We start from the raw sequence: 288,358 nt of genomic DNA, 5'->3' as shown, positions 1-288,358 counted from the left end.
ACAGTCATGTTGGAAGAGGAAGGGGCCAGCTCCAAACTGTTCCCACAAAGTTGGGAGCATGGAATTGTCCAAAATGTCTTGGTATGCTGAAGCATTCAGAGTTCCTTTCACTGGAACTAAGGGGCCAAGCCCAGCTCCTGAAAAACAACCCCACACCATAATCCCCCCTCCACCAAACTTTACACTTGGCACAATGCAGTCAGACAAGTACCGTTCTCCTGGCAACCGCCAAACCCAGACCCGTCCATCAGATTGCCAGATGGAGAAGCGCGATTCGTCACTCCAGAGAACGCGTCTCCACTGCTCTAGAGTCCAGTGGCGGCGTGCTTTACACCACCGCATCCGACGCTTTGCATTGCACTTGGTGATGTATGGCTTGGATGCAGCTGCTCGACCATGGAAACCCATTCCATGAAGCTCTCTGCGCACTGTTCTTGAGCTAATCTGAAGGCCACATGAAGTTTGGAGGTCTGTAGTGATTGACTCTGCAGAAAGTTGGCGACCTCTTCGCACTATGCGCGTCAGCATCCGCTGACCCCGCTCCGTCAGTTTACGTGGCCTACCTCTTCGTGGCTGAGTTGCTGTCGTTCCCAAACACTTCCATTTTCTTATAATACAGCTGACAGTTGACTGTGGAATATTTAGGAGCGAGGAAATTTCACGACTGGATTTGTTGCACAGGTGGCATCCTATCACAGTTCCACGCTGGAATTCACTGAGCTCCTGAGAGCGACCCATTCTTTCACAAATGTTTGTAAAAACAGTCTGCATGCCTAGGTGCTTGAATTTATACACCTGTGGCCATGGAAGTGATTGGAACACCTGATTCCAATAATTTGGATGGGTGAGCAAATACTTTTGGCAATATAGTGTATATTTAATTAGATCTATGGCCCAATCCCAAACCGGCCCCTAAACACTAATCCTGAGCACTAACCCTCCATGTGTGTGTTCCTGTGGAGGGTCTACCACATTAAGTGCCATCCCAAACCCTGTAGTAGGTAGGTTCAGTGGCCTCAGCCCTTACAGTATTAGCCATTCAAAAGAGTTTGAGGGAATAGGGCTGCCATTCGGCTGGTGTTTGAATGGCTGCTACTGTAAATAGCCAGTCTGCATAAATGCAGGCTTGCTGGAATTTGGCAGCAGGTGTAACAGTGGGTTGATGGCAGAGGAAATATCTGCATTTAAATGTAAGTTCCAGCGGTTTCCTGCATCTCCATCACACTGAGGAAAAATCACAAGTTAGATATAAGAAAAAACTTAATAATTCCAAAATGCTCTCCTCTTTGAAATAGTTTTATTTATATACTGTATAATTTTTTTATTTTTTTTTTAGGAAAAAGGCAAATTTTTTAAATTTTAAGTCAACGCACATGGGGCGTCACTGTGTTGCCTTAGCAACCACTGCTTTCTTTTTCAGTTGGAGGGAAGAAGCCGTCCCATTCTCTTTTTTTTTTTTTTTTTTTTTTGGGGGTTTGTAAAAGTTTATTTTCAAGATTCGTTCAGTCTCCAAGGTCAAAGCCTCCAGTCAGTTTCACCTCATTAAACCTTCTGATCTCCTTTAGACCCAGACCCTGGGTTCTGTGGTGTTCCAGGTTGATCATCAAATGTATCCTGGACATATTTGGAGTTGAACTGGTTGTTTCGTGCTCGCTTGTAGCCATTGCTGGTATGGATGACGTAGGAATAAGGGTACAAAGGGCGGGGGGCAATCACCGACAGAGGAAGCTGGAAAGCAGAGGCCTGGAGAGACTGCTGGAAGCCATTATTGGAGGGTCCCATTCTGAGCAAGTTAGCAATCATTGTAGAGATTGAATCATCTTGTGCAGGTGAGGAGCCTGCATCAGCACCAAAAGTAGAACTAGGGACTTTGCCAAACCCCGGGTCAGCAGCGGCACCGGAACCAGACCAAGGGTCCACCTCTCCTGGAGCCACGGCTTCCATAGAAATAACCCACATCCATTTGACCTTGTTGAAGAGGAACACATGCTGCAATATGGAGGAGCAGGAAGCCAATCCAGGAGCTCATGAAAACACCCTGAAACACCATGTTGACCTCAGAGAGAGAAAAGCTTTGTGCTGTCCCATTCTCGTTTAAACCCCCCACCTTTAATCAAGGCGCCTTCCACTGCATGTGTGACTTAAGTGCGACTGAGATGTGATAGTTAAGTGTTAGTGTTTAGGGAGCGGTTTGGGATTTAGCCTACCTTTGTGCAAAATAGGGGCTTTTTTAAGGGAGTTTTTTTTTTTTTTAGAATAATGTGTCAGCTTTAAGTTATCCTGAGATTAGTTAAAAGTCATATTCTTTGCATCTTCAAGACTCTGGCTCTTTTAAAACCTAATAAGCAAAGGATAGATGAGCAAGGAATTCAGAACCAATATGGCTGATAAAATGTGACCTTACTCAGCATTTCCTCTAAGTCCTTTTTCTTTTTCCCTGGGTGTTGGCTAACAGCGGGTATAAGGGGTCATGTATATCTGAATGAAAACTTTAATAATTAACTACCACACTGTGGGTAAAATGTTGTTGATATACTACATTAGTTATCTATTGCCTGAATTCAGGCTGCCTACATTTAATCAAAGGAACACACAAGGTGAATAAGTAATTTAAGCTGTGCGGTAATCAGGTAATGATTATTTGTGTGTGTGTGTCTTCCAGTTGCTGTGGGAAAACAAAATCAGGAAAGAAGGGAGAGAATCATGGCAGCTCTTGACGCTGTCATGAGACAGCAAAGTATACTGATTGTTGCTTTCACATGAAGTCACTAAACTGGCCTAAAATGTAAAGAAAAAAATAAAAAGCCTCAGAAAGAATGCCCAAAAAGGAATCCAGTATAAATGTATGACAATTATTTTCATGATCTGCCCTGATAGCTGTCCTTAATTGTTCATTTCACTCAACTTTGCCCGGTCTCTATTAATCACCCATCTCATCCACCTGCATCTGTTCCTTTATATTCGGCCAAGCCCAGCTATCAAGGCCAGATCATGGTTTTCTGTTTGTTTATGTCTGTTAGTCTATCTGTATAGTTACTTTTCTTTATTCCATGGTTCATATCCCGTTTCCTGGTGGCCAGCGGATTGAGAGGGTTTTTATGTTTATCTTGTCTCCTGATCGTGCCCTGGCTCTTCTCCACGGAGCCCTCAGTGTTTTGGCTCGGAACGCAGAGAGGGTCAATTTATTCCCGTAAGGAGGAGACCAGTTTAAAGTTTTCCTGTAGAAGTCCCTGTACCACATCTTGTCTCTTAGCCTGCCTATCTACATCTCAGCCTGCCTGTCTGTAACTCAGCGTGTCTGTATTAACCTGTTGCTGGACTCTCTGGAAGTCTGAACCTGCCTGAGTGGATTCCTGGAACCCCGTTTCTGTCTGTTCCTGTGTGGATCGGAACTCCTAATCAAGCAGAGGTCTCCTGGATCTCAGAACTGTCTGGTTCTGACCTGGATCTGTCTCCTGTAGGCTCTCTTTGGTTGCTGCATTGATCAGTCCAGGGGGCCACCCTGGATGGCTCTGTGCTGGATCCCGTTCCGCAGTCCATCATTGGATCCTGCCTTCCTGGCATTGATTAGACTGAATTGTTAAATCACTTAAGTGACTCACACAAATAATCATGTCCTGTCAGATGATCATGGTCACTTACCTGTGTTTCTCCCTCCAGAGAGTGTCAGTGATTGGGCAGTGCCCCACCCCTCTTCCCCCACAGTCGCTGCAGGTCCACAGATCCACATCAGCTCAGTTCAGTTCTGTGTTGTTTTGACTGTCTAACCTTGAACACTGGGTCCACTGTCCCGTTTTGTCACAATTATATATATATATTTTTATAAAACTCCTCAGATAACATTTAAAAGGTATTTGCTTTAAAAAAAATACATGCCCATACAAACCCAGAAAGTCAGTCATCATAGACTATAATTTGTATCGAAATATCATGATGATTACTGATTAAAATGATTTTTGCATTAAATGTCGATATTATTTTTCCAGCTCTATCTTCTATATTGATGGCTCAGAAAACTCGCTCCCACTCTTACTCAGAAAATCACTCTTTTAACTCAAAGTTGAAGAAAAAAGCTGCTTTTTTCAGGAAAAGGCTTTTAACTCAGGAAAAATTACTCAGTCATTTTCTTGTGTAATTATGCTCTGCTTTTAATTTAAGCTCATGCGTTATAGCCTTCTAAGCTGAAATGTTCAAACAAGGAGCTCTGCAATGTTTTACTCCACTTTATGTACAAATGAGGAAAATACTGAGACTTAAAACCGTTAGTGTGAAACATGTAACAATTCTTCTATCTATCTGTATGTATGTATATATATATATATATATATTAGGGGTGTGGGAAATAATCGTTTTGGCGATATATCGTGATATTCGGCTGCCCAATATAATATCGATCTTTCACTTCTTAGTATCGATTAAAAAAAAAATGGTTACATAAAACATTGATGGGAAAATGGGCTACCTCTGCACCACCACTCTGGCAGAAAGCGCTGTGGAGCCCTTTAACTGTGCGTGCAGCACCAAATCTGTATTTGAGGCAGTCGCAGTGGAAGAACAACATGGATAATAATACCTAATCAATATTTTCTGTTGAAAATATGCAGCACTTGCTGTTTTATCTCATCATTTGATTTTGATAGCTGGGGAAAATATGACAATATATTGTGATACTGCAATATCGTGATAATATCGTATCGTGACCCAAGTATCGCGACATGTATATATATTTTCTCCCCCCTGGTGGGGTGGTATGTGTCATCCTCAAGCTCGGGTCCTCTACCAGAGGCCTGGGAGTTTGAGGGTTCTGCGCAGTATCTTAGCTGTTCCTAGGACTGCGCTCTTCTGGACAGAGACCTCTGATGTTTTACCTGGAATCTGCTGTAGCCACTCTCCCAGTTTGGGGGTCACAGCCCCCAGTGCTCCAATTACCACTGGCACCACTGCTGCTCTCACTTTCCACATCTTTTCTAGCTCCTCCTTCAGTCCTTGGTATTTCTATATATATATATATATATATATATATATATATATATATATATATATATATATATATATATATATTTTTTTTTTTTTTTTTTTTTTTTTTTTGTTAAAAAATGCATTTTATATTAAGAAATCTTAATAGTTTTTAAAGTAGCTTTTCATAATAACTGCTGTAACTAGATTATTCTCTTAACAAACGGCATCCTATCTGTATCATTACTGTAGGTAATAGTTTGATTTGATTATCAAATTAGTTCATAATTATTTCATAATGAATTAAACACATTTAACAGTTTGATCATTCAGACGTAATTTTAAATCAACCTGTTTTTTTTTTTACTTTTTCAAAGTCTGCATCCATAGCATCATTATTCTTTTCAGTGACAGTTTTACTTTTCTTTTCCTTTTGGTAACGATTTAAATTGATATATTTCTTCTTTATTTTGCTTTCTTTAATTCCTTTTTCAGCATTTGGACAAAATATGTCCATTTAGTATTAAAAAATAAGTGGGGAGGATTTCTACTGGTTAGACATAATATTTAATTAAATATTATTAATATTTAGAGATTTAACATTTCTAAGACAAACAGGAATGAGAATCTTCTGTTGTTTTAACTAATATGTCACAGAATCAGCTTCAGCTGGTTGAATGGGCCTCGGCTGGTTGAATGGGCCCCCTAGCGGGTTTTTGAACGGCCTAGTGGTTAAATGGGCCCTCAGCCGGTTTTGAATCGGCCCTCGCTGGGGTTGGAATCGGCCTCAGCTGATTGAAATGGGCCCCCTCAGTTGGTTTGAATGGGCCCCCTTTTCAGTGGGTTGAACGGCCCCCCCGATGGTTTCGGAACCCCCAGCTGTTGAATGGGGGCCCTCAGTGGTTAACCCCCCCGGCCCCTCCCACTGGGTTGAACCCCCCCCTCAGCTGGTTGAAAAATGGGCCTAGTGGTTAAATCGGCCTCAGCTGGTTTTAAAATGGGCCCCCCTAGGGGGTTTAAATTCCCAGGCTCAAGCTGGGGTTGAAATGGGGCCCCCTCCCACTGGGTTAAATCGGCCCCCCCAGTGGTTGAATCAGCCACCCGCGGTTAATGGGCCCCCTCAGTGGTTTTAAATCGGCCTCGGGCCCCCGTTTAAAAATGGGCCCTTCCTGGTTGAATGGGGGTACTGGTTAAATTTCCCCCCCCCCCGGCCCAAGTTTTGGTTGAATCGGGGGCCCCTCAGGGTTTTTTCGCCTTTTTTAAAAAGGGCCTCAGGGGTTTGAATCGGCCCTCCCTTTGAAGGGCGTCAGGGGTTTTTTTAAATGTATCGGGTTGAATTTTGGCCTAGCTGGTTAAATGGGCCCCCCCGCTTTTTGGGCCTCAGGGGTTTAAAATTCGGGGCCCCCGCTGGTTAAATCGGCTTTAAAGTGGTTGAATGGGCCCCCTCAGTGGTTGAAACCCCCGGACCTCCAGCTGGTTGAATGGGCCTACCCCCTTTTAAACCTGGCCTAGTGGTTAAATTTGGGCTCTCAGGGGTTTTGAATCGGCCCCTTCCGGGTTTTTTTTTTAAAATGGTTTTTTTACTTTTTAATTTTTTTAAATTTTTAAAAGGGACTTTTTAATTATTTTTAATGGGCCCTAGTTTTTGGTTTTTAATTTTTGGGTTTTTTTTATTTTTTTTTAAAAAATCGGTTTTAAATGGGCCCCCACTTTTTTTGAAAAAATCCCTTTTTTTTTCAAGCTGTTAAAATGGCCTTCAGCTGGTTAAATGCTCCCTCAGCTGGTTAAATCGGCCCCCTCAGCTGGTTAAAAACGGCCCCCCACCCTAGGTTAAATCGGCCCTAGCTGGTTAAATTTTGGGGGCCCAGTTTTGGGGGAAGGGGCCCTCAGCTGGGTTGGGGGGAATGGCCCCCCCCCCCTGGTTGAAATGGGCCTGGGGCCCCTTTTTTTAAACCCCGGCCCTAAACCCGGTTAAAAGGGGCCCTTTGGGTGGGGAATCCCCCCCGTTGGGTTTAATCGGCCTCAGTGGTTGAACCCCCCCGGGCCCCTCGCTTGGTTTTTAAAATCCCCCTCAGTGGTTTGAAATTGGGCCTCGGTGGTTGAATCAGGCCTCAGTGGTTAAAAATCGGCCCCCCAGTGGGGTTGAATGGGCCTGGGGTTGAATCGGCCCGGGGGTGTAATGGGCCTGTGGTTGAATCCCCCCCTCCCCTGGTTAACCCGGCCTTAGTGGTTGAATGGTTTTTCCCGCTGGTTGAATCGGCCTAAACTGGGGGTGAATGGGCCTTCAGGGGGTTGAACCCCGGCCTGGGGGTTTTTTTAAAATCGCCCCTGCTGGTTAAACCCGGCCCCGGCGGTTGAATGGGCCTAGTATTTTTAAATCCCCCCCTCGGGTTGTTTTGGCCTGGCTGGTTGAATGGGCCTTTGGTGGTAATCGGCCTCATGGGTTAAATCGGCTTCAGCTGGTTTTAAAAGGGGCCCTCGGCGGGTTTGAAATCGGCCTCAGGGGGTGAAATGGGCCTCAGGGTTTAAAAAATCGGCCTAAAGCTGGTTAAACGGCCTTCGCTGGTTAAAATCGGCCCAGCTGGTTGAATCGGCCTCGGGGTTTAAAAATGGGGCCCCGCTGGTTGAAAGGGCCCCAGCTGGTTTTAAAATCGGGCCCCTAGCTGGTTAAAGGGGCCCCTCAGTGGTTGAATCGGCCCCAGCTGGTTGAATGGGCCTCCGCTGGTTGAATCGGCCCCCCCGGCGGGTTAAAACCGGCCCTAGCTGGGTTGGAATGGGCCTTTTTTTTTCCCAGCGGGTTTGAAGGGGGGCCTCAGGGGGGTTTTTAAAAACCGGCCTTTCAGTGGTTTAAATCCCCCTCAGCGGTTTGAATCCCCGGCCCTCCAGCTGGTTAATCCCCGGCCTCGGGGTTTTGAATGGGCCCAAAAAGCGGGGGTTTCCCCCCCTCAAGGGGGTTGAATGGGACCGCTTTTTGAATGGGCCCTGGGGGGTTTTGGCCCCCCCAATGGTGGTTTTTTTAAAAATGGGCCCCCCAAGGGGGTTGACCCCTTTTCCCAGGGGTTTTTTAAATCGGGGGTCAGCTGGTTTGAATCGGCCCTCAGCTGGTTAAATCCCCCCTCAGCTGGTTTGAAGGGGGCCTCAGCTGGTTGAATGGCCCTCAGCTGGTTAAATCGGCCTCAGTGGTTGATGGGCCCCTCAGCTGGTGGAATCGGCCTGGTGGTGAAAGGGCCTCAGTGGTTGAATCGGCCCCCAGCGGTTTTTAATCGGCCTTAGCTGGTTGGAAATGGGTCTCAGCTGGGGTTTAAATCGGCCCTCAGCTGGTGTAATGGGCCTCAGCTGGTTTTGAATCGGCCTCGGGGTTAAATGGCCTCAGGGCCCTTAAACCCCGGCCTCGGCGGTTGAATGGTTTAAGTAGTTAAAATCGGCCTAGCTGGTTGAATCGGCCCTGGGCTGGTTGAACGGCCTTAGGGGTTTGGGAATGGCCTCAGTTTTTGAATCGGCCTCAGCGGGTTTAAATGGGGCCTCAGTGGTTTTAAAATCGGCCCGCTGGTTAAAAGGGCCCCAGCGGGTTGAATCGGGTTTTTTTGAAGGGCCCCTCAGTGGTTAAAATGGGCCCTCAGGGGTTGAATTCGCCTCAGTTTTTAAAAAATAGGCCTCGGTGGTTGAATGGGGCCTCAGTGGGGGGAATCGGCCTCAGCTGGTTGAATGGGGTTGAATCGGCTCGCGGTTGAACCCCGGCCTAAAATGGTAAATCGGCCTCAGCGGGTTTTAAATGGCCTCAGTGGTTAAAATCGCCTCGGTGGTTAAATGGGCCCTCGGGGGTTGAAGGGGCCTCGGTTGGTTGAAGGGGCCCGGCTGGTTGAATGGGCCTCGGCTGGTTGAATGGGGCCCTAGCTGGTGGGAAATGGGCCTCAATTTTTTTGGTTAAATCGGTCAGTGGTTTGAATCGGCCCCCAGGGGGTTAAAACCCCCTTTTCAGCGGGGTTAAAGGGGCCCCCCAAGTGGTTAATGGGGGCCCCCTCGGGGTTAAAAAGGGGCCCTCGGCTGGTTTTGAAATGGGGGCCCCTAAGGGGTTTTTGAATCGGCCTTTTCCCCCCGGGGGGGTCGGGGGGAAATTTGGCCTGGGGGTGGTCTGGGGGTTAAAATCGGCCTCGGCTGGTTGAATGGGTGGGGCTTTTTCCCCCGGCGGGGTTTTGGAAGGGGGGCCCCCCTCGGTTGGTTGAACCCTTTCCTAGCTGGGGTTTGGCCCCCGGCCCCAAACCCCCCCCGGTTGAAATGGGCCCCCCGGGGCCCGGTTGAACCGGCCCTCGGTGGTTGAATGGGCTTCGGCTGGTTGAATGGCCTCGTGGTTGAATCGGCCTCGCGGTTTTGAAATGGGCCCTCGGCTGGTTGAATCGGCCTCGGCTGGTTGAAAAGGGGGGAAAGGGCTGGTGGTTGTTTCCCCGGGGGCCCTGGCGGGTTAAATTCGGCTCGCTGGTTGAATCGGCCTGGGTGGTTAAATGGCCCCGGGGGTTTTGTTTTTTTTTGGGGCCTCGTTTAAATCGGCCCCTCAGTGGTTGAATGGGCCCCCAGGGGTTGAATGGGCCTCAGTGGTTTTTAAATCGGCCTCAGCTGGTTAAACCCCGGCCTCAGCTGGTTTGGAAATCCCCCCCCACGGGGTTAATCGGTTTCCAGCTGGTTGAATGGGCCTCAGTGGGTTTTGAATGGGCTCGGCTTGGTTGAATGGGCCTCGGCTGGTTGAATCGGCCTCAGCTGGTTTGAATGGCCCCCCGCTGGTTGAATCGGCCTAGGGTTAAATCGGCCCTCAGTGGTTGAAGGGTTTTTAATCGGCCTCAGCGGTTGAATCGGCCTTCAGGGGTTTTAAATCGGCCCTCGCTGGTTGAATGGGCCCTCAGCTGGTTGAATCGGCCCTGACTGGTTGAATGGGCTCGGCTGGTTGAATGGGGCCCCTTTGCTGGTTTGAATTGGGGCCTCAGGGTTAAATCGGCCCCCTTAGCTGGTTGAACCCGGGCCCTAAAGTGGTTAAATTTGGGGCCTTTGGTTGAATGGGCTGCTGGTTAAATCGGCCCTGGGTTGGTTTATGGGCCCTGGCTGGTTAAACCCGGCCTCAGCTGGTTTAATGGCCTAGTGGTTGAATGGGCCTGGGGTTGGGTTTTTGAATCCCCCCGGCCCCCGGGTTGGGAATTGGGGGGCCCCCCCCTGGTTGAATCAGCCTCGGCTGGTTGAATCGGCCTCGGGGGGTTGTCGGCCCTCGGCGGGGTTGAATGGGCCTCGGTGGTTGAATGGGGCCTGGGGGGTTGAATGGGCCTCGGCTGGTTGAATTCGGCCCGGCTGGTTGAATGGGGGCCTAGGGGTTTGTAAATGGGCCTCAGCGGTTAAATCGGCCCCTGGTTGAAGGGGGCCTTTAGATGGTTGAAATGGGCCCCCCTGGGGGGTTTTGGGCCCTTTTAATCGGCCCAGTGGTTGAATGGGGGTTGAATCGGCCTCAGCTGGTTGAATCGGTTGAATGGGCCCCTCAGTGGTTGAATGGGCCTCAGCTGTTAAAAAGGGTTGAGCGGCCTCAGCGGGTTGAATCGGTTGAATCGGCCTAGTGGTTGAATCGGCCTCGTGGGTTAAATCGGCCTCAGCTGGTTGAATCGGCCTCAGCTGGTTAAATCGGCCTCAGCTGGTTGAATCGGCCTCAGCTGGTTGAATCGGCCTCAGCTGGTTGAATCGGTTGAATCGGCCTCAGCTGGTTGAATCGGCCTCAGCTGGTTAAATCGGCCTCAGCTGGTTGAATCGGCCTCAGCTGGTTGAATCGGCCTCGGCTGGTTGAATGGGCCTCGGCTGGTTGAATCGGCCTCAGCTGGTTGAATGGGCCTCAGCTGGTTAAATCGGCCTCAGCTGGTTGAATCGGCCTCAGCTGGTTGAATGGGCCTCGGCTGGTTAAATCGGCCTCAGCTGGTTGAATGGGCCTCGGCTGGATGAATGGGCCTCGGCTGGTTAAATCGGCCTCAGCTGGTTGAATGGGCCTCAGCTGGTTGAATCGGCCTCGGCTGGTTGAATCGGCCTCAGCTGGTTGAATCGGCCTCAGCTGGTTAAATCGGCCTCAGCTGGTTGAATCGGCCTCAGCTGGTTGAATCGGCCTCAGCTGGTTGAATGGGCCTCAGCTGGTTAAATCGGCCTCAGCTGGTTGAATGGGCCTCGGCTGGTTAAATCGGCCTCAGCTGGTTGAATGGGCCTCGGCTGGTTGAATCGGCCTCGGCTGGTTGAATGGGCCTCAGCTGGTTGAATGGGCCTCGGCTGGTTGAATCGGCCTCGGCTGGTTGAATGGGCCTCAGCTGGTTGAATCGGCCTCAGCTGGTTGAATCGGCCTCAGCTGGTTGAATGGGCCTCGGCTGGTTGAATCGGCCTCGGCTGGTTGAATCGGCCTCAGCTGGTTGAATCGGCCTCAGCTGGTTGAATCGGCCTCAGCTGGTTGAATGGGCCTCGGCTGGTTAAATCGGCCTCGGCTGGTTGAATGGGCCTCGGCTGGTTGAATCGGCCTCGGCTGGTTGAATCGGCCTCGGCTGGTTGAATGGGCCTCGGCTGGTTGAATGGGCCTCGGCTGGTTGAATGGGCCTCGGCTGGTTGAATCGGCCTCGGCTGGTTGAATGGGCCTCAGCTGTTTGAATCGGCCTCAGCTGGTTGAATCAGCCTCAGCTGGTTGAATCGGCCTCAGCTGGTTAAATCGGCCTCAGCTGGTTCAATCGGCCTCAGCTGGTTGAATCGGTTGAATCGGCCTCAGCTGGTTGAATCGGTTGAATCGGCCTCAGCTGGTTGAATCGGTTGAATCGGCCTCAGCTGGTTAAATCGGCCTCAGCTGGTTCAATCGGCCTCAGCTGGTTGAATCGGTTGAATCGGCCTCAGCTGGTTGAATCGGCCTCAGCTGGTTGAATCGGTTGAATCGGCCTCAGCTGGTTCAATCGGCCTCAGCTGGTTGAATCGGTTGAATCGGCCTCAGCTGGTTGAATCAGTTGAATCGGCCTCAGCTGGTTGAATTGGCCTCAGCTGGTTGAATCGGCCTCAGCTGGTTGAATTGGCCTCAGCTGGTTAAATCGGCCTCAGCTGGTTGAATCGGTTGAATCGGCCTCAGCTGGTTGAATCGGCCTCAGCTGGTTGAATGGGCCTCAGCTGTTTGAATCGGCCTCAGCTGGTTGAATCGGCCTCAGCTGGTTGAATCGGCCTCAGCTGGTTAAATCGGCCTCAGCTGGTTCAATCGGCCTCAGCTGGTTGAATCGGTTGAATCGGCCTCAGCTGGTTGAATCGGCCTCAGCTGGTTGAATCGGTTGAATCGGCCTCAGCTGGTTGAATCGGCCTCAGCTGGTTGAATCGGCCTCAGCTGGTTGAATCGGCCTCAGCTGGTTGAATGGGCCTCAGCTGTTTGAATCGGCCTCAGCTGGTTGAATCAGCCTCAGCTGGTTGAATCGGCCTCAGCTGGTTAAATCGGCCTCAGCTGGTTCAATCGGTTGAATCGGCCTCAGCTGGTTGAATCGGTTGAATCGGCCTCAGCTGGTTGAATCGGTTGAATCGGCCTCAGCTGGTTAAATCGGCCTCAGCTGGTTCAATCGGCCTCAGCTGGTTGAATCGGTTGAATCGGCCTCAGCTGGTTGAATCGGCCTCAGCTGGTTGAATCGGTTGAATCGGCTTCAGCCGGTTCAATCGGCCTCAGCTGGTTGAATCGGTTGCATCGGCCTCAGCTGGTTAAATCGGCCTCAGCTGGTTGAATCGGCCTCAGCTGGTTGAATCGGTTGAATCGGCCTCAGCTGGTTGAATCGGCCTCAGCTGGTTGAATCGGCCTCAGCTGGTTGAAGCGGCCTCAGCTGGTTGAATCGGCCTCAGCTGGTTCAATCGGCCTCAGCTGGTTCAATCGGCCTCAGCTGGTTGAATCGGTTGAATCGGCCTCAGCTGGTTGAATCGGTTGAATCGGCCTCAGCTGGTTGAATCGGCCTCAGCTGGTTGAATGGGCCTCAGCTGTTTGAATCGGCCTCAGCTGGTTGAATCGGCCTCAGCTGGTTGAATCGGCCTCAGCTGGTTGAATCGGCCTCAGCTGGTTCAATCGGCCTCAGCTGGTTCAATCGGCCTCAGCTGGTTGAATCGGTTGAATCGGCCTCAGCTGGTTGAATCGGTTGAATCGGCCTCAGCTGGTTGAATCGGCCTCAGCTGGTTGAATCGGTTGAATCGGCCTCAGCTGGTTGAATCGGCCTCAGCTGGTTGAATCGGCCTCAGCTGGTTGAATCGGCCTCAGCTGGTTGAATCGGCCTCAGCTGGTTGAATCGGCCTCAGCTGGTTGAATCGGCCTCAGCTGGTTGAATCGGCCTCAGCTGGTTGAATCGGCCTCAGCTGGTTCAATCGGCCTCAGCTGGTTCAATCGGCCTCAGCTGGTTGAATCGGTTGAATCGGCCTCAGCTGGTTGAATCGGTTGAATCGGCCTCAGCTGGTTGAATCGGCCTCAGCTGGTTGAATGGGCCTCAGCTGGTTGAATCGGCCTCAGCTGGTTGAATCGGCCTCAGCTGGTTGAATCGGCCTCAGCTGGTTGAATCGGCCTCAGCTGGTTGAATCGGCCTCAGCTGGTTAAATCGGCCTCAGCTGGTTCAATCGGCCTCAGCTGGTTGAATCGGTTGAATCGGCCTCAGCTGGTTGAATGGGCCTCAGCTGGTTGAATCGGCCTCGGCTGGTGTAATGGGCCTCAGCTGGTTGAATCGGCCTCAGCTGGTTAAATCGGCCTTAGCTGGTTGAATGGGTCTCAGCTGGTTGAATCGGCCTCAGCTGGTGTAATGGGCCTCAGCTGGTTGAATCGGCCTCAGCTGGTTCAATCGGCCTCAGCTGGTTGAATCGGTTGAATCGGCCTCAGCTGGTTGAATCGGCCTCAGCTGGTTGAATCGGTTGAATCGGCCTCAGCTGGTTCAATCGGCCTCAGCTGGTTGAATCGGTTGAATCGGCCTCAGCTGGTTGAATCAGTTGAATCGGCCTCAGCTGGTTGAATCGGCCTCAGCTGGTTGAATCGGCCTCAGCTGGTTGAATCGGCCTCAGCTGGTTGAATTGGCCTCAGCTGGTTAAATCGGCCTCAGCTGGTTGAATCGGTTGAATCGGCCTCAGCTGGTTGAATCGGCCTCAGCTGGTTGAATGGGCCTCAGCTGTTTGAATCGGCCTCAGCTGGTTGAATCGGCCTCAGCTGGTTGAATCGGCCTCAGCTGGTTAAATCGGCCTCAGCTGGTTGAATCGGCCTCAGCTGGTTGAATCGGTTGAATCGGCCTCAGCTGGTTGAATCGGCCTCAGCTGGTTGAATCGGTTGAATCGGCCTCAGCTGGTTGAATCGGCCTCAGCTGGTTGAATCGGCCTCAGCTGGTTGAATCGGCCTCAGCTGGTTGAATGGGCCTCAGCTGTTTGAATCGGCCTCAGCTGGTTGAATCAGCCTCAGCTGGTTGAATCGGCCTCAGCTGGTTAAATCGGCCTCAGCTGGTTCAATCGGTTGAATCGGCCTCAGCTGGTTGAATCGGTTGAATCGGCCTCAGCTGGTTGAATCGGCCTCAGCTGGTTAAATCGGCCTCAGCTGGTTCAATCGGCCTCAGCTGGTTGAATCGGTTGAATCGGCCTCAGCTGGTTGAATCGGCCTCAGCTGGTTGAATCGGTTGAATCGGCTTCAGCTGGTTCAATCGGCCTCAGCTGGTTGAATCGGTTGCATCGGCCTCAGCTGGTTGAATCGGCCTCAGCTGGTTGAATCGGCCTCAGCTGGTTGAATCGGTTGAATCGGCCTCAGCTGGTTGAATCGGCCTCAGCTGGTTGAATCGGCCTCAGCTGGTTGAAGCGGCCTCAGCTGGTTGAATCGGCCTCAGCTGGTTCAATCGGCCTCAGCTGGTTCAATCGGCCTCAGCTGGTTGAATCGGTTGAATCGGCCTCAGCTGGTTGAATCGGTTGAATCGGCCTCAGCTGGTTGAATCGGCCTCAGCTGGTTGAATGGGCCTCAGCTGTTTGAATCGGCCTCAGCTGGTTGAATCGGCCTCAGCTGGTTGAATCGGCCTCAGCTGGTTGAATCGGCCTCAGCTGGTTCAATCGGCCTCAGCTGGTTGAATCGGTTGAATCGGCCTCAGCTGGTTGAATCGGTTGAATCGGCCTCAGCTGGTTGAATCGGCCTCAGCTGGTTGAATCGGCCTCAGCTGGTTGAATCGGTTGAATCGGCCTCAGCTGGTTGAATCGGCCTCAGCTGGTTGAATCGGCCTCAGCTGGTTGAATCGGCCTCAGCTGGTTGAATCGGTTGAATCGGCCTCAGCTGGTTGAATCGGCCTCAGCTGGTTGAATCGGCCTCAGCTGGTTGAATCGGCCTCAGCTGGTTGAATCGGCCTCAGCTGGTTCAATCGGCCTCAGCTGGTTCAATCGGCCTCAGCTGGTTGAATCGGTTGAATCGGCCTCAGCTGGTTGAATCGGTTGAATCGGCCTCAGCTGGTTGAATCGGTTGAATCGGCCTCAGCTGGTTGAATGGGCCTCAGCTGTTTGAATCGGCCTCAGCTGGTTGAATCGGCCTCAGCTGGTTGAATCGGCCTCAGCTGGTTGAATCGGCCTCAGCTGGTTGAATCGGCCTCAGCTGGTTAAATCGGCCTCAGCTGGTTGAATCGGTTGAATCGGCCTCAGCTGGTTGAATCGGTTGAATCGGCCTCAGCTGGTTGAATCGGCCTCAGCTGGTTGAATCGGCCTCAGCTGGTTGAATCGGTTGAATCGGCCTCAGCTGGTTGAATCGGCCTCAGCTGGTTGAATCGGCCTCAGCTGGTTGAATGGGCCTCAGCTGTTTGAATCGGCCTCAGCTGGTTGAATCAGCCTCAGCTGGTTGAATCGGCCTCAGCTGGTTAAATCGGCCTCAGCTGGTTGAATCGGTTGAATCGGCCTCAGCTGGTTGGATCGGTTGAATCGGCCTCAGCTGGTTGAATCGGTTGAATCGGCCTCAGCTGGTTAAATCGGCCTCAGCTGGTTCAATCGGCCTCAGCTGGTTGAATCGGTTGAATCGGCCTCAGCTGGTTGAATCGGCCTCAGCTGGTTGAATCGGTTGAATCGGCCTCAGCTGGTTGAATCGGTTGAATCGGCCTCAGCTGGTTGAATCGGTTGAATCGGCCTCAGCTGGTTGAATCGGTTGAATCGGCCTCAGCTGGTTGAATCGGTTGAATCGGCCTCAGCTGGTTGAATCGGTTGAATCGGCCTCAGCTGGTTAAATCGGCCTCAGCTGGTTCAATCGGCCTCAACTGGTTGAATCGGTTGAATCGGCCTCAGCTGGTTGAATCGGTTGAATCGGCCTCAGCTGGTTGAATCGGTTGAATCGGCCTCAGCTGGTTGAATCGGCCTCAGCTGGTTGAATCGGCCTCAGCTGGTTGAATCGGCCTCAGCTGGTTCAATCGGCCTCAGCTGGTTGAATCGGTTGAATCGGCCTCAGCTGGTTGAATCGGTTGAATCGGCCTCAGCTGGTTGAATCGGCCTCAGCTGGTTGAATCGGTTGAATCGGCCTCAGCTGGTTGAATCGGCCTCAGCTGGTTGAATCGGTTGAATCGGTTGAATCGGCCTCAGCTGGTTGAATCGGTTGAATCGGCCTCAGCTGGTTGAATCGGCCTCAGCTGGTTGAATCGGCCTCAGCTGGTTGAATCGGCCTCAGCTGGTTAAATCGGCCTCAGCTGGTTGAATCGGTTGAATCGGCCTCAGCTGGTTGAATCGGTTGAATCGGCCTCAGCTGGTTGAATCGGCCTCAGCTGGTTGAATCGGCCTCAGCTGGTTGAATCGGCCTCAGCTGGTTAAATCGGCCTCAGCTGGTTGAATCGGTTGAATCGGCCTCAGCTGGTTGAATCGGTTGAATCGGCCTCAGCTGGTTGAATCGGCCTCAGCTGGTTGAATCGGTTGAATCGGCCTCAGCTGGTTGAATCGGCCTCAGCTGGTTGAATCGGTTGAATCGGTTGAATCGGCCTCAGCTGGTTGAATCGGTTGAATCGGCCTCAGCTGGTTGAATCGGCCTCAGCTGGTTGAATCGGCCTCAGCTGGTTGAATCGGCCTCAGCTGGTTCAATCGGCCTCAGCTGGTTGAATCGGTTGAATCGGCCTCAGCTGGTTGAATCGGTTGAATCGGCCTCAGCTGGTTGAATCGGCCTCAGCTGGTTGAATCGGTTGAATCGGCCTCAGCTGGTTGAATCGGCCTCAGCTGGTTGAATCGGTTGAATCGGTTGAATCGGCCTCAGCTGGTTGAATCGGTTGAATCGGCCTCAGCTGGTTGAATCGGCCTCAGCTGGTTGAATCGGCCTCAGCTGGTTGAATCGGCCTCAGCTGGTTAAATCGGCCTCAGCTGGTTGAATCGGTTGAATCGGCCTCAGCTGGTTGAATCGGTTGAATCGGCCTCAGCTGGTTGAATCGGCCTCAGCTGGTTGAATCGGCCTCAGCTGGTTGAATCGGCCTCAGCTGGTTAAATCGGCCTCAGCTGGTTGAATCGGTTGAATCGGCCTCAGCTGGTTGAATCGGTTGAATCGGCCTCAGCTGGTTGTCTCTTAAAGATGAAACCTTCTTACTCTGCTGACTTTTAACAGGCTCGCTGCTTTATAGAACCTTCAGACAACAGAACAGGTCATATTTAGACACATTCATCCACAGGTGTTCCTTTCCGCACTGCTGGGCTCCTTCCTGCTAACTATTTTATTTCTTTTGTGTTGACTTGGTGGCTCTATTCAGAGCTACTTCTCATCCTGTCTTCCAGATGTTATTTTTGGAAGTCTTCCTATGAGTCAGTTCAAGTTGATCTGCTTTGACAGTCTGCTGAGGAAGAGGAGTTTGAACAGTGGATGTCTGAGGCTCTGTGTGGGTCACTGTATTAAGTTGTGTATCTGCCATGTCATCAAAGATTCATGCCACTGGTGTGAGAGCTGCTTTTAATGTCACCGCCTAAATGTAGTCTCTATGTCAGGAATTCAGTTTCCATTAACATCCTGACATTAGTCAGTTCGTGACCATGTAGCATGCAGGTACTTTGGGAGACTAAATAAATCCATCCCTCTTGTTTCGTTTTTTTTTTCCTGTACCAGCTGAACTGAGGCAGTTTAGGTGAACAGCAGAGGAAGGAATGAAACGCTGATCCTCACGGATTACCAGAAGCTGCAGGTTTTTTGAGGATCGCATCAAAAGTCACCTTAGTCCCACTAAAGATTTAAAACCTCTCCTTCCCGAACCTGCATCCACACACATAAACTAACCTTCAAAGTCGAGTCTTAAGCAATGTGTCTTAAATTTGCAATGAGGCTACCTTTACATTCGTCTTTGATCTGTCGAATGCAGGTTTGACACTCCCAACTGTGAAAGTGTCACTTTTTGCTGATTGAAGCAAGATGATTTTGTTGCCCCGTAAAACTTGCATCTCTTTCAGTCCCACTTGGCAGCTTACAGACTTTCATGTTATGCTTTAGTGGAGCTCACAGGTGTTGGCGGGGGACTAAATTAAGATACACCTGTAGATTTTTTCTGTATATTTAAACCTCTGTAGAGGAAGGCTGCAGGAAGTATGTTCTCCTGATTTTGTGTTTTGCAAGTTGATCCAGGATCGTCATTTTCCTAGTTCCTAGTCCTAAGTTAGATCCCCTTCCATGCAGATGCATCTAATCAGCTACTGTAGATGATGAGCATAAAGTAATTAATCAATACTTAGAATTTATGACATAAATGATTTTGCAACGCCCCCAAATAGTTTCACAGCAGCTACAGTATGAGCATTAGGATATTTGACAACTTTAATTTATCATAACCTTACTGGTCTAAGAAAAAGGTCATTTAACATCAACAAAAATAAAGCTCACTTACCTGCAGTGGCCTCAACTAGCTTTCTGAATTTCCCATGTAACTCAAAATGCTTAATGAACCCAATGTGTCTTTAATGTCCATTGTATTAACAGTACAGCTATTACTGCAGATATTGATTCATTCCAGCTTTGCACATAATTGATCTAAACTCTTTCTGTGCTGCATTTATCCGACAATTGCCTGCACTGCTCTGGAGAATTACCTCTGAAAAACAAAAAACAAAAACAAAGCAAAAATAATTGCTTGATAAATTAAAAGCACACAGCAAATATATAATATAGCTTATGTCCGGTTGAAACCAATACCTTCCTAAATTAAAGTTGCAGAAAGCTTAGCTAAAATGCTAACGTTAGCTTGTACATGCAATGGAAACGTAGCTGCAGATTATATTTTAGCCTTTTTTTCTATTTTGCGCAATTACTGCTAATACCCTACGTCTTTCTGCATAGGTAGTTTTAAGTTTTTTACTTCATTGATAATTTTAGATTAATCACAATTTGTTGGTCTGACATTAATAATTCATACAGTTTATTGCATTGTTAACATCCATCTAAATAGATGATATCGTTCTGAACACATTTCCTTTGAATGCACAACAAAGAGAATAATAGTGGAAATCTGAACTCTTCAAACCAAACTGCAGGAAAAAGATCAAACTGTAGGAGCCCAACATGAAAGATTTTGTTTATACTTGGCGTCAGTTCAGTCAGAGCAAGCTGCCTTTCTTTGATCAAGAAGTCTATGAATAAACATCAATATGAAATCCCCCTTAAATCTTAAAACAAGAAAAGGAAAAATTACTACGTGCAAATCAATATTTAGAAACACAGCACCGATTATTTGGTATGAATTTAAAACAATTTAGAAACTATGTAATGTCTAATACTTGGATTAAGACTATTTTATTTAAAATGGCTGCAAGTAGCTTATAAATCAGCCTTTCATAAGATTATGAATCCAGACTATAAAAGATGTGATTAGGGAAGGGGGAAAATTATATGTAATCACTTTTCTTATAACAAGGATATTAAAGAGCTATTACACAATGTAATGCCCCTTAGTGAAACGAGAGAGATTTATTTCCAATTTATTTCATTCATACGCAAATGAAATTGTGTAAATGGTGTTTAGGTACAAGTCATCAAATGTTCTGGTACTGGTGTTTGAATTTCACCTATAGTGCAATTTTTATTTGAACAGAAGAGAGTTTTGTGTGAAGTCAACTTCCTGCGTTTGTCGGCTAACATTATACAGAATTTAATCTTGGCTGCTGAAATTTTAATACAGCTATGGATGTTTAAACTTGTTTAAACTTATTTCCCCATACAGTAGCCTCTCCATGTTTAGATCAACCCCGGTGCCAGACTTTCACTTTTTCTTTTTTTTTCTTTACCATTAATCAATGTCATTATATCACTTACTAAATATTTGTTTTTCTCTAATAAAAGCAGTGAATAATCAGGACTTTTGTCTTTTTAAATTATCCAACTTTTTAGATGTTGATTTTAAAGAATAATTGATTATTTTCAACAATTAATGCAATGGAAATGAGTTTCTGGTCTTTTATTGTAAATTTTGGTGGGAATAGTTAGGATGAGCTTTGCTCCCAGATAATAATGTCATTTGATTTTCTATTTGAAAATTGATATAAAAACGCAGTTTTGAACATAATTTGAGTCGCATTGTTTTATTGATTGAAAAAATGAAATTACTTAACATAAACAAAACAAGCCTCCTTTTATTATTTGCAGGGACAGAATGTCTCTGCAAATGTTTTGTTTTTTTAAAAACTGTACCGAATTTAACAAGTAGCCTTTGAAACTTTAACCCAGAATTATAGCTATCTTTAGAAAGTTATGTTATCATAACAGTTATGATTTTAGAAAATACAAAACAAGGCTTTTCATGTACATCAATCTCTGTACAGATATCCCAAGGAGGGTGGATATCCACAAGACGGATAACATTTTGCAAATGGCTCTAAGGTGCCTCACACTGCTAGAACCAGTCCTTCACCCATTGATACGCACACATTCACACATGTGAAGGGAGCTATATTGAAGCCCCAGCTGCCCCGGATCACCCTGACAGAAACAAGGCTGCTGCACAGCTGATACCACCAGGCTTTCTGACCACCAGAAGCAGGAAATGCATGACTTCTTTTTTTCAAGACACAAAAACTGAGATGGTCAGCCGTGGATTTAAACCAGCAACCCGCTGGTTACAGGACAAATCCTTACACTATAAGTCCCAATGCTTCCACTACATAAAATGTTATTGTGATATCAAAACAAATTATCAAGATGATCAAGATGACGGGTTTTCACAGAATATACTAAAAACACATTACTATAACATAAATGTATGTGTTATGATGAAAGTAAGAATATTTACTGTCCTAACATTAAACTGACCATTTTATATGTTTTTTTCCCCCCAACTTATTTTTCCGTACATATAATGTATTAAATATGTGTCATCACACAGTTAGATTTAATAGAGTGCAATTTCTATTTCTTTTTTTTCCATAACCTAAATATTTTCGGTAGTAACAAACTCAATTTGTGCAGCAATATTAAGATTAATGTAATTTTAAAAAGTCTTGTTAAAGTGGTACATTTTGTTATGTTCAATGGAAACTAGGGCTGCAACTAACGATTATTTTAAAAATCGATGAATCGGCCGATCATTTTTTCGATTAATCGATGAATCGGACAAAAAATATTTTTTTCCAAAATAAACATTTTAGACAGAACAAACAAGCACACAAGTACAGGTTGCTCATTAACTGTCCTGGTGCAATATGAAAAATAAATGTTTGTGTTAAAACTACGCAAACTTACATGAGAAATGTAGCTGAACATCCACAAAATATAGGCTACTTTGGTTCATAGAGCGCAAAAAAAGACATTTTTGTTTTTAAAGCCCCTAAGGGGTTCAACAATAGGCCCCCCCATTTCAACAAATGAGTTTTTTTAGACTAGAAGAGTTCTGCCTTTTAAGACAGGAAAGTATAGCAGTTAAAGTTGCTACTTGAGAAAATACTGAACCATAGAGATAAAAATAGCCCTGTGATTCAAATTATAAATTGTATTTGGAATAAAAATGAGAGAACTAGGGGTGCTAAAAAACACATCCTCCAAAGACAGATATTTACATGGGAATGTGGCAGATAATTAATTGACATATTACTGTACAATATATAGAGCTACTTTTTTCTGTCCATTAATGTTTATTTTTTTATTTATATATTTTAATTATTGTGATCAATTTGCACCGTCAATCCCGGCGCATGCGCGCTTCATTTGCAGTCTGGACGCTGAGGGTAAACATCCTGCGGCTCTGACTGCAGCGCTGAGAGGGACTCCTGCGGGAGAACGGGGTTGGGATGGGGGAGGCGCCCCACGGCAGAGTAGGAACCATACATGCTTTCACGTAAGAGTCTCCAAAAGCCGCCAGTAACACCGTAAAAAGTCACCAGATTTGTCGCTAGTCGCTTTTTTGAAAAATAGTCGCTGGAGGGGTCTGAAAAGTCGCTAAATATAGCGACAAAGTCGCTGAGTTGGCAACACTGCACCTGCGGCGCTGGCTCGCTCTGCAGTATTTTTTTTCTTCTTCCCCGTTTCAGTCAAGTGGCAGTGATGAGGACGGCGGCAGATGATGCATTAATCGCGCGACACAACTAATCGATGATGAAATTCGTTGCCAACGCTTTTAAAAGTCGATTTTTATCGATTTTATCGATTCGTTGTTGCAGCCCTAATGGAAACAGTATTTTTGTATGATATATAAAGAATTTTAATTGTTCCAATTTATAAACTAGTGTAAAAGTATCACCTCAAGTCTTTGATGCTCATTTGACAAGAACGTTCTTGTTCAAAACAGGAAAGGCAGGGGCAAATGACCGGGACCTTTAATAAGGCAATATGGTGATGTCCTTAACCCACTTGGAAAAAGTGGGTTTCTCCGAGAATATACAAAAAGTTCAAATGTGAACATAAAGCGAGAACAACAATTTATCAATATTTTACACCTACTACCTGAGTATAGTCAGTCAGTCTTGATACGTTTTCGGAAACCCACTCAGTCTTGACTGTGGCAAATTATCAGTATGATAATGATGTTAAAGTTCATTTACCATGCTCATCTGCTGACAGTCAGTCGTCTGATCAATTATGACATTAAAGATGTTCAAATGCTGGAATTATTAGTCCCAATACTGTTTGGGCCCCTTAGCAGTTCAAGGTGGGGTTATGTCTTCAAAGTGGGTAAGTCTGTTGAACTGAGCTTGAAAAGTTATGATGGATAAAGTTTGAGGACTGTCTACCAGGGCTGAAACAATTAATCAGAATAATCGTGAATAAATAATTATTTAAATAATCGTCAACTAATTAAGTAATCGATTAATCGTTAACTGGAGTGTAGAGACTCAAAAACGTACCTTTAGCTGACAGAGGGACCCACTAAGAGCAATTTGAACTGGTTTAATTTAGCAAAAAGTCTTCTTCTAGGAACCTTTGCTATCTGATTCTTAATCAAAAAAATAAATGACAGATTCATATATTTGCAAAATAATCATTTAGTTGCAGCCCTAATGTCTATTCAATTTCAACTTAAAGGACAGAGAAATCAATGTTTTAAAAACATAAAACTATTTTATGATTTGGCTGGGGGAAAAAAATGTCTTGAGCTGATAGAAAACCAGGGAAAGTGAGCAATTAAGCAGAATTTAACCATGGTCATAACTGTATGCCTGTTCTGGTTAAATGTTTTTTTAGTTTCCTTACTTAGTGGCTATATCTTTGGCGGCGCCTGTAGTTTGAATTTCCTTTGCCTCCATGAAGTTGAATTAAAGTTTTGATTTGGCAATCTGCTGCCTTCTGTATCGCTTTGGTTTCTTTCTCCACATTTGATGATAAAGAGAATCTTAATAACAAGAGTGTTTAAAGGTGGTAAAGTTGAATACCATGAAAAACAACACGTATCAACAATTTCTTTATTAAAGCTACCATAGTTTACAAAAATGACATAAATGTGGTTGCAAATGCTGATAATTTCCATCCAAAATTTGGGCAGACCTACTGAAGCCATCTCCAAGCTAAATTTGACCAGATGCGTATTACTTGGATTTTTTTTTACGTTTCTATTTCTAGCTTTCACTCGATAAAAATGAATTACTTAATAAGCACATAGCAATTATGTGCATGTCTGTTTATGATAGAAAAACTAATTGAATTTCTTAGGCAGAAGCACATGTTCTGCTGCTTTTAATGGTTTCCTTTCTAGTGGTCCATGTTATTCATGTATGCTGCATTTTTTTTTTTTTTGGTTAGAAATGCAGAGCAGGCTCCTGAGCTCTTTGATGACCAAGGGCAAGTGGTGAACACACTGCTTCATTAAAGAGGAAGCTGTGCTTATGGCGGTCAATATCCACCCTTTTGGTTCACACATGAATAAACAAGCAGATACAGAAAAAATAGACACAGTATGGAGAAGCTTAACTTTACTGCACCTACTACTGCCCTTACCACAAAGACTGCATATCGTATGTTTACTTGATGGTTGTGATAGAGTCATTTTAACTATTGTGCATGGAGAAACTCGAAATACATAGAGTATTTTCGATATATCGCCCATCCATCCATCCATCCATCCATCCATCCATCCATCCATCCATCCATCCATCCATCCATCCATCCATCCATCCATCCATCCATCCATCCATCCATCCATCTTCAGGGGTAGCAGCTTCAGTAGGGAGGCCCAGACGTCCCTCTTCCCAGCCACTTGGTCCAGCTCCTCTGGGGAATCCCAAAGCGCTCCCAGGCCAGCCGGGAAACATAGTCCCTTCAGCGTGTCCTGGGTCTCCCCCTGGGCCTCCTCCTGGTGGGACACGCCTGGAACACCTCACCAGGGAGACGTCCAGGAGGCATCCCTAATTGTACTACAAAAAAATGAGGGTGGACCATCATCAGGTTAACAAACATTATAAATTTTAGATTGCAGTACAAGTTTTCTTAACTTTACTTCACTGCAGTACACTTTTATTAAATTTTTTATATATTTTTTTTATTCTTTAAAGCACTTTGAATTGTCTTAATGATTAAAGGTGTTAGAAAGGAAAAGCAAGGTTTCAAAAAATGGGCCTCATATCTCTTCCTGTAAGAAACATTTAAAGGTGTGCATTTTTAGGCCACATTTAAATCTGTATTTTGCAGACAAGTTGTGCTGTTTTATATCTCTTAATGTGCCAGTGATTTCCTCACAGTGGAAGAATGGATTATTGCCTCTTCATGTTTCAGTACTGTCACTCATTGGAAGCTAAACCCTGGTAGAGCATCGCCCTGAGGCTGCATTATAACATGACGAGAGGCTTTTCTTTATGTTCCCCAATAGCTAAATTCTGCCAGGAAGGCTTTTGGAGGGCTGTCTGAGTGAGTATCCTTCATAGAGTTTCTTTTTGGGGGCTGCTGGAAAGGCTGGAACAAATTAGTCATAGGTTTCTTTCTACAGAAAACTTTTTATAATGTTGTCAAAGATAGACTGTGTTGTTGTACATATAATGGCAGTATTGCTCATTTGAAAGTTTTAATGTCTAATCACAACCACTTTTTTTTAGAGAAAAATGGCAAACTTAATTTCTAGCAGCTAGGTTCTACTGAGCCTTGAACTCAGACCACTGGATTCAAATTCCAGAGTGTTAACCATTACCATGGATGGATGGATGGATGGATAGATGGATGGATGGATGGATGGATAGATGGATGGAAGGGTGGATGGATGGATGGATGGATGGATGAATAGATGGAAGGGTGGATGGATGGATGAATAGATGGATGGATAGATGCGGATGGATGGATGGATGGATGGATAGATGGATGGATGGATAGATGCGGATGGATGGATGGATAGATGGATGGATAGATGGATGGATAGATGGATGGATGGATGGATGGATGGATGGATGGATCGATGGATAATTCGATGTGGATGGATGGATGGATGGATGGATGGATCGATGGATGGATGGATCGATGGATGGATGGATCGATGGATAATTCGATGTGGATGGATGGATAGATGGATGGATGGATGGATCGATGGATGGATGGATGGATGGATGGATGGATGGATGGATGGGATGGATCGATGGATGATGGATGGATGGATGGATGGATGGATGGATAGATGGATGGATGGATGGATGGATGGATAGATGGATGGATGGATGGATGGATGGATGGATGGATGGGATGGATCGATGGATGATGGATGGATGGATGGATGGATGGATGGATGGATAGATGGATGGATGGATGGATGGATGGATGGATAATTCGATGTGGATGGATGGATGGATGGATGGGATGGATGGATGAATAGATGCAGATAGATGGATGGATGAGGCGACAACGGTAAATGCCTTTTGTGAATTGTTTACAAGATTTCATCTATAGTAATCTTTTCTCATGTTTGTTGTTATTATAAAATATCGCAGTTGATTATGACAGGATTTTTACCTCTGCCTAAGAGGTTATGTTGGGATATTTGTCAGATCAGGCAGTTCCCCACTAAACCAGAGGGTGGCAGCATTGACTATTGACAGCCTCAGCATCTGACAAAAACACAAGAATAACCAAAGTTTTTGGATTGTTAGCAGGATCAATCAAAAACTTATGAACAGATTTTATGTTTTTCTTTCTTCTTTTTTTTTATTACCAGAGGTGTCCCTCATGCCAATGAACAATTCATTTGAATTTAGATCCAGATCATGTGCCAGTTTTAGCTATAGGTGTAAGTCACAATTTGGGGCAAAATTCGCTGCTTGGAGGTCTGCGCTCTCTGAGTGCTTTTCTATTTTTTTATTTTTTTATTTTATTTTTTACCACGTTTCATCAAACCTGTTGCAAATTAGCATTTTTATACTTTGGTCAAATTTTAACAGCAGCTGCCTCAGCAGTAGTGAAATAAAATACTGCTCACATTCGAAGGGAATATGAGTGGAAATGCAAACTCCTTGTGTTTTAGAATATTTGCTGACATAGTATAACCTCTCTTTGATATTGTCAATAGGCTCCCTCTTTATGGTTATTCTGCAAAATATTGAACTGGGAGAAAGGTTTTGTATGATTAGAAAAACTTGTTAAACATTAAGTCCATTTAATATCAGATTATTTTATCTATGCATTTGTAATAAAAGTTAAAAGTACAGAATGGTAACATGTGACATTAATTTATTCTCTCTCAAATGTTCCAAACGTTTAAGCCTTTTCTATCCTTCTATCTCTGTAAAAAAAGAAAAAAAGAAAGTGAAATAACTTTGTGTCCTTTGTGTGACTTTACTCATATTGTGCAGTGTTCTTATATAATGGTGATTGGCGTCAGGGGAGAACTGAATGATTTCATTGGACATAATTTGTTTCTATCACTCAGTCTGTCAGCTGGCATCAGCGGTGTCTGCTCTTCAATTGGCTTTGGGGTCAGTGGAAATTGAGTTTCCACACAACTTCTTTTTCTGTTTTTTTCCTGAGCAGGAGTAAAAGACTCTATTGATCCATTGCTATCCACTGCTTCCTGTATGCCAGTCCAAACCGGCACCAGATGAGCCGACACCACCTTGTCTGGTTCTGATATTAATTGGTAAAAGAAAATTCCAGCTTCACCCGCTTGTCTTTTTTCTCCTGTGTCTATCAACTTTCTTTTTTGTGATGTTTTCTTGAAAACATTCTGCTGACGGCAGAGAGACATTCAGCCTATAGCTTGAAGACAAGTCTGGTGCAGAACGGAAAAGGATTACCAACGAGGTCAAACTCTTGAATTATTTTGATGGCTGGTGCTTAGTCAGCTATAACTACCACTGTAACAAGTTATATAGACACAATGGGCCCTGAGGTTACTCTGTATCAGAACCCTACTACTTTACAAAATAGATCTGACAGTCTGAGCGGCATCATGACACTGAAGTGTGATGTATCCAACCTAGACTTACATTAAAACAAGTACATAGAAAAGATTGAAATAGCATAAAGAACTCTTGGAAAATGTCAAAGTTAGAATGGGAAAACTGTGGCTGAGTGGAGAGTGGTTGTCATGTTGTCTAAAAGATGTCAGTTCAGTTGCAGCCTCCGGTTATGTGTTGCGTGTGAGTAGGAACGGTTGGATGTCGCTATGGGATAAGGTCTATGACTGGTTGTATGGCTAGAAAAGCTTGATGCACCTTCAGTCCATTTAACATGTAAGTGTTTTATGGATACCTTTGGAAAAATAATCAAACCTAATGGATGGAAAAATCTGTCAGGGTTTACTTTTCTAAATGTTTTGGCTGTTTTTTCCACCCCTGCTTCTTTGTAACAAACAAATTTTAAAAATGCATTAAGTCTTTTCTTTCTTCCTTTCTTAATAGGTTAAATTTTTCCTTTCTCCCTTCTTTCATTATTTTCTTTCTTTCATTCTGCTCTTTTTCCCCATTTTTCCTCCTTCCCTGTTTTTTGTTCTTTACTTCCATCTTAAGGAAGGAAGGACTCATGTGGTTTCTTCCAACTCTTTGACTGTTCTTGTGTCCCTCCTTCCTTTCTGTATGTCCTTCATTCTTCCCTCTCATGCTATCTCTTTTCTGTCCTTCCTCTTCTTTCCCCCTATCATACCTTCCCTAATTGCTTCTTTTTTACCTCCTTTATTCCTTGCCTGTTTCCTCTAGTCCTTCTTCTTCTTTTTCCCTCCATCCTTTTGTTTTTGAACGATCTTTACTTAAAATTATTCCACTGTTTCATATTGAACTTCACTATTTATTTTTGTAAATACTTATCTGATTTGTTTCCATGGTTCTGTACATTTCTAATCTGTACTTTGACTAAAAGAAAGTAATGTATCCTTCAATAATAATAAAATAACTGATGCTGAAATGTTCCCATTTCTTTAAAAAAAAGAGCATACTTGTGCATATTCTCCGTCATGGCAACAAAACTGACATTAATTGGAGGCAACAGAATTTCTGAAAACTTTTGGTGAGTGGATAATCTCACTCTGCAAGAGATTTATTAATTAATTTTTTTTATTTTGTCATTTGGAATTTGAGTTTTACTCCATCCAACACCTATCCAGACTTCTGGATAGCCATTGAAACGTTTTTCAGGAAGAGTGAGGTGCGTCCAATTTAATTCAATTAAATTCCGTTTGATTATACTTTATTAATCCAGGAAGAGAAATTCACTTTTGGTACAGCCCGTCCAAGAAGACAAAAACATACAGAAAGACATTTAGCAGACATTAAACATGTGAGGGACACGGTGTCCAAGGTCTTGCTGCCCTAAAGGTGCTGCCCTTTTAGTAAGAAAAACAAAAGAAAGGGATCACAGAGGGTCAGATAAGGATAAAAAAAAAATTATATTTCATACTTTATCCTTAGCAGTGTACAGTTTAGAGACTTCAAATCACCCCAGCACATTAGCAAACACAGATAACATGACATCTTGCAGGCAGGATAACACCTGAGAAGCATGAGAGGCGCATGAATGAGTGCCAAGTAAATCCATGAAGAACTGTTCCCAGGGTCAATGTCCTTGACAGATTTAAGAATTCGTCAGCCAACCAACAAGCTTGTTTTATGGTTAAGGAAGGATTTACCTTAATATATCAGTTCACACATCAGTTTGCACAAAAACCTTAGCCGTACTCCAACTTTCCCCAAAGCTCATAATATGCTAAGTATTTTTTGTCGAGGTTTAAAAAAAGGCTGGTTCAATTCCTGTATCCAGTTGTTGGCCAACAGCTGTCTGACGTTGCATTTTCAGCTTAACTGGACTTGCTCAGTGCATTGACCAAGTAGATACTGAAAAGGGAGCTGGTGCCAATTAGGGGTGTAAATAATAATCGTTTTGTATCGATGCATCGATCCAAAAGCCGACGATCCGATGCATCGACACGTCCGCAAGATAATCGATTCATGTTTTTTTTCCCTCCGGTCTATTTTTATCCATTTGCTCCTGGGCGTAATTCTCCCTCCCGTGCTGCGGCGCCGCTAAACCTATTTTGCCCTCCTACCGCGCTTCCTGGTTATACTCTTACAGCAGTTTATTGCAGCAAGCTTCACACAGACATTTTTAAATTATGCTCAGTATTGAAGCGTGGTCTGGGCTACACGCTGTGGGTCTAGATACGGCCGAGGCGATGAGGAAGTGGGGGCGAGTTTAGTCCGACGACGAAGGGACATGAGGGCAAAAAGAGCGGAGATTCAGCTGGAAAAAGGCTCCCAGCGTTCTCGCGCACCTCGCTCTTCTAGCGGGTCAAACTTCACGAGTTGTTTTCCGCAATTTCGGTCATAAAAACAAAACAAGCCGGCCTCCTGTCTGCTGCACTGTTTGCGGTCAGCTACAATCTGGGAGAGGAGCAGCGGAGCGTCTCTCAAGGGGGCGGTGACGTCGACACTCTGAAGCCTTCTTCTTCTTCTTTTTTTTAATGGCAGTTGGCAAACAACTTACAGGTGCATTACCGCCACCTTCCAGAATGGAGTATGGACCAGAAAAACTATTATATTCTCCCTAAAATACCCGCTCTTCTTAGAAAATTAAAAATACTACCAAAAACTACATCCCCAGATGACCTTTGAAACAATTCCCTTATATGCAGTTTATTTTTATTCCTGTCTAACTCTCTAGGCAACATCTCTCTTTCCTGAGTATATTTATTACATTCTAAAAAAATATGTTGGACAGTTTCTCTGGAGCCGAGGTATTGCATTGAACTCATTACACTGATATTGTGCAGTATTTTTGCAGTATTTTTTGATGCAACTTTTCTACTTCTGTTATTTGCTGTTGTTTCTAAAGAAAATGCATAACGATATTACAGCTTTCATTGATTTATTTCAAACTTGAAACTTTGTTTAGCCTGTAAGGTGTAAAAAAAATAATAATAAAAAAAACAAAATAATCGATTAATCGAATCGAATCGAATCGTGGTGTATTCTTGAGTATCGAAAATAATCGAATCGTTGGGTCAGGAAATCGATACTGAATCGAATCGCCATGATGGATGTGATTTACACCCCTAGTGCCAATTCATTTGCCTATTGGGACACCTCAAGCCAAGTGGAATACCTACTAGTGGAAAAAAGGGCTAGAAGTTAAAGTGGTTGCGTTTGCGTAATGTATTTAGAAATACTTAAGAGCCAATAAAAGGTCAACATTTTCTTTATAAACAGTAAGTGTTTATAACAGTTACTTTATTTCAGATAATCGTAGTTAGGCTAATTTTATAATGTATATTTTTAACTGATTATATTTAAAAGAATAATGGATTACTCTAAACATCTTTTTTCTTCCAAATTTCTGCCATTTGGTCATGACCCAAATTTCATAACCATGGGTGAAGGTCGAAACAAAGACACACTGGTTTCAGACAGTTTTTGGGAAATTCAATTTTTAGTTGTTTTTTATAGTTAAGAAAATAATTCAAATGCAAGTGCCTCCTCGTCACTTCACCGTGCCCTTCACGTTGCAGCAGTAAGATACTTCCCTCCTTTTTGTGATGACTGATAGTTATCCAGCCAAAAAACTGGCCTAAACAGTTTAATATGGATAAGAGGAAGAATATCATTAGACTAAAGTGTCAAAGCAAATAATTTCAACATGACTGAAATGTCTAAAGTGCTTTCTATTGCAGGATGCCGCACTGGCAAACTCGGTTAACTGAAACTCTTTGGCACTCAGATTGAATGTAAGCATACAAAAAAATTTGTGGCTCATATTTTAAATAAGTTTGATTTTCTAAAAATCAGTCATCTGAAGAAGCACTTGAGCTGTTCAATCTACTCTGTACCACTGCAGCTCTTCTCTGCTTTCTGTGTGGGATAATCTCCCAGAACTAAACAGCTGTGAGATGCAGGGCTGTGTACTACGAGCCATAAACTCAGCAGGCGTTTTTCCTGAGAGGAGACACTTTCCTTTTGCTTCGAAAAGATTATCTAAAATGAGTTTTCCACCCACTGCCATTCTCTGCCATTTGAAGCCTGAAGCAGCCTCTGTGCACCACCAGCTCTCAAAGAAGTGCTTAATATTAAATGTCTTTGGCGTGAAGGATATCCTACATAGCCATCTATCATTGAAGCTCTTCCATTTTTATAGACGGCCATATCAGATCCCACTGAAGAAGGCTGACAGTGGTTACTGGATAGAGGACAGGTTGACACTTTTTCAAATAAATTCAAAGAATAACCATCTTATTAAAAAAAAAACACGTCTGACCTTAAGGGTTAAATTATTGGGATAGCTTATTTTTGCATCAAAAATCCATGAAATTACGTTATTGCAGTACATTTTTAGATAATTTAGAGGGTTTTATTTTTATTCAGTTATGAGGTCCTAAAATAGTGCAAGCTCGTCTGAATGATTAATAATTGTTCTCGCTAACTAACTTAACTTAGCATGCTGATATAGTATGATTAACAGAATAGAAAACATAAGTTGAAGCTAAAAGGAGGGATATTGTTATCCTCAGCTAAGCCAAGCTGTTAGATTGTGTTGACACAATAAAATATTTTTAGAATAAGCGTCCCCAGGTGGTACTTGTTACAGCTGTGGCCCATAACTACAACATTTCTGTTAGTGTAATCGTTACTGACATTACCTAAATAATAGACACCGTCTGCACCAGTGATGATTTACTCACTTCAGTACTTAATCTAAGGTATAATCTAGGGTAGTTGGACCATTCTTTTGAAATTATTCAGCTTTTAATTTTATTTCCTCTTTTGAAGCTTTTGGACTGTTTCTTTAGGGATACCCTGATTCATTTCTAAAAGGATCCAAATATTGCAGCTTTGAGTATTGATCAATAACGATATTCACCAAATATGATATCAGCATGAATTATACATACTTTTATTACTCATTTTGTTGTGTGGATTATTAGAAAAAGACTTGATCAAGTGTGTTACTTAAACAGTAGGGATGCACGATATTGGGATTTTGGCCGATATCCGATATTTTAAAACTCATGTAGCCGATATCGATACCGATGTTAAAGCTGGACAAAAATAAGTAGTCATTGAAAATAGCAGTTTTGTTATCCATTTCTGACACTTTGAAAAATAATAAACTCAAATATATTTTCATATGCTGATATCAAATAGATTTTTAAAAACGCGGTATCGATCTATTTTACTTTCAAAATCTCGTGAAATTCCATCGTTCTGTTACAAACTCTCGTGATATTTTGCAAATTCTTGTGAGATTTTGTTAGTAAAATAGATCGATACCGCGTCAATATATCAACATATAAAAATATGGCAAAATTTTTTGAATTTTCGGGGGATTTCGTAGCATAACGATGACATATAGCAATATTTCATTAGTAAAAGAGATTGATATGGTGTTTTTAAATGGCAATATATCAGCATATGAAGATATTGGGATATTTTAATGGATCAATATTTTTTCCCTCGTCTTTAGAAGTTTTTAAATCTGTAAAAAAGAAGTTTTTGAGGAAGAAGTTTTTTTTTTTTTTAGACTTTAGAAACTCAGAAGCTGATCAAATATCGGGTTAAATATCGGTGGGGTGGCCGATGTCCGATATTCAGTTTTAAGGCCGATACAGGCCGATACCGATAGGGGGACAATTATATCGTGCATCCCTATTAAACAGAGAACAATACCATTCAAAAGTAGGTATGAGAATAGCTGAACCATTTATTATTACCCAGTAGTGTCAGGCTCAGAACAAACGGACCCTGTTTTCGAGCAGAGAGACAGTTAGGTTTAACAAAATATTTATTTAGGATAGAACAGCGGAGAACAGCGTCTGTGTTGATGCTTAAGGTAGGAATCTGCAGGGGGGAGAACACGGGTTAGTGACCTGATCTATTTGGCGGAGGATGATAATGAACGTGTGAGTTGCTAACCTGATCTTAAAGTTCAGTCCTTGCTCAGAGGATGAGGTTAGTTTTGACTGAATGGCTGCCAACAAGACACGGCGGGCACCGTCCGGAGAGTCCAAGTCGGTGAAGTCCTGGAGGTCGGAGAACAGGCAGGAGATCAGAACCGAACTGACGAAGGAAGGCAGGATAATCCAGAAGGTGAAACCAAGGGGACATGCTCAGATTGAGGACCAGGAGATCAGAGATCCGAAGAGGTACCGAAGGGAAATTCAGGAACATGTCAGGAATCAGCTCCAGGTTTGGTACACAGATGGGCAGAATCCAGCAGGAGTCCAAGGACAGGTCAGGCAAACAGATCAGAACAGCGCCAGGCAGGCTAAGTGGCCACTGTTCTGCCTCTGGACCACTGTTTAGAAACATTAATTTACACTACAGAACTCTCACCACAGGCTCAAATAATCTGGACCCGACGACTAGTTAGAAGGCTGATTAAATAGGGGCTGAAGAAAGTGGATCAGATGAGGGGTATTGAGAGCTGGGCGGAGCTAGGCAGGTGAATGAAATAAGTATTCTGGCCAGTCATCAGTGCCAAGATCATGACACATAGGTAACATAACCTTTTGCCTTACAGATGACTCGTTTCTGATATCGATATCAACCTTGTTGTTGTTAAGAATAGGAGTAATTTTTATACCCTTGACAGCCAGGATTCAGCCAGTTCAGGCCCTGTAAGTGCTTAGGTGTGCAATTTTTTTTTTTTTATAAGTGCAGACAGAGTGTCTGCGTGACATAAAATTATTTCATTAATGATAAATTAGATTTAGTGTAGAGAACGTCCAAAAATGTTAAGCTATAGATGTAATATGTGCTGAATTTTGACCCTCACGCTAAAAAATGAGTCAATGAAAACAGTTTAGAATCAACAAGATAACTATGCATGTGAAAATTAAATGTCTTTCTTATTTTTAAAGAAGGTTCTCACAGGAGCTAGTTGATGAAAATTTTACATCCAGCTCTTTTAGGACATAGTGAAGGACATTATTAGGACACTCAAGCGGCAGTCCTGCCTGTTTTAATTACAGAAAACTGCTGTTGCATTATGGGCTGCCTCGCAGGCTTAATTGGTCTGGTCTGTTTTAGACCAGAGAGCCTAAAGTCTTACCAGGCTGAGTTATGCCCCAGGTCAGTTTGTCTGGCCAGGCTGAGATAAAGCTATTTATTAATCTATTGACGATCAACACTCATCTGTATTATCTGGATCTTGATTAATTTATTTGCACCTGTGAATCAAACACTAAACAAGTGTTATTTTTTATGATGTCTATAGTGAACCATATTTCAGAAATATGTAGTTTTATTTCTACGGTGGGTGCAATCAGATTGGTGTTTATGGTTTCAGGTAGCCTGTATTTCTTGACGGTCCCAGGTGATGACTCCAAGGTGATGACTCCCTTGTGTTTCTGTATGACATTGTGTGCCATGTGGCTCCTGTGTTTCACTATGGTTATGAAGATCCCTCGTTGCTGTAGAGCAGCTGCCGCTCAGTTGGACAAACAGTAGACTGCTGGGAGATCGAGGATTTAGAAGTCTCTTGTTTCCATTAGTTCATTTCGAAAATAGGACATTTCCCTTGGTATGTACTGCTCTGTATCCTAATTGCATCTGAGTCCAGGTTTGAACTCCTTGTTATTTTTTACACAATATCATTCCTCATGTTTTTGACTTGGTTTTAATAGGGAGATATTCTGCTCCCCTAAATTATAGCGACATCTTAGCGTATCGCACTCCTTTAACTATGGCAGATGAGTTATGCGTTGGTGGCATTAAAGCATTTGTAATTACCACAGTAATAAGTAAAATGAATGACCTTATTAACAAAGCATGTTATATTTAGTCTGTCACAGTGCTTCTAGTGACAGATTAGATAGCTTTAGGAGCTTTTTTGAATATTTTGAGACTAATTATTCGACAGAAACTTACTATAAAACTTATACTCAGCATTTTCCAATAAATAGAAACACAGTAGTGTATATTGTGTTAAGTTGCATAGGATATAGGAATCATTGAGTTGTTTAAGTACTTAAGTATTCTGTCCCTAGTAAAATAAATTTACAAATTAAAAGTGGTATATTTGACAGTCAAAACACTTTTTTTCACACTCTCACCTAAACTTTGTGAACACAACTTAAAATGTTCTCATTGACAAAACAGATTGAAAGAAGGAAGAAGGAGCTTAAGTTTCTGGAAGAACAATCAAACTTGGAATGTAAAGTAGCTGATATTTTAATGGTCACAGTAGTGTTTGTAATTTATACCCATATTATAAAAAACAGAAAACACTTACGTACCCTAAGATGTTTAAACATCATGTGAGATAAATAAACTAGTTTCAATTTGTTTTCATTTGTTTACGGTCTTTGTTTATTTATTTATTTATTTTTTATCTTAGGCAAAACTAAATTGGGCAAAAATCTTTTTGGATGTTATTAAAGAAAAACGATCTACTTTTTTCCGATGCAAACCGATACCTGGGCTGGATGTAGCTGCTGATAACAGATACTGATCTGATTCAACTGTTGAATGGATGAACCATATATCTTCCCATGTGAGTGAAGCCTTTAGCCTTGACACAAACATTGTTAAAGTTAAAAAAAAAATAACACCGATACAAATATAAGTTGTAATAAGCAGAACAAGGAAAGAAATAACAGTTCTATTTAAAGTGCACTAGATTCAGTCTCAAATATCCAATATTAGATCACCGATATCCGATTTGGGTAAGTTGTCAATATTGGAGCCGAAAACCGATCCAGGCATGAACCTGTGCATCTCTACTAACTTTGTATTTAGACAGAGCTTAGTTCTCTATGTAAAAGGTAGATAGTGATAGTGATGAGAGTGTTTGGGATAAAAATGATTGTTTTCATAACAAGCTAGACTGTTTCTCAGGGATAATTTCACAACATTATGTGTTATTTCCAACTGTCTGTCTTTGTTTGGGTAACAATATGGGAAGACCCCTACAACCTTTCTGTAGGTTTTTAATTATTGAAAGACAAATGCTGTCTTGTTCAGAACAAGGTAGAACCTCATGCTTTGAGGGCTGTGGTGTCTAATTTTTTTTACTTTGAAAACTAAAATAAAGTGCCGGCCGCGTTAAATCCTCCAATCTCTGTTACTTTAACTGGACTGTATAGCTGAATATTTTTTCCCCACAACAGCAGTGCAGCAGTGAAAGCAGTCGGTGGAACCTAAAATCTTCCACCGCTGTTCAGCTATACCATGAATTTAACAATTTTTCTTTTCTTTTTTTCTGACATCATGCTCATCGAGGCGAGTGTTGGCCATTGTGCGTTGGTTTACCTGCTGTCCGATCAGGTCCTTTTTATGCAATGGTCCTAGATAACTCATCATACTCTAATCAATTGCTTGTTTTTTTTTTTTTATGTCATACTGTATTTGTCCAATTGACATACTTTTCAATCACTAAACACAAATTTCACATTAGTCTCAAAGCTAAAAAAAATCCTCATGCATTGCTTAGTATTTTGCTGCCACAATGATGTGCAGTGTGAATGAAAGAAGGATATCTGCAGCAAATATGAGATACAGGTGGTCAGCTTTTCTGATCAGCAACAAAAAACGGTAATGGCCGATCATAAGTTACACTTTTTCCCAAAAATCAGCTGATTATGATCATTGGCTGATCAGGTGCCACGCCGGTACATGGAACGATTCAAAAACTCACAGCTGAATTGTGAGTGCTGTTGGTGAAAAAGACTGGTCACTGCTAAAAAAATGCAATTTTCATCCAAATAAGTTGACAGAATAGAATAGTAATGCAACTGAAATTAACCAAGAGAGCAGTTAGGCAAAAGCTGTTCTGGCTGCATGTGGCTTTGTTCATTCTAGCTGTCAGTCTGCTGAAGAACCACAATGCAATCTTTCTGCACAGATGGATTTTAAAATGACTGCAGCTTTCAAAGGTACATGAGCCTTCACATAAAAGGCCATTTTATTGCAAGGTGAGGCAAATTTTACCACTTCTGGAGGTGAATAACACAGAAAAGCTGCGGTCACCTACAGATGATTGGACCCTCCTTAAAGATGCATTAAGGCAGCTGTTTGCGGGGATTTTTACAACATTATATTTAGGAAGTGATTGAAATGAACTTTGGAGTTTACAGGCTATTTCCAGATGCAGCAGTTACCAGACTACAGGGCTCTTAAAAAGAATTGATAAAAGAATAGATGGAGAAGTGGAAAAAAGGACAAGACACAATGGATGTAGAATATAAGTAAATGGAAGTGAGTTGTAGAAGAAGTGGATGAGAGAACCTACAGACTGAATGAAAAACGATTCTCCAAGAAAAGAGTTATTATGGAGTAGTGCAGTCAACCCAAAAGATTCAGAAAAGAGATCAAATAAAATGAAATGAGACTGAGTTTGAATCTGTCTCTGCAGAAATAGCTTTTTATTCTTGATGCTGCGCTCAACGATAATCCGGTTTTGCAATTCTGCTTCTCTGAGGAGCTAAATAGAACATTAAAGAACAATACAGAACCCCCCTTTTTCCCCATCACACACCGGCACATGGAAATCAGTGTAAACAAAGTTTATATTACTTTTGTCCATATTCATGTCCCACATTCCTTTAGGAATATATGATAGTGCTTAGTACATCATGATTGTTTATTAGATTCACCTGCAGATCATTTAGGCTGGCTAGAGAATTCTTTTAGCTGCGCCTGAAGCAGCAATAGAGGAAAGAAGTCGGTTGCGCCTTTTTATATCACAAGGGACTAAAGAAATAACCTGCCAACTTAACCAAGAAGAACACACACAGTGACGTGTTTCACTTTTTATTCCTAAATATCTAATACTTCTTTGCCTTTTTGTTCTCTCTCAACACCTTAATAGATCAAATAAATACTGAACAGTTTCCTTTTTTACCCCACTTGAAGCAGAAAATTTACGTAAACACCTCCTGCTTGAGAGAAGAACATATTTTTTCCCCAAAGAGGATTCCTTCCTTTTTCTTAACAGGAATTTTGAAACATGTTAAATGTAAAAGCAAATTTGATGTTGACATTTTTACTGATGTCTAACCAACATAGAGAAGGTAGGAAGCAGTGAGAGAATCACTTCTATGCAGGAACCTGTTCTAGAACTGGAGAGCGTATTTAATGAAAGAGCTCTGCACAAAGGAGCAGCAGTCTTAAAGGTGCCCTATGGCAGATCGTTTCTCCCAGCTGCTTTTATGCTACACTCAGACCTCACGCAATAGAAGCAGCAGAAAAGCTTCTATTGCTTAATTTTTGATGCTTGTACACATTAAGATCTGACGCACTTCAGGAGCCTCTTTGAGGCTCCTGAAGTGCGTCCAGTAAAGTGTGAACAGATGCTTCTGCTGCTGCTGTGTTCAATGGTATATTTGCTGTTATAAGTGGTTAAAAAGTAGTTTTTACCCACTTGTTGTTTTTAAGGGAAAAAGTTCACCTCAAAACTTAATCTCTGCAGTCCGTTAATCAAGATCACGATCCTACCTTTAAATATTATTTCACTGTCCTGTCCAGCACAAAACCCCCATAAAGCAGTGGTGCTCTGTCGCTGGAAATCCCCTTCAACAGCAGCCTCTGGCCCGGTCGCATCTGGCTGTTCAGACACAGGTCACATTTGAAAAGATGCGTCTCGGATTTAGGACCACATAGCCAAGTAGCCTGGGTCGCATTAGAAAAAATGGGATCTGTATTGTCGCATATGGTCGCATATGGGCAGAAAAAATTGGATTTGGGTCACTTCAGGCTGTTATGTGAATGCAACCAAAGACACTTTTCAACCTTCATAACATTTTTTCATATCTTTTGTGTTTATATGTTGAACTACTTGAATAACACCTCTGTCCTGGCCCCAGAAGGCCTGTATGACTAAGCAACTTTCAGTCAATGTGATTAAATTTCCCTGAGAGGATGTATATTTGTGCAAATTGTTTTGGGTTGATGTTCAGGCAATGCGGCTCCTTTCTCTATATGTGCGTTTACAGAGAAATTATGAAACATAATATTATATTTATCTCTTTCAAGGCTCTAAACTCATCAGCACATCAGTCGCTGATGAGTCAGGAGAGGTTAAGCCGAGCATACAATGTGCATTTTTTTCAATCGTTGCACGCAGCTATGTCACTGTACCCTGTGGGTTCGTCATACAGTGTGAGTTCATAGCTCACGATGCATGATCAGCCCGACGCTCTGACGCGACCTGCCTGCTTCACTGCAAATCTTAAAACCACGTCAGACTCAGCTCCACAGTGAGATGGAGCTGCACTGACTCGTCCATCCAGAAGCTAAATGAGATGAAGCTCACTAGAGTGAAAACCGCTGCCTTGGCAATTTGTCCAATTCTGTGCTGTAAGCCCTAAAAAGAAAAGGCGACGCCATATTCAGACAAAGACATGGCTGAGCAAACGTGGCTACTACGGTCTGTCAATTTTACAGAAAGAACTCCATTTCACCCCCACTTCTGTGTTTACATCTGAGCGGAAAAAGAAGAATCCTTGTTTGCGCATGCGAACTGAGCGATTTGCCCACGACGGTCGGGATAAGCTAAAACATGTTTGATTTTCTGCCGACCTGATGATTCCTGATCAGGAGCTGGTCGATCGCCCCTCGTTGCCCCCAGTACATGACACGAGACAAAATCAGGCTGAAAGTCGGCCCGATCGAAAAATATTCGAACGACTGGAAAATCGCCCCGAAAAGGGCAAAAAAAAGGGCACACAGCACACTTAAGCAAAGTTAAAAGTTTCTTTGGCCACAATTAGTTTCAAATCTGAAAGTTCTTTAGTACTGCTTTAAGGTACATATCAATCAATCAAGAACCAAATTCCATGCAGCTGAAGGCATCAACTGCTTCACATATTATAATGGTCATGCAGAAGGTGACTGTATTTATCTTTAACTTGTTTACTTTTTCATATCTGATATTCTTTACATTAGTTTTTTACCTAACATTTTATTAAATCATGTAATTTCAGCTCAGCAGTTTGTCCTACAGATTTCCAATTCGGAATCTAATAACTCTGAATAAACTGTGAATTACTGCTGTCTCATAAACTGAGTGCTGAAATCATTTTCTTCACTGGCTTGAAAAAAGGACCTGTTCTTGAGAAGGTTCATCTCTGAACCAACGTCTCAATCATCTCCACAGATGCTGCTGTCATTTGCCTCAAATGACAGTTTCATCAGTTTGAAACAGAGATTATTATGAAAGGACAACCCATCTCTTCATCTACTCATCTGCTGAACCTGCTGCTGAGGTCAAAACTCCAGACATTAATCTGTTTAGCTGGCTCTTGTCGGAGCCTGCAATGGCCTTCACTTCATCCACCTGACATACAGCAGTCTGTGTGGAAGTGCAGTGGTTTATATGGATAAAATTGGCCTGTTATTGCTGGGAGGGAGATTTAAAAGGGCATTTCAGGTCATTCCAGTCCTTTAATAAAGTTCCAGTGGAGGAAACTCATGTCTGATGTGTTGTAAACAGGCAGTCTGTAAGAGCATATGTGTATAACTTTTAACAAATCCAAGTCCAAAATAGACAAGTTTCAACAATATTTGTTTCAACTGTGGTGTATTTTGGTCCATTTCTAGTTACATTACATTAAAGGTCATAAAATATTGCGGCTATTGCAGAGACAGTAACTGTAAAAGCTGCTCTAGGAAATGTTGCTTAATCCAAAAAATGATATTCTTACAGTAGTATACATGTTTGCTTCTCCAATCCTTTTGTAGTACAGTCAATTAGTAACGAGATGACTATTACAAATAACTGCACAAATAGGCCAGATTTTCAGCTGCATAACAAGCAATTCTTGGCTTATGTTAAAGCGGGGTATGCTAATGGTGTGCTTTCATCTGAAACACGATTTATATGTAATCCCTACGCAGTGGTGCGTTCAGGAGCACATGATTCTAAGCAAGAAGAGATGGACACACTTCTAGAGATTTAAAAGGCAGGAATAAAAAGGAGATTAGAGCTACACAACAGTGATAACACCTGCAATCGTTTTGTAGCATTTGGTCTTGGAATTAAAAATGTCCTGTCTTGTCGCTTTGCAAGAACCAATCAGGGACTGTAAGAGGCTGTGACATAAGGTGAAGGATCGTAGTGAAGCAAAACCTTTTTTTAATCAAAATGGAAGATAAAGAATAATGCTGACATGGAATGAAGTATGGAATGTTCTTAACATGTTTTTGGATGTTTTTTTTTTAAAAAGCCATTTAATTTAGCCCCTTAAAAGGATAATCATTAATCATTCTTCCTCCTGCCCTGGCTATATATTTGGTCCTGGCTACCTGCCGCCTCTGCACCAGCTGAGAGGCGCTCTCTGCCTGGCGTCTTGCTCCAATCTCCCGCTATCCTCGCTTAGCTCCCGAGTGGGGCACAGACAGCTATGTCTGCCCTGCTCTAGTACACTCTCTGCATAGCTTCTTATTCTGATCTCCCACTACTCCCGTCTGAGCTCTTAATCACCCTCTCAACTCTGTAATCTAAGTGATTCTCTCTCGAAGAGGGATAACAGTTTTAGGTCCAGTCAAACAGAGGTACCACAGCAATGACCATTGATCCAGCCTTAGCTCATGGACACCCTGAACTTGTCCATAACGGGTAAGGCATCGTAACTTGCACTGTAAAATCTTAGTCCGTCATGCTAACTTATAAAACTGGCAGGCAGAAAAAGCATTGCCATATTTAGGCATTGTTGCATGAAATATGCAGTAGTCTAGTTGTAAAAAAAAAAAAGGGGGGGGGATTTTGGAATTTCTTTTTATGGAAGCATACATAAATTAATATAGTCTATTAACCTAAAGCAATATGCATGCTATGGTTGTTGCATTGTTGGGTACTGTACACCGGTCATTGATCTTGACCAAGACACCTTACAGTAGAACAGCAGTCAGTCCCTGGACTGGCATGGCTATCACTGCCTCTACTTAGTTAGGGACTAATGCAGAGGACAAATTTCCCTCTGGGATCAGCTTTATAGGCATGGTAGGACACTTCTTTGATTTTATTCATTTTGCTTAAGCTACTCGTAGGCTCACAACCCGCCAAATGTTGAAAGCAGAAAGTTCACATTCAGTAATAATCATAGGGGATGGTCATTTAAGAAAGGGGATGATTTTTAAAGATTTTTTTTTAAGAAGGGGGATGCCATCCCCCTCAACTCAAGTACTGCAAAAATGTAAGGATTTTTCTAAAATACCTATTTTCCTCAACTTGATTCTAAATACTTTTTAAAGCTAACCTTTACTATCTTTATATAAAAGTGGATTCCCATTTATTTCCATACAATCCTGCCAAATGCCAGTGATTACCTCTGCCAGGGAGCTTATGTTTTTAGGGGAGTAGAGTACATATAAGTATAACTCATGAAAGTTATGAACAGATTTGAATGATATTTACACCAAAGTTGCACTGCAGTCCAAGGAGCAATCCAATAAATTTAGGAGATAATCTGGATCACCATCTAGATCCAGGAATTTCTTGAAGTATTAACTTAAGGTGGAACTCACAAGTGAGCTACTCGACGGAGGTCTGTGCTCTACGAGTGCTTTTCTAGTTTAGGTAAATTTCCATTACATGTTTACAGCTTTTAGACTTCGTCTTAGATTTTAGCAACCCTAGTTGTGACATTGCTTAAAAATGCCAAATAGCCGATACCAGAAATGAATGTGTTCTGTCTGTTCACACTGGCTCATATTTTTGTCATTTTTAAAAGTTTTCATGCATTTCTTAGATAATTATGGCAAATTCATTTTTAGAACCTATTGAAAATACAATTAGATGTACTTGATAGATTTAAGTTAATGTCAGACTGAAAGAAGACAATACATTTTTGGATTAATCTGCCTATGATTCAAGGAAGCGGCATGCTGATCGCATTAGTCACATCCTCAGGATTGTCTGGCTGCAACCAGACGAAATGAGAAGTTAAATCCCCCTTTGTCATATTATTTCTTTTTATGACAGAAACACAATCTCTTGGTTGAATTGCTCCTTGGAAATTGGAATCCTCTTAATGTTCTTTTTATATCTCTCATATTGATTCTTCATTCATTGTATATTTTCTGTTTTATAAAAAGGATTTTATATCACAAAATTGACTAAAACAGCTGGACTGTTTAAATTTAGATTTTCCTATTTAGTACTGTATTTTTATTAGTCTTTCATGTTTTCACATATGAGTTTCCCAGTATGAAAGTTTTAAATACTCAACAGCTTTTTTGTTGTTCTCTCATTGGGATGTAGTTACAGTTGTGTAGCACAGGAGGAGCTAGAGAGGCAGGTAGTTCTGTCAGATTGGCAAAGGAAAAACAAATAGAAAACTTTTAGGTTCTTCTTAATACAAAAAGACCTAAAAGTTATTTTTTCTTTTGTTTGAGTATGTTTTATTTCATTTAGCTTTTGGAAGGAGTCTGCCATATAAATAAGCAATCTCTCTTCTTGGACTTAAAACTTAGAGGCATAAATTGTCAGATAAAAATAACTCTAAGTCATATAAGCTGGCTTTATTCAACATTAGATTTCTGTCAGTTAAGAGTGTGTGAAAAACCATGGTTAACCCACTAACTTCAGTGGGAAAAATCCTTAAGTCTTATTGTTTGTTTCACCTTTATGCCACACCAATGCACTTTTCTTTTTTTTTTTTTCCTTATACACAGCTCTTTAAATTGTCTTGCTAATGAAATGTCCTAAAACAACCGGCCTTCCCTTAGAGCAGGGGTCTGCAATGTTTTCCAGTCCAAGTTCCCACAAACTGCATATAAAACTGTAACTGGAGCGTGTAACAAAAGTAATTTCCCTCTGGGATTATTAAAGTATTTCTGATTCTGATTCTGAAACTGATGGCGAGATGGACCCCCTAATTATATATATTGTGTGAAATTGTGTTACAGTATGTCAAACTGGTCCTATAGTCACTCTATCACAGATGGAGTAGTGTAAAAAAAAAAATAATAATTTTGCCCTTTGATTGTTAAAGTATTTCTGATTCTGATTCCTGGTTGATGGGACAGGTGTTGTGAAGGAAACGGTGCCCAGCTTGAAAGAGCTCCTGTGTGTCGCTGAATGTGAGCATGGATGACATGAAAGACATCTTCTGCCTCCATTTATCTGTTTACTACAGTGTGTTGAATTCACGTTAATGTGGATTTAAAGACATTTCAATTAGTGGAAAAAATTGCAGGAGGGGATATAAAAAAAAAGTCTTATCAACCAAAACTTACGCGACCCCCATGCAGTACCTCAATAGACCCCTAGGGGTCACGGACCCCCTGTTGAAGACCTCTGCCTTAGAGGGTGTTTATTTTTTTACTTACTTTGAGTGAGAGTAAGTATTAATTTAAACTAAAATGATCAAAGCTGCCGCAACAATACAAGGAAGTATAGTACTGTAGGATTACAGAACATCAAAGAACATTTCAGGCTATGGATTATTAGTCAAAATCAATGACAACAGAGAAGTAGATTCTGTTCATTAGTGACTTTTTTTCTTTATGCCAGCATATATCCCTCATTGGGATATACTGTTGTGTAACAATAAAGCCAAACAAACTATATAACCTGTATATCAGAATTGTACTTTTGTTATCGCAATTCTGTTGATCTTTTCAGCCCACACAGAGGAGTAGTTTGGTAAGAAAAAAAATGTAAATGTAAGAAAACCTTCAACATGCGTACACTTTATTTCAGGAGCTTTGACAGAAGCACAGTCAACGTATAAAATCTTCATAGATGAGATAAAGTAAGTTTTCACGATCAAAAAGCAGAAACAGCCTTTGAAGTCATAATTACATTAACCCTGTTGGTCATCCATTAAACTCCTGTTGTTCACATCCCAGGCTGAGGATATGAAGTGTTCTTGTTTTAGGTCACTGCTCACAATGATTTCCATGTTATTTGGGTTTGTGTCTCAAATGGGTTTCTCTCTGTCGGGGCAGCAAAGTAATACTGTGATATGCACGACTTGGTGAATGCTAATGTGGTTCGATCTGCTGAAGTGTGTCACAGAACCGTCTCTTCTTCCCATACAAATTAATATCCAAGTAGATTAATGTCTGCTCCTAGTTTAGCAACTGACTTTCAGATTCTCTGTGTTAATGAGCTTTGCTCTGTCGTTATCAATTTTATTAGTTCACTTATTAAACCTAGCACCACCCCTAGTTTTTCTTTGCTTTGTTAATGCTCTGCAATATTTTTTTTGTGTATAAAAATGTCTAGCGGTGTAGGACCCTGTGAATATTTTGTTGACTGATAAACAAAAATTATGCTGTCGCAAGAATTTTTCGTTGCTGTAATATCAACCATTGAACCCTGGTAGGATAGTTGTGAAATACCTGTTGCTTAAATTATTTCGATTATTTTATTTTTATTTTTTTGCTCCCTACTGTTTACACAGTAAAAGGCCTTTTGTGAGTCAAGCCTAACTGAGCCTTAAGGGCTGGTTATATTCCCCACTGCAGTGTGTCCAGTGACGTGCGGTGAGGTTCATAGCTGGTGAGGCACTGACGTCATCAGAATCAGATTTGCAAATAGATGCATAGATTGACAGCAGTTTACAGGTTATGTTTCACTTCTGCATCCTTACACATACAAACTGTAGCTCACAAAACACACATTTCCTTAAAAAACAAAACAAAATAAATGTTATTACTGTCTTACCTTTACTTATAAATGAATAGAAGTCCTCCTTATCTTCCTTCAGTTTTAAAAGTCTCTCTGTCTCAATGGAGATCACTGCCAGGGAAGAAAGCCTTCCTTGATCCGTCCTGTTCCTGCCTTATGTTTTCAGTCTCTTGAGCACCCCCTGCCATGAGGCAAGAGAACTGCCTGCCTCACCTCGAACTTGTTCTCTGCCGTTTATAATCGCTCATTACACGAAACACGTTACACAAACACAGTTGGTGACAAAAAGCTCTGTACATTATATACATAAGCCAAATTATTAGAAATAAGTTCACATATTACATTTGTTTAAACCATTTTATTGACGCCGTACAGCAACATGCTCTCTCCGCTTTGCAGCCAGCGCAGAGCCAGGGGTTGCGCAATCCAAGGTGAGGCAGAGCTCGCTGCTGCCTCACCGGCATCGCTTCCAAGCATTTGAATGGGAAAATAAGAAAATTCAGCGATTTTGAACAAATAAAAATCGAAATTGGTGAAGCTACATGAAAAATGAATATTTTTTAGTACAAACCACCGGATGAATATAACAATTTAAATTACTTTATGATTATATATTTTCTTTCTTTCCATGATGGCTGGTGAGGCACTGCCTCACCTGCCTCCCCTGACCGCACGTCACTGAGTGTGTCGCAGTGAGCTTGTCTCAGATATTTTTGATTTATGCCCAATTTTGTTATTTTTGTTATGTTATTCCACGCCACAACGCAAGAGGGACAATCAGGAACTAGCTTTGGGTCTAGATACGGCCGAGGTGGTGAGGAAGTCAGGGCAAGTTTGTGCAACAATGGAGGGACATGAGGGCGAAAAAGAGCGGGGATCCAGGTTGAGAAATGGTCCCAGCGTTCTTGCGCACCTTGCCTTTCTTGCTGATCCAACCTTTACGAGTCGATTTCCACAATGGCGGTCATACAAACAAAACAAGTCGGTAAGGTATCAAACAGGATATACGCATATTGTAGAGTGGATGTAGATTTGACCAATCAGATGCCTACTCTCTGCGGTCACCTACAATTTCGGAGCGGTGCAGCAGAGTGTCTGCAGAGGGGGCGGGGGCACATTTGAATCACTGCGACACAAACACGCAGACGACCTGGTTTCGGATTATAAATCAGCCTTTAAGCTTCCATCCACTCGCAAAAAACCATCTATCCAAACTGAAAAACATCTTATAAAACTAGGAAAAGTCAGAGGAGAAAGCTTTCTTTCTGACGCCTAACATCCAGTGTGCAGTAACACCAGGATGAGGGGAAATCAACTTTGTTCTTTACAGCCAGAGAAAATTCAGATCATTTTGCTGTTCTCTCTCATGTCTCAGTTACAGTGCATGACTTTATTAATTGTTGTTTCTTAATAAACAAATGCTTAAAATTTAGGTGAAAAAAATCTTTGTTGCGGATGAAAAATTCGCATATAAAGAAGTTTGTACTTTGCTAAATGCCGTGCAGGGTGCTAAAGCTGGAGACCTATCTGCAAGGCTGTATGCATGTATATACATATATAGAAAAGATTTTTTATTTGAGATAGAAAGTGTTTAAGTTTTTTGTAGCATTTTGACCTGGTTTTGTTTTGGATATTCTTTACGCAAATTACATGTTTGCAGTCTGTTTACCATCTAGGTAAGGACTGCATTTGATTACCATATTGATTGATTGACTTTATTGATCTCACAGTGGAGAAATGTACTCGTTACATCAGCTCAAATAGTCATAAAAATAAGTTGTGCCAAAAGAAGAAAAAGGTGCGTGGGATATATACAGACAGTATTTACAGTGCGTTTACATATGATATCCGATCCAGGTTTCGACCAGTGCATCTGCACAGTGTGTTTACATGGGTGTTTATATAGATGGATATTTATATGTATATATAAAGTTATTGCACAAGTTGACAATTATTTCAGTAATCGGATTGAACATTTCAGTCCTAAGTTAAATATTTAAAAGGTTCTGTTTTAAATATACAAATTTAGAATGTACCAAAAACACTTAATGTCCACGATTGTACAATGTGTCATGATCTTGGCGCGGAAGACCGGCTTGATTATTCATTTCATTCACCTGTATAACTCCGTCAAGTTTCTCGTTACCGTTCATCTGATCCACCTGCTCCTGCTTCTATTTAACCAGCCCGCTAACCAGTCATCTTTGCCAGATTATTTTCTCGAGCCAGTTGAGAGAGTGTGTCCAGCGTTACCTTAGTGCTTCTGAATTCCTGTTCTGCCTCTCAACCACTGAGCCTGGCTGTCCCCGTCCAATCTGTTTTTATCTGCCTTGAATACTGGGTCCTGTTCTGGCTAAACATGGCCCCTTTGGCAGATAGAAAGTGGCGTTCTGAGGTCGAACTATGTATTTCTCGGTTTGAGTCAAACATACAGGAGGTTATGGATAGCCTGCATGGTCGGATTGCTTCTGCATCTGCGTCACATGCTGTCAAAAATTATGGAGAGACCCTATGAGAAGTAGTTTCAAGGCTGTTACAATGTATGAAAAACATGAAAATACAAATTTCCACAGGGAGGAAGTTTTGCTCCTGTCTTTGAGGATGTGTTGACATTATCTGGGACATTTTCAGGAGGGTTTTGATCAGTTGAATATTTTCCTGCCCTCTTCGGATGAAATCTAATCACTTTAGTGATCTTATGACTTTCAATTCAACACCAGCATAAATCTCTGCAAGTATCCATTAGCGGGTGATCCTGGAGAGACTCCAGGGAGTCTAGTGCCAATCGGCTGACGCAGGAGAGTCAATCACTTAGCTGACATGGGAGATGGCAACCATTCACCTTCACATTCACACATATTTGAAATTTAGGAGTCAGCAGATTAATCTGAACTATTTAGGCTGCAAACGGCACACATCCATCTGAAACCAGAAGTCTTTAAAGCCTGCTACCATGAAACGTAAGGACCATACGTATATCGTCATTTTTAGAACTATTAATGTCAAACTATGTTCAGGCTTGAAGCAGGTCATGCAATATCTGTATTTCAATTTATCTTAAAAGGTAGGAAACCTAAAAAGTCTAAAAGGAACTGTACTTTAATGAGCTCAGTGTTTAATTACATTTGAAAGGCCAAATAATGGTATTATTGTACCTATGCTCACCCAAAAGTGAAGCAATAGCAGTGTCAGAAGCTAGTGCTTCATTTCATATGGAAAGATTTATAGGGGCATTTATCTAAGTGTGTAGATAGGGGAAATGTGGTACTTAAGGGGAATTGCTTTGGAGACCCAACAATCTGTCACCCGAAGCAGAGTTTTGTTTTTTAGGAGATCTCTGTCCTGGGTGAACATTGACTGTTAATTACAGTTAAAGCATTGACAGATCAGTTAATACAACAACAAACCAGTGTTGTCATCTAAAACTATCACTGTTTTTATACTCTGATGCAAATATGACTTCTATTTTTGTATGGGGAGATAGTTGAGATTTTGCAAGTCTAACTTTCTCGACATGAAAGGCCATCATCACGATTTAACTGCATTACTATAACTTAGCTGTCACTATAGCTTTACAAATTACAGATTGGTGCATCTCAGATACTTGGCACTATTCCTCCAAGTGATCATGTGTCCTGGCTACTTGGCCATGAGGATATCCCTTTGTCAAGCGTGCATGGCTTTCAGCTGGAAGTCTTTGGGACCAAATCCTGTCTAGGCCTTCTTTTGCGTACCTTGCCTCATAAGTTTGTTTTTATTTTCTTCATCTATGCAAACAACAATTATCCTACTACATAGAATTAAAAACCTAAGGTTGGTTAGTGTGTGTGTTGTGTGTAACTAAGAACTATTTAAATATATATTAAATATGAAATAATGTCTGTGCTAAATGAGTATAAAACTGAATTATGAGAGCTAAAAAAAACAGCAGCAAACTCTGCATCCTGTATGACATCAATCCTCATTGATATCCCCCTATGCTTTGAGCTCAGAAAAATAATTCCTTTACAAAAAATATAAACTCTTTTTAAAACTAGGAAATGCAAAAAAAACACAGCTTATTGTGCAGCTTATTATGTTAATTCTTTTACATTTGGGATAGCATAAGGTCAAAGGCAGAGCAGAGAAAAGTGTCTTTTAGTGCTGGTAAAAAGAGACACCAGAGGTCATATTTATGAGACTTTAATGAAAAACTCACTTTAAGACATGTCAACAAAAGTCCCTATCTATCGATTTACGCTTTATACGCAACATATAAAGCATGTCCATTGTTACCATTGAATTTTTATGCATAGTTTTCTGAAAATGGTAATTTTTGTTTTACATTGCACATTAATTTAAATGAACAAATCTATGAAAGCATTTGATTGAAAAAAAAAGAAAAGTATTTTTTGTTCAAATTGGCAATCAGTGAAAGCTTTGGTTTGAATTATTAGAGTTTTGAGGTATTTTACTTCTTGTGTGTGCAGTAAAATGTGCTCACTTTTAAACACATTTTTTAGACACATTTGCTGACATGTGTTGACGGCCAGTAGCTCCACTACAAAAGCTATTTTTGGCAAAATTATTTTAACAAACCAAATTCTGTTTGTGAGGAAATGTATACTTGATATTTCAGCGACATGAAAGATTGTCCCAGTTTTTTTTTCCTATTATCATCCCTTGCAATAGGAGGAAGTGTCCATTTGAATCCGCTCTTCAAACTCACTAAATGGTTTGGCTGCCTGCAAACTTCCCTGTTTTTAATGCAAAATGCTTGCTTCCCTACAAGTAGAGACATGAAAATATAGAGCCTCTGAATCTTCCTTCCCGCTCTGAGTCAAAAGAAGTGAATATGATGGACTGAACTAAAGATGTAGGCTGACCAGACTGCTGGCTGACTGAAGAAGGCTGGTGGTAGATTTGAAAAGATTAATACTGGGCAGTCCAGGTCATGACCAGAGACCCAGTGAGGGCAGGGCGAGCACAGGAACACAGTAAGGAAGGTGGTGCACACAGGCACTGGAATGAAACTCATGCAAGCAGTGAAAATAACCTAGCAGAGACTGTGGGAGGCAGGTATTAATAGGCAGGATAATAACTGGGAGGAAGAAGGGCAAGAAACAGGTATCATCTTTCTCTGATTATCAGAAGCAGAGCAGAGTGTAGCCAACTGCCTGCCACTCAAAAAACAACTAAAACAGAGACAGGCTGCATGAAATAAAACTTACTTAAATGACAAATTAAAAGTATAAAAACAACAGTTTATATTCATCTTGTTCGTTCACTGCCGCATCTGATGAAACAGAGCACTGCACCATGCCTTTTACATAACTCCGCCTCTTTAACGATCCTGGGTAATGTTGAAAAGTTGTGCTTCTCTGGAAGGACCGAAGGCTTTGAAAAGGGAAAATGACCTCAATAATTTAATATTAAAGCATCACCTGGGCTTTTAAATGTCCCAGGCTGTTAAGAAGTCCTTTTGAGTGGTAATTGAAAAGGAACTACTGTCAAGGCTCAGAACAGAGGACCCAGTAGGCTATTCAAGCCAAGACAGTTAGATTACTCAAAAAGCATGTATTTAGAAATGTTGGATCTGTAGTGAGAAGGTAGGGCGTCTAAGTCAGAAACCTCTGATCTTAAAGTTCAGTCTATGCCCAGAGGACGAGGTAGATTTCAACCAGTGGGCTCTCGCGGCGAGCACCACCCAGAGTTTCCCAGAGACTGTAGCCCCGGAGGACAAAAAACAAGAATGAGATGAGATCCAAGGAGACAAACGTAGCCAGGATAATCCAGAGGGCAAAGCTATGTCGAGGACGGGCTCAGGATTCAGAGCCAGGACATCAGAAGTCCGAAGACGTTCCAGAGGGAAATGAGGTCGGTAATAGGAAACAGCTCCAGGTTCATTAATCACGCAGAATCCAGCATAGACAGGTCAGGCAAACAGATCAGACGGGAACAGACAGGCTCAGTGGTTGAGAGACAGACCAGATTGTCATCATTACTAAGGTAATGCTGAAACACTCTCACGATCGGCTCTGGGAATAATCTGGACTGACGACTTGAAGCAGGCAGGTTGAAATGGATAAGACGGGAACAGGTGGGCTCAATGGTTGAGAGGCAGAACAGGTAATCAGACCCACTAAGGTAACGCAAAAACAATCTCACCGCTGGCTCTTGAATTATCTTCCGCTGATGACTGGTTAGAGGCCTAGCTAAATAGAAGCAGGAGCAGATGGATCAGATGAATGCCTATGAGAAACTGGATGGAGTTAGGCAGGTGAATTAAATGAGTTATCCAGCCAGTCATCAGTGCCAAGATCTTTACAACTACTGTCCCTTTGGTTTCTGGAGAGGTTAAGTTTGGGGCAATTGTCTGGAGAAATAACCAAATGGGTGCATCGGAAAGCCCTGACACCTGACGAGGTGTTGATGTGTAAAGCTCATCAGGATTTATAGGGGCCATACATAAATTCAGACACATCTCAGAACAAGAGTAAGAGCAGCGTTTGAGGACCAATTATGACAACAAAGTCAGACCAATGCTTTGGAGTTCAGCTTTATATAGACCACAGATTACAGCTAAGTGATTTACACATAAAAAAGGTTTACATGAGGAAATAAAACCCTTGGGGTTTCCATAGAGTGATTTAGGGGGTTATTATCTGGAATGAAAAAGGCCAAATCAACACAAGCATGCTCAAATACACACACATTTTAAAAAGAAAACAACCTATTGGATGAGCTGAATACACAAAGATTTACTTTGAAAGATCACATTCACTGTCCTAATCCTGAAACATTTACACTTTTACATAATTTTTTTTCCTTTATAGTTTTATTAGGATTGCTATTTATTGTTGATAACGCTGTATTTCTATCAAATCAGTCAAACCCCTGGATAATGACTCTGATCAAACTGTTATTATGGATTTTCTTTGGTAACCATATTACCTATGTTGATATAGTTAACACCTCCTCCTTTGTTTAGGTTTTAAAAATGTTTCCCAATACACACAATGCACAGAACCACAGTAGGGGAACCCTTTTGTATGGAAAAAAAAAGGACACTTGACATTCTATAAATCAGTGGCTGCATAGGACTTTGCCCTCTGCGCCGGTAAGAATGTTTAATCCCCCCTGGGAAACTGAACATTTTCCAGCCATCACTTCTGTGATTCACTCAGTTTATCAAACGACTCCTCTGCAACTCCTCTCACTATGATGCTTTCTGCAGAACTGCTGTCTGCTTTAGCCCACTCATTTGAAGAGAATTTGAAAATATAGATGTTTTTACACCTCATTTTCCTTCTTACACCTTTTTGATTACCTTGTGGGCCAGATTTATTTAAAAAATAGATTTTGGAATAATTGTGGTAGGTGATGTTGAAACCAACCTCCAGTTTGGAAAAAAAGGTTTAAAAGATAAATACATACCTCTTTGTTTATCAAGTACAAAAATGTATTAGATACAGAATTTCAGGGACAATTTTGATCAATTAAGCAATCAACAGAAGAAAAATATGGAGGAGATCTAGATAAGTATATAATAAAAACTCTCAGTAGGGTTGCGATTATACTTCCAGGTCAAAAGGTGTTAGTCATGCTTATTCTCTGGAGACATAGGATGATCTTTCATGTGAAAAATCATCTGAGTGACATGTGGAAAGCCTGTCACTTAAATTCGTTTTTAGAGCTGATTTGCAATGATAGTTGTCTTTTTTTAGGTCACTTTAAAATTATTATTTCTATAACTAGTATTAGCATTATAAGGCAAAGAAAATATTTATTTCAGTAAGGAAGTTAGCTCTACTGAGCATACACAAAAGATGAATTTATGATAGCAGTGTGTCACAGAAAATAAGCCAAGAGCCAACTCTGAAGTCAGTGAATGAAAAGGGCAGAATGCTGGTTAAAGTGAGCTGAATCTCGGCCTTACTCAGCCATGCAAACTAAAGTGGAACCTCATTGTGTTTAGGACACCACCAATCACATGGAACGACAGTGGAGCCTCGTTAGACAGTTAGTTTAGTAGTGGTATTGGTGCAGTGGAACACAATGGGTGTAAAAGGGGAGCCTTAAGTAAATGCAAGAAGGGGAGACTTGGGACAGTTTAAACACTTTTTTCTCCTCTCAGGACAACTCGACATTAAAAGTTAATTTATATATTAAACTTGCATCCATTCGCTAATTGCCTTTACAATCACTACAATATCATTAAAAAAGTAACCTGTCACAACCGACACAGGCTTGAGATGGGAACATGTCATAAATACATTTAACTTTGCTTTTTGTCTCATTGAGTGTATTATTATGACAGTTTCTATTATGAAACTTCAATAACCAAAAAAAAAAAAAAAATGAACCCTTGAGCTCTCTGAAAAATACACATATACAGACATCCTAAGATTAACCAATGACATTTTGAAACTTTTACAAAAACAGATTTTATTAAACTTTCCAATTTAGCATGGTAAATACAACTAAGTAACGTACTTTGGCTCACTGCAAAGACCAGTGAGTTAAACTTGATACAGATTCCTCGATGTGCATTTCAATATAAAGGTATATTTCTTATAAATTTGAGCATTTTATGTTTCCAAAACATAAGAAAGCATTTTTAAATCAGTATTAGGTGGTAAGCGTGAATATAATCTAATGGCAAAAACATTTCACACAGGTTCTATTGTAGATGGGAATATTTTGAAATGCCTTTTGTACAGTTTAATATGTAAACTGTCCAGTTATTTAATGATTCAGGGAATCAAATGTTCATTTGATTACAATTTTATTATTATTAGTAAAACAACTATAATTATTAATTGTGCTTGTAGCAGCAGTATTACTTTTTTATTTTGAACAAGTACTACTTTGACTTGATTTATATTCATTCAATTACATTTAATGGATGTGTGGAATTGGCACGTTTTGTCAAAAATCTTTAAATGTATGTGAGACTTACATCATATATATATCATATATTATATCTATTCTCATCCCACCAGGTGTTAGATGCTGTTGAGTTAAATCAGCAACTTTTACCATGATCAGTCTTGGCTTTATCTGAAGTGTTTGACTGGAAGCATCTGGGCAAAAGAAGCCTTGTATTGTCTCTATTTGAATCACACATATTTGTAAGTAGAAAAAGGGTTTAACGTTGTGTTTAGTTTGTGTGTTAAAGGTGCATTTTTGACTCTTGATTTAAAAAAAGAGGAATTTTTTTCTCATAGTTTTTAATCTGACTGAGAAAGTGCCTTTCAGTATTATTTCCAATAAAAGAAAAACCCCACACTTTCTTTGAAAGGTCAGCAAACTGAAGTACAAATTTCTAAGAGGTGAAGTGAAAAAGATTGCTGTTCTCTTTAACATTTTTTACAAGCACAATAAACTGACTGCAACATTGAGTACATTTCATTTGATCATTTAAATCATATTCACTGAATGATTAAGGAAGTTTGTCTCATTTTGCAGTGGTTGTAAAAAGTGACTTCATTTTTCAATTTTTGTTTCATCATGTAACTCTAGAAACTGCAAAATGATGCAAATATGCTGCAACTTTGTCTGCAAGAGACATTGCCTATGTACAGCATTAGTTCTCCTCAGCTGGAGCTGTTAGTTAGATAGTATGGAGAAGATCATAGGTGATAGTTAGTGTGTGTATGAGTGTTTTTGTGCTAAGCTGGGATGCTCAGAGGCGTGGATAGGCTAGGCAGTAGTCCCTGAGATCATATCCAGCCTGTCAGCATTTCAGCCTCCAAATATTCCATGATGAGATGTTGTCTGAAATAAAACTGATCCAAAAAAATGTTCACTGGGAAGCTTTTCGTGTAAAACACAAGAGGAAGAAGGAGGTTCTTTTGTGAAAGCTGGAAAAAGGGAGATGACATCACAATATGATCACTCAGATCAAATTGTGAATTATTATTGGAGACATGCTGGTTTAGATTCCTCATCACTCAGGTCATAGTAGGCAGAAAAAAAAAAAGAATCAAAAGTAACTCAATTTCCTGTTACTCTAGAAAACATTTCACTCTCATTTACGTAGTGATCCTCCACAGTTCTTCGTAGACAGTTTGTTAAGCTCCGGGGTTCGATTTGCATGAAAATCTGAGTTGTTGCATGACTACATGCCTATATCAGCCATGTGACCATCCAAATGTGATGGAAACTTTTTAAAAAGTGTACATAAGATGTGTTTCCGTCCATTGATTGAATTAAAAATGCCATACAAAGCATAACATTGTCATGCTCTGCTGTAGTATACAGGAAGTTGAGTTAGAAGGACCACAGACTGGTGATAAACTGAGGTTTTAATGAATGTGTTGCAGTTTGTCAAGTTGTACTTTTTAATGGCAGCCGCAGTAGTACTAGTGATTGTACACTCCATCCAGAGACAACAAGAGAGAAGTCTGATTCCAATGGTACGCCCACAACGACTGCTTTGCTTGTGCAAGAGTGGTGAACTCACATAGTATCCCTGACGATGAAGTTGTCACTGACCTTTGAAGTTTAAAAACCTGAACTATTCTGTGAAATCGCGTAGCGGCAACCGATCAGAGACAGGTATTGACGTAGATTGAACAAGTACAGCGCGGAATCCTTTTTTTTACAACCAAAGTGGAATATAGAGAAAATAATGCTGACAAAGAATGAAATAAGCAATGCTCTTAAGAGGGTTTTAAGCATCTTTTCTAAAAGCCTCTTTTAAGACGGTTGAATCGTTCATCATTCCTAGCCTAGGTCAAGTGCAGACCTCAGCCAGCCGCTGCCTCTCCCCAGCACTGGTGCTCTCTACCCTGCCAGATAAAAGGAAATATCACAGATTCTGAACATCATCAAGAAGCTGCCCTTGGAGGATGTAGTGGTACTCTCTAATCTGGTTCCATCTCTAGAGAAGTCTGTGGATCTATAAACATCAATGCTAACTTCGTTGTTCGGCTTTCCGTGGCAAGACAAAATGGTTTGATAAAATCCCTGTATGCCTGGTTGATTCGAAAATGGGAAGCAGATAGAAGCTCAAGCTCCTCCTTTTTGATGACACAGTCCAAGGTGAGTGCATTGGAACTGAGGTGGAAGTTACAGCGGACACCGCTGTAACTCTTAGTCACTAACCTGGTTTGACAGTTCAGTCTGTGCCTTGGGAATGAGGATGTTTCCAGCCAGTCAGCTTACAGGACACAAAGGACGTTGCCAGAGAGTTTCAAACGCAGAAGCCTAGAAGCTGACAGGAGATCAGATATAGCAGATGACAAAAGGCAGGATAATCCACAGGGCAGGTCAAGAGGCATATCTAGGTTCAATTCACCGAATAATCCAGCAGGAGTCTGAAGGCAGGCCAGGCAAACAGATCAGACAGGGGTAGACAGGCTCAAAGGTCCAAATACAGAAACGGATCAGGATCAGACCATCAGGACACTAGAGAAACGCTAGAGAACTCTCAGCAACGAAGGCTCAAGAATAATCTGGCACTGATGGCTAGGACCAAGGAGTCTTAAATAAAAGCAGAATCAGGTGGATCAGATGAGCAGTAATGAGGAACAGCGCAGAGCTAGACAGGCAAATGCAATGATCGATCAAGCCAGCCATCAGTGCTAAGATCATGACAACCGGGTCAGTGTGTCACACCATAATGCTGCATTCATGACACGAGCGCCAGCAGAAAAAGCTGATCAGTCATCACAGGTAAATATTTTTTACGTCAGAAAAATTGTGTGTTTCCGTGTCCGCTTTATTAAATGTATTCTTTTTCAAAAATCCAAAAACCACTTCATTTGAGCATAAATACTTGTGCAATTCAATATGCTGATTTGAATTTTGCTCTTTCCATCAAGGTCTCAAGTCTCAAAAATACCGTATTACAAGAGGTGCAGAAAAAAATTATGTAAACTTATCTATTACTGTGAAAAACATAGAACACACAGGAATCAGGCTGGGGGCCAAAGGAGAATGGAGAAGGAATTCCAGGAGGTTGAATCCTGCTGAGATGTGATTACTAACCTAAGAATCAGGTGAGCAAAACATCTGGAGGGCATCCAAGCAATGAACTGATGGAAGGGTTGATGACAGGCATAGGAAAATCTGAATTAATGAAAACATAAACCCAGTGATTAAACTGTGATTATTTACTTCGACTATCTTTGTGAATATCTTTTTTTTTAATAGTGAGACAAAAATGTAAAAATCAATGTTAATGTAGTCCTGTATGGTAGACTGAAAATTAAATAAAAACAACATAGAATAATATCTGTAAATATATAGTGTGTATAAAAAGACATGGTCTGGCATGTCAAAGAACAATACTGAGAGATGAAATCGAAGAGAAACACCCAAGAACAAAAAAAGCCTACAGTTTTACTTGAAATAAAAAAAAAAAAAATAGAACAGACTGAACTCCCCCAACACCACTGGCCAATGAAAAGAGCTTTCTCTCATGTCTTTGTGTGCTTTTATATTTCATCTTTTTTGAGGATATCCTTTGATTCTCTTGAATCAATATCTACATTGAGTTGCAGGAGAAGCAGAAATTATAATCCATATTTTATTTTGTATTGGCATTTGATAGATGTGTTTCTGTCAGCCTGAAAACAAAATAGAATCTGTTAGAAACCTCAGATATATTTATGTTGTGTTTCTTTTTTTTTAACCTGACAGAACAATACCAGAGGTGGGAAGATAGTCCTAGATTTCTGGGTAGAAAAAAAAACACGATGTCAACATAATATGCTGTCTTTTTATTTAAACATTTCTGAATTTTAGGGCATTTCTTGGAAGAAGAAGATTATCACATGCTTTACTGGGCGACTTTTCATGGATGAGCTGTGTTGAGTGAATCATTTACCAACCAAGCTGATGGGACTACTGATTATGTATAACCGATTCTTCACAGGTTCAATTCAGATTGAAGTTCCAGAATAGGGAACTTCAACCTGAATATGCAATTCTGAATGTAGCATGACATCTCTAGATTTTATAAAAGAAAATATTAATTTAAAAAGACAAATGTACAAAGCTAATGTATTATCAAGAAAAAAAAAAGAAAAAGAAAAAGAACATCTACTATTATTGCTGCCGCCTAATTATGTTGAGATTATGGACTAAATTTGATCAATATCTAGTAATTTTAAAGTTCCTTTTAATTTAGCGCTCTAATATACATAGGATGGTATAAAGAAAGTGGTCTGTTGGCTTTATACATAACATTGAATGTTTCCGTTTTCAGGAAATTGTCAACTAAAATAGAGTTTTTAAAATAATTTGACTTTTGTTTAGTCAAATAAAAAGGTCACTTAGACTTAAAAATAAAGAATAAAAACAGATTAAGTTAGTATCTCTAAAAAGATGCATTACCTCCTTTTGATTTTAATGGTCATATTTATTATTACCTATATGAACATATTTTTGTATTACATAAAAGTGAAGGAAATAGGGTCTAAAGTCGGCACATGTAGTCTTTTGCAAACTCAACCGGATTCCCTTTGCTTATCATCCACTCACTTCCAGCCTGCAATATCCGCTGTGTTCCAGAATGACAGATTTGAAGCTGCCTGTTTTTAAAAAAGCTGCCCAATGCTTCAGAGACACATCACCCTTGAACCACTCTGATTGACTAGAATTGCTGCCATTAGCCGCAACAGCTCAGCAGAACTGCATCATGTTGCACATGTGCCATTTCCAGTGGAGCCGAGGGGTAATGTTGTTAATGCTATTTTATTCGGAGCGGTATCTGATTTGGTAGTGAGCTTTGTAATATTCTGATTGGCATGTTGTAAACTTCTCTTTAGTTTGCTTTGGAATATTAATGGAGCTCAGTCCTTGGATAACTATATGATCTATATTTTTCACTACCAGGGAACAATCCAATCACTTTGATTTATATGTGTACGTAACCATTGTTTATCCAGGTCGATTTCATTAAGATCAAAAATCTATTTTCCAGGAGAGACCTGGCCAAAGATGGCAGCAGCACACAGACCATTGTGAAGAAAAACTGCAGGCTTGAAAATACATTTCAAGATACAATTTTTGTTAACAAGAATTAAAATGATAGATTAAAAATAACCTAGAATACAATGTGAGAATAGTTAAAGCATTTACCAACAGAAACCTTATTTCTAACTAGTTTAGATTGGTTATAATTACATTAACAGAGACCAACTCCTGCAGCTGCAGGAATTTTTTGTCTCTTCTTCCATTGTACACAAGTTATCAAGCTTGAACACTTACAGAAATATTAGGGGAAGAGTGAGCGCTATTATCTGAGAAAACTGCATTTTTTGCTGCCAAATCTTAAAAAAGAAGCAATATGAATGACAGAAGTTAAAGATGTTTGCTGCTTGATTCCTTCCCACAGACGAACCCTACCGTGTTTGAAAGCTTTCAAAGCTACATGACATACCTCAAACTTCTATTTTGTTACAAATAGGCCTATTTTAGGAAGTGAGGGAATGCTACTAATTTAAAAACTTTTCCTCGCTGGGGCGACTAATTGAACTATATTGAAACTTTTACTTCTATTACTATTACTTCTGTTGGGCTCAGTTATTATTTTGGTCACACCAATTTTATATCATGGTAAAAACCAGGCAATTAACTGGTAGAAGAGGTGTTGAAGAATTTCAAAAAAACAGATTTTAACTTTTAACAAGTAGACTATCTACAAATCCCATGTGAATATATACTGTAGTTCTACAAGCTTCCAAAAGAGCAATATTTAAAATAAATGTTATGACTATAGAGACCAGTAGAGTACAGTAAACTGTGATTTTTCAGTGAGAGAAGGTCCTGTAATGAGACTAGAACTGTAATATTGTTATTATCATGCCCAAAGGAGCCATCAACATGGATATTTGATCAAAGTGATGAAGATGGTCTTTCTATTGGTGATGGTGTTTAAATGATGCTCGGTTGGTACTTAGGAGCCAAAACTGTGCCAAGAGATAATCCTCCAAACTAGTGATGCAAGTTATGAATTAATATATATGTCATGATGGGTTCACTGATGAGACCCAGTTATGCAGAACACCACGGAGACGGAAACAAGAGTAAAAGTTTAACTATGTTTATTGTTCACAAGCACAATGAATATAGTCTGGAACTGGTTCAGGCCTGGGGACTGGTTCATTAGAGTCTGTGCAGATAACAGAGCAGTTATATTTGAGAGCAAGAGGGCTTGGGTTTGTGAAGTTCAGATTAATACCTTGAGGGTTCCGGTTTGAGTTCAGAGAGAGGAGCTGTTGGGTCCAGAGAAGGTTTGTTTTAGCAGGGTCCAATAACTGCTTCAGCGTCTTACTTCTGATGAGGGCACAGACCTTGGCTTTAGTTTTCCAGCTCTTAATCCAGAGCTGCATGGGAAATCCAGAGAAGAGTCTTCGGGTTTGGCTCAGAGGGCAGGCTCGGCAGTCTAAGCTCATCCAGAGCTCACAGAGAAAAACTGGTTTCCTTGAAACAGAGACACAAAGGATTAGAATCCTAGCAGGACTCAGAGGGCATCAAAAGATTCTCAGAAGGTTCTTTGGCCCAGGTGCTAACCGACTAGATTCAACACTGCGGCATCGAGGCAAGGTCTGAAGAGAGCTTTTATACTGTGGATCCTCTGATGATGAAACGAGCCACAGGTGCGTCGAAGGCTCGGCTCAGGAGGATCCACGGCGGACTCTGCTGGAGAAAGGTGGTACTTCTCCAGCTCCCAACAATATAAATCTAAAGTTCATTAATAATCAGCCATTCTATAAAAGGCATTTTCTTTGCAAGAGATTCTTTCAGTTTAATGAACGGCTTAGTATTTTTTTTATAATATACTAAATAACAAAAAAATTCATTCATTCATGTATTTCAATAATTTATTGTGCAATCTGTATTCAGAAGTGAGTGAATAAACAAAACAAGGTTTTCCTACACATGAATAAACTTAGACATATTTATCAGATATAGCAAAACAGGAAAATATGATGTTTTGAATAAATATTGATGAATCCAAACATGTAAAGCTTTTAGAATTTCCAATATTCAGAGATGTAAAATATCATTGATAGACAGGGTATGTCACTCTTACACACTGTCAGACCATTAACCACTTCTTACAAAAGACATAGACACTAACAATGATATAGCACTCTTTTTTGTGTAAACTGACAATAAGTACTGGGCGAGACTTTTGTTGTTAGCATTACCTTTGAATGGATGGTTCTGGTTGCTATTAGAAAAATGTAAAATGTGTCTTTATTATATGTATTTATTCACAAAAGCCTCCCTCTCCTATCTTTCCCATTGCCACCATGTTATTTTCTATCATTTTACAAACATTTCAGGAAATGCATATTGCTTTATTTATCTTTATTTACACCCTTCTCTCAAGAGCCCAGCAGAGAAGCTATGCTGCTCCACCGTGCAGCACAGCTTAATGGGCACTATTTAGGTGATAACTTAAGAGGCTCATCAAGTGTTTGTAACTGTATAAGTGCATTGTACATCCTTGTTGCCAATAAACTGTAAATAATCTGGACTGGACTAGGGGTGTAAATAATAATCGTTTTGTATCGATGCATCGATCCAAAAGCCTACGATCCGATGCATCGACACGTCCGCAAGATAATCGATTCATGTTTTATTTTTCCTCCGGTCTATTTTTATCCATTTGCTCCTGGACGTAATTCTCCCTCCTGTGCTGCGGTGGCGCTAAACCTATTTTGCCCTCCTACCGCGCTTCCTGGTTATACTCTTACAGCAGTTTATTGCAGCAAGCTTCACACAGACATTTTTAAATTATGCTCAGTATTGAAGCGTGGTCTGTGCTACACGCTGTGGGTCTAGATACGGCCAAGGCGGTGAGGAAGTGGGGGCGAGTTTAGTCCGACGACGGAGGGACATGAGGGCCAAAAAGAGCGGAGATTCAGCCGGAAAAACTCATTGAACTCATTGCACTGATATTGTACAGTATTTTTGCAGTATTTTTTGATGCAACTTTTCTACTTCTGTTATTTGCTGTTGTTTCTAAAGAAAATGCATAATGATATTACAGCTTTCATTGATTTATTTCAAACTTGAAACTTTGTTTAGCCTGTAAGGTGTAAAAAAAATAATAATAAAAAAAAAAAAATGTAACCGATTAATCGATTAATCGAATCGAATCGAATCGTGGGGTCAGGAAATCGATTCTGAATCGAATCGCCATGATGGATGTGATTTACACCCCTAGACTGGACTGTTGCATTGCTTCTCTTGCAAATAACAGAGCCTCAGTTTAAGAATTAAAGGAGAAGTTCACTTTTTAACACTTTAAGCCCATTTTCTGTAGTGTCCAGGATGAAATCGAATGATCGACACCAAAAGTTTGACAATTGGTCCTGTCTCTGCTTTTTGGCTCATTTAGAATCCCCCCCTGGCTGCTTTAGAATGGCTTCCATAGAGCATGTCCGATAATGTCCTTAAAACAACCTTAAACGTTCTTTTTTTAAAATATGCTACTCACCGTGTCGTCAGCGCTGTTCAATGACGTTCCAAAAAAAGTTTCCTGAAGAAAAAACGTTCCTGTAGTGTTTTATTTAGCATTTTGTAAATCCCATTGAGTTCTGTTGGAATAGTCAATATTCCCCTGCCACCGGAAACGGAAATGGGGCCTGTTTACACAGTTGTAGTCTTTTCGCTTCACTCTGTGTACTCCGACGTCGAGAATCAAGAATCCACCTTTCGTATTCCATTTTCAGAGTTTTTTAAAGTGTTTAACAGAGACGTTAGCACCTCGACGTCGGAGTACACAGAGTGAAGCGAAAAGACTACAACTGTGTAAACAGGCCCCATTTCCGTTTCCGGTGGCGGAGGGATATTGACTATTCCAACAGAACTCAATGGGATTTACAAAATGCTAAATAAAACACTACAGGAACGTTTTGTTCTTTACGAAACTTTTTTTGGAACGTCATTGAACAGCGCTGACGACCCGGTGAGTAGCATATTTTAAAAAAAGAACGTTTAAGGTTGTTTTAAGGACATTATCGGACATGCTCTATGGCAGCCATTCTGAAGCAGCCAGGGGGGGATTCTGCATGAGCCAAAAAGCAGAGACAGGACCAATTGTCAAAATTTTGGTGTCGATCATTCGATTTCATCCTGGACACTACAGAAAATGGGCTTAAAGTGTTAAAAAGTGAACTTCTACTTTAACAGCAGGGCCCTCTACTGGATGGGGAAAACACCACAACAACCAACGAAATTTCTTCTAAGCAGATATTATGAATCGCACTAATAAGATGGATTATCTAATACAGATTAGTCCACAATTAATCGTAAATTTAGTATATATTTACATCCCCTATGCAAACCATCACACCACCAGAAAGCAGACTAAACTATTAAAGCTTTTACATTGTTTACAACTAATTGTGACCATTTTGGTAAGCAGCCTTTATTATTTTCTTGGCTGATTAAAAGTACTGTAGCTCTAAGAATGCGCTGCTGCTGTAGTCCATCTGGTTATTACTATTCTCTATAAACCTAAGAGATTATGTATGAAAATCCTACTAGACAGTTTTCTGAAAGACTAAGACCAACCCATATGTGAGAAATGTTGGCCTGCCTAAAACATTAAATCAGCCCTAATTCTTAAGCTAAGCTTGAACTTCAACAGATTGTCCTTACCATATCTTACCAAACTCCTGACATTGACTTGGGGCCATGTGTACTCTCCCTGAGTTGCTCTGCATTATTTTTAAGCTGCATATTTTCTCCTGGCGTCAGGAATGTTGATCTTTATGTGAGGAATTGTACAAAGTGGTTTTCGTTGTTTAGTTTATCTGTCCTCTGTTAAAAGCTGACAAGGCATGACTATGTTAGTGTGTGGATGCAGGGCCATTCATCCATCTGTGCAATCCAGATTATTTTTAATAATCTTAATCTCTCTGCAGTCAAGCAAATACTGACCCAGTATCTGCATCTCAGTTCTCATCACTGCAGTGTTTATTAAACACACTACTGTGAATATCATTTTTCCACAGCATACTTGTTTGGATGCATCAAATAAATGCATGAAATGCTAATTAGAAGCAAACAATCTTGCTAGATAATCTGATGACTTTTTTCATTATCAGAAAATACATCATTTGTATTGCTATGTTTATACATAGAGACACATAGGATTTCTGACAAAGCACATCTATGCTCCTGCACTAACACTGTGTGCAATTGACCCATCTATCCTGCTTTTCTGTCTTGAGGCTCCTAATATGCAAGCAGCTGAAAATGAAATGTTTTTCATGCACTCAGCCTTTCTTGAGGCACGTTAGGTTCCAAGGTCATCCCTGCTTGAATAGTACTGTTACTGTGCGATAGATTAAGTTACACACTATTTTTTCCCACCAAGACTTGGAGCTACTAAAATACAAATTTTAAAGAAGATTGTGTCAAGCACAGCATAGCAAATGATGAAGTCACTCAGAAAACCCTATTGTTGGGTCAAAGGTAAAAACTGTTGTTTTTTATTTGCCCAGAGTAAAAAAGATGCAGCTGAGATGTCCTTTCTGCAAATAAAGTCATGAAGCAAAGCCAGCATGAGTGATTTATTGCACTGCACCTTTGTGTTGGCAATTTTGGCTTACTGTCTCTGCACATGCACACTCACACACTCTACACACTATTTAAACAACCCAAAGATTATCACAAAGGTTTTCTCAACACAAGAACAAAAAGTCTTGGATGCACACATCCAGACATGTTGCAGTTACTTGCTGGATCTCAAACACATATAGTCTGCTTAAAAGAGAATCATCCATATACTGTCTGTCTTTACTAATCTAACTGCAAATACATCACAGGCTTGGTGGAAGTGATTGCAGACCAACCTAATGTAGTTCGTGTCTGGGAAATAATAGCTAAAACCACCAGATGCATGTTCACAAAGACTCGAGGGAGAGTGTTTCTTTACCACATGTTATCACCGCTTTCATTGGTCACACTTTGATAGGCTGATTAAACAAACAGCTGTTTCCACTGCATCTTATTTCCAATGTTCCAATATATATACACCTTTTATATTATCTTTTGTATTTCTATCTTTAATGGCATCTTGCTTTTTAACTCTGCCCTCTGCACCCTATAAGCCACTATACGATACATATGACGATATTTGTGTCACAAAATGATTGAGCCTTATATAGCCTGAGATATTGTCACAGATGAAATGTTGTGAATTTAATAATAATACAGTTATGGAAAACCTGACAAGATTTATAAGTTTCTCTGCTGGAGCTGGTGCAGATCAATAATAGATGAATAATTGGCCCTTGGGAGGTGTGCTGCCAACTTGCGGCAAGAGGTTTAAAAGATATATAAAGGTAAGCCAATAAAATGGATGTTTATTTAAATATTTTTTTTCACATTTAAGATCTACTGAGTGGAGTTTTTATTCTAATGCCATCTAGTAGTAATCATCAAAAAAAATATCTGTATTAAGTATAGATATATATAAATATATATAAACATCTGTATATTGGTACTTTGAATCAATAATGGGGATAAACGGGAGACTTTTTGCGTCACCTTGTTAAATAGCAGAGCTCACTCTGTCTTAAGGGCTGGTTATACTCCTGCAGCAGTGTGTCGCAGTAAGGTTGTCGCAGGTATGACACAGATATTTTTGATTTATGCCCAATATTGAAGCGTGGTCTGCGCTATGTTATTCCACGCCACAATACAAGAGGGACAATCACGAACTAGCTGTGGTCTAGATACGGCCGAGGCGGTGAAGAAGTGGGGGCAAGTTTGTGCGACAACGGAGGGACATGAGGGCGAAAAAGAGCGGGGATCCAGGTGGGAAAAGGGTCCCAGCGTTCTCACGCACCTCGCTCTGCTAGCTGGTCCAACTTCACGAGTCGTTTTCCACAATGGCGGTCAGACAAACAAAACAAGCCAGTAAGATACCAAACAGGACAGCGTCACATGCAGACGACCTGGGTTCTAAGTATAAATCAGCCTTTACAAGGCAGTACTTTCCTTTAAGACTGAGAATGATTGTTTTCTACTTTTGGCTCCTTTAGCTCGCAGATGAAACATAAAATGATAGCCAATATGGGTAATATTATGTTTAGACTCCAGGAGGGATCTGACTCTTAAGAAACAGGTGCAATACAGTTTGTCTGAGGGGTGTTACGATATCATGACGTCATAAGAAAGGCGGGGCCCCAAGTAGATCTGGTGCTTACACTGATGGAAGATAGGTCGACAGGTCGATCTGTTTGCTTTCAGTGGAATGTTAAAACTCGACTTCACTAAGTGGATTAAAACTCAACAGCCCTCCCAATCTGCTCAGCATCAGGCACGTGCAGAGGGGGGGGCTAAGGGGGCTTGAGCACCTGCCCCTTTTGCTCCATGATCCCAATGTGCCCTTTTGGTCCTTTTTTTTTTTTTTTTTTTTTTTTTATCTTAATTTTTTTTATTTGACACATGTACTGAAATTATTATTATTATCTTTTTTTTGGCAAGAAAAATGTAACCCATGTTAAAATCTAACATAAATAGGGATAAGTAGTTGGTTAAAAGTCTGTAGACAGAAAATAACGTTCCCTTTAAGAAACCAGGTGCAGTGTCTGGGTGACGCTGCAGTACGCAGACCCGAAGGAGAGAGCGGAGGAGGAATCGGAGAAAAAAAAGAGCGGTGATTAATTAACAGTTAAAAGTTAATATTTTAGTAAACAAAACATAATTTACCTGGTCGGGAACTGACGAGGATTTTATGAGAACTAAGCCTTATCGGTTTTGGTGAGTTTTGTGTTTATTTTTCTGTATTTTCATTGTGTTGTAATTTTTCTGTTGGTGGAGAGTTATTAACTGTTATTCAGTTAATATATGAAGTTTATGAAGAAGAATTTATTTGCATAATTTGAGTATTTAAAAAGAGTTTTATTGTGTTTTTGGCCTGTTACACAGGTCAGGTTTTTTGTTTGGATTGGAAGTTTGGTCGGAGCGAGGATTACCCCTTGCTCACACTGGCTCCGGTGCGGTTACCGAGCCGACGGAGACCGCAACTCCCGCACACCCCCTCTCACTGCCATGTGCGGCGTGCACATTCACAGACGGGATTCAAGATGGCGAGCCAGACCTAGAACTTCAATTCATCTTGTCCATTGAGGGAGGGACTTTCCCGCGTGTGGTAATCCCCTGCCAGAGCGGTAGGGATATCAGAAACTAGTTTGAACTGAACTAAAAAAGAACTGGAGACTGATTGAATTATTATTATTATTTTTTGGACTGAATCAAACTGATTCTTTTCGTCGAACTGAGTGCCTATATTTACATTTGGACTTGAACTTGAATTTAAAGTGCCATACTTTGATTTTCATATGTTTAATTTCTGAATGTGATTTGAGTAATTGTGGTCCACTTGATTTAACTGTGTTGAAGGTATTTTGCAACCTGTAAAAGAAAGGAAAAGAGTTAACTCAGGAAAAATTTAAATCTTAAAATAGGTGCAACCTATGAAAAAGATACTGGTCTAATTAATCCAAATTAGTCTAATTAAAATATCCTAGGTGAACTAAAGAGCAAAAAGAAAGAGTGATATATTCTTTTTTTTCCTTCTCCCTTTTCCTCCCCATTTATACTAACCTCATTATTAAGAATCTGCAGAGTATTTTTGGTTTCATGTATTGTATTTTATGTGTGTTTTGCATTCATTAAATTGCCGGCCATTTTCACTTAAGCAGCGGTCTCTGGTGCTATTATTTTGCTCCCCACTCCTTAGAGCCTAGAACTGGTCCAGTGGCTCAGTTAGTGGTGTGATACCGGTGCTACAAAAACAATACAATAAGCCCTCCGGTCACATTGTTACCTTTGACCTTTTGCCGGTGACGACGCACTTGCCTCTCGCACAGTCAGATAAGGCGGCTAACTGCGGAGCTAAAGGTAGCGAATATTCCACATTACACTGTGGCCGCTGCTCATTTGGCCCTAAGCAAGATCAACCATGATCGGACGGATGGCTATGTCTTCAGTCTGCACCGCCTCTCCAATGTCAACCTGAATAGAGATGTAAGTAAAACCAAATGAGCCCCATGGATGATGCAGTATTGTTTGATCTAAAACACTGTTTGCTCTGTGCTTTTAGTATTTTACATTGAAAATTATGTTTGTTAATTCACAAAAAACTGTTCTGTAATGATTACAGAACAGTTTTTTTGTGAATTAAAAAACATAATTTTGGGTGAAAATACTGGAGTAGGCTTGCTACTTGTCAGACAACGGAAAACTTTGAACGTTGTATAATTTCTCTACTTTAGCAAAGAGTAGCGGTTTAAACGGAGGAAAGTATAGGACGCGGCGCGCCTTTCTCTGAAGAACTACTGAGCGGGAGGAGACAGCCAGGTGAGGAACAGCTGTTCTTATCTATCGATTCAGTATTTTTATCATACAGACATTAGGCTGTTGTTCTTGTGTTTCCCTTAGCTTTGATTGTATGTCTCACAATTTTGTAATTTATCATTGTTCATTAAACTCTGAAAGCTATGTGACTTTGTTAATATTCTGTCCTAAAATGCGATAAGATGTGCCCTTTTTTTTTTTTTTTTTTTTGAGCACCTGCCCCTTTAGTGGTCTCTGCACGGCCCTGCTCAGCATGTCTTCTTCTATCATGTTACACATCTTGGGGTAAAGCCCTCTATGCTTTTATTATCCGATCTTCACCTTTTCAACACAACAGAGAAGTTATTCCAAACCTGCAACTGAGCAGGGTTGTTTCACTTTTCAATTTTACTCAGGATAATGGCTTCCTATTTCTCTGAAAGAAGAAACGGAGGTTATCCAGTAATTTAACCAAGAACTTACTCTGGTTTGCTGCTACTCTTGCTTTCTGAAATGGGGCTTCTTCTGAAGAGGCAGCTACAGTCTTTACCAAATGTTATGATTAATTTGTGTTTTTCAGCACATGAATCTACTTCTTCATCCTCCCATCTGTTCTTCTATCCATAATCTGACAGTTTTCCTCCATCATAATTACAGCAAATAATAAGCTTTGCATTGGTCACACTTTGATAGGCTGATTAAACAAACAGCTGTTTCATCTGCATTTCATTTTCTCAAACCTTGTGATAATAAAAAAAGTCCATTACAGGATTTTAAACAAACAGGCTCAGATTTGAAAGTTACAGATACAGTTAAGAGTAAATCGTCATGGTATATTTTGTTTTAAACAGACTTAGGTTAAGTGGTATGGATTGCCAATGTGAAGTGTGCTGGGAAAGAGGAAAACAGGGTTATTCTGAACTGTGCTATAAGTTTTAAGGATTTTTATGTTCAGGAAAAGGTGCTCACTGAAACTTTAATTCTCTTTACAGCTGCCCTAAGTGTATATTAAATATTGAAAACTGCAAAAAGCAGAATTTTGAGAAAGCCATCTATATAAAAAATGCTGGCTGCTATCTACAGTATGGCTCCAATGTCTCTTACCAGTCATAAAAGATTCATTTATAATTGTACTTGATATGTTGTTCACTTCAGTTTAAAAATCCCCTATACTATTTTGCTAATTGGGTTTTTGTGCCATCAAACCTATGGTCACCCTAAAGCCTCGTTTCCACAAGTAGAACCATCATCCTTGAACCAGTTCGGACCCCGTGCCACAGGATGAGACTATAGAGTTGGTGGATTTTGTTTCTCTGTATATGGCATATCTGTTTGCAGTTCTACATTTCTATGCAGTAGAGGAGCGTCAAAGCTCTCCAGGCCAGGCAGCAAAGTAAACAACAAAGTTGTCTAAACAGGAGACAGCTCTGTCTAAGATCAATGGTACGTGCAGAAACTAAGGTTGAAGAGAATCTGACGGGATGCGAATGCAATTCTTCCGTGAAGATGTATGTATTAATATGATTTATTTAATAACTTTAGGCTCTGTAAAGCATATGAAGGAGACAGGATGAGGTTTGGATGTATCTCCGCTCACAGCACAGATGGGACGCTGTTGTTCAAAATATGACCTCCGTGATGTTTGCGATAAGCTTTTGTGATGACCATTTATGATATTAAAGAATAAAAACATTTTCACGTGTATACCCTAAAAGAAAAAAAACTTTGATAAAGAACTGCTGGAGCCGATGTCTGCCTTTCATTTCCTTTATCTTAGATTAATTACACCTCATTCATTTTCTGAACCATGAAAGCAGTTGTAAATAATAATAATACATTTTATTTTAAAGGTGCCTTTTGTGGACACTCAAGGTCACCGTACAAAAGATAAAAACACAATGGCAGAAACAAAGGCAAAACACAGAATAAAAACCATTTTAAAAATACAAAGGCTGGCACAGGGAAATTAATAATAAAGAGAATAGGCACTTTTAAACAAATTAGTCTTGAGTTGTGCTTTGAAATGGAGAAGTGAGTCCGTGTTTCTCAGTACGGATGGTAGAGGGTTCCAGAGGAGGGGGGGGCACAGCGACTGACTGCTCTGCTCCCCATGGTGGTGAGACGCAGTGGCGGCCGGCCCATAGGGGGCGCTGCGGCACCGCCCTCCCTGATAAGAAGAGAGAAACGTAAAATATATTTTTAGAAATTAACTCATAAATGTCTGTTTTACTCTCTAGACTGTGTAACTATAAGCAAAACAAATTATATAAACTACATTTCCCTATCTACTGTCATTAATTTGTGGATTTCCACAGACAGACTCCTACCGTCTCTGTTCTGGGGGCTGTGATCAGACTGACCCACATTTGCAGAGAATCTGTCAATCATGTACTATTGCTAGGTGAATTTAATGGCCAATCAGCGTCTCGGAACTTTATGGTATTGGGGCGCTGAAAATACTGCGCTTTAACAGGCTTCTGAACCCAAGCGCAGGTGCAGACGATTAGAGGGAAGATGGCGAATGTAACGACCGAGATGCAGCTTCCACCAAATTCGGTGAGATCCTTATTTATCTACCCGTTTGCCAGAAGAATATCCCTGTTGTATGATATGAACATTTCATTTCATGGTTATTGTGACTGTGACGAATCCACCTCGTCGCTTAAAACAACCTCTCTAACTTTGCGCGCCACACACACATTCCTGTTATACTGTGTTTGTGAGGACCAATCCGCTCGCGCTGAGACCAGTAGCTCCATGAACTTAAAACACACAAGCTGTCCTGGTTACCTGCTGGCGTATTGAGGGTGCACACTTAATATTTCAGTGGGGTTAGCCGTGTGTGTGTGTGTGTGTGTGTGTGTGTGTGTGTGTGTGTGTGTGTGTGTGTGTGTGTGTGTGTGTGTGGGTGTGGGTGTGTGTGTGTGTGGGGGGGGGTTGTACGTGTTTATGCTACGGGGACTTGTCATCTTCAGTCTGGCTGCGTCTTTGCTGGGTTCAAACCCAGTTTGGTGTAATTGAATAAGTCAATGAATCTGTGTAAAAGAATTAAGTTGTAAAAATTATTTGTTTTTGTACATCAATTGTTTGTGGAGGTAATATATGGACAAAACTGATTAATGAGAAGAAATCAGAAATAAGAGAGCCTGAGGGGAGGGGCTTAAACTATTTAATGAGGGCTGTGGGAAGAAAAGCGGCAATTTTTGTTTTCTGTTTCTTTGTTCCATTGCTGGTAACTGGAGGGAGGCTGAGGCCCAGAGGATCTTGTATATGTTTAGTTTCTTTTGCACCCTGTTTTGAGTTTTTGAGCTCAATAAATCACCAACACCGGTAACCCGACTGAGACTGGATTCTTGGAGGCCAAAGAACCCCGTCACAGTGACCCAAATCATCACTGTTACTGTTATTATATAGTAAATTAAATCATTACTGTTAAATTGTATGTATTGTCCAATTGTTTATTTGAATTCTTATTCCGGGTTAGTTGGAGACATACACTAGGCTATATCAGCCCCACCAAAAATATTTTTCACCAGCCGCCACTGGTGAGACGGGCAGAAGGGACAGACGGGTATAAAGCCGATGAGGATCTGAGAGCTCAAGAGGGTGTGGGGACATGCAGGAGGTGGTGAAGGGCCTTGAATGTCACCATAAGAATTTTATATTGAATGCAGAACTGCACAGGGAGCCAGTGGAGCTGTCGGAGAACCGGAGTGATGTGGTGGATAGAGGAAGTTCTTGTTTTAATGCGGGCAGGTGAGTTCTGGACCAGCTGTAGTTTATGGAGTGATTTTTGAGGAAGGCCAAAGAGGAGAGAGTTATAATAGAAGAATGGATGTGATACAAAACCGATATTAGTTGCTTGTAGAAACATTGTTTTTATTTAAAGATATACGTAGAATCGGAAGAAAAAAAAAACGACAAAGAGAACTATTTAAGTGTGTTTTTAACAGTTTTACACCCCTTTTTTGGGCATATATAATGCGGAGGATGCATTTTCCTCTCAACTCCCTCCTCAGAGAGGTCAACTTCAGAGCTTCAGATCAAAAAGCTAACACTATAAGTATTCATTCTTTATTTTTTCTAAAAAACAAAATATAGTTTTAGTGCTTACAATGTTGATTTACGATGATCTGTCTTTAATAAGTCGTACTGTGCACACCAGTTCTCCTCAACTTTCCCACGTCAGAACATTGAAAGGCATTCCCAACATTTCCTACAGCTCTCTCCTGGCAGGGATGATAAATTTTTTTTTCCTGAGGAAAAAAAAAGAAAGATAATTACAATCTTCGGGTTATAGTTTTGATGCTATTTATGGTTCACATTAAAAAACGAGAATCCAAACACATTGGGCTGAAGTCAGCATCTGATTGGAGTATACTATCAGAAGCTGAATTAAAACAAATTACATTTTACTTTCTTATACTAAAGCGTGCCCCAAAACAGAAGAACGGATGTGATACCAAACCAATATTATCTGCTCAAACAAACAGAGTTGCCAAAGTGTTTGACAAAACGTAAACGACACTCAGACGCTAACTTCGGCTTCTCATTCCAGTCAGAACCAGTGTGAGAAATACCTGTCAATATTTGGGGGGTCTCCGTCTCCCAATTGTTGCACAATACCAATCTAAATTTTCTCAATATGCAGTAGGACTATAACATTGCAAAGTCACAGTTAAAGTCAGCTTTAATGTAAATTTTTCACATTCACCAGACATACAAGGACTGGAGAGGACGTTTCTCATTCACCAACAGTGAAACAGATAAAGTGCACAGGCACAACAGATAAGATCAGTTCCTCATATTAAAATTTAAACATTCAATTTCACAATAAAATAATAATATAAAATATACAATACTTCTGCTAGTGCAAAAAGGCAGATGGTAATGGCAGCAGAAAAAAAAAGTATTATTACCAATTATGTTAAATATATTTGTAACAGTAACAGTAAGAACAGTAACTAAATATAGTATTAATAGTAGTGCAGGAGACAGGGTGATTTTTTTTTTGAGGGGGGGCTCAGCTTCCTGACAGCTTGGTGGATGAAGCTTTCTGTGAATCTGGTGGAACGGGCAAGAGCCTGAACAGACAGTCAGTCTATGAAAACACACACACGACACACAAAACACACAAAGACTGTCTCTCTGTCTGTCTCTCTCTTTCATGCATGCACATGTCCTGCTTTAATCTAGCTTCTGACGAATGAAACTGGGTCAAATTTGTCCAGAGGAGGTCCATCGAGGTCCACAAACAGGAGTGAAGACCTGCTGTCTTTGCGCAATCTGTTCCGCCCTGCCAGTGTTAATAACTGTGGAAAAGCACATGGCTAATTTGCATACGCGAACGGGATTGGCTGGCTCCACTTGGCCAAAAACAGAACGTATTTTGGAATAAAGTTTTTGAATTTTTAATACTGGACATGTTTAGCTTAAAAACATTTTAGTTACCATTAGCGACAAATATATTTTATTTTTTATTTTTTTGACACAATTTAAGATCCCCTTTAAATTTTGTTTTTGAGGCTTTCGGGGGGTCTCATGGGTTAATCAGGGGGGTCGAGCCCCCCTGGACCCCCCCCCCCCCCACGTATTTCGCACTCTGGTCAGAAATACACTATATTGCCAAAAGTATTTGCTCACCTGCCTTGACACATAGAGTTATAATCCCGTTCCATAATCATAGGGTTCATATAGTGCGTCGAAACATCGTTTTACTTAAAGATTCGTAAATCGAGGAAGAAACGACAAGAGACTATTTAAGTGTGTTTTTAACAGTTTTACCACCTTTTTTGGCATATTAATGCGAGGATGCATTCCTCTCACTCCCTCTCAGAGAGGTCACTTCAGAGCTTCAGATCAAAAGCTAACACTATAAGTATTCATTCTTTTTTCTAAAACAAAATATAGTTTTAGTGCTTACAAGTTGATTTACGATGATCTGTCTTTAATAGTCGTACTGTGCACACCAGTTTCTCAACTTTCCCACGCAGACATGAAAGCATTCCCAACATTCCTACAGCTCTCTCCTGGCAGGATAACATTTTTTTTTCGAGAAAAAAAAAGGAAGATAATAAAATCTTGGGTTATAGTTTGATGCTATTTATGGTTCACATTAAAAAACAGAATCCAACAATTGGGCTGAAGCCCAGCATTGTTGGAGTATACTACAGAAGCTGAATTAAAAATTACATTTACTTTCTATACTAAAGGGCCCAAAACAAAGAACGATGTGATACCAAACAATATTATCTCCAAACAAACAGAGTCCCAAAGTGTTTGACAAAACGTAAACGACACTCAGACCTAACTTCGGCTTCTATCAGTCAGACCAGTGTAGAATACCGCAATATTGGGGTCTCCTCCCAATTGTCCACAATACCAATCTAATTTTCTCAATATGCATAGGACTATAACATTGCAAAGTCACAGTAAAGCAGCTTTAGAAATTTTCACATTCACCAGACAACAAGGACTGGAGGACTTTCTCATTCACCAACGTGAACAGATAAGTGCACAGGCACAACAGATAAGATCATTCCTCATATTAAATTAAACTTTCAATTTCACATAAAATATAATATAAAATATACAATATCTGCTAGTGCAAAGGCAATGGAATGGCAGCAGAAAAAAAAAGTATACCATTATGTTAAATATATTTGTAACAGCACATAAGATCAGTAACTAAATATGTATTAAGTAGTCAGAGACGGGTGATTTTTTTTTTGAGGTGGGCTCAGCTTCCTGACAGCTTGGGAGAAAGCTTTCTGTGAATCTGGTGAACGCAAGAGCCTGACAGACAGTCCGTCTAGAAACACACACACGACAACAAAACACAAAGATGTCTCTCTGTCTGTCTCTCTCTTTCATGCATGGCACAATGTCCTGCTTTAATCTAGCTCTGACGAATGAAACTGGGTCAAATTTTCCAGGAGGTCCATCGAGGCACACAATCAGGAGTGAAGACCTGCTGTTTTGCCAATCTGTTCCGCCTGCCATGTTAATAACTGGAAAGCACATGGTAATTTGCATACGCGAACGGGATTGCTGCTCCCTTGGCAAAAACAGAACGTATTTGGATAAATTTTTGAATTTTTAATACTGACATGTTTAGCTTAAAAACATTTTAGTTACCATTAGCGACAAATATATTTTATTTTAATTTTTTTGACACAATTTAAGATCCCTTTAATTTGTTTTGAGGCTTTCGGGGTCTCATGGTTAATCAGGGGGGTCGAGCCCCCCTGGACCCCCCCCCCCCCACGTATTTCGCACTCTGGTCAGAAATATCAACGGGCAACATACAGTTACAGATATCCTACATGTCTCTACACCTTCTTTTGCAGATCTACAGTTTGTTTATGTTTCCTAGGGTTTTGTCTTTCTTCTGCCCACAATTGACGACACCAATGACTCATCGGCTCGTTCTGCTGTTCAGCGGTGCCAGATACTATCTAGAGTTGTTGCTCTGAAGCCTTGTTGAAACCAGAACGGGCTCTGAGTCGTGTTGGTGGATATGTTGGCCCTGTGATTAACCCTTTTCAGCCCTTTGGTGAAAGCTGCTCCCCTCTCTCTCTCTACCTCAGGGTTTGTTGGTTTCCATCTGCGAAGGCCAGCCTGCTTTCTGCTTGTCCTACTCATCCATAACTTGATCTGTCCTGCTCTCTGTAAACAGGGTAGAAGAGATTTGAATGAACCACAATAGCTACCATTTATGTGGCTATAAAAATTTCTGGCTTTAATTGACTGATTGTACAAATACAATTGAAGTAAAAAAGGTCATATTTATTCTATGTTTTTTATTTTCAATGCAAATATATTTAGTTCTCAGTAGCTAAATCTGTGACTTTTATTCCTGGAAACAGGCCTGAATCCTGACCACATCAAGAAGGGCATCCACTAATAAAAGAAAAACAAAAAACTGCAGATAGGGATGCATGATATAATCTGCCCCCTATCGGTATCGGCCTGTATCGGCCTTAAAACTGAATATCGGACATCGGCCACCCCACCGATATTTAACCCGATATTTGATCAGCTTCTGAGCTTCTAAAGTCTAAAAAAAATAATAATAAAAAATACTACTTCTTCTTCTTCCTCAAAAACTTCTTTTTTACAGACTTAAAAACTTCTAAAGATGAGGGAAAAAATATTGATACATTAAAATATCCCAATATCTTCCTATGCTGATATATTGCCATTTAAAAACACCATATCAATCTCTTTTACTAATGAAATATTGCTATATGTCATCGTTATGCTACGAAATCCCCCGAAAATTCACGAAATTTTGCCATATTTTTATATGTTGATATATTGACGCGGTATCGATCTATTTTACTAACAAAATCTCACAAGAATTTGCAAAATATCACGAGAGTTTGTAACAGAACGATGAAATTTCACGAGATTTTGAAAGTAAAATAGATCGATACCGCGTTTTTAAAAATCAATTTGGTATCAGCATATGAAAATATATTTGAGTATATTATTTTTCAAAGTGTCAGAAATGGATAACAAAACTGCTATTTTCAACGACTACTTATTTTTGTCCAGCTTTAACATCGGTATCGATATCGGTTATCGGCTACATGAGTTTTAAAATATCGGCATATCGGATATCGGCCAAAAATCTCAATATCGTGCATCCCTAACTGCAGAGTCTTTATTTAAGACCTAATAACCTGCTTTTCCCCCCATAAGGTAGCGGTCAAATGGACCCAGTCAATCATAGTGGTGCCACACAAGTAAAACACGTTTTGTGCATAATACAATTTTTTCACATGGAAGTTAACTGAAGGAGAGAGAAAAAAATTAGTAGATATTAGAAATAGCAAAAAGGATGGGAGGCAATGTGAGGAAGAAGACAAGATTAAACTGAGGTAAATGAGAAAAGGGTGACGGCAAAGAGAGATGAAGAATATAGTGGTTGTCTTGAAGGCTTTAAATGTGATTGACAGAATTGGAGCTCGTCTGGCAATCCAAGTCAGGGTGTCATGTCACTGAAGACAAAACAAAAGGCTGGAGAAGGAGGATGCTCACAGCTACTCAAACACAGGAGGTTGCTGTGTGCTGATCCTTTTTCTCTGAAAGCCTACACATGCGTCTCGACTTATCTTGAAGACTGTTTGTCTAGGAGTGTGGAAGGTAATAGGTGATGGGGCAGCTCAAAGAGGTCCACATTCAATTTCCTAGATAATACATATTTTTTTTCATCGTTCTGCAGTATGTTATTGTTCCCTTTGAATACAGTTTTCTCTCAATATTTTGGCTTCTTTTCTGCTCTGAACCACGTTTTCAAAATTCTAAGTAGTATACCATCAAAGAAAATGCTACCCGATTGGTCCATTCCTTTGATCAGGCTGCAGCTTGTATACTGGTATTTCTCTTCTGTGGCGTTCCTGATGGCTTTCTTCCCGTGTGGTCCTGTCATGCCAAAGAGCCTTCAAGCTCTTTGGCATGACAGAGGGATTGGCAGCTGAAAAGTGTACAGCCATCCCCGTTAGGCCTATACTTTGCATTGCTTTCTAAGCTCCCTCCGTCTCTACTATTAGTTCTGCATACAAGGCTCTTTTCTCCTGGGGAGAGTCAATTCCACCAGGATGTCAAGTTCAAATATGCTCCTTTTGTATTCTTTGCAGTAGTACATGAAAGCATAAGCTGCTACTGTATTCAGTCTTAGCTGCCACTCTAATGTTGTGGCTAGAGACCAATGAGAGAGGAATTGCCGAATGCCTTGCACTACTTGGTGGAAATAGCTGCAGCTGTAATACCTATTAAGACTTCTTCACATGTTGCCTTCATCTCAGATCTGTGTTAAAAACTTAGGAAAAAACTAAAGTAAACTCATGGAAGCAAATGTCAACCATCTCAGCCTTCCAAAGATAGGAATAGATGAGCTTGTAATTAATACTTAGACAAGATTTATTGTGATTTTGTATACATAAAGTGAAGAAACAAAATTTCGTTTTTTTTACAGCTCTCATGACATTTTAATTTTGTTAAAGTGCAGCAATCACGTGAGAAAAAAAAACATGGTGCAAATTAAAGCTACACTGTGTAATAATTACAGGGATATACAGTCAGAAATGTAATATATTATACATAACTATGTTATTTATCATCATCTACGAGCTCAGCCTCTTAACCTTAATATTTTCGTTGCCTTAGAATTCGTTATTTATAATTACATAGGAGCGGGTCTCGCAGCCATGGAGGCAGACATCTTTGCGCTACGGCAGCGCAGAGCCAACAAACTAGCGATTGCGAGATCGCCAAAACGTCACAGCGATGTAGAAAAAATAACGGGTATATTTATTATCTTAAGTCTACATGAAATCTATACCCTACACAGACTAATGAAATACTATCTGTAAAATTATCTATGTAAACAAACCTCATCACTTGAGAAGGTAGGTGATGCGGACGTCGTGGAAGACATTTTGTCCCGTAACGCTCGCCGTACTGTTGGGGGGGAGATGTTCATGTTGCTGCAGTCTGCAGTCTGACCGCTAGATGTCGCTAAAAGTTAGACACTGTAGCTTTAAACACATTGATATGTTCAGTTTGATGCAGAGTCTTTGACATGATTTACAGTTTTTTCAACATTCAGCTCTCTGATAGTGGTGGGGAAGAAGCAGTTTAGGAATCTGCTGAACCTGCATTGAATGCTGCAAAGCCTCTTCCCAGAGGGTAGCAGGGAGAACAGTCCATGGTTGGGGGTGTGAAGGGTCTTTGATAATATCATGGGCTTGAATGAAATGTCTTTTATGGAGGGAAGAGGAGCCCCGATGATCTTCTCTGCAGTTTTTACTACTTCATTCACTTTCTTCCAGTCTGAGACGCTGCAGCCTCCACACCACACAGTGAAACAGCTGGTCAGAACGCTCTCTATGGTGCTTCTGTAGAAGGTGGTGAGGATAGTTGGGGGCACTACATGTGCTCTAGTGCCCTTTTGACCAGTGAGGTAGTGTTTACAGTAGTGATGCACAATATTGGGATTTTGGCCGATTTTCAATATTTTAAATGGTAAATGGCATGTACTTATATAGCGCCTTTATTCAAGTTAGGAGACTTGACCAAAGCGCTTTACACAACATTCATTCACCCATTCACACACTCACACACTGATGGTGGCAAGCTACATTGTAGCCACAGCTGCCCTGGAGCTCACTGGGCTGCCGTACACTGGCTCCACCGGGCCCTCTGACCACCATCAGTAGACAATGCAGGTGAAGTGTCTTGCCCAAGGACAAAACGACACTGAAAGTCGGAGTCGGGGCTTGAACCGTCAACCCTTCGATTTCAGGGCAAACTCCTACATCCAACGCCACTGTTGCCCCTTATGTAGCCGATAACCGATATCGACACCGATGTTAAAGCTGGACAAAAATAAGTAGTCGTTGAAAATAGCAGTTTTGTTATCCATTTCTGACACTTTGAAAAATAATATACTCAAATATATTTTCATATGCTGATATCAAATAGATTTTTAAAAACGCGGTATCGATCTATTTTACTTTCAAAATCTCGTGAAATTTCATTGTTCTGTTACAAACTCTCGTGATATTTTGCAAATTCTTGTGAGATTTTGTTAGTAAAATAGATCGATACCGCGTCAATATATCAACATATAAAAATATGGCAACATTTTGTGAATTTTCGGCGGATTTCGTAGCATAACGATGACATATAGCAATATTTCATTAGTAAAAGAGATTGATATGGTGTTTTTAAATGGCAATATATCAGCATATGAAGATATTGGGATATTTTAATGGATCAATATTTTTTCCCTCGTCTTTAGAAGTTTTTAAGTCTGTGAGTTTTTAAGTTTTTTTTTTTTTTTGACTTTAGAAACTCAGAAGCTGATCAAATATCGGGTTAAATATCGGTGGGGTGGCCGATGTCCGATATTCAGTTTTAAGGCCGATACCGATAGGGGGCCGATTATATCGTGCATCCCTAGTTTACAGTCAAGGTGAGGTTGTCTGTGATGTGCACCCACAGGAATTTGCACATCAGTAATACCATTCTACTGACACTAAGAGTTAACTTTCACCCTGAACATTGTGGTGTCCCATATATAGGTTTGTTGATCTTTAAAGGTAAGAGTTAATTAAAACAAGTAACCTATATTGCTTGAGTCCATGCAGCAAAATCCTAGCTTGGCCAGCCAGAGTGACTTAAATGGTGCGTAGATCAGTCTGATAAGGCTCAGTACTCTTCAGGCTAAAACAGTACAGACCAGTCACAGCATGGGAGACTGTAAAACAACCACGTTTCTCTGAGCCATTTAAATTATACATTGTATGAAAACCAAACAACTGGCTGAAGCATTTTTAAAATTTATTTATAAATCATGATTTGCATCACCCACATAGTCCTCTGATTACCTGGCTTTAAACTGTTTCAATTGGTTCTGTTAGCCCTGCATTTTATTTATATCAAGCTCTACCTGCTCCTTTTCAGACTAATATCCTGTGTTCATGGCATCAATTAGTTTGGCTGGCCAAGCTAGCAAAATCCTATTTTACATCTAACAAAAGTTTTCAGCTCACGTTTTCCTTCATTTAGTCTCATTCTAGTTAACTATGATCTAAAAATCTATTTTTTTAGCTAATGTTTTATTCATCATATTTGGAGGGGGAACCCCTATTTAATACATTCTGGCTATGAGACAAAATTACAGATTTTATTTGCAGAAGTGGTCATGTGTGTTGTATCTTTTTGAGATGGATCATGTTACATCCACAATCTCAAATGCATTTTATTTGGATTTTATGTGGTCAACCAAGATTGAGTAATGTATAAATAAAAATACAAATTCCATGTTAGTCTTGATGGAAAGTAAATATTTTCCACTAATTTTTGCAGGATTTGTGTCGATCCATCTCCCCATCAGCTTTTAGCATCATTTCTGTCTATGCCAAAGATGGTGGTCAGGTAAATTTGAACTGTAATCTGAAACCCAATGAAGGGAATTTTGATCTATTATTGTTGTAAAAAAAAAAAAAAGTTTAAAAAAAAAAAAACTGAAAAAGTGCAATAAGAAATTAAGAGTTTTTGAGAGTAACTTTATTTTATTGATTTATTTTATTGATTTATTTTTGATTTGTTCTTTCCAGGTTTTTTTATTTCATTTTTTATTTTAATTATTTCTCTTTTTCAGACTCAGTTTTAAAAAATTTAATTTAATCTGGGTTTTACAGATCGCAATCTCTTCACTTTGCCAAAAAACAAACACTTGGTCTTGATGCACACAATTACCCCAAAAGTATTGTTGCTACGTCTCTAGAGTCTAATAGAAATGCAGCATCACTCTTCACTCTTATGTTCATTCTTTACTCTTACTCATAATGATTGTACAAACATCCCATGACTTGGTGACTTGGTGACTCGGTGTCTCGTGACCCCTCAAGGGTTCCCGACCCGCAGTTTAGAAATCCCTGGTTTAGTGCATTAAGTCCTTAAAGATGTTCGTAAAGGTACATAATCTTTTAGCCACAAAAGTGAGGAGAATCTGATCTGTAAAATGCAATTTGAAATGATGTAATATGTAAAATTTGTACAACTCAATCTGAAAAAAGAATGATAAAATTGAAATATGAAAAATTTATAAATTAGAAAAAAATGCACACACTCACACCTACAGAGAATTTAGAGAAGTCAATTAACCTAACAGTCATGTTTTTTGACTGTGGGATGGAGCTGGAGTACCCGGAGGGAACCCACACATGCTCAGGGAGAACATGCAAACTCCATGAAAAAAAGACCCTGGACTGGGATTCAAACCCAGGACCTTCTTGCTGCAAGGCAGCAGTGCTACCCACTGCCCCTCTGGGCAGCCCCCTTGTTATAATCACCACTGGTAATACCTACATGTATGGTTATAGGGTGCCACTCTGCCATAATTAATGAGAACATATGTACCATTAGGATAATTAGATTCTAAAACACAGGAAAACACTTAATACATTTAAAACACTCTGAGTTTTGGTCTCTAGGATCTTCCCAAATCCCATTACCCCTGAGACTGTTTTACATATTAGAACCCACTTAAATATAAAGTCACCAGAGTATAAAAAACTAATGGTATATAAGTAAAACCTAAGCAGTAATAGCTAGGTATCTGACATCACATCCAGAATATCAAAATGATAGAAGTGTTTTATAGAGAAATGAGTGTTCTGAAAAGAGAGTTCCAGGGCTGCATTTATTTCTTGTGAGAGCAACAAGCACAGCAGGCAAACAACAGCCCAGCAGGAGCACACTGTCAGCTTCATTAAACGCTCCTCTTGTTTGGTGGATAGAAGCTTATGATAAACACTCCCGTTTCACAGAACAATGCAGAGCCTCTCAGTATTGGTAAGGTCAACGTCCTCGGAGGTAGGCGTAGAGAAGCTTCTGGAAACTTCTGGAAGTTGCCTGGAAACCGTATCTCAGATCCGCTTTATCTGACAATGTCACTTTCACACAATCTGTTGTAACCCGGTTCTACCATGTGATACTCTTCACAGTTTTGCTAAACTTGAAACCGGTTGGTACAGGGAGGCTAGCACCAGGAAGATGAGTTTGTGTCTTTGCAAAGACAACATTAGTTGTCAGAGCCAGTTTATATTTTACAGCTAAAGGCCCCTGTCAAGGTTAGGCCGTTTATCTCATTTATGGGCAGCAGGGAAGTGAATCATGCTTTCCTTATCTGCAGCTGGTCCACAGGGCTGCAGCACTACTCCTGACATCACATCAGATCTTTCACTAATTCCTTACCTATTTACAAATTATACATTTACATTATTGATTATCTTAAAAATATTTTAAGAGTAGCACCTGCAGTGCAGAATTTCCTACTGTTACTAGATAATCATTAAATGATAAAATATTCAACCTAAAACCCCAAGAATGAAGAGTAAAGATCCCTAAAATACATAGTTGTTTTACTCTATATGTAAACAAGTAATTACAATTGTATATATATGTTTTTATGATAATCAACATTTAATAATGAGTAAATAATGATATTTAAATCATAATTTTTATATAATTACAAAAGTACACAGAGAGTGAGGACATCCGTCAAGCAACAATTTTTTCCCCAATTTTGATGAACATCTCTAGCTTAAACTCTATAGTTAAATTCATTGTTTCTCTTCATGAGTCACAACTCTGGTAAAAAAAATCCATAAATTCATAAATTTACAATTGATCTTGCTAACACACCAAAACATTCCCTTTTCTTGCCTCTGGTACGATACCTCTGGACTTTTTGGGTCCAGTGCTGAGGCTGTCAATAGTCACTACTGCCACCCTCTGGTTTAAGGGGGAACTGCTTGGTCAGCCAAATATCCGTATCTCACAACGTTAAGAGAATCTTTAAAAATAAAAAAACTCCTGTATCCAGATTATGATCTCAATCATCCCCATAATTTATTGGATTGTTGATTGGCATGAGGGACATAGCTGATAAAAATGTTATTAAAACCCATCCATGACTTTTCAAGTTATTCTATACTCAGACAAACATACAAATTCTCCTAAAAAAGTAACCCCCTAATTATAATTGGTTATTGTGACATTCAATTATTTAATTGTGAATTTCATAATTTAATGGCATATTCACTATCTGAATTATATTTGAGGCAGATAAATAAATTATATCTACTTGTGTCCTAACCGCCATTTTAGAAAGTCCTGGTCTAGTGCATTAAAGTCCTTAAAGGTGTTCTTAAAGGTACTTTATATTTTTAACTGCTAAATTTTTTAAGAGCTACGGAAGTCATCGGTTCAAGGATACCATGATGGGGGGGTTGCTAAATGTAGGGTTGAGTGGTGGGTGTGCATACAGTACAAGGTCTATACCAGAAGCACAATCAGTTCATTTGCACATGTGCAACCAAAAATACATCAAGTTCCTTACTGAATAATTAAAATGCTGATAGTTCTAATTTCTTTCCATTTTAACAAAAGTACATCGTTTAAAATGCTAAGGATGATTTCACTGAGATTGAATGCATTTACATAATTTCTGTTAGTTTCGTTGACTGACATCATCACTGCACCTGCTTAGAGCAGTCCAGTGAAATATGACTTTAGCTGTATCCTTGACATGTATACACAGTACTGCTTTTAAAGTACAGCGAAATACAAACATGAATAAATACTGCAATTATTTGCAAATATAAAACTGAAAAACATTTCAGTTTGGGGATGCAGAAGCATGAGTGTAGTTCTGGGACAGATCAGTTACAGAATAACATAACACGGAAAGGATGTAAATGAATACATTCTCTCAGCAAAGTTGTTTTTAACATTTCAATTTCTGCATTTTAGTATATTTCTGTAATAAAGGATACAAAATAAGTAATTTGTGAAATCTAAGTTTAATGGTGATTCGGATCTATTTTTGGCTGCACATTTTGAAATGAGCTTATGTTATGGATCATGCTTTCAGTATGAATTATATAGTGACACGGAGGTTAACTATTGCTAATTTAGCCTAGCTAAGCTATATTTATGCATGGGCAGGCAGCAGAGGGATGCTAGTAGTTGCAAAATATATAGATCTTTTGAGGTAGGGGTATTCATCCCCTTCAACAGGAGGGGTTGAGGTTCTGTGGAAACCAATTGATCAGAGCTTTATCAATTGAGCTGCTTGCTTTAAATCGCTGACTCACCAATGCCTGAAGCCGCTGCTGCAGTGGCAGCAAAGGACAGGATAACTGAGCTTTGACTGATTGACTTTATTGATTTCACAGTGGAGAAATGTCCTCCTTATATCAGCTCAAATAGTTAAAAAGAGAAGAAGGTGCCAAAGGAAGAAAATGGTGCACGGGGTATATATAGTATATACTGTGCGTCCACATATATGTAGGGCTGCCAACTTTTCACCAAACCCTGGAGTGAGATTTTTAAAAGACTTTGAACACGTACCTTGTCAGGGTTAGATGAGGACAGGCTAAGCTATAGGTTATAGGTTTTCCGAGGATTTAACTGAAGCAAAGTTGTAAAATGTTGAACAGTAAATTTTACTGTGTAACAATAAGTGATCCGTAGTTATGTGGAAAATTTTCACACAATATACATTATATTCTACCGTAAATTCTCTAATATTGGCCTGTATTCCAATAGCGGCCGGGTCTCTAATAATGGCCGGTCTCGCTGTCAGAGGAGGTAAATAATGGCCGGTCTCTAATACAGGCCGGGGCTATAAACGTTTTTTCTGGGCATACCTCAACATTATACTTGTGGTAGTAACATACAAGTACAAACCGGATTCCAAAAAAGTTGGGACACTAAACAAATTGTGAATAAAAACTGAACGCAATGATGTGGAGGTGTCAAAAACAAATATTTTATTCAGAATAGAACACACATCGCAGATCAAAAGTTTAAACTGAGAGAGTGTATCATTTTAAGGGAAGAATATGTTATTTCCAAATTTCATGGCGTCAACAAATTCCAAAAAAGTTGGGACAAGGCCATTTTTACCACTGTGTGGCATCCCCCCTTCTTCTAACAACACGTCTGGGGACAGAGGAGACCAGTTTCTCCAGTTTAGAAATAGGAATGCTCTCCCATCCATGTCTAATACAGGATCTAACTGTTCAGTCGTCTTGAGCCTTCTTTGTTGCACCTTCCTCTTTATGATGCGCCAAATGTTCTCTATAGGTGAAAGATCTGGACTGCAGGCTGGCCATTTCAGTACCCGGATCCTTCTCCTACGTAGCCATGATGTTGTGATTGCTGCAGAATGTGGTCTGGCATTATCTTTTTGAAAAATGCATGGTCTTCCCTGAAACAGATGACGTCTAGATGGAAGCATATGTTGTTCTAGAACCTGAACACAGGTCTCTGCATTTATGGTGCCTTTCCAGACATGCAAGCTGCCCATGCCACAAGCACTCATGCAACCCCATACCATCAGTGATGCAGGTTTCTGAACGGAGCGTTGATAACAGTTTGGGTTATCCTTGTCCTCTCTGGTCTGGATGACACGGCGTCCCAGTGTTCCATAAAGAACTTCAAATCGTGACTCATCTGACCACAGAACAGTCTTCCATTTTGCCTCACTCTATTTTAAATGATCCCTGGCCCAGTGCAAACGGCTGAGCTTGTGGAGCTTGCTTAGAAATGGCTTCTTCTTTGCACTGCAGAGTTTCAGCTGGCAGCGGCGGAAGGCACGGCGGATTGTGTTCACTGACAATGCTTTCTGGAAGTATTCCTGAGCCCATTCTGTTATTTCCCTGACAGTAGCGTTCCTGTTTGAGGTTCAGTGACGTTTAAGGGCCCGGAGATCACGAGCATCCAGTAACGTTTTACGGCCTTGACCCTTACGCACAGCGATTGTTCCAGACTCTCTGAATCTTTAGATGATGTTATGCATGGTTGATGATGATAACTTCAAAGTCTTTTCTATTTTACGCTGGGCAACACCATTCTGGTATTGCTGCACTATCTTTCTGCGCAACAGTGGTGGAATAGGTGATCCTCTTACCATCTTGGCTTCAGAGAGACACTGCCACTTTGAGAGGCTCTTTTTATACCCAATCCTGTTGTCAATAGACCTAATTAGTGTTAGTTGGTCTTCCAGCTGTTCGTTATTTGCTCAATATCCTTTTCCCAGCCACTTATTGCTACTTGTCCCAACTTTTTTGGGATCTGTAGACACTGTGAAATTTTGAATCAACATATTTTTCCTTTAAAATGTTACGTTTACTCAGATTAAACTTTTGAGCTGTCATCTATGTTCTATTACGAATAAAATAGAAACATTTGCCATCTTCACATCATTGCATTCAGTTTTTATTCACAATTTGTTTAGTGTCCCAACTTTTTTGGAATCCGGTTTGTACCACAGCCCTGCGCTGCTGGACGACAGACCCTGACTGCTGCCCGTCTGCGCGAGGAAGAGAACAGACACGCAGCAGAACATGAGGAGGAGCGCGAGTGATGAGGAGATTAAAGGGAGAGATGAAGAGGAGGAGAAAAACTGAGGAGGAGAATTAAACAGAATTGGAGGATTTTTTTATTTTTTTACTTCAAACCAAGCGAGACAATTTGAGTGAGCGAGGAGGTGTCTAAACCTGTAAGTTGCTTTTTGTTATAAAACAATAGCCTAATTATCACCATGTATGGTTAAGTGTTTACATTGCACTAGTAGCACTACTGGTATGTTTGCTACCTTTTTTGTTACTGGAATTTTGCCTGAATTACAGGTAGGCTATTTGTTGTTAAATTTCTGTACACCGTTATGGTAGCTGTACTTTTTCAATAAATGAACCTAGTGTTTTATAGGTTCAAATAGACGCAAAATCTAATTTTTATTCATTCCACTGGTAGTCTGTTTTGCTCAAATAGCAATGGAGGCCTGTCTCTAATTCTGGCCTCTTTCCAATAAAGGCGTGGACCGCGATGCACTTGAGTGAAATAAAGGCCCGGGCCTATATTAGAGGATTTACGGTATATTTTGGTGATTTTTAGAGAACTGAAGTATAGAAGTATGGGCCCTACTAAAATACTTGCATCTTAAATATACTGTAAAGATTTTCACAACTGTGTTTATTAGGGTGACCAGCCCCAGGGCTGATTGCTTGCGGTCTAGTCAGTGGCCCAGAACCCCCCCCCCCCCCCCCCCCCCCCCCCCCCCCCCAAAAAAAAAAAAAAAAACAACAACAAAAAAAAACACATAAATAAAAAAAAATAAAAATACAGAATCCCAAATCTGGTCACCCTAGTGTTCACTAATTATTCTATGCAGTTCAAGTAACATAACCAATAAAGAACTAATAAGTTATTATTGGATTACTGACAGTACTATAGGAAACACTGAGTTTGAATCCTGTGCAAATTACACTGTGTATGAAGCATAAATCATCCTCCAGCTTCCCCCTCAGCAGCTCTGGTCTAATGGTGTTGAGAGCGCTGGAAAAGTCAAAGAACATGACTCTCACTGCGCTCCCGGTGGTCTCCAGGTGGGTTGTGCAGCAGATAGATGATGGCATCCTCCACTCTGATGTCTGGTCAGAAAGCAAACTGCAGCAGGTCCAGGGTGGGACTCACTACAGTGCGCAGGTGAGCTAGGATGAGGCGTTCCATGGCCCTTATCAGGTGGGAGGTCAGGGTGACTGGTCTAAAGTGGGCCGGTTCCTTGGCGTCCCTTGGGAACCGGTACCACACAGGAGGTCTTCATGAGAGTGGGGACCACCCCAGTGATGGGCAGTAGCGCCGCTACATGTAGCGAAGCTATTAGTTTAACTACATTTTCCAGTAGTTTGACCGTAGCGTCGCTGCTTTATTTATGAAGTAACTTTCCTGTAGCGACGTTATTGTTTTGATCAAGTAGCGACGTAGCGTCCACAAACGCTACAAAATCCAGGGCAAAACTAAGAAATGAAACCAGGTTGTAAATAGCAGTTTCAGCTGACGCTCTTATAAGTGGGTTAAACAAGCGCACCCTTTCCGAGTCTGTCGTTCTATTGGCTGGAATGGTTGCTAGGCGACGATCCAACTGAAGTCCGAGAGAGCAAAAAAAAAATCCGCAAGCAGAGCCTATGGGTTTGCGAGCGTATCTGAGACTCGTGCAGAGCGCGGATTGTGCGTGAAGAGAAGGAGGCAAGCGAGAGGAGAAAATATCTGTGCAAGAAGCATTAATTCTGAGAGAAGAAACAAAGAGAGAAGAGAAAATATTTGAGAGAGAGCGCATGTTTTGAGTGTGAGCATTATAAGTTTTGAGAGCAAGAAGATGAAATTATTTTCTCTAATTGAAATGATGTGCTCTTGCATTATGGCAGGATAATTCTCCCATTTGTGCCACTAAGATACTCTAATTAGAGAGCAGTAGTGAAACTTCCATATTGTATTTCCATGGCCTAGTTTACCTGACAGGATGTTTACATAAATCTGTTTTTAGGCTTTGCACAGATAAGATATTTTATTTATGGAGGAACAGCTCTACCGTATATAAAATAAATACATAAATAAATAAATGCTCAATAAATAAATAAATAAGCATTCAATTAATTACCCCCAAAAACACAATGAATAAATATGTAGGTATATTATATGGTGAGACATAAATATATGTATCACTTAATTAGCTTCTTTATTTTTTCACCTTCTTTTGTAAACAGTTTCATTTGTTACTTGAATCGACTGTTAATTGAGGTCTGAAGAAGTTTTCTCTAAGGGAGACCCTAAAGAAATAAGATGCCTTTTGTAGGGTTTTGTTTTCCCTAGAGATGTCCATTGAATGCAAACTCATAGCCATGTCTCCATGTGTAGAACACTACACAGTACCTTTCATTTGGTTCTAATAACAGCTGATTGTTTACTAGTTTGTCTATTAGTAATTACTTCAGTTTTTATTTTAATATGCTGATCATAAAGCAATGTTTACACTGTGTAATATCATTGGCTGATCTTTAATAAATGTTTTAACTAGTGTGTCAGACTCATTTTGAATTGACATTAGGTTGGTACAACGCTAAGTAGCTTCTGATGTAGTTAAGCTACTTTTAACACATTAGTGTAACTTAGCTTGCTATAATTCTTTAGGTGGTAGCTTTGGTGTAGTGAAGCTTAATTTATTGTTGAGTAGCTGATAGCTTAGCTCACTACAATGGACAAGTAGCTTGCCCAACACTGGACCACCCCCAGGCTGAGGTTCAGGTTGTAGATGTAGCTGAGGACATCCGCACACTTTCTCAGCAGCCTTCGGGGGATGGATGCTTTGCGGTCCAGAGGCTTTCCTCTGTTTTAGTCTCTTCAGCTGGCCTCTCACCTGCATCAAAGCAACTATAAAATGGGAGGGAGGCAGGACAAGGGGTGTGAGTGGGTCGGGGATCGGTGAGAGTGGCGGTGAGGGGGAGTGTAGTTCACTGGTGGTCTGGGAGTAGTAGACATATCGAGAGTTGAGGACAGGGAGGGGGCTGGTGTAAGGGGGGGTCAAACAGGGTGAGAAACCTGTTTAACTCATCTGCCTTACTTCAGGAAAGACATGCTCTTTCTTAAGCTCTGGTTTAGTTCTGATAAACTAAAACATTAATCCATCACTCATCATGCATTAGTCATGGATTGTGTGTTGTACAGCTAATAGTCTTACAGCATTGCTTGGATTTGCCCTACTTGCATAGTTCACCTGTGAAAACCAGGAATATTAAATAAAAACATAATGAGTGTGAGTTTTCTGCAGGGAGAGTAAGGAGGAGTGTTTGCAAGATGCACAGCCAGGTCTGATTAGGTATTAGTGAAGTCAAACAGCATGCAGAAAAAAATCCTAAAATATCACCAGTTCCGTGTATATTTATCGTTTTTATTTGGCTTTCTGACACGAAAACAGACTAAATGTTTCTTGGTTTTGTTACGGTAGGATTATCAAAAATGTTTCTGCTAAATATCACAAGAATAAGCAAGATCATTACTTTTCTTTTCCCAATATTCGCTAGATTTATCTTCTAAATAATATGACATCTTTAACCCCTTAGTGCATCCCCCCAGAACCTTCTGCTGATAGTTTGCAACGATCTACGGCAATTTCTCCACATAAATGTAGAATGGTGAAAATCGTCAAACAACCCCTAAGTCAACAGATGTGATGGTGAGGGGGGGCTTTATTGCCCGGGGATTACATCTGTTCATAGTTCACTGCTTCTACTGTTTTATCCTCCCAAACATGGATTATTGCCTATTATTCCCTGCATCTCTTATTCAAGTCTTCTTCCGTTATTTCTAGCCCACCTAATTTCTCTCCCCTGCTCCCAGATGCAGCCTTTGGCTTACTGCCTCGTTCGTGCCACCGGTAGGTCACGGCTGACAGATGGCAGGATTGGGAGGGCTGGGGCTATAAGACAGCCGGCAGAATGAAGAAAGACGTGCTCCATACATTACATGACTCAAGGCTGAGCTTAATTTTTAACCTTTATTTATGTTGGGCCAGCTGACAGAGCACTCTGTCTTCTTCCAAGCAAAACCTTTTCTTCTTCGCTTTAGAAGAGCTGTGACATTTCCAGCGCTGTTATGCTATTTTCAGACGACGGGGCACTTGTCACATTCTGAGAAGGTGAAATACATACAGTCTTGTTTATGTTTTACAAAATTTTACGAAACACAATATTTTTCTAAAATGTCACAATGTCTTTTGAAATTGTTCTTTTTCTTGATCCTTTATTGTGTAACTGTCTCATATAAAACCTAATTTCTGCTTTTTTTTTTTACATGGGGATTCAAAAAAAAAAAAAGAAATCCACAAAGAGATGGTTTGACGTGAGTTCCTCAATGAAAAGGATTTTATCTTGGAAATATTTATTCCTGATCAATTACCCAAGAGTTTCACCAAGAAAGCTGGCTGAGCTCAGTAATAGAACAGTCAACCAAACAGGAAATTTGAAATATGGGACTTCTAAGATCACAGAGGAATTTTAAAATTTAGGGAATTTGTCATGTTGGGGTCTAAGCGTCTAACCCACATGCAGAAACACTCAGCAGACAGGAAAAAAGTTCAAAGGTGTATTTACAAAGTTTTACAGTGAAATGTGAACTGGGTCTTGGCTCGTCAGGCTGGTCACGGGAAGGAAGCAACTAGAGGAGGACAGATCGGTTAGCGTGGATCCAGGAAACTTGCAGTTTTACGGAGGCTTGGATTAATACCTGCTCAGAGGGTATTCTGATCGGCAGAGGGGGGGAACCTTGTGGGTCCAGAGGAAGAGACGGAGGCTGAGGCAGAGGGCAGACAGGCAGGTTCCAGGCAGCGATTGTTTTCTCCAGGATTAAACAGATATCCAGATAAGTCAGGACCATTACTGGCAAACACTCTGGCAGGGAAATGTCAGCCTCCTCCTCCTTAAGAAGGCCTCCTGATGAGCAGATGGGAAACAGGTGTGTAGAAGTCAGCTCATGCCCTCAGAAGGGAGATCTCAGGCGCCCTCTGGTGGAGAAAGTTAGACAAGCCTCAGGATCCCAACAGAATTTACTTATTGTTTTTCGACTTAAATTAGAATGGTAAATGACATACATTTGTGGGCAAGACTGCCTTTGTTGTTCTTCACAACACGGGTTGTTCTTATTGTCCATGTTTAGGAAAAAACTGTTTACGTGATGTTCCTTACTTGGGAATGAGGTTTAATAAATAACTGAAAAAAAATAAGTTTTTAAGTAGTATTAACAGAATTTCAAAACTTTGAATGTTGAGGTCCAAAATGTTACATTTATTACATATATACTGACTGATATAAATGGTAAAACTAGTTTGTTTAGGTGAATGCTGCATCACATTATCGTTATAAAAACAGAACCGTCCCATTTTATATTACGGTAACCTCTAAATGTAATGATGCTATTATATAATACTGTACAAATGATAAAAAATACATTCATTAACTTTTGTTACATTTTTAGGATGTCACAAAACGCGATCGTAGTCATGTGTCCCGGCATTTTGAGTCCAAATTAATAACATTGCTCCATAACACATGTAAATAAAAAGCGTTGAATAAAAAGACATTCTATTTCACAGTTATTCTCTATCTTGTTTTGCTCCATAATCAAAAATCTCAGCAAAGTTTTTTTTCATTAGTTGTCATGATGTGTGAGAATTTGGACAGAAATTTAATAATTATATCAAGAATTATTAATAAAAAATTAACATCGCCGTCACTATTGCATTTCTTCTACATTTACAAATCACTTAAATTCTTTAATAATTTTAACAGTCTTGAATCCTTAATGTTTCTATGAGGCGCTACTCTAACCTCTATCTCCTCCTGCCATTCGTCTGCCCATCAGCGTCTCTCAGCTGAAGGGCCAAAGCGACCCAGTCAGGCAGGCATAATCCAGCACAAACCCATCTCAAAGCCCAACCGCCCCTTAGACCATGAGCTTTTCATTTCACACCATCAGCAATAGTTTCTATACAGTTTCCTGAGGGGGAACTTTGCAAAAGAAATTTCTTCATAAAAAAGAGAAATCGCATAGTATCCCATAAATTGTAATTTTCTTCATCATTAGATCTTTTACACTAGATTTTTATGTAGTCTATGGTTTGTTGTACGTGGAGAAAATGAAAAAAGATTCAAAATGCTATTTAGCATTTGCTGTGATATATTTTAGGGTATTTGTACCACGATAACCTTTTGATTATTATTAATTTTTCAACATGTTTTCTGCTAATGGATTACATCAGCTGTGAGCTTGGCCCATTTATGTATAGATCAAGCCTTCTGCAGCCATTAATGGTAGGTACAGTAATAGAACATTGGTTTGCTGGATTTTAAAAGTCCAGTCAGTCCATTCCAAATCCCTTTTTCTCTTCTTGCTGAATAATTTTCGCTGTCCTGTTGTGAGTGTACAGAAATTATACTTTTATGGTAAAATTTATCTATACTCTGTCTATAGATATGTTTTTAGCCATTTGGCAGGGGGTGGCATCCTTTCGCCCCTTGATGACAAACTGCTTCTGCATGCTGCATTATTAATAATTACAATCAATTACATTATATTTTTGTTAAGGCTCATATTGTTCAAAGAAATGGGAGTCCAATCATAATGGTAATTATTACTAGTCTCTGGCATGTAGAATCTATTTGGGAGTAATGAGTTTGGGATATCTTAAGAGGGTTTAGTCGGGTCATAGGTCAGCAGTTCAAACTGCTTTTAGCCCCCATCTTATTTTCTATATTCATAAATAACATTGGAAAGGACGTGCAAACTGCTAAACTGCATCTTTATGCAGATGACACTGTGATTTATTCAGTTGCCTCTTCACTGAACCAAGCCATGCATGACCTTCAGTTGGCCTTTCAGCAGCTTCAAGTTTCTCTACATGGCCTTAAGTTAGTGCTAAATACTAAGAAAACTAAATTTATGATGTTTCTTAGGGCTCGTTCCCAATCCCCAGATAATATAACTATTAACACATTAAATGGAGACTTAATTGAAAATGTTTCTTCATATAAGTATTTAGGTTTTTGGCTGGACAACAAACTTTCTTTCAAAGTTCATGTTGAAAAAGTTGTGAAAAAGCTGAAACTACGGCTGGGGTTTTATTTTAGAAATAAAACTTGTTTTAACATGTCAGCCAGAAAAACACTTGTGCAGGCTACTTTTTTAAGTGTTTTGGACTATGGTGATGTTGTCTACATGCATGCTGCCTCTAGTACTCTCCACCTGTTAGATTCTGTGTACCATAGTGCTTTGCGCTTCTTAACTAACTCCTATTCCCGTACTCATCATTGTACGCTGTATGAACTGGTAGGCTGGCCGTCACTAAGTCTACGTAGACAACTTCATTTCTATATTTTTCTATACAAGGCCATGTTGGGTAAACTGCCGGCATATTTATGTAATCTCCTCAAGCTAAATTCCAGCCATTTTCATCTCCATTCCACCAGGTGGCGCTCTTACCAGGTTCCAATGGTTTTACTGAGCTGGGGAAGAAATCCTTCTCTTACTTTGCTCCATGGTCCTGGAATAATTTGCAAAACTTGCTCCATGTAAATGATCTAGTCCCATTGAATGAATTTAAGGCCATGTTAAAATGTCATGTAATTCAAAAATGTAACTGCCCTATGTGACCTGTCTTTTCCTCTATGTAAGATTTTGTCTATGCTGTATTTCTGTTTGTATTTTAACTGGTGTGCCGTCTTGGCCAGTTCTCCCTCGAAAAAGAGATTTCAATCTCAAGGGACTTCGAGGTTAAAAAAAGGTTAAATAAATAAAAAAATACTAATAATAATAAATAAAAAACAGCTCACAAAGCTTGACCACGCCCACCTAAAGATAGAGTTTATTATTTGACATAAAAGAAAAATGTTGGCAATTAATTTTGGCCTCTCTCCCTCGTTTTCCTTTAGTTTTTACCCAAATTCAATTTTTTGCACCTCCTCACCTGAGGCGCTGCAGCCTCCGCACCTCACAGTGAGACAGCTGGTCAGAATGCTCTCTATGGTAGAAGGTTGCAAGGATGGTGGGGGCAGGTGGACTCTCCTCATCCTCCGCAGGAAGTTCAGTAGTAGCCATTCAAAATTTACCCAGTTTCCTTCATGGGCCCTAAGCTCCTTGGATGGTCCCCTAAGATTGCTTTTTAAACATCAGTCTTTGTACTAAAATATCCTTTCTGTCGTGATTTGTGGACTTTAAGATAGAAAGAGAAGCACCATCTCCTAGGCAGACCCTGTAATTCAGTGAGAGGGTGGAGTCGTAGTAAAAATATATGAACGCCCAGGAAAAGGAGGGGGTCACTCACGTGTCTGGAAGATGGACGAGATTTAGCTGGGAGTTGCAGGGAAGTGGGCTGCTAGTGAGGTGGGGTAAACAGTCCAGGTAAGGGTGTCTGTAGCTACGTTTACATGGACACAACTAATCGGATTGAAGGCCTGATCAGATCAAAAATGTTTCATGTAAACATGTCAGACTGAAGATTCTAATCCGATTCGGTCCGATCGGATCTAAATTTAATTCCGAAAGAGAGAGGTGGTTTTTGCCGATCGCCATTCCGATTGGCGTCCATGTAAACACCCATTCGGATCTTAAGAGTAAAATAATCTTCACTGCGCATGTGTGCGACGTCAGCGTGACGTTTTTCTGCCTTGTCAACAACAGGAAACCACCGGTCGCTCTCGCTCTCGCTTTGAACAACATGGCGGGAGGAGTCTAGGAACGCCGACTTCTACACTCAAGTTCATTTAAAGCTGCAGGAAGCAGGAATTTATCCTCCTCCTCTTCCTCTTCTCTCTCCACAGCCCACTCGCTCTCCCACGCCGGTTCAATCGCTCATTCTCTACATTTTCTCTCGTACATTTCGCTGCCAAGCACTTTTTTCCTCCTCTCTCCGTTTTTCTTTCCGCTCGCTCCGAGCGCATCGTTTGTCAGGCCTCTCAAAAACCAGACGCAGACAGAACTGCCAAGTTTGGCAGGAAGTTCTGCGCATGCTTAAAAGATTTAATCTGATCCAACGCTTGGTACATGTATACACACGTCATGATCGGATCATTTCATTTAGTGTCCATGTAAACGGAGATTTTGAATTTCCGATCAACCAAGGTTTGGATCGGATCGGGGAAATTTTGTGCATGTAAACGTAGCTTGTGATGTTGATCACCTGTTGATCACCTCTGCAGCTCATCAACAGCACAGCTGGGCTGTTGATGAGCAGTGGCGCGGGTTAGGCCGGTTCTTCCTGAAGTCAAAGATGATCTCCTTTGTGTTCTCCACGTTCAGGATCAGGCTGTTATCTTTGCACCAGTCCACCAGCTGCTCCACTTCATCTGTAGTCCTGGTCACTGTCGTCTCTGATGAGGGCCACCACTGGGGTGTTGTCTGAAAACTTCACGATGTGATTGGTGGCGAGCCTGGGGATGCAGTCGAGTGTAATCAGAGTGAACAGCAAGGGGCTCAGGAAGCAGCCCTGAGGGGAGCCTGTGCTTAGACTGATGACATCAGAGGTGTTCCGGACTGAGGAGGGAACCAGGAAGGAGCCAGTGGGGAAAAAAGAAAAGCAATGAGTATCCTGAGAAGGAGAAGATTAATGGCAGGTAGAAGAAAGGTTAGAGCAGGGCAGGAAGACAAAGCAGCCTAGAAAAGAACCTTACAGAAATTATAAAAAAAAAAGGACATTGGAATAAACAAGAAGGCTAAGTTAAAATAATAAAGTTGTGATGAAAGCTCCTTTCTTGCATAAAGAAGAACAGGAAAATGAACCGAGGACACTAAGAGCTTTGGACATAATGATCAGCTAAGAAATAATCTAACACAAACACCACAAGAATATAACAGGAGATTTTATAGGTTCCACTGGGTGACTGTGGCTTTATTGGAAGAGTATGTTGAATTTAGAGGTGGATAATCCAGGTCCAGAAAGTAAAATGGCTGTACAGGGATCATTTCCATTTCCAGCTCCATTATGCAGACTAATCACCTGAGGCTCTGATCACCATGTTAAGTGAACTGGATGAAGGAAAACAAGGCAGGGTTTTTACTGCCTGGACCTTGATATCCACCTTTATAAGTGTGTATACCAAAAATAAAATATTGCAACCTTTGTTTACTTGCAGGGAGTCAGTTGCGTCTCAACACATACCTGTTTCCTATATATTTTAACCGCTGTTAGCATTGGTTAAGATGCGGGAAGGGTAGGCAAAAGTTCTAACAGTATTCACCATATATTAAAGATATAGACTGGATGTAGCTTTACAGTTGTTTATTTTTTATGATTGACTTTACTTATCAAGCTGTAAAAGTAGATGATAGCACAGTATTTATTAAAATACTAATTTGTTGCTGTGAGCGAACCAGAAGTAAAAAAATTAAGTATTTACTTAAATTGTTTCTTACCCTTATAAAAGCAACATCCACTATATTGTACATGAAACTGTCACCCTGATTGTTGCACCTATTCATTTTTAAAACATAAATCTGATTCAGTTTTCCTGTAAAACACAGATTTTTGCTTTAAATTTCAAATATCCCTCGCATGACTCTGCAGTCCATTCTATCGTCAGGGCTTTTCGTTTAGCACTTTCTGAAAAACCTGGGAAGAAAGATTTCCTGTTGTTAAACCATTTGGAGTTTTTTTGTGATGTTAAAGGATATTATTCTTTAACATCTGCTCCATCTCACCATCAACTGCTTGGTGCAGCTTGAAATCTGCTGATGTTGCCTGAAATGGGACCTTGAATTCCAAACCAGGCCTGTCAGGACTGCTGGGAGAGTTTACAGATGTGGAAGGCTTGAACGTCCCCCTGCCTCATTTGCTTTGATGTGTTGCATTACAGACCTTTTAATGCCATGTCTTTCAGCACACACATACTGCTCAGAACATCCCTTGCTATCAGAGGTACACTTGTTAATTAAGTCAGCTAGAGGAGGGTGGCAGGATGTCAGTGTCAGCCAATCCATAACGCTGCATGAGTCTGAAACTCTGCAGATGGTGAGCAGCAAGAGAGAAAATAATGCTGTGTTTTCATGCTGCAGTTGTATTTGGGAGAGAGCCAGCTTGCCCAATCAAAACCCGTGTGACATAAGGTTGCTGATTAAAAGAGGTATTTAAAAACTATTTTATTGTCAGTCCAAACTTTCATCACAACCCTTATGTTTTCCATGCATTGTTATCTGTACAGAATCGCATGCATGTTTTCTGATTCACCGGGTGAGAATGTGAAGTCTGAATTTTGTACAGGCCCCCAAAAAATACTTTTACAAGCAGTTCTATTTAATTTGCATGCATTTCATGTGCATTTTGAACTTTTCAGACATGCAGATATAGCACCATAAAACCACGGTATATCATATGAATGAGTGCATACTCTTCTGCACGCTGGTGGTAGCTTCCCCCCTACTCATGTGTACCTGTTTTGGGGAGATCGTGTCAGGGGAGGGCGATAAATAGATTTTTTTTTTCATTTCAGTTACCATCTGGGTAATCATCCATTTTATTGTGCTCTTTCACCCCTTAATCTCATGCTGTTTTCAGTTGTAAATCGAGTGGCCCTCACATCGCATTGCTCCACTCTAGATTCCTTAATCAAGCGGATATTTTTCATGTTCAAAATTGCTGTCTGAAAGTCTTACGTCTGACAAATGAAAGTTTCAAATGTGATGTTATCCAGCTTTAGCAGCAGCGTCTCATCCGAACTGTTACCTATTGGTCAGATGGCTCTAGATCAGGAGTAACCAATTAAAAATCAGCGGGGTCAGAATAAAGAAAATCATCAACCAGTAATGGTCCGGAGACATTTTTAATTATAATCTGTTACTTTAAACATAATTTACCACTGAAATAAAATTAGGTGTTTTATCAATCCATGTTATACATTGATTTTTTAAATAAAAAAATACAACAACAAAAAAAATAGAACATCTTTCCATTTTAAATCTAAATTGGTTTTTGAAGTAGAGAACAACAATCCAGTTTGGTATTTAGACAATTTCCTGATTCACATATTGTATAAAAACATTAACTGACCATTTGTAAATTTTTTCTTTCTTTTTTCTGTCTTAATGTTGGCAGTGGGCTTTTGGCTGCCCTGCAAGGCTTTAAACCTGGGTTTAACCGGAGACTAAGCCATTCTCAAGCACATATCAAGGAGCTCATTCTGAGCCTGGATCCAGATTTATTGTTGATTCTGTTCATGGTGGAGAATCCTGCTTCACAGCAGCAGGTTGAGCCAAACATCCTCTAAATGTGCAGGGTCATCTTTGAGCACGCCATTTCACTTTTCTTTCACCAGTTAACCGCAGTTCTTCCAACAGTCCACACTTTTTCTGTTCTTTTTCTTATCGTGTTTCTCTTTCCCATCAACTGGCTTGCCACAGGTTTGCCTGCTGTGTCTAAAAGTAGCAGCAGCAGCAACTCAGACTGACAGCTAACTGGCTAATTTGTAACACGTGCAGCCTGGTGCTGAACGCTCCGCAGGCCTTTGCCATGTTAACGGAAAAAGCGGCGCAAGTGAAGTTAGACCCTGTCATCGGACAACATGCAGTAATTTATAAATGTTTTAAATCAGGTTTGGTCCTGATTAGCCAGCAGGTGGGTCCAGATCCGGACCCTGGTCCACTAATCCAGGACCTCTGCTCTAGAGGCTCCCTGCTGTGGCTGCATCTCTTTTTTTAAACCAAATGATCATGGAAAGCTCGGTGATCCCCCAGAAGCAATCTGTAAACCTTGTGTTAAATAAATCTGCCAGAGGAGCAAATCTGAACCAACAGTGGAAAGCGGTGCATTGAGCCGCTATATCAGTTTGAATGGTGAGGGCATGTACTTAAATAGTGCTTTTTTAAGTTAGGAGACTCGACTTGAGCTCTTTACATTACATTCAGTCATTCACCCATTCACACACACATTAACACAATGAGTCAGCATCGCAGCTGCTGGGTTACGTCATGTTCTGGTGCAGAGATGTAACGAGGCAGTGTTCAAAATTATATTTTATCACAAATATAATTCCTTTATCAGCTGCATTCAGTTCAGCTCATAAAAAAGGGCCCTTTCAGCAGAATTCTGTTTTTATCTGAGAGTAAGAGCACAACCTGCACAGGTGACCCATGTATCACGAGCAGAAAAAGGATGAAAATCTGTCCATGCCAACACTTATTTTCAAAGACGGCTGAAGAAACCAATTAACCTAACATGCAGTTTTATTAATGTCATGTAAAAAAAATAAAAATTCATTTTATCAGTTGTGCAAAATATAACTGAATAGGCTTTTTAATGATATAAATTAGTTTCATGTAGCCTTAAAACAAATTTTGGTTTGGCAATTATTTTATCACTTATTGTCATCAGCAAAAAGGTAGTCCTGTTAAGAATCTGAATTTATTATGGCAATAGAAAGCTTTGATACATGATCAATGGAAAACCACAAGGCTGACTGGAAGTAGGTAAGGCTTTAAAGAGCCGCTAGAATCGACTAAGTGTTTGTGATTTGTTTTCAGTTTAGCATAGTTAGCTGAAATCTATCACTTTAAAGTCGCTGCTGTAACATATAATCCATCCAGTGTGGCTGAGCTTAAATACTGTTTTTACAAATCTTGTAGGCATACCACAGTATTTAACTGTACTTTGAGTAAGGGATGCGTGAAATTAAATGTATGACATATATGAACTATTCTAATTAGTGAAAAGAAAAATATATCAGAAATAATAATAACTAGAAAGGCTACAAAGGAATAAACAACCAACAGGTGAAATAAGAGAGAGAAATGAATGAGTGGATTTGAAAAGAGGGACCTTTACTGATAAAAAGTTTTGCCTACTTAACACCTAGTCTGAAAACACAGACTAAAGTTTTCTGTAGAAAAAAAAAACAAAATCTTTATGTAGTTAAACAGCTGAGGACTAATGCATAGAGAGGTTGCGCTGCTACGTTCGCCACAGGGATGTGCAGACAAACAGAGCTGTTCTGTGTGAGCTGTGACTTCAATTCTCCCGGATCGGATTCATTTCTCCCAGAGGAATGGGGGAGGAGGGGGAGCTGTGTTGATTTTCAGCAATAAAAAACATCCCCCTCTGCCTTTTTTACAAAGTAGTCAGGAAAAGTCCTTCCAGGTTGAAGGTGAAAACATGACAACCAAACGCTTAAAAAATAACTTGTGCTTGAAATATATAGCTTCTTTTTTTATCAAATCTGGTGCCTTTTAACACCTCGATCTCTTTAAATTTTCTTAACTTGGCGGACCTGCCCTGTGGCACTCCTAAATAAACTAGTCTGTCCCAACCGAGACCCCTCCACCTCACAGATGAGCGGTAAATGCGTCCCGGCAGCAAAGATGAATAATAAATGAATTCCTGTGGAGCTGTGATGATGCTCTGTGTCTGTGAGTGTGTGTGTGTGGAGTGCGTATTGACTGTCCAGTCACATCCTCTCCTCCTGCTATTGTAACTGCTGAGGTTATCTGTATCTGAGCTCCCCCCAGGTCAACACATTATCTAAATGATTTAATATCACTGCAGTCGCCCAGAACAGCTCCTGTCACTGTGCAGTGGAGCGTGGAAACAAACCTCTGCAAGATGAGTGCAGAATACTTAATTCTATTTATTCTTTGGTGAAAAAGGATATCTCCGAGGATTATAAACACACCCGACGTGCTATCGTTGACTTTTACACCGTTTTGTTACAATACAACCCATATTTAAAAAAAAAGCTCATTAAACAGACCTAGCTTTTTATCTAAATTGTGTCAAACAAATCCAGCAAGTCTAACTCAAACTACAGAGAATAAGTTAAACATTATCGACTTCTTTTTCAGTATTATCTTCTTTGTATTGAATCAAGTCACAGAACTGAAACCGAGAAGACAGCTTGTGTTTGCTGTTGGGTTTTTAAGAGAGTTTGGTCACACCGGGAATTTACTTACTTATAATTAGTCTGAAATATCTTTGAAGTAATTTCTATACATGGAGAATAATGGAAAAATAAAACACATTATGATTACCTAATTCTTACCGTATTCTTCAAAACCTGAAATAAGTTGTGCACCCAACCCTGTTCTTCATTCTATCCAGCAGTTGTTCTCTGTTTATTTGTTTATCAAACACCAACTCATCCACCTTTTTGTCCTTTTCATATAAGCATATATGTTGACAGAATGTGTATAAACTTAAAGTCCTGTGTAAAAAACACAATTAACATTTTTTTCATCATGTCAAATGTTTTGAATAATTGAAGCTAAGACTAATTTCCTCAGGTCTCACGCTTTCATCTGCACATGTTATGGTTCTCCCCATTTGGGACTCTGAGGTTTTTTTAGTTTTCATTTATCAGTTATTCTGTTTTGTTTATCTTTGGTTTATTTTCCATTATATTCAAGCAGTCTTTAGTTACTCTCTGCTGCCCCCTTGTGCTTGTTTCCTTTCCCTTGGCTTCCTTCTAGTTAGTTCCACTCACACCCGCTCCTTATTCAGCTCATCAGTCCATCCTTTGTTCTGTTCCCCTTATATACTCCACCTCTGCAGTCACTCAGTGCTGGTTACTTGTTATTGGTTGTCTCTTGCTCCCAACATGAATTTTTCTTGATGTTTTCTGGTCATTTGTTTCTTTGTAATTTGCTTTAGTCACTCATTAAATATACCATATTCATCTCAACCTCCTGATCTCTGCATTTGGGTCCTCAAAAAACTTCCACCTCACTGTGACAGCACATCACTTTATCACTTTTGATGAAACATTTATTATTATTATAAACCATTTGAAGTGAATTAATGCAGCTAAGCAAAGTGTAATGTCATCATACATCCTCATCCACATTACGTCATCACAAACTTAAGTAAACAGAAGGTAAAGGCTGCAATATAGCACAGACCACAGATCAGTAATGTAAGGTGTTCCTATGTTAACATGTCGGCTAGTAATGGCGATGTCGCTTCCAGCCTTGTTTATGCGCATAACAGGAACATCCCTGAATACGTAACATCAGAATCAGCTGATCAGTCATGAGAGTAAAAGTTAGATATGTCGCTGCTGATTCAAAAAGTCTCTTTCCATTTCCCATTTTGAACATACCGTATTTTCACGAATATAAGGCGCACATAAACGTCTTTTTTTTTACCCTCAAAATGTGCAGTGCACCCTTTGGTGCGGTGCGCCCTATGTGTGTTGCAACTGCGACTTTTGAGACCACCTCATTGAGGAGATGATGAAAGCGTGGCTGAGGCAGGTGTATGTGAGGAGACCAGGTGGTTTTTTCCACGCATCACCATCGCTTTTAATATGTGACTCCATGCGTGCCCATCTCACAGCTGATGTGAAAAACATGGTGAAAAAAAAAAACGCTGTGCTCGCCGTTATCCCGGGGGGTCTGACAAAGGAACTTCAACCGCTCGACATCAGTGTGAAGCGGCCGTTCAAAGTAGGGCTGCGAGCGGCGTGGGAGCGATGGATGACAGACGGAGACCACAGTTTCAGGATAAGTGGAAGGCAGCGCCGGGCAAGTTACGCCACCGTTTGCGGATGGATTGTAGATGTTTGGACTAACGTGTCTGCTGGCTCTGTTGTTCGAGCTTTCGAAAAAGCCGGCATTATTTCTGAGGAGCCGCGCTGCACGGAAAGATACTCTGACAGCGAAGAAGGGGAAACTGGCATGTCTGATTTAGCGCAGCTGTTTTATTCAGAAACAGAGGATGATGACTTTGATGGGTTTGATTAATACTTTGTGCTTTATTCATGTATTTATTACAATCATACTCAGTTTTGCTCCCGCTCTATTTTTCTACCTGAAAACTTAATTTAACAGCAGCATCTGGGCAGGGTTCACCGGGGTGGCTGGCAGGTGTTTTTTCATCTAAATAATCTAAATCTTGCAGCTATATTTGCTGTGATCAGTGGGAATAAAGTAGTTTTAATATGTTTGTAAGTGAGAAAGTCCACCTGAAAACTTAATAATTGCAGTCAGTTCATCCAGATTATCTATTTCTGTCGGAGGCGCTCAGACCCCCACATACCAGCGGTGCACCGACAGCAGAAATCCCTTCAACAGCAGCCTCTGGGCCTGGTCGCCTCCGGGTTCACCGCGGCGGCTGGCAGGTGTTTTTCATCTAAATAATTTTAGCTGCAGGCACCAGGATACCGGCAATAAAAGCGAACATATTCCGTCGGCAGGTTTCAGGATTTTAAGTTAATTTAGGAGTGACCACAGCGCCCTGTCATCTCTCACGGCCAGCTCCCAGGTTTGATTAATACTTTGTAATAAATACATGAATAAAGCACAATCATACTCAGTTTTGCTCCCACTCTATTTTTAAATACACAGTAGAGGTATTTAAAGGTAGTAGAGGACATGTACCTGTATATAAAAACGCGCCCTATAGTCCGGTGCACCGTATGTGTGTGTTAAATACAGAAACATAACTGAGACTGCGCCTTTTAGTACGGTGCGCCTTATGGTCGTGAAAATACGGTTAAAAAAAAGTTCCGAAAACCAGAAAGCACCTAAAGTAAGACTAAAGACTTGTTTCTGATTTGTTGTGGGGCTGCACGGTGGAGCAGTGGGTTGTGTTGTTGCCTTGCAGCTATTAGGTTGTGGATGCAATTTCTGGCCCTCCCACAGTCCAAACATGACTGCTATGTTAATTGGCTTCTCTACATTGTCCTTAGTTGTGAGTGTGTGTGTGCATGGTTGTGTGTCTTTGTGTTTCTTAGTTGTCCTGTGACAGACTATCGACCTGTCCAGGGTGTACCCTGCCTCTCACCCATAGACTGCTGGGGATCGGCCCCAACACTACCCTGATAAGAAGTAAAGGCTGATTTATACTAGAAGAGCTAGGTGTGTGAAAACGCTGGGACCGTTTTTCCACATGGATCCCCGCTATTTTTCGCCGTCATGTCCCTCCGTTGTCGGAAAAACTCGCCTGCACTTTCTCACCGCCTCGGCCGTATCTAGACCCCGAGCGTATAGCGCAGACCACGCTTCAATATTGAGCATAAATCAAAAATGTCTGCGTCAAGCTCACTGCGACACACTGATGCAGGATTATAACCAGACCTTAAGCGAGAGAAGTTGGATAGATGATCTGTGGTATGATTCATCCCTCCTATCATACAGGAGAGGAATGGGAGGATGTTTAAATATTGAGTGCACCTTTATTCAGATTTTCAAACTTGCTTATGAGCCACAATCACTGGTCCTCTATTGCTGCAGCTTAGCAGTGTTAGCATATTGCACACTGAAGCTTCTTATTCGATAAACTTGATATACATTTAAAGTTTAAATGAAGTAAACTCAAAGTCACCTCACTATCTCTGTTACCATTTCCCCCTGACATGACCGAGAGAATCTTTTTGGCTCATATACGGAAAAAACAGGATACGACGGAGGATTATCTGTTTCTTTACTGGAGTGGCAGGGTGAGTTAAAAACCACACTTGATTGTCTGCTGAGAGCCGTATAGGATAGACAGCGTTTGGGGGTGAGAAAAGTCAGTTGAATCCAAGGTAGTTTGATTTGTAAGAGGATTAATAAAAATGCTTACTGGTGAACCGTGGGAGATCCTCCGGGGTGGGAGGGTAGCATCCAAGGGATAAAGGGGAAGACTGTTAAATCTGCCTACCTTTGTCTGGACCAATCAAGCAGTTGGAAGATTGCTGGTATAGAGCGGGCAAGCAGGTGGAACAGAAGAGTTCTTCAACCTGGGATAAAGCAGACAGAGAGAGGCAGGAGTTAACTCAAGGAGATCATAAAATAATTTGCTAGGTACTACCTAGAGCAGTTGACCATCAGGCAAGGAGATGTGGTCGATCTGCTCCCTAAATCACCAGCTGCTAATGAGCAGATCTGGACCAGGTGAACAAGCTGCCAGCCCCTCCTCCCAAAGCACTCCTGTAAGAACCAACACTATTATCACCCCGGATTATGACACCGCCTGCCTCCAAAAATTGTATACTTTGTATGGATGGGCCAGAGTGTAAATTTTCACGCCATTATTATAGATCACAACCTTTGCGATGAAAGCAGCATACGCAGTTTTTAGGCTCTGTTTTGTACATAAGCAAGGTGCATAAATGAGGCCCCTGAACATACCTGAAAGGAACAAACATGCCTCAAACATGCTGCCTGATGTACACCCAAACCTGCTTTAATGTCACACATTTGAAAAAACTGTTAGATATGCCTCAACACCTCAACACCTCGCAAGATCAAAAACAATGTTATACAATTGAATATTTAATTAGATTCAACAGCTTATAAAACAAAATATTGAGTGCATTTTGTAAAAGGCGTTTAATACTTGATTGGTTTATTGTGAGTGGGGTTTTAACATTTTACGAAGAGATCATTTACTCTTGAAAATACTCAGCATGTTTGTTAAAAACTGTTTAGTCTGTAAATAAATGGTGAAGGACATTGTCTCTTTGCCTGTAGCAGATGTTTGATAAATACCAGACATTTGAATTAAAGAGGATCAGATAAATTACAGCTCACATTTGATAGCTAAGAACTGAAGGAATATTTATTAGAAGGAGCATAGCAGAAGTCTTTGGTGATATGTTTATTACCAGAAGAAAATAAGGAAAGAGAATCTCCACTCGTCCCAAGAAAAAAAAAATTATTTCACCATTTTATTCAAACAAGCAGATACATTCTGGACTTCATTGATTTGTTAATACAAAAAAATTTGACTTCTAAATTCTACAACTCTTTTCAGTCTTTTTTGTTTGTTTGTTTCTGGTAGTTTCCGCCAGCGACACAATGCTGCCTAGAGTCATTTTCTTTCTCTTCATTTTGCTCCTCAATAGCCCAAAGCTCCCTCAGCTTCCCTCAGCCTCACACTCGCAAAAACAACAAGCACACAAACAGTGGAGAAGCAGTCCAATGACCCGCAGTAGCTGTCAGAAATTGCCCGCTGTCTCTCATGCTGATGAATCAGAGCGAAAGAATTTGGAAAGACTTAGACAAGCAAGGAGACGATTCGTGAAGACAAGACTTATTCCTGAATCGCTGGAACAGAAACTTCTGTGGGCGCTGAAGGAAATCTGTGGGCACATCAGAAAATCAGTGAAAAACAACATTATACAAGCATTCTGCCGTCTCAAGCTGGTGACAGAATAGATGACAGGAAAGCAATGAAACTGCAGAAAGCGTCTGGAAGACGGATGGAAGACGAAAGAAAAGAATGGGGCAGTTCAGTTACACAAGTATTGAGATGAGTGTATTCATAACAAGATGTTATTTTCTGGGGGGAAGCTGCAGTCACCTTGTCATTATGCATTATGTTGCTGCCTGATATCTTTAAGCAGCTACTTGCATCTCTTAGGGAAACAAAACAAGCTGGGAATGTCCTTCACAAACTGCTTCTGCTCCATACATTCACCTTAAAGAATCTAGTGTGTTTTTTGAGCTGATATTAAAACTTTGATACACATAGCATCATTTTATGTGGGCCTATAAGAGGATAGACCATGATAAGAAAATGTGACTGTTGTGATCACCTTCAGAAAAAGTTATACAGTTTCACCTAATTTTCACATGATATCAGTGGCGGACGTGCATTTGGTATCTAGGCCTTCAGTGGGCACCCCTCAACTTAATCTACTTCTCCTCTCTTGATGTCTATATATATATATATAAATATATACAGTACAAACCAAAAGTTTTGACACACTTTCTCATTCAAAGAGTTTTCTTTATTTTCATGACTACGATAATTGTAGATTCACATGCAAGATATCAAAACTATGAATTAACACATATGAGGAATTATATACAAGGAATGGACATTAGACCAGAGGAAATCTGTGCTTTGGTCTGATGAGTCCAAATTTGGTTCAGACCATCGTATCTTTTTACGACGCAGGAAAGCTGAACAGATGGACTCTATAAGCCTGGTTCACACCGTGAAGCATGGAGGAGGAGGTGTGATGGTGTGGGGGTGTTTTACTGGCGACTCTGTTGGGGACTTATTCAAAACTGAAGGCATACTGAACCACCATGGCTACCACAGCATCTTTCAACGGCATGCTATTCCATCCGGTTTGCGTTTAGTTGGACCATCATGTATTTTTCAAAAGGACAATGACCCCAAACACACCTCCAGGCTGTGGAAGGGCTGTTTGACCAAGAAGGAGAGTGATAGGGTGATGCTCCAGATGACCCGGTCTCCACAATCACCAGACCTGAACCCAATTAGACGGTTTGGGGTGAGCTGGACCGCAGTGAAGGCAAAAGGGCCAACAAGTGCTAAGCATCTCTGGGAACTCCTTCAAGACTGTTGGAAGACCATTTCAGGTGACGGCCTCATGAAGCTCATCAAGAGAAGGCCAAGAGTGTGTGAAGCAGTAATCAAAGCAAGAGGTGGCTGCTTTGAAGAACCTAGAATATAACACATATATCTATATAGATATATATATATCTATATATATATATAGATATATATATATAGATATATATATATATATATCTATCTATATACATAGGCGGATCTACTGGGGTGGCATAGGGTGGCAACTGCCACCCTAAATGACAGCCTTGCCACCCCTGCTGCCACCCCAGTTAGCTGTAGAGGTGGCGAGGCTTATAAATTATGGATAATTTGAGAATTGAGACCGCTACTTTCCAATGTCGGACTGCAGTGAATGCAGCACGAGATGACGCGAGAGCGACTGAGACTGATTAGTTTTGAAAACCGAGCGGGGCAAAGCGAGGGAGCCAGGGGTCATGGGTGACACAGGATGAAACAGGTAAAAACTGATTAACTATCTATCGAGAAATGAAATCATAATGAAAGCACAATGTTGCTAGCATAGCTGCAATGCTGATTTTGAGATGATAAAAATCAGGTTGCAGAACGTTATTTCTCTATCTATGATGTTAGTTAGGCCTGACGTCTCAGGCTCATGAAGACATATTTACGGTCAACTATGACAGAAAAGAGACGATCAAGTTTGGTTGTACTCAAATCAAAACGCAAAAAGGGATTGGATCTAAATACATTAGTGAAGCGTTTTGTTGAGCAACATGGAAATCACTGCATTCAGCTGTTATAGTCATGTCAACTTTATGTTATGCTCTCTGGTGAGCCTTTACAGAGCTGCTACATTTTGTTTAGGCACCTGAGAAAATCTGGTATTTCCTTTAATAAAACCAAAAGTGTTAAAAGTAAATTCAAGAGGCAGCTTTGCAGCATTTGCACAAGAATATATTCATATATTCACGAGTCTACGGAAACCGCGGCAGACCAAACCAGACGAAAGTGCGCATTCAGCGTCTGCTCTGCCGATAATGCAAGCGTAGAAGAAGAAATGTGCTGTTTACCTGTGCAAAGAAAGAAACAACGAAAGAAAAATGTCTGAGGACTTCAGTGTTGAGGAAGAGCATGAGTTCTTTGCCGAGCTGAATGCGCACTTTCATCTGGTTTGGTCTGCCGCGGTTTCCGTAGACTCGTGAACGCGCTTTTAGGAAATCCTATACACTACTGTTTATGCTCTAAAAACATTCTAAATGACTTCGTTTCGAGTAAATTATGGACGCTACCCACTCAGGACACTTGGAATACATTGGACGAGCAGTATGGAGGAATATTGACACGTTTTTTGTGGACTTTTATGGACCTTTCTGCCTCGGGCGACATAGACCTCCATTATTTGAATGTCAGCAGACAGCAAGAAGCCTCCCAGATCTCCAGATGCATTTGAGATATCAAAAAAGTACTCCAGAGTGTTGTTCAGCATGGGGGTGAGTAGAAAATGAAGGCTAATCATGTTTTGGGTGTACTATTCCTTTAACTTGGCTGTAAACACATTGCTCTAACTGACGATTCATAGGACAGAAAATACTGATGTAGGGGTGGGCTTTCTAGCTGGCCCAGTGAGGCAAATCAGAAATCTGATTGGTTGAAGAAAAATGTTCCTCACAAGTATTGTTAAGGTAAGATCAGCCCGCACTGCTGAGTCTTAAGGCCCTGGTCAGATTTGATTAACATAGCAAGACACAAAGGCTGAAATCTGATTGGCCAAAAAATATAGCAACCACATAAATCTAATGGAAGCAGCTAGGTCAAGAGAAAGACTACAACATTAAGAGAATGGATTATTTGGATTAAATTAATACAGTTGGAAAGAAGAAAATTAAAGTTCAGGTTGTGAATGTAAGGTAGTGTTTCTGAAAATTAAAACAATGATTGTCTAACTAATGTATGTTTACAATGGCAGATGGAAGAGTGTAGCTTGTATATGTGCTGTGATGAATGAGAAAATGGAAATTTGAGGCAAGCAAAAAAAAAACAACCTCAAAACATCATCATTGCAGTCAGTTAACCAGGATTATGATTTTACCGTGAAATATTCTGTAGTTCTTTGGAGCAGCAGATCCCACATAACCCCTGGCTGTTGCACTGGAAATCCACAGTGAACGTCCCCTAAGCCGCCCAATCACCAAGGTATATCTTCATGCATTAGTACCGACTGGCCGCAAGTTATTTATGTATTTTTCATACATTTGTAACACACATCCACTTGGTTCTCATGTCCTTCATTTATTAGTTATCAGCCTCCTAATAATCTTAAGTTACGCATGGCTACCAGTTATTATTTTCTAAATGATGTTTTCAGATGTTATTTTGTGAGTAACTTTGATTAAATTGTTGTTTTTGTTCTACTTCCTGTTAGAACATTTTATTGGCTTTTTATTCCAGCATGAAGCTTTGCTGCATGTGGTTACTGGTGGGAGTACGTTTCCTATTAAGTCCATAACACAAAGTACACCTGACCGCTTGATCAGTTGTTGTCAGAGCCAAAATGTCTTCAGATCCCAGAACGTACTCCAGTGTCAACTCCTATCCACTTAAGACACCTCCAGAGGTCTCTCAAATATTTTGAGGAGTAGGAGAGTTTCTTAGACTTGAAGACGATATATAGCTTTTATTACAGATTTTAGAATAGGAGCAAGTTCCACAAGTTCTCAACACTTTGGACTAAATGACACTCAAAGATGCTAGATAAATATGGCTCTAGAATTCATAACACCTGCATCTGGTTTGAAAGTCCTTGACTTGATGAACACCACACGCTACAGGATATAAGGCAAGATCAGGAGGAAATCTAATCCAAGATGTTAGCTTTTTCTTTGTTCTTCTCTACCTCCCAGTATGACAAAACACTTTTTATTGTTACTGATTTTATGACAGTTTGGATGCTTTCCCCATGCATGTGTGGGTTTTCTCCGGGTACTCTGGCGTCTTCACACAGTCCAAAAACATGATTGTTAGGTTGATTGGCTGCTCTAAATTTACCTTAGGTGTGTTGGTGTGTGTGAGTGGTTGTACGTGTCTCTCTGTCTGTGTTGCACTGCGACAGACTCGCAACCTGTCCAGGGTGTAACCAGCCTCTAGCCCATAGACTGCCGGAGATAAGCACCGGCCCCACAGCATCCCTGAGGGAATAAGCGAGAGAGGATGAATGGATGGATGGATGATTTTATAATGTAATCTTAAAAATGACGCTTGTATAAATATTTGCACAAGCAACTAAAGTAGGGTGACCAAACGTCCCTATTTCCCGGGACATATCCGTATTTCCCGTCCTGTCCCGGGCGTCCCGGGTTTTTTTTAGAAAGTGAGGAAATGTCCTGATTTCACTGCGCACGACGCTCCGTGTGACGTAATCCCTGAGCCGCGTCAGTGCGGGCAGCCCTACTCTTAATCAGAGGCTCTGTTCGAAATCCTGGGCTGCATCCTCCAAGGACGCGGTCTACCTGGACTGGATCCTTCGAAGTCCTTGAAAATAAGGAGGCCGGAAGAGTTTTGGCTGTAAATTCGAACAGGTTTACCCTTCGGCGGGTTTTACCGCCGTATGCTCTGTTGCTTAGCAACCGTGAAAGTTGACACACAAAGCAGGAAAAGAATGAATACCGAGGTTTTCAAAACTGTTTGTTTATTTATTTATGTTTTAAAAAGTTAAAGTGAACAAAGACTACACTCACAAGAATCCAGAGTGGAATAAAGGTTCCAACCACCGGGAGCAGGAACAAATAAAATCAAATGTAATGATAGAAACCTTAGTCAGTTAAATAACCTGCTGCTGTCATTCTGCACATCTCTGATGTTGCTGCTATTTTCAAATATCCATCACTGTAAAAATGTCCATAGCTGCATATTGGTTATTTATTCTCCAGTTTTATATTGTTAAAACACTTTACAGAATTTTATTTTTTATATTTTAACTCTTCCCTATTATGTTATTCTTATACATTTTTCTAAGGTCCTCATTTCTGTGACCATTTTCAATAATCTTTCTGCTGCTGTAAATCTGCCCATTGTGGGACAATAAAGGGATTTTCTATTGTATTCTATAAAAGGGTTAGAAATATATAAGTAAATCTAAACAATGTATGTATAAAAAAATATCTGCAAAATCTCTAGTATTCAACAACAAAAAATACTTAGTTAAGCATATTGTGCAAAACAACAATAAAAAAATTAAACTCCTATCAGATTTATAGTTCCCACTCTGCAGATCTATTAGAATCTGTCCTTAAATTACAGCCAAACTCAACATTACCGGCAAATATCTGACTCAATAACCATTAAAACAACTATTTTCATTCATTTCAGACGGAACTATTCACAGAGTTGTATTATATTAAACTGAACTTCAAATTTTCACCACTGTTCTGCGCCAAGTAACATTTCCTTTGATCACGGATTAAATCCCGATGATGAGACATTTGTTCTTTCAATCAACCCCCCCCCCCCCCCCCCCCCCCCCGCTCCAAGGTGTCCTGGTTTTCCCAAATGAAAATATGGTCACCCTAAACTAAAGTGTTGTTTTAATTGCACACTATACATTTTTACTAATAAAATAATTGTAACTTACAGTACTATTGTGCTTATCAAGCAGTGATCTCATTTTTTCTATTGAGTCTCATTGACCTCTGTAGATGACGTACAGAGGGTTCAGTGATAAGCAGATCACAATTAGCCTTTACTAAATTATACGCATCAAGGCAATGTTCCTGAAATTAATTAACTATAACTCAGCAATAGCTGAAATACGAAAATAATCACTTTAATAATGACAGATTAAACTTCCTTAGATGCACAGGGGCAGAAACCGGGCCTTTTGCTTTTAAATAAAGAAAAGCTTATAGGTACATTAGAGGCTAAAGTTACTCAGGGTAGAATTCCCTTTGGAACGCATTACCGCTCTATCATTACACATGAGCTTTCACCTCTGGATTTAATGCTCTTTGCAATGTTAGCAACCTTTTCTGAAAAATGACCCAAGTGTTAAAAGTGCATGTAGAATTGAAATCCTGTGATTACTGTTTTTAAATACTTGTTTTTTGTTAGTTTGTTTTAGTTTAATTAATCAATTAACGACTCACTTTTGGACAGGTTGACATGGGCTGTGATATTTGGTTGTGAATTATTCTACATCAAAATATGTCAAATGTAGTAAAAATAATAAGATAACTGAATAAGCACAATGATCCATAAAGAAAATGCACACAATATGTAAGGTTACGTCCTACTGCCAAAAAATCCTTGCAGAAAAAATAGTAGTGGTGTTTTATTGCTGCTGATTTTTTGCTTAGCTAATCTTCAGCTCTCTCCTACAGGGTTCAATGCATCACATTGGATAAACAATTTGCAACAATGCAACACTTATGTACACAATAGTTTATTGTTTCGCACTTAGTTTTGGTTTATTTAAACTACTTTGTCTTAAATCAGACGCACCAAACTCAAAAAAACTAAAATAAACTTTATATGTATTTGACTAAAAACGAAACACTGTCTAGCTCAGATATTGTTTAGAAGTCTAAAATAGTTCAACCAGCTTGTTGAAATACTTTGTTGACATCCTAAACAAAGTACCTTCTTTTAGTTCATAAAAGAACACAACATCTCGAGGCACTTAACAGAGACAATTTAAATATATCATACAGTCAGATTGGTTATAATTTTTCTAAAGAAACTTAGCTGATTGCATTCAGTCACTGATTTGGCAGGGCACACTCCTCCTGGATGAGTATGTGGCAGCAGTAGGCATTAGCTTGCATTATGTCGTTGACTGTACATGACTCCCTCACAACAAGCATTCATGCAGAGACAGCGGAAAAACTCCCTTTTAACTGCAATAATCTTACAGCAGAACCAGGCTCAGTGTGAGCTGCCTTCTCCCAAGACCAACTGGGGGTTCAAGGAAAAAAAGCAGAATGCAAAAGGACCATGGAATACTGATTCATAAATGCTTTCTATGTGTTTGGCTCTGTCATGGAAAGAAACAGTTAAGCAGACAAGGTCTGAGCCAGTTTTCATGTCAAAAGGGATCAAACAGAGCACATCCATTTAGACACAGTAAAAGCCGTGCCTATAGCTATATGTAATAGAGAAACAGGCCTAAACACTGAAACACAGGCCCAACTTTATCATTGGTAATTGATGTATTGATGGCAGCTAGCTGGCCAATGTTTTAATCAACAGCTGACCAGAACCAGGTTAGACGCCGATATGTGGAGAAAAAGCGGGAGAACATAAAGTTAAGGGTTACACTAACAACTGAGGCAGAATTGGAGGGTAGACAAAGAATAAAGGTGAATGGTGAAAAGTGGCCCCTATGTCTTCCAGCAGCCAGAGCCAATAGCAGCATAATGCTGAAGCATTCATATGCTGCTCTGGAGTGAATTAAGTGCACTTCCTGTTTTTCAGCTTTCTATAAGTGATTCATCTAAACTGTTTGACTTTTTAGGACGTTAGCAGCCAGATTCGATTCTACTAGAGTTCTGTGTTACCATTTACCCGCGTTGATGTTTTTTTTCTTTCTGTTGTTCCCAATTTTTGTCACCTGTGGCTATAATTACTTCCTTAATCTTAATGAAGGTGGGAAAATTAGCACACGCATACTAAACCACAGCAGGTCCTAAATGTACTGCTGATCTCAATTTACTGAGAACATTAAAACATTTTTTTTTTCTATTTCCTATGTTTGTCATCGCTCAGCAAACCTGGTGTTTTCTATGTGTTTTCTAATTGAATCTTAGAAACACTAACAGACTTCTTTTCCCATTTTTGTCTCCAGGGTCTCATTTTTTAAGTGAACACGCGTGTCCTTATGTTTCCCTGATTATGTCCCCAGAAGCAAAGCATGCTGTGTCGCGAGAGCAAACAGACCACCACAAATGCAAATGTCTTGTTTCTAAGCAGGAACCTTCCCAATCTGTTTTGCTGAATATTTTAAAACCGTGGCACAGCTGCAAGATACTGATGTATATTTTAAGGAAGGACAGAGTTATTCTAAGGGAAGTAATTCTTCTGCCGAAAGATGACATTTCCCTGTCCCTATTTGTATGTTTCTGTTCAGCCAAAAGAAACAAAAAAAAAATCAACTGCTTTCTTTTTTGCTAAAGGTCACAGAGCAGAACATGGCAGTGGCCGTTGTTTTTTTTTTTGTTGTTGTTGTTTTTCCCCTGGAGCTTTTTTTGCTACCTGCTTGTTGAAGAATTTTAACATTTTGAAAGGCGAAACATTTTTTTATTGTCATTATAAAACCTAAAGTAGAACCAAATTACCAATTGTGTCTCTTTAATTAAACTTATTATATTTGTCATGTACTGGTTCTATTCAGTAGAATCAGCAATTAGAATGTTTACTTCTTTAACCTTTGTCTTGGTTACTGGAGGGAACAATTTGGCTTTTCTATTATTATTTAATATTATTTACAAAGCGTAGTAATGATGTATAGCATTGAAATACAGTAAGAGGCTTAACTGATCATTTGGGCATCAGTCTAACCGAATCCTGTTATGTCCTTCCGGATTTGGTATTTTCTCCTTTAAAATGATACAAATTACAGAATGATAATTACCAGAGAAACAAAATTGGAATGAATGACCCAGATGTCAGAAACCACATCTGATGGAAAATCTTTGGGGTAGCTAACTAGGAGTGTAGCTAGAATATTTGGCTGTCCTTCACATTGCTGAGCTATTGCATATAAAAAAATTCAGCAAGATTATAGATTATTACCCAAGAGAAATTAATATTGAAGTCAGTTTATTCCTTGCCGTAAGGTATTACCTTATTTTTTCTGAAAACAATTTGATATATTTTTCTTATTTTTTGTTTATAAATGTTGTTTTTGTATTTTTGCATTTCTATCATGCAAATGAAGGATGAATAAGCAATATTGCCCTCAAGAATTGGGAACACATATTAGTGATTAGAAACTGGTTAGAAAGTGTATTAGTGGTTAGAAATCAGTTTCATTATCAACCATTATAACCTGTATAGGCCAACCTCTACTCCTGTACCTGTACTAAATGTTGGTGGCCTAAAGATACTAACTATATATATATATATATATATATATATATATATATATATATATATATATATATATATATTCATTCATTGTTTATTACAATCTTCATCATTTTATTTAGTTTTATGCATCGTAACAGTGTTTTTTCTTTCAGATTTAGCAGACTGAGATCCAGTGTCGAGACAACATTATCTCCAATAGTAAAACTTCCATTGTTGTTGTCTGTGTCTTTCACCTGATCCTCTCCTTTCTCGCTTTAAGTGATGTCTTTTACTGCCAATGCATTGTTTCCGTGCTCATTTGCCTGGACGAGACAATAAAACCTTATCAGTTTAGCTGTAACGTAATTAGTGGAGCCGTCTGTTCCAGCAGAGACCCATATGGACTCACTCAATCTGGATCGATTCCTGTAAGGGGATGTTTGGAGAATTCAGACTACAGAGGAGTGAAGATAAGGGAATAACATGGCAGTGCCTGAATATGTCATGGTGTGCTTTAGAATGCAAAGTTTACATTGAGGAGTTTTTTTTAAAAGGAAGTACCTTTGTATGCATTTTCTGTGATTGTTGCAATGCTTTATGTTAGTGGGAGAGAAATTGTTAGTGGGCCTTAGTAAAGCTAAGGAATCAATTTGCTGTCAACTAACACAGAGGCTCTATATGGAGACACAGACACCAGGAATTATCTTCATCTGCGAGACCCTAGTCATGTGAAGACAGCAAGATGAAGAGAAAATGATGGCTGATGGATTTAAAAGGTTGTTAAGAAGGGAAATGGGTTGCTAATGGAATCTGCCGCTCTGATGGTTAATCTTCAGCCTTGCTCACTTTCTATGGGAGAGAGAGAGGAGCACACTCTGTAGCAAGCTTACTAAACAACAAGGTCTGAGTTATCAAAACAAGCGAGGGCAGATTTAAATAAGTCATATTAGCCAGCAAATGCAAACAGCGCGGGACATTTTTTTTCTTTAGCAAAATCTCTGTGTCTTTCAGATACCTTTTTATGTGTTGTTGAAGACACTGAAAACACCCTGGTATGGCATTAATTTACAACAAATGTCTCAGCTCAGTGGTGCATATCCATTTGTACAGGAATGCTTCCAGCGCACTAGACAAAGAAACAGGGGAAATTCAGTTGTAGTTTTGACAGTATGTCAGAGATTATATTTGCGCATGCAGAAGCATTAGTGTTAATGTCAGGGTTTAATACGGTCAGAACCGGGTCTGCTCACCATTAGCTAAATATCAATGGGTAGTTGTGGAAAAGGTGCCGCTGTCAGGGGGAAAAAAATCTGAACTTGGATATGCAACATAATAATAGCCACAGAAATACCAGAACCTGCTCACTTGTTTTAAGCTACAAATGTCTTTTTTGTTATCTTTGTTTTAATTTAATTATCAACTATATTTTTGTCCTTGTCACAAAATAAAACCGTTCTTTGCTGAAGAGATATGAAATTAATAGTGTTCCGTTATTGCTGAAAGAAAATAACATTTGGTAAATTAATATATGTTCTTGAAATTTGAATGAAAAAATTATGTTTGTCAATGAAATTCTGAAAAAACGCTAAATAAAAAAGTCTTCAGAGATTTTTTTTTTTCAGTTTGAGTGTTAAATTTCTTATTTTTCTGACTAATTTCAGTTTCATGAATTACAATCTGTTCAAATTGTGTAGAATCATTTACATTCTCATCACTTAAAGCCCAATAAAAATGGTCTCTAGTGACCAATAAAAACATTGTTCGCAAACAACCATGCAATAGAAATGCAACTCCGCTCCAGAGGTAGGCACACAAATTGTTTAAAAGTTTTCCAGCTATAAAAAAACAGTTGGCTGTACAGTGGGGCAGTGGGTAGCACTGCTGCCCTACAGCAAGAAGGTTCTGGGTTTGATGGCCGGGCAATGGGTCTTTCTGCATTCTGTTTGCATGTTCTCCCTGTGCATACATTCTCAGGGTACTCCGGCCTCCTCACACAGTCCAAAAAAAAAAATAAAAATACATGAGTGGTTATTTAGTTTCTCTAAATTCTCTTTAGATGTGTGTGTGAATGGTTGTTTCTCCTGTTTTTCTCTGTGTTGCTCTGCAATGGACTGGAGACCTGTTCAAGGTGTACGCTGCCTCCCAGCTGTTGACAGCTGGAGATAGGCACCAGCATATCCCTGCATGGGTCGCACCCCTCGCGACCCATGCAGGGATATGCCTGATAGAAAATGTATGGATGGAAATCCAGATGATTGCATCACCTCATTAAATCGAAGGCAAACCCTTCACACCAAACATGCTTGTGACGACAGTGGAGAGGAAAAAACTCCCTTTTATCAGGAACAAACCTTAAGCAGAACCAGACTCGGTGGAAGCGGCCATCTGCCCAGTTTGACTGGGGTTCAAGGAGACAAGAAGCAGACTTAAAGAAAGAAGCAGAGATACAGAAAGCAACTGTCAACCAGTTTCACTGGAAAAAACGGGAGACGAACTCCAAGCCAGCTCCCATGTCAGAGGATGAAGGAGACCACATCTAGCCAGTCATAGTCAAAGAAACAGAAGCACACTGAAAAACAGGCCAAGCTCCAACATCTTTAAACAAAGGTGTTGATGGCAGCAACATTGCTGATATTTCTCTCCAGGATGGAGTCACATCCAAACAGGAATAGACCAGATGAAACTACTGAAAATCCAATCTGAAAAAGAGAAATAAATGAAAGAGATGATAGCATAAAATCTGTTAAAACAAAAGATATATATATATATATATATAATAACTAATAAAGGATTGGTTCCTGTCTCCTAATAACTATTAATAAGTTCAGGAAATGTAATCCACATTAGTGTGGGATTTCACAGATTTCTGGAAAATAGTTCCACAGCGATCAGCTGTAGAACCACTCCTAAACCTTTTGATGCAGAGACATGAAGTTTTTGCAGGATTATCTACGGACCTTTCTGGCACTCACAGTGAAGGCATGCTTTCAATATATTTTACGGTTTGGGAATGAATCAGGGTTCAAAGTAATCAACACTGTCTTTTATTGAAAAAATCTTCACACTGAAACCTTTTTTTTCATCGGTGCTACAGCTACAGATATAATCCTGAAAATAACCACTATGGTTATCCAAAGCCTGCTGATGGTCATGGTTAAATATTTTTATTTTTAACCTTTACACTTTTTGAGCTTGATCTAGTTGTTGGAGAAGAGCTTTTGCAAGTTTTTGCGCCTTTATGGAGATATTCTTTCATCAAAAAGGCAGAGATAATATTGTCACTCGTCTGTTCTGAAACAAACAGTCCAAGAATGAAGCCTAGACTCATTATGGCTCACAATCTATGGAGCGTTCTTCAGACAAATGTCTCTCCACTGTGTACCAGTGAGGGGCCAAGCGTTGGAAACACCTGCTGCTATACTGTCACCATGCCTACAACATTTCTCTTCAGGGTTAAGTTTTTCTTTTCATTGAATTTTTATACTGAAGGTTTTAAAAAATGTATTTTGTGAGGGAACAAGATTCCAAAAAGTATCCTGAAATAGTGGTTTAAGACCCAGGTGTTCATCTTCCATCCAAACAGTTTTAATTCTGTCCTTAGCCCCTTCCAAGAAACCATAGGTCTGCCAGAGTAAGAACAAATTACCTTTTAAAAATCAGCCTAGAAAGAGTCCCTGGAGGGGGATAATGCTTTTGATATTGTCCTTAACCTGCATATTTTATGGACCTTTAACAGCCAGGTTTCCTATTTTACATTTCAAAATTTAAGAGTGCATATAACTTCAGTCCTTTTTTTCTATTGGTTAGATTTTAGATGAATACAAGTGGGGAAATAAGCCTCTTTAATCTGGTAAGTCATCACTTTGCTAACTTCATCATCTCTGTACATTAACATTGACAGGTTTTAAAATTTGGCTAGAAGAAAGATAAATAAGGCAGAATAAAAAATGCCCGCTGTTGCATCTAAAGTCTCTTTTTTGGAAAAGCATGTAAAGTTTCTGCTTTAAAGAATAGTTAGCTTCTTTCAAGAAGTATGCAGCCACCTGCCATATTATTATTAAGTACTTCCAAGTCTAGAACAGGTGTGTACATAAAAATATGTTACCAGAAATCTGCTAAATGCGTTAGATCATTCATATAAAAAGAACATTTTATATTATGTATAATTATTTTATATATGGTTAAATATATAATTAAAAACAAGCCAAGTCTCAGTTACATTTAACTTTGGTTTAAAGATGCAAAGTGAATCATTTCTTTGAATTTTCTTGCTAAAAATCAGAAGAGGTGAGGATTGTTTAGGTTTACTTTGACAGACACATTTATACACAAAAATATTTGCAAATTATAGTACAATAATGCAGTAATGTCAAAGCTAACAAAAAGGTACAACACATTACAGCACTTTTAATATACATAAACAGAAAAGCAGAAGGGTTCTTGGTAATAAGGTTCCAGGGGATAAAGGTTGGGTGTAAAAGAATTTACACGAGCTACGATTCTGGCAAGAGAAGCAACGGATTATTAAAAACCTTTTCTTTTTCAAAGGAAAAATGTCTTGTTTGTCTGGTTTTATAACAAGAAATATTTATGAGATTATTAAAGAGTTGCCATTATCCACCTGTTTATTCGCTCAGCCTTTATATTCTGGTAATTTAAAGATGTGTCATCCGTTTGTGCATGTGGATGATGATTGCATAGTGTTAACTTCCCGCTGATTACATTGTTTTCTAACATTCCAAAGCAGACAGATTTTAATGTTTTGTTTCTTTTATTTTTTTAAAGTCAGCTACGCTTTGCTCAGATTACATTTTCAGCTCAGATGAGCTAAGAATTCTATTAAACTTGGAAGCGCCAGAGATAAAAGTCCTTGTTATCATCCTTACACTTATTCCCAGTCAGCAAATCAGGGACTTTGACAAATCTGTTTCATCTGGTAAAAGACATGGACACTGAACAAGCTTCCAGTGGTTTGCTATGGTTCTTCTTTGAACTAAGAGCTTTTTGAGCTTCATTGCTTCTGCATTCAGTATTTAAGATAAGCCGGACTGTTCTGCTACAAGCATTGTACAGGATACGGGATTTCTGATCCTGTGGTTAGTCTGCCAGCAGATGATCTCTGAAATATAAGAAAAGAAATAGTTAAACGCTGCATGCAAAACCAGAATAACAAGAAATACAAGTGATATGGGCGGCAGCAGGTTATCTTTTTTGAGTACCAAACCTGCACAACTTAAGCTTGCCACAGAGAGAGAAATTATTTATTTCTTTATATCTGATATAATACACACCCTCATAAACATCACTTCTGCCGTGTGTTACAAAACCTTTTGCTATTACAAGACAAACTTTTGCAAGCAACATTTCTAGTTTATCTGATTATTGTGAATCAAAGAATGCTGAATCTAACACGGCTGGACAGGATATCAGAAGAGCGACTCTGGGAGACACCACTGCTGGTTTGCTATAGTGATCCGTTAAGATGCAATTAAATGGAATGTTTTAAATTAGAAAATCTAAGTTTTACCCTAAGTTTTGCTATTTATAAATGCAGAGAATTACATTGCGGGTTAGTACGGTATGATTAATTAATTAGCATATCTTCTCTGTTGGTAACCACACACCTCAGAGCACCTGTATGTTGAATCTGCTTTGCTTAGAATATTTCATTTGCTCATGTTCTATTTACTGGCGAACATGTATAAGAACAGAGCCTTGGAATTCTCTTGGACTGTGTGTTCGAGACTATTGTCTTCCTAAATCCTCATCCTGAATGTAGGACTACCCACATCATTATGTTCCCAGTTGTAATCTACCCTGTTAGCAGGGTGTTTTTGGGGTCATGAAGCTTAAGTGTGAATTTAGTCTGGAAGACTCTTATCAATCCTTTTCTAGGTTAGTCCTCCAAGCATATGTTGATTCACAGCATTGAACCTTCTGTCGGGGCCCAAGTGCCAATGAACTTAATTCGTTTATGTCTTCATCTGCTTCTGTCTCCTTGAACCCCAGTCAGCCTCAGCAGATGGCCGCTCACACTGAGCCTGGTTCTGCTGGAGTTTCCTTCCTGTTAACAGGGAGTTTTGCTCTCCACAGTCGCTATATGCATGCTCAGTGCGAGGGATTGCAGAGAGTCAATGAGTCCTCGTAATCAGCTGGTTTTCCTTAGATAGAAATATTTTGAAAAATATGATTGTGTTACCTGTATAAATAAATTAGATATTTTCAAATCACAACTCTCTGTGTGAGGCTCTCCAGGTTGAAATGGACAAAAACAGTATTCCTCCAAACATGATTATTCAACCTTATCCTGCTAAAATTCCCATTGAATTTGTCTAAATCCTCTGAAGCGAACTTAAAATAGGCCTTTAAACTTCTTTTCCTTCAGCAGTGGAGTCTTTTGTAGTCAGCTGGCAAAAATGCAACTGAGTTGATAACTCATTGTTTTTATAGGAATAAAAGTTGATCTGTAATTTTCAGCTCTTTTTAATGCTTTCTAGAAGTTTTCCTTTGCTCTCTGAGAAGACTTCTGATTTTATTGTGGCAGTAAAAGACCTGGTCATGGCCTGTTTCTGCTCTAATTACGTTCTCACTGATTTTCACTTTTTGGTACTGACAGCACTTCTTCAGACACATTCAGACATTTTAAAATGCAGATGTTGCCACTGCCATTAGTATGTTTTGTAACAAGAAATCTCTTCTGTGAAATCTTCTTTTAAAAACTGCATCACTCTGTGCAATACTTTGAAAATAACAAGTCTTTTCAGAGGTCAACAGTAATATTAAACCAGCCAAGTTGATCTGCTAAAAGCAGCTGCAATGCTGTCAAAATGCTGACATATCAGATCTCATCATGGCCGCCTGTGCAGTTTTGAACATCCATTTCTCTTTGTGTCCCATTTTCTTCAACAATTCTCTCTGTTATTTAATGATTAGACTTTTAGCATTTTTTTCCATTAACATGAAATTAGTCATTGTGTATATGTGTAAAATACCACGTAGAACAGTGTTTTTCTCATTGTGGTTGTAAAGATGGCAGCTATATTTCAACAATGGAGAATACGCGCATCCACCAGTGTTAAATTGAAATGCTATCACCTCTGAGATTACATCACACAGACTTAGCAGTTCAGATGTCAATTGAATGCACCATTGGGTTTACAGAGTCAATTTTCATTCTCTTACTGATTGCAAGGTATACACTGAAAAAAAAGTTTAAATCGTCATTCCTCAACAGTTTTTTTTTTTTTTTTTTTTTTTTTTTTACAGTTGGCATGTTGAGTATACGTGGAATTTCTGTTTTTTGTTTTCTTCAAAGATTCTGCTGGATGTTGTGGTTATACATCTCTGCTTTGGGCGTGATTATCCAAAGGACACTGTAACAAAGCTTGTTTAATTAAAACACAACTTTGCCAAACTGGCCCATGCTGATTTACTGTTTCTAGAGAGAAGAGTTGCTCTCAAGGCATCACTTCCAAACAAGCTGCACTTGTTCAGTCTTTTTTCTAATTGAATTATCGGCTTGTAGCATGCTAACTTTCACTGTGACTTTTAACGTCTCAAAAGAAGCTGTGGTCGGGTCATCACTCTGAGAAGTGTTGGGTATCCAAATCCTAATCTGCAAATTATATTTTTGTAAGTTTTTTAATTTTTTCAAAAAACTTTTCCATTTCTTCATCATCTCTGACACATAAGGGGTTTGTAATTTTATAAAAAAAAAAAAAAACTTCATTTATTGAAGGTTTGAATAAGACATAGTTAAAATATACTCTAAGAGCAGAGTGTCTGTAGGGTTGTATTAGTTAATATGAGGTTATAAGGAAATCACTAAAAATAAAATCCATTGAAAATATTTATATTTTAATAAAAAGGATCTTTTGAAGTATAATTTTTTTAATGGCTGTCCATCTGTATGTTTTTCCCTATAGTGTTTCGTTTTATCTCCTAAAAAGATTGTAAAATCAATCTAGCCTACAGTACGTTATCTAAATTTTATGTATTAGAAGGATCTGAAACAGCAATGGTATGATGACATCAGTCGAACACATCTACAAACTATACAGAAAACTTAGCAAAAACAGACACTATCAGCGACTGAGTCAGTCTATGCTGTAATCATGCACTTTTACGCCTGGATTACTGCCCAAATATGGGGAAATCTCCGACATCAGATTTCAGAAATCAGCATGGAGCATATAATTCAAAGGTACGGGAAGCTTTAGTTTACATATAAAACATAATGTTATAAAAAGTTACTTCAAACTGAAGTAACTTTTCTACTAAAGTTGCCTCTCACAGCTCTTTTAGTGTTGAAACAAACTAATGGTAATAAAGGCATTTAATTTTGCATGATAATTTCTGTCCACGTTCAGTTGCGTTTCCAGATACTATTAGGGAAACTATATACTGCAAGTAAGTAGAACGGCACTGGGGTTGCTTTCCAAACTAAGAGAGGAGTACAGAATTATTTTGTTTATTATTTTTACACCTATTCTTTTTGAAAGAACACAAAATGTGCGATTATGTTTAGGAATCTGTGCAAAAGTGTTCCTTTTGTGTGTCTGCTTCTGCCCCCTTAAACCCCAGTTGGCCTCGACAGATGGCCGCTCACGTTGAGCATGGTTCTGCTGAAAGTTCTTCCTGTTAAAAGGGAGATTTTTCTCTCCACTGTTGCTGCATGCATGGTAAATGTGAGTGACACTCAACAACAAATATCTACTGTTGCCACATGCTTCTACAGAAGCTATTTCTAAAGTCAATGACTGGATGCATTCAGCTACGTTTTCTTCAATAAAAATGTTTTACCAATGTGACTGAATGATCTGATTAATTTGACTGTAAAGTGAGAGAACGTGTTTTGTGAATTGACTGCATTGAATTGAAAATATGTTTCTTTAGAAAATATGTTTCTTTATAACCAATCTATTTGCAAGTTGATTCAATCTGATCTGTTGGCAGATTAAAATAAAAATTGTTTATCAGTATTAGTATTTATTGTGATATTTAAAATCATTATGTAGACTTGAGCTCATCTGTGCAGGCTTAAAATGGAGCAGTAAAAATACGAAGGTATTGGGCTGTGCCCATGAAAAAAAAGGTAAAGGAAAATTCTTAATTATCCAAAGTAAACAAGAAGCAGAAATTAATTAAATTATTTCCAAATACGCTGACACTTTTGTCACTACTACCTGAGGGTGTTAAGTTTAGATTTGTCATTTTTATCACATGTAGCCCATTTAGATGAGGTCCATTGTGTGATTTTATCAGATTTTGAGAATTACATTAAAACTATTTCATATATTGAAAGCTCAAAAGTTGCGGTTTTAAAGGGGGGTTAGAGTAGGTACAAAATGCAAATGAACCGCCTGTGTTTTCCCTGATGCCTCTTTAAATACTGGAGCACAAAAAGCTTTCGGAGGGAGATAATGTCGCAGGGCTTCAACAGCAAATGAGATTCTCTTAGCGAAAACAAATTCTTTCAAATCCTCTGGTGTGAGTGGGTGTGTGTTTGTGTAACAAGTGCAAAGTCTGCTGGGATCGGATCTTTCCATGCAACTATGTCAGTGCGATCTGTCATGCGACTTGAACGTGTACAGAGGATGTGCAGAGGTCTAATTGAGTGGTTTTACATCCACGCTTTGCTGTTCAACAAATCAGACTCATGTCCCATTTAACAGTTTAAACACTTCTTATGGGAATCTGTCCAACACGTAAATCGTGTTAAACTTAGGCTCTATGTCTACACCTTGAAGCTTTCTCTCTCCGGTTCTTTTTCCTGAAAAGAGATCACTCGCGACAAACTATTTAATAACACTTATTAACTTATATGTATTAAATTCGCTTCTTGGGAAGTGGCTCCAATTAACAGTTAAAGAGGCATATTATACAATTCCAGTCTACATCATCACATTTTACATCATGCACGTTAGCAGATGATTAGACATCCATGGCTCCAGCCTTATGAAAATATTGCACTTTGTTATAAGCTGAAGGAAACCGCTCTCATTTCATTCACAAATCTTTGCCACATACAGAATGAAGATTATAACTGCATATCCAGACAGAGGAACTGTCTTAATTAGATAAACTATTGGGGAAAACATCATCTTTGACACGCAACAGGCAGCTAATATTAAGGTGTAATAAACTCACACATCATGAATGATAAATATCCTAACAATCGATAGATAAATAAGTATGAGGAGGAAGATTTTCTGTGCAGACTAAAAGCAGTAAAGGTGCCTGTATAAAAGTAATATTTACACTTTTCTTTGTCAAAATAAGGCCAGAATTCCTATAAGAAAGGCAAAGCGCTTCTAAAAGATGCTCAAGGTCCTAGTAATACCTTCTTCTCCAGCTCAGAACTTTTAAAGCTCATGTGACCTTGGAAGGTATTTCCATCACTTTGTTTCGAATTGTTCTCAAACATTGTGGATGTATTTTGCAGCAAATGTTTGTGTCTGTGGTTGGTTGGATGATTGACGGTACAAAAACGGATCTGTGCCTCAAACTAGAGTCTACGCCGCAACTGTGAGATTCTTAGATTTTCTTTTCACAGTTCAGTTTAGGCTTTAATGTTTGTTTTTTTTACTGCTCCAACCTCCTTCTGCATCTTGCTTGTAATCCAACACTTTTTCTCTCTGTCTACCTGCCAATCAGGAATCCAGTGACAGCTCAGATGGTGAGCTCCCACAGATCAACCCTTTACTTAGTCAGAGCTTGGCGATGAGCAGGGGGCCTGAGGTGTCAAATCAAATCACACCGAAACCACGTTTGACAAGTATATTTACACTCCATGGTGTTTCAGGCCTGTAGTCAGAGACGGTGCTGGTAGCCGCAGTAGGGGAAACATGGTAGTTGTAAAAAGTGTTTTTATTGCCTCCTTGTCTATAGTGCTAGCTCCTGTCAGAAAGTAAAACATGACAATGGCATAGATCATCAATTTTTACTGCTCTTCATTTTCATAACAGTTATATTCATTTTGTTGTCCAAAGGTGAAAAGTATATTAAGTTAAAAAAAAACATGAAGGAAAAAAAAGCTAAAGGCAGGGAAGAATTCAGTTGTAGACGCAGCTTTCCATCACAGAATGGCTACACTGTAAATGCAATGATAGGAATGTTTTAACTACAGTTTTATATCATAAAGTGAAAATTATGCAAGTTATTATTTGAAGAGGAGAAAATCAGGAGAAATGCTTTCTGAGAGCAATGGCTTTGAGACTTAACCAACCAGCACACTATAACATAGTAGCATTTTAGCTATGTCTAAGTTTAAGCATTTTGTGAAATAAACCAAATTTTTGAAGGAAAATAAGAATGTTATGTTGTGTCTCACTGCACTTCATGCTGATATGCAGATTGTACTGGGGCTCATAAATTCAGAAGCTAATGTAATATTCATTTTTTAAAGGCTCTTATGTATTTAGTTTTAATTCTATTTGGATGTTGAAAAGCTACCATATTGCTACTTAAATCTAGTGTAGTCCCTTTTGTTCAGTGGAGGAGGGAACTTTTCTGTTACTTGTAAATATGACAAACTTATATTTCCAAGGTTTTTGTATGAATGAGTATTTAAAAATAAATCTGATACAAAACACAACTCAACAAAATTAGCCAGTCTGTTATCAATTTAAGCGGTAGGCAGCCACTTTTTTCATTTTTAAATGCTCGTCTGTAGAAGTGACCTCTAATGAGCAAAATACACTAAATGTATATGTAGAAGGGGGGAATAGTCAGGTTTGGATCCACTTCATGAAGGATCTGTACTGTTAAAGTTAGTCAGGGCTCAAGCACCAGTTCAATCTGAAAAACTCACATGAAGAGAAAAGACAATTAGGAGAAATTTATTGATACAATTACTTTGTCTTTGGCGCTCAGACCTCGGAAGGAAACAGCTTAATTTTGATAGATATGCATGAACAGGAGCAAAGAATAGGGCTGCTCCCCCCCCAGGCCTGAAACTGGTGGAGGAGTGGAGATAGATGAAGTTGGTCAGTCTGTAGACAGCTGGTTGGAGAGACGGTCTGCTGAGCTTTATGGAGAGATCCAGTGGACTGCGTGAGCTGATACTAGAGCTTCACTCAGGGACCTGGAAGATGGAAGTCCAGCTGGATAACACAGGTTGAAAGAACCTGTCCATGATGAGCAAGCATGGAGCGACAGTGGAGAGGAAAAACTTCCCATTAGGAAGAAACCTCTGGCAGAACCAGGCTCAACATGGCGGTCTTCTGCCGGACCGGTTGAGATGCGACAGGGAACGCAGTTAGAGGCCGTGAAGAATGACACTCTGATGAAGTTTTAGCTACGAAGGTGGAGGAGGGGCTGGAGGTGGGTTGAAACGGTGTCATCTGAAAGAAGTCACAGCGCATCCGCCGCCTGCGCACAGGAGCAGACAGGTGCGTATCGGAGGCCTTTTAAGATGAACTTTGGATGCTGATTGGCTTTCATGGATGTGTGGTTCAACGCTGATTAGCTGTGTCGCAGATGGATGTAAAAGGGCAATCAGTTTCTTCAGTTGAACTTCCATCTAGGCTCCATTAAAGGAATAGTACACCCAAAACATGATTAGCCTTCATTTTCTACTCACCCCCATGCTGAACAACACTCTGGAGTACTTTTTTGATATCTCAAATGCATCTGGAGATCTGGGAGGCTTCTTGCTGTCTGCTGACATTCAAATAATGGAGGTCTGTGGCGCCCGAGGCAGAAAGGTCCATAAAAGTCCACAAAAAACGTGTCAATATTCCTCCATACTGCTCGTCCAATGTATTCCAAGTGTCCTGAGTGGGTAGCGTCCAGAATTTACTCGAAACAAAGTCATTTAGAATGTTTTTAGAGCATAAACAGCAGTGTATAGGATTTCCTGAAAGCGCGTTCACGACACTACAGAAACCGCGGCAGACCAAACCAGATGAAAGTGCGCATTCAGCGTCTGCTCTGCCGATAATGCAAGCGTAGAAGAAGAAATGTGCTGTTTACCTGTGCAAAGAAAGAAACAACGAAAGAAAAATGTCTGAGGACTTCAGTGTTGAGGAAGAGCATGAGTTCTTTGCCGAGCTGAATGCGCACTTTCGTCTGGTTTGGTCTGCCGCGGTTTCCGTAGGCTATATATATATAAACACACTAAGAAGAGAAAAACCCAAAATCATAAACACCCTTACAGAAAAATAGAAAACACTTCTTAGAAGAAAAAAAATACGATTAAAAAACTTCTCTTGAAAAAAAAAAGTAGATATAAGTGTTGCATATAGTATTGATATAAAGTGCAGCTTGTGCCAGATCAGTGGGTGGTTGATTATAGTAAATGTCAACAGGCGTGTTTGTGCATGTATGTGACTTTTTTAGTGTATCTAAGAAGGGTGGGGGTTTGTTGGTGTGTGTGTGGGAAGGTGAGATTGTATGTGAGTCTGACTACAGGAGGATGATTGCCTTCAAAGTTTTTGTGAAGAAACAGTTTTGCTTTTTTTTTCTTTTGAATTTGATGTCCCCATGTTCCTGACAAACAGTGCAATATAAGAAACAGATCAAGAAACACATTTCCACATGTTTTAAAGATAATAATGGTGCAATAGTGCATTGGAAAGCAAATATTCTTTTTTTTCTTACACATGTCCTTATAATTGCCCAACATTAAAATACATAAGCTTTGCTCTATACTGTATACTGCTGTGGCTTTTATACGCTCCATTGACAGTTCATTTGAGAGCGATAGGTTAAGATTCTTTGAGTGTGACACCTGGCTGCTTTGTTAAATCTGTCAGTGGCAGAATAGGGGCCACGATTTTTGAAGATGAATCACTAAAGACCAGCCTTAGGTGCACACCATACACCTGTACAGACATCACATAATAGTAAAACAAAGAAATTCTGTTAAAAGGGCCATATTGGAGTCTGATTGAGGACAGAATAAGATAAGAGGAAACACTGGGTAAGCTTTTAACAAGGACAAAGCTCATTAACTCCCTTAACCATAATGACAAACCAAAAACCTGTGCATTCAAACTGTAGAGGCAGAGTGTTGCTTTTTTCTCTTTTTCCATGTGCGCACACAATACTGGTGCTATTTCAGCTAGTCTCCTGAGGCGGTTGACATCAAAAACTCTAACTATTAACTATAACTCTAACTTTAACTATGTTTTTCTTACCAAATAAGGTGCCTTGCCTTAGAAAAAAAATGATATCTTAGAAATTTTATACTTTTTTTTCATTATTTCTTTTATTAGTAGTTCATATTTATCAGATTTTTCATCTTTTAAAAATACCTCATCCACAGTGACTAATAACAGTCATATCCAAGCTTGGTGAGCAGAGTCTAAAGGTCCCGTTTCACAGTGCTGGTCCTCGGTTTTAGCCTTGATTATATCCGATCCTACTGCAGCAGTCATGATTGCATCCATGTCACAGTTTGGGCCAGGGGTTAAAAGCTGCTTCACAGCATGCGGCTACCAACCTGCTGAGCCACTAGCTTTTCAATTCTTGGTAAAATGACTTGAGGACAAGGTGAAACACTGTCACCCAGCCTGTTTTGAATTCATTACGTTGTGGGGAGTCTGGACTCGATGCTCTCGGATCTACAGGAGGGATGTGTATATGCCCGTGTGCGCTGATAGGGAGCTGTCTTGGTGTCTGAGCTTATAAAAGAGGGTGTCTCTGCAAGTTGATGTGACAGAGCTCAGAGTCGTCTGGTTTACAGATGCCTGGAGATGAATACCTTCTGTCACAACTGCTTATTCTCTTGTTTTCTTTGTCTCTCAGCCTGCCGCTCTTCTCCCTAATCACTCCTTCATAAGTCCCTCGCCAACCTGTCTGCACTTTTGTTTTGCTGCTCTTCTTGAGGCTCCCGCCTTCAATCTGTCGCTGACATTTTGGTTTTATTTGATTTTTCTGTTTTCCTCCACCTTTTATTAAATCAAATTAAGTTGTCTTTTTTTGTGTGTATTATATATGTAGTGTAAAAATAGTATAGTATAAAATATTCTTTCAAGCCCTTTGCTAATAAAAAAACAAGTTTTTTTTATTATTTATATTTCTTTTTCAGAGTTTCCATTACAGATTGTTTGTGAAGCATTTCTTTCCGTATTTGTGTTCTCTGTGTGTCTGAGTGTAAATACTGCTGAGCAGACATTGATGTGGATCCCATTTCCCACCCAACACGATGACAGTGTTTGCTGCTACAATGCAGTCCAGGCTGCTTTTACACTTGACCATGTGAGGTTTTTTTATATTTAAAAAAAAAAAAGAATTTTATTTTATTTGTATTCAATCTGTTTATAAAATGTATTATGGCAGCTGTATAGAACCAGATGAGGTTAATTATTTATTTGACACACCACAGAAACATATCACAGGTGTACATTAACACCAAAACCCCAACCGGCACACAATAGATGGTAAATTCCATTTATAACACTGTGTGCATGCACATATCTGCAGGCAGTGTTTCTTTTGTAAATCACTGTGGCACTGGAAATGTGCACTCATGAATCAGCTTCATCTAACGCTCTTCACACCCACATTTATTATCCAATGCAAAGCACCTCATGAATGTTAATGCAAACACATGAGATGCTGATCTGTGGTTCTTAATGTTGAATCGTACAAAAACTGAGATGGAGACCTAGAAAAGAAAAGAAAATAAAATAAAAACTGTTTTACTGCCCCAGAAGCTGAACTTCTTGTGGTTAAAGTGTGACTTACAAAGTGTAATTCAATCTTTGGTAGGAAATGAAAATATCCAATATATGTCCAAGGTTTCCAATATCGCTGTGGAGGAAGTGGAGATTAGAGCAGTCAGCAAGTACAAGGGAACACAGCCAGCTCCCTGGTTCTAAAATGTGGATGACACCTGGGTCAAAATCCAAACCCAGAAGTTGAGGCATTGACCAATCGCATTAACTCATTGGAGAGAAACATTAAGTTCACTAGAGAGGTTGCCAAGAACACGCTGTCCTTCCTGGACCGCTGTGCACACTTAAGGCTGATTTATGCTCAGAAACCAGGTCGTCTGCGTGAATGTCGCTGTTAACGTAGATAAGGCCCCGTCCCTTCCGTAGACGCTCTGCTGCACCTCTCTGAAATTGTAGATGACCGCAGACAGGAGGCCTCTGATTGGTCAGATCTACACCTGCTCTACTCTATGTTTATTTCCTGTTTGGTACCTTAATGGCTTGTTTTGTTTGTATGACTGCCATTGTCGAAAACTACTCGAGAATAATATATATATAACATTAAGAGAGATTTGGGCTTTCACTTTCATGCTATCTGAGCGCCTATTTGTTTATGCAATCCTTGACGGGCTGTACAATGATCACAGACCACATTTACTGTACACTTTTCCTCTTGATTCTCATTTACTTCTACAATGTGTCTTGCAAATATGTGTGGAGCTGACTCTAGTTTCCTATAAAATAATAATGAACTTTGTTGGACACATAAGGGCAGGGCACTACAATTTTTTGTCTGCTGAAAAGCACAACGCATTAACTAAAAGCTTCATTAAGTATAAATGGATTATATGAAGTGAAAATGCAGAACAAATGGAGTGGCCTAGAACTCCTTAAAACTTTTAGTGATTCAGTATGTTGAAAAATGGAGGGCAAGCTATTTGCAGTGCTTTTAGGGTGCTTATTATGAGGCTGGGGGGGGACTTAGACGGGGGTGGCATTTCACCCAGACCATTAACTGTGTTATTGGCAAAGATGGAAGTACTGCTCTTCAAACTAATAATAAAGCCACTGAGCTAAGAAAGGGCAAGAAGCATTTTACACTTATGTGTTAAGGGGAGAAAACTGAAAGCAAAGACTGATCTAAATTCTGGTAAGAGTCCGTCACTAAAATATCACATAAAAATTTAAGGGCATTTCTCAACAGTTATCTAAAACTATGTTTTTTTTAAAGAATGTTGTAGAATAATTAATGTTATCTTTCTTGATGAAGGTTAATATGTAAATTATGGTAGCTAATACATTACATTTTCAATACTATTTGATGACATTAGATGGATCCTGGGCTGAAGGGATGTATTAAGTCTAGTCTTTATACCTACCTGCATTCTCTTAATTTCATTACTTTTAACTCTGAAGTTATTTTTCTTCAAATGCTTTGCATTTGCAAAGTGCTTTAATTTTTACTCTTGATTCACAAAGCAGTTTGCACTAAATTGGTGATGTATATCTCCAGCACTAAGGTCGATTTGATACGCATCTCGATATACTACCGCCGATACGTTATAAATGCGATTCAGAAATGATTTCACGATGATATGAGGAATCATTGTATGGGATAAATCTTTAAAGTTAATAGGAGTTTGAGGATTAATTAGCTTAACCCATGAAGCTTCAATAGAGCAATATAGCAATATATGTAAAAATAATAATAATAATAACCTTTAAAATGTATTAATTACAATTTTTATTTTTTATGAAAAGTTCATGAAGATATGTTGAAATGTTTTTGAAATCACAATAACCTGAAAGACACAGGAGCTCTTTCAAGCTGGGCACCGTTTCAATCACAACACCTCAATGAGGAATCGGAATCAGAAATACTTTAATAATCCCAGGGCGAAATTACTTTCATTACATTACCACATCTGTAATAGATATATACAATATATATAATTAGGGGGTCCCCGCTCCATCTCGCCATCAGTTTGGGGGTCCTTGGCCTGGAAAACGTTGAAGACCCCTGACCTAAGGCAATGTGCAATTTGTTGTGGGGGAGCAGCTGGAGACTCTGACCACCGTGGCAGAGAGGAGGATGCTGTCCAGGTTTCAGTCCATCTTAGACAATGACTCACATCCTCACCACGACACACTGGTCCAGCAGACGAGCTCCTTCAGCAGAAGACTCCTCCTACCCAGATGCACCACAGAGCGCCACAGGAAATCATGCCTACCTGTGGTCATCAACCTCTATAACGCCTCCCTCAAGTGATTCAGACCCCTGCCCTGTAACTGACATTTATGCACTATTTTTGCACGCCGCGTATCACTTTACTTGGATTTATCACTTAACTTGGATTTAGTTTTACGTATGCATATATATATATATATATATATATATATATATGTGTGTAGTATTGTGTAGTTATTATTATTATCTTGTGTAGTTGGACATGTGTATATATATATATATATATATATATATATATATATATATATATATATATATATATATATATAAAACTGTAACTGGAGCGTGTAACAAAAGTAATTTCTCTCTGGGATTATTAAAGTATTTCTGATTCTGATGTGCAATTTTTTAAGGGGCTGATTAACGGGCTGGGTTTGTGTAAATTACCATGAGCCGTCCTCATAATACCTTTTTCCATGTGTTGCTCAGATATATAAAATACCTTAAAAATGTCCTTAAACATTCACATCAAATCTCAGTTTCATTTGAGGAGCTGATTTCCAAGTGGAATTATATCTATGACTGCATGGGCAACAGTAGCGTCGGATTCCCTGCAACAACAAGGTTGTCAGTTCCAGCCCCAGCTCCAACTTTCACTGTCATTGTGTCCTTGGGCAACACACTTTACCTGCATTGCCCACTGATGGTGGACAGAGGGTCTGCTGGCACCTCGCTTCTGTAGGTGAGCCTCAGGGCAGCTGTGGCTACAATGTAGCTTGCCACCATCAGTGTGTGTGTGAATGACTGAATGTATTGTAAAGTGCTTTGGTCAAGTCTCCTGACTTGAAAAAGAGCTATAAAAGTAAAGGCCATTTACCATTCCATATTACCGATACAATCAATAAATGTCACATTTACTTTATTGAAGGCCCCATAATAAAAACAATGAGGCCCCCAGAGCATGTGTTGTTATTTGTTCAGGATAATCTCTCTCAGATTAGGCCGACAGTGTGAATCAAAAACTGGACGAGCCTTTTTGGCTTACCACACTCAGTCTCTCCCAAAGTCTGCACCCCCATAACCCGCAATCATGACAACCAGTCGGAGTTCATAAAGGTAGAGGCAAGAAGCATGGAGCAATGCATTAGATGAAGGCTTTAGCTGATTTCCCCTTATGACATCATAAGGAGAATGCTTTTCAAAGGGAGTATTTTGAGCACAGATTAGATAAGAGTAGAGAAAGGCAGTGACAGAAATATAAGGGATTTTTTTATTTGTGAGCCTCATACACAGGCATCAGGATACATATGACTTTTAAAAAATATTTTTAATATGAGTTTTGTATAATATGGGACCTTTAATAGAAAGCTTTGCATGGAATTGTGATGTGCAAAGATGTCTCACATATGAAGCATTGGCCGGCTCAGCTTGACTCAGGAATCCTTTATAGCTATTGTTATAATAATTATAACCATTCCAAAAAATAGTTGCATTGTGAACATACTTTAAGCAGGCTTTGTTTTTTTATTTTATTTATTTCTTTTGACTTCTTCTAAACATCTTAAAACAAAACAGGTACGAGTCAAAATACCTCTTTACTTTCAGTCAGTTTCCTTCTTCATGCTGATGGTACTCAATAAGTTGGTAGTCGGCTGTAATAAATCTCCCTGACACTTGTTGACAAAGTCCCTCTGTTATGGCCTACAGTATCGTTGCCATAGTTATTTTGACAAGCAGTGGGTGCATTCAGGGTATTTATACTGATTTTGATATGTATTTAGGGGTGGGGATGGAGTAAGCCATCCTAAAGTATGAAATTTGTAAACTCCTATGCAAGAAGCCCTGGTTCTTCAGAGTGAAATAAATATTTTGACTCAGACATTCTCCTAAATGTTTGTGTCATAATTCATTTCAATGTGGGGAAAAAATGGCACTGAGGAGACCCCATTTGTTCTGTGCAAATTTCTTAGCAGCAGGTCTGTGTCGTGTTTTGAAATTAAAAGGAGAAAACACAGGTTTACAAACATTCCCACTTCATTAAAGGTTTTATTATTTTGTTTGTTGATTTTTAATGGGACAAATTTAATAAAATATTTAATTAATTAGTAGATTAATTTAAATTTGTTCCCAGCTCCCTCAACATCTTTGTTTGCTGCTTTGAGGATAATAGAAGATACACTCCCAAAATTGGAAATGGAGATTTTTTTTTTAAAATAGCTTAGTGGCCAGTAACAATAGTTGATGATTTGTTAAGTTACTCTCTTGTTCTCTAGAGCAGCGGTCCCCAACCCTTTTTGCGCCACGGACCGGTTATATGTCAGATAATATTTTCACGGACCGCCCTTTAAAGTGTGTGGGTAAATACGATCAAATAAAATGATACGACTGGCATAAAATCAAATACAAACAGCATAAAAATAAAACTCACCATTATGTTGAATTACTGGGAGCCCTGAGCTTGTTTCTCCGAAACAAACCGGTCCCATCTAGGCGTAACCGGAGACAATGACACATAAAGTGTGCTCCTGATGTCAATACTGCTCTGTAGATTTGGTTTGGTTGCTGAAACCGCAGAAAATCCCGCTTCACAAAGATAGGTCGTTATAGATAGGATGAGTCTTGACCTGAATTAACCTGTGTCAAGAGGCACAGATGCACCGACTGATGTAATTGGGAGAGAATACCCTAATGTTTTGTATTTTTCAAAATAAAACATCACTCAGACTCTGATCGTATATATATATATTATATATATATACGGATTATATATATATATATTTTTTTTTTTTTCTGTACGGCCGGTACCAAATGACTGACGGACCGGTACCGGTCCGCGGCCCGGTGGTTGGATACTGCTGCTCTAGAGCTTCTACTTTAGATATAACATCAAAAATGGGTTTGTTTTTCCAGAATAACCCCAAACCCTGCTAACATTGGAGGGGAACCAGACCTTCAGTCCTTTTCTTTGAAGACGTTTAGACAACTATACAGGTGTATAGGTCAGTTTGGTTTATATGCATCAGAGGAATCTATAGTTGGAACGTTGAGGTGATTAATCAGCATGGAGGTCCAACATCCTAAGTACATTTCAAGTCAGAAGCAAATCAAATGGCCACTCCTTGTCCTTCTGGACAACAAGAAAAACTCAAGAAATACAGTATAAATACAGACATTTCTTGAGTTATATATCGTTTTTAGTTTGTTTTTTTTTTTGCGGTGCCAATGAATGTGGCAGCAATCACGTAAGAAAAACAAAACATCTGATTATCCACTTAGGATGAAAAATTGTATTGAATTTATTTTAGGATTTTTTTTTTCTCAAGTGAGGAATATGAAATTATGCAGCTTCTACGGTAATGAATTTTAATTTATTTAAAATCTTGCAATCAAAGCCACTTTTTAAACACATTTTCTGTGTTTGCATCAATGCTTCTGGTTTCCTCATATCTCAGTTCATGAATATTTACTCTCTGATGATTACCTTTAACCAAAACCAGCAAACTATCACATCCCAACTCCTCCTATGCCTGGGTGTTTTTTCTGTCAGACCCCATGTTAGTGTAGAAAAAGGTAGAAAAACTTCAGGCAGCTCTGCTTTTTAAGCTATATATTACATTTTATATTAGTTGAGTGTTAGAAACTCCCATTTAGGAATTATTGCAATTTGAAATATTCTGCTTTCATGTAGGATTTAGGCATTTTCCATGTTTTATTGTTCACAGTCATGTACAGCAAGCAGCTTAGTGCTTCACACATAGCAATGAAAATCCGGCTTGGTCATATAAGAGTACCGTATTTGTGTACACCTCTGCACAAGTACATTTGCCAACGCTGTTTGGAATGACGATACAAATCCTTGTCAGCTCAGATTGCATTTGGATTTTAACCTCATACCCCACATTATCCATCAAGCCCTGAGCAAGGAAGTCAAATATGAAAATAACAGAGCATCCATTATGCTTGATAAAAATAAAAAATAAAAACCTTATAGAGATGTACCTAACATGGCTGAAATATATATTTTTTATATAAATTCTTAACACTTTCTTTACAAGATGTAAAAACAAAAACAAAATTTCTCTGTTTAGGATCAGTGCATAGGGAGTTTACTCAAACACTGCAAAAACGATCTAGAAATAAGTAAAAATATCCTTAATTAAGTGTATTCACCTTTAATTGGAGTAGGTAAATGAGATAGTTTGCCAATGGAATGAGTAATTTTAACTTAACTTAAAATAAGATAATTAGATAAAATGCACTTTAAATAAGACAATGCAATAGTGTTTTCTTATTTTAAGTGTAAATTGTCTTGTTCCATTGGCAGAATGTCTCTTTTACCTCCTTAATTCAAGAACAATAGCATTTATTTTAAGAAAAAAATGACTTATCTAGATTTTGATTTTTTGCAGTGAAGTTAATGCTGTCCGATTTTTCTATCTCTTTGTTGCTACAGAAACCCCTCTGAAGGAAGGTGAGGAAGCAGCATCTTCATCAGACTCTGCCTCTGATCCCTCCTCCTCGCTGTTCAATCAATGGGGACGTGACCTTGGCCCAGAGAGTCGACGGGTTGCCCTCAAAAAGTTCCGTTACTTTGGATACAACGGCTACCTGAGCGACCGCATTTCCCTTACCAGGCCCATTCCTGATTTACGACCAGACGGGTCAGTCCTCTATGGGGTCGGGCATTGTATGAATTTAAACAATTCTGTTTCTGATTCCAAAGTCTAGATCATTTTAAGAGAAAGATCAGGATAAAAGGATGAAATAGTCTGAACTTCTCAATGAATTTGTTTCTTTTAAATTTGTGATATTACTATATTACTATAAATTATCACTTGGTTATTTTGAACCCAGGTATAAATATCACTCCTAGGAACTATAACATAATCTGATAAATTTTTACTTTCACATCAAGCTTTCTTTTCGAAGACTTCATTTAAGCAGAGTTAGATATTCAGTGTCTGATGATGCAGATACTCATGCCGTAAAAAAAGGCCAGAACATACCAAATCCAATTTGCATCCGATCCAACATAAAATCGTGTTGGACTAGGTTGTGGCGCATAGCACTCATTGTAAGTCAATGGGGAGGATCACACCTGACATGATTTTATGCAAGGAGACTGCATAGGTTAGACTGAGATAGACCCCAGGTCTATTTCCGTCGGACTACGTAGCAATTCAGCAGCAATTTCATGGGTCTGACAGGAAGAGAGATGCGGTTATAAATGAATACACATCTGCTTTGAGGAAAAATACAAAATAAATCTGTTAACACCTTGGAGAAAGAGGCAGTTTTGGAGTCGCACATCATGTACATAGCAACCGGGACAGACTCATGCAAAAAGAATAAATGAAACATTAAAAAAGAATACATTAGCCATGAGATGAGTTAAGGAGGACAGAAAACAGATCAAGTAGTGATCCTCTTTGAGCCTCACAAAAACAAAATAACAGGGGCAGACAGATCAGGTAAGCGCAACATATCTCTCTCACATCTTTGCCAAAAATAAATGAAAAACTTTGATAAACTTCTCAGATCTCTCTGAAATTCACCTCTCTGCCTCAGTCAGCATACAGTATAATGTCATTATGTTTTTACTATAGACATATGAACAGTCTGGTTTGATATGCGGCACAAACTGGTTAATTGAGGTAGGGTTGTCACGATACTAAACTTTTCAACTCGATACCGATACTAAGGAAAATATTCGATACTCGATACCATTTTCGATACCACAAGGATAAAAACAAAGACTCCAAAATTCTACAGAAATATTTTCATTAATAAATAAAATACAATAAATAAACAAAATAAAGGTTGTATGCTGTGCATAATATTAAGCAAGCTTGATAAAAAACTTATCAAATTAAAATTAAGTGTTCCTTCCTAGGCTATGCTTTGCACACATAACAATGACACTAGCCAAACCGGCTAAGAAACAAAAATAATTCTCAGCAGCTGCACCTGTTACAAAAAAAAAGTCTGAAACTGAAAAGTGCGTAGAATTATTCAATCACACAGTGTTCTGAAAGTGCATTGTCCTCTATTCTGCACTTTAGCTGAATGACTGCTTAGGTGCCACTGGTGACGGCACTGTATCGATACTTTTAAAAACGAGTATTGTATCCGGATACAACGTTTCAGTATCGATACTTTTTTGAGTTTCGATACTTTTGACAACCCTAAATTGAGGCTTTGCTTTATAGAATGTGCTGGTGTTTTTTTTTATTTTTATTTTTTATAACCTTTTATATTCTATCAAAGTCAAATGTGGTGAAATTGTTTCAACTCATGCATAGCACAGAGACAGATATATAAAAAAAAATCCCTGCAGATCTGCCCACTGTGCCTAGTCGGAGCCGCTCTATACGTAGTCAGTGTAACATGGAAAAAAATCGAATTGGAGATTAAAAAGTCATACAGTATGCAACCGGTGTGTTCGGACCTTTAGAGAATTTTATTGAGTTATGTACCCGATTCTGACTGCGATTTTGGGCTGATTATTGCGGCTAAAGAAAAAGCAATGTGTTGTTCTAAGTAAGGTATCTCTACAGAATTTATGTCTTTACCGCAGACTTTGATTAGGCCACAATTCCACTCAACTAGACCTAAAAGTGATATTATACATTTGTGGATGGAGGAATGAGGACTTCCTACTCTGTCTTTCAGTTAGTGGGTTTTATCACAAGAAACAGTTTACAAATTAAACTAAAAAAAGGTCTTGGAGAGTGCAGACCTCTCCCAACTAGTTTGTTTCCTGTGACATACCGTGACTTCCACCTTAATACCTGTATTCACTGAACCTTGGAAAGAAAATTGCTGGATCCAGATGATGATCGGGATCATTACCAAGATGTGATCATTTGTTGCCAGTCACAATACACACCTTCTCTGAAAATGTCGACAAAATCTGTTTATAACTTTTTTTTAGTTATTTTATAAACAGAAAGACAAACTAATGCCAATTAAAAGACAATGAAATAAACAATGCATATGGACTCATTGAAATACCTTGAAATTCAAAATTTATGGGGGACAGAAGAAGAACTCTTTACTTTTGTAACATACAAGAAAAAGCATTTTCATGGGAAAAAAATGAGATTAATGTAATTACCAAACTCGATCGCTTGCCCTGATATAGTAATAAACATTCCAAACTGTGCTTCTATTAACAAAAAACATGCAAAACACTTGAAGATTGAAAGAAACACATGTTTGGTAAGCTGATGTAGGTTCTCAGTCATCCAGGTCATAGTCATTCTGTAAAAATTCAAAAAATATCCACTGGACTTGGTTTCCAAGATTTGAAGACGTTTCGCCACCTCTCCAGGAAGCTTTCTCAATTCCTGGAGAGGTGGCGAAACGTCTTCAAATCTTGGAAACCAAGTCCAGTGGATATTTTTTGAATTTTTACGGAATGACATGTTTGGTAACAAAATAAATTTCAGAACATTAGTACAAACATAGGCACTAAGAATTTTTACTTTTAAATTTGGCTATCAGAGTTTTTACTTAGCTTGTGAGTATTTTAACTTATTAACATAATAACTTATTACATTTTTTACTAACATTTTTGTAACATATCCCACAACAGCAGGCAACATTAGACTGTCCTTTGTTGCCTTCATTGTGCTCAACCGTATCATCATCCTCCTCATCATGGAGCACATCCTCTGCATGTTGCATGCTTCTCCTCTTAGAAAAGGGGCCGTCTCACTTGTTCCTTGAATTTCCAGGTTATAGGTGGATGGGACATAGTCTGGGTCTCACACAAATCATCATCATCTTCTGATCATCCCTGATGACAGGGTGGGCTGGCATAACAATCTCCCTGCATTAGCGGTAAAACAGCTGGATAGAGAGCTGGCAAAACTAACTGTAACTGCAAACAACTGTTATTAAGTTATAAAACTGACAAAAAATAAGCATATACTGACATCACGAACTGAAAAAAATGGCCAATTTCACTGCAATAAAGCATAAACAGATTTTTTAAAACTGTTATTGGATCATAAAACTGACAAAAATCACCCATATTCACTACAATAACACATAAAACAACTGCTATTAGATTAGAAAAATCATCCATATTTAGGACTTATATAGATTTATAGAAATTGAATAAACATGTTATTGAAACAGGTATGGTGATATACAAACCCTTGGAAACTTTCAATTTAATGTTTGTAATGGTTGGGTTGAGGTTTTGAGGACCCAAATGCAGAGCTGAGGAGGTAGAGGTGAGTTTTGTAGATTTAATGAAGCACTCACAGGCAACTGAGGCAGGAATCCAAAAATCAAACATAACAAATACAGAAAAAAACAGAACCTTGGAGACATCAGGGAAAACTTACATGAGTTTACCCAAATTTTTGCACCTATCAAGTTTTGTTTTAACGCATATTGCACATTTTCTGTTGGTCAAATAAACCTCAATTTAATACTGAAATATTACTGTGTCAATCAGTATTAGATATATCAAACTGAAACAGCTGTTACAAACACCCTAATATTTAGAAATAAAAATAGTTAAGATTTATTGGGGTGTCCAAACTTTTCATATGACTGCAGAGGAGCCAGAAGGACTATATTAATAATTCTGCAAAATAAAATGTTAAGTGATTTTAATTCTATCAACATTTTGGCAACGAGGAAGGTAACTGTTAAAACCTAATGTAAAAAGAAGATAGGATTTAAAGAAAAGCTATCCCTGCAGAAGGTGCACTAAAAATGCAGGGAGGAACAAATTCCATTGGGGAATCTCCCGTAGACAAATGCAGCGGGTTAAAGAGGAAGCTATCATCCTGAGTCCAGTTGTGTTTAATTACATTTGCCGTCCTTTGCCACTGCACAAACATTTGGTTCCACACATAGTCCGGCGATTCTTTAGCACCTGTGTTGAGTGCTTTTTTCGTAAGGTTTGCCAATAAAGCATTGAAATTAGTAATAAAAATAAGAAAAAACTTTGGAATGAATCGGTTTAAGGTTGCAGTTTATTCTCAGTGCCTTAAACTTCTTTCATTCCTTAAAATGTGCTGTTATTCATATATATAGGCCTCTAACCTTCCCTTTTTCTTCTCTTCAGATGCAGAAACATGTCCTATTCTTCAGACCTTCCTCAGCTCGGTGTGATCTTCATCTTCGTCAATGAGGCCCTTTCAGTTTTATTACGCTCTATTCACACTGTCATCCAGAGGACACCACCCTACCTTCTGAAGGAGATCATACTAGTGGATGACAACAGTAACAGCTGTAAGAATCCTACCTTTAATCTACAGTGTACTATTTCACCTATTGTCAGAAACCTAAACCTTGGACCCAGAATTCAGGCAGACAGACTGACGTGTTGGATAATAGTGTTTATTGACTGCTCGACAAATCTGCGACAGCAGCTGGAACAAAAAGGCCAGAATCTCTGTAGAGGACAAAACACAGGTTAGTGATCACAAAACTCTGACGGAGGGAGATTACGAGCTTGTGAGTCGCTAACCTGGTTATAAAGTTCAGTCCGAGCCCAGAGGAAGAAGTAGAATCCGGCCTGATGATTTCACACAGCACGATACAAGCTCTGCCCAGAGAATACCTGGAGTCAATGCCAGAAGGTTGCAGATTTGACTGTTGAGCAGGAGCCAGCATACGATGGAGAGAAGCCAGAGGGAGACACCAAAGCTGTTGACAGTGAGGTAAACAGTTGTCCAGGCCAGAAGTTTAGAGATCTGAAGAGGTACTGTAGGGAAATCCAAGCTGGGATCAGTAGACAGATCCAAGGTCGTAAGCAGGCAGAATCCAACAGCAGCCTGGAGACTGATCAAGCACACAGATCAAACAGGGGCAGGTTGGTTTAAAGGTCCAAAGGTAGAAACTAGTCAGGATCAGGTTATCAGAGCAAACAAACTGGGCACTCTAGAGAACTCTCGCCTACGGCTCGAATAAGTTGGCACTGATGGCTGGGACCAAACAGTTTAAGTAGAAGCTGGAACAGGTGGATCTGATGAAAGGTAGTGAAAACTGGGCAGAGCTTGGCAGGTGGAATTATCCAGTCATCAGTGCCAAGATCATGACACCTATAACATTATTTCTGCTTCAAATATTAGATTAAAGAACAGATCAGATATACATCCAGTCCACTTCTGGACCTATTTTGCTTCTCACAAAAGGATGTTTTCTATCTGGATAACTTGTTACAGCTTTTAAGACTTTTTGTCTTGAAAACAATTTTTAGTTGGTCTCCAGCCAATATCTCTTAGCTGACGTGGATTTATTGCACCACTTTATACGCAGCCCATGCTCCTGTACTTGAGGGTGGTGAAGGATGAGTTATTCTTCCCTCTTGTTCCGTGATATCTGTGTAGTCTCAGATTTCCCTTGAGAAACTGGCAGGAATAGTAAATAATGATGCAGACTGTCTTTCCCAAAATGAGATGGATAGAAATGTGGGAATTTTTTGGAAAAACTTTGTCTTTTGAAGTGCTGGATTTTTGTTTTTCCCCTTCAGTTTTCATCGTAGTAAAATTCAAACCTCATTGATATTCACAGAAATGAATTCCACTGCCTGCAGAAAACCATCATGCCTCACAATCTTTTGGTTCAGTGCCCACTATCCTGACAGCCCACACAGCACAGTCATCTGTGTGAAAGTGGTGCCTTAGTAAGAAAATAGTTACCTTGCAAAAGAAAATAATGTTACATAACAATTTTAATCTATTGAAAGAATAAAAATGGATTAAAACTTTTATATAGTCTATTAATACAGCTCCAATTCAGAACGTATGTCATCAAGGCACTTTTTGTAAATTTAAAACTACTTTAATGATCCCAAAGGGAAACTAAATGTTGTTTCTCACAAAGTTTTTAATGAGCTGTTCTGTTGATAGCTGTAGGCAGGAAGGATCTTCTGTAGCAGTCTGTACTTCGCTGGATCTGGAGAAGCATCTGACTGAAGACACTCTGTTTTTTAACAATCTGATGATGAGGATGCTCACTGTTGTCCATAATGTTCTTCACTTTATGAAGTGTTTGTTCCTAAAACAAAGCTGGCCTTCTTTATCAGCTTGTGGAGCTTCTTTCAGTCATTTGCTCTGATGCTGTTACTGCATCAGATGATGGCAGAAGAGACACGCTGTACACAACAGATTTAGAGAATGTAAGAACCATCAAAAGTACCGTAATCTCTGCCCCACATTGTAGCCAACCTACAGTTGCATCTCCAGTGGAGCAGTTGAAGAACCACTTTGAACGATAGATTGGTGCCTCGTTTGTAAGTTCTGAAAGAGGAGCTGAGGATGAAAATTTAAGGTTGATGGGGAGAATCGAAACAGAGCCACTGCTCCTCAACACTGAAAGGAGTCAGTCAGTCATTGGGGTTTGATACCTCCTGGCTCTTTCGTTCTATCTCTCTTGGTGTTACATTTCTTGCTTGCAGATATTTATTTTATCAAACAAAATGGTAAAAAGAAAATAATAAGGGCTGAATAGTTTGTTTGAAATATTTCGAACAAAAGAAAAATATATTTTGGTCAAAAGTTTTCTGTTGAAGATAACCCTGCTAATTGCATTGAAACATTGCTTTTTCAGGATTCTCTCTTATTGGATAAGGATGTAGTGACAACAAACCCAGTGTTGATAGTGCCATTGACTTTACAGTAATTTTTTTTGACATTGAGCAGGCATGGAGCGACAGTGGAGAGAAATTGTTAAAACTCACTTTAAACTGGAAAAACCCTCCGGCAGAATCAGGCTCAGTGTGTATTAGGGCTGGGCAATTAATTGTATGTAAAATATGATTCATAACCGCAATTTTACAAAAAAGAATTTTCACATCAAAGAGGTGCCCTTAAACTGACTTTCATACTCCGGTCTTTAAGGAGGCAGTAATACACCTAAAGAACATTTGGTACCACACAGTTGGCCAAATTTTAGTTGCTGTAAATCTTCAAGATCAAGATCACTGACTGATAGCTAGAAGTAAAACATTTTCACACAGCAGTAACTGTAAATTTCTGCAGAATTGGACTTTAAATAGGAAAAATTTCAAGGTCATAACATAATAACCACAATTTTGGTTGGAAGAAAATGACAATTTAGATTCTTAGCAAAATCTTTTAGCATAAATCCAGTTATTATCAAAAAGAGCACTTAGATAATGCACCAGGGATATGTTCTAAAACACACAAACAAGTACATGTGCTTTTGAAATGGGCAAATATGAAATGGTAATTATAGAATGGTAATGTAATATACTTTCTTTGCATTCTACATAGAAAAAAGTCTTGCCCTTCCACAAAACAACCTGCAGTTTACTGCTTTGCTTTTCTGTCGTTGCATAATAAAAAAGCTGGTGCTTAAGTTCACAGGTCAAATTGAGGACTTTCCTTTTACATGAAAGGCAATGATCCAGTACTTGAGTCCAGTTTAGCCCTAGCTTGTCCAGGTAAGCAACAACAAGATAGATCTGTATTTGCCAATTATTCAATGTTCTGCTCTAGGTCATGCACTAAATTAGGACATGAGTAGACATTACTTTCACCACTGGTTTGTAAAAAAACGTTTACAAAAAACTTGCTAAGGCATTTGCAGTCAAAGACTGGATGGGACCTCTTTGTTTCTGGGCCAGCATTATTAATTGTTCCACGTTCTGTGGAGCATATTGTATTTCATAGCTGCCAAATCTATAATTACTATTATGAGAAATCTGTCTCTGCTACATTGCCTACAGATTTTATGGGTCTCCCACTGCCCCTCTGTTCTGCTATAATACAATACATCACAATTTAGTTATGGTAGCTGCTCAGCTGAATGCAGAGTAGCACTAACACCAGTGGGATAAATACATTTATCATGTTCCTCAAATTATTCTCTTCTAATGCATTACAAGCATTTATAATTCTCTCGGAAATGGGATTGAATGCTCTTGCTTTACAGTCACTTCCAGTTGCATGGCAGTAAGTCACAATCAAGAAAGGTAGGAATGTAAGAAGCAAATGCTGCCTATTGATCTACATGGTGTAATTAAGACAAATTAGCTGGGGCTGGTTGAAAGAAAATACACAAGCACTTACTATGCACTACCAACTGAGTTGTATTTTATCTTAGACATTTAAAGTTCTTTTGAAATCACAAACCTGTTAGAAAAGGATGAGTTTTTCTTGTGTGTGTGGAAGCAGGGGTGGATTTACCATTAGGAAAAACTAGGAAGTTGCCTAGGGCCCCAAGTTCATTGGGGCCCCATAAAACTCCCTTTACATGTACAGGGAGTTACATATTTGTGCACATTAATTTTTATTTTCTTTATAAAAATACTTTTGTTAAAAGGCCATATTAAGTGTGTCTCGCCCCCCCCTTCAGTGTCCACCGCATTGATCAGTCCATTTGCTGCACATGTGCAAAAAGGTCCAAAAAACAGCGGCAAATCCTTTGAAAACAATCAGCGGGAAGAGCAGTGTTGCCACATAAGGCTTTTGTAGCTATATTTAGCGACTTAGCGATTGATTCTCCTGTAGCGCTTTTATTACAAAAAGGCACTTAATGACAAATCCAGTGACTTTTTTCTGTTACTGACTTTCGTGACAACATATGAAAGCACAAAACTCTGCACTCCAGAGCAGGTAGATTCCTAACCCCTCCTCCTGCTCTGCTCTAACTTGTCTTCTGTCATGATTTATGCAGCTATAATTTCCTTTAAAAGAAAAATAGAGAACAGATACGCAGATCATGGCTTGTCTACAGTGAAAAGAAGGACTGGGTTATTTACTTTTGCTGTCACCTTTTTGGAAACACAGGAAGGAGCAATCAGCTAAGTTAGAATGGGCTTAGTGATTGGATAATCTTTGATTCCTTGTGAGAAAGCATGAAAAGTCAGCTGAGCACATTGACAATATGAAAATAAAAACACACAAAAGAAAACATTCAAAGGAAAATAGTAAGAAAAAGGATAAGAAGGGAGGGACAAAAGGTAGACCAAGTTGTATGTCTATTCTATAAAAATTTTTTATGTATCTTTATAATGGGTCTGTTTTATGTGTTGCCTTCCTATTTCAAAGGGCCCCATACCTGTCTTTGCCTAGGGCCCCAAATTTCCTAAATCCGTCCCTGTTAAGAAGCTAGAGGATGTCAATATTTTAAGAGTGGTTGACAGGTGGGGTAATTAAGCTAAGTGATGTTAGCTTAAGAGCACCATTACCTCATCACCTCAAATATTGTAGTCCAAAAGTGTGACCATTCTAAAAAACAATACATTTTGACATTCATTTCAGAAAGTAAAACTGTAAAGACTTAGAACACTTAGTGTTGGGATCTGGAGATCTGCCACCTGTCTCCAGCAGAGAGTGCTGTGGGGCTCCTGAGGTGGAGCCTTCTACACACCTGAGGATCATCAGCTCATCAGGAGACCTTCCCTACTTAAGCAGCGACCAGACCTGTCTTCAGCGCCGGAGTGTTGACCAGTTTTGGAAACCTGACTGAACTCAGTAGCTCTGGAGGAGCTCATGTTTGGAAACCGGCCTGCCTGCCCGAAGAAGCCAAACCTAAAGATCCTCAGCCTGAATCTTCCAACTAGTTCTCAGGGGAGAACTAGAACAACTCAAGGTCCGAAGCTCGCTAGCCTTTAGCTAAGCTCTGTCGCTGCTGAACTCTCTCTGCTGGAACCACAGTCTCTGGACCCAACCGGTTCCCTTTCTCCACTGAACAGTCTGGACCTCATCAGGTGCAAATCAAGATCTAAACTCTGCCATATCATCGTTACCACCTGGCTAACCAAACTATCCATATCTGCAGATTACTCTGTGAAACCAAGACCAGTACCAGAACCAGTGCACAATTTACTCTGTGTGTGCTTTTCAAATAAACTGTTTGACTTGTATCTCCGTCTCTGTGGTGGTGTTCTGCATATGGGTTAAGACATTAAGCCATCATGACACTTAGGGCCCAAACTTCACTTCATGTATGTGCAAATAGTAAAAAACTCATGTTTCCATCGTCTCATTACCTTTCTCCTTCTGCCTGAGCATGTAGAGACAATGGATATTCACTTGGATTATGTCGTTGTTGATTATGTCGAGGAAAAGCTCCTTTTTAACAGGAATAAACCTCCACCAGAACCAGGCTCAGTGTGAGCGTCCTTCTGCTGAGGCCGACTGGGGTACAAGACTTAGCAGAGATCTACTGGTATAAATACTTTCTATGGTGGAAAAGATAATGATAAACTGTTACCAGATATTGCTCTATCTAGAAAAAAACACTTAACCACATGAGTCTAAACGATTTCCCTGTCAAAATGAAAAAGAGCACATCCGGTTAGGTACAGTAAAAGCTATGTCTAAGGCTGCATACTGTCATGTTGGGTTCAAGGCGTCTAACCCACATGCAGAAAACACTACTTCAGACAGGGGAAAAGTTAGAAGGTTTATTTACAAAGTACAAAGATATGCACAGGATCTGGGTTCTTCTGACTGGTCACGGGAGGCACACCACTGAGGAGGACAGAGCAGTTAGAATTGATCCAGGAACTTGCAGTTTACAGGTGTCAGGGTAAAATACCTGCTCAGAGATGGATCTGATCAGTAGGGGGGGAACCTTGAGGGTCCAGAGGCTAGTCGGCAGGCAGAGGGCTGAGGGCAGAAGCAGAGACTGAACGGAGTTCAGGCAGGCAGATTTCAGACTGAGATCTTATCTCCAGGATTACTGGTTTTCAGAAAGTCAGGATCTGTGAGGCAGAGAAAAACAGGATCAGACAGGTTCACAAATCAGGGTTACAGATCAGGCAGATTGGCTCAGGTCTTGCTCTACCATTACTGGCAAACACTCTGGCAGGGAAGTGTCAGCCTCCTCCTCCTTAAATAGGGCTTCCTTGATGAGCAGATGGAAAACGGGTGTCGCAGTCAGCTCATGCCCTCAGGAGGGATCTCTTGCGCCCTCTGGTGGAGAAGGTGGACAAAGCCTCCAGATTCCAACACATACTTCGAAGGTATACATGGGCTGGGTCCTTGGAAGGCAACATGGCAGTAGGCCATATACTGTACAGTATGTATTTCCAGTTGGTACAGATTGACCAATTTTCGTACTTGTACTCAGTAATTTGAAGAGGTGTATCTACTTTTTGTAATTGTGACAGATTAAAAAAATCTGCAATTACGAAACACCAAAGTTACAATGCACAAATAGTTTTGCAACAGTAGTTCCAGACCATTTGGAGCAAAATTGCGAATGTAAGAGGTTTTTGATATGCAACCCGTAGAACAGAATTTGTGTAGTTGTACCTAACATTTGAACAGGTGTAAAACAAATTTGTACTCTACAATGTAACTCTCTCTACAACTTCAAATTCACACTTACAATGCATTAATATATTTGAAACAAAATAAGCTTCACATTTCATTTTCCAGCCAGATTTAGTAACTCCTAGCATTACATAGATATAAGCTATATAGCCATAAGGTATAACCAATATTTGCTTCAAATAAATACTCTCTGAAATGTTGGTATGTAATAATTAATTGTATTTGCCTTAAATGCTATACTGCAAACTACATCAAAACAACATTTTATTTTTATTTGTTCGGCCCTTCCACTGACATTTTGCTGTCAGGCAAATAAAACTAAACATTTGATTTTAATTACCACCCACATTTTTTATTCTTATATATTTAATGCATAGCTGGCAATGGCAACTCAGAGTTCAGAAATAGGGTACATTAAATTTCTAATTAATATAAATAATATATATTGGGGAGTGTCGTATGTGCATGTGTGACAGTGAGGGTTTATATATGATACTCCAATCATGCTTTGAATCAGTGTTTCTTCCAGCTCAGGAACACACTGTTGCTCATTAAAGGCAAACAGATTCTAGAGCTTCCAGGCTGATGGTTATAACGAATAAAGAGAATGTGACAGCAACCATGCCCGCAGGCAGGATTACCACGCTGCAAAATCATAACAGAGGAATGATGATATTCATTGTTTCGCCGTTGCCTGTGTGTTTCTGTGTGTTTTACAGCGACTATGTGCATTAGGAAACTATTCATGAAAAAGAGAACCTGCATCACTGAAACAAAGTCAGTTTTACATTTGTTTCCGGTTTGTTTTATATATTTTCTCTCCGTGCCTTTCTGTTGTAATCACAGAAATTTGTGTTTTGTGTTTTAAAAGCCTTCAATAATTTGGGGTACTCCTGTGATGTTTAATTCCCTGTATATCTCATTATCTTGTGGATGTCCTGAGTAATTAATGTTGGTCAGTGATAAACATGAATTTAATTTCCCTTTCTGTCAGTCCAAAGTATATTTTCCTAAAGTCTTTGGGATCATCAAAACGCTTTATGATGAATTTGAGATGGATCTTTGTGTTGCTTTTTGTCAGGAGTGGTTTTTGCCTTTTAACATACCCATGAATAAGGGTTAGGTTTAGGTCAGTCAATCTCTTATTGTTATGAAGGAAAAGGACTGTGATGTATATGTTTTCTGTTTTTTTATGACCTCCTTGACGAGCTGTTAAGGCTCTCTGGACACTGGAAAAAATCAAAATCTAGATAAGTCATTTTTTCTTAAAATAAGTATGTTTGTTCTTGGATTGAGGCGGTAAAAGAGACTTTTTGCAAATGGAACAAGACAATTTACACTTAAAATAAGAAAACATAATTGCATTTTCTTATTTTAAGTGCAAATTATCTAATTATCTTATTTTAAGAGTAAAAATACTCATTCCATTGGCAAATCGTCTCCATTACACTGCAAAAACGATCTAGAAATAAGTAAAAATGTCTTAAATTAAGTGTATTCACCCTTAATTTGAGTAGGTAAATGAAATAGTATGCCAATGGAACGAGTAATTTTACTCTTAAAATAAGATAATTAGATGATATGCACTTGAAATAAGCCAATGCAATTGTGCTTTCTTATTTTAAGTGTAAATTGTCTTGTTCCAGTGGCAAAATGTCTCTTTTACCTCCTCAATTCAAGAACAAATGCACTTATTTTAAGAAAAAATGACTTATCTAGATTTAGATTTTTTGCAGTGTACCTACTCAAATGAAGGGTAAATACAATGAATTTAAGACATTTTCACTTATTTCTATATCGTTTTTCCAGTGGGATTATTTGTGGTCGGCTGTATTTTTCTCCATTTGTGGATAACAGCCCTCACTTTGGTCCACTGGTGTCCCAATGGATGTTTGGTATCACAACAAAGTGATACCAAACATTTGTTCATGTCTGACACAGACGGTTGACCTAATTTTACATTTTGTGAATAAAGAGGTTTGTATAAAGCTCGGCATGTAACTGAGTATGTTTGTGTTTCTCTTTTTTAGTGGAACTGAAGGAGCACTTGCAGAGCTTTGTGGATGAGAAAAACGCTCAGCACGGCTCAGGCTTCATCAAAGTGGTCCGCCATGCCAAGCAGGAGGGCCTGATCAGATCCAGAGTCAGTGGATGGAGGGCGGCTACTGCTCCTGTGGTTGCTCTGTTTGATGCACACGTGGAGTTCAATATTGGATGGTGAGTATTTGGCCCAGCTATCTACCCAACATTATTATGTTTGATGTACTGTAAACTTCATCATCTATAGCTCTCTGCCCAAATTTGCACAGTCATTCTGTTCATGATAACCAGGAGCCCAGATTCTTTTGACTTTGCAAATTGATTACAAACATCAGAAAAACAACACTGTATGTGAAACCATAAGCAGCAGATGAGAAAAAGCAAGAATGCTTGTTTTGAAAAAGATGCAATAAAATAATTGAAAAGGAAATGCTGTTTAACAAAGATTGATAATTTAGCATGCAGGAGCTTAAAGGAATAGTACACCCAAAACATGATTAGCCTTCATTTTCTACTCACCCCCATGCTGAACAACACCCTGGAGTACTTTTTTGATATCTCAAATGCATCTGGAGATCTGGGAGGCTTCTTGCTGTCTGCTGACATTCAAATAATGGAGGTCTATGGCGCCCGAGGCAGAAAGGTCCATAAAAGTCCACAAAAAACGTGTCAATATTCCTCCATACTGCTCGTCCAATGTATTCCAAGTGTCCTGAGTGGGTAGCGTCCATAATTTACTCGAAACGAAGTCATTTAGAATGTTTTTAGAGCATAAACAGTAGTGTATAGGATTTCCTAAAAGCGAGTTCACGAGTCTACGGAAACCGCGGCAGACCAAACCAGATGAAAGTGCGCATTCAGCTCGGCAAAGAACTCATGCTCTTCCTCAACACTGAAGTCCTCAGACATTTTCTTTCGTTGTTTCTTTCTTTGCACAGGTAAACAGCACATTTCTTCTTCTACGCTTGCATTATCGGCAGAGCAGACGCTGAATGCGCACTTTCATCTGGTTTGGTCTGCCGCGGTTTCCGTAGACTCGTGAACGCGCTTTTAGGAAATCCTATACACTACTGTTTATGCTCTAAAAACATTCTAAATGACTTCGTTTCGGGTAAATTCTGGATGCTACCCACTCAGGACACTTGGAATACATTGGACGAGCAGTATGGAGGAATATTGACACGTTTTTTGTGGACTTTTATGGACCTTTCTGCCTCGGTCACCATAGACCTCCATTATTTGAATGTCAGCAGACAGCAAGAAGCCTCCCAGATCTCCAGATGCATTTGAGATATCAAAAAAGTACTCCACAGTGTTGATCAGCATGGGGGTGAGTAGAAAATGAAGGCTAATCATGTTTTGGGTGTACTATTCCTTTAATGATTTTAGAGTTAATCAGTAAAAAATTTAAAATAATAATTTTCGTTGCGATCACTGAGTCCGGGAGCGGCCACTTTTACCAAAATATAGTAACACCTCACTACTGACATCTTCCGGCAGTGATGCTTTACATGCAAAATCAATGGGAACTAATATACACATCTGCAATCAACAGCAAAAAATTAAGATTCTGAGAGGACTTTACCATTGAAATTTCCAAGAGCTACAGTCAAACTGACAATGCCCACACATGCATGGCAGCTGGATTTTGTAATACTGTACTTCGGGTAAAACTGAAAAAAAAAAAAAGAGTTATTCCACCTTTCTGATTCCTGATCCTCCACGGACGGGTTGGTCGTTGGATCGCCAACTTGAAGAGGGAGGATTTGCCATCGAACTTCTGGCCAGAGAAAAAACCCGTAATATGTAGCCAACATTTGGAAGAAGAATGTTTTCAAGATGACTTGGATTAATAAAAAAAAAAAAAAACGTATCATTTATTGAACAGTATGTTATAATTTCATATTTAAAGTACTTTCAGAAGTTTGAATTCTGAATATGACCAGACTTCTCCTTTAAAGACACAATATTGACTTAAATCACTGGAAATAGAAATCTTAAAGTTAAAAAAAAAATTTACATAGCGGAGTGACCTAAAAATGTAGTTGTATTTATAATGCGATGAAAACTTAAGATCTAATGTTTCTAGACCTTTTACTTTATCAGATCATAATTATTGCCCTCACTGATATAACAAAGAAGAAAAACCCTTTACTTAAAATTGCTTAAGCTCGCAGGAGATTTTTCTTTTTTCGTCTCTAAATCTCAGTTTTGGAAACACTGAAATGAATGTTCTCTCATTGGATGCATGCTATCTACAGTAGTTAGCCTCTAACACTGCATTGCTATAGCTTGTGAATATGAATCATATGCTTGTTTTGACCGCTTGATGTCACATTTGCGCTTTTAATATTTCTGTCATTTAGGGCATTAAATTAAACTTATAAAGCAGTTTTATAAGTTATTTCTCTTTATTAGTTATTTAATTTCTATCTAATTAAAAACATAAATATTATTTATGCCTGAATAAAAATATGGAAATAGGGTAACATCCATCAATGTCAACTTTCTGGATGAACAGAACACAGTTCTCCTCTGTGCATGACTGTTATTGAAAGCTGCGTAGGTGAAACCTACTTCTCTGTACGTTTATCTCTGAAGGCAGGTTTCACCTATAGACAACCTTAGTCAGCTGTTTATTTGCTTTGTATGTTATAGGGTTGACTGTGTAAAAGGGTTGTCATGACAGCAAACAGTCTGTACAAAGTCCTACCTAAAAAATATTCACAGTACTTGTAGTTGATTTATGTCACAGAGACACACAAAGTTAGCCTGGTCAACTACAATCATTGACACAGGGCATGAGGCTCAGAAATTCTGATCTTAAACCGGCAGCAGTTTACACATGTGGCAGAATAAATCCTAATGGAACCGTGCTGCTTTGTAACCATGACTACAAAACAAAGTGAGGTTTAAATGATGCCCTCTATGATTTCTTGAATGACCTGGATGTAGCTTTAAACCGTCAATAACTGGCAGCCGTAAGAGGTTTTCTTTAAAAGAAAAAAAAACATTTTTGCAAACATTTATGTGATTGGTCCAAACTTTATTCTATGACAGTCCAGCCTTGGTCCTGCCTTTGAAATTTGGTTCTACTTGCTCCTTTCCAGACTGATACACCACGTATACGGCACAGGTAAGTCTAGCTGGCTAGGCTAACACACAATAGCACAAATTGATGTAGGTAATAAGAAAAAATATGAATCATTAAAAAAAAAAAAAAAAACACCAACACCAACGCCGATTAACTTCAGAATTAATCTACATATTAAACAGTAGGAATATAAATGGCCACCTTTATCACAATAAAAAGTTACATTAACATTTTGGATGATGATACCAATTTTGCCAATATCAATGAGTTTTTCAAGATACAATTTTAATTCTATAAAGTCTGCGTCATGATGGGTCTCTGTGATTAAACCCACATGCAGAACACCACAGGAGACTGGATAAAAGTTCAACAGTTTATTTGGTAAACACACACAGAATAAAGAATGTACTGGTTCTGGTACTGGTCCGGGACTGGCTTCACAGAGTAATCTGCAGAGAGGGATTGTTTGGTTAGCCAGGTAGCTGTGATGTCGTGACAGAGTCTTGATTCTGATTTGTACCTGATGAGGTTCAGATTGATCGGTGGAGAGAGGGAACCGATTGGGTCCAGAGATTGTGGATTCAGCAGAGAGCTTAGCAGCGGCAGAGCTTAGCTTCAGCCTAGCGAGGTTCAGACCTTGAGTTGTTCTCCTAGTTCTCTCCTGAGAACTAACCGGGAGACACAGACTGAGGATCTTCAGGTTTGGCTTTTCTGGGCAGGCAGGCAGGTTTCCAAACATGAGCTCCTCCAAAGCTGCAGGCTTCGATCAGGTTTTCCAAAACTGGTCAACACTCCGGCGCTGAAGACAGGTCTGGCCGCTGCTTATGTAGGGAGGTCTCCTGATCAGCTGATGATCCTCAGGTGTGCAGGAGGCTCCAGCTCAGGAGACCCATGGCGCTCTCTGCTGGAGACAGGTGGCAGAAACTCCAGATCCCAACAGTACCCCAGATCCCAACAGAAAAACATACAAACAGGAAGGGATCCTCGGCGCCCTCTGGAGGGCAAGCCTCTGGATCCCAACAGTCTGAGTTCGATATCATGGAATAATTTTGGTTTATCTAAACGTTATTGATAATAATATCAACTCAAATACAATTTAAACATTTTATTTCTTAGGTGGAGGTTATTTTTTAAGTTCTAGCACGTCTTTGGTGTTTAGCAATGAAGATTTTTTTAATTAATGTAATTGGATGGATGTATTGATGCTGTTTAATGTATTTTCATACTTCTAGTAAATACAGTTCTGATTTGTGTAATTTGGACTGTGTACAAACATAGTTGTGTAAATGCCTCAAAAACCTTTTAAAGAACAGTTGTGAACAAAGCACGGTTGAACCACCATAGTAGTGACGTTATTATTCTGTGGGAAATCTTTTCTTTAGTAGTGAAACTGATCAGAGTTGATGGGGATAATAATTAGGACCAAAAACAGTTGGTATTTGTAATCCTTGCAGACAAAATGTTTTACAGCCTTTAGCTTCTGGGACAGGCGCTCCTGGAGCCTGCGTCAGCACAATGACCTCAGCCATATAAATGTTGGAAAAGTCCAGTTGAAGTACAGATACAGCCAGTTGATATTTTGCGGAAAGATTTGAATATTTCGCTTCATGATGCTCTCTTCATATAAACATCACAATGTATAAAGATAGAAATAAACCGTTACCAGACAGCATACTCTTTGTTGACAGGGAGGGAAGGTATTATCACAGGCATAATCTAAATGTTAAACTAGTATGTGTTTATATAAATTAATAACACAAATGACAGATTTTGAGGTAAAGCGAAAAAATTAACAATTATTATTCAGATTAAGTTGATGGGTCTTCATTTTTATTTTGAAGTGGCCATGTCATGAATCAAACAGGCCATGCCTTCAGATTTCTGTGAATCTCAAAGGCCTGAAGAAAAAAAGTTATTCCTGGAAAATATATCAGCTTTGGGGAATAAAAAAAAAATAAGAAATGTTTGTGTAGAATGTAGGTTATTTTGGCAAGAGCAATCAAGTTTATGAACATACTGTTCAATTTTTAATCCACTGAGGTTAAATTTAATATTTTGGCTTGATTTCAACTATTTGCTCCAATTTTCTTTTTTTTTTATATAATCATTGAAGAACTGTAGCAGTTGTATTATGGCTGCCGGCATGTGTTAAAGATGAGTTAAATATTAATTTCCTATGTTACTTCCAACTGAGTTTAATAAAATTATAAAATTTGGAGGTTTAATTTTAATTCCATCCAAGATTTACTGAATAACTAATAAAAGTCTTTAATTAAACAAACGTGAACATTTCAGTATCACCTGAATGGATTATGTGCTTACCTTCCACCCAGCAGTGTAACCCAGCGTTAGGTGAGCCAGGAATCAGGTGCCTTCAACAGGAGAGGGAGGTAAGACCACCCAGTCTGCCGACAGCTGCTGGGGCCAGCAGGGACTGAGACGTTCCTAACCTCTTTTTAAATCACTGGAATTCTAATAAACTGAGTAGATATATGGGTTTAATACAAAAACATTCTTGCCTCAAAGCATTGAAAAAATTTGGGTTATGGATGGCATATTATTTTCATTTTTATTCACAATTTATGCTGAAGTTGAACAACCCGCTTCAACCCGGATTGGATGATGGAAAACTTTGTGCATTGAAAGATAGTCTATAGATACATCCCTCAAGTCGGCGGAAAAGAGGATGCATCTGAAAGAGTCTTATATTCCTTTTCCCAATGGCTGAAAAACCCCTTTAGACCAATCAGATTTATTGGCAGTGGGAACGGCTCCCTGACCGTGTCCACCCGGGTCAAACGATTCAGCGACCAAACCGTGTTAAAATCACCTCGGCTCTGATCGGCATGCTGTGAGAACACCATATGCAGGTTGACCCGCTAATTTACGTGATATGATTGAGCAAAATGTATGGATGTCAACACACCACGCCAGTTGCTTGTGGTGAGAGGGATTCAGACAGATAAATGAGCGAAACATGTTGCTCTCCATTGTTTACTTTCCTGATTTCTGTTGCACTGGTGACATCATCATCACGCTCCCAGTGTGATGGTGTCACCAAACACGCTGTGGGGGGACAGAGGCCACGAGGCTTGCCAGCGAGGGGTTAGACCCAGCTTTTTTACCAATGGGAGGCGAGTCAAATGCTGATTGTTAGTGAGTTGACCGATGTATGAAAAACACATGTTAAAAACTGTATTTTCAGTGGGAAAGAGGCTTTAGAAATTTTGGGGGTTGGATGCAGCTCCTGAATGGCAATGCCCATATGTGTTCCAGATTGGTGGACTAAGAGGGTCTCTGAACGTCTCAAAAACCCTGGGTTATTCGATGTTTAAGAACAGAGAAAATGGACATTTGTAGGTCTAAAAAAAAGTGTATTTTATATGAGAAGGTATGACTCCAGTAAACAGATACATTCAAATTTATTTTTCTTCCAAAACTTTAGATGAGACATATCCTTCGTATTTTCTCCATCTGTATCTGATTAGCAGCTCGATGCTTTTCATTTGAATGATGTTCATAAGATATTGCCTGCATTCTTAACCCTTCTAGGGAAGGTTGTGGAAATAATGCCACCTAAATGTGCCGAGAGAAAAACGTTGAAAAAGCAGCAGCATTTCCTAACGAATCCATTAAGGACTGAATTACAGAGCACTAGTCAATTACTGCCCCTGTTAGCATTGCTTGTTATGTGTCGTCTGTCGCAGCGATGAGGCTGTTCCAGGCTCTCTAACATTTTTTTCCTTTTAAACACTTTAGCATTTCTGGCAGAAATTCAGTGTAATTTTTCTCTTCTCACACAAAATTCATGTTAGTTTAATTTTAATATGGACACTTTTTCACCTAGGGGTCCCCTCTTGAAAACACTTGGATACAATAACAGGGCTTCGTCGCTGTTAATCAGTGTGACGGCCTGAAAAATATACCACTCTCATTCTCGAATAGAAGTAACATGCAAGCAGTTTGCTTCCAATACACACCTGTGTATTCAGAACATGCTTCCTCGCTAACACTTCATTATAATGTCTGAGTTAGATCCAAAAGAGCATTTGTCGGCTGCTGTGTTCCAGATTAGAAAAGAGACACTTACAAGGTTCCTAACCCTGCTACTCTTAAAACCCACGCAAGCCCTTTATCCCCTGCTCTCTCCCTCTACACACTCATCGCTTCATACGCACAATCCCACACAAACCTCCTACATACTGCTAGTGTGGAGGTAGTGGTCTATGACTAATAAAATCCTTCTTGATAGACACGAAAGAACACAGTTTGATTATAACGCTCAATATTACTTTAAAAAAAATAGTTGAAACATTTATTGGTCTGGTAGCGACCATCTGAGTGATAAGTTGGAGTTGTGTCGGCGTTTTTAGCAGTTGCATGAACACCTCGGATTTCACACAGTGGGAGGAAGAGATGGTGAGCCCTACCTCTTAGTTTCCTTTTTTCTTCCTCCTCTAACTTCCTCCTAATCCTTCATCCTGAGTGCTCTGAAACCTGCCCACTACCTCAAAGATTTCTTAGTTATTTAGAATTTTATTTATGTTTTTTTAGAAATTGAGAAATTGCTGTATAATTAGCCCCCAAGAACTGATTGCTGGATCTACTAATTGTCTCCCCCCTTATTGTAATTATCTGCAATGTTGCCTATTCTGAGTCAAACACAAGTAATTACAGGGTGTTTTGTGTCTGAGCGATTGTCTGGATATTATCAGTCTAATCCTCCTTTATCTTCTATGTGTTTATATGTAGCTCTCCTGTCATCTCAACCAAATTTCTATGCAAAATAGCTTGTTTGCACAATGAGGTATAATTAGGAAGGATGTATCTGTGGACGTGGGAGTAAGTCATTTAAACAACAACTTCAATTTGCACATATTAGATGGTGTTGCTGAAAGTAGCTATTTTTAAAACTTATAATAATTGGAAACAGAGTGACCCTTCAGTTTGGAATGGAAAATGTTTTCCACTATGGGCTGCAACAACAAACAACATGTAACAGCTCTTAAGATGATCCTAAGATAATCTAGATTAAACCACTTCAGAGCTGTTGCAACTAACATTTTACTCTTCTCTCATAAAAATCTATTCCTAGATCGATGCTTCTGTGTTCCTTTTGTGTGTATGCTCTGAATTCATTATTGAGAATTTTCCTTCCATCTGTTGCTACATGCATGTTCTGTATAAAGGATTGATGTACACAATAGAAGTGACTGTCCACTGTTGCTATATGCTCAGCCAAGACAAATGTAATTAATTTTGGATACCGTAAATCCTATATTATGTACTGTGTCGTTGCTAAGTCACCAATTTAGTGCTACTTGGTCCCAATGTAATTTTCCATTGGGAACCTACTAGCACTGGGTTACTAACTGGTTAAGATGCTTCTGAGAAAGCGGCCACAGCCAAACTTGCTTGCAAACCTTCGGCCACAACAATGCCGCCCCCTTGATAAACGACCAATCACTCATGTAAAAATGGGGCATCACTCGAGAGAATTCGGAACTGCAACTGTTGGAAAAGCCGCTTCCCTACGACTTTAAAGAAAGACCAACCAAGTATCAGCCGACTAAAACCCAATAAGACCAGAAAAAGTAAAAAATAAGGTTTGAATAAGGAATCAATTGTGTTTTATGGTAGTTAATTTGTGATTTTTCGCAGTTAACCTATTGGTGTGGCTGGAAGGACACCCTCTTGTTACTTATCAATACATTTATCTTCTCCATTAACAATTTACTGTAATATAATTTACTTTAACTACTCAAATGAGCAGTTTATACATCAGTACCTCAGTGCAATACCTTGTGCTACATGAGATTGTAAAATCATGAAAATAGGAGTAATAATTTTTCCTGTGAAAAAAGACAAACAAGATCAAAATCATAACTGAGCACAATAATCTGACTGGAGTGTCATGTAAAATTAAAACTTAATAAGTCAAACTATTTTATTTTCTTAAAGTTAAGTATTGAGCTAAAAATGTCAAGCAGATGCAAATGAATTCCAATACTTTAATTAATTTGACTTAAACTGCAAGAAAACTTATGTGAGAAATTAAAAGTTTATCTTTGCAAAAACCCGCTTAAAGACATTGTTGCTCTTGGGTAATAAATTGAATTCCAATTTCTTTGCAATAAATTGGTTGATAATTAATTGGCATTTACTGAGGCTACGCTTCATTTAAATTAGGGTTTCCCATGGTTTCAAAGCTCCGTACGCTTTTAGTATTCAGCAGTTAGAAAATTCTCCTTTTTTTTATTAAAGCCTTTAAGCCTTCATGACTCCTTAATGTGGAGGTCTCACTAATTGTGTCTCCCTGATGGTAGATGTTCGCCCTCTGACTTTAACATGGGGCCTCTTAGAAAATCCGACTGTTTTTGTTTCTCTTTTTATTAGCATAAATATCCTGAGAAAATGTGCATCTGTTAAGAAAAGTCATTACAAAATAATCCCCCCTCCCTCTCATTTACTGCACCTCCCACGCTTTATGGCACTCTTGGTTAAGATGCGTAAATATCTTTAGAACCATTTTATCTTTAGTTGCTAATTATACAATCACATCAGGTCCAAAATCAGTTATCTATATGGTTATTGATTTCTGAATATTTTAACAAATAATAGTTATTTGCCTCTTGGACTTGGAAACGGAAGATCTGGGCCCGCCCTCATGTGGACCCACCACTTGCAGAGGGATCCGTAGGGGTTGGGTGCAGAAAGAACTGGGTGGTGGTCGAAGCGGGGTGCCTCGACAGCCTGGTCTGCACAAGCAGGTTCTGGCTGTAGAGGAGCTGGCCTGGCGTTGCCTTGGGGTCCCCCCAGAGCAGCTGATGGATGGATGGATGGATGGATGGATGGATGGATGGATGGATGGATGGATGGATGGATGGATGGATGGATGGATGGATGGATGGATGGATGGATGCACGGATGGATGGATGGATGCACGGATGGATGGATGGATGGATGGATGGATGGATGGATGGATGGATGATGGATGGATGGATGGATGGATGGATGGATGGATGGATGATGGATGGATGGATGGATGGATGGATGGATGGATGGATTGATTGATTGATTGATTGATTGATTGATTGATTGACGGTCCAAGCCCAGACTCTGACTTTCAGTGTCGTTGTGTCCTTGGGCAAGACACTTCACCTGCATTGTCTACTGATGGTGGTCAGAGGGCCCGGTGGCGCCAGTGTACGGCAGCCTCGCTTCTGTCAGTGAGCTCCAGGGCAGCTGTGGCTACAATGTAGCTTGCCACCATCAGCGTGTGCGTGAATGGGTGAATGAATGTAGTGTAAAGCGCTTTGGTCAAGTCTCCTGACTTGAATAAAGGCGCTATATAAGTACAGGACATTTACCATGGAAGGAAGGAAGGAAGGAAGGAAGGAAGGAAGGAAGGAAGGAAGGAAGGAAGGAAGGAAGGAAGGAAGGAAGGAAGGAAGGAAGGAAGGAAAAATATACTTGACCTGGACTTGAATAATGGTGGAAAATAATTGATTTTCTTTTGAAAGAAAGTTGTGAATATGACTGCAGACTTAACTGTTTGACTATTAATTGAGTGTGAATCACAATCTCATCTGTTTATCCTTTATTTCAGCCAGTGTGATGTGTGTTTGCTGAATAACACAAGAAAGTCTAAGAGTTATTTAATTAAATATTTAATAACACTATCTGCGATGGACTGGCGACCTGTCCAGGGTGTACCCCGCTTCTCGTCTGTAGACAGCTAGAGATAGGCACCAGCACCCCTCGTGACTCTGCTTGGGATAAGCGTGATGGAAAATGATGGATGGATGGATAACTGTCATGATTTTATCTAAAGCTCAGACCCACATGCAGTAAAACCAATTCAGAGAGACACCAGGGGAAAGGTTTAACAGGTTTATTAAAGAGATAAGGCACGGTGCAGAGTTGCTCTGAACTCAGCTCGACCGGAACTGGAAGGTGAAGGGAAGACAAATGATTAGTTCAGGTTCAGTGGGAAATTTCATTCTTGGATTTGGAGAAGAGGATCTGCTTGTTGACTTACGTTTCCAGAGAAGTTGTAGAATCTTTGACTCCTTTGTGCTGTTTTCCAGTGTTATTCTTATTCGGTGGAGGGCGGAAACAGGGTTTACTCAGAACTCAGATGGTTGTTTGTGAATGGAGAAACGGACTGCCACTCAGATTTCCTGCTGTACTTGAACGGGTCGTAATGGAGATGATTCCCTTGCTCAGAGAGTAAACTCAACGTCCTCTCAAGGAAAATGGATCCAAACCTCCAGTTTGAATCCCCAGCTCGGTTTGAGGCTCAGTTGATTCCTCCAGGGAGAGAAGGTCCGAAAAGGTCCAGTTTGCAGGATGACTTCCTGTCGAGAGGCAAAGACAAAAACTAAGTTAAAATTTAGGTAGGCAAAAACTCAGCTTTGCTAGAGTACCCAAAACTGGCAAACGCTCTGGCGTCGAGGTAGTGGCAATCAGCAGCTTAAGAGCACTCCGTTAACGAGGTAACCATCATCAGGTGTGTGAGGAGGCGGACCAGAACCAGGCGCCTCCTGCTGGTGGAAGGGAGAACAACACAAAAAACAAACACATAGACTGGAGTCCTGACAATAACAACACTATCGTACAATATTTTCTAGTATTATCCATTTTAAACAATGGCTAAGTCAAGAAAATAATTTAGCCCCTTTACTGTATTGTATTAATCAGTTTTTTTTATAATTGAATGTAAAGGGCAGAATCATTTTATCACCTCTCTCATTGAACTTATAAACCCAGAATAAAGTGACGATAATCAGGTGGTTCCCTTGGGGTACATTTAAAGCACTCTGCTCTTTTAAACAACAGCCCTTAGCTTTCCCCGGTTATTTTCCTTTACTCCATCTTTTTAGTATAATTGCGCTATTAATTGTGAATTCCATCCTTTTATTCTTTTCACTGAACAGGTTTTCTATATGTTTTTGTATAGAGAGCACCAACCTCGCAAGTTAAATTTACCACCAATTAAAAAAAAACACTATGGTGATGTAATGATGCTTTTGGTTTTAATGAACATTTAAATCCTGTTAGCAACAGAAATCCACAATGTGCATTGTTTGGTTGAAAGAACATTATTATGATTCTGTGAAACATGGTGACTTGGTGTTGTTGCATATTTTACTTAGACTCTGAAACAATGGAGAATTTTGCACCTACTTGTAAAGGCAATGAAGTGGACTGCCTTACTTGTTTAAAGATAGTACATTTTGGACCATTTCTTTGCTATTTTGTTTCTTGTTAACAGTATCTTCCCTCTATGTGATAATCAGTCCTTCTGCCATCTCACTATTCTCACATTTGCATCCACAGGATCCTTTGTCTGATTGAGACGTCATCTCTTATATTCCTAATCCTGACTCTGCACTTTGAAGTGTGTAGATTTTCTCAATCCTTGCATGACATCCAGATCTATTCTCAAGAGGTTCAGATTTTTCCGTTATCTCTCTTTGGTTCAAATTAGAGGGTTAAATAGGGTTTAGACAGATCTTCCTGGGAATTTTCCTTCCAGACACTAACTTACTCCTTTCTCTAAAAGCACTGTCATCCCTGAGGAGTCCACTTCCACCTCTGATCCATTCTCTCTATGCACTTTTATCTATAGACTCTGCACTGAATCATTTACATCTTCTCTGTCCATGGTTATTCAGTGAAGAAAACTGTTTCTCTGTTTTACTTTAAAGTCTAATAAACATTCAATGAATTGATAAGCATTTGACCACAATTGGAAACGCAACTGCTATGCAGCAATAAAAAGAAGAACAAAAACTAAATTACATTCTAGTTCTCTGGAAAAGTATATTTGACTTCCTTTGATATATTTTGCTGGCATCTTTTTCATTTCCTTGTTCATTACACCTTATAAACTCACCGTTTGACAATTTAACCTTCAGAAACTTAAGTGTTCTTTCAGCGATGTTGAAAAAAAATATTAATATAAAGTCATCTATATAAGACACAATGAACTACCTGCATGTAAAAAAAAACATTGCATATAGCCTTATAATGATCAATGATTTGTAAAGGCTTAATGTATTGATAGATGAACCTTGTAGAACAGGTTTAAAAGCTTTGGAGTTGATGGGGAATATTAAAAAAGCAATTTAAATGGTGTTCTGTTTGATTGTTAGTGTTCCTTTGTTTTCTTAAATCGTTAAAACCTTATTAAAATCAAACAATTGCACGTACCTGCCTCAGTTTGTTTTAAAACATAATTATATTAAATGATCGGTTGTGTTTTACAGCATCAGTTTTTTGTATTAGTTCTACATATTGTTTAATAGAAAAAAGAAATTAAAAAGGGGGGCGTCTGCATCCTTCATATTGAAAGTGTTATCCTGCTTTAATATACCAGTTTTAAATGTTTGCAGTTGATCAAAAGCATGTTTAACAACCATCAGTGGAAATCTGATGAGCTGAAAAAGGACAGATCTAAAACATGCAGGACTAAGGCCACCTTACGACAGGCTTTAGGACACCTTTGTAATTGGTGTTAGCGATTAGCATGAATAGGGAATTCAGTAGTTTCTCTAAATGCTTATTTAAGCACGAAAAACTCTACCGTAATTATAAAATTTTTAGTCTGCCAACATTTCTTAGGTTGCTGCAAGACTCAGTTTAGGCTGAAAAAAGCTTTGCTTTTATTCACTAAAAAATACACCTTTGTGTTAATAAACCATTTATATACATTTTGAGCTTCCCCCTAACACTATTGTAAAATCTCGCTGATAGTAATAATGGCTTCCTGAGTCGTCTTTTGTCAGTACATCTTCTATTATTGCCTGGTCTTCAAAGGTTCAGAATAAGGGACGCCAAATTCCAGGTGATTTGATCTAAAAAGGTTGGTACCCAAATACTGAGACGTATAAACCGTTTTGGTTCCATCCATGGAAATGAGCAGATTGCTTGTTCTTCAGGCAGCTGAGAGAAGTTGCAAAAGGAAGATAAGGTTCTATGCCGTGTAGTTGGAGGCAATAATGATTAAAAAATAGTCATTTTAATAATAACATATATTGGGCACTTTATATAGGTCTCTCTCAGTCTCTCAGACTTATGAACAAAAGTAAAAATAGAAATAATTAAAGCCCCTAAAGAGAAATATAAACAATAAAATAAGAGAAGGGTTTGCAGGTCTAAAAACGTGCAAATGGATAAAACAAAACCATGTTTTGTTTAATCTAGGGAAAAAGTGTTGCAAGGAGTAAGAGATGCACACTTTCACCTCTCTTTCTGTTTGCCAGCTCTTTTGATATTTTATTTTTGTTATATAAAAAATACCTAAATGTTGAAATTTAGACTAAGAGTTTTCTTAGACTCTCACTTTTATTATTTTGGTGTATAAAGATTGCCTGCTATCCTGCTTTATTAATATATTGCTATTATAATACTTGTTTTTCCTGACTGAATATTTGCATGTAATCTCTCTCCATCCTCTGGCATTGCATGAATGCCTCCTTTATGGCAACAATGACAGCAGAAATGTTTGCTTATCAGTTTGTAACATACCTGTGTACAAAAAAGATGTAAAAAGATCTGTGGTAGTTGAGTTTTCAGATTTAGAAAACTGCTTTGCACATGCTAAATGTTTGGATTTGTGTGTCTGGTCATTAGAATGTGATTTGTATACTGAGAGAAGCACATAGGCAAAAGCAAAGGTCTGCACCTAGTCTGTTGAATTGCAAAAGCAAATCACTTTTCTCCTGTGAAAATCTCTGCACGTACAAACACGTCTGCACATGTTCCAATCTTTCTGTTGATGATACCCTTCAATTTTTACTTAAAACAACTTTTTTGTGCTGAGGTTTTTTCACTGATATGAGGTAGAGAGATTTCTTTCTTTAAACAGTTAATCAAGTTGATCATGGTTGCTTGATTATGTCATAAAATGTGGGAAAAATTTTTATACATATATAATTTTAACTTTAAAAATCCCAGAGATTTACTTTGAAGAAAATCGCTAGGATTTTGTTTTTCATCAGTTTCTGGAATCTTCCTCACAGAAGACAGAAACGGTACATCAGCTGCTGCTGGCGGCCCTGTAGCAGACTGGTCACAAGTCATACAAGTCTGAGCAGCCTGCAATCTACTGAAAAGTGCAAAGTCATAGAATCTTTAATCATGTTTTCCCCCTGATTTACTATTTAGTAGAAGAGATGCATAATTTTTGTAACACTGAAAAAGGCTATTTAGATTAAGCTCATTTTCCTCCATCTTTCCTATCTGAGGCTGTAAATTGCTTGATTTAGGAGATTATGTTGGGACTTACTGGAGGAAAGTCGATGCATCTGATCAAAGTTTCTTCATTTTGAAGGAGATTGAAAATCTAGCTTTTTATAAAATGCATTTTCTTTTAAATAAATGTGCATTAACATGGACTGTAAACATATGCCGGACTGTGGGAGGATAACCCATTTTTTCTTGGTCAAAAAAATGAATTTTCTTCACCCACACCTATATAAATGGGGGGACAGCTGCCCTCCTTGTTCCATCGTTAAATTGCCCATTACACTGTTTAGAAGCCATTTCTGCTGACTGCTCACTATCATTGTGTATTCTCACGAGAAATGCAGGTATGTCCACTCAAAGACTGCATGTGCTCTATCATTCTACAGGGCAGAACCAATTCTACAGAGAATAAAGGAGGACAGGACAAGAGTGGTTTCCCCTTCTTTTGACAACATCAAGTACGACACATTTGAAATTGAGGAGTACCCTCTATCTGCTCAGGGCTTCGACTGGGAGCTCTGGTGTCGGTATCTCAACCCACCAAAAGCCTGGTGGATGCTACGCAACCAAACAGCTCCCATCAGGTAACCAGAAAAAAATCTGCACATTTCGGAGAACATTCCAGCCGTATTATATATTTATATGTATATATATATAATCATCACAAAGAATTTCTTTCTATGAATAAAACAAGCTCAATAGTTTATTAATTATTAACTGACCTTGAAGCATACTGAAGTACGATTACTAAGCTTGTTCCATTTAAATTAGATTTGAACTCTGATTCCCCTGCATGACATTGAATTTAGTTTCTGATACATAAAGTGTCAGTTTAATAAAACCCACATGAATCCTGGAGGATAAAATAACAGATTCAAAGCAAGTTAAACAGGACCTGTTATATCATAAAGCCTTAACGCAATTTACAAACTAATGCAGGGATGTAACCACCCAATCACAGCCCTCCATGTGTCACTGTTGTTTCACACATGAGAGTTGAAGTCCCTCTGCGGATGGAATCCTCTGTAGGGGTTCTATCCAACACCCCTCCATCACATTATTACCTGTTAAGAGGGGATTATCATTGTTATATTTTAAATAATCCTCATTATTACCTCCATCTCCATGGTTTGGGATGTTATCTTTGTTTTTACAGCCACTCTCAAATACCCTGTAGCACTACGAAATCTGCTTATCTCATTGGAGCTAAACTAAACCGGTTTCAATGTCTTAAAGCTGCAGTCTGTAACATTGAGGAGAGAGCAGACTTCCACTGAAAATTTGAAGAAAAACAGGTTTCACTCCACTCCCCCACCCTCACTGCTTCACTCATGCCCCACCTCCAAGCTCCACCCCTCTCACAGCATCTGCGCGGCTACCGCATGCGACCAGAAAGGGGGGGGGGGCATTATTCAGCGTGTGTGAGCTGTGATTGACACTCCAGCAGACGCTCCTCTGGCTGTGATTGGTTGTTTTGACTCGTCCCGAATTATTCTTTCCAGATTGAAATACAGGCAGTAGGCGGGACCAATTGAAGCAGTTTTTTTCACAGGTTACATATCACATGTACTGTTGTCTGGGCATAGGGACAGTTTGAGCCAATATGACAAAAAAGTGATTTTTAAAAACTTACAGACTTCAGCTTTAACCAGTTTTACTTTAAACTAAAGAGTAAAAACATATTTATATACCAACACGAATTATAATAGGGTGTAAAAGCTGGGTTTGACAAAGCAGAACTGGTTGCAGGTTTAGAAGAAGGAGGCAGTAAGAAAGAACTAAAAATGCTAAGAATTAAAAATAAAGATCACAATAAAAACACCGAGAAGAAAGGAGAAAATTTAACGGGACATAAAAGACATACATAAAAGATTCAAATACAAAATTTAAAAGGATCCCCACATTTGAAAACTTAATCTATATCCAATCAAATGGTGGTCATCTTCTCAGCTTTTTTAACAAATGTTTATATTTGGCATGAAATGTATTGTATTAACAGTTAACCTCTGGTTTAGTAAACTTTAAGGAAAATATTTTATGTTTTTTTTGGCTTTCCAGATAACTGTGAATAAAACCAACTATAGTCTATATATGAGCTGTGATCCTAATGTGATATTGTTTGATGTTGAGAGCCTGTCATGGGAGCGCCTTTTTTCCTTTCAGCATTTCCAGGTTACTGTCTGTTTGCCAATCTGTCTTTCCTCAGGGAAGAGAAATTCGCTCAAACAAGTTTTTTGTCAGTATGTTGTATTACATATTGATATGAGGAGATGTGTGGGACTGACTGCGTGAATACTAATCAGAGCTATTTTTTCCACTTCTGTCGGTTCAGTTTGATGTTTATCCGTCCTTTTGACAGCACTGCCATTTGTTTGAATGATGACACATATGGCTTCAGCCTGACACGCTAAAACATTTCTCCTGAGCTTTGAATAGGTAGTGTTCTCAGAATAAAAACACAGTTCCTCAGGGTGTAATTTCCAGTGTGGGATAATTGTGGGTTAGAATAAGGCTTTTGTAGGTGGGTTTCAGAGAATATTTGCATTTAAACTCGCCTAGTGCTATGCATTTAAAGCAGTTTTTTTCTGATGCCTATTTTCTCTATTCATCTTCTATTTCAGAAGTCCTGCTCTGATTGGGTGCTTTGTGGTCGACAGGAAATACTTTGAGGAGATCGGCCTGCTTGATGAAGGCATGGAAATTTATGGTGGAGAAAATGTGGAGCTCGGCATTAGGGTAAGAGTATTAGCTTCCCCTTTATTCTAACTCGAAAACATTTCAGTGCCCAAGGATTTTCATGACATCTATTGCATGGTGTCATCTGGACAAGTATATTACATCAATAAACACTGTGTGAATTGAATAATCTAAATTGCAGCCACATTCATCGTGCAAAAGCAGACAAACGACCTTTCCTTTGACAGAACTGGAGCCTTATCTGTCATTCACATTGTGTGACCTTAAGCAAATTGAGCTGATTATTGATGATGTAAGGGTAGAAGGATAAAAATGTCACAGAATTTAAACACAATGTCAGAATGGTAATTTCATTATTGAACATCAATAATATAAAGCAGTATTATACAAATATTATGCCTAAACTGGGATTTAGTTTGACATTTCAGAGGCGTTATCACCTGCAAATCTGATTATTTTCCTGTTACAACCTTTTATTTCAGGTAAATTATCACTGAATGCTTAGAATAACTTAATTTTAATATTTAAGTATAGCAGTTTATTTATTTAGAGTATTTCTAATAATTTTTTCTCCTGACAGTGGAGCTATTCCTCTCTCCTAAAGCATTCCTGAATGTACATTTTAGTTGCTGACATCACCTAGCAACTTCTAGTGACTTTTAGGACACCTAATTGCAACTTTCCTTGCTGAGGAGTTGGCCGCAGTGTTTAAATGATTTTACCCATCAGCTGGATTTTGCATCAACTAATTTTGAAGATAAATTTACTGCACCAGCTACTTAATTACTCACGCCTGTCTGCTTGCTTAACACAAAAAGGAAGATATATTCGCAAGGAGACGTTTTATGAAGGAGGGTTTTTCAACTAAGCATCAGAATAGAGAGGAAACCAATGTATTTGTCTGAGTAATTTAGGCACTGTAGATTTACTCAGATTTTTTAGACATGGGGCGCAGTGACCCATTTGCAGTGGCCTTAGTCCTCTACTACCCCCCCAAACACCAGACATCTGTCAGACGTCGGTTTTTAGGCTAAATCTTGTCAGTCAGTCATAGCCTTGATTTAGTCCAGAGATAGTTATTGAAAATTGGGCTGTGTTTGATCGGTCTGATTTTGTCCCACTTTAGTCCAATATTAGAAGATGAAAAGACATTATAAACCAAGTCTACAAAGTCTTTTCAACAATCTGAAAATTATGGCTTTTCACCTTTCACTTTTCAACCAAACGTAATTGTCTTTTCATTGTTTTTTCAACCAATTTTTGCTCAATCGGTAGGCTTAGATTTGGGGTATAACTGATTGGGATATAACTTAACTTGATATTGTTTCTGACTAAGTCTGTCCCAAACAATGACAGGCTACCCATCTACTGATGGCTACCTCCAACAGGATAATACAGAAAAAACACAAAGATTATATCTCTGGAGGACTATGTAAAGCAGATATTCAGCACCATTGTAATGCCCTGAATTTAGTAAGGATCCAACATCAAACCATACTTTTAAGTAGGGATGCAAGATATTGAGATTTTGGGCGATATCCGATATGCCGATATTTTAAAACTCATGTAGCCGATAACCGATATCGATACCGATGTTAAAGCTGGACAAAAATAAGTAGTCATTGAAAATAGCAGTTTTGTTATCCATTTCTGACACTTTGAAAAATAATAAACTCAAATATATTTTCATATGCTGATACCAAATTGATTTTTAAAAACGCGGTATCGATCTATTTTACTTTCAAAATCTCGTGAAATTTCATCGTTCTGTTACAAACTCTCATGATATTTTGCAAATGATTGTGAGATTTTGTTAGTAAAATAGATCGATACCGCGTCAATATATCAACATATAAAATATGTCAAAATTTCTTGAATTTTCCGGGGATTTCGTAGCATAACGATGACATATAGCAATATTTCATTAGTAAAAGAGATTGATATGGTGTTTTTAAATGGCAATATATCAGCATATGAAGATATTGGGATATTTTAATGTATCAATATTTTTCCCTCGTCTTTAGAAGTTTTTAAGTCTGTAAAAAAGAAGTTTCTGAGGAAGAAGTAGTAGTATTTTTTTTTAGACTTTAGAAACTTAGAAGCTGATCAAATATAGGGTTAAATATCGGTGGGGTGGCCGATGTCCGATATTCAGTTTTAAGGCTGATACCGATAGGGGGCCGATTATATCGTGCATCCCTACTTTTAAGAGTAAATTTACCGTATGATTCTGAGTTTTAAAGGTAGACATAGTGTCTGCCTGACACAGAAGAACTGAAATCTGGTTCCCAAGAGGAAGGAGGTGAATTTTTTATTTACTGTGGGGATATTGATGCTTTCCAACTTTATTTTACCTGAAATGCTCAAGTTCTTGGTCTATAACAGAATGACACTTATTTGCAAAACTCAAGCACAGATTAAAAAAAACCCAGAAGAATTTAACTGATGTGAATATTTTATTTTCCAACTGTCGCTGCACACGGGGGAATAGTTTGTAGAAGTATTAGTACTGACATGCATCTACTCTGTAAATCTTAATAAATCGCTTGTTCACACAGACCCACTTTATTTACCTAAGCTGTTTTAACAAAACACATCAGGAGTGATGGTAAGAATCAATATTTTCCATTTTTGCTGACTTAGCAGGCGACATGGCAAATTGTTCGTCTTTTAGATCGATGAATATGTAAATCAGCAGTGATGTTTTGACAGAATCAGTTCTGTCCTCGTTTCTCAAGGGCTTTTCTCTTACTCTAAATAATTCATCATGTGTGAAGTTCAGCTCGAGGTTTAAGGCAGAGAACAGCCAGTTTGTTCTATTTCCATATCCGTCTCGCCAACCAGCGGTGCCTTTTGTTATCGCTGAGATTTATTTTATTTTTCATTTTTTCCACTGAAGCGTTCTGTATTTCTGGCCCCACTGTGATAAAAAACGCTTTCATGATGCTTCATCAGCACCATGGCCCATTATTGTGCACATTTAATCCTCATTGTCTCAAGACAGCTTTTCTTTATCACTACAGGCAGTCTTTCCTTGATATGATTTATAATACACAACTTTGCTTTTTTGTTCTGATTAAAACTTCTGAAAGACATTTAGAGAAACTTACAGTATTAAACATAAACCCGAAAAAAGAAAAACAAAAAGCTGGTGACAGAAAGGTAGTTATCAGTTGTAGGTTTGCATTGTGGCTGTTTTATTTTTCCAATGAGCATTTTTTATATAGAAAAAAGGAAAATAAAAAAGACCAGCACCTTTTATTCATATTTTTATCCACACTCTGTACTCCTCAGTTTATCTTCCTTTGTCACATTTATTTAATGTTTCACACATTTTCTCCTTTTCTTCTCTTGTCTATTTTTTTTTTTTTACATTTGTCTCTATCATGTTCTGCACACCCACTTTCTCAGACACAATTTGCTATATTTGAAGAATAGCTCCTCATGCTCTAACCCCATCTTTAACTCCTGGATAGAGAGAGAGCCGAGGTATTTCTGCAAGTGGCATTCACCGACTCAGAATCTGGCTCTGGTTCCTGCTCCTGTCTGGGCTCTGAGCCAGTACAACAGTTTAGTTATTGCTATGCAGCAGCTCTTTGAATGGACGCAGGCAATGAGGCAACCCTGAAGGAAAGATTTAACACTAACACAGCAGGACCTGCTTTTCAAATGAACATTTTTTTTCCAGATACATAAAATTCCTTACATGCTAAATCTACCTAGAAACACTGTGAAATAAATTTGCACAATCTAAGCACAGCATAACAAATGTACCCTTTCCAAATATACTGAGGAGGCAGAAAGGGGACATTTTCGTGTAGGATATTCACATCTTTTCTAAGCTTGTTTTCCAAAAAAGTTGTATGAGTCATATTTTCTCCTTAATCTCTTTGAAGCACAGTCATTATACAGATACACAGCCCAACAACTAATGAAAAAAGAAATTAAATTTCTCTTGACAATGAATTGACCCAGAAATTATTTATATTAATGATCAAATTGCCAACAGGAGAGAATTTTCAACTAATATGATACCAATAATTTCAGAACTTTGATTTTTAAAATAACATTTAACCCCAGAACAATATATATATTTTAATCCTAAATAAAGAAATACAGCAAAAAATGTAAACTGGACCCCGAGTCTTTGTGCAAATAATGCATCTAATTAAAAACCTTAACTAGCCTGTCAGGCTCAGAACAAAAGGACCCAAGAATAAAGGCAGAAAGACAGTTAGATTTAACAAAACGTTCATTCAAGACAGAACTGCAGGGAACAGTGTCCGCATCTAGGAACCTCGGCAGGAGGAGAACACAGGTTAGGGACCAGGTCCATCTGGTGGAGGATGATAATGAACAGTGAGTCACTAACCTGGTCACTCTGTGCCCAGAGGAGGAGGTTGATTCCAGCTGGTCGGCTGGCTGCAAGATGTGGTGCCACCCAGAGAGTCCTAGACTCTGAAGTCCTGGAGGTTAGAGGACAGGCAGGAGATCAGACGAAGGAATGCAGGATAATCCAGAGGACGAAGCCAAAGCTGTTCTCGAAGACATGCTCTGGAGTCAGAGCCAGGTGATCATAAGTCTGAAGAGGTACCGAAGGGAATACCAGGACGGTGATGGGAAACAGTTCCAGGTTCAGTTCACAGACTGACAGAAATCTAGCAGGAGTCTGAGGACAGGTCAGGCAAACAGATCAGAACAGGAGCAGGTGGGCTCATAGGTCAAGAGACTAAATGGGTCCCGAACAGGCAATCTGAAACAACTAGGTACACTAGAGAACTCTCACCACAAGCTCAAACAAGCTGGCACTGATGACTGGTTAGAAGGCTTGTTAAATAAAGGCTTGTGCAGGTGGATCAGATGGACCGTAATGAGAACTGGGCAGAGATATGTCACGGTCTTGGTTTCATTACGTTTGCTTTGAGGTTTCAGTTTCACTTTGATTCATGTTTTTCTTTGTTTTCTAGTTTTATCGGTTTAATTCCTATTTTGTTCTGTTTTCCGGATGTATTTGAGTTCTTAGGTTTCTCTTTGTTGCCCTCTTGTGTTGGTCTCCTTTTCCCTCGCTCCCTTCTAGAATCCTCTGTTCACACCTGCTCCCAATCGGCTCATTAGTCCTGTCTTTGTTCAGTCTTCCATACATACTCTCCCTGTGCAGTTCCTCAGTGCTGGTTCCTCGTCTTTCCTTGGCTCCTAATGCATGTTTTCCCTGATATCTCCATGGTTCTGTTTTTTTCTGTGCTTTTTATGTTGGATTTTTGGATTCCTGCCTCAGTTGCCTTTGCCTGTTAGTAATTGCATTGAATCTAAAAAGACTCACCTCTGCCTCCTTACCTCTGCACTTGGGTCCTCAAAGCCCTTAACCAAACCCTGACAAGATAGGCAGGTGAAATTAAATGAGTAATCAGACCAGTCATCAGCACCAAGATCATGACAAACTCCAAAATAAATAAATAAATGAAACAATATATTAAAACTGAACGTGGAGTCTCTTAAAAATTGGTCTTTAAAGAAAAAATTTAATCATTAGACTCATACAGGGAAACCAATTAAAACTGCAATGTAAGGCATAAAAGCACCAAATTTTAATGAGAAGAGGTGCCTCAATGAGCCATATGTGAGGTCTTTTTTCCCAGGAAATTGGTACAAGGTTAAAAATGTTTGCAACATTTTTCAACATAGCAATTTTTCAATTATATAAAAGGGCAGCATCTCTTTAGTGATTAAGCAAACAATACTGTCTGTGTGCACTCTATTTTGCACTGTGCTTCTTGTATTTTGTTTGTAATTAAACACTTGTTGGGGAAACAGAGATGGCCCCTTTGTATTTCTTACTAACCACAAAGGAAAACTGCTTTGGATGATGATAATTTAGGTGCAGAGGCATGTTTGCAATACTGACACATTTAGTCACAATTGTTTACTATTACAACACACCTGTGAACAGATTACATTCCCTTCACTTCTTGGGCAGACTTTCCTCAGGAGTAAAGAGCAAAGAAGCATTTCTATTGGTATGCATTATTCAGTGTGCACTGTCAAAAGCAGGTGATTGAAGTAAGGAGAATGTGATTACTGAAACTCAATTTGAAAAGAATACAAAACTCAGTTCATTTGTTTTTATTTCATTTTAAATAATATGTATTTTTTTGTATTTTCATTTACAAAACATATCCTTGGCTTGCAACAGTAATGTAACAAAATTCACTCCATACAGCTGTCACTTTCAAATCTGAAACCGATCATGGTGGTTTTTAAAATCTTAGTCGGTGTTCCCTGATTTGCTACTCCTCAGACAGGCTTTTGTGCTGCTCTCTGAGTTATATATGCACAGACTGCGCTACTAGCAAGTACCTGCAAACAGAAATTATTGAGCTCATTCAAATTTATCATACAATTAATTTTTATCATGCAATTAATTTATTAATTATTGCGACAGACCCAAGTGCAATCGGGTACCACCAAAAATGTCCAAATAATTTAGTAAATTTGTTTCACCTGTTTGCATTTTAATCATGTTGGGAATTTAGTTGTTGTGAAATATCTCAGAGATTTATTTACAAAAACATTACTGGACATTGTGAAGAGATTAAGAGTAAATCCAACATCCATCTCTACCAAAATCATCCTGGCTATCCAAACTGCATTTCTTCAACTCGAGTTCTTGAGAGATGGTGTCCTGCAACCTTTAGAAGTTTCTGTGATTAAACATATCAGAACTTAGATGAACTTCCCTGAATATTGAGAAAGAAATGCAGGCATTACATTCCCGTTTGCTGGATACATTTAAAAACTGCAGGAAAGTAGTCCTTAAAGGAATAGTACACCCAAAACATGATTAGCCTTCATTTTCTACTCACCCCCATGCTGAACAACACTCTGGAGTACTTTTGTGATATCTCAAATGCATCTGGAGATCTGGGAGGCTTCTTGCTGTCTGCTGACATTCAAATAATGGAGGTCTATGGCGCCCGAGGCAGAAAGGTCCATAAAAGTCCACAAAAAACGTGTCAATATTCCTCCATACTGCTCGTCCAATGTATTCCAAGTGTCCTGAGTGGGTAGCGTCCAGAATTTACTCGAAACGAAGTCATTTAGAATGTTTTTAGAGCATAAACAGTAGTGTATAGGATTTCCTAAAAGCTCGTTCACGAGTCTACGGAAACCGCGGCAGACCAAACCAGATGAAAGTGCGCATTCAACGTCTGCTCTGCCGATAATGCAAGCGTAGAAGAAGAAATGCTGATGTTTACCTGTGCAAAGAAAGAAACAACCAAAGAAAAATGTCTGAGGACTTCAGTGTTGAGGAAGAGCATGAGTTCTTTTCCGAGCTGAATGCGCACTTTCATCTGCCTTGGTCTGCCGCGGTTTCCGTAGACTCGTGAACGCGCTTTTAGGAAATCCTATACACTACTGTTTATGCTCTAAAAACATTCTAAATGACTTCGTTTCGAGTAAATTATGGATGCTACCCCCTCAGGACACTTGGAATACATTGGACGAGCAGTATGGAGGAATATTGACACGTTTTTTGTGGACTTTTATGGACCTTTCTGCCTTGGGCGCCATAGACCTCCATTATTTGAATGTCAGCAGACAGCAAGAAGCCTCCCAGATCTCCAGATGCATTTGAGATATCAAAAAAGTACTCCAGAGTGTTGTTCAGCATGGGGGTGAGTAGAACATGAAGGCTAATCATGTTTTGGGTGTACTATTCCTTTAAGGACTGGCTTTGGACATCCCCTGGAAATGTCATGATTGACTAGGAAAGCACTTATCAAACAACTACCCAAGAGGTCCACCGTAACTCTGGAGGAGTTTCAGAGACCTAGAGCTCAAAAGGATAATCTCCATAATGGGCCTTAAAGAGGTCTAAAGGGGGTAATACAGTGGGCCAGTAATAGAGCGTAAGCGCAGCAGAGAGGCATTAGCATGAGGTACGGGTAGGTTACACAACAGGCAATGTTCTATTTTAAATGATTTATACTGGATGTGTAATATGCTCATTAACTGCTCGTATTACGCACGTAGATACTCTGCGCGATTCCTACTTTAGGATTAGTTTCTAATTTCAGACGGGTATGCGCTCCACTTTGGCCTAGTGCTACATATTTGATTTCTCATCAGATTGGTCAATATGCTGATTTTTAGGTCATCATACAGTAACAGCCCAAAATGGCCCTTCGTAGTCAAACGTCAGCAGAATGGCAGCCTACCTCCCTGCAGCTCCCAGCAAAATCCCCTCCAACTTCCAGCCGCTGGGGTGGATCCCTCCTTCCCCTGAGCGTGTTTATTTTCTTACTCTCCTTTCTCCACCCTTTCACTGAATTACAGAAGTAATACTTTAGTACAAAGATTTATGTTTAAAAGGGAATTTTAGGGGACCAGCCAAGGGCACATCAAGGAAAGTGGGGAAATCTTGAATGGCTACTACTGTATCGTACTTATAAGTTAATAACATTCACACATAGTAATGTGTAATTTACTTACCCGCTCACAAAAGCTTGTCTTTGCTCAGAGCTCCGTTGCCATGGAGTGTTCTCTTTAGTGTCTGTTGTAAATGTAGTAAAGTTTTTAAACATATGCACATATGCCGCTTTCCTGCACTTATGCGTCGTAACGCGTCCGGCGTGTTTGCTGCTTTTGATTGTTGATTTGTTGAGAAAGAGGCAAAATGAAATTTCTTTGACTTTGTCAAAACAAAAATAAAACTGTTTTAATAAAACTGTCGACAAAACCCTTCTTATAGTGGAGACCTGGACGCAACATCCCCGCTTCGAAACACGCAACGTACACATTGGCAATACTTTGGTTAGATTAATGTAATCAAGCTCAATGACCCCAAAGCGCCGTATACTACATGTACTTATTCACAAACTGAAGTTGGCAAGCTACTTAACAGCAACAGCAGCCCTGGGGCTCACTGATATAAGCAGAGCTGTTGTACACAGTCAGCACTGGGAGCTCTCACCACCATCAGTTGGCAATGCGGGTGAAGTCTCGCCAAAGAACACCACGACTGTGATATTGCATGCGGTGCTCAAACTGGCGACCCTCCAGTTGCAGGACAAACCCCTTGCCTCCTATACCACTGTTGCCCCACTGTTGTGGTTTCCCTATCATAATCACATGATCTAAATTGACATTTCTAGTGTGAGAGTGAAAAACTGAAAAGTTCAGACTTTTGAAAGGCTCTGCACAAGTAAATCAGGAGCAGAACTCAAGATTGCTGAACAGCACACAAATCTGCCTGTCCGTCCTTTTATTTGTTTATCGAGGTGACCTTTTCCAGCTTTATTATTGTTTGCCTAAAAGAAAACAGGATGATGACAACAGCATATTTCCGCTTTTGACAGTAAGTGCCTGCAAGCACATGATTAAGTACTCCAAATGATGTTGAGGATATTTCTTATTGTGGGTCACATATACCTCATCTGTGTGACTGATAAAAAAAAAAAACAGCCAAGGTTATTGTTTTGGCATGTTGACATTGATATTGGTGAATTTTTCTTTCAAGATAAATAAGATTAAAACGAAGAAATGTCAAATTATCAAACAAGTGTTAAAGTGCCCTTAGAAAGGACTATATTTTTGACTTGTGATCCCTCTCAGTGAAATAGGACACAACTATTCTTTGATAAAAATATATTTTTTTACATCTCAGCTGTTAAGATTGTCCAACATGAAGACTACAAAGATGCAGCTTCCTTACTGTCCTTTTCTGTGTTGTACCTGTAATCCTACTTGCTCTATGCCTCTTTACGCTGTCTGTAGCTTTAAGTACTGTAAATATTTTAGCCTCAGTTTTGATAGCCTTGGCTAATACCTTAATGTTTTTTTAGGTTAGATTACAGGAAATGCATCTGGTATCAAAAATGTACCCTAAACAACAAATGTAAGTATATACAAGCTGCATGGAAGCTACGTGAAGACATAGATAGAACAACGCTTCATATGTACTGATTCGTCCCAGTTTTCCTTTTAGCTATTCTTGGCTTTATTTAGCTGCAGGTTTTTGGTCATAATCCCGAGACCTGCGACTGAGACCCAGCTTGCTGACATTGGGCATAACATTTCTTTTTAGAATCGCTTTACAGTCTTGAGATTTCAGTGTATGCTGCAGAGATTCATGACTAGGGCTGGGTAAAAATATCGATTTAATCGATTTTGAATTGATTCCTTTACATTTTTGCAAAATCGGTGTCTAGGGAATGAGATCGATTAGTTTTATAGTGACACGCGTGACGTTCACATTCAAATGAGCAGGAAAGATGCACTCAAGATTACTTCAAGCCAGACAGCTGCAAATATAGCCAATAAGTTGATTGAAGTCATTAACAAATGGAGGCTGACCAGCAAAAACCCTGTATTTGTAACAGACAGCGATGCAAATATGGTTTGTGCAGGGAAGATAATGCAGCTCATGCATGTCTGCTGTGTCACGTCTGCTCGCTTGTGTGAGGCTTCACTTTTTCACTTTTCACAGACACGTTTGCACTTTTGAGAGAGTTTTGTTCACATTTGTCCAATTTACATGTTTGCACTTTATGTTTATAATGACAGGAAAAAATAAAATAGATGAGTGTTTTGAAATACAGTTGAACCACTTTTATTGTTGTAAAAACAGATCGAATCGAAATTAATCGATTTAGACTGTATGAATCAAAATCGAATCGATTCATGATTTTGGCGAAAATACCCAGCCCTATTAATGAAACCCCATGCCAGATGAAGAAAAGCAGTCCCAGAGCATAACAGAGCCTCCTCTGTGTTTTACAGTTGGGGCAAGGTTTTTTTTTTCAATCTGGGAACATTGAACATTGGCAAAAAGGTAACATTTTCTTCATACTGCCCATAGGACATTCTCCCAGAAGCCATGCGTCTTTTCAACATACGGTTTGGCAAAATAAGTTTGACTTTTTTATGATTTGTTTCCAGCAGTGGTGTGCTCCTGGTCATCTGCCATTAGGCCCATTTTGGCTTGAAAAAACAGCAGACAAGCAAGGCAGTGTATTCAAATGTGGATTTAGTTTAAAAAATTCCTCCCAGATCAAGTCTTCGCAGCTTTATTTATATTTTTCAAGCAGAGATTTATGATTTTCCTTCTCTGCATCTGTGTGAGATAAAAAAGATTTAAAAAAAAACTCCCCTGAACATCAGCTTCCAGTGGACTGTATGTTTCTCTTTTATTCTTTGTGAATTCTGTATGAATCTGTCAGTATGCCACCTTGGCTTTGCTTGCATATTTGACAGCTTCCACTGTCAACAAGGTGTGGAACTGGGTAAAAATAGCAAAGCACCTGGGTGAGCATTCTCAGCATGGTACTTATGGTCCTGTAATGCTTCTGCTAATTCTACAGAAGAGGTTGAGTCACAGCATTCAAGTAATTAATCTGCTTCTGTCAACCTACAGGAGTAACTGAGTCTGACTTGGCAGGTGCAGAAAACATCTGCTGTTTTTCAATTAAAGGGAACAACAGTCTCTGGTTGTCACAACAGGTGTGGCAGTGCGGAGGCAGCGTGGAAGTCCTGCCTTGCTCCAGGATCGCCCACATTGAGCGTGCTCACAAACCATACACGGAGAATCTGACGGCCCACGTGCGACGCAACGCCCTGAGAGCGGCTGAGGTGTGGATGGACAACTACAAGAGTCACGTTTACATGGCCTGGAATGTTCCACTTCAGGTAAGCAGCTGCCTGGAGTAGGATTTCATATGTCAGAGAGAGGCTGCTGGTTTGTCTAGTTAATTGCATCTGGAGCAGTTTCCTATTAACTAGAAATGAAGACTTCATAAAGCCCATAAGAAAATCGTTTAGTGCTTTGATAGTGCATGTTAAATACAATAAACCAGGGGTCTTCAACGTTTTCCAGGCCAAGGACCCCCAAACTGATGGCGAGATGGAGCAGGGACCCCCTAATTATATATATTGTATGAAATAGTGTTCTATCAAACTGGTCCTATAGTCACTCTATTACAGATGGAGTAATGTTAAGTAATCCCTCCCTGGGATTATTAAAGTATTTCTGATTCCTGGTTGATGGGACAGGTGTTTTGAATGAAACGGTGTCCAGCTTGAAAGAGCTCCTGTGTGTCTCTGAATGTGAGCATTGATGACTGAAAGACATCTTCTGCCTCCATTTATCTGTTTACTACAGTCTGTTGAATTCATGTTAATGTGGATTTAAAGACATTTTAATTAGTGCAAAAAATTGCAGGAGGGAATATAAAAAAAAGTAATCAACTAAGACTTTCGCGACCCCCATGCAGTACCTCTGCAGACCCCCTGTTGAAGACCTCTGCAATAAACAATCTACGGATTTAGAACAATTCTTTCAAAACTACAGCATAAAGAAAATCTTCAATTGTTTTTTTTAAGAGTAATATAAAAAAATGTTTGTCAAAACCAGACTAGGTTTTCTAATTTGTAGTAGGCTGACATTACCGGTGACTCATTTTTTTAAACTTAAAAATACTGAAAACTAAAGGTAATTATCAGAATACTTTATTTGCTATGTTAAGCCCATATCTTACACTTTTGTCTTTTAAAAGCCATTTTGACAATCAGGGTCTAATTTTATTTTTCATTGCAGGCAACAGCCCTTTTTTTTCCTCTAAAAGTGTCTATTTAATGAATGCCATCTCTCCAGGACTTTGCTCTCCAAACATTTATTGTCTCTTTCAGCTCCTTTATTATTTAAGCCTCTCAAGTTGGCCTTGTAGAATTGCAGCATAGATGGAAGGAGCCCAAGGCCAGAACTCTGCCCCTTATTTACTGCAGCATTTTAGATCTAAAGGTTTCAACGCATTGTATTTTATTACAATGCTCGAGGTTGTGGAGTATTAGTAAAAAAAAGAAGCTAAAACTGGAAAAATAATGTTTGTGTTTACTTCCTCTCCTAGAACTCCAGAATAGACATAGGGGACATTTCTGAGAGGAAAGCCCTCCGGTCCCGACTGAAATGCCGACCGTTCAGCTGGTTCCTCTCCAACATCTACCCAGAGCTGCGATCTTACAGTGACACTGTTGCTTATGGAGTGGTGAGTTTCCTTTAAACACTTGATTCAAGTTTATTAATATGTATGAAAATTAATGTCTGAGGCTACAGAAAAATGATTTCATAGAATTAGGTTTAAATCTCTTTGCAACATAAAGCTCATCATCATTTCCCTCCGCATCAGCTCCCAGAGGTTTATATATATTCAGCTTCCCTAAACAAGAAATTAAGCATTTTGTTGGGTTTACATTCATAATCAGAAATTGGCCATTTTTTTTCTTGTTATGCATTTTTACAAATACTTACCAGCCATTACTGTTAATGTTTTGCAAATGTCTTTAAATGGGCTTTCGCCCTTCCAGTGACTCTTATTTTTCCTTTTTCCATTAAACACATTTAATTAAACCTATTGGCCTAATACAATTAATCACATTCAAATTAATCAGTCTCAATAATATTCAAGCCTTTTATGAATGGGTTGGCACACTGCCGCTAAAGCATATAAATCTCTCTGCAGTCCACAGGATTTGTTGGTTTTATTTTTGAAGCCTACATCCTTCCCCTCAGCATCTGAGGTATTTATTTCTACAGTATTTAATTTACATACTGTAAATCAAGGCTTAGTTTTTGAGTGGTTTGGTTTTAAAGCAGAGTTTCAGAGCAGACTATTTTTCATGCTGCAATTTAAGCGTCTAATGGTTCTTTTAATGATAACATAAAATGCCCAGCCCTCTCATTGGCACCCAAGTGAAGATGTAAAAAAAAAAAAAAAATATATATATATATATATATATATATATATATATATATATATATATATATATATATATATATATACATTGTTCAGAAAGGTTTAAATGATCTTGCCCATTCAAAGGGGCATTTCAACTTCAGGTCCGTCTGCTACTGGAACTGCTGGGGCTGAATTACATTCCTACTGTAGCCCAGGATAATATCAGCATGACAACAGTGTAGTGGTACAAATTACAGCAACTGTCAAAAAGTCAATGTTTGTCGCTCAGATATTTTTCTCACCTGGCATCTAATATGAAGCACCTGCATTTTTTGCGGATTGTGACGTTTTTTTGTCCACCAATCATGAATTGTTAAGGCTTATAGCCACACTTCAATCTGAAAAACTCACACAGAGAGAAAAGATAATTAGAAGAATTTATTGATAAGAAAGTATAGTCTTTGGCGCTCAGACCTCGGCAGGAACATTCATGCTGAATTATGCTTTAACATGCATGAGTAGATGAATGTGAATGGGGATGTTCCCCCCGGCCTGAAACTGGTGGTGGTTTGATCCGAGCTGGTTGACAAGGTGATCTGCTGGGCAGAATTGTGGGACTAGAAGACTGAGGGAGCTGACGCCGGGGCTTCACTCAGACACGGGATATAGAGGTCCTGCTCGGTGATGCAGGTACTGTGAACTGTCCATGATGAGCAAGCATGAAGCGACAGTGGAGAGGAAAAACTCCCCTTTAGGAAGAAACCTCTGGCAGAACCGGGCTCAACATGGTGGTCTTCTGCCGGACCAATGCGATGAGACGAGGGATGGTGACAACTGGGATTAATACTCTCTGATGAGGTTGAGGTGAAGTCGTGTCATGAAGGACGATTCAGCTGCGATGGCGGAGAAGGGGAGGTGGGTGGATTGTCGTCTGAATCGAAATCCGACATTGCGATTGCAGGATAGCGGCTGTGGTGAGATTTGAGGGAGTTTATAAAGTGGAAGCAGGACGCTGATTGGGCTTCGTGGTGGAGTAGTTCGAAGCTGATTGGCTCGCTTCGGAGACGGATCGGCTTCTGATTGATGGAGGTAAGTCAGAGTTTCTTCAATTGAACTTCCGCTAGAGCTTCATTTTAGGTTGCCATGCAGGTCTCCATGGACAGTGTGCGAATAACCTCTGCAATCAATTCTGTTCGATGCTGAAGGTCTTCTCCAAAAATAAATGGGGCATTACATTATTGGAAAGGTGGTGAAGTAGAGAAGAAACGCTTTGCACACTGCTCTTTATTGGACAATTTATTTTTTATCAGCTTAATATTGTTTCTTGCCAAGTTTTAGACTGAGAGTAAAACTATGATGAGCAAATTACTTTTTGGACTCTTTGTAAGCTATATAAAAGTTCTACATTTTGGACTATAATAAGTGTGTTAAATCTAACTTTAAAACATTTATTATTCATTTACCTTTCTCTCTTAGTTATTTTTCTTTTTTCTCACTTCCTTCATTCTGTTCTTAAAAAAATATTTCTATGTGTGTGTCTCTTTTATTCTTAATGAAGCAGGGCAGGGAATTGGGGACGAGTGTCCCTAAATATTTATTTCATTAAATAACTAATAACTAAGAGCTCGAGGTCCTTTCCTACCAATCACAGCCCTCCATGTGTCACTGTTGTTTCACACATGAGAGTTGAAGTCCCTCTGCGGATGGAATCCTCTGTAGGGGTTCTATCCAACACCCCTCCATCACATTATTACCTGTTAAGAGGGGATTATCATTGTTATATTTTAAATAATCCTCATTATTACCTCCATCTCCATGGTTTGGGATGTTATCTTTGTTTTTACAGCCACTCTCAAATACCCTGTAGCACTACGAAATCTGCTTATCTCATTGGAGCTAAACTAAACCGGTTTCAATGTCTTAAAGCTGCAGTCTGTAACATTGAGGAGAGAGCAGACTTCCACTGAAAATTTGAAGAAAAACAGGTTTCACTCCACTCCCCCACCCTCACTGCTTCACTCATGCCCCACCTCCAAGCTCCACCCCTCTCACAGCATCTGCGCGGCTACCGCATGCGACCAGAAAGGGGGGGGGGGCATTATTCAGCGTGTGTGAGCTGTGATTGACACTCCAGCAGACGCTCCTCTGGCTGTGATTGGTTGTTTTGACTCGTCCCGAATTATTCTTTCCAGATTGAAATACAGGCAGTAGGCGGGACCAATTGAAGCAGTTTTTTTCACAGGTTACATATCACATGTACTGCTGTCTGGGCATAGGGACAGTTTGAGCCAATATGACAAAAAAGTGATTTTTAAAAACTTACAGACTTCAGCTTTAAAGTTTGTGCAGCAATCTTTGTAAATAACCAACAACAAGCTCCCGTATTTTGCCGACAAAAAATGATTATATGTGCAGTAAAATGCATGTTATTTAAAATCTTCAAAGATCAGGCCCTTAGTGTGTCATGCTTGCAAATAAGGAATACATAATTTGTCACACCGTACTGACCATAAACGAGCATGACCCTCACTACACAGTAAGATCACCCACTCTTTCCAAGACAAGTGTTTTGGACCAATCAAAAAGGTAAAAAGAGGACAAAAAGACTCTGATTTATTTAATTTAAAGAAACAATTTTAGATTGAAGTGCTGAAAAATTTAATTGAAATCTTGCAACTTTTGAGCACAAAATGGAATCTGAACTTTGCTCATGAATCAGTGCTTTAAATATTGGTCTATAAATAAATAAATCTTCAATGCTTTTTAGACATCAAATTGAGCATGTGCTGAAAGTTCTTTGACACTGTTGCCTACTTAACTAATTACAGAGAGCACAAACATCTTAGAAACATATCTGTGCAGAAGAGACAGGGAGAAAGATATCTTGCATTTGTTAGATACTTGTCCTTAACAGTGCTTGATTTGTTTTATAGAGCAAAAGTCAGGAAGTGTGTCTTAGATGTTTTAGGCATACTTAATCAAAGCCTGTCCATCACATTCACTGAGTGCTTCAGTGTCTTGTTGATGAGTCACACTCATCTGTTTTTTCTTGCAGATTTCTATTATACATGGAAGTGACTAAGCAAGTCCAGCATAATTACCGGTATCACAAGAAAAGTGTAAATTAAATCATAATGATTTAATTTTTATATACTGAAATCATGTTTTTGTGAACACATTTACAACCAGGCAAGTCTTTCAACCCTTTATATTTATTTTTTTTTATTTACGTGTTTATTATAATCCTTAAACAATAATCTTTACTTACACAACAGGTGTAATTGCAGAAGTGACATGTAATCAATGCCGCCTTACTCAATCTGGATCACTACAGAGGGGTTGGAAAGTCTAAAAATAGTTTAACAGCTTTTTGTTTTTCAATTTCTGCTCATCCCTTCAGTTGTCTGTAGGCAACTGTCTTTTTGCATCACTGAAAGATGACAGAAACTGTTGAAAGATGAGCAGAGTTCCACCCTTCAGTAAAATCTCTCTGTCTATCTTCACGGTGATGTAAGATTTCTGTTTTGGTCTTTGATTTTGCTTTTGTACCTCCATAACAACTCATACTGAAATGCTGTTATTATCCAAAAATAGTTTTACATTCAGAAAGTTAAATGTTCACTTAACTTACTTGACCTATTTAAGCTTTACTGTCTAAATTTAAGCAGACAAATTGTGGTTACAGGGAAAAGACCTGGGGTGTCATTTATCAAAAAATGCGTGGGATCCATATTAAAAGTGTACACGCATCCCAAAGGAGTTTGCAAAAAATAAAAAATGTATTTATGAATCCATGCTCACTTAGGATACCAGGCATTATTCCTTGATAAATCAGAGCTGTACCTCAGTTTGCGTACAAGGCTCCTCCTCAAGCTCTGCTATCCTTGAGCTATTCCCTGCCCAGCATGGATGTCATTGTGTATTTAAATGAGCCAGTTGATCAATGTCATTAAATGATTACCAATGAGAAACATAACCAAGAGGGAGGAAAAAGTGCAGATTAACCAAGGTGTTTGTTTGATCGGAGGAAAGTCCGAAATATTTGGTAGTCACCAATGATAAAGGAAGTATTATTGAAGAGAACTCCAGAGGCTGATATTTACATTATGTATGGAATTTTTCAGACCCATATGCAGAAACCACCAGAGAGACTTAGCATAACCAGTTTCAATTGTTTCATTATTGGACAAGAAGTGGGGCGCTGTGAAGTCTGCTGACTGGAAAGGCAGAGACGTTGTTAGATGGAGCAAATTATTATTGCATGGTTTTAAGTTACGCAGGTTTACTGTTTGTGTAAGCAGAGTAGTTCTGGGGGAGTGTCAGGGAATCCCAAGAGAAAACAATAAATTGGTGGAGAGAGGGCAGGCAGGAGGTCCAGCGAGAATTGCTGTTGAAATTAGCAAACCTATTTGGTTATTTCCTATGATGGGGTCTTGAAGGGAGCAGCTTGCGAACAAAACAACTGAGTCGAATCTTCAGGTTTTGAATGGCTCTCTTGCAACTCTTTTAAACACTGCAGCTAATGCTGTTGATGGACAGGGCTGCCAGCTCATCCAAACACTATCACACATGCTCACCCAAGGATCATGACAGCACTCCCTTCCTTAAGGGCAACCACCAGGCAGTCCAGAAGACTATAATGGGCGGGAGGCCTCAAAGTCCCTTATGAGTGACTCATTGAATTAACGAACGAGGCAACCAAGTACATACTTGACCCAGTCCACAATGTACTGGGACTATACGACCCTGTTGACGAACAGCTAAATTCTTTCTGACCAGGTAGGCCAGGTGTCCATCAGTGTCAAGGTAGGCCGGACATTGACGGGGTCTGGCCAGGGGCCACAATGCAATGAGACAGGAAAAAGCAGATGAATCTTGAGACTGGGGAAAGGTCCAGACGCACCAAAGTCAGACTAAAAACAGAAACCACCTTGTAAGGACTAATGGACTTAGGGTACAATTTTCCAAGAAGAAGACTTAAATTCTCCCAGAAAGCCAAACCTCGTGGCTGAGAACATACTGAGGTGCAGGGCAGAGCCTTTTGTCAGTGAAGCATTCATTCTGTTCCTTAGTGCACTTGAGGGCAGAAACAACACTTCCAAATCCTTTGGCACCCGTGAATGTAATGCTGGACCAATGGCACAGATGGGTTCTTATCTTCAGGAGGAAAAAGAGGAGGCTAGTACCCCAAAAAGGTCTTGAAAGAGGAGAGGCCACTAGCAGAAAGCACATGTTGGTTATGGCAGTATTCAACCCAAGGGAGCTGTGAACTCTTAACTAGACTGACGTGAGGAACAGACACACCCAACAGCGGCCTCGAGCTTCTGGTTCATTTGCTCCCTTTGTTCATTAGTCTGAGGTTGAAAGGAGATTAATAAATGAGATGAGGGCTTACTGCACTACGTACATAAATGCAATTAGGTGGACCAGTGTTGGGATCAGGTTCAGATTGCTGAGCCTGAGGCACCTCTTCTCTTAGTGAGGAATAATAGTTTCAGTGTTGGTGAATCAATTTGTGACTGGTCCAAACCAGCACAGGAGGTTCCAAGCCTTCCAGCAAGTGATGCCACTCCCCCAAGTCTATATCATAATTTCTCTCTATGGGGGAAAGTCTGTGGGAAAAGAAGGCATAAGGATAAAGTTTAGAATCGGTTTCTGCTCCTATCCAAATGTCAGAAGCATCCACCTCAAGAATGAACTGTTTATGGGGGTCTGGCTAGACCTAACTGGGGGCTCTAGAGAGCTTTTCTTTGAGAAAACGGAATGCTGAATCAGCTTCCGTAGTCTAGGAGAAGGTGACATTGTGGTAAGTTTAGGCAGATAGAGGGGCAGCAGTTTTGCTGTAGTTCTTGATGAATCAACGATAGAAATTGGTGAAGCCTAGGAATCGTTGGAGTTGCTCAAAGGTTTCCGGTATAGGCCAGTCCAGCACTGCTTTTAGAAATCCATTTGTGAAACCAGCTGGCTCTTATACACAAACAGAAACAAAACAAAGGAGGAAAAGGTGCATGGAGTATATACAATGCATCCAGAGATATGTAGTGGATGGTATATATATACATATATATATATATATATATATATATATATATATATATATATATATATATATATATATATATATATATATATATATATATATATATATATATACACTTTATCTTATGTGTTTTCAAGAAGGCTTAACGTTCCTGGAATAAAAAATCATCGAGGTGGACAAAAGTTAATATGTAACCAGTCAAGGAACCAAAGTTCCTATTGCTACTGCAATAACTGCAAAAATCCTGTGTAAACATGTTATGGTGCTAGTTTTCCTTTTTAAGTATTTTTATCTTTTTTTGCAATGGACTTACCTTTTGCAATGGACTACCTGAGTGAATAAGCAGTTCAATTTGACAACGATTGTGATTCAAAATTTATAATTATGGATGAGTTTAGAATGTACACAGTTTTCAAACAAGACACGTTGAGTTTTATCACAATGATGTCCAGCTTGCTTTGGCAGCTTGGATTGGTAGGGGAGCAGGCTATATGAAACAGAACCCCAACAAACATCAGGATTTAAGTTTTTATTTACACTGTTTCTGCTTCCGTGCATATGTTTGGCCCTGTTCCTTTTTTGTGTTCCGGCAGCAAAGCAGAACGCTTTCTCTACCTTTGAAATCAGTTTTGATGGCTTTGGTGTGACCTATTAACAGGTTTAATTCAGGTTTGTTTGATCCTTAAGCAGCACCTGCAGTATTACTGCACACAAATGATGATGCACAGACCGATATTGATCCATTCCTTTTTCAGGGATTATGTGACCACACTGAAAATTCTAAAATATAAAATACATATTTGGAGGAACTTTTACAGTAACCATTTTAATTTAACTCTAAAGTTTTTTTTGTTTTTTTGAAGCAGGAATGAGATAGGTTGGTGTGGCGATGTCACCGTTCCCCTCCCCCCCATCTGGAATTTAGGTTCAGTTATTGGGTTATCCAATAAACCCGGGTCCCACCACCGGTGCCGCCGGGTCTTTGGTCCTGGTATTATTGAATGTTAGTGTTATGTGTGAATGTGTGTCCACGTTTTTTTTTTTTTTGGGGGGGGGGGGGGGGGGGGGGGGGGGGTTCCTTGTGTTGTGAGTGGGGGCACTAGGGTGGGAAGGTCTGATTTAGACTGTGAGTTGCTCTCCCTCCGCTGGCTGGCGCCTGGGCTCGCCAGTGCAATGGTGGAGCTCGGGGTTTGGGGTTGGATGCCCGGGTGGCTACTCATTCCTGGTGGCTTCCAGGGCCGGATTCACTTCGGGGTGGCTGGCTGCCGGCGGAGCCCGCAGACTCGTCCCTGCGGCTCCCGGGGGCTCCGGCATTGCGATGGCTGGGGGACTTCCTCAGGGCTGTCTCTCCTCCTCCCATGGTGGGGGTCGGATTTCCTGGTCAACTGGGGCTTTGAATCTCCCAGCACTGGACTCAGTGCTCTGGGAGGGCGCCTCTTCGGCTCTCCACAACCACTATTGAGCAATTTTCCTTTGGATAAACTTTACATGCACAAGTGCACTTTCACAAACAACTACAGGTGCTTGGCTCCAGGTACTTAGAGATTCAGTTCCATACAGAAAGCCCATATTCTTATCTTCAGGTAACACAGAATACATGCCAGATTAAATAATACTACTTATACTTCAGCGATAGTATCTAGGTGTTACTTTATTGTATATCTTGTACCATGTCCGTTGGTTGTGCTGTTCTTCTTCATCTCATTGCAGGTGATGAAGCAGAATGAAAATGTTTTATCATTATCTCCCTTTTATCTCCTCTTTCCTTCATCTTTTTTTTCCTTTTTTTGTTTTTCCTTTCCTGTTCTATTTACATTGCAGTGTCCATATAATCTGTAAAACTCCCTGCATAATTATAATAAAGCAATTTATATGCATAAAACAAGCGGAAGACTATGGCGATAGCCGTACTGCTCCACTTGTGAAAGTAAAATCTGTTGGGCTCTTTTTGGCATCAAGACAATTATTCTTGAAAAAAAAAGAAGAACTTTAAAGTTAAGAATTTGCTTTGAAACTCACTTACTGTAGCCTTAGTGGCACTGAGTTAGAAGTTGATTTACTGAAGTTCTCTGGGCTACAGCTGTGTGTACATGTGTGGACCTGACCTGTGACATCTGTACGGATGGTTTGGGAGGAGAAATCCCACAGGGGATCAATAAAGTACCAGATTATTGTTAATTGCTTTTTGGTATGTGATAGCAACATGAGATATTATGAAATAGAAAGCTCAGATCAGCCCTCAAAGGCTCCAGCACTACAGTCAAACCCCTCTGGGCCAGTATGTGATGTGATTGCAGAGGAGCAGACCATGTGAGGTGATAAGAAATTTCAGGCAGAGATTATGGCAGGGATCTTGGATGGAAACAGCTTCACAGAGGGAGAAAAAGATCTCTTTGTAGAAAAGATGGTTGTGGAAAATTAGGAAATACCTTTCAAGCTACCCATTGATCAAAAATTCAGAATGCGGCAGTTGTGAGATCAAATTAAAAAGACGTTTGATTCATATCAGAATCTAAATGTCTGTATCCTGTTTTCTTTTATGAGGAATACGAAAGGTCAGACCCAAGAAGCTGGAAGACTTAACAGGCATTTGTATTCAAATGATCTCTTTTAAAAGGTCGCTTGAATGACAGAGTTACCATAGATGCAACAGACTATTTAAAAGGCTCAGGATACAACTAAGTGCCTCACAACAGGTCTTCTATTTATAAAGTTGGAAACTATTTTTTTTAAAACATAGAAATAAAAACAACAAGTTGGAGGCAGGCTAAAAGGCAGCTAAACATTGTCAAAGGCTGATAACATATCCGGAGCACAAAACTTCTTATCAGTAAGAAAAAGCTTAATGATTTTAAAAACCAGCACCATTTGAAGACAATCTGCGACAAGCCCAGTGTAACTCTAAGCCCTTTGGTGAATGGCCACTTGTGATGAACTCCATTTTAACAGCACCATAATTCAAGTAGATGTCTTCTCTGGTTTTGACCAGTTCTAACCAAAATGCCATATACTGGAAAGTCTTTGGTAAAACACTGCAGCAGTGATTGGAAGTGACTTAAAGTCACTTAAAACTATTAACTCTTCAGGGTTTAATTCCTCTATAGAGTTGCAGCCATTCAAAATGGCCCTTCCCAGTCAAATGCCAGCAGATTGGCAGCCTACTCCCATAGCCGTGACTCCCGGCAGAATTTCCTTGAACTTCCAGCCTCTGGCCTTTTCCTGGGTGTGCATTTTTTTTTCACTCTGACTTCAGCCATTCACTGAATTACAGGGTATGACCAGGAGATGACATCTTAATGTCCACACATCAGGACAGAAAGAATATTTTAGTACAAATATTGGTGTTTCAAAAGCAATTGTAAAGGACCAAATCAAGGAAAGTGGGGACATTTTGATTGGCTACTAGTGTATTGCTGTAGGTTGTTTAAACTTATTCTGAGGACATTATCTTTCTCATCCTTTAAACCTTAGTCTGCCCGTGGCTTGTTTGTTACACCTACTGAACAGCACCAACTGAAAGGCCATACACATGGTCATAAAAAGTCACTAAACTCTACTCCTAATATGGTATTTACAAGGAAGGGAAGTCTGGATAAAAAAGTACTGCTAAGGAATTTGCTTTTGTCAGAGCTGAATTTGGCTTAGCCACTGATGAAAAGAAAAAACTGATTTTTAGCCTGTTGTTTCCTATTTATCTGTGACCAGGCTATAAGGGCAGTGTTATAGGCATTGACTCCAGCACTTCCCCCCAGATACCTCCTCCAGCTTGCCAAGGAACAGCCAGGGATGTTGTCGCTCCACTCTGTCCTGGGCCGTCCACTGGGCCTCCTATAGGTGGAATGTGACTGGAAAACCTCCTGCCTTTCAATATGGAGGCAAAACAGCTCTACTTTGATTTTCTTCCAGGATGATCGAGCTCCTCAGCCTAAAGGACAAGTTCTACTCCCTGCAGCAGTGTGTCGCAGTGAGCTTGACGCTGACATTTTTTTTTATGCTCAAGTTTGAAGTGTGGTCTCCACTATGTTATATTCCACGCCACAACCAAGAGGTACAATCACGAACTAGCTGTGGGTCTAGATACGGCGGTGAGGAAGTGGGAGCAAGTTCGTCCGACAACAGAGGGACATGAGGTCGAAAAAGAACGGGGATCCAGGTGGAAAAAGGGTCCCAGCATTCTCGTGCACCTTGCTCTTCTAGCTGGTCCAACTTCACAAGTTGTTTTCCGCAATTACAGTCATACAAACAAAACAAGCCGGCAAGCGGATGTAGAATTGGCCAATCAGATGCCTCCGGTCTGCAGCCCAGCCTGCGGTAACCTACATTTTGAGAGAGGTTCAGCAGTGTCTGCAGAGAGGGCGGGGACGTTTTTCCATTCACTGCAACACCTATTCAGATGACCAAGTTTCAAAGTATAAATCAGCCTTAACTTCTATATTTAAGGGAGTGTACAGCCATGCTGCGGAAATTGAACATATTGCATAAACCGTCACTTAAGAAACTGCTCCTTCCAGGATCTTTTGTTTTTCTTTTTTCCAAGAAAGGAAAATCACCTCTTAAACAGAGGTTTTGACTTGAGTCAGTCAAAATTTTTATTATTAACAAGTCATGAAAATCTGCTTCTGAAAAACATAGCACACAAAACAAATGTTTGTTGTTTGTTATGTCGTTTTCTTGATGACTTTTACCCCTGCCATGGAGTGCCATCTTGTTCAGGTTGTACAGGATCTTTTGTTTCATAAAATTTGTGCGTGGAGTCTGACTCAAGTCAAGCCAATGTCCACAGCTCTGTTAAATTTGTTTTTTAGTTTTTATGGCACTAGTGGCTTGTTTTTCTGACAGTAGGCTGACACGAAAGGGGGTATGAGAGAGGGGGATAGACATTGAGGACCAAGTCCTCCGTACATGGGTCTTGCGCACTAACCACTGCACCACCTGCATGCCCTTATTTAATTATTTCTAACATTATGTGCAGGATAAAAAAAAAACACCAAAAAGTGAATACTGCAAAAGTATTTGTTCAGTTTAAAAATGTCTGTATATCTGTTACAAAAGGTATATGTTAGTTGAAATTGTCTGCACGACTCCTGGCAGGCAGTAATTACAGTACACTGATTTCATTTATTCCCATTTTAGCCACCCACTTAGGGCCCTGCAGGGCATCACTCTATCATAATGGATTAATTATATTGGTAAAAACATCAAAGAAGAAAATAGGAAAGAAAGAAAGGACAAAAAAGAAAAGAAATGTCACAAGAGGCAGATTTGTTTTATGGTTTAATAAAGAAAAGGATAAAAGAACATCTTTACCCGACTGTTTTGTAATGTTAATTCTTTAACAAAGGGATTCCCCTCACAGTTTTGGGGATTTATATTTGAGTTTGCTATATTTAGGTTTGTATTTTCAGTTTCACTACATTCAGATTATTTCTTGCTATTCGTACATTGGAAAAGCAGAGACATGTTTGAATTATTTTATATTTTCTTAAGGTTTTCTTCCCTTTATTCCTGTTTGTATTTCAGTGCATATTTCTTTTATGTCAGTCTGTTTCTCTGTCAATCCGCCCTTCCATTCATCCTGCCGTCATCCATCCTTCTTTTTGTTTTCCATCCATCTATGCATTTTTCAACCCATCTTTGTGTTCATCCACCGAAGAAGTTACCAATCATCTGTCTGTTCATCTTTCTTTCTACTGTATCTGTCTGTCCATCCTTTTATTTGCATTTCCATCCATCCTGAAATTTGGCAAAAGATGCCCTGAGAATCAGGAATTTCGACATAAAAATATTAAGCAACCCTGTATTACATACAACTGTAACGGCTGAATAGGTATGTTTTCTGTGAGGGGTTCCCCTGTTGCTGTGCTTAATATAGCAAATAAGAGCATGACTGATTGTCTCCATGTGCCAGGCATCATTTAGCAGATAATAATGTTCCCACAATGCAGCACATATATACATGTACACACAGATTAATTCTGATTGGAGACAAACACATAGGTCATGTTCCTCTAAAGAACAGCAGGCCATTTATTAAAGGGATAACTACTAAGTAAATAATGACTCAAGGTGTTTCTATTTTGCTTAGTGCTGTATTTACTGAAGTCACATGAAATTCAGTCCCCATTCCTTCAGAATATATAGCATTTTTAGATTAGTTGTACATTGCTTCGAAGTGCGTATAGTTCTGTTCATGTGTTTAAACTTTAAAAATGGAGGAGAGAAAGTCATGTTAATCCTGTGTAGAGGCATTTTCTTTATAACATCATTATTCCTTCATCTTTTGAGTAGAATTTGTTTATAGTTTGTTCAGCTACTGCTGTCCTCACTAGTCTTTGACTACTGGTTATGTTTTTCCTGTTTTTTACTGTCTGGTTAAACGAAGAAACAAAACGTATTCATTTGCTGTTATTCAACCAGGTCACAAAACTAGAAGAAGAAAACAAATATAGGAAATCCTTTGGAATGAATAGTGTTAATAGTGTTTTTTTTACACTATTACTTCTTGTGCTTTTTTGCTCAATTTACACAATTTATTTACAAGCAGATCCTCAAAAATGCACATATGAACTGTGTTTGCATTTCAACAAGCAGTGCATCCAAACCTTTCCTTGTGTTTGTGTCATCATCAGTGTGTTCCCTAAAAAAGTAACTAGTTATAGTTAGTAGTTAGTAGTAACATTATAAAAGACCCCCCCCCCCCCCCCCCCCCCCCCCCCCCCCCCACACCATGGACTGTTCTTCCTGCTGCCCTCTGGGAAGAGGCTTCGAAGCATGCAGCTCCAGCAGATTCCAGCACAGTTTCTTCCCCACTGCCATTAGACTGCTGAATGTTGTATAAAATGGGGTTTTGCAGTGTCCATATAAACTGTAAAACTCCCGGCATAATTATAATAAAGCAATGTATATGCATGAAACAAGCGGAACACTATGGCGATAGCCGTACTGCTCCACTTGTGAAAGTAAAATCTGTTGGGCTCTTTTTGGCATCAAGACAATTATTCTTATTGCCACATTGTCAGACAGGACACTGTAAAAAATAAAAAAATAATGGGGTTTAAAAAAAAAAAAACTAAATGTTGGAAACTGTAAATCATATACCAGTCTTATGTTTAAATGTTATCGCTGCTGCTTACATTTATCACTCTGCAATTTACAAATGGAAATGTCTTGAGAGCTGTACTGAACAAAATGTCTTTTTGTGTACACTCTGTGTGTACAAAATGACAATTAAGTCTAAGTCTAGTTACAAAAAAGTATCTTAATATTATCCAAAGTAAATATGCAGTTACTTTTTATGTTTTAAAATGTCAAAGTATAAGTGTTTAGATGTTTTTTTTAACCCTGTCAATTTTCTCAGTGCTTTATTTTGTTTTACATTTGTTTTTCAGTTAAAGAACAGCCTGAGAGATGACCTGTGTTTAGACCAGGGACCCGACACTGATAACATTCCCATCATGTACCTCTGCCATGGAATGACACCACAGGTGAGTGACTTTTCAGTCCTGAGAAGTTCTATTCTGAGACACAGCTGAGCAATATTCACATGGAGATCCAAAGAGGGCCAATAACTACAGGAAGATTAGTGGAGAACTTAGAGTAACCTCTGCAGAACATTATATGGAATTGAGACTGAAGTCTCATTCATGTTGATCCAGCAGAAAGACTTCCTATGAACTGCTGCATGGCTTTCAGTGGCTGGGTTCATATTACTGTTTATTACAAATATACCAACGTTGCCAGGCTTTATTTTTGTTGTTGTTTAAATTAAGCATTTTGAAGATGGAGGAATATTAAACATTTAGCTTGATGTTCTACTTCTGGTAGCCCGTCCAAATAAGCAGGTAGACACTGTGGCAGAATTTTAAATGAAATTTCCTTTTGTATACACTCTGTGTATACAAAAAGAGAATAAGGTTGGTCTAAGTCTTAAATAAATTCACTAATTATATTTTACTTTTATTTCTGAGGAAATAATATTGTACCCTTTCATTAGTTTGATTGGTAAGAAATCCCTTCATTGTCCTAAAATTATTTTTTTCATTACCATTTAATTTGTCTTTTTTCATATATATATATATATATATATATATATATATATATATATATATATATATATATATATATATATATATATATTCTGTGCAGTACCTGACCATTTCCTGTTTTATATAAGTTTGTTTTTTAAGATGCCTAAGAAAGTGCAAGCGTAAGCAAAGTTTTCCTTTCTCTGAAAGTGAAAATAATTTCAATACATTTATGCTCCCGAAAAAGCGTGGTTTTCCTATTAGACTTTTAATAAAATTGATTTCTAATTGAAAAATATATAAGTGTACACACTGCCTTTAGGTTATTGTCATTGAACAATCTCTGAGGCAAATTCTTTAATATACGAGATGTTTGAAGGGTTTGTTGATCGTACAATCTATGTGAAGTCATGCTGGAGCATCCAAATGGGATCTGGATCGGAGTTCATCTTAGAAGCTTTGCTCAGTAAAACCTTTTATGTCTTAACTCCCAGCCAGTCCTTTGTGTATTTACTGTAATGTCTGGGTTGATTGTCATGCTACAGGTTCCAGTCCTGTCTTATATTCCTTTCCTTAAGCAGAGGCTCTCACATTTTCCTAAAGCACCTTCTATAAAACACTGAATTATTGAAAGGGCTTCTGTGATGCTGAACTGGACAGGTCCCGCTCCTGCAAAGTATTACTTCAACCTCCACGCATAGCAGTGAAAATAATTCAGCTTGGACTTATTTATCATAAAACTGTATTCTCTGATCGGTTTTTGTCATTTCTACTACTTTACTACTCTTTACTCTGTCTTAATTTGTTTTTATTATGCAGCAAATGTTTCTTCCTTGCACAACTTCAATGAAACTTAAACGTTTGCAGTTTTTCTTATGAGTTGTGTCATGATTTTTTTAACCTTTCAAAGTCAGCCACTGTCAAATATATGATTAAATAATGCTCTTAGAACTAGATGCCCAGATCCAGCACTAAAATGGAGGTATCAGTATCGGCGATTACCAACAAATAGGGCACAGATACTATTTTGAGAGCCAAAAGTTTAATCAACTATTGTCACCCATTCCAGGTAGGCAACAAAAAGTTATTCTGGATTCACTTTGAATTAGTGTTTTTCCTGCTTCACAAAGGTAGACAGCAGACAAAGCCATGGTGGCAATTATTTTACATCCAAGTAGTATGCAGTTCTTCTTATATACACACACACATTAATTCCGGTATCGCTATCGGTTTGGTATCGGCCAGTACTGCAAAGCTAGGTATTGGTATCGGGGCCAAAAAATGACATCAACACTAGTTAGAACGACATAATATTGAGCTGTTAAGAAATATTAGGTGTTTTGCTTTGACCCTGAAGAAAAACACAGATTTTTACTTACAGTAAGACATTACCTAAAAACTAGCTGCTGGCCTTGTGCAGATTACATACTAAAAGAGCCACTTTGTCTTTGCTTTGAGCTGGAATTATTGTGCTATGCCTCACATCACCCCTCCCTGATCAGAGAAGGTCTGCCTTTTCTGTACTGGCAAATCCTGGATAGGGTAAATGCTCCCTTTTGCAGGTCCTCTTTCATTGAAAGCAGAACTCAGTAAAGTAAGTCAGACTTCATTATTTTTGGTTCTCGTTTGAGTTGTCTTCAAACGAGAACTAAACTTAAAAAAAAAAAAATGCTGTTGTCAAAGCCAGCTTTTCCCAGCTACGCCTTTTGACCAAGATTAAACCCTTTTTCTCACTTCAAGACCTGGAGAAGGCGACCTACGCATTTATCAGTTCATGGTTGGACTACTGCAACGCTCTCTAGTCTGGCCTCCCACAGTCGTCACTCCAACGGTTACAGTTAGTGCAGAATGCCACAGCTCGTCTCCTCATTGGTTCATCCAGACACGGACGCATCACTCCCATCCTCTCCTCTTTGCACTGGCTCCTGTTCTGTTTTCGGATTGATTTTAAAATGTTAATGCTTGTTTTTAAAGTCCTTCATTGTGGTGCTCCGTTATGTTTAACTGAGATGTTGCCCATACATCGCAGGTCCCGGTATAAACAGTGGGGCGATTGTTGCTTTGTGGTTTCTGCACCTAAACTGTGGTACAGCCTGCCCCCCCAGTCTGCGTGTTCTCTAAGTTCAGACTAAGACACATTTTTTTCAAACAGGCTTTTAATGCTTAGAGCACATGGATTGATGCTTCGGATTTTTGTTTTTACAATGTTTTTATCTTACTGTGAAGCACTTTGGTCTTCCCGATGTTATGCAAATAAACTATGATTGATTGAATAAACTGACGAGGGTTACTTAGAGATATAGGAATCAAACAAAGTGCCCCTTTGTGCAATATTTTATTCTCTTTTATATATCTATATTCTCTTTTATTACATTACCAGAATTATAACCTGCTAAAAACTACATTCGGAAGACATCTAAGAGCTTTTTCAACCTTAACATTGTCACAGCATGCAGGGGGAAGGCATGCATAGTTTCTGAACATCAAATCATAGAAGCAATGTTTAATGGGAGGGGTAAAATTATGAGGTTTTAGTAATTTAAACTGATACATTGTTTTTGTCCAAAACTATACAGAAACAACTTCTTGCATCATTCAGACAACAGAACTGGTTTTAAAGGTCTTTCATAAATTTTTTTGTATAAATGTAATGTTTTCAAATATGTTACCACAGCAGGAAGAAATTAAGATATCAAATTGATTTATCATCATTATTTAAGTCTTTTCCAGGTCTTTAGCTGGTAAATGGTTGGTTGAACATAACAGCTGGTTGCTTAATTAGTTTGTCTGTTTCCTGCAACATAAAACAGCCCACAGGACCTTTTAAAGCAAAAGCAAATCTGAAGGCACTAAGAAAGTGCAAATTCTAACTTTGTTTCAAGATGTTTCTTTCCCAGAAGAAGCAAACATTTTTGAGTTAGAAAAAACCATTGAGACAGTTCGGTATTTTGAGAAAAGAACAAATCAAATTTGAACATAAAATGCTTATGTATCATCATCACCATCATGTTTTCAGGCTTTTTTAGCAGCAGATATTTTAGCTGTTACAGCTGAAGTAGCAGAAAAGTTATGAGGGAGTCATTGAAGCCAGGCATCCACTCTATCAGTTCACTGCAGATTTAGACCACTTAGTTCCAAAGTGTGACTCTAGCTGCTCTTATGGCCTGCTTAATGGAGACTTCAGGAAACAATAAAAAAAAAAAATCATATTTTACTGCATTAAAATACCCTGTAGGATGATAAAAAGAAAATTATTCATGTTTCGTAAGTAGTGCAATGCATTCAGAACTAGACTTCTATATGTGGCTGGTATCTGGAATAGCTTTGTCTCCTTTGTCCATAATGTTAATAGCTTTGACCGGCACATTGACGTCTGAAACAGCAGTGTGTGCATTTCTGTGACCCGTCATCCATTTGCTTCTTATACGTCTGCTGCTCTGCATAAGCAGCGCGGATAAAGAAATTGACTTGTATTGGACAATGTTATCTCCACTACTTTTGCTATTAACTTACCTCAGTGAATGCATGCAGCATAGTTTCCTAAGCCCCCCTTCTTGTTTGTTTTATTAAGCACAAGGAGAAGCATCTTGTAACATTTCTGCTGAGTTTGAGCTCAACAGATTCATCCTTAAAATGCTTTCATTTCCTCCTCATGAATTTGGCTCAGACTAATTAAGAACAGGACTGACAAAAAACAGGTAAATATATTCAGCCTCAGGCACAGCAGACCGTGTTCATTCCCTGATAACTAAGACCTATGGGACGGCCCGGTTTTTGTCCTCTTGGGCCCTGCACTGCAAAACACAACATTCAGTTTAATTAAAAACTTCAAGTGAGGAGAACTCAATTCTCATCAGCTTGTTGTTTAAATACATGCTGTGAAAAAGGGACTGTTTGCTTGACATATTTAAAGTTAGTCAATGCTTAAAATCCGGCTACTTCCACTGCTAAACAGCTTAAAATCCATCCATACTCACTGACTTTTGAAAGGTCTTCTGTGCATGCAGGTCACCTCAGGGACACAATTTGAGACGTCATGTGAACAGCACTACAGAAAAAGCAGATTTGGCAAAAAATCAGAATTAAACATTGAGTGCTGCAGTTTGAATTTAGACTTAAAGGAATAGTACACCCAAAACATGATTAGCCTTCATTTTCTACTCACCCCCATGCTGAACAACACTCTGGAGTACTTTTTTGATATCTCAAATGCATCTGGAGATCTGGGAGGCTTCTTGCTGTCTGCTGACATTCAAATAATGGAGGTCTATGGCGCCCGAGGCAGAAAGGTCCATAAAAGTCCACAAAAAACGTGTCAATATTCCTCCATACTGCTCGTCCAATGTATTCCAAGTGTCCTGAGTGGGTAGCGTCCAGAATTTACTCGAAACAAAGTCATTTAGAATGTTTTTAGAGCATAAACAGTAGTGTATAGGATTTCCTGAAAGCGCGCACATGCACGCTCACGACGCTACGGAAGCCGGCAGACCAAACCAGCGCATTCAGCTCGGCAAAGAACTCCTGCTCTTCCTCAACACTGAAGTCCTCAGACATTTTTCTTTCGTTGTTTCTTTCTTTGCACAGGTAAACGGCACGTTTCTTTTTCTACGCTTGCATTATTGGCAGAGCAGACGCTGAATGCGCACTTTCATCTGGTTTGGTCTGCCGCGGTTTCCTTAGCGTCGTGATCGTGCATGTGCGCGCTTTCAGGAAATCCTATACACTACTGTTTATGCTCTAAAAACATTCTAAATGACTTTGTTTCGAGTAAATTATGGACGCTACCCACTCAGGACACTTGGAATACATTGGACGAGCAGTATGGAGGAATATTGACACGTTTTTTGTGGACTTTTATGGACCTTTCTGCCTCGGGCGCCATAGACCTCCATTATTTGAATGTCAGCAGACAGCAAGAAGCCTCCCAGATCTCCAGATGCATTTGAGATATCAAAAAAGTACTCCAGAGTGTTGTTCAGCATGGGGGTGAGTAGAAAATGAAGGCTAATCATGTTTTGGGTATACTATTCCTTTAAGGCTGATTTATACTCAGAAACCAGGTCGTCTGCGTGTGTGTCGCAGTGAACTCAAATGTTCCCCTGCCCCTTCCGCGGACACTGGTACACCTCTCCAGAATTGTAGGTGACCACAGACAGTGCCGCAGACAGGAGGCCTCTGATTGGTCAAATCTACATCCGCTCTACACTATGGGCCGGATCTATCAAAGGTTTGCGTGTATAAAAACGTGAGCTATTTCACTGCGCAAGAACATGTAAATATATTAATTTAGCACTCGCAAAGTGATTTATTAAACCTGAAAGCAATTTTGCTAACGGTATCTGACTCTATATTTAACACGTTTCAAAAGAAGGTGCAAATGGTCTGTATGCGTAATTGCGCACACATGGCAGCGGTTATTGCCGCAAGAAGGAGACATGGAAATGAAGCAAGGAGACGCAGAGAACGCATTTTTTCACTCCGTGTGAATATTTTTGGAATGAATGAGGAAACGATCATCAAAACATATCATTTATCCAGCATTGTCATTTTGGAGCTGCAATTCCAGTGATTTGCTCCTCACAGAGCGTCAGCTGTACTTGTTCCTCAATGCTGGTCAGAGGCATCTCATCTACTGTGCCCCCTCCTGTTTTGTTCGCAGATGTTTTGTTATATGCCAGTTTTTCTTTGGTTCGCCTTCTAATATCCTGGTATCTTGTTTTTACTTCATCCACTGTTCGCAAGGTTTACTTAACAGCGTTTACTTTATTACAGATTTGTTCACATATAGCGTTCCTCTGTGTGACAGTCACACTTCTTTGCTGTAGCTCACTTAAATGTTTGTTGGCTTCATCCACCAACACCTCCATTTCCATGGGGTCGAATTTCCTTTTGCGCTTTCTGCTGTCCAAACTCACCATGCCGCAAACCACAAAACGCGCAAAACCATCATTTAAATAGGGCGTCTCCAACAGTTTTGCACCTGCCACCAGTTACGCAATCACTCCTGTTAAATCACCCGCAAACCATGGTTCAGCCCCTCGCGCAAAATTCCAGTTTGCGAGCGCAAATTACTGCACGCAAAATTGGATCTTGATAAATCCGGCCCTATGCGTATTTCCTGTTTGGTTCCTTACCGGCTTGTTTTGTTTGTATGACCACCATTGTGGAAAACGACTCGTGAAGATGGACCAGCTAGAAAAGTGATGTGCGTGAGAACACTGGGACCCTTTTTCCATCTGGATCTTTTTCGCCCTCAAGACCCGATCGTTGTCGCCCAAAGTTGCCCACACTTCCTCATCGCCTCGGCCGTATCTAGACCCACAGCTAGTTCCTGATTGTCCCTCTTCGCTTTATGGCGTAGAATAACATAGCACAGACCACGCTTCAATATTGGGCATAAATAAAAAATATGTGCGACAAGCTCACTGCGACACACTGCTGCGAGGAGTATAACCAGCCCGTGTGTCAATCCATTTAGCATTGGGATCTCCTGGTGTCCGCCTCTAGGAGCTGTATGGTTATCCACAGTTCTGTGTGAGACAGAACTTATTGGCACAGAGTTAAACAAAAAATACACTATTTCTTCACTTGTACTCTGTGTGAAGCATGCAAACATCATCAGCTTCATATGTTTTGGGTGCCATAATCAAGAGCTTCATCTGTTCACAACATTTGTTTAACCTTTGTTTTTTTGTAGTTACTTTCCGGTAGTCCCAGTTTGACCAGCATCTTTCATGTCTGCGTCTGCTGCAAAATGAAGTCCATAAGGCTTAAGGCTGGATTGAGAAATGGTCTGGAACTCCTTTCCTACCCTGAAAAATGTTTTTACCAATGACCCTTTAGGTGAAGGAATACGAGCTAGGAGCAGGAGGTAAATGCTACAGCTTATGGTATTTAGATAGCACAGTGATTCCCATTCAGGGGTAATCGTACCCCTTAGATTAGATTGCAAGGGGCACATGAAACTATTTTAGGGAATAAAATATGGTTTGGTTGTGTTTCTCTTTGTGATGACCCAATTGAAAAAATAAAACAAGCTTTATTTAAACAAAAAGTAAATTATTTTATATTATATGATTGAGCTGACCTTCAGCTGTGACACGTCCAAACCAAGCAGAGGAACAGACTGGATGTAGAGAACAGCCTTTGGATGTGCGGTTTTTCACACTGAGCTATCGGAACTCATCAAAGTTTCTCAGGCGTCTTGATGAAACAAAGGAAAACTAATTAAGTCAGTCTGACTATAATATTTGTTCAGGATTTTGTTTCCAATTCATCAAATTTAAATGTGATTATAAGGGAGTTACTCAGAGGAGCACCAGTTTTATAAATACAGGTTTATTATATGATTTTATTTATTTCTATTCCTCGCTAACTTCCAGGCAAAATATGAAGTTAAAAGATAAAGTATAATAATTTGTATATTCTAATTAGCTACTGTATGTTTCACGTTTGGACAATCATGAGTCCTTTTGAGTGAAAGGGGTACAAAAAAAATGCCAGTCACAGTCAGAGAAACAGGACTACACTAGAAAAACAGGCCAAGTTCTAACATCTAGAAACAAAGGTGTTGATGGCAGCAGCACCTCTCCAGGTTGATGAAAAAAGGTGGTGAAAACAAGTAAAAAAAAAGGTTACGAGCTACGAACTACTACCTACAATGCACTGGAACCATCCATCATGTTTCCACAATAAAACACAGGCAAACCAATAAGACTGAATGATCATTTGTAGCATATACTTTTAATAACTGAATCATGAAATATGTATCTCAAAATTATAAATATTTTATATAATACATTTTACTGAAGTCCGAATAGGCTGGTCCTCAAAGATTTTTATTTTTACTTCTGCAAAGGAAAATTATTTGTGTTTAATGCTTTTCATGCATCCTCATTTCAGGGATCAAAGCCACTGTCTGCTGCATGAGTTCATAAGTATTTGGACACAAGCTGACTTCTGTCTCTTTGATTGAAAACTAATATTTTATTTACTGCAAATGAAAAGATTATTTTACTTATATCTTTGGTGGAATTTCAGTTTGTGCAAATAAATGACTTGTAGTGAGCACTAAGTGAGCCGATTCACGGCATGGTGCTTTCAGATAACGAGGATTTTTAGAGTCTTTTAAAGACGTCAAGATAGCTGCAGAATCTTTCTTTCGCTTTAGGGGATCAGCAAGGGAAACTAATCACTCTTATGACTGCAGATCATGGTTTTTGCATTAGAGGTGCATGCATTAAACTACATATAGAAGGAATTACTGGGTGTTATCAGTTTTGTTACCTGCTGTAGTAATAAGAGGCGGCTTAAAGAGGGTTAGAGTACAATGGATAGATCTATCATACCTGCATATTCTTTACTTAAACTGCAATCCTTTGAAAGAATTGAATAAAATTTCCCGCTTTATTGACAGCCTCGGCTTTGACTGACAGGCTGTGAAACAATTGTAACCTTATTTGATTCAGAAATTCTTAAAACCAGCGGCTTGTGCTACAGAGGGTTCAGCTGAAAGTGTGCAGTTGAGAGTGCTTCACAGCTGATGTCAAACTCTCTGACACCCCTCTGGTCTTCTCACATCTTCACACATTTCATCCTTTATTCATGAGGAAAACCTTTTTCAGTTTTACCGCCCACAGTATATATTCCCCTTCCTGATCCCTTTTTTCGTATTCTGGTTCATCCAGTCCTTTAGATTACCTCCAAGTTGCTTCTTTCTAGACAGAATAGCAGAACTTCTGTGTCCAGGCGGATGGATGAGTGCGGATTTGAATACTTGATGAGTTCCAGTGATGCATGGTTGTTTCTGTGCTGCCTTTTGTCTCTGATAAAAGGAGGGATGATTAAAGGAGCATGCAGATGATTACAAGGAATTACAATGAAGCAGAGAATGTGGAGAAGACGTAGTATGAGTCTCATTGAAGAACTGAAATGGCACTTCTTTAAATAACCCTGTCAATTTGTTGGTATCAGATCACCTTTACTGAAAATTAAACAACAGCAGAGAAACTGTGTTAAATTGAGTGAAAAATCACACAAACACCTAGAACCATGTTTCTATTTTTTCACTTTTTTTAAGGTTTAAGGTTTCTAGTATTTATTGTCTTTACCATGAATCCTGATTAGAGCTGTTTTTTTGTTTGTTTGTTTGTTTTTTTACCAGAGATGTATTAAGATGTATTTATCAACAAAAAGTAAAATTAAATACATCCTAACTGGAATTACTTTGGTAAAAAAAAATTTAATTTCACTAATAATGAAAATTACTGGAATAAAAGTTAAAAAAAAAGTTAAATATTTGGAAAAAGTCAAATTGGAATGCTGCTCTGGACTCTCTGGACGCTCCCACACAGAGTCAACTGAGCCCGGCCTGGACTGGAAATTGTTTATTGTATTAGGGTTATGGTTTCTTTTCTCTGGAGCAACCAACTTCCCTATAATATTCCATTAATCTATCCATTTTCCGTCATAATTTATCCCTGCTGGTGTCGCGAGGGGTACTGGTGCCTGTCTCTAGCTGTCTACAGGCGAGAGGCGGGTTACACCCTGGACAGGTCGCCAGTCTATCGCAGGGAAACACAGAAACAAACAGGACAAACCGATCACACACACACACCTAAGGAGAATTTAGAGAAGCTAATTAACCTAACAGTCATTTTTTTGGGACTGTGAGAGGAAGCCGGAGTACCCCCAGAGAACCAACACATGCTCAGGGAGAACATGCAAACTCCATTTAGGAAGACCCAAGGCAGGGAATCGAACCCAGATTCGATTCTGGCTGCAAGAAAGCAGTGCTACCACTGAGCAGCCCATACAACATTCTGTTTTATTTATTAATTTTTTTTCAGTCATATATTTCAACCAATTCAACCAGCGAATGAAGGCAATGTGCTTGCCAACTACAGAGCGAAGGGGCGGCTCATTTCGACGGCTATGCTCACTGTAGCTAGTGAATGTTACGACTTTTTTCAAACATGCAAACAGAGCAAATGAGAGTGAGCAGAAGGCAGACATTTTTGATGGAATGCCAAGATTTAAAGTCAATGCTGGAGTAAACATTAGAGCCAATATTTGTTTCTCAAGTGGGAAAAGTCTGTGGTAGTACTTACGCTTCGCAAATATGCAATTTGTTTGAAAAACGTGGTAGAGACTAAAAAAAAAGCCATTAAAGTCACATTTTGCAGTTTAAGAGGACTTTTTGGTGTTAGAGCAAAGGGTAAAAAAGGTTTTCTGGTTAGATGGTACCGAAAGAAAACTCTGTTCTGTTTATATAAGTACTGTGAAAAATGACCCTATCCGAAAATACAGTTTTGGCAGCATCATGCTGTGGGATACTTATGTTTACCAAAGAAAGGAGAGAAGGAGCTAATTTTATGCTGTGTTGTTTTTGACAGCTATCTTAGATTTTTTCATACTTTTAGTCTTTAGGACAAAAACTATTATTAGTTCTAGTCACATTTTAGTCATTGCTATATGTGATACTGTTCGTCGGTTTTAGTTGACTAAACCTCAAAAAGTATTTAGTCTAGTTTTAGTCTGTTTTATGTTGCAATTTATAAAACCGTTAACCTTTACAATTTGCAGTAACAACCGTATTATTTACCAGACTGACAGCTCTTGCCTAGATACTACAACTGCTGGGAATAGAATACTGCTATGCTGTTCATCATTGCTGTTGGTCAGAAAGCTTTGATTTTTAGAATTCAAATAAACTTTTTTTATTAATTAATGCACCAGTTTATAAAAAAGTATCTCACAAAAGTTGTGAAAATAGCAGATCTAGTTAAACACATCATATTGGTTAGAATAGCAGACAGACAAGCTGACAACATTTACCATGAAGGAATGGTTTTAGACAAATAAGGTTTCTATTAAAAAGCAAAACCTTCCTGATTTATTATGAATTTTGTATTACACAAAGACCGATAAAATCTTCATCACTCCAAAATAGCATAAAAACAAATAAATTCTTCTTTCTACTTTGGCAATTTTGGCTTTATTTCTAAGAAGTTGCCTCTTGGTTTCAACTGCTCAGAGGTCAAAGTACATTTAAATTCATATGAGTCCAATATTAAAAAAATAAATGCAAAGAACCTACATAATTGCCTTATAACGCCATGGCAATCCAGACTTAACTTTCAATATTTTAATTAAAATGTTGAAATATTCAAATAGATAGAGACAAGAACTATGATCTGTGGTCATGCAGAATGTACACTGCTGCACCCCAGGTGGGCTGCGTTACCAAACAGGACACGCAGCACAGCTGATGATGCTTAGCAGATTACAGCACAATGATGCATCTTAAATGTCTGATGGACCACCCGCTAACAAATTTATTTAGTCTTATCTTGTTTACGGAAACTCACACCCATGACTCGTCATGTTTTCGTCATCAAAGATTCATGTTTAGCTCGTCAGTTTTCATTATCGTCAAAAAAGCAGTGTCAAAAAATAATTTTGTCATCGTTGACAAAAACAAGGCTGATTTCATGCCAATCGTATATTGATTAAAACCTGTAAAAAACCAACTTTTTCATTTCCAGTATGGTACCGATATTGCAGTTTTAAAAACTGACCGATACAGATATTGACCTGATATAATAGCATGATTCATAACAACAAAAGGTACGGAAACAACTTATCCATGGAAAATTAACAAATGAGTTAAAGACACTTTTAAATAAGTGTTTCTATCAGCATGAAAACATCTGAGATTTTAGATCTGATTTTAGTTTTTTGGCTAATATCGGATTGTGATATCCCTATTAAAAACCAAAAGGTTCTTGGTGTCATAAAGGGCTTTAAAGATCTGACCCACATGCAGAGAACCACTCAGAGACCAAGGGTAAAAGTTTAAAAGATTTATTGTAGGTTGCCAAACACTGATGGAGATTGAAAGTTTTTTATTTATCCATATTTTTATCCTAAGTGTATATATTAGTATATTTTTTGCATGCCTTATTCCCCAGTGTTTTTAGAGGTTTTTATCATTTTATTTACCTATTCCATATTATATGTTTCATGTTGCACGATTTTACCATAAAAAATTCCTAGTTGTGAACTCCTTCACTAACAATGGCAATAAACCCGATTCTGATTCTGAATTCTGATTCTAAAGTCTTTAGGGAAACAAATGCTGGAACTCAGCGGACTGGTGAACTGGAACCGGAAACTCTAAAGGGGAGATCACAGTGATCAGTTCAGGGACAGTGGGAAAATAGACTGTGGCTTGAATATTGCTGGAGAGGCACTCACTGTTGGGGGGCTCTTGGTTTATCCTTGGATCCAGTTTGTGGGGGTTTAATCCAGAGAAGAGGGAACTCGTTGGAGAGTGGACAGGCAGACATACATTGGACCCAGAAGAGTAAAGGAGTAGATTGTCACTTGGTTTTCCAGGAGTGGACTTGATTATGTGGAGGTTTTCCCCTTGCTCAGTGAGACTCAGTAAATCCTTCCAGGGGTAGAAGGTCCAGGCTTATCCAGTAACACATGAAGACTTCCTGCCGAAGAACAAAGACAGAAAATAAGTTCAGACTCAGAGAAACAATGTTAAGGTTAGACTCTGCTAATCTCAGTTTGGCTAGAGTACCCAATACTGGCAAACACTCTGGCGTCGAGGTGGTGACAGCCCGCTGCTCAAGTACTCCTCTGGTAATGACCCAACGAGCCGCAGGTGTGCAGGGAGGCCCAATGAGGACAGGGCACTGCCTGGTGGTGGAGAGAGGAAAACACAAAAAACAACCCACACAAACTGGAATCCTAATACTTGGGAGTGAGGAAAAGATTTATCTCCCTGCAAATGGAGGCTAAACTAACAACCAAGGTTACAGGGGTTTAGATAAGAGAGGCACTTTTAATATCTCTATTAGTCCCGCAATTATTTAGTTGTTTTTTGGGATAGATTAAAACGTATTATACTTGCTTGTATAGAGGGGCTTAAGACAATGTCTTGAAAAAAATCTACTGTAATGATGATACTGTAGCATTGGAAGAAACAGAGCCCTGGTATCAGAAAATAACTGGGATCTGCAGATTTACAAATTCAGGAATTGGAATCGGATCAGAACTGAAAGAAATGTGGAATGGTGGAACCCTTGTTTAGATCCTTTCTCAAGCAAAAAGAGCTGATAATAAATTAAATCCTCAACATACTTATATTTTTTACTTCTAAACACCAAAAACGTGTATTTGATTTCTTTTACTTCACGATCCTATTCTTCTTGCGTTGGTCCATCTTATTTAATCGCAATAAAACACTGCTTGTGTATGTAACACAACAAAATGGGAAAGCATTTTATGATTCTACTCTTTTTGCAGGACATTGTAAATTACTTTACTTCAAAGGCACTGATATGGCACATATTATGATTTTATTCTTGCATAGTTTGCTCATGAATTCATTTTAACCACAAAGTAAGCCATTTGCTGCACAGACAGTTGTTGTATTCTTTCAGCTGCCTGTTTCCAGCCTAATATCTAAATTGCAGTGCCATATATGACCATGGATGTCTCAGCATCTGACAAAAAAATGACCATTCTTTCCTGCTTCTGTTTACATTATGAAAAAGATGTGGTCTTGTTTGCCGCCTGTTTAAAATGAAGTCTTCTTTGTTAATGAACAAGAAGAGAAAACTCCCTTTTTACTTTTTTCAGTTTCAGAATTATATCTATTTAGTACGGGAATAGTTTCAGGCCAGTGTCAGGAAGACCAATGGTTACATTTCTGAAAAAAGCTAGTGAGAGATTTCTTTGGAAATTGGTCAGGCAAACAAAATTTGATCCCTGCCTCGATACGGTGTAGCTTTGCTAAGGAAATTGGTTTGTGGCCGAATCAATAAGGTATAAAAACTAGAAGCTGGAGGTGATTTTTCAGGGAAATGTCCTTCTTTGTTTTAGTATCTGTTTACCTCATATGTCTTTTTAAGACCTGTTAGAAACTATAAACACCAGCCGTTTGTAACATCTTGAAGCACTTGTTTATGAGGGTGATTTTACTGTAAGATCCTGTTCTAAAGTTAAACCTCCTGACTGAATTGTGTGACTCAGCGTTTGAGACTGAGTGGCTGAGCAAGTAATTTAGTCGAATATTGAACTGGTCGATTCCAGCACAAATGAACAAGGTTACAGAAAACTTGTAGCTCCATCTGATGTTTGTTAAAGGCTCAAAACTAAGCAGCTGAACAGTTTCAGTGTGTCATTACTCTGGAAAACACAGCTTTTCCCACAACAGAGAGAAGTGCTTTCCCTGTTTTGATTAGGTTTGCCAACCGTCCCTTGAAAAATGTAATTGTTCGGTATTTAGAAATAGAAGTACCTGTCCCGTATTTAGTGGAAAAGGAATGCACTTTGTCCTGTATTACTGTGAGAGTAAAAAAAAGTCAGTAAAAAGCTAATGGAAAATGAAAGGAAAGGGCACGTTGGATACAAAACTTATGGTAAACTTGTCCTGCGTTGTGACCAATGAGCTGAAAACATATATGTAATGATCCAGAATACCCTCATCCCATTGGTCGAGCCAAGTGTTGCTCACTGAGAAGATAGCGGGAGACAAACGGAGTAATTTAAAGGCTTTTGGGGGCAGACAACTCCTCACTACTGCAAGAGCTCAGGGGACATACAAGTGGAATAAGAAGGGTAACGCCACATAATGTGGCATTGAGCTAATGAGGGGTTTTTTTCTGTTTTACAACTGTAGCCTACAGTCATTGCATTTAAGGCACAAATATGTTTACAAGTTTGCTGTTGCACCAAAAATGTGCACTATTTATCTTTTGCTTTATATTCATTGTTACAGTTTGAACTTATTTTGTATTAAAGTGAATTGCTGGATGATAATTTGTTTCCATGTATTCACGTGACTTTTTTTCAGGGAGTTGGCAACCCTAGTTGTGATTTATGTTCAATTGGGAAATAATTGTTTGTGTGTTAATGTTGTCAATTTATGAATCTTTTGTAAATTTTAGTTGCGGAAAACCTATCTGACTTTCTATCTTTCTGTTTTTAATGTGTCTTTACAATATTTGGAAAAATTATTCCTAATCTCAGCCTTAAACAGTCCAATGGCTGCTCCATGAATACAGAATCTCATTTATAAAAAAGTCTCCATACAACACAGGATTTTCTCACAGGCTTATTACATTTTTAAAAGCAGCCCAAGGCATTGCCAGTAGTAAGAAATAAAATAAAAAATCAGCTGGTTAATATTTCACGTGACTAAAATGAACTGTTTTGAAAATGAAAAAAAAAGAAAATGTTTTAACCGTTGAAGTTATGATTAAGGTAATTAGTTTCCATCCTGACAGCTTCCACAAACCAATTAAAATTAGGGTTGGTATGTTGATGTAAGATTCTGGAACAAGATCTCCTTCACATTGTGAAGGAATATTTTTACATATTTCTTTCAAATCTTGTAAAATAGGTTGTGATCATCTATAGTTTTGAAAAAAGCTGCTGGTATCAGTATTAAATAGGAGTTTTCTTTGGTTAGCTGCTCCAAATGCATGTTATTTTCCATCCCTCCTACTCACACTAATTCTCCTGTCACTGAGATCAAGCTCTAATGATGTTTTTGGACTTTCTTGCATCCATAATGTTTCCGTTGTCCCCTTGCCATCGCAGCAGATGGTCTTTAGGAAAACACCTGTGCTCTGTCTCTCTCGACATTTACAACTGGCAATAACGAGCTTACCAGCAGCTTCGGACAGGGAAGAGACAATCTCACAGCGAGAGGAAGCACCAATCACCACTGCTCTGTCTGGCCTTCCTAGCTTCAATTATCTCATTATCTGTAGGGGAGCAGAAAGGCAATGAGGTGTGATGGGTACTTCCATTATTTGTCCTGTAACAATTCAGCTCCTTTTTAAGAAGAACATTTAAAACGAGACAGTAAGAAAGACAGCAAAATGAAAAATGTATCTTCATAAAGTCCCTAACTAGGAAATTAATATGACGCTGCTCTCACATTTAGTTTTTATGTAGTAAATAAGAGTTTACCACTATTATCTTATTTTGATCTAAGACTATTTGAATTCACAAGGCCCCTTAAAATTACATTTTAAATCCAGAGTTCTGTTTATGTTATGTAGATATACCTCAGACATGATTAGTTTCATTTCCTATCCAGGGACAGGGCTAGATGTGGGGCCATGGTTACCCATTCTAGTTGACCCCATGTGTACATTATTTATTAGTTCCCCTCCAGACCAGAGGGTGGCAGCAGTGAAACTCTCCAGGGAATGTTCTAACTAGTGTTGCATTTTAAAGTCTTAGGGAAATGACTGTTCCAACCGTTGCATTTCCGAATTCTTCCAAGTGATGCCCGACTTTACACGAGGGAATAAAGTGAATGTGATTGGTCGTTTATCGTTATCCCGGATTGTGGTGGCGGGAGGTTCACAAGCAAGTTTGATTTGTCGGAAGCATCTTGCTAACCACTTAGTTACTTAGTGCTTCTAGGTTCCCAATGGGAAAATTCCATTGGGACCAAGTAGCTCTAAATTGGTGACTTAGAAACGACGCTGTCAAGGAACGCTATGGACAGCGGAAACATGCAAGAGGAGGAGAGTTTAGTGTCGGAGGTCGTGGATGAGTCTCCTCCGTCATCCATTTTTTATTTAGAGGAGGAAAGCGGGGACGAAGATGTTGTGGAAGAGGACGCCAGGGCGGCAGAAGCTTGGTTTGGTGTAGAAGGCTTCCAGCCGTACATGTTTGAGCCCTTGCCTCGCAACGCTGCCAGTTCTGTTAGCTCTACGCCTGCCGAAGACACAGACGTCCATCCCCGTGAAAACTGGGATGTAACTCAATGGGAAAGGAAAGGATTCTTCTTTCAACCGTTGCGTATATTAGCTGCGACATATGAATCAAGATGCTATGACCGAAAAAATATGATTGACAGATGACCGTTGATATATGATTGGCCGAATTTAGGTGTACAAGCTGACGTATAATTATCTGGCCTTCATAAAATAAAAAAACAAAACACATATTTTCTATTTTTAAATTGAAATTTTCTAACTTTTGGGACAATATCATCTGATAAAGAGTACATTTATATACATGTTTAAGCCAGAATGATTTGACATTTAAATATGACTTCCCTGTGACTTAAATAGTTCATATATTAACAGTAAACTAACATTAGAAATACATTAGTTAATTACTCACATCAATATAATAACATTAAAGATTTGAGATACAGTATTCATGCTATCTTCAGAAGTAGTTATGTGTTATTCGGGGGTAAAGAGAAACTTATGTCTCTGTATGTCATTTCAGAGTCTTCAATGTAATTAGAAAAATAATAACTGAATTCATTTAATGTAGGTATAAGTATAAGTAAATGTTAATGTTATGCAGAACAAATAGACTTAGACTTAGACTTAGACTTAGACTTCTTTATTTGTCATTTTGTATGCACAGGGTGCATACAGAACGAAATTGCGTTACATACAGCTTATGAACGTTGCATTGATATTTCAAATGGCACGAGTTATAGAAAAATACAAAAAGTGCAGCAGTGGTCAAAGTGTGAACAGTGCAGAGGATAAGAGACAGTGTGCAAGTTGCAGTGGTTCAGTGCAAAATGGCATTTGTGCAAAAAATGCGTTATTGAAAAATACAATGAGATGAACAATTTAAAGGGCTAAAAGTTAAAAGTTCAGCAGCATTTGATGCCCGATAATGTGCAATAGGTGCAGAGTTCGGATTGTGGATCAAAGGTTCAACAGTCTGATGGCAGTGGGGAAGAAGCTGTTGCACAACCTGGTGGATCTGCAGCGGATGCTGCGGAACCTCTTTCCAGAGGGCAGCAGGGAGAACAGTCCATGGTGGGGGTGTGAGGGGTCTTTGATGATATTACGGGCTCGGGACACACAGCGCTGTGATGAAATGTCCTTAATGGAGGGAAGAGGAGCCCCAATGATTCCTTCCGCTGTCCTCACCACCCTCCTCACATTCTTCCAGTCAGAAGCTCTGCAGCCTCCACACCACAGAGAGAGACAGCTGGTCAGAACGCTCTCTATGGTGCTTCTGTAGAAGGTTGTGAGGATGGGCGGGGGCAGGCGGGCTCTCCTCATCCTCCGCAGAAAGTACAAGCGCTTCTGTGCCCTCTTCACTAGAGATGAAGTGTTTACAGTCCAGGTGAGGTTGTCCGTGATGTGCACCCCCAGGAACTTTGTGCTGCTGACCACCTCCACAGCTGAGCTGTTGATGAGCAGTGGAGCATGGTGGGGGCGGTTTTTCCTGAAGTCGACGATGATCTCCTTCGTCTTCTCCACGTTCAGGATCAGACTGTTTTCACTGCACCAGTCCACCAGCTGCTCCACCTCCTCTCTGTAGTCCCGGTCGTTGTCGTCCCTGATGAGGCCCACCACCGTGGTGTCGTCCGCAAACTTCACGATGTGATTGGTGGTGAACCTGGGGACGCAGTCATATGTCATCAGGGTGAACAGCAGGGGGCTCAGGACGCAGCCCTGAGGGGAGCCCGTGCTGAGGGTGATGACATCAGAGGTGTTCTGACCGACCCGGACTGACTGAGGTCTGTTGGTGAGGAAGTCCAGCAGCCAGTTTCGAAGGGGTGTGTTGAAGCCCAGATGTTCCAGCTTTCCCACCAGGTGCTGTGGGATGATGGTGTTAAACGCTGAACTGAAGTCCAGGAACAGCATCCGCACGTGGGTGTTCTTCTCCTCCAGGTGGGCCAGGCTCAGGTGAAGAGCAGAGGAGATGGCGTCCTCAGTGGAGCGGTTTCGCCGGTAGGCAAACTGGAACGGGTCGAGTGTTGGGGGGAGACTGGAGACGATGTGTTCCTTTACCAGCCTTTCAAAGCACTTCATCATGATGGGAGTCAGTGCGACGGGCCGGTAGTCGTTGTAGCAGGTGACTTGAGGTTTCTTTGGCACTGGGATGATGGAGGCAGACTTGAAGCATGCTGGCACTGTGGCTTGCTCCAGCGAGGTGTTAAAAATGTCCGTGAGGACACCAGCTAGCTGACCTGCACACTCCTTGAGCACCCGCCCAGGTATGTTGTCGGGACCTGGGGCCTTCCGCGGGTTGACCCTCCTCAGAGTCTTCCACACGTCGGCTGTGTCAAGGCAGAGAACCTCCTCTTCCTGATGTGGGACAGCCTTCACTGCTGGAGTGCGATTTAGTGCCTCAAACCTCCCAAAGAAGTTATTTAGTCCGTTTAGGAAGTCAGCATCAACTTCATCCACCGGGGCAGGGGGCGTGTTGTAGTCTGTGATCGCCCGTATGCCTTGCCACATGCTCCTGGTGTTGTTGGCGTCGTGGAACAGATGCTGGATTTTCTGGTTATGGTTCCGCTTTGCTAACCTGATGGCACGGTTCAGGGTGGCTCTAGCTGTCCTCAGTGCCTCCTTGTCACCAGACTTGAAGGCTGAGTTCCGTGCTTTTAGCGCGTGGCGGACCTCCTCAGTCATCCAGGGCCGTTGGTTGGCTCGGGTGGTGATGGTCTTTGTTGTGCTGACGTCCTCGATGCAGTGGTTGATGTAGGCTGAAACAGTCATGGCGTACTCATCAACATTGATCTTGTTGTCATATGTTGCTGCTGATTTGAACATGTCCCATTCAGAGCATTCAAAGCAGTCCTGGAGTGCATCCATGGCCCCCTCCGTCCAGACCCTCACCTGCTTCACTGTAGGTTTTGCTCTGATCAGCAGGGGTCTGTATGCAGGAATTAGCATCACAGAAAGGTGGTCTGAGGAGCCGATGTGGGGGCGGGGGGCTGCTCTGAATGCGTCTTTTATGTTTGTATAAACTAAGTCCAGAGTGTTCTCTCCACGAGTAGCAAAATCCACGTGTTGATAAAAATGAGGGAGAACAGTTTTCATATTCGCCTGATTAAAATCTCCAGCAATGATGAAAACGCCCTCTGTGTGTGTAGATTGCAGCTCAGAGACAGTCCGATAGAGAACACTCATGGCCTCCTTTGTATCAGCGCTGGGGGGGACATACACCGCTGTGATGGTAACAACAGTGAACTCTCTGGGCAGGTAAAAGGGTCTGCAGCTAACAGTCAGAAGCTCTATGTCCGGAGAGCAAAAACTTGAGACTATTCTAGCATTTTTACACCAGTTGTTATTGATGTAAACACAGAGTCCGCCTCCTCGGCTCTTACCGCTGAGTTCTTTGTTTCTGTCGGCGCGGAAAGTAGCTAGCCCCTCCAGGCTAATGGCGTTGTCCGGGGTTGATGATGTGAGCCACGTCTCTGTCATAAAAGTATGCTGGAAATTTTGGTGTGACTGTTTTCCACCATGAAAGAAGTTACATTGGATAGGATGTTCCCCAAGAACTCAAAGGCGAAATATCGTCGACTACACCTTTGATTTAGACAGAATTGATGTATAAATATATGTGTTGATTTAGTGGCCAGGGATTCAGGAAAATCTAGTTTACAGATGGTGTGCTTGTTCTTCTTACTGTTGGAACAATGTAGATTAACTCTAGGGTTCTGGAGCCCCTCCCTTTTGGCCAGCCCTAGATGTAAATCCGTCCCTGCTACGCAACAATTCTTTTTATATTAATGCAAGAAAAAATTCAAAATATCTGGAGCTTTAATTATTTGGAATTTCTAAGGATTGGTGGACCACTTAATAAGTCTTCTTGTTTCAGGCAGATTTGGATTATGAGATTTATTTTCATTTTTATTTTAGTATGTTTAAGGTTTTGTCAGCGAAACACTAAGCTAGTTGTATTTTTTTCCTAAATAACACTAAATCTGACTAAACTTCCCCTATTTTAGGATTGCCAAATTGAAATGAAATTGACTATTTACTAACTATACCCTAACATCTTAGAATTTCTTTAAATGTTTAAGTTTTATATACATGTTCTTCACTCTAAAAAGAAAATGCAGTTCCAGCTTAAATTAGGTTCTTCAGTTTGACTGAGTGATTGACTTTATTGATCTCACAGTGAAACATTTTCTCGTTACATGAGCTCAAATAGTCAAAGAAGAAGAAGGTGCCAAAGGAAGAAAAAGGTGCATGGATCTATATACAGTGCATCCAATATGACAGCTTTTTTTTTGAGCTGGTTAGAAGTCATTGAATTAATTTTGCCTAGCTACATTTATTTAAAGTCCAACTTTATAAACTTAATAAATTACATTAAATCAACTTGATTCATTACTTGTTACCAATTAAAGCACTTCATATTAGTTGGAGCTGCATTTTCTTTTTAGAGTGTATTTGGTCAATCCCCCTGTATGGAGGACCAACTCTGCCATATTTAAAAATAAATACATAAATAAATAAATGCTCAATAAATATATAAGCATACAATTAATTACCTACAAAAATACAATAAACAAATAAATGTAAGTAGAAATTAAATTATAAAGTGAGACATAAATGTATATAACTCTTATATTCTTCAACTTTATTTTTTAATTACTTAAATTTTTGAGTATTGATTTATGTGCATGTTATAATATTTTTGTCTGTTTTATTCTTCCATTGTATTTTTTTACCTTAGTTATTTCTTTGCCGCTGTTTATTTCTCTCTGCCTTTTTTACATTTCTCTATGCATTTCTGTCTCATTATGCAAATGAGGAGGGGGTGTGTCCTAGAGAGTCAAATTCTGCTCATTGGTTGGCTTGGCGGCCCATCTTCTTAACTCACAGAGCTCAGAGTACTAAGTTAAATGTTCTCTTTTCTGTTGCTGTTGTTCAATAAAAGTGTGTTTTAAGATCATTTGAGGCGAGAACCTTATACTTTTAAGCATCACCATATGGCCCATTCACAGATTTAATGCGTAATTTAAAAGAAAATGTGACGAACTTGAGAGGACCGCGGCACCAGCGGAGCTCCGAAGCTGACGGCAGCCAGGTCTAACCGCAGCCCGTCTGCAGCGGCCCTCTGTCGGCATAGCCGTGTGTGAAGGACCGCTGGCTATGATGGCGATTTTTTGTTGTATTTGGCAAAGTCCACTCACGTTCTAATGACTTCAGACTCGACATCAGACTCTCCTCCTGTAGATTCGACCGATGTAGTAAAATGCTAACCAACACGCTTCACACACGGCTATGCCGAGAGAGGGCCGCTGCAAAAAAAATCGCCATCATCACCAGCGATTCTTCACACACGGCTATGCCGACAGAGGGCTGCTGCAGACGGGCTGCGGTTAGACCTGGCTGCCGTCAGCTTCGGAGCTCCGCTGGTGCCGCGGTCCTCTCAAGTTCGTCACATTTTCTTTTAAATTACGCATTAAATCTGTGAATGGGCCATATGGTGATGCTTAAAAGTATAATATTCTCGCCTCAAATGATCTTAAAACGTACTTTTATTGAACAACAGCAACAGAAAAGAGAACATTTAACTTAGTACTCTGAGCTCTGTGAGTTAAGAAGATGCACAGCCAAGCCAACCAATGAGCAGAAGTTGACTCTCTAGGACACACCCCCTCCTCATTTGCATAATGAGACAGAAATGCAGAGAGAAATGTAAAAAGGGCAGACAGAAATAAACAGCGGCAAAGAAATAACTAAGGTAAAAAAATACAATGGAAGAATAAAACAGACAAAAATATTATAACATGCACATAAATCAATACTTAAAAATATAAGTAATTAAAAAATAAAGTTGAAGAATATAAGAGTTATATACATTTATGTCTCACTTTATAATTTAATTTCTACTTACATTTATTTGTTTATTGTATTTTTGTTGGCAATTAATTGTATGCTTATATATTTATTGAGCATTTATTTATTTATGTATTTATTTTTAAATATGGCAGAGTTGGTCCTCCATAGCATAGAACCACCTTTTTACTTATAATCTAACAATAGTTAGATCATCATAATCAAACAACAGTTTAAGTAAATGCTTCAACTTTAGGTTGACCAGACTACGCACATGCCTCCAAAAATTTAATTCTTAGACTTTAAGTGGTTTACCAAACTATAATCTTTCTTTGTGAGCGCTATTTCAGCCTTCATTTCTGCACTTCTTTAAATTAGCCTAATGATAGTCATTGAATTCGTTTGAAGTCTTGCTTTGAGATTCGCCCATAGGTGTGCTGCCGCGTTGAGAGTCAAAATAAAATATGTTTCATGTGTCTTTTTATATGCAGTCCATCTAGGTTAATATCTGTTTTCAAAAATATGAAAGTCTTCTTTAGCTTTCAACTGGATCAGAGATCCTGGGCTCTGCTTTTTTATTTGGCTCCAATTAGAAAACATGACTTAACCAAATCCCGATTATGTTAAAGAGTTTTCAGTTTTGTTTGGAAATTATTTTTATTTTTACTGTATTTTCTGAAATCTTAAACAGTTCAGATTTTATAGCCTTTAGAATAGTTATTACAGAGTCTATGTTGGTGGTGCGATTCTATACTGGCCCTTGTCCTGGGATGCACCCCTCAATATTTGTTGCAGATTTTTTATCTTTCTTTTTTTTTTCTTGAGGTGGTTTCACTTTCTGTTGCTGATTTATTTTTGATTATTTGTCTTTAAGCCCTACAATATAGAACCACTTGAGAAAAACTCTTTTGCTCCATATTTTATTAAATATGTTGTTGTATTTCAGAGCACAGTCAATCTTGGAACATGTGTGGGAGAGCATTTGGTTTAAAACAGGATTAAACTTTGTTGAAAGATCAAACTCCTTAAGTCTGTTGTAAACAAGTTCAAAAGGAAAGCAAGCAGCAGAATGACAGACTACTGGGTGTTTGGTGATATGAGCCGATGCTGAAGTTCAGAAAAACTAAAAAACAAATTCAGTTATTGTTTGACTTCCAGTTTTTGCCAATTAGCAGCACAGTCAACAATAGCACAAGCCATTGTTGGGGCACAGCCTGTGGGGCCAATTTAACAACTTCTCCCAGTTCAACAACTCCAGTGCTCCGTCAGAGCAGTGAAGCTGTGAAAGCTGAAGATGCCTTTTGAGGATTCAGTCTCAGGATCATCACAGTTTTCCTCCATATCAAAGCAATCCAGAAATGGCTTTCATTGCAAACAAAAGCCCATAAAATATAATTCAGCCTAGTTTTTAAACAACCTTCCATGTGGTGCTTGTAAATCTTTTCTGATTTTTTATCTCTTACTTTTCTGAGGCAGAGAAAATGTCCCTTCTAACCTGACAGACTCCAAACATAGCTAGAGCCTTCTGAAAAGATAAACAGCTGCTGGTATGTATCTTATCCTCCCTTTTGTGAATACCCTTAGATATACCAGTTTTATTTATTTGCGGGGTTATTTGTTTGTGTGTGTGGGTGTGTGTGTGTGTGTGTGTGTGCGTGTGGCCATGTCTTTAATACCTGGTGGGGACAATTTCCTAGGAATATGCTACATTTTGGGGACTCATAGGTACTTGTGGGGACCAACAACTGGTCCCCATAAGGAAAGTTTATCTTCTTGGGGTGGGGGTTAGGTTTAGGACTAAGGTGTGAATTGAGTTTAGGTTAGGTTTAGGGATAGGTATGTGTCGGTAATGGTTAGGGTTAGGGCAAGGGTCATGGTTAGGCCATATAAATTAGTGGGAAATGAATGGAAGTCAATGGAAGGTCCCCACAAGGATATTGTGGCACAACATGTGTGTGTGTGTGTGTGTTTATGTTTTTGTTAAGTTCCCTACTTAGATTTTACAATAACAATTTCTATTTTTATTTTTTAGAAGTGGAGAATATAAGATTTTTACATGTGTTTTTCTAAGTAGGGATGTCCCGATCAGCATTTTAGGCCTCCGATCCTTATCCGATCTTTCAACCTCAAATCCGATCCGATTTTGAGTCCCGATCCGATATTTTCTCTTTAGTAGTGAAATTGATAAAACCCAAATATATTTTGAGCAAGTAACTCAACTTTTTATTAGACTAATATTTGATTTTATTGTAAATCCAATGAATTAAAAATCTCACCCAGAATTACAGTATTATCAAATAGAAAGTGCTATCATAGATCTACTTTTAGTTTATAAGTGCTTAATATAGGCTACCATAAAGTCAATAAAAATAAAGTGCACTGACCACTGAGCAAATTTAAAATGCCCTTGCTCATCTTAAATGTGGTGTAAACAGATTGACAAATAGTCACAATTCAGTAAATGAATTTAAAACATCTCAATCCAACTTAAAAAGTAAGTAAACAGAATTCAGTCAAAGGAATTCAAAACTTTAGGACTGCAACTTAAAAGTAGCATGATCACTGAAACATGATCAAAATCAACAAGACCGTTCTCCAGTCATCAACAAACACGTATGTAGCCCTAAAAACAACTAAACAACCAAACCTGAATACTTAGTTATAATAACCACAATGCTCTTTCCAGTTATGCCTCACTCACATATCTTTATTCAGTCAAGTTGTCAAGAGCAATAAATTCGACCAATCTTTCTGTGATCTTCTTTGCTCTATTATTTTCATTGGAGTATTTGTCTCTCCTCATAACATCCAGTGTTTGTTGCTTTGGTTTAGTAACCTTTCCTTATGCAGCTTTACAAAACACTTCATACACATCGTCATGTTTTGTCCTCAAATGATGAATCAAGTTCATAGTGTTAAATGTAGCTCTGCTGCTACCTCGTCTTAAAATTGTCTTCAATGTTGCAGACATTGCAAGTAGCTTTAGGACAGTCTTCACTCGCGACAGTAAAATACTTCCACACTTCTGACATGCTTGCTTTGCAACCGCCACAGAGGTTTTTATTGTGCAACTACCATTAACCGTAACTAGCGGGTACGTTACGGCAGTTGCCGTAAAGATCGGCGCAACTAGTCAGGTAATGTAGCCGATCTCCGATCACAGGAAAATAGGAAAAGATTGGGCCGATCCGATTTCGAGACCTGGATCCGGACATCCCTAATTCTAAATCAATATAGGTCAATATTAGGATCCAATAACAAACAGGCCTCAATATACAGCTAGGAAGTGTTTGTGAAACTGCTGAATAATCTTTCTCCATACACAACCAGTTTTGAAGGGACATTGTCTACTTTAGATTCTTCCACTGTTTCATAATTAATGATTTATCGTTTTTGTCCAAATTTTTTTCTCTATCCGAAATCCTTCTCTTTAAAATCTGGTGTAAGAATATTAGGAGAAAATCGCTCCATTTGATCAATCATCTTGTCCTTACTTGTGTTCTGATCATAAAAAGTATGCCATACCATGTTAACTAAAGCTTAGTTGCCTTATTGAGGTTAGCATGACCCTATTATATTTTCCATAAAGGAGAACACTTTGCCCAGCCGTGAGACAGAGTCAGACATGCATCTGAGAGATTGATGAACATGCTTTATTATACCTAAATGGTATAAAAAATATGTAACAACTAGTAACAATATATTGCTGTCTTTTAAAATACATAAATAAAATCAAATATTGTTCTAAATATGACCTCTTCTATATTAGAAAATATAGGCTCAGTCAACTTTGCAGAGACTTCACCACCTCGCTCAGGTTTTTTATGTTTTTCAGTTTCCTTGTGAGCTTTGAGATCTCCAGCACCTTTATTAGACCCTGAAAAATGTGTGCCACTGCCAGCTTTGCGAATGGTGCACTCAGCCTCCCACTTCACCCGACCACTATTCTGTCAGATGAGCATACCTGGTCAGACCAGCATATCCATAGCCAATACCCGTTTATGCCTTTAGGTTATCCCTTTAGTTTATCCATGCTTATCCATTTAGTATATCTCTATAGTTTTGTAAGAAAAATAAAGTTTAGTCATATACAAAAAAACAATTTAATTACTTACTTTTTGGTGGGGTTTTTTTAAGCGTATGGTGATCTCACCTTAATGTTTTTTTTTTTTGTACATGACAAAAGGGACACATGCCCATTGAGGTAGTTTTAAGCCTATTTTGCGTACAAAGCTAAAGGGAAAGACGCAAATCTTACATTTGGTAAATGCGTATTTACTAGTGTTGCACCGATACCGATACCAGTATCGGACAGGGCCCCGATACTGCCCTAAAATGGTGGTATCGGTGAGTACCAACAAATAGGGCACCAATATCATTTTGAGAGCCATAAGTTTATTCAACTATTGTCACCCACTCCTAGTAGGCAATAAAAAGTTCTACTGGATTCACTTTGTATTAGATTTTTTCCTGCTTCACAAAGGTAGGCAGCAGCTTGACAAAGCCATGATGGCAATTATTTTACATTATTATGGTATCGGTATCGGCCGATACTGCACAGCCAGGTATTGGGTATCGGTATCGGGGCCAAAAAATGGCGTCGGCGCAACACTAGTATTTACTATGGGTATCCTGGTCTGATGGGGTATGCTCATCTGACAGAACGAACGTGCAAAAATTTTTTGGAGTTCATCTTTGAAGCTGCATTTTGTTTCACCGTTTTGTGTGTCCAATGCTGGTTGCTCTGCTGTGCTATGGAGTGATGAAAACAAAGCTAAGGGCTCACAGAGCATGTCTCGAAGAAGAGAAGGCCGGAGAAAGCGGTGTGTTAGGACCAGAGTGCAGAGTACCCCCCATTAACCCACGAGACCCCCTGAAAGCCTCAAAAGCGAAATTTAAAGGGAGTCTTAACTTGTGCCAAAAAAATGTAAAATAAAATATTTTTTTGTCACTAATGGTCACTAAAATGTTTTTAAGCTCAACATGTCCAGTATTAAAATTCAAAACATTTATTCACAAATATGCTCTGTTTTTTGCCAAGTGGATCCAACCAATCCCGTTCGCGTATGCAAATTAGCCATGTGCTTTTCCACAGTTATTAACACGGCAACGCGGAACAGATTGCGCGAAGACAGCAGGTCTTCACTCCTGTTTGTGGACCTCGATGGACCTCCTCTGGACAAATTTGACCCATTTCCATTCGTCAGAAGCTAGATTAAAGCAGGACATGTGCATGCATGAAAGAGAGAGACAGACAGAGAGACAGAGATAGAGACAGACAGACAGACAGTCTTTGTGTGTTTTCATAGACTGACTGTCTGTTCAGGCTTTTGCCCGTTCCACCAGATTCACAGAAAGCTTCATCCACCAAGCTGTCAGGATGCTGAGCCCCCCCTCAAAAAAAAAATCACCCTGGCCAAACTGTCTCCTGCACTACTATTAATACTATATTTATTTACTGTTCTTTTGCACTGTTGTTACTGTTACGAATACTTTATCTTACATAATTGGTAGTAATAATAATATTTTTTCTGCTGCCATTACCATCTGCCTTTTTGCACAAGCAGAAGTATTGTATATTTTATATTATTGTACATTTTATATTTTATTGTGAAACTGAATGTTTAAATTTTAGTATTAGGAACTGATCTTATCTGTTGTGCCTGTGCACTTTATCTGTTTCACTGTTGGTAAATGTGAAACGTCCTCTGCAGTCCTTGTTTGTCTGGTGAATGTGAAGAATTGACATTAAAGCTGACTTTGAAATGTTATAGGCCTACTGTATATTGAGAAAATTTAGATCGGTATTGCGCAACAATCGGGAGATGGGGACCCCCCCAAATATTGACAGGTATTTCACACACTGGTTAGGACACATAAGAGGGGCTGCAGAGGAGATATATCGGTGAAGCTAAGAAGGAATTAGGACAGAACACAGATCCCATCAATCCTGCTCTTCAACATTCACTCACTGGATTACAAAATGAATGATCTCCGACTCGAACTCTTAACAAAAAAGACATCTGAGCCATCATCCTAACTGAACTTTCGCTTCATTCATTGATACCGGACAATGCTATAAGCCTATAAGTTGACTACACAATTCCTTTACCTGGTATGCCCAAGAGATTGTGTAGGTATGAGCGGGATGGCGTTCCAGTGATTTAAGTCTTACCTGTCAGGTAAAGTTTTGTGGTTGTTGTAAGTTGTGTGGTCCCCTGTGGCTTTGTATTTATTGTTTTAAACTGTTTTATTTATATTTATTGTTTTATATTTACCTAGGGGTGGAGGTAACAGTTATAGTTGCATTTGCAGCACTTGAGAAACTTTTTGTTTTTTAAATGTTCTATATAAATAAAGTAGATTGGATTGGATTGAAACTTACATTAGCTAGATTGCAGATTTGTAGTTTTTGCCTTTTATCCAAAAGAAAAAAAAAAGAAAATATAGCACCCAGGAAAATCTTATACAAAAACAATCAATGAAACATAACAAAAAAGGGAATTATTCAGAATAAGAAATATTCAATCAATCTGTATGTATGATTTGACTGAACTGACTCTGTAAATGTCAATACCTCTGTAAATGACTCGGCTAATGTGCTCTAAATTGGTACTATAAAGCTAAACTAAACTCTGAATCTGTTTTAAAATGTGACAGAAAATTGTTACAATTTCCGTTTCCCTTGAACTTTTGCTCAGTAAATCAAAAACAGTTCAAATAATTCCCCTGGACAAATATTTACAATTTACATCTGAAACTAAGTATTTCCTGGAGGAAATCAACACCAAGCCCTGTGTTGAATTATTGATTTTATTTTCTGGTCATGTTCTGTAGGTCAAGACTAACTCTAAGTAAATATTTACGTGGTTGCTAGGCAACTCTACCTTTGACACATTTAGAATGTTTTAGATGATGTCACTCTTCTTTGAGTGACATCATCTAGAATCTAGATTTCAAGTGGGAGGGTCAGAATTCCATGACCCTCCCACTTGAACACAGGCTTACACAAGTTAGGAGTGTTCAAACTGCTGTGGCTTGAAGGTAAACTGAAAATAGCAAAAATAAACGAAAGACAAGGTTCTACAGATTCTGCAGACATTTGTAAAACTTTAACCCTCATGAGATATCAAGAGAACAGCAGAATGACACTGGAAAGTCCAAGGAAACGAAAAAACAGCACCACAGATGAAACCCCCAGAAAGAGGTTTATGGTCTCTGAGGGTTATGGACCTTCCACAAACTACCAGGACCAGTTCAGTACGGTGAGAAAAAATAAGAGGAAAATGTTTGAACAAGGAGAACCACTGCCAGCCAAAAAGATAAAAGGACTCCAAGAACTGGTATTGACAAAAGAATCACCTTCTACTGCTCATGTGTGTCTCCCAGCACCCAGCAGCCCCTGTCAGGGTAATAACTCAACAGAAAAACGACATTTAAAGAGTCTAAAAAGAAAGGCAGGGGACTCTCAAGATTCACAGAATGAGAAGAGATTAAAGACAGAGAATAACAATGAGGAAAGAGGCGATTACGTTAGAGCCAAATTTAGGGAAAAATATGTTGATCTAAGAAAGCTTGGAGAAGGAGGCTATGGAACTGTTTTTGCTGGTTATCGGGTGTATGATGAATTACCTGTAGCCATTAAACACATCCAAAAAACACATGACATCTTAATGCATAAAGAAAAAAAAGGAAAGCAGATGCCATTGGAGGTGGCTATCATGTTAAAGCTGAGAGCTAAAACAACCAGATCACCGGAGCAGTCAGCCATACTGTCCATGCTAGACTGGTATGATATGGGTGAGGAGCTGATTGTAGTTATGGAGAGACCCATGCCTGCTGAGGACCTTTTTAACTACATTCAAAACCACAAGGGACGCATAACGATGAACGATGCCAAGATCATGATAAAACAGCTGCTAAAAACAATAACTTACCTTCAGAAGGCAAAATTCTTCCACAGAGACATTAAACCTTCAAACATCTTGATAGAGACCAGGTCAAAAGTCCCAAAACTTTATCTTATAGACTTTGGTCTAAGTTGCTTTGTCAAGGGAGGACACTTTAGGATTTTTGCTGGTACTTTTTGCCATATACCACCTGAATTTAAAGCACAAGGGTTCTACACTGCTGGACCTACAACTGTGTGGCAGGTAGGCTTGGTTCTGTATGAGATTCTGCACCAAGAGCAGTTCGTTACCAGGAAATATCTGTCAAATGAGCTAAAGATCAACACAAGTCTCTCTGAAACATGCAGAGAATTTCTAACTCAGTGCCTGGCAATAGACCCAAAAGAGCGCCCCACCGTGGAGGACCTGTTGCATCACCAGTGGTTAACGGAAGAAGATACTCAAATATAAACAGAGAACAGCTGCATACTTCGTAACACACATCCCGTAAACACACCAAAACCACAAGGGTTGAAAAAAGATGAAGAATGCCAAGATCCTGATAAAACAGCTGCTAAAGGCAATAATTTACCTGCAGAAGGCAACAATCTTCCACAGAGACATTAAACCTTCGAACATCTTGATAGAGAGCAGGTCAAATATAAACAGAGAATAGCTGCATATTTCGTAACCAACATCCAGTAAACACACCAAAACCACATAGGTCGCATAATGATGAAGAATGCCAAGATCATAATAAAACAGCTGCTAAAATCAATAATTTACCTTCAGAAGGCAAAATTCTTCCACAGAGACATTAAACCTACGAACATCTTGATAGAGAACAAGTCAAAAGTCCCAAAACTGTATCTCATAGACTTTGGTCTAAGTTGCTTTGGCGAGAGAGGACACTTTAGGATTTTCGCTGGTACTTTTTGCCATATACCACCAGAATTGAGAACACAAGGCACTGTATGAAAAGTGAGATTTTCGTCCCCGTAAACTCCCGCAGATCTCCCTGATTTTCGTCAGCTTCCGACAATTTGCAACCCGCACTTGTCCGCGTTTGTCGTGCCACAAATTGTCGGAAATGGACTCTGACATATGTGGAGAGCGACCAGCTGTACTAATGGCCCTAATTAGCATATGAATGCAGCAAACCCGTGCGGCTGGCCAGGTCTGGCTTGAATAACCTACTCAGTATTGGCTGAAACCACAATTCTCAAACAAGTGAAATCGCTCGTGATTGGCAGCAAAACCACACGTGGCCACGCCAGGCTTTAATTTTCTTACTAAGTATTGGACGGAACCACTTCTTTTTAAACAAGTAAAGTCGCTCGTGATTGGTTGGCATATATATATATATTTACATATAAATTTACATATATATATATTTATTAATATATATTTATTCATTCATATATTTATTCATTCATATATTTATTCATTCATATGCTGTGTATTTATGTTATCCTACACTACTACACAATTATTATGCTACCATCAAGGACATGAATGAATTTATAAAGGAAATGAACATTTGCCAGGAAGCTGTTTATGCAAAGAAAGAGCTTTATTAAAACACACACAACTATATACAACGCGTATCCAAACACATGCGTATCTAAAAATTACAACTCTGTGAACGGTCCGTTTGCTTCCTCGGGGTTGGAGGTAACTGGCAGCATTCCCTCCGAGGCAGGTCCGATGTGCAGACGCCTACTGTGCGTGGCCTTGTACTTCGGCATCGCTTCTAACCGGGACTGCAGCTTAACACAGAGTTCAGTGAGATCCGGCCTACGAAATGGCGGCGACCGTACAATCCATCCAGAGACACCGCCAACGACGCCATCTTCTTCGTCGGACATGAGGTCGACGGTGGCGGACTTCCAGAGTTCCACTTCCTCATCTGCTAGCACACTCTGCCTCGCCTTCAGCAGCTGAAAAAAAACAATGAATCAGCGCACAGCGTATGGACACAACACATCTATCAATGCACCTGAAAAATAGTCACCAAATAAAGTCTTACCCTCTTTCTTCTAGCCCACCTCCGAGCAGATTGCTTGGCAGCCTGCGCACGCAACGTGTTGGCTGGCTGCGTATATCTGAAGCTCCTGCGTACCGTCTGAAAATACGTCTTACAGGCAGCTGGAAAACAATCAAATGAGAGTGGTATGAATAAAAAATCAAACGCAAGTCACAGTAACAAGGAAGGAGAAAACATTAAAACACACAATCACTTACACACAATGTCGTCTTTATCAACATCGTGTAAATCTGGACTTGCTGATATGGCTCAGAGCAAATAGGAGGTCACCGCCTCATTGTGAGGCGACAGTAGTCTGTGAAAACAAAATGTACAGCTATGATCGGTATCCATCCGTATCCATTGCCTTTTACCGCAGAATGAAAGCATATTCTTTAAATCTTACCCTTGCTCCGGTTCATAGCGCCTGCAATTAGTCTCCGAGTTGTGAAGACGGCGTACTGCTTCCTGTGAATCACAAAAAATACACTTTAATAAAGCTTCTTCTTGCAAGGCTACTATTAGCCGTAGCTTTAGGCTAGGCTGTTATTAGCCGTAGCTTTAGGCTAGGCTGCTATTAGCCGTAGCTTTAGGCTAGGTTGCTATTAGCCGTAGCTTAGGCTAGGCTGCTTTTAGCTTAGCAGGCAGTAATCGAACATATATTTACCGCTAGCATCTCTTCTTTGAGTTTGTCTTGTTCTATGCAGAGTCGCCATCGCGTCCAAGAGGAGTTTTACCCCGAAATCCCACATACTCCGCTCCAGACCGCCTGCACAAAGCAAAGCATACATCCTCCACTGTGGCTGCAGACCGCGCCGCTCTGAGTTTCTTGGAGATCGTAGAGAGCATGCGCGAGATGAACCAGGGTTTCCGCGGATCAATAAAAATAATTAAAAATTCATTCATTCAGGCTTTAATTGGCACTAAAATTATTTAAATATGTTTATCGAAGTATTTATAATTCTTTAATAAAAAATGTTTATAAAAACAATTTCTTCAGATATATTATATCGCTCCAGGCGGAGAAAAAGCTAGAGGATATATATATACGTATATATGTGTGTGTGTGTGTGTTTACATACATACAGGAGTTATGGAACTCTGCTTGCAGCTCCTTCATATTTCATGTACACTAATAACTTGTGTACATGGTTCTTGTTGATGGCATTAAAATCATTTCAAATAGCATTAAAATAGCATTAAATTAGAGTCACTCATTCCTGTATGAACCCTGTGAGCGCTTAATTTAATATGACATATTAAAAAAATCCCACCATCATCCAGCATATGTTCAGTTTCTGCCCAAATATATATATATATTTTTGTAGATTTTTGTAACGGGGATAAGGATAATTCAAAACTGCTTTTTTTGAATGAACTTGTTCTCTTCTCCCAAACTCAGCATCTCTTTTCATTCCTGTAATAAGAAGTTTCTTTTGAATGGATTTGATTAAAGTTTAAGTCCCTCGGTATAAAATAAATATTTTGATGGAGATGAGAAATCTGCTTCCTCGTTGGTGAATAACCAATAGTTTGGATCCAATCATTTAAATAAACGGTGTTAGATTTTTTTTTTTTTTAATATGTAAGAATTGTGCTATAATTTCTAGTCACCGATCTGTTGCTGCTATATTTTAATTTGACGAACCGGAATTTGTCGATGCTCTTTTCCCTGTTTGGTGCGATTGCAATTGCGGATCTTGACCTGGCCGGACCTAATGACCACAGTGTACCAATCTTCTGATAGCTACTTCCAACAGGATAATGCACCATGTTATAAAGTGAATCATCTCAGACTCATTTCTTGAAACTTTTCCACTTAAGTAATTGTGAATTGAGCATATTGACAGACAACATTTTATGTTTTATCTTAAATGCAATTTTTTTTTTTATAATTACTGCTCTAAATGTATTGCTCTGTCAGCTAAAGATCTGTTTTGGTCTCTATACTTTAATTAAATAAATCAATTCAAGCTAAAATGTAAGAGGCTATACTGAGCCTGATCTCTTTGTATCAGAGATTTTCTTACCTTTTAGAAACCCCCCCCCCCCCTGCAACCCTGATTTGCATTTGTATAGCTCACAGCATGTTAATTTACACGTTAAAGCCTCCCCTAGAATTCCATGGGGGGAAGGCATGGGGGGAACACTGCCTAAGAAAGCCCACGTCAATTTCTGACAATTTACGTGAGTTTTCGGTAAATTACCGTAAACTGCCGTTAACCTGAAGTTCCACGACAATCTACAGTGCCGCATATTGACGAAAATCCCACTTTTCATGCAGTGAGGGTTCTACACTTCTGGACCTACAACTGTGTGACAGGTGGGCTTGGTTCTGTATGAAATTCTGCACAAGAGCAGTTCGTTACCAGGAAATATCTGTCAAATGAGCTAAAGATCAAATGGTAAATGGCATGTACTTATATAGCACCTTTATTCAAGTTAGGAGACTTGACCAAAGCGCTTTACACTACATTCATTCACCCATTCACACACACACTGATGGGGGCAAGCTACATTATAACCGCAGCTGCCCTGGGGCTCACCGATAGAAGCAGGGCTGCCGTACACTGGCGCCACCGGGCCCTCTGACCACCATCAGTGGACAATGCAGGTAAAGTGTCTTGCCCAAGGACACAACGACACTGAAAGTCAGAGTCGGGGCTTGAACCATCAACCCTTTGATTTCAGGGTAAACTCCTACATCCAACGCCACTGTTGCCCCACAAGTCTCTCTGAGACATGCAGAGAATTTCTAACCAAGTGCCTGGCAATAGACCCAATAGTGCACCCACCGTGGAGGACCTGTTGCATCACCAGTGGTTGTCGGAAGAAGATACTCAAATATAAACAGAGGACAGCTGCATACTTCGTAACACACATCCCGTAAACACACCAAAACCACAAGGGTCGCATAATGATGAAGAATGCCAAGATCATAATAAAACAAACTGCTGCTACAGTAAAATCATTAATTTACCTCCAGAAGGCAAAATTCTTCCACAGAGACATTAAACCTTCGAACATCTTGATAGAGACCAGGCCAAAAGTCCCAAAACTGTATCTCATAGACTTTGGTCTAATTTGCTTTGTCAAGAGAGGACACTTTAGGATTTTCGCTGGTACTTTTTGCCATATACCACCAAAATTGAGAACACAAGGGTTCTACACTTCTGGACCTACAACTGTGTGGCAGGTGGGCTTGGTTCTGTATGAGATTCTGCACCAAGAGCAGTTCTTTACCATGAAATTCCTGTCAAATGAGCTAAAGATTAACACAAGTCTCTCCGAGACATGGAGAGAATTTCTAAAGACCCTAAAGAGCACCCCACCGTGGAGGACCTGTTGCATCACCAGTGGTTAACGGAAGAAGATACTCAAATATAAACAGAGAACAGCTGCATACTTCGTAACACACATCCCGTAAACACACCAAAACAACAAGGGTCGAAAAACGATAAAAAATGCCAAGATCATGATAAAAAATAAGAAGCACCATAGAGGCGTTCTGACCAGCTGTCTCATTGTGCGGTGTGGAGACTGCAGTGCCTCAGGCTGGAAGAAGATTAGAAGAGCGGTAAGAACAGCAGAGAAGATCATCGGGGCTCCTCTTTCCTAAGACATTTCATCCCAGCGCTGCGTGACCCGAGCCCGTAACATCATAAATAACCCCTCATACCCCAAACATGGACTGTTTTCCCTGCTACCCTCTGGAAAGTGACTTCGAAGCATCCAGTTCAGATCCAGCAGATTCTGAAACAGTTTCTTCCCCACTGCCATTAAAGAAGAGGAAGGGGCAACATGGTTGAAATCCATATTACAGTTTAAGATGGATCTTGTGTTTGAAAACCAAAGTTTATCTGGAAGAATTTGGAATATGATCAAAGCTTTTTACTAATTTAGAGAAATTGGAATGTTTTCAGACCAATTCACAATGCATCCATGAGGTGAATAAAACATTATTTGGCCAAATAATGTTTTATTAAAGGATTTGCTTAATCCGGAACCAATAAACTTTAGTTAAATTATTCTTTACACTCTTTGAAATAGCTAGCAGCGAATAGACCCTAGGATTCCATTGAATGACTCTTGGTCATACATGGTAATCGAAATGTAATGAGCATATGAGGAACACATGAACACTAATGTTATATCAGTGTTTAAACCATTAGTAAAATAAAGCTTGTTCAAGCTTCAACACGATCACAAAACATATTACTGTTCGACAGCATGCAGGATCGACAGCATGCAGTCGATCCTGTTAGCTTTGTCTTTACTCATTACTAAACACATGAAATGATCAAAATCATAAAAAGACATTTTGTTTATTCTGTCCCTTATTGTTGCAGACCTGTAAACTTGTCCATGTCCATTTGGAAGGACATGGACAAGCCCACAGCAACCAGGGTTTTTCTTTGCCCATGTGCCTCACACCAAGGGATCCTTAGGAGACATTCTCCTCCAGTCTGGCTCTCTAAGTTCTGAAACTCAAAAGAAATGTGTTGCAAAAAGTCTGTTTTGCAGCAGTTTGGTTCTGAAAGGTCAACCATGATGACTTATCCTCCATTCATTCTGGAGATCTGGGCTTTTTGCCTGGATCACCATTTTGGTGGAGCCCCTCCGACGTGAACCCTCAGGCAGCTGCATGGGAAAGAGAGAGAGAGAGAAAATCCTGTGTGTTGTGGTCTTCACTGTCCTAAACACAGAGGGGGGTGGCAAGTCAAATCTCTGTGGGAGTTCCTGTGGAGGCAGTGAGCTGAAAAGGGGGGTTGCAGAGGTCTTACCGCTGTTTATGAGCCAAAATGGTATTTTCTTCCCCGGTCATCATGTCAACATGAAACGTGGACACTGGTCCTCAATGTCCAAAAACCATGGTCATGGAATGTGGCACAACATCCGATTTATAGTCCCCACACTGCAGATATATTAGAATCTGTGCTTAAATTACATCTAAACCAATTCAAAGTTATCCATCGTTTGCACTTTTCTAAAACCAAACTTAATAAGCTGTTTCCTAGTGTGTCTCCTATATGTGACAAATGTAAATCAGACAATGGGACTTTGGGTTATATGTTTTGCTCTTGCCCTAAGCTTATGGACTTTTGGTACAGAATATTTAAATTTTATAGTAACGCTTATGGCAAAGTTCTATATCCGGAAAACCATTTGATAATTCTGGGTTGCTCTAAATTCTCTGTTACTCTTCCCATGTCTCTGCAGCAGGCTCTAATGTTTGGTTTGGTGCTTGCAAAACGGGTTATTCTGAGGGAATGGAAATCCTCTACATCTCCATGCTTTAAAAAATGGCTCAATGATATGGTTTCCTGTATCTATCTCGAAGAAATTCGATACTCTTTGTCAGACAATCATGATAAGTTCCTAGATGTGTGGGGTCCTTTTAATAGACATATTGAAAATAATGGGTTAAAATGACTCTTTTCTGGACCTTTTTTCTTTTTTTTTATTCTTTTTTTTATTATTTATTATTATCTCAATACTGTCATCCTTTATTGCACACAATGTCTGCAGAATTATTTGTTGTCCTCTCTGACTCTGCCTCGTGCTTTAATATGCTCTATCAATATAATAATTATATAATTATTCTCTTATCAGTTCTTCAGTTTGCTGACACTGTCTTGTGTTGTTTTTTTGTTTGTTTTTGTTGTACTTGTTTACTGTTTTGCTGTATTTTTTTCTCTTTTTTGTCGTGTCTGTTTTACTCTGAAAATGCATAAATAAAATAAAAAAATTACATCTAAACCCATATACACGGTATCAGATAAAAACCTTTCAATAAATCAAACATTACCCGCCACATATCTGACTCAATAACCATTAAAACAACTATTTTTATTAATTTCAGAAGGAACTATTCACAAAATTGTATTATATTAAACTAAACTTCCAGTATTCACCACTGTTGGTCACCAAGTACCTTTTCCTCTGATCACGGAGCAGCCGGCTTGCTTGGTCTCGCAATGAATCCTGGGATAACGGAGGCTACACACGGACCTGTTCTTGAAATCGGGCAATAAGAAGGACATATTTGTCGTCTGGATATTGAGGAGTCTTGAATCCAACCACACCTTGGCACCGCGCTAATTAGCCATCTGTATTGTAATTCAGTTTAGGCAACTGGACATGTTGTTTTCTAGAAGACACTTCACCTCTCATCCAAGAGACTTCTTCCAGTTGAGATTAATATACTGCAGGTCTAACAAAGAATTAGGGAAAAAAACAAAAGGTGGCTCTGATCCCTCCTACTGGATGGGCCATGGAGGTCAACTGGTTAACCTCTCAAAAGCCAGCTGATCACCGGCCACCGTTTTTATAGCGTTTAAACTAATGGCTCAGAATGCCTGAAAATTACTATTGGTAACATTTTTATCAATGAATTAAGGTTGCAAACAAGGGTAGACATGTTTGGGTTGCATAAAGCAGACCTGCCTTACGGGGTTGCGTAAGAATCAAATACACTGCTGAGAGTGGATCAATGCGCGCAGTTGAAAGCAATTTACTAACAACGCTCTGATATTTTTGAACTTTGGATGCTGATTTTGTTTTATTACAATGCCTAAAGCTGAACAACAACAAAAAAAAGCTCAGAAAAGCCACTGGGGCTTATTTTAGCTTGAAAAGCATTAGTTTCCCTATTTGTTATACATTTTTATGTTATTTTAAGTTTATAAATGTTACATTTTGTTATGCACACATTTCACACTATATCCTTGGGAGGGTACAGTCTGAGATAAAAAAAAAAAAAAACCTCATTACAAGAAAAGCACATATAATACAAAACAAAATATTAATACATCTTCCACATTCTTGTAAAACACAGCATCTTCCAAGCCTTCTATGAGTCTATGGTGTATCCCAGGAAGTATGTAGCGGCAGGACAGGACAGGTCTCCCTTTCCCTGACTTCCAGTTGAAAAAATGTTATCAATTGCATTGAAAGACCAGCTGACCAGATCCATTGTTTGAATTCTGGTGATATGAAGAAAGGGCTCAGAAAAGACAAGGCAGTGAGTTACAGTAGCAGCAGGAAAATGCAACCGCCTCAGTCAGAACAGAAAAAGCTATCGGCACACCATTGTATTGCCAAGGAAAGATCTAGGTTCAGGTTCATTTTTTGGGCTAAGGAAATATGTAAAGACATTTCATTGCGTCTTTAGTACATTGCTGTTTTCCTTTTGCTGCTCAGTACATCTTGAGACTTCATCAAACAATCCCAACCTGGACAGGTGCTGTCCATTAACTTTCTTTTTATTATCATCAGTCACCTAAGTTAAGCCTGAAACGAAATCAAACTGTAATTCTTTTATGACTGCAAGATTATTTCTCATTAATGGAAATGCCGTCTCCTCACATTGGACTTAAGATCCACAAATCTACCTAGTGCTGACAGTTCAGTGTTGTCCAAAATCATTACCATTTACCTGTGATAGTTGAGATTTTTATCTGTCAAACAAAGCACGGTGCTAATCTTTCTAATAGCAGATGTAAGTAACTTTGACAAGAGAGGAGATGGAATCTGAGCATTAATCTATAGAGAGAAGTGAGCCTAATCACCTGCATCAGCACACATGCGTATGACAAGAAGTACACGTTTCTTCAAAGTCATTCACACATTCTTGGCAAACTATACCAATACAGGCACTCAGATACGTCGATGCGAGCTATTGTCTGTCTCAAAGAGTTTTCATGTAAAGACTGAAAGGTTCTGCGGCTGTTTCATTGTGCGATAATGGCTCCTATTTAGATATGTCTTGTTCCCATAAAATGGTCATCATTCTCATCAGTAACATCCTGAAAGCCTCACACACTCCTGTGGAAACACACTCAGTTGGTATTTATCATTGTTCTGTTCTGTGTCACCGTTCTGCATACTTTTTAAACTTTGTTTGCTTGTACAGAAATCATGTCGTCCTTGATCCTTCTTTTTTACCTTACTGGTAGATTCAGCTTAAACATTACACATCTCACTTTATTTTTAATGACCGTGTTTCGATTTACCTCTCTAGGCTTGCAAAGTGGGTCAACGTTTGCATTTATTATCATCTCCTTATGTTCCTTTTTTTCCAGGTAGCAAAAGAAATTCTCCCAGCCAATATTCATGAAGAACATTTTTCCCCCCTGACCTTTATACTCCCTTCTCCATCTTTGCTGCTCCTTCTTTTTCATCTCTTTCTTTACTTCATTCTAATTAAAACTGCCTCAGAATGCATGTTTATTTCCCACAACATGAAAAGTTGAAAAGATGTGGAAAACATAGATTTTTGCTGGGGAAATAAGAAACGTATAATCAGCATTAAGAAATTAGCCTAATTTAACAGAACCTCCTTTGGCTAATTGTAGTGTGAATCTCAATGATTTTTTTTTTATTAATATAATCTTGATTTAACCTTGTCTCCATAATTTACACATATTTGGCTGAGGTATCAGTGAACATACTGTAACTACATCTTCCAATTTGCAGCTGGATCCCCCAATTCATCCAGCTGAGGCTGGATCAGTGCGCGCAGCTTGAAGCTGAGTAATAACAACGGTCCTATTTTTTTAAGTTTGGACACTGATTTTGTTTTATTTCAATGCCTAAGGCTTAAAGCTACAGTGTGTAACTTTCAGCTACATCTAGCGGTCAGACTGCAGACTGCAGCAACATGAACATCTCCCCCCCACCGCTTCTCCCCCCCCTAACAGTACGGCGAGCGTTACGGGACAAAATGTCTTCCACGACGTCCGCATCACCTACCTTCTCAAGTGATGAGGTTTGTTTACATAGATAATTTTACAGATAGTATTTCATTAGTCTTTGTAGGGTATAGATTTCATGTAGACTTAAGATAATAAATATACCCGTTATTTTTTCTACGTCGTTGTGACGTTTTGGCGATCTCGCAATCGCTAGTTTGTTGGCTCTGCGCTGCCGTAGCGCAAAGATGTCTGCCTCCATGGCTGCGAGACCCGCTCCTATGTAATTATAAATAACGAATTCTAAGGCAACGCAAATATTAAGGTTAAGAGGCTGAGCTCGTAGATGATGATAAATAACATAGTTATGTATAATATATTACATTTCTGACTGTATATCCCTGTAATTATTACACACTGTAGCTTTAAAAAAACAAATACAGCTCAGAAAAAGTACTGGCGCTTAGTTTAGCTTGAAAAGCAGCAGTTTCACTATCTTTTATAGATTTTTATGTTATTATAGGTGTAAAAATTCTACATTTAGTAACATACACTGACTCTGAAAAAAAAAGTGGAAAATACATGCTTCATAAATGTTTAGTGGCCATTAAAATTCTTCAGTGTTATTCTATGGGTCAAATAGTAAAGCAAAGCATAGTAGCAGCTTTTGGCACAATTTGACACAATTTGGTAGCCTGATAAACCAGACTAAATGTGAAATTAAATGTGTTAAAGTGAGGAGGATTTGTCCCCTTGGAAGTAAAGGCTGTAGCGCCCCAGGGGCCTCCTCATCGGTTCTTTTCCTGGGAGCAAGTTATTTACTACTCTTAACTCAAACTGGGTAAAACAATGAAAAAAGGACTATAAAAACAGGAGTAAAAAGTAACAGAGTTTATTCCAGATCCGGTCGTTACAGGACAGAGAAAAATGCTTGGAGCTGCACAGCTGTGGTCTCAAAAATCACGTCCGCAAGCGTCCGGCAAAGTTTGAGCCCCGAACAACGTCATCTCCTGCTTCTTATACCTTCTGAGTCTGTGTTGCATCATGTGGATGCTCAGCTGTCCGTATCAGAAACTGACACGCCATCCATGTCTTGAACTCCATGCAGGTTGCGTCTATGCCTCAGGGTTACAAATACAGTAGCTCTCCTATCAGACCGGCTCCAAGATGTGCCCATATCCTGTGTATTCTTAAAGACACGAAGGCTGTCCCAATTAGATGACCTCCGTACACACCGTGACATCCACAATGGGAAGGAAGGCCTTCTGCTCTGTCTAATCTGACTAACAAAATAACAATGCACAAGATGTATAAATAATAAAACCTAACAACTCCCCCTGATAAGTTACCGTTTTTACAGGTAACTTAATAACACAGGAAGCGACACATCTTTGAAGGACCGGGTGACTCCGAGAGCATCTATAATTAGTCATGTATCATTAATTAGGGATCAAAAGTAATCACAATCAAAGCTTCACAGACCAAATGTCCTCACTCAAGACCACAGTTCCAGCATTTAACTACAATTTGGGTTTCATCTAATTAAAGGAAAGCTGTTTTAGTTTCCTATGCGCACATTATTTTAAGTTACCTTAGACTAGATAACCTAAGCCTATAAATCTAATAAGGCCAAATTAATCTACTCTCACTCCCACCTGGAGGCCTCCTAAATGTGACCCCAGGGAAATCCCACTCTCGGCCAGTCTGAGCAAGAAAAACCCCGTTTTGAATCTGATAATTATCATTACCAACTACTTAAAGAACCTTTAAGCCAATCAGGTTCTGAGTCTTTCAACATCAAAGAAAAAGTGGCATAAAACGTGATCTTGGTCGGTCTGGAGCAAAATGTCTCCATGATTTTCATCAAAACAGAATCAAAGTAAATCAAAACATATACATCACAATTAGGTTAAATCAAGAATTATCCTGGTCCGAGTTAAAAACAAATGATGAATATCACTGATGATGATGAATTCTTTCAGTGTCTCTATCACTCATCAATCTAATTAATCAATCAGAGTCTCGTATGGCCTCCTCCACAGCTCCTTTGTTCGCCATGCAGTCCAATGGCGGATAGATGCTGAATCCATGTGGTGGTTCTCATGGACTGTTCTCATCACAGTTCATCAATCCTTTCCACCGGGATCCTTCGACACACAGAGAGTGCAGTCAGTGTTCTTATCAGAACAAGCAGTGTCTTTAATGAGCAATTCTTTATTCACTCAAAATCTAAGTGCAGTCACAACCAGATATTCTTATCCACAATTACTTTCCATTTATCCCTTAAATCACCATTAAATAGACTACATTTAGATTAATTATCCGTGGACTGTTTTTTCAGCAGATAATTTCAGTGTCTATTCAAAACAATTTTTTAAAAATCCCCAAAAACATTAAACATAACCTACCTTTCGATGCCTGGCAGTTGAAATTTATTAATACCAGTATGTACTCAGCCTGAACATCCTATGGATGTTTCTGCTCATTATTTTGTTCATATAAGCTAAAAATCACTGCAACTAATATAATCTCATTCAAGGAACCTGTAGATATTTAGAAAATGTTTAACCCCTTTTTACAGTGTAACGATCAATTCATGGTAAAGAAACTCTAAAACTATTTCTACATCATAGCATCTTAAGTTGTAGTTTTGTCTAAACCTATAACTTCATATTAGTTTATTTTTATACCCTCCCCATTGAAAATGATTAAAAGTTCTTTAATCTCTAAGAAAGACCCAGCTTGGCGCAGATTTCCCCTATTTAAAACTCCTCCATCAGACCTTGTATCCGTAAATGTTAGTGCATGAAAGAAAGCCTCATTCCCATGTGGACCCTTGTGTGTTCTTCGAGTCATTAACCGTGTGTGTGTGTGTCGTTACGTGACAGTATGTGTGTGTGTCTATGTGAGTGGATCTATATGTGGGAAACTGGTCAGGAGCCATCCCGCTACTGGTTTGGAAGAGAAAGTGTATCTTGGAGCAGTGATCCTCTCCAACATGCGAAAAAGTTCGATGTCAGGACAAGTCCATCAGGTTACCCTCTGTTACCACAGCAGCTTTGAACCATAAGAGTCTTGGGGGCCATGTGTCCCCACACCCCCTGAAGGATAAGTGTTTACCTGTGTCATCAGCAGTATCACATAGAGGTAGAAGGAAACAGAGCGTTAAAGACGTTCCTCCCTTCAAGAGGAAATGTCATATTGAATCGTTCATCTGCTCAGAGCACAGAATTGTACTCTGACTTGCTGCTGCGTTCCCAAAACTCAGCAGTACACAGTTCCTGAAGGTGTTGAATTCGACTGCACCCCCTCGATGCAAAGTGTCCAGCTATAGTCCATTTAAAATATTCTCAAAAAAAAAAAAACAGTGCTCCGATGAGAAAAAAAACAAAACAAAAAAACAAAGAAATAAAACAAAAAGAAAATCTGTTCCAACATCCCCAGAACCAGTCAATAGTTGTCATATCTGGACCCCTGACCAGATCCAAAAATGTGCAGGAAACATAATCTCCTCTTATATGCGTTATCTCAAATAAACTACCATAATAAGTGTGCATCCCCTCTAAAGTATCGATTGCAGCTGTAGTGAAGTAAAGTCAGGTGTTCCTATTGCTTCATGCATTACCCATCCCCCAAACTATATATAGCCCCTCAAATGCTATCTATAACTCTGCTCGCAGTGAAAAACAAAAAACAAATAATATTAATCAAAACAAATAAAATAAAAAATAAATGGTGAAGTTTTAGTTCCTGGGCCTGATATTGAATCGCCATAAGCTCATTAACTCGTTAAGTCTTCATCGTTATTGCTTTTAATGAAAGAAATCATCATTTATTTTAAACATTTGGTCCTAAAATGTTCTAATTTATCCTAAATTGCATTTTGTTGATGCTACTTTACCATTCCCAAATGTTAAAGTTTCGATTTGTTGTCCCTTTAATATTCTGGTAATTAACAACTGACCAAACTATTTATCAAAAAACCCCAGTTTAATTTATCACATAGTAAAACATCTTTAAATCCTCTTTTTATCCCTCTCTTTAAGAATACCCCACCCCCTGATGATATAGAGAAAATTTAGCAGACCATTTAAAATCTGTCGATAAAGTTACTCCTATAATATATATTCTATGTTGTTGCCATCGCTGCTGATATTTTTCTTTACAAAAATAATAAAAATCCCCAACTACTGCCATGTTGTTTAGGAAGATATTACATCTACCTGTTGATCCCCGTAGGCAAATAGATTATTCATAGATCTGTATTAATAAACTGGTTTAAAATAAGTTGCCCATAATTTTTCATTGTGAATAAGAAGTCTGGTGTGTCAGCTCACTTATCTTTTTTCATCCGTCTTGTCCGATGATCCCATGACCTTCCATCACCCCATCACTGCCAGTGGCATTTTCTCATCTGAAGCAGTGGGCATCCAGTCATTTCCTTAATGTCTGCATCTCAGCAGCTGCAAACCATCCCTCCTTCTGAAGTTTAGGAGCAAAGTTAGTCTCTGTGCCCATTGTAGGTTAATCCATCCTGCGACTCAAGAAAGAAAGTGTCCAATGTCTCTCCAAACAAAAAAGATCCATTGTTCATTTTGAAACATTTCCATCCGTAGTGTAGTCAAAACTATTCAAACAAAATTAACATGCGTGCCAAGTCTTTTTTTTTTTTCATAAAGGCTAAGATGTTAGTAAACAAACAGAAAACAGAAAACAAACAAACATACAGACACAAACAACGACAAACATGTAAGACAACAAAAAACCCCAGTGGTGCCTCCGACTCCTCCAAGAAGGTGTTGGTTCATCAAGTCATTCAATTAATGCCTCTGTCAGCATGACTGCTCTTAATGGGGGCGCAATTCCACCCCAACAAAAGTCTGTGAGCTTCAAACCACCACATCCATCTGTACCTGATAGGTAACATCAGAACCAGAGGGGAATTAAAACAAACTCGGAGCTCACCAGAATGGCCTTCAGCCGGGAACAAAACATGCAGCTCACAATCTCTACACCCTGTATCTGGCATGCTGCGTTCCTACACCATCTCTCTCATGTCCTGATCCATGGTTCCGATCCAGTCCAGTTACGAACCAAGTCAGTCCAGTCAGTCAGAACCTATTCAAATCCTCCTATCAAAAAATCTTTCAACTATCTGAACCCCCCTCTCTCTCTTGCTCTAGTCACTCTCAGCCAAGTTGTCCATTTCACATGCCAGAACTTCTGCAGCTGTTGGGAAAATAAGGGTTAATGCACATCTTAAACAAAACACAATGAAGGATGAGACTTTTGTCAGCCTGTCCTGGAAGAAAAAATGTTAACATTTAAGGATTGTTACAAACACAGCCTGAAAAAGAAAAAAGAACATGTTTAAGCAAAACGATCTCCTGATCCTTCTTAAAATGAGCCTCTGAATAATCATGCCTGCTCACTGACAGCCTTTCTGTCACTCTCTACAAGCAGGGCAAAATTAAATGACCCCTCTAGTTTGTTACCAGGAAAAAGCAATCAAACAGTTAATCAGTAAGTCAATAGTTAATCACTTCATTCACAGAAAATTGTAAAGTTAGTAGAATCTAATACATCATGCAAAGAAAGTAAGGCCCAGATGAACAGTGAAAAGTGTTAGTAATGATTAGAGATTCAAATTAATCAGTTTGTGCTTAGGCAGTTTCCAAACGGCATTATACACAGATAAAAATACTTATGGATAAAAACTGAAGGCTGAAAAACCCAGGGTCAGGTCACACCGAAATTGTTCTTAACTCTCCAGCCTTGTTTATAAAAGTTGACCCCGCTAATCTGCTGAGCTCCTGCGGGTATCTTGGCCATATGCTGTGTCCAGTTCCAGCTCGAAGTGTGATTTATCCTGTCCCTAATCAATCTCTAATAAAATCCTAATGAGAGAAAAATTAAACTAATCAATCTCTAATGCAATTCTAATGATTGAAAATGAAACTACCTTTAAATTAAAATCATGTAATGCCCCCGTCTGAGATTTTAGTTTCCCAAAAAGTAAAAACACCCATTCTGCTTCTTTCTGGATAATTACTTATATATTAATTTTTTTTTTTTTTTATCTATAATCTATTAATCTACAGTATCTCAGCTGCACTCCACACCCAAAAATTACCTCACACCTTCCAACAGCAACCTGCTCTGGTCTTGTCACGGCCTCTCATAGGTGGGGCCCCTGAGCAACATGTTTGATACGATTACCCTTCTGTTATGCCCCCAGAGCTCCTTCTCAATCCTGTAAAAATGCAAAATCATGTTAATGTCACATCAAAAAATATTCTTAATCATTCCCAACTTCACCACACACATTCTACCTCACATGCATTCAACATTTAGGACAGACAGACAGACATTGGCCACATAAAGTTTGTTTAATCCATCAGTATCAATTTTGATTTTATCTTCTTAGAGGATTTATTCCCAATTTAAACAAAAAAATCATAATCTTTTCACCAGTCCGGTCTTAAGACCTCTGCACCAGTGCTTTTCAGCCTCATTTTAGGATCCTTGTTAAACTATATGTGCACATTTATGGAAACCCAAGCTTTATTTGCTCACGTTAGACACCAAAATAAGTTTTCACACCCAATGATTTTTAATTCTAATCGTCCCCCAAAAATGACATGTTTGAATTTTCAAATATGAGAACACCTCTAAGGGGTTCTGAAAAGTGGTATGTTTTGTTTTTCTCCTGAAAATCCCATTACCTGTGTAGTTTTTTGGGAGGTGGGCACATAAAGATTCAGGGTGCTGTATCTGGCCCCCGTATCAACCATAAAAGGACAGTTACTGCCCTCAATCAAAATATCTATCACTGCTGCTGGAAATTTCTAAAAAAAAACTTCCTCCATAACTACACAACTAATGGGATCCCGGCCTCCCTAGTATTGCTGCATTGACTTCCTTTCTCTAATTCTTACTGAACCCGCACTTCGATCTTCTTTGCCCATTTCTCCCCTTCTCTATCAAACTCACCCCCCATTTAATCCATCGCTGTCTGCCTCTCTTCTTTTTATCCACTGAACTCAACCTTCCTAATTTATCTATTTGATGTAACCCACTCTATTCTGAACAGTTGACTGAATAAAGATCCATTTAATCCACCTTAGAGTATCCTCAGTGATCAGTGTTCAATTTATATTCACTTTGCTACAGTTTGACAAACTAAGTTTGTGTGGTCTTACATTTTCAAATATAAGCTCCTGAATCAGTCACTCTAAATGCAGATTCCAATACCATTCTAGTGTAGTAATTGGTAGATGTCTTTAAGATAAAAACTGCTTCTAGACTCCTGGGCCCTGCCTCTGCTGTGATCGGCCCTGTGTGCACTCAGTCTCTCTCTGTCTTCTTCTTCTTTTCTCTCCTGCCTCTAAGTGAAGGGCTGCTCTGTGTGATCCACCTTCTGGAGCTCAATGTTGGGCCGGGGTTTACAGCACTGAAAATGTACTAATTGATCTTCTTACCTTTAAAATTTAAATTTCAAGACATTGTAAATATATCAACCTCTTATATTTTAAGCTTTCCTTTCCAAGGTTCACCTCCAAAAATCACAGAAACATCGACAACATTTTCATAACAATAGGAACGAAAGACAACCAAACCCAAACACTTTCTAATAGATATGATCTAGACCAGATCATATATCTTGATAATCTGTTTATACTGACACATAATATGACAACTATTTTACACCCAAGACAGACATTGAATAAACAGCATACAACAGACAGACAGACACAGAATATAAATCACAGCTTTTGCTCACACTGTGTATATAATTTGACCTCGACGTCTAACGTGAGATCCCTTGGTGCTTTAAACTTTTTACCTATAAGCTACAGTGAGCCGCTTTTCTGCTAAGGAAGTGCGTCCGTCAAAGAAATACGTCCGTCAGTGAAAAGGAAAAAAACTAAAGAAAAAAAATGAAAAGAAATTTAGAGAAAAGAAAAAAAGATTTATATATAGTTCCGCCTAGTTCACTCCACCAACTTTTAAGATTAGACAAACAAGTTACCTAATCCGGGCATCAGTCTCTTCTAGTTTTATGGGGATTATCATTTTATCGTCTCTCTCTTTCCTTTTATAAGAGAAGAGAAGGAAAGAGAAAAACACCCCAAAGGTCCGTTTCAACCCGATCCGCTCGCTTATCTCCAGTCTCGGTTTTTCGTAAATGTCCTTATGGGAGGTATACTGGCAAACTCTAGCCGGCTATGTGACTGGTTTCTGTCTGTGCGTCTGTTTTCAGAAGTGCATCTTTCGTGTCTGCAGGCAGACCAGGAATAAAATCACCGTCCCTTTCTGCATGCAGAAACCGTTGGGCTCTCCAACCAACTTATCCTAGTGAGCAGTATAACTTTTGAAGGTGTTTGCGCAGGGTTCCATCAGTCGGACTTTCAACCTCTACCCACAGCAGAACGCACGACTTTCTTCCTCTCTCCTTTTTTTTCTTCTTTTTTTTTATGTGTACACGTTCGCAATGTAAAAACAAAAACAAAAAAAACAACAAGAACAACAAAACAAAAACCGCAAAAACAAAAAACTAAATCACTCTGAGCAATTTCTCTGTCCTCTTTTGCATAAAAAGCTTCAGCTCACTTCAGAAAATCACAACACAGCCAAAGTGTTTTAACATTAAAAACACTGGAGATATTTTGTAATAAGGAATCCGTTCACCTTATCAGTTGTTTCGGCCGCAGGCTGTGGAGCTTTTTCCCTCGGTGGCTCTGTTGTTTTGCTTCCAGGTCACGGGCGGAAACACCAATGTGTTAAAGTGAGGAGGATTTGTCCCCTTGGAAGTAAAGGCTGTAGCGCCCCAGGGGCCTCCTCATCGGTTCTTTTCCTGGGAGCAAGTTGTTTACTACTCTTAAATCAAACTGGGTAAAACAATGAAAAAAGGACTATAAAAACAGGAGTAAAAAAGTAACAGAGTTTATTCCAGATCCGGTCGTTACAGGACAGAGAAAAATGCTTGGAGCTTGCATAGCTGTGGTCTCAAAAATCACGTCCGCAAGCGTCCGGCAAAGTTTGAGCCCCGAACAACGTCATCTCCTGCTTCTTATACCTTCTGAGTCTGTGTTGCATCATGTGGATGCTCAGCTGTCCGTATCAGAAACTGACACGCCATCCATGTCTTGAACTCCATGCAGGTTGCGTCTATGCCTCAGGGTTACAAATACAGTAGCTCTCCTATCAGACCGGCTCCAAGATGTGCCCATATCCTGTGTATTCTTAAAGACACGAAGGCTGTCCCGATTAGATGACCTCCGTACACACCGTGACATCCACAATGGGAAGGAAGGCCTTCTGCTCTGTCTAATCTGACTAACAAAATAACAATGCACATGATGTATAAATAATAAAACCTAACAAATGTGTAATTTAGTCTGGCCCCAATGAATGAGACATGGGAAGATTGTTGATGAGAACAACCCGTTGTCTTTCAAACCATGTCCGTGCCTATTGGCCAACGCTCTGACCAATGAACGCAACTGACTATGACGTAGTAAGCGCGACAGAAAGCTGGTGGGGGAGTGTAAACAAACAGCCTGTCGGTAAACGGCGAATACGTCCTTCTTAAAAATGAATGAGCGTAAAACCTCTTCCTGCTTACGTTTCAATGAAAGCCCCAAGTCTAATCCTTCCAAAAACTGATTCCAAAGCGGAGTCAAACAAGAACTTTTTAATAGTTGTTGCCATCTTCCTTGTTGTACTGTCTCCAGCTTCACGCGTCTTTGTCATCATGCCCTCAAAACCCCTCCCGCTTTGCATCCAGAAATTCAAAACCCATCTCTGCATTGTGATTGGCCCGCCAGTTCTAGGGTCTGAGGCATTGATCGAGGCTAGACCACTCGCAGGAAAAACGATTTTGGCCGCTGGCAGGTGGGACTAGTTTACTAGGCTAACAACTTGGCACATTTGGAGATTTTTGGAGACGCTGGTGACACCATTAGTTCAAAGTCCCACAGCTCTGGAACTGTTGTAGCTAGAGGTCTTAAAAAAAGACCTATAATTTTCTAGAAAAAGAAGAAAAACTTTGAGTCATGTTTGAAATAATGCAGCGTGGTCTGTTGTCTAATCACCTAATTCAGAAAGTAGAGGGTTTTAGCTTTAAAATAATGTATTGTACATGTAATTTAGGCTTACAGTTCACTAAGTTATTTGCTTTTCCATTTGGGTATACAGAATAGGCGAGAATTTCCAGAAATGAGGTGGATGTTTAAACTTAAACCATATTTTGTTTTAAGATGTGCATTTGCTGGTAAATAATAATAATAATTGTTAATTGTAAATCTAAATTGTTATTTATATTCTTTAGAGAGATATTGTGTAACTTATTTGGGTTTTATTAGCAAAACATAAGTATCTCTTTTATACATACATGTTTAAATATGCCGATAACCTATTCAAATTGAAAGCATTTTCGTAGCTTTAAATTAGGTGTTCATAAATGCATATTTCCAGTTGCACACGCCGAAGGGCGCCATATTTGGTAGTATCGATGTGATTACAGTTGCCAAAATAGGACAAACATGTCAGCCAAACAGTTTCATGTCTATGAGACGGAATGCTGTGGCTGGAGTGATGAAGAAAAGAGAAAGGAGTTCCCACTGGGATATGCCGATAATTTAAGTCAGCGTAGCTTTCTATAGGTGGAGACAATTCATGAGGGAGCGGGGCTTCAAAATAGATCCAAAAGTGGCAGGCCTTCTGCTGGACAGGTAATAAAATAAAGTGTATTTCTGTCTTGATATTTTACATGCGTATGATCATTTAACTCATAAGTCAAAGGTAATGGTGGTTGATGTTTTCCCTTTTTTTATTCTTTATTGTGAGTGCAGCCACTGTAACGAGCTTGCAGCTGCTTTTTTTGTAGGCCAACATGCGCTTATTGTTTATTCCCATGATCTACTACTAGCCCAAGGTACTGCAGTTAGTAGATAGTAAACAGAGGAAATCCGAGAATCAAGCGTAACCATTGATGGCTTCCATCTGATCAAAGCCAACAGGACAAGCAATAACGTCTTTTACAGTTATGGTTTTTGCACAGAGTACAATGAGCAGCTACCTGTTGTACTGCGGCCGCACGTTACCTGATAAGTTCTTGTAACCTCTTGCCATGAAAGTCAAAACTTTTCTATGCCTCATCTCCCAATGGGACACTCGAACTTGTGCAGGAGGTTGACGTTATCACAATTATGACACTACACATTTGCAATGAATATACCCCACCACTAGAATGTGCACCAGTGTGAAAATCACACTGGGGCTTTAAAAGCTGGTAGCTCTCGATCACAATTATCTAAAATATTTTTTTTTAGGAATTATAAATTAATTGTTAATAATTATTAATCATAATCTGCAATCATTAATAATACCCATAATCAAAAAAGAATACCATTTGCGTTTTTTGCTAAGTAATAATTTAAGAAGTGGAGTGGTGGCCTAGTGGTTAGGACAAAGGGCTTGGAATCCTGAGGTTGGGAATTGCCACTCCGCCTCTCTGAGCAAAACCCTTAACCCCTGATTGCTCCCAGGGCGATGCACAATGGCGGCCCACTGCTCCCCAAAGGGGATGGGCGAAATGCAGAGAGTTAATTTGTCCATTGTGCGATTAATAAAGTTAAATTTACTTAAGGAGAGCAGGAGTAGATAATGTAGTAATTATAAATTAAGCACAAATAACAATACAATTAACTATACCTTACTTTTGGACTAATACACAAGATTTGAATGAAATTTCTTAATGTAGCTATTGTTGTTTTTTTCCAACTCAGGAGGCCAAAATGCGAGTGACTTTTCTTTGATATGATCACTTTTTTTGCACTGGCCACATTTATCACTTCAAACATCTTTTTTAATGCATAGACCTTAATGTTTTCTGTCTTCACAACACACAGATCAATTTTGATCTACTTATTTAGAACCGACTTACACCGTAACATCAAGGTTTCCCACAGTCAATTAAAATGAATCACACAGACAGATTACTAAAAAGTTTTCTATCTTACGAAACCCAGCAGATTGAATTGAGTCCTTGATGTTCACTAGACTCTGATAGTTCTGTTAAGCCTCCACCTGTCTCTGCTACAATTTAATCAATGTTCAAAATCATCTTATCTGTCTGCTTAGCTTGTTGCTGCCTTCTCAGATTTATTGGTGTAATGTAGAAAAAATCCAGGACCTGCTGACACACTAACGAACTGCCTAAGTATCAATAACAGTCTTTTTTTCTTGAAGTGTTCTGGGGGCATTTGTATTGAGCTGTTTGTTTAGAGTTAGCGGGTGGATGACCCAATTCAAGCGTGTGTTGATATAATCTGGAAACCTGGCCAGTCCCTTTGTTGGTAACAGCTGCTTGGTAACCACACCATAGAAAGCCTAATCCTTAAAATAAGGGCCCCATTCTCTATTTTAAGTGAATATTTTTCAGCTAATGAAATCATGACATAGAATAATTACTATTTTTTACAAACAGTGGTTTGCTCGCCTTGTAAACTACAGCTGGTAAAAATAATCTATCTATCTATCTATCTGTCATGGAACTGTGCTTACAGCTCCTTATTTCATGTAAACTAATAACTTGTGTACATGATACTTGTTGATGGCATTAAAATTATTTCTAATAGCATTAAAAGAGCATTAAATTAGCGTTCCTCATTCCTGTATAAACCCTGTGAACGTTTAATTTAATAATAATAATTTAAATCCCCATCATCATCCAGCAAATGTTCAGTTTCTGCCCAAATATTTTCTTTTTATTTTGTGGATTTTTGTAACAGGGATAACTAGGATCATCCATAGTTTGTATGAACTTTGTTTGTTCTCTGCTTCCAAACTCATCTTTTCATCCATTCCTGCAATAAGAATTTTCTTTTAAAGTTGTGAGATGCGCTCTAGAATCTCACAACTTCTTTCTAGTATGTTGAAGCACCAATAGTCTGCATCCAATTATTTAATTAATTGCTCTTAGTTTTTGGGAATATATACGAACTATGCTCTAATTTCTAGTTACCGATCTGTTTTTACTATAATTGAATTTGACAAACCGGGTCCTCTCTACATTCCTTTTCCTGTTTGATGTGATTGCAATTGCGGGTCTTGATCTGGACGGAACGGAGCGGAGCAAAAAAGAGCTCAGTTCCGTATTTTGAAGGTGAAGCACAGAGAAGACGTACGTGGACATTGATTATATGACAGACAAGTACTCCGCATGACGTACGTGAGCGGAGCGGAGCGCTGACGGAGTATGTGGAATCTGGGGGTAAAGGAGGACAAATACATGTCCAGCTGGATGCGGCGCCGGACGCCGGACAGTGCAATGAAAATCAAACTGTCCGCCCTAAAGCCAGGCATCTGGGTTCCACATAATAATAGTAATTTAATTGACTATTTATACTTCTAGAAATAGGATAAAGACAAGAACAAAGGAAGAATGTTAACATTGATTTTATCTTACATAGATTTCCTATCTATGTCTACAGTATAAGTAAATTAGTACAAACATTAAAGGAATAGTACACCCAAAACATGATTAGCCTTCATTTTCTACTCACCCCCATGCTGAACAACACTCTGGAGTACTTTTTTGATATCTCAAATGCATCTGGAGATCTGGGAGGCTTCTTGCTGTCTGCTGACATTCAAATAATGGAGGTCTATGGCGCCCGAGGCAGCCTTTTCACGAGTCTACGGAAACCGCGGCAGACCAAACCAGATGAAAGTGCGCATTCATCGTCTGCTTTGCCGATAATGCAAGCGTAGAAGAAGAAATGTGCTGTTTACCTGTGCAAAGAAAGAAACGACGAAAGAAAAATGTCTGAGGACTTCAGTGTTGAGGAAGAGCATGAGTTCTTTGCCGAGCTGAATGCGCACTTTCATCTGGTTTGGTCTGCCGCGGTTTCCGTAGACTCGTGAACGCGCTTTTAGGAAGTCCTATACACTACTGTTTATGCTCTAAAAACATTCTAAATGACTTCGTTTCGAGTAAATTATGGACGCTACCCACTCAGGACACTTGGAATACATTGGACGAGCAGTATGGAGGAATATTGACACGTTTTTTGTGGACTTTTATGGACCTTTCTGCCTCGGGCGCCATAGACCTCCATTATTTGAATGTCAGCAGACAGCAAGAAGCCTCCCAGATCTCCAGATGCATTTGAGATATCAAAAAAGTACTCCAGAGTGTTGTTCAGCATGGGGGGGAGTAGAAAATGAAGGCTAATCATGTTTTGGGTGTACTATTCCTTTAATGTCTGTTAAAATGCTTGAATCTGGCTGTTTATTTTGGATACTATTACATTACAGATAAGATAGTGTTATATCCTCCTGAGAACCGAAGGAAAAAAAGGTTTTACAATTTCTTTTTTTGTGTGATTTCCCATGTATTTGGACCTAAAAAAAACACATTACAATTTTAATTTTTTTAAATATATTTTTAATTTTAATTTTATTGCATGTCCACTGTGGAGGACAACAGGACGATTTTCATGGGAAAATAGAACAGGCTTAAAAAAATAAAGAAATAAAACAAAAATATGTCTTGAAAGTGATATTTAACTAAGAACTTTGACATTTGATAAAATCAGATACAATTCTGTAAAATTCTTCTTTTGTTTGTTGTTTGCAACAGCAAAAATACATGTATTTAGTTCGACAATAAACTATAAGACATAGAACTAAGCAGTTCTGTATTTCATCTTCCTCTGGATATTTTAGCTGTGATAATCCTGGAAGCATCTTTTCTTTTTTGTTATGCAGAGAAACATCTTGCATTTGGTGCACCTCATGTATGTCTTGCCATTGCAGCCCTTGTTCCTGCATCTTTCCGCATGCTTTATGTCCATCATCTCTGGCATGTGTCTAGCTCCTACTCTGCGTACAGATGGCTCTGGTTGTGGAATCCTTGTTTTGGTTGGTGGCTGATACTCATCCTCACTGTCTTCACTGCTGTCATGAAATGCTGGTCTATCCATCAGCTCTTCAGCCAGGTGCAGTTTGAAGTCCAGGTACTGCTCTGTGTTTTTAGGTGGTCGATTCAGCGCTATACTGTCAGACTTGTACTGAATCCAAGCATTTGTGATGGCAACATCAAAGAAATGCGTCATCACACGTGATGTCCACTTCTTCGTCCTGGTAGACATGCGGTAGAAGCTCAGCATTCGGTCACAAAGGTCTACGCCACCCATGTTGTCATTATATTCTCTGATTACTGCTGGCCGTTTCACCTGGACATGATGTTTGTCTTTGTTGGACCATCTGCTACAGATATCCTCTTGATCTCTGCCATAGACAGTGGAGGCCATCAGAACTGGTTTATTATCGAACCATTTTGTCAGTGCCAGCTCTGGCTCCCTCCTGACCAACATCACTGAAGCCCCTCTCCCTTCCTTTCTCAGCTGTTTATCTGCTGGTAGCTGGCATGTCTTTGGAATTCTGTTCTTCATAATAGTTCCAGTTGCTGGAAGACCCTTTGACAGCAAAGCGTCCATGAGATCGATTGTTGTGAAGTATCGATCAAAGAACACATAAGTTCCTGGAGGAACAGACGCGACCATTCGCAAGACCGCTGCAGCTCCAACTCCCAGTCTTTGCCCCATGAATGTGTTCTTGCCCTGATAAACCTCAAAATCAAGGATGAGACCATTTGGAGAGGCAAGTACAAAGACCTTCAGACCAGTAGGGTTTGGCTTTCCTGGCACATACTGCCTGACTGGGCAACGGCCTGTGAATGGGATAATTTGCTCATCAATGCACACTTTATCACTCCTTGGAAGGCTGAGAAAACCTTGCCTCACACGGTCAAGCAATGGTCTGACTCTCCAAAGAATGTCTGACTTCTTTGTCTCTTCACTCACATCCAGGTCATTGACAATCTTAAGTGAACTTCTTAGCTTGTAGAACCTGTCCCTTGTCATCTTTTTGCTAATGACTGGTACTTTGGTTTTTCTAGCCCAAAACATTTTCACTCTGGGATAGCCAAGGCAGGCCATGTGGACTGATATGCCAACAAAAATTTTGATTTCTTGGCCAGTAGTATTCAGTGACAATCCTGTTGTTTGCAGCTGTCTTTGATTTGTAAAGGCTGTCAGATCTTCAAAGATTTTGTCATCAATGTACTGTGAAAAGTACTGTATTGGACTCCAGTATTCACGGATTTTAGGGTCATTGTGATAGGCAGGAAGCCCAGGTAGCACGGGTGTGAATCTATTATAATGAGATGGGAAAAAAATAAAGTTAATAAAAACACTACATTTTTTTTTACACATCAATTTTGCTTAGTGCCATAATTTCAGTGTCATGGATGTAATATTAACCAATCTCACAAGCATTTATTTAGGCTACAAATTCTACAATAATCTACAGAAACATGATAATAAAATTGATTACATTAGCCTGTAACTAAATAAAACATACAAGTTTGTCCTGGCCCACAGAGGACGACGACTTTCCGGCTCCCTCTCTGTCTCTGACTCTGTCTCATCAGATTCTCCTTTATTTTCTTCCTCTCCTTCTTCGTCACTATCTTCCCCTATTACAGGCTGATACTCATTCTCATCCTTTTCCTCATCTGACAGCTCCAAATCTGAATCTCCCTCTATCATCCGGTACAGAATCCTCTCTGCTTCGCTTCTGTCTCCTACAACAATGTGCAGTCATTAAATACATTAAAATGGTCCCGGTGTCCACTACAGTTGACATTCATTAAATGACTGTTATTTCAAAACATAAATAATTAAAGTGTTTTCAGATTTAATAATATTGTTGATGACACATTAATAAACAAGAATATATATAATTATCATGGTAAAAACAGCAATAGATAGGGAATATTTGACTTACCTCTCCTCTTTCCATAAAATGTGGTTGTTGGTATGGCTGCCATCTTGTGAGAGAAAAAAAGTAAAGTTCCCAGCATGCCAACCTATCACATGACACATCACTGGAAAGCCCAGGATGTCCTCTACAAAACACTATAGGGCTTGATAGGGTAACTCCAGATACTTAAGGGAGATCCCGGTGGAAAAAATGTCCACTATAATGGACATGAATGAATGGGCCGGGTCTCAGGAGGATATAGTCTTTTATAATTGTTAAATGTGATTTTATATTTGGCTCATTCTCAGTGTTATGCTTTATAGATGATGCCACTAAAAAAATAAAATAGACAGAATAGGATCTATTTAAACAGTCAGACAGTAAGCAATATATAGGATGATAAAATGTTGTGTTACATTTTATCCTTTACTATTAAAAATGCACTTATACATTATATGATTATAGGAAACACAGATATCCAGTAATAATGATGCAGGGCAGCTTGTACAGTAGGTGAAGCAGCTGCCATTCAGTGCTTAAGGTGATGTCTAAATAAACCAGGTGAAACTAAAATATTTCCACATGAGGAGTTCTGGGTGGAGAATATTGACAGACAAAAACATTTTTTTAAATCTTTTATATATATTGTATTTTTACAATTTTGGTATAATTACTGATCTAAGTGGGTTGCTCTGTCGGGGAAAGGCACATTTTACATTTAGATTATGTTTTATAGTCTCTATTCTTCAGTTAATGATGAATCACTTACTAAATTAGTTGACGATTATTGAAATACTCAATTAATACTATTCATTTTTTCAGCCCCAGATAAAATACATGAAATGGGCTACACAGAGTAACTACAGCCCAGATGTTCAACTTTTATAGTGAGGTTAATATTTTAATGAATGTAATTTTTTGCTCGATACAGAGAGAGCATAGTAGGTAAAATATAAGAGTGGGGTTTAACTCTGCACAATTCTATATCTTCAAAAGAAAATACTGTATTTACCTTCTCTCTTAGTCGTTCAAATTAAACCATTTTCAAAGTGGATAACAGTCCTAATTCCACATTCATCAGAGCTGGTGATACTTCAAACATTGATAAACAGCATCTAATGAGTGTAGAGCTTATAAAATGTTCATTAATATAGCAAAATGATGCTTTTCTCTTTTAACAATGAATTCCTCTTATCAGTACGGATGCTCACATCGAGCATAAAAAAGGGCATGCATATTGCATAGCACCAATGACACCAGACCAATAGTGTCTAGGGTTGGGAATTGAAAAGATTTTCACGATTCCGATTCCCTTTTCGATTCTATGAAACGATTCGATTCTTTGTCGATTCTTTTTTCAATTCCAATTTGGGGGAAAAAGGAGAACAAACAGTTTGATTATCAGAATCAACTTTGTTTACTTAACTATTGCACAATCTTACAAACTCAACAAGATCAAGATGTCCACAGGAAATGTGAAACTGGAGTAACATCTGTGTTTAAATGAAAAATGAATACAAGAACAAACTTAATAACCAACAATGTCTAATAACAAATGATGAGATAATAACCTATTTTAAATAACAAAAAATACTAATTATAAAACAGTAGTAGGGAAAATTAACAGTTCTTTTGCAGAAAGATGAGCATATCTGCTTTTTCTGGAAGGATACAGGATCTTTCAGGGCTTATGGTGTCTCCAGCCGTGGAGAACACCCTCTCAGATGGGGTGGAGGAAGCCTGCACACAGAGGTAGTTTTCAGCCAGTCAGATAGCAAGGGCAGCACATCTTGCTTGTTCCACCACCACAGTGTGGCGCTATCCCTGCAGGGGATGGAGGGCAAGCTTTTATAGAGCTGGATTTCCTGATCTACCCTCTGGGCTAAGGAAAGACGGGGCTTTGATTCACAAAGTGACCGCAGCTCGTTGTCTTCCTCCTCGAATAGTTCTTCCAACTTGCGTAACTTGCGTAAGTTGCGTAACTTACGTAAAAAACGTGACGTAAGTCGTGCTCCCCAGAGCCGGCGCTCTAGGCTCTGGTGCTGCGGGAATCGAAAAAAGAATCATTCAGTGAGCTGCCAAACGATACCATGGAATCGGAAAATACGGAACCGGTTCTTAACAGGAACCGGTTTTCGATTCCCATCCCTAATAGTGTCTCTAGCAAAGTTCAGATCAAACCTACGCCCTTGACTTAGGGCTGCTCAGTAGCGCAGTAGCACTGCTTTCTTGCAGCAAGAAGGTTCTGGATTCAATTCTCAGCCTGGTGTCTTTCTGCATGTTCTCTCTGAGCATGTTAGGGCTCTCTCCGGGTACCCCGGCTTCCTCCCACAGTCCAAAAACATGACTCTTAGGTTAATTTCCTTCTCTAAATTCTCTTAGGTGTGATTGTGTGCATGAATGGTTGTATCTCTATTTCCCTGCGATGGACTGGCGACCTGTCCAGGGTGTACCCCGCCTCTCGCCCATAGACAGCTGGAGATAGGCACCAGCACCCCTCGCAACCCCAGCAGGGATAAAGCGTGACAGAGAATGGATGGATTAATTTAACACTTTTTGGTTTTTCCATTCATTTCATCCATAATTAAATCTCAGTAAGTTTGACTCCCGCTGTCAGCACTTGTTCTTAAAATAGAAAGAAATATCTTGTGGTGGTGTTTATGACAGGCCTATACAGTCATGAAACAATTATAACACCACCCTTTTTTATTCAACTGTTTATTCTAATGTCATATTACCTAAATAACACAATGATAAGCCCAGAGTACAAGGGTGGTCTAATAACATGTTTCATTACTGTATGTGACAATAAATCATTTATTTATTCTCTTAGTAAAACTATGTCTACTACTGCTAATTCTATAACAACTGCTAATTTGATTGTTACTTTTGCTAACAATTATAATGTCCTCTCCACGTACAAGAGCTTACACATGTAAAGGTGGTTTTGAAAATGCTTTCAATATTTATCACCATTAAAATACTTTTTTTTAATGCTTAACAAACCAATCATTGACTTTGGTGCTCCTAAATGTTGTTGCTATTCAATAGTCCGTCAGTCTGGTGCACAGAAAATGCTTAAGTTCCTTCTGTAAGTGTTTCAGCATTTTAGTTGGTCAAAAAACCAGAGACAATAATAAAAATGTTGGTTTGTTTTCTTCAACAAATGGCATAAAACTTTACAGAATAAGCAAGTATTTTTTCTAATACTCACTGTATGTCTATATAATAATTGTGTTCTGGTTAACCAGTGTGGATGTTGCTTTTTTCCTGATTGACTGAAGATAAGGAAAGCCTGTATCTTAAAAAAAAAAAATAGCATTACATTTCTGACTATAGTGTTTTTACATTTTGAATTAAGATTTCATGAATCTCAAAATGATACCAAGATTCAGTGTAGGGCTATATTGACCTTGTTTGTATTAATTTAAGAATTTCATTTTTTTGGATGCCAAATTAATTGGAATCTTTAAGAAATTTTGCAGTAGTAAATTTGTATTACACAATTAACTTTATTTAATTCTTATTTTTTGTTATTTGAGGGTCTCTTTTATGGTCCAATCATTTCTTTTTCTCCCCAACTAAGAGAAATTGATTTCCCCCTTTATTTCACCCAAGACCTGACGACTGGAACAGTCTGTATTTTAGTATCAGTCAGTCTTAGATGTCTTGACTGCATCCTATTGAAAACTCTGCAGTATTTCCGGAGAGGAACAAACCACCTACTGTTTTCATCTGCTGAAAACAGTAGGTGGTTTTCATTTATAAAAATTAGTGCTGTCAATCGATTACATTTTTTTAATCGCGATTAATCGCATCAATGCCTGAGTTAACTCGCGATTAATCGCATTTTAATCGCAAATTTTTTTTCTGATTGAAAATCATTTAAATACTCTCGATGACATACAAAAAATACATACAGGCTAGGTTTGTGCCAATGTTCTTTTTTTTAAATGAAAACAGGTCACAGACACTGATTTATGCCATAGAAACATATGGCAAGAAGATGGGGAGGCATGTAGCAAAAAATAACAAATATGTAGCCAAAAAAAAGGCCCTGAAAACAGGCTGATGTAAAAGACAGTCTTTACAGTTAATACAGTCTTTTGAACAAAGACAAGCATTTTACCCTACTGCTATAAAATGTAGTACAGTTAACATTAGATGTTAATTAACCAAGATAATAATGAACAATTTTCAATCAATACATCAAAATCAATAGACCGACATCACTAGATGGAGGTAGTCTATGCTCTAGAAAGTTACTTTTCAGCCTCTTAACTAAAATGAGAACACACACACACCCACTCACCCACATACAGACACACCCACCCACCCACACACACACACACACACACACACACGATACCGACCTGTGGCGTACACAGACAGCAAGAGTGCCGTAGCAGATTCCATTTCACCTCAGTAATCTGTTTTCTCAGCCTATTTCAGGTTGCTACTAGTTACCAGACACTCAACTTGTTTGTTGGTGGTGGGGCTTAAAGAAAAGGCACTAGCGCCACCCAGTGTATTAGCGTCTTTTTTCCTTGAGGAGCTCCGCTCTCGAAGCCTATGAGAAATGCATAGACTGGGGGAAAATAGCCCCGCCTTCCCGCAGGCTGCAGCGGGATGTACTTGGAAAATTTTACCATAAAACCACATAGCGTTAATCTCACGTTAAAAAAATTATCGCCGTTAAAATGGCCTCGCGTTAACGCGATAATAACGCAATAATTTTGACAGGACTAATAAAAATCCTTTAAAACTTTGAATCCGTTTTTTAACCACAATTTCAAAAAGGAGCAGCTCTAGGATGTGGAAAAAAGAAAGTGAAAAAGAGGTTCTTTAGAAAAAATTTGTTATCAAATAATCTTTCTCTGTTTTTTTACTACTACTGCTTCAGTAAGTTAAAATTTAGCAGAAGTTAACTACTGTAAAAAAAATGAATAAGAAATGTTCATCTTATTTTTAAAAAAACAAAAACACTATTAATGCTAAACTAACTGCATTTTGCTAACTTCGTTCAGTAAATGTAAATCCATAGTTCATTAAAATTAACTTTACTTGTTAATATTTTATCCTGCTTTCTGCTGGTCATTGTACAGATGACCGTCTAACCTGCATATATGGTTGCCATGATATCTAAAGCCCATGTTGTGTCGTCTTCATCTTTATGTTGAATTAGAAATGTGAATCAATCAATCAGTGTTGTAGTACTGGTGACTCGTCTTGGTCTCGAGACCATTTTTTGATGGTCTCGGTTTCGTCTCGGTCTTGACCGCATTTGGTCTCAGTCTTGTCTCGGGCGCTGATGACTCGGCATTTTATTTCAAGACCACAACTGTGGAAATAACGCTAATCCTCAGAATATTATCAGTTTCTTTAAGATCCTTCTTTTTATTGGATGCTTGGATTCAAATCCAAGCAATAACCTGCCTCATTGGTAAATGCATGTTTTTTTTTTGTTTTTGTTTTTTTTTTACCGCTGTCACACCCACCCCCTTTCACCTGCACGTGGGCTGCAGCACTTCGATTGAAAGTCACAAGTGGTTGTCTGAGAACGGGATAAGATGTCGGCCAAATCATCGGTTATAAAATTCGGCTATTTAAATCACAAAGAATATATTTGTAAAGCAACATTGAGAAAAAAGCATACAGAATTTCAAAGCATGAAATTCTGTGATTATTACACAGAAGTACTAAATAAAGATGTTTGTTTATTCCAGTTCTGTGTGTTAAATATCTAGGTGTTTTTATGTGAATGTGGGTCTTTTAGATCAATTTTAGTGATTTTGATCAAGTTTCACATTTTATTGTCACATACTGGTGCTGGTCTTGGTCTTGACTCGGTCTCGGACCCTAAAAGTCTTGGTCTTGTCTCGGGTCTCGATACACTCTGGTCTTGGTCTTGTCTTGGTCTCGGGTTAGGTGGTCTTGACCACAACACTACAATTAATGCTCATGCATATCTCTTAGGTTTGTTGCAGGAAATTGAACAGTTAGAATGCACTCAGATTGTATACTTGAAGAATCAACCAGTGCTCAGAAGTAAAATGTTATTTCATTGCAGAAGTTGGAATAAAAATCATCCCATATTTGCTGTAGATTGACAATAATGTTGAATTCAACAGATTCTACAAATCTGCAAATTAAAATCATTAATGTATAGTCGTCCCAGTTACTTCAACCCTACTGAAGAAAAATCATTATTTTCTTAAACTGTCAAAGGACTGAACTTATATTGTTTTTTTTTTCCAGCCAGAGGCTTAATCCTAAAACATCAAACTGTAGTTTCCGTTCCTTCACCTTTCATGGGGTCAACAGTATGGTGTCTAAGTCCTGGCTGCTGGGCCTGTTCCAGATAGCACTTAGCCTTCCAGACGGCTGTCAGTGAAGGAGATGCTCATATATGATGCTTGCTAAACTGGTACTGTTACCCTTCCAAAAAATGACCTAGAAAAAAGCAAGTTACACAAATGTAATGAATGGCTAAAGCTCTCTATTATAAAACCCAAAACATATGAAGGTGCATTTAGTTTTATGTCACACTTGAGTTAATAATGTACTTTTATTAATTTCCAAGAGGTGGGGGGTGCCTATAAGTCCTGTCGCACAAAAGGTTTTGAGATTCTTTATTAGTACCAGAAGCTCTGACATCTCTAATCATTAGTCTTTGAATCAAAGCTCCTCACATTAGGCCGACATTCACCATCAATGTGCTACGACTGGCGTCGTCATTTTATGTAAATATGAGTGTGGAGGTGCCTGTCGTCGATTGGTTCCTAGATGACGACGGAGACGTCCAATTGGTGGCCTCCCGGAGGTGACGGATATAAAGGCTGTTGACGCGGACTTCCTGCATTCATCCTCAGCTCATCTCGACGGGCCACACTGTTTAACATCATTTTAAAGTTCTGGAGCTTGTAGGAGTGAGTTGCCGTTTCTGTTTACTTAGTTTCCTCATGTTTTTATTAGTGAGGGAGGTAAGTGTTTTTGTCATTTGATTTATTTACTTTCAATTAGGTAAGTTGATTAATATTCAGATAGTCTCTTTTAGTTTATTGTTTTCAGCATTAGCTCTATCTGAAATCATATGCTCCACTTGTTCTAATTGCTCAATCAATCTTCTTTCTTAAATAAATAACTTCATAAAATGTTCAACTTCATGTGTGTGTTGGCTGCTTTAAATCTGAAAAGGATGGATCCTTCATGCTATGATCTGGCTACCCCTAGACAGGTCATAACAAATTAATGTTAGGCATCTTCAGGCTGAGTGCCTTGCTAAGGGGCCCAACAACATGTGGCAGTAGGATGCTGGAATCCAGCTCATAACCCTCTGATTAAAAGCAACTATCCAGTCACTTTGGTCTTTTAATGTAAATCTCAGCTTAATTTACAATTAGACCCTCCATGTTCTTAATCGCTTCTTTGAATGTGTTAAAGACTGGTCATCTTTTTACTTGATTTTTTGCGATGTTTCATTTATATTGAATTTTTCATTTTATTTTCAAACACATTGCTTTAGAACTAGAGTAAAGGGTTAAACTATTTAAAACTTGGATATTAAGAACCTGTAATCTGTGCTATTTTTGCTTCTCTTGCATTTTCATGAAAGGCCCCAGTGGTAGTTTCTCAGTACTGTAGTCTCTTTCAATTTTCAGGTTGGTAAAAAAAAAGCAAAATATAAAACCAATATTAGTTAGAAGGTACACTTCGCATGATTTGGCACTGCGTCTTTGGGCTAAACATATTTTTTTTTTGTAACAATTCAAAAAGGTTTTAGGTAACTCTTACGTGAAGTGAACCATGTTTCACCAGTTTAGTGTGTTTTAGAGTTTAAACCACAAATGTCACTTAATACAGCCAATATCTCTGCAGGGCAACAATTCCCATTAGAGCTTTGCACAATTTTGCTCTTCTCTGTCATCCTTAGTGTTTTTACAACACAGAACAACTCAAAAATCTGTGTTTTTCTTAATAACTTAATACTAACCGTTTAAGGTGGCAAAGTCTGTAGGCAGGTGATGCTGTTCATTTGTTCCCCTGGTTTAATTACCTGTATTTAAAACTTTAACCTTATTGATCACTTGAGTTTTGTAATAGTAGCCAAAGTTCTTGATACATCATCTCAGTAGATTTTCATCAGCACTCTTAAGGTAATGACTTTCATGGAATTTTTCTTTATTTTCAATAACCTTTGACAGAACCATGACTGATCTTTCATTAATTGTGCTGAATAACTTTGGGAGGCAATGCTTTGATGCTTCTATATTAATTATTTCTGTCATTCACTGTAGATCTGAGATACTTTTTCCCATTCTGTTCTCTGAATTGATGGTTCCTCTTTCCGTAAAAATTCAAAAAATATCCACTGGACTTGGTTTCCAAGATTTGAAGACGTTTCTCCACCTCTCCAGGAAGCTTTTCAATTCAAATGTCTGGATCCGCAGTGAGTTTGAGTCTTATATAGACAAGGCCTTGTATTGCTTGGAAACATGCAAATGGTAACCGATGAATGGGTCGTTAGTTCCATCGTTAGCTTGTATTATCTGAACCTGGCTGGAGCGGGTAGGTCCCTCGTTCCTCTGTGATGGGGTGGGGGGTTTGGTGATATCTGGAAGGGATCATGTCTATGATTGAATTGTATGTTTTTGGAAGCTGGAATCTGAGTCCACCACCTCTGTTTAAAGTTGGTTTTTCTCTCTTAACATAGATGGCTTCCTTCACGCCCCTCTCAAACCACCTATTTTCTTTATCCAGAATGTGAACATTCTGGTCCTCAAAAGAATGTCCTTTGTGGGTCCCTTTTTACGGAATGACTATGATCTGGATGACTGAGAACCTTCATCAGCATGGTTCCTCTTGTTTGTGCATGTGGATGTTAGATTATTGGTACTTCAAGGTATTTGCTAGACCATCGGTTAAAACAAGGAGTCCAGTTTAAAACAAAGCTCAAGCTTCATTTATAACAATCCTACGGAAAGCTTTTATCCATTGCCAGAGGCGGGTTTCAAAACAATAAGTTACAGCCACTTGATTTGTTTGACTGTTGACATCACTGTTGTTTTTTTTGTTGTTGTTTTTGTTTACCTGTTTAATTGCACAAGCCTATAAATGCAAATGAAGTCTTTGCACAAAATATATTTGGTTTATCAGTCTTTTTTTTTTCTTTTAGGTCTTTTTTTTTCTCCTAAAAACTGGCCCTGGAAAGAGGGGCTGGTCTTATAATCAGGGCCGTCCTATATGCTGGTCTGTACGGTAATTAGTAGAAACCGTGTGCAGAAATTCATCCTCTTTACTCAGTTATCTTTGTCTCCCAGCAGAATGTGTACTTCACCAGCTCCCAGCAGATCCACCTTGGCGTTCTCAGTCCCACCATAGATGACGATGATAACAAGTGTCTGGTGGATGTTAACAGCCGGCCTAGGCTGCTGGAGTGCAGCTACGCAGCCACAAAACACTTGAAGCTCACCTGGACGTTTGCACAGGTGAGTATTAGCCCAAAGTCCTTACATTTCTACATGGATTATAAAATACAGATGTTTGTTTTTATGTTTACTGCCGCATATCTAACTGCTTTACTTATTGAAACATGGGCAGAAGCTGTTACTTTCTGATGTTCTCTCTGTTGAGATAAAGCTCTGCAGCGTTAACACTTTAAATAATTAAATTGGATTCATGCCTCTCCCTTTCCACATTGTTTCCAACTCAAGGCACCCCTCCTGGGTTTGTCAGAACACGGATCATTCATCTTCTGTTTTATGTGACAAGCGTTTTAAAAGCACATCTGCCTCTGTCAGATAATGAGCTTTCACACATCTACAGTTCCTGGCTTAGAACAACCCTCATTTATTTTATAATCTTCACACTTTAATGCTGTCCTCAAATGTGACATATTAGTTGAGGGAGCTGGATAATTAGTAACAGGAGGGAACAACTACATTCATGCTCCAGGCTTCTCTAGTTTGTAATTGCATTTGTACACATTTTCTGCATATTTGTGTGCTGTGTTTGTCTCAGACTATTGATCAGACATGATAATAGGCTTACTTTGCAGTCATTCCAACATGTTATCCCTCCCTCTTCTGTGCATCCAGTTTCCTTACAAGGCATTACAGCATCACCAACCTCCAGCTCTTTAGATTCTTTGGTATCCTTAGCTTCTAGACAGACTGGCAGGGGAGTCGGCCTCTAATTAGCATCAGCCGGAATCATAAAGATTTTCAGTTATAATTTACATCAGGAGTCAAAGAGATGAGCCCCATTAGGCAATACCTCACGGGTTTTCTTTTTTTTTTTTTTTTTTTTTCCAAGGAAAACTGTTTTCTCCAAGAAAAGTTTGAAGAAGTTAAATAAGGCCATTTTATAAAATAAGTTCCAGTCTTTCTAAAAGAGAAGATAAAAGGTTAGAGGCATAAAAGGCTTAAATATATAGGTGGAGTGCTGTGGAAAATGTTAAGTTTGACCGAACTCCTTGGGTCGAATGTATACTTCATTGTGGTTAAGGGTTTAAAATGAAACTTTCTTTTTGCTCTCTCATAGTATAGAAATAAGCTAATTACAAGAGTCAAACTAGTTTATCTTTGTTAATTTTTGTTAAATAAATAAATAAATTGAACTTTATAGATCTCACAGTGGAGAAATGAACTCTCTGCATTTAACCCATCCCCTTTGAGTAGCAGTGGGCTGCCACTGTGCAGCACCCGGGGAGGAATCAGGGGTTAAGGGTCTTTCTCAGGGACCCAGAGTGGCAGTCTGTTGGAGCTAGTTTCAAACTCAAAACCTCAGGATTCCAAGCTCTATGCCCTAACCACTAGGCTGCCACTCCCTGAACAGATAATAAGATCTACTAATACCTATCAACGTACACCCTGTGATGTTATGCATTTGTTAAACTCAAGCTTTTGCAAATATAAAATATTTGTTGTTTTATTTAGGGAATTGCTGTTGATAGATTATTACCATAGCAGCACACTTGGCCTCATAGTAGCTGTTTGCTACCTCCGGAGCCTTATAAGCAAGGCTTGCAAAAGTAGCTTCTTCAGCTGAACAGCATCGCTTACTGCCAGTGTCCACCGTCTGGTTTGGGAATAACCACCTTGAAAGAGACCAAAAACGGTTTACCACATTGACAATAGAGGTTGAGGCAGAGAACATTGTCCCCAGACATCTCCCCCCAGAATTGAAAACAAAACTCTCTCTGAGTTGAGCCTACTTCCTTGAGCTTGCAGAAAAAGTCCAGCTTCCTTTACTTCTAATCTATTCCAGTGTATCCAAAGTGACCCTGTGCACCATTTTATCCATGAATCATTCCATCCCTCTCTTCACCTGGGTGTCCAAGACATGCAAATTAAAGTCAGAGGAAGCTACTACAAAGTAAATCATAGACGTAATACCAAGGGAGCCAAGTGGACTGATAAACACTGTGAGAAATCCATGACTTGCTCAAAAGTCCCATAATATTAAAATGTTATTTGAAAGAGTGGAAAAAACGGAACCTGTTGATAAATTAAGAAGGTACAGTTAAGTGTATTAATGTAAATGGAGGAGGACGAATTGTGATAGAGACGAATGTATGAAAAAAAAAAAACATTTCAGAGGTAAAGCAAACAAAAGGCACCATTTTATGATATTTTTATTTTTTTACACAAGTCAACTATATAAAGGTATAAAGAAAAGGAGAAAGAACCAAGAGAACCATTCCATTTCACAAAACATTACAGTTAAAGGGGGAAGGTTTGGAAATTTATTGGGTAATTTACTTTTAGAATGATTGCCTTTTTATCTACTTCTGCTTTTATTAGGTTCTTTATGGGTTGAGCTTACTTTTTGGACAGCTAATAGAAAGTTTCATTGTGCAGTGTTGAGGAGTTTGCTACCATTCATCAGATTAACGGCAGAGTAAAATAGCACAGTCAGAAAGCACCATAGAAAAGTGTAATGTAGAGCTTCTTCAGCAAACATTATCTGCTTTCAGATTAAATCAATATGGTGACATTATGAAAAACAGCAGTTCTTAGAATTGATCTCATATCTTTATTTTACCACACAGCGAGATGAACATGAATATTATGGACAGCTTTAACCCTTTCTGTGCTGTTGCTTTTGACATATTTCTTTCAATTTGTGATTTTGATTAATACTGATTTAAGTTCACTTGACAATCAAACTTTTATCAAACTATGAAAACCACCTTTTCTTTTCTTTTTTACAATAAAAAAGAGGCTAAACTCAGTTACTTTTAATAGGACTCAACGGCTTTTACTATCTGCTCTAAATGCATTTCCACATTCACCGAGCTGCGCAGTAACTCCTCTGGTTTGGCCAGGTTCAGGTGCTGAATGGGTGGGGTGGCAGGGTGGGGGAGGATCTGATTGTGCTGACATTATTTTCTTACTAAAGGGACAAGAAATGTCACCTCTCTGTATGTAAGGAGCCTAAACTTGTGTAAGAGGTTGAGCCATCCAGCTAGGTCTGATCTTGAGCTGGTCTCATCTACACATACCGTAAACCCCGCTGAATTTTAATTGGTTACACCTGATCTAAAAGGTGCAGGACACCAAACCTAGATAACCGGAAATGAGGAACAATGCAATATATGAACAATAATTATCTTCAGATTTAATTTCATCCAAGCTTCTGCCAACCCAACAAGCATTCCATAGGTGACAAAATGGCTGCCTTCAGGGATTTCAAATATTATCAAAATTATAACAAAATTAATTGAGTTTTTATGCATCACAAGCACCAATTTTTAAGTTAACATGAAAATTACAAATTATTTACGCCAGGATGCTCAACTAGTCGTGGATCACTTTAAAAGCCATATGCTACTTGCCTGAACAAAGCAATAATATGTCAAAATTCTTTTCCATTTGTAACATTAAGATCCTTTTGATACACAACAAGTTTTTAAGTCTTTTCCTACAGCAATGTTTATGTCGGATAAAAATTTTTTCTGGTATGCGTTTTTTATTTTTTTTATTATGGCAAAAATCAAGACAGACCAGCGTGTCTACTGCTAGTACTAGTCTGCGTAATTCAGACTCATCTACTGGTATTTCTGATACCAGTTTAGCAGAGCGCTTGGCAGAGATTTATGAACTACAAAGGAAGAAAATCTCCCACTTTCGTGTGAACTGGGCCCATCGGGACTTACATCAGCCACATTAACTTCAAATTTAAAGCGACAAATCGAGTTAAAACATCCGAGCTATCTTGGCAAATATCTGCTATTGAGTGCAGAACCTGAATGTACCTGTATGTTTCTGAAGTTCTGTGTAATTTGGCTAAATAAATACTTCACTGCACATCCAGTGCATTTACTGCATCGAGTAGTTTCCATTTCTTTCTATATTATATGATCACACATTTAAAAGGGGAAATATCAGGTTCTATTGTGTAGGATTGTGGCTTAATTTACCAAATGAACTTCAACTAGTTCATTTATAGCTTTGTGAACTTAGTTCGAATTTAAAAATTCGAACTAGTTCATTTTCAGCTGTGTGAACTGAACTCTGAGTTTGTTCTTTTTAACTATGAACTGGCAAAACATTGGTGGAGTCACCATTGTTGCATGCATGTTCTACAGCGATAAGATAATTGTTATTATGTTTAACTGTAAAACTACTGTTCACTGGACTTATTGTGCATATTAAATCAAAGCAAGCTAATATTAGGTTACTGTTGTACCTCTCCTTTTTTTTCATGGCTTATCCAGTGTTCAGCATATTTCTCTTGCTCTCTACTTTTATTAATGTATGAGTCTGACTAAAAGACCTAAACTCTGCAGATAGTCCTTCATTGTTGTCTTGTGTTTTTGTCACATACAGACAGTGGGGCTGCCTTGTTGTAATGAAATTGCCTCAATACTAAATTTAATGGAAAATCACCAGTATGGAGATGTGTTAATATACACCAAAATGAGGCAAACAGAGTTGGTAGTATTGGAAAAGGGAGAAATTCTAGTTCATATGCAGTTACTCTTCATCCCAGAAGATTCCAGAGTCCTTAATGGATGTTCAGTTGATAGTTTTTATGTGAAACGATTCTGGTCTAGGAACCTCATGGTCTCATCTTCTGAGATTATTTGTTTTTTTTTTATCTTCAGTTTATAAACATCAACATATGATGCACCGCTTTTTCTTAGGCTTACTATTTGCAATGTTCCTTCATTTTTTAAGGTATTTCTAAATGTTTTTCACAAAATTAAGCGTTGGATAAAAATGAAACGCGAATATATTACATTGCAAGAAAGTCATCAAAACATTTTTTTTCTTGATTGTTCATCCTAATTAAAGGTACACTATGCAACCGGTGTTGATTTTCCAGCGAGGCTCCCCCCAGAGGGCGAAAGTAAAAGTGCACTGTGGTAAATATGCTCAGCTGTTCTCCTGGTTTCTCCGTCAAGCCAGGCGAGGTTGTTTTGAGCTTAGCAGACAGGCGAACGCAACGAATGACTAATGCTGCGTTCACACCGCAGCTGGCGCGACAGAAGCAGCGAGTTTACATGCAACGTAACGTCAAGGCGCAGCAAAAGGTCCCGCGGCGCGTTTTGAGCAGCAGGCGCAGCACGTCTGAGCAGCTGAAGCAGGGAGAGAGACGCAGCGCTGATGATCACTCCTCTTAAACAGTTTATTGACGCCTAAATTAACTTAAAATGCAGAAATCTGCCGGCAGAATATGCAGTTTGGATTATTTAGATGAAAAACACCTACCAGCTGCCGCGGTGAACCGCGAGGAGGCGACCCGGCCAGAGGCTGCTGATGAAGGGATCCCTACTGTCGGCGCACAGCTGGTATGTGGGGGTCTGAGCGGCTCCGACAGAAAAAATATTGAAGGCAGGATAATAATCTGAATGAACTGACGGCACTGATTACGTTTTCAGGTGTATTTTCTCATTTAAACACATATTAAAACTACTTTATTCCAAATGATCACAGCAAATATAGCTGCAAGGCAGAGAAAGGATAGTGAAGCTCCGCCCAACGCGCCTCAGACACACTTTTGCACCGCGCAGCCAGAGCAGCAAAGCTGCTTCAGCCGCGCGTCAGAACTAACTGGTACAAGCAGCAAAAATGAAGCAGCAGACGCGATTTTGCTGCTTTTGCTGCGTGAACGTAGCATAACTGCACAAAGATCGCCACTGTGCTAGCAATGAGAATGCTTTTAACTGGGGGCGTGTAGCAGTTCTCGCCGTAAAGCAAGACCGACTCTCACGAGACTTCTGAGCCTGTGGGTGCGGGTCGGTGCTCCTGCAGTTGCAAGTGCAGTATTTCCCCCACAGACCACCAGGGCGGCCGAGAAAACCTTTGTTCAACCTGAAATGACTCATTTAATCATCCAAAACGTTATGGAACACATTAATTAACTGAAAAATGTTGCATAGTGTGCCTTTAAAGGAAATAGATATCTGCTAATTACACACTTCATGAAGAATGTATTTTACAATGAAAAGAACTGAGTTTTGATTTTACTTTGATTAGATTTTAAAACACACTTAATGCGTCCTAACACTTTATTTTCTACCCTTTGTCTTGACTGAGTCTTTCGTTCAACACATCCTTTAAGCTGAATAACCTGAAGATTAAGTGTCCGGCTGACAGATTACCTGACTCGCCAGCCCGACTCCTTTGCCGGCCGGCCTGATGGCTCCCTGGCTGACTCGCTGTCTGACAGACTGATTAACAAGTGCTCCCACCTTAATAGCAACAAATCGATAGTGCAATCCAACTCTGCACTCTGCAGAATGACAGGAGAGTTGAGTACAGAATAGAGGACAGTGGGATGGATGAATGCCAAATGGCTTTCTCTGTAAGAGAGATGATGTTCGGGAACATGCAGGTTTTATTGCAGACTTTAACTTTGTGTACAAATGATTAGCCAACTTTTAAGAAGACTCTCATATTACATAGATGTTTATGTGCTCTTTGTAGAGACTCTTTCAGAATTAAACACTAAATTATCTGGTATTGTGGGGATTAAAAGGAAATTAAGATTATTGTGATTAATTTGAGTAAAATTCTCCCTCTCCTTTACTATAAGCTCTTTGTGTCCCATTGCTATAATCTGCGGTTAAATGTCACAGCAGCAAGTTACAGTTATAAAGTCTGAAGATTCCAGGGCTTCCTAAACCGACATGGATTGCTGCAATATGTTTTTTAGTCTATTGGTAAATAAGATAAGGATACCTGGGATGTATGTTTGCAAATGGAGTACTATTTTGTACACAACTTTGTGTCTGTGTTTTGTAGGTGTTGTTTTTTTAGGGATTTCTGGAAAGATATGAAGCTGCATAGGAACTTTAGACAAGAACTGGGGGGAAAAATGGGTTTAATGTTGAAGTAAAAAATCCAGGTGATGAATTGTGGACAAACACTTTAACTATTTGCAAAGTTGCCTACTCTGCTGTAAAAATAAAACACCTGATGAGAGCATTTAAGTGTTTATTCAGATTTTATTCATGCATATTTCCAGGGAGCCTGTCCTGGAAAACTCCCCTCAATTTAAACTATTAACGTACAAGCACGATCCAGTTGATAGATCATGTTTCATTAAGAAGGCCATTTCAAACTGCTAATTTAGAAACAGAATTACTGAGGCCGTAACCTTGTTAATATATTGATCATAAAAAGGTGTCACACTGCTGCCATGCGTATAAATGATTGATGAAGGAGCCGCAATGACCTTAACCAGAGTTGAATTATTGGCTAATGTAAGTAAAGTTCAGAGAGCTTTTAGTAAAATGGCTCATGAGATATTACTAATTGTATTCTACAATTAGCTGTAATCACACAGCCTAAATGAGCTTTTAACTGTTTAATTCAAATGAGAGTTTAACTGTTTAATTCTTGCAAAGATAAGACTTTGCAGAACCTTCTGAGAATGTTTTTTTTTACCAAAATGATAACTGTTTTTTTTTTTTTAAGAAACGAAATGTATAAATATATATATATATATATATATATATATATATATATATATATATATATATATATATATATATATATATATATATATATATATATATATATATACTGAGATAGATTTAGCAGAATATGGTTTTCTTTAATAAATTACATATTATTCATCATTAATAATATAGTGGCAGCAAAATGAAAATCCCCCAATTCACTATTTTTAAAGACTAACTTCAACCACTCTGAACCTCCCTTCCAACAACATGTAATATTTGAAAAGTACAAATTATTTAGAGGGTGCTTGGTTGACCATGGAACATACGGGGATGTAAGGCGGGGTATGATCTCGGGCTGCTACTGTTAGATGAATTGACTGCTACACACAAATGAAAGTGAAATTTTCTCTAGAAGGCCAGTGAATCTGAGCAGTACCGGTTAGAGCCGCTAACTCTAGAGATTTCAGAAATGCAGAAAATTAGTTTTGGGTTAATATTGGGGGTTCATGCCCCGCTGGTGGCTTCATCCTTTTCTTTCAACCTAAAGGGAGTCTGATTAGGGACATAACTGGCAGTCGGCCGACACCAAAAAAGATCTGATGGTGTAACTCATTTTAAATCTGAGGAGGGTGCCAAACACTCCCAGGTACAGGATTCTAGCAACTGAAAACACTCCCCAAAGTGAAATAATGATGGTTAAAAACTTAATGCCCAATTACAGGAAATACTAGATGACATATATAATTTCCCTAGAGCAAAGAACAATAAAAACACTTTGGCGTTCCCAGATTTTACCCTAAATGAAATATTAAATTAAGACGAAAATGAAACTCAGGTAACTTTTAAAGAGGCTCCTCAAAGTGAATTTATTATAATGGAAGGACTGGATACCTATTTACAAAAAATACTAGATGAAACAGATGATTTTTCTAAAAGGGAGGACATTAAAACAGATTATAATGTTGACCCACACATATACTTTTATGTTCTCCAACTCTTTTAACAACTGTTGGATAAATTCCACATCACACAGTTTTCTGAACCTGAGCACTCCAAAAAAGTTTATGGCCCATCATCCTGGGTCATGTGGTCAGAAAGTAGGACCCAGAGTTCAGGAGAGACAGACAGTGGAAAAATTAAAAGCATTTATTTAAAATCTGAAGCAGATCTACGGATCTGCAGCGGCTGCGTATGGCGAGGGGCACCACACATCACTGGAAACTCTGGTTGGAGAAAAACACTGGTAGGTGACCATGATAATCTGACAGATGATGATTATTCATGTGAGTCACTTACCTGGTTTAACAGTTCAGTCCGGCCGTAGAAGTGACCCAGATGCTGCTTTCCTGGACAGCAATCAGGAGTCCGAGCCAGGTCAGGGACACAGTTCAGAACAGGAAGGCTCAGAGGTTCAGGAGCCCAAGGCCCGATCATGGATACTGATGAGAACAGGAACAGGCTGGTCCAGGGTTCCAGGAGTCCACAGAGAGTTCAGACAGAAGATTTACATGGGAACAGACAAGCTCAGTAGTTATGAGGCAGAACAGGTCAGGATAACAGAAACACTATGAAACGCAAAAAAATTGCTCTCTCCACTGGCCCCCGAGAACAAGCACTAGAACAGGAGCATCAACAACATTGCATCAATAATTTGGCCCAGAAAGCTGGGACTGAGTCATATAAATATAGAGAGAAGCAGGAGCACGTGGATTAGATAAGTAGTAATTACAAAGTGGGAAGAATTAGACAGGTGAATGAAATGAGGCCAATTAGGCCAGCCCTCAGAGCCATGATAATGACATCATGATGAGGTTGTTGGTTGTTTTTCAACAGCTCCGTTTAGTGCCAACTTTCTCCGTACAGGCCTGCACCACCCAGGAACATATTTTCCCCCAGAGGAAATTTCCAAAGTCCCTTCTTTATATAACTTTTCTTGGAGTCTACTTTTAGCTTTTCAAAGGATCCATGTGGTAATAACACCTCAATAACCCTCAAGAACATTTTACTAACAGAAACTGAGGGACCAGGCTGAGGTAGGAATTTAAGGTTACTGAAGTGCGGATTTTTCTACTGAAAGCCCGCGGCCAAAGTTTGCAGAGAAATGTCAGATTGTTGCTATCATCCTCACCGACCACCTGGTCATAAACCTGTTTTAAGTGATCATACTGCTGCTTTGTCGCCTCCACGGTCGCCTCCATGCTGCTGTGGCTTCCACGCTGCATTTTGTTTTGATGACGCACGCGGCTGTAGGCTACCACGCTGGTAGCTGGTGTTGCCAGATTGGGTGTTTTTCCCGCTACATATTAAGGCCTGTTTACGGTGTGATTTAGCCGGGGTTTCGCCTGGAGGGCTCTATAGAAATTTGGCAACCTACTGAACAGAGTTGAACTGAGAGAGCGTGCCGTTCACAGACACCAGAATGAACGAGTTCACAATAACGTTCATCAGGTAGTAATACAGTACGTTCAGTTCACGTTCGCCCAGAATATGAACGAGTTCATGAACTTACGTTCAATGAACGCGTTCAGGCACAACACTGGTTGGTTCCATTATCACCCTACCACATGCAGTATCATTTCTAGCCTTAACCATTGGGTTGCTGAGGGTCCCCGCGAGTGCTGTTACATTTGCCACTCCATCTTGAAAACAAAATGGCTCCTTAACCACACTGAGGTGATAGCCTTTAATCTAGAATCGTCAACTGGTCAGGTGTATTCCTGTACTAAATAGAACCCAGTTGTAGCATCTGTCCTCCGTCATTTGCTGTTCTCAACTCATCTGAGAAGCTTTTCAAGGCTATTTCCAAACAGCTTAAAGCCCATCAAGCTACAGATAGAAAGATATTGAGAAGGAGAAAAATATTTAAAATATCAATATTTCTAGCGGGGGACATCCCCACAACCTTTCCCATGATGTATCCCCCCAACCACCAACTCCATCACAGGCTCCGCTGGCCTGGCATCTGGAATGAGACAAGTCATGTATACGATGAGAAAAATGACTGAGTAGTTAAATCTTCTCTGTTGAAGGAAGAAAGCAACTTCTCTCTGGAAAAATCTGAACTAATCATAAGGTTTCTGAAACCTATGGACAGATAAGACCAAAATTCCATGTCGGGAACAGGCCTCGTATGGTTAACCAAAGAGATTGTTAAAGGAAAGCTCTGTGTTTCCTCCTTGAAGCTGTCTCTCTCCAGTTCTTTCCCTTAGTAGAGATTACTCGGGACAATCTCTTTAAATAATACTTCATAATGTATATGTATTAAATAACCAAGAGACATGTTGGTTGTAATCTTACTCAGATCACAGAAGTTGCTTTGAGTTACAGAGCGCCGACCGGGCTCACATCTCCTGAAGTAGCCCTGAATTACCGTTATAGAATAATTTTATACAACTCCAGTATGCCACATCATCACATCATCAAACTTGTGGCACCAGTTAGGCTGAGTCAACTCACTTGTTTTATGTGTTATATAATAACAACACGAAGTGCTCTGATATGGAATATGTGAAAATGCATGCTACTCATACTTATCCTTTTACATTTTGGTCATTTTAACTGTGAAATAGGTTTATTTTAATTCAAATAAGAAGTTTTTGGTTTTATACATTTTATATTTCTATATTTCAATAAACTGGGCAATTCATTTTGTGATAAAAATTTGAATCAGATTTTTTTCTATACATGCAATAACTTCGTAATTTATCCGTTCAAAGATCCGTTTTGATCCCCTGCACTTTTTAATGTCCAAAAACAATATTACACTGACAGTCGCCGAGCACTAGGACCAAGCGTAAAACTGCAGCTCAAGCTGAAGCCCGCTTCCCTAAATTTAGCCCACCCACAAGCTCCTGATTGGCCCTCCATCTTTTCTTGTGTGATTGGCTGTCACCGCTGTCACCCCTGAGAAGCTCACTTTGCAAACATCTGATGCACCACTGAATCAGGTCTGTGACTGGGCGGTCACAGCGCTGCCTAAGTCTTATGGACTACCGTAGTTAGAACTGTAGGGTCGCAAGTCTTTTTCTCTGCGTTCTGGTACGTTTTGGATTTTTGAGATAACCTAAACGATCAAGGAGTTAGGGTCTTGATAACCTGGGTTTGCAAAAGACGAAAGTTGGTGAGGGAGTCTGCTATTGTAAATTAGGCATTTATGCTTCACTTTAATCACGTAATCTAGAAGGGCTGTAACATCAGAACATGTGCGTGCGTTTGTTTGGTTATTGGTAATCTCGCAGCCAGGGTGTCTGGGAGATAACTGAGTAACATCCCTCCTAAAACACCTTCACTGGCTCTGTACAGCAACAAATCCAAGATCCTCCACCACATTTTAAAGCTTTCTATAGTCTTGTAAAGCATATTCGTTTTATTATAGGTGCTGATAAATAAAATGTATGTTACATATTATTAGAATCATCAAAAACGGGAAAAAATATAATCTATGAATGTGTTTTAATATATCCAAGCTGATAATAATTGTAAAACTATGTTATTTTAATGTAGATGGATTGTTGTCCAGTTGTTCATATCATGCATCCATATAGAGGGATAGCAGAGATAAAAGAGAAAGTGGAGGAAACAAACAGAGAAGAGCTACTAGAAATCACACTGAACTTATAAAATGGAGAGTTTTGGCCTGGGGGTCAGAGCAGTGCGCTTGTGCTCTGGGAAGGTTCCAAGTACCCGGTTCAATCCTTACAGACGGCACTCTGGGTCCCTGAGCAAGACCCTTAACCCCAGACTGCACCCCAGGCGCCACACAATGGCAGCCTACTGCTCCCCAAGGGGATGGGTTAAATGCAGAGACTGAATTTCCCCATTGTGGGACAATAAAGGGATTTAAATTTATATATAAGTTATATTAAAAAATATTTGCATCGCCCCCACTTCTGAAATCAAAATTTCAACCAAGACCTTATCTAGAATAAGCTCATTGTTTTGCTTAAAGGGTCAGACAATGCCAATACAATAAGTTAAAACAGAAGAGCCACATTACTTTGGGCTCCTGCCTCTCCTTGTTTTGCTGTAATGAGGTGAATTTATTTTGTGAAACGAGAACATTTCAAACACAAGGTCACATGAATACTGGCTGTGGCTGAAAGCTACCTCCTGTTTTTATGGTGCACATTAAAAGGCTGGTGGATGCCTCTTGGAAAGGATCCAAAAGGTCATGTGTTAGTGGGAGGGTTAATGATTCGGTTAATAAAAGGAAAAATATCAACCAGTGATGCGAAGTGATTAACAGGCATTTGCCAATTTAGAATTTATATTTACTTCGGAATACATGCTGCTTTATATTATTATGTGGTTGTTTACATTCAATCAGTATAATTGACTTTAAATAAGCAGGTGTTTACTTTTAGCGTCAGAGCAGGTTGCTTATTATGATTTTAACAGCGTTTTCTGCTCCCTGTGGTATGAAAATGATTGTGCAAACCTGCTAGTTTGTAAATGTATTTTAATATTTACCATGTTGATTACCTCTGTGCAGTAAAGTGTGCACATATGTGGTTGCCTAGAAGAAAATCTAAAGGTTAAGAAATGATTGTGTTACAAGCCCAAAACAAATCTGTTTCCTGGGTGGTAAAGTAGACAAGCGTGACATTTATAAAGTCATGGAGGTCTAATGAGGTGTAATAATACATATATTTGTACAGAAATTCCATTGTACAAACTTCACCTCCATGCACATGCAGTCGGATCCGTAAAATATCAGCCCCAAGCAATTATAACTGCCACATGATAATAAAAGCAGTGACGGATCGTAAAAGTGACTGGCAGGATCTAACTGGTCTTCTCTTCTGTTTGAGAATATTCAAGCTTGAAACAATTAATAGTTCACTTTTTGATATGTAAAAACACTTCAGCGGAGTCAGCCAATTACCATGAATTATGAAAATGAAGGATTTATTGCCCAATTAAGAATCCAGACCATATATTAGATATCAAGATATTACATTAGTTTTTTAAGCACTATACCAATGATGTCCCTCTGTTTTTGATATATCGTGCACACGTTGCATATGTTGCAAGGTACAGAATGGAAAGAATTCAGGATTTGATCTCATAGATTCCAAGGTAAAAGTCATGGCTGCTGACCAGTCAGCCAAAGTGAAACCCCCCCTGGCCAAGTGAATACACTCCACCGATTGGAGCCAATCAAGAAGGCCATGCAATGCATAATGTCAGTATAAGCTGACTCACTTACTTTATCCTGTCAGCTCGTGTTGGCAATGGTTCATTCTATCTAGAGGGAAGTTGGATTTTAATTGCTGCATTCAGAACGCCAGTGGCGATGGAAACAGCTGATCAGTTACATAGGTAAATATTAGCTATGTCCTAATTATTATTATTAATATTATTTTTAATATGCTTTCATCTCCTCTTTAGTAGATTCAGGATTTTTTCAAAAAGAAAATCAAAAACCACTTTAAGTTAGTGTAAAAAACGTATTTGCGAAATTTAGTAATTTCATTTCATATTTGCTGTTTTCATGAAGCTCCTTAGATAATACACTTTAAAATGCACAAAATGAGATTATTGGAAAACAGATTATTTGCATAGATTGCTATGCAAATGGCTGCTGTTAATAGTTGTGGGCTGTTTTTTCTTGTGTTCTATGTTTGCTAATGATATAGTCATGATACTGTCTGCTCCCATCAGACACCGTTTAGTAACACCGAAACACTAGCATCCACTATTACTTTTTTTGTTGTTGTTTTTTTTCAACATAGCTTTATTGACCATAAAGTCACAGTGAAATTTACCATTACCTCCGTAAATACTCTTCATTCTTCATCTGGGCGTTTCGGTCTCTTTTAAGTTCTAAACCCATCAGACCAAAGTCTGAAAGTGGTGGCATGTAATTAGGAGTATGAAAAACCACACCAAAAAGATTGGATTTAAGAAAAAAATTATAATAATTGAATTTAGCATCAACTTGCTGTATGAGCGTAGCCAAACAGCCATGTTGCTCTGGAGCTGTAGGCTGCAGAGTCCTGCACAAGACTACTACCACTCATTATAAGAACGCATTCAAAGGCAAAGCATATTTTTGTTTTTCCTTAAATAGATACCCAGCAGTTTCAGAGTCATCTTGAATTAATCCTAGTCGATTCTGTCTGTAATTTCGGTATGAGGTGAAGACTTTCTGGCAGTCTTAGGCCACGTTCATACTGCAACCTGAAGTGACCCAAATCCGATCTTTTTGGCCCATATGCGACCTGTATCTGAACAACACAGATCCAATTCTTCAAATGCGATCCAGGCCTGTGGTCCTGAATCCAATACGAATCTGATCTTTTCAAATGTGACCTGTCTCTGAACGGCCAGGTCGCATTCATCCGACCTGAACGCCATTAATACCCGACAAAGGTCACTATTCTGGGTCTTGCTATGCAGAAGCGGGAAGACAAACAACAACCATGGCAGACAATAATCTGGAGTGTAGTCTTTTTTTTTAACCATCTTGAAAAGATTTAGTTTTTAAGGTTTGGAAAGTTTGCTAGATGCACTCCAGCACTACCTTCCATGTTTACTTCCTTAAACATAGAGCACCCTTGCTTGTGATGTCATTGCGTCCTCTACTGCACATGCTGGACACTTGCGTTGTATTAATGCAGTTCACACATGAGATCACATACAGGTGCCATATATTTGGAAGTGTGAACGGAAATGCAACAAAAATTGGATTTCACAAAAAAATTGGAATTGAGCATTGAGGCCTCAGTGTGAATGTAGCCTATGTATCTTGAATCAGACTTGGACTTGATTCATACTTAAGTTGCAAAAATAAAGACCTGGCTTTGACTCATGAAGTGGGACTTAGATCTCTTTAAAAAGCCTTTCTTTTTTGCAATCAGGAGCAAAAACAAGTTGATGTGTAAGCTGCCACTATGACAGGAGATCTCTCTACCATTTAATCAAATGTATTTCCTGTTGTGTTCATTTGACAACATTTCACACTCCATCTCATTTACTCTGCAGACCATACTACACTAATTATCCTAACATTTATTATTTCTCTTGAAACTTGTTTACTTATGTTATTCATTTTTATGTAGATAATTACATGTTTTTCTAATATTTTTTGGATATTCCTTGAAATCACAATAAGGAGAAGAAAATTGTGAATTTAAGACTCATAGTGAACAATATGAACTTTAGGTCGATATGAGATAAACAGAACTACATTTGAGAAAAATTACTGCTTATAGTATTTTCAGTTTGATTTTCTTTATATATTGCATTTACTTATTTATATTCCCTCTGTGAGCGAGCCAGACAATAATGCAAAAAAATTGCTGTTCTTTTTTTATTTAACGTGTATCTAATGGATTAAAACCATATTTAATAACTGAAGAGCTCTCATTCAAATGTATGTAATGTAATAAGTATGTAAATGAAGTGAAATATGTTCTCCTGTTGAGATGCTAGTGATTGCACTTATAAAGCTTAAAGGCTAAAAAGTTTCCCAAGAAAAAAGTCTCTTCAAATGTTAGAATACAGGAGGATATTGGTGAAATCTGAAAACAGTCATTACAGCTGGGTTGGTAGTAGAGCATATAATGAGGTGCACGACTGATTGCTTTCCTCATCCTGTTTCTCTTTTTCTGCAGGGGGGAGCCATCCAGAACATCGAGTCTCAGCGTTGCCTGGAGCTGGTGGAGAGCAAGCGATCAGAGCTCCCCCTCCAGCTGGCTATTCAGGACTGTACTGGTCAGAAATGGACCATTACAAACATTTTGACTGTCCTGCCGCAGTGAACTCAGTTTGGATGAAGTTATGAGGCACATTAAAAAAAAGCATTTGAATCCAAACAGTGGGGAAATGTTCCAAAAACTGTAAACTTTGGACATGTTGTTTCCCAGAATGTGGACAATAAATTACGTGCTTCAATTATGCACGGATCATCAATAACCTAATAACCTTCCCCTACCAACAAAATGAGTGAGGAGGCAGCCACAAACGGAGAAGATGCAGTTATAGCTTCCAAACCTGCAATCAAAATGACATATATTGTTAGTTTTTTAACAGGAAAGTCACATGAAACCATGGAGGCAGACTGTTCATCGCAGACGTGGGCTTGCTTTTTTATTTGGGGTCTCTGTCTGCAGTTTGATATGGTGCCTGAACCCCCGTCTGTCTCATTGCACAATCATCGAAACAAAATATATGGGCGTAATTATAAGTGTGTATATTTTGGGGGCTTGAACACACTGCAGAAAACCTGTTACAATGAAAAGCAGCTGACATTTTTTCACAAATTATTCATGGAAGGCAGTAATAAGTTGTAAAAATCTGCATCGCAGGATGCTTTGAAATTTTGTCAGTATCACAAAAAGCAGATAGGGTGTAATGCAGAATATCAGCATTGTGACTTTAAACTCACACAGTGAAAGAAACATTGAGGCTTCGGAAATAGACTGAACTGAAGCAAGAGCTCATTTTTCAATACATGTTTGGTCAGAAATGAGGATTTAGAAATTTGATGCAACCTCTCGTAACATTTTCAGAATAAGCACACGGAGAAGCAAAGATCTGTTATCATCACAGAGATTTCAGAAATAAAGAATTTTTCATTAAGGAGAAAACTTTAAGTGTGTTCGATTCAGAGGCTGCGTCCCCTAAGGACCCGGTACCTCCTGGACCGTGAGGAGGTTGGAAGAAGTTTGCTTATGGATTCAAATAGGTCTTCTTGGACATTCACCTCCCATACGCTTTATCGCCTAGCAACCGTAACAGTTGACACACAAAGCAGGCAAAGAATAGATGCCGGACTTCTTACTAACGTTCTGTGTACTAATAAAATTTTCGAGGAGCTTCAGCAGCAGTACCGTCATCGTGAATATCATATTTATTTTCCCCACACTGCTCAGATATTGGAATCTATGTTTGTCAACCAAACACATTTGCACAAGGACAGAAAAAACATTAAATAAACCGAACATTATCACAAATATTTTCATAAATTTCAGACGGAACTATTCACATACCTGTATTATATTAAACTCCACTTACAATATTCACCACTATTCTGCTCCATTTACCTTTTTCCTCTGAGCACAGAGCAGCCAGCCTGCTTGGACTCGAAATTAATCACGGGAACACCAAGGCTTGTAGGATACTTCAAAATGGGCTAAAAGAAGGAAGCATATGGCGGCTGTGTAACGAGTCTTCCAATCTGAACAGGCCTCGGTGCCGCGTTTTGATGTAATCGGAAAAGAATCTGACCTTTGGAGAATTGAGCCGCTGAATTCCAACTCAGCAATGCTGTCAGCACTGGAAGAAAAGAATAATATTTACAAAACAACTTAAAAAGTCAGTTTAATTCACACTAATGTTTCATTATACAGAACTTATTGCTTCATGAATAAGTGGACTGAGACCTTTTTTTTTTAGCAATATTGACCCACTGTAAAAAATGAAACAATCTCTTGATACATTATTTTTCTACAAAATAATTGGAACCAAAACTATTGGCACCCTGCTGTTGTTAGTCAGTATAATCCTATTTAGGCCAATTTATTTACCAACTCCTTATCATATTTATGACATTTCATAAGGGTTCAGGCATACACTAAGTGAGGATCAAATATACTAACCTATGCTTTTTTTTCTTCACGCTCTATGGGCCGGATCTATCAAAGGTTTGCGTGTATAAAAACGTGAGCTATTTCACTGCGCACGCTAAAAAATGTACAAACTGATCTATCAACAGCGTGGTAAAAGGATTTGGTCTTTAAAACGTGCTAAATAGCGCCTCTTATCCATTTAGTACTTTTTCTGCAATGAATATGCAATATGGGGCGTTTACACGCAAAAGTGCGTCTTGTGGGAGAAGAACATGTAAATATATTAATTTAGCACTCGCAAAGTGATTTATCAAACCTGAAAGCAATTTTGCTAACGGTATCTGACTCTATATTTAACACGTTTCAAAAGACGGTGCAAATGGTCTGTATGCGTAATTGCGCACACATGGCAGCGGTTATTGTCGCAAGAAGGAGACATCGAAATGAAGCAAGGAGACGCAGAGAACGCATTTTTCACTCCGTGTGAATATTTATGGAATGAACGAGGAAACGATCATCAAAACATATCGTTTATCCAGCATTGCCATTTTGGAGCTGTTGGGGGAACTCCAAATGGATTTGGAGCCAGCCACAAGGAGGACCCACGCAATACCAGATATCACAAAACTCCTTGCAACGTTGCACTTTTTTGCATCTGGGTCATTCCAGCGTACGGTTGCAGCGAGAGCTGGGATCTCCCAATCTCGTTTTTCAGAAGTGCTGTCTGACGGGGTCGGGGTTCTCCCCCAGCGCCTGCGGGGCAGCATTGGCATGTTGCCCCGCCTCCAACAGTTTTGCACCTGCCACCAGTTACGCAATCACTCTTGTTAAATCACCCGCAAACCATGGTCCAGCCCCTCACGCAAAATTCCAGTTTGCGAGCGCAAATTACTGCACGCAAAATTGGATCTTGATAAATCCGGCCCTAAGTCCGGTCCTCAGAACCCACTGCTCGACATGTTTTAGACGTCTCTCAGCTCCAGCACACCTCAATCAAATGATTGGATTACCTCCTCAGATGCTCCGATTGATTAAAGCCTACATTTATTATCAAGTATATTTTCTAAATATTTCTATTTAATTTTGAAATGTTGGGAAACTACGTAAGTGACTAATTTAAATATAACAAAATGTCCTTGATTAAGTGAATTAAGGGTTTGCATATTTTATCATAATATGGTGCATTGCATCTAAGGTTATGTATATTTAGGTTGCTCACTTAAATGTTCTAAAAATCCCCATCAACATCTCATAAATCTTTAAAAGGAACAGTGTCTAACTAACAAACATCACCTCAAAAACTAAACCACTGTAATAGATTAGAATGAGTTTTTTTTATAAATGCATAGGGGGCAGTGCACCCAATAGGAGACGCCATGTTGAATCCCAATTTTTGATCAGTGTTGTAACGTTCACATTTTCCTTGTATATGAAATATGTGCTGTCGGTGGCGAAAGACTTTAAATAAGCAAAATACAACAAACATCATTTTACTTTCTGCTGTCTATTGCAATGGAAGACCATCCATGCTCTTACCAAAAAAGGAAAAAAGTAATAACTGAGAGTAAACAAGAGTCCAAATTGGCACAGCTTTTACCGGGCGAAGACAATTTATGAGGGAGCTTCAAAATGGATGAGGAGGTTTCAGGCTTTATGATGGACAGGAAAGACAATTCAAAATAACAGTGAAGTTTATTATGGTGTTCTGTTAAAGACAGGCCAGTGCAGTCCAGCAACTACAGTCTGTCTCCCAAACCGAGAATACTTGTCTATTTGTTAGCCTCCACCGACAAGCTCCAATGCAGCACTTATCAGCTGCTGGTATTTTTAACAGAAGACAGACCAGACCAGCGAAGGCTTATTCCATGCCTGTGTTCAGAGAAATGTTCCCTGGGTTTAATTTTATCGAGTGATGGGGGTAGCATGTCACGCCACAGCTTCCGTAGCAGGTTTATGCTGCGCCACTCTGCAAGGGGAGGCACCAGTTGTTTGTTTATTATTCTGTTAGTGCTAATGAAATTAAATTTGGCGGCTTTTTGTTGCAAATTATCACCCAGTTCCATAAAACAGAAGCATGTGAAGAAGAATTATGAATCATGTTACAAAAGAATAAGGATGTTTATTAAAAGGAAATTGCAAAGCACAGGAGCTTGATTATCTAAATATTTCTGCTGTTTTGTTTCACTTAAAATATGGAGCAATGAATTTGTTGGTAATACACTTTACTTTGCATTTAGCAGAAGTGTGGATCAAAGGCGCATGGAGGCAAATCATAAAAAGCCTGTGGAGAATTGGGACATGCTGGAACGCAGATTGAAGTATGTAAAGGCAAAAGCATGAGTATTGAAACAGAGCCTAATATATGCAGGACCAGGGTTGAGGACCTCTGATTTACAGGATCTAGATAGTACCATGATATCTTGCCATATAACATTTTCAAACATTACTGATAATGATGCAAAATTAAATACGGTAATTAGTCAGGTTAATCCAATGTCAAGCTGTCTGCTTTTCTCGGCTACTTTTAGAACATGAAAACTAAATGTTTTTATACTTTAACAGCAACAATATTCACAGCAGAGAACTGGAGAGGCAATCCTTGTCTATAATATAAAAACTTCGTAAGGTTGGCAGGTGCGTTGATCACTTTCCAAAGAATATGAGTCCACAGAAACGCTTCAGGGTAGATGTAAAGTGGATTCTCTTCTTGGCTTTCCTCCGTTTTCACTGACGCGTTTCTTTGATCACAGTAAAAAGCGCTCCAAGCCACTGAAGCTCAAGTGTTGCTTCAATATTACAGCAGAGATTTGGATTTATTCCACCCCGCTCTTTGGTTTGACTGACGCCAGACATCAGTTAAGAAGACACGGTATCCAGCTGAGTTGAATGAAACCAAACTAGTGATTGTCACACGATATAATAAAAAGAAACGGGGGGAAAAAAAA

General features: G+C 39.3%; 1 protein-coding gene and 1 long non-coding RNA gene across 2 annotated transcripts; one reads left to right on the top strand and one right to left on the bottom strand.

Annotated features, from left to right (window-relative positions):
- Nucleotides 1-73,265: 73,265 nt before the first annotated feature.
- On the top strand, nt 73,266-283,634 carry LOC119772235 (polypeptide N-acetylgalactosaminyltransferase 18-like). Its single transcript, XM_038268590.1, has 13 exons — nt 73,266-73,405; nt 89,623-89,722; nt 92,411-92,447; nt 140,176-140,383; nt 144,811-144,977; nt 154,030-154,216; nt 169,775-169,972; nt 172,010-172,124; nt 183,585-183,770; nt 184,988-185,125; nt 199,244-199,339; nt 267,245-267,412; nt 283,458-283,634. The coding sequence occupies exons 1-13, from the start codon at nt 73,266-73,268 to the stop codon at nt 283,602-283,604; spliced, it is 1,887 nt and encodes a 628-aa protein (XP_038124518.1). The 3' UTR covers nt 283,605-283,634.
- On the bottom strand, nt 151,149-151,543 carry LOC119772229. The gene is made up of 3 exons (XR_005279235.1): nt 151,509-151,543; nt 151,260-151,425; nt 151,149-151,192 (listed from the first exon to the last, which is right to left on the bottom strand). It is a non-coding gene; the product is annotated as an uncharacterized LOC119772229 (long non-coding RNA).
- Nucleotides 283,635-288,358: the final 4,724 nt, after the last annotated feature.

The sequence above is a fragment of the Cyprinodon tularosa genome, unplaced genomic scaffold (assembly GCF_016077235.1).
Source record: "Cyprinodon tularosa strain WSP-4 unplaced genomic scaffold, ASM1607723v1 ctg703, whole genome shotgun sequence".
Lineage (NCBI taxonomy): Eukaryota > Metazoa > Chordata > Actinopteri > Cyprinodontiformes > Cyprinodontidae > Cyprinodon > Cyprinodon tularosa.
The sequence above is the reverse complement of the archived record's forward strand: the minus strand, read 5'-3'. Positions and strand labels throughout refer to the sequence as shown.

Bases quoted from the DNA above. Each gene is read 5' to 3' on its own strand.
- LOC119772235 (XM_038268590.1), top strand. From the start codon at position 73,266: ATGCAGGAGGTGGTGAAGGGCCTTGAATGTCACCATAAGAATTTTATA. The intron at 92,448-140,175 runs GTAGGTCACGGC...TTGTTGCTACAG, and splicing joins CTGCCTCGTTCGTGCCACCG to AAACCCCTCTGAAGGAAGGT. The intron at 183,771-184,987 runs GTAAGCAGCTGC...TTCCTCTCCTAG, and splicing joins CCTGGAATGTTCCACTTCAG to AACTCCAGAATAGACATAGG.